At 36.6% G+C, this 261,581-nt stretch overlaps 2 protein-coding genes across 2 annotated transcripts; both read right to left on the bottom strand.

Moving 5' to 3' along the window:
* Positions 1-19,118: 19,118 nt before the first annotated feature.
* LOC110212535 (coiled-coil domain-containing protein 178-like) lies at positions 19,119-147,530 on the bottom strand. Its single transcript, XM_078151782.1, has 10 exons — positions 147,348-147,530; positions 108,628-108,723; positions 108,367-108,503; positions 91,011-91,194; positions 57,029-57,091; positions 54,430-54,588; positions 49,575-49,688; positions 35,228-35,373; positions 23,507-23,666; positions 19,119-19,196 (listed from the first exon to the last, which is right to left on the bottom strand). The coding sequence occupies exons 1-10, from the start codon at positions 147,528-147,530 to the stop codon at positions 19,119-19,121; spliced, it is 1,320 nt and encodes a 439-aa protein (XP_078007908.1).
* Positions 147,531-172,820: 25,290 nt separating this feature from the next.
* On the bottom strand, positions 172,821-187,061 carry LOC144456567 (coiled-coil domain-containing protein 178-like). The gene is made up of 6 exons (XM_078151781.1): positions 186,752-187,061; positions 179,024-179,046; positions 177,291-177,385; positions 174,071-174,256; positions 173,077-173,142; positions 172,821-172,831 (listed from the first exon to the last, which is right to left on the bottom strand). The coding sequence occupies exons 1-6, from the start codon at positions 186,887-186,889 to the stop codon at positions 172,821-172,823; spliced, it is 519 nt and encodes a 172-aa protein (XP_078007907.1). The 5' UTR covers positions 186,890-187,061.
* Between the last annotated feature and the right edge of the window lie 74,520 nt (positions 187,062-261,581).

Here is a 261,581-nt window from a genome sequence, read left to right as displayed (position 1 = left end):
GACAGAGGAAGTCTGGCTTTAAAGAAGAAATAAGTAAGGAACCTTTCATGGCAAAAAAGAAAAAAAAAAGAGGAACCTTGGCAGCACTGCCCAGATTCCATGTGAAATATCAATATACACAAAGAGATTAAGATTATGCTGTAGAATGTACTTATAAGCTGATATAGCCATTTGAAATTATCCACGATACTATACCAACACTCAAAAAAAAGCAGTATATTTCTAGGAGTTAAAAAAAAAAGTTTGGAAAATCTTGGTCCTAGAGAAAAGAGAAAGAAATATACCTCCCTACATTTTGGTAGAAAGAACAACTGGCCATCTACAGAACGTGGCCATCTACAGTCAAACACAGTGACTTCCAATTCAGGTATTTGTTATAAGAGAGAATTCAATGCAAGAAGATATATTGGGAAATGATTAATATATTTACATATATTATAAAGTATAAACGTATATTTAATAATGCATGTTATATAAATATATGTATTTTATAAAACTGACATATAGCACTTACTATATGCCAAACACTGTGCTGAGCACTTTATAATCTTATTTATTCTTCACAACAACCCTGAGAGACAGACGCTATTATCATCCCCATTTTATAGATGAGGAAACAGAAGCAAACAGAGGTTAAGTGACTTGCCTAGGTTGACACAGCTAATAAGAATTTGATTCAAATTTGGATATGAACTTAGATCTTCCTGACTCCAGGCCTAGCACTCTATCCACTGCACTATTGTACACACACACGTGTATGCATATACATGCACATGTATGTATGCATATACATGCACATGTATGTATGCATATATATATATACTCGTATGTATAATAATTATTATACATGTGATTATATGCATATTATGTTAACATATAATTATAAATAAATAAATTATACATAATTAAGTATAGTTGAATAAAAGTATAAATATCAAATAATAAATTTCAAGTATTGATATATTTGAAGATAACGATAATACATTTAAAATAATAAACTATCTTAAAAGGCATAAAAAGTTACTAATTGAGGAGAGAAAATAAAGGAAATTAGGACAATTCTAACTCAGAATCTAAAACTTGGATTTGGAATCAAAACTGACCTCCAATCTCAACTCTGCTACTTACTATCTGTGTGGCTTTGGGCAGGTCATAATTTTTCTGGGTCTTTTTTTTATCTGCAAAATGAGGAATTAGTTGACTTCTAAGTTTCCTTCTATGCTACAGTGGCACAATGCAAGGAATCTTGCTGTAAGCTCTTCTCATTGTTGAAGGATTCAGACCTATTAGTTAAGAAGGAATATTCAATTAAATTATTCCCTACTCATCTTGTTTTGCACAGAACTCCCAAGTGAAGAGTAAAAGTAACTTGGGTGTTCTTCATTGCTTTCAACTAGGAAAAAAGGAAAGGAAAAAATGGTAGCTGCAGTAGCATATCTGAGAATACACTACTTTATATTAAGTACATTGAGGAAGATCTTACACTGAATTTCTAGCAATCCCTAAAGACTGTAAAGAAGAAAAAATAATAGTGATAGCTAACATTTGTAGTCTTTTAAAGTTCACAAAGCACTTTATAAATATCATCTCATGTTACCCTTACAACAACTCTGGGAGGAAGCTAGCAGGTTGTGAAGAATAAATAATAATAGCATTTACATGGTCCTTTAAAGTTTACAAAGCACTTTACAGGTATTATCTCATTTTACCCTTACAACAATCCTGGGAAGTTGTATTATTTTCCCCTTTTTACAGTTAAGGAAACTGAGGGAGACAGAAGTTAAGTAACTTGTCTGGGGTCTCACAGCGGTCACATTAGAACTCAGATCTTCCTAACTTCAGAGCCAGTGCTCTATGCATTGTAACAGCTGGTTGCCTTAATGGTACTGATGAGCTGTCTTCAAAATCAGTAACAGAAGCACACTGATACTCTAATGGATCATTTTGGGCCCATTCCTAAAAATTTTTAATAGGATCAAATTGCAAAACTTCAGTTAGTAGAACATAAACACACATTGCTGAGGGCTGCCACATAAAAAAGCAAGACAAATCAGAACTGGTAATAATTACTACTGACTTTTTTCTCATAATAGATTGTCCAGATCACCACGTGTAAGGGACCTTTGAAAACTCAGAAAACATTTCAGGTGCACTGCTATCACAAGGAAATGTGAACATAGTGTTTCCTTCTGTCCTATTAACAAGGACTTAGGGGCAAGAGTTCCTTTAAGCCCTTTAAGTACATGTAGTATCTACCAAATGGTTAATAAGGTATACTTGAATATAAATTGGTAATGCATTTTGTCTGATTTTTGTCATTTTATGCCCATGTGCCTTTTTTAAACGCCCCGTAATAATTCCATATAGACAGTGAAAAAAAGAGGCAGCTAAAATACAGACACACACACACACCCACACACTCCATTGTAATAGCTACCTGTGACATCTGTAACATTTTAAGATTTCCCTAACATGAACATGTTCTACTTCTTAAAGGCAATTAACCCACTTAAAAAGAAAAAGACAGTAGATTTTATAAAATATAGGCCAAAGAGCTTGCTTTTGACTCCTGATAAAACTGTAGAACAATCAGTAAAGAATAGTTAATAAAGATCTAAAACCTGAAAGATTAGTCATAAAGAGCCAAGATGGTTTTATCAAGCATTGTGTTAGACCTAACAGTTCATTTCTTCTTTGACAGTTATCAGACTGGTAGAACAGAAGAATGTTATAGGCATAGTTTGCCCAGATTTTAGCAAAGCATTTGACAAAGTCTTTCATGGGATCATTGCTAGGGAATATTCAAAACTTGTTCAAATGACTGGACCACAAAATTCAGTGATCAATGGCTCAATGCTACGTAACTCATGGCTAAGGACCCCTCTAAAGACTGGGCTCCTGTGAACTGGGTCCAAACCTGGGAGTTTTCTTCTTTGAGGATAATTATCCCACTCTGGATAATGACCAAATTCTAGAGTTATGTGGAAAGATTTATATGAACTGATTCAGAGTGATATTAGAACACAATGTGCCTAATAACCATACGAATATAAAATGGAAAAGTCCCTAAAAGAAAACTGAAGAGGAAATAACTGAGAAGCCAACAAAGGTTCCAAAAACAAATAATGAAACATACCTCCCTTCTTATGATAATAAGGAGGGGGATTACCAAGTCAGAATGTTGTATACCTGGTCAGATGTGAACATTATGTTGAATGTATTTTGTTTTTTGTTTGCTTTGCCACCAAGAAGGGTTCAGTCTGGAGGGGAGAGGGACATTTTTTGCCTTTTTCTCAGAAATAGCTGTGATATGAAGAGATGAGGTATCAAAAACATTTTTTTAAAAAAAGGTGGTGCAGCTAGGTGGCGCAGTGGATACAGCACCGGCCCTGTAGTCATGAGGACCTGAGTTCAAATCCGACCTCAGACCAAACACTTGACACTTACTAGCTGTGTGACATGGGCAAGTCACTTAACCCCAATTACCTGAAGGAAAAAAAAGAAAGAAAAAGGGTAAAGGGGTTTGGGGAGCTACAGATTCTGTATGTCAACAACCAAAACAATCACAACCAAAAAACCACAACAGCAACAATGACAAATGTGATCTCAGGCTACATTTAGAGTCATTGTGTTCACAATAAGGGAAATGAAAGTCTCATTCTAATCTGTACTAATCAAACCAAATCTGAAGGACTGTGTTCAGTTTTGGATGCCACCACACTTTAGAAAAAATATAATAAATCTCTAGGAGGGTGATTGGGATGGTGAAGGGTACTATACCATGTCATACAAGGATGAGTTAAAGGAACTGGGGATGTTTAACCTTGAGAAGGGAAGTCTTAGAAAAGATATTGATCGGCTATACTCAAGTTTTTGGAGGGTGACCACATAGAAAAAGTATTAGATTTGTTCTGCTTGGCTCCAGAAGGTTTACCCAAGAGCAATAGAGAAAAGTTGTAGAGAGGCTGATTTGGGTTCAATGCAAGGAAAACTAGCTCTAATAATTAAAGCTGTCAAAAATGGAATAGTATGACTCAGGAGATTACTCTTTACTCAAGTTATTAAAAAAAATCAAGTGATTGTGTATATTCACTTGTCAGGGATATCTTAGAGGAAATTTGAGTCGTATAGAAGTTAGACTAAAGAAATTATCCCTACGGTTTATTCCAGTTCCGAGATTCTATGATTCAATTCTCTAGATCCCATCCGTAATCACCTCTGAAGATATCTGACAGCCTTAAGTTATCTTCTCTTTAACACCTATCTTTCCTTTCAACTGGCTCTTGTTTCTCTATCTTAAAATCAGCCAACAAATATTTATTAAGCATCTACGATGGGTCAGGCACTGTGCTAGGCACTGGAGTTGCAAACACAATCCTCCACTAAGCTGAAAAATTGTTTGACTTCTACCCTCACTTTCCTATTTCTTTCCTTGAATTCACTCCCTTATTTCTCAACCATCTAAGGTATGCCTACTGTCTTTCTTGGCTCCCCATCAAGTCACATAATTCTCATATTCTCTCCACTTATTCCCTTAAAACTTTAGTTTCTTTCTTTCCATTCTATTGAAAATCCACTGATAGATATCAATGAGTTCCTTAATGCCAAGTGCAAAGGTCTGATGGAATTCCATATTTTATCTTTTGACCTCTTGGCAATATCATGATTTTTATCATGCCCTCCCTCTTTAACCTCTCCCTCTCTGTCCAATTCAACATGGAAATGCCCTATTTTCCTCCTTTTTCTTCTATATTATCCCCCTAAAGAGAACTCATTCATTTGCATAGCTGGTCATGTGAACAACCATCACTCTCAACCACTTCATGTATGGTTATGAACAGACAAATCTGTTTATTTGTCCTTGGTCTCTCACTTGAGCTCCAACGGAATGTGTGTGCTATAATGGACTTAAATATTCAATGGCCTTCATTCAGTAAAACTGAGGCTCCGGAAAAGGATATGATTAATCCATAGTCATATAAAGTAAATGGCAGAGCTGCAACTTGAAATCCATATCTCCTGAATACCATTACAAATGGTCACCATGTGGCAATATATTTCTGAGTTCAAAGTCAACAATGGAGAGTATCATAGTATCATTGATTAAAAGCCTGAAGGGACCTCTCGGGACTTTTAGTACCAGAAAAGCCTGGCCAGTGTGATTATCTCTCCTAAAGTATGGCATCTAGAACTGATTACAATACTCCAGATGAGGTTACACCACATCAATGTTATGGAAAGTCTTTTGTTGTTGCTGTTACACTATATATCAGAAAGTCGTCTGGGGGGAAAACTACGCCTTTATACCTTAATTTATTCCTAAATGATAAGGGTTCATGTTCACTCTCCTTGGAATCCCTACAATTATAAGCATATGGCAAGGTTTTTCTGATTGGAAATTTCCTCTAAGCAATTTTGGTGCAAATCAAAGAACTTTGATGTGAAGAAACGACCCTTTGCTCTAAGAGCAGAGCAGAAGCTAAGGCTTGGCTACTAGGGCTTTGCATTAAGGCACCAAATGTTATAATACTCTGACAGTTTGTATTTCTTCAGCAGATTAGAAACAACTTAGTTTAACACCTACTTATCAGGAAAACCTAGCTAAAATGGGAAGCCACTGTCTTTACCTCCTTCCCCTAGTGGTCTTAACTTAGGTAAGTTTCTCTTTGACTCTTCTACTCACTTCCTGAAACATAGTAAGCATTTAATAAACTCTAGATTGGGCTTCTAGATGATACATTGGAAAGAGGGCTGGGCCTGGAGTCAGGAAAACTCATCTTCCTGAGTTCAAATCTGGCCACAGGCACTTTCCAGCTGGGCAAGTCACTTAATCATGTTTGCCTCAGTCCCTTCATCTGTAAAATGAGCTGGAGAAGGAAATGGCAAACCACTCCAGTATCTTTGCCAAGAAAAACCTCAAATGGGGTCATGAGGAGTCAGACATGACTGAAACAACTGAACAACAAATATCCACTTCCTTTCCCAGTGGTATATTCCTTAACAGTCACTTCCTGGTGTTTAAGGCACTCTTATTTCTATGCGAGTTAATATGGATCCATTAATCAATACTCCATTGAATAAACCAATTCCAAACCCAACTAATCATACAATCCTCTAGTACACATCTTGCTATTTTGGCCATAAAGTTATTATAGGAAACGTGATCAGACGACTTGCTGAAATACAGCTTTGCTATGTCAATAGTGTTGTCTTTATTTTCTGTTGGCACTCACTTACTGCAAGACTCGGGTCATCCACAGCTTTAAAAATTCTGACTTTTTTTATAGATACACTATTTTGTGTATCTATATTTAATTTCTTTACTTCCTTTTTCAGTATTTGTCTAAACTAGTCAATGTTATTTCTGAGTAAATATATGACTGTCATTAAATGGCTCCTTTTTTTCTTCTTTATTAGAATTATTTGTATTGTCAGAATTCATTCTTGAGAATCTTGGCATCTTAGTCTATGGAACCAATCAGTAAATATTTATTATCTGCTATAAGTCAAACTGTACTAAGGACTGAGGATTAAAGAAAAAAAAGAGACCATCCTTCTCTTCAAGGAACTTCCCATCAAGAGAAAAAAATGTGTATATATTTAAATATGTACAAATATATAAAAAGTAAATAAAATGTAATTTCAAAGGGAAGCCACTAGCAGCTAGAGGGAATCAGAAAGTCAATAATATTTAGGAGGTGCCACTTGAGTTGAGCTTTCAAAAAAACTAGGAATTACAAGAGGCAGAGACAAGGAAGAAGCATATTCCAGTCATGGAGAGAAGCTTATACAAAGACACAGAGATGGGAAATTAAGTACTTCATGGGAAGAACTGTAAGAAAGCCAATTTGGATGAATTGCATTGTGTGTAAAGGAGTTGTAGCATATAATAGACCTGAGAAAATAGAATTGAGCCAACTTTTGAAGGCCTTAAAATGTTAAACAGAAGAGTTTGTATTTGACACTAGAGGTTGGGGTCACTAGGGCTTTTTGAGAAGTGGTTCAGAGCCATACTGTAGTAATATCACTTTGATGAACATGTGGAGGATGGATTAGAATGGAGAGAGAGGGTCATGAGAAACAGAGCCATCAATTGGGAGACTATGGCAATAGTCTACAAGATGGGTTATGAGTGTCTAACAAGAAGGCTTGACATATGAGTGAAAAAAGGGGCCAAATGCCATGATGTTGTGAAGATGGCTGACAAAACAAACTGATTAGATACATGGGGTAAAACAGAATGAGTAGTTGAGTATGACTCTGAGGTTGTCAACCTGTGAGATTTGAAGGATGATGATGATGATGATGCCCTCAATGTAACAGAGGATTTTGAAGGAGGGATAGAAGGGTAATAAGCTGAGTTTGAGATACCTATGAGACATCCAGTTCAAAATTTTCATTAGAAAGTTACTGATGTGGGATTGAAGCACAGAAGAGAAAATGGTGATCTAGGAGTCTCTGGCATAGAGATACTAACTGAAACCTTGGAAGTTGATGACATCACTCAGAGAAAGAATAAAATAGGGTCCAGGGCACAGCCTGGGAGAATATCCACAGTTAGGAGAGCCAGACTGAGAAGGAATGTTCAAACAGGTAAGATAGTCAAGGGAGAGCAACGTCATGAAAATCCAGCAAGAAAGGATCCAGGAAGAGACTGTGGTGAACAATGTCAAATGGTACAGAGAGGTAAAAAATGTTGAGGATTAAAGAAAAAGCTACTGGCCTTTAAGAGATCATAGGCAACTTTAGATAACTCAATTTCAATTCACTGAACAAGTCAGAAGTCAGACTATACGGCACTGAGAAATGAGTGAAAATAAATAAGGTGGAGGCAATAACTGCAAACATTTTTAGGAGATGGAGAAATGGAGGGAAGACAGGATTATTGATTAATGTAATGGTAGGGTCAGGTCAGAGTATGTCTGTAAGCAGCGGAGAAGGAGGCAGTTGATAGGAGGAGGTTAAATATTGGGGAGTGTTTATTAGGGCAGTCTGGTAAAGGATATAGGAGGGGATGGGATCAAGTGTGTAAGCAGAGGAGTTTGCCTTGGCAAAGAAAAGAACTGCATCATCATCATTAGAGCCAGCAGTGAATGAAGAATAGGCGACAATATCAGTGAATCCAAGACCTACCAGGTCTTGGTAGTTATGACCATAGGAAACTCAAAGGAGCATGGTTGGAAGACCAAAGACAGCCACATCTCACCCTCAAGACTGCCTATCTATGAAACGAGAAACTTTGCTGGCATTGCAGAGTGAAAGTGAAACCAAAGATGCATAATTTCACTGTTATCTCCTTGCAAAGGACAACACGATATTTCACAATGGTGTAAATCTCAGTAAGAGGTAGGAAGGCCTGATTACCCTGAATACTTATGGAAGAAAGAGATGGATACAGTGCCTATTTGTGGTATGGGAGCTTGCATCTATATAGCACTTTAAGTATTGCAAAGTGCTTCACACATGTTGTCTCATTTGATCCTCACAACAACCCTGGGAGATAGGTGTTATTATCCTCAATTTACAGATGGGAAAACTGAGGCTGAGTAAAGTTATATAATTTGCCCAGGGCCACCTAATTAGCAAGTGTCTCAGGTAGGATTTGAACTCAGGTCTTCCTGATCCAAGGTTCACCATTCTAGTCTCTGTGCCACCTGACTGTCTCTAAACTCTTGCCACCCCAAAATACGCCTAGCTCTCAAGATTTCTGAACTCTGAGATATTTAGTGGCATGGATATGTGGGGGCTATTTCTATAATGTTTTCATCTTTCTGGAGAGCCTAGGGCCCCAAAAAATTCTCACAGGAGGAAACAAAATTGTCAGACATTTGGAAATGGCAAGACCTGGGGATTGGTAATAAGGAACTCCTGCTCTGAGAGAGTCCATGTAGATAGCACCAGCCATAGATCACTATTACTCCTATGGCCTGAGGAACAAGGAACACTCCCCTTCAGATTCAGATTTCCTTTCTATGATGCAGGGCGTGGGAGCCTGGGAGGGGACCAGGGGACCACAACAATCGAGCTGAGTCCTTGAGATGTGGGTTTCCCTGTCAACCCTATGGGCAAATGGGGTACCCAGCAGCTGACACTGGAGCCATGTTCACTAAGCATCTTGTAGGTGAGTGGCAACTGGCTTTGGGCCCAGGACCATTATAAGCTGCAACTCCATCTACTGCTGGCCAGGACCAGAGGATAAGAAGCTGAGAACAAAGACCACCACTCCTCAAATCCATGGGGCTTGGACATGTAGAGACAGTGGAAATACATGTAGCAAAGGCAAATCTGGAATTGCAGGAACTGTCATCAATTTAAAATCCCCTGGGCTAGTGAAACAGCTCCCTTCCCCTTGCACTTCCCCTTCTTTCCTTTGGCATAGTTCCTGAGCCTGAGACGTGTCCCCTAGGATGTAAAACCTTATTTTAATCCTTTCTACAACCTGCAGGAATGAGAGGAAATTGTGGGAGAACAGTAGGGTAGGGACATCATGTGGGAGTCTTAACTACTCATTTCCTTTCATTTTTGTATGTCAAATAAACAATGTGGCCACAGTTGGTTGAGTACTTTTGTCCAGTAAATATAGGAAATCACTGACTGAGAAATTCCAGATGAAAGGTATATAAGCTAGAGCCATAGATTTCCAATTTATAACATGCAGGGCAATATTCCATATCCTCTTGTAGCTAAATTATGAACCTGGCCAGCAAGCTTTAAATTGTTTAACGCCTCCACCAAGTGGCATGGTAGGATAAGAGTTTCTCCTATTCATGTGCCAGAGAGACTCTGATGAGACCACTTGTTTGGTGGCTTGAGTACAGTGCCACCTAATGGACATGTCACATATCATACTTGCTGGTTATTAACAGTAATCTACCGTCATCTTGCAGACTTAAGGAAAGCAGCATATGAGTTGTTCTGGCCTCCTTACACTGTAAGTCCACCTTCAGTGCTCATAGCGGCAGTACACAAACAATGTATGCACACAAGTTCACACACAAGTGTCTTAGATAACTTTAGAGTCTTCACCCACTAAGAGATAGCTGAGCACCATTTGGGACTGAAGGGCCTTGGCTGGGGTGACCAAGGAATGAAAGTGGGTGCAAACATGACTATAAACTTATAGACTATGCAGCCTGTCACCAAAGCTGTATTAATCAGTTTGTGGGCCTAAGGAATGAACCAATAAGGATCAAGCATTGTAGCACAGATAACAACTAAGGCTTAATGAATCAAAATAGGCAAATTAGGCACTAAAAGTTAGACAGATATAAGAGGTAGAAAGCAGATTACATAAATAATTCAAAACAATAAAATGAAAAGAGTCTGATGCAGACAGATTAGATAGGTCCCCATTGTAGTTGTCTGTCGTTTTCAATTCTTCATGATCCCATTTGGGGTTTTGTTGGCAAAGGTACTAGTTTATCAATTCCTTCTATAGCTTATTTTACAGATGAGGAAACTGAGGCAAATAGGATTAAGTGACTTGCCCAGGGTCACACAGAAAGTAAGTATCTGAGGCCAGACCTGAACTCAGCAAGATAAGCCTGGCATTCTATCGACTGCACCATCTAGCTGCCCGTAGGTCCCCATAGTCTACATTAAGTCTTCTAGGCTGTTACAATGGCAAGCTAAAGTAAGACCATGTGAAAACTGGAACAAAAGATCATCTGTTTGATATTTTGACTCTACAGTACACAAGGAGACAACAAGCATTTGTTAAGCACTTACTTTGTACCAGGCACTGGGCTGAGTGCTGAGGGTACCAATTCAAGAAAAAAGAGAGATCAACCCTGACCTCAAGGGGCTTACATTCTAATGGGGGTACACAACACAGAAAAAGGAGGTCCAGGCTGAGAAGGTGCCAGACACCGAGGGAGATTCCAGGATGACAATGCAGGTGAGGGATGATGTTGAAGTCCTAGGACAGTGTTTCATACCTACATAAATACTTAATAAATATTTGGTGAAAGAATGAATGAGTGAAGGCTTAGAGGAGACATGACACATCAGAAATGGTGTATTGTAAAAAATCTAAAAAAGTTATCATGCAAATGAGGAATTAGACATCTGCTGTCTAATGGATAGAATTTCTGATGGATAAAACTAAGAGCATGTGGGCAAACATCACAGGGAAACATATTTTGCTCAGTCCAAAGAGGAATTGTTTTGGACCTGGTGGGATTAATGGAATGATATAGATGAGCCCCACAGGATGAGAAGGCATATCTGGGCATTCATTGAAGAGAACATCTATATCAATGAAATCACAGAGCCATTTAAGGACTGAATATAAGGAAGAAGTTTTTAACTAATTATAATCGTCCACTACCTTTGATAGCAATGAGCTCCCCAACACTGGAACTGTTCAACCAGAGGCTAAATAAATAACTCCTTAAAGAGATGTTATAGAACCAGGGATTGTCTACATGGACCAAATCTAATTCTGTGATCCTAGTAAATGTAGTACCTTATTTTTATTTATTTCATTAAATATTTCCCAATCTTATGCAAAAAATGTTAACATTCATTTTTTTCAACATTTTGAGCTCCAAATTTTCTCCCTCTTTCTTGCCTCTCTTATAACCCTTGAGAAGGGAAGCAATATGATATCAATTATACATGTGAAGTTATACAATACATATTTCCATATTAGCCAAGTTACAAAAGAAAAAACCCTCTCCCAAAAAAGCAAGAAAAAGTAAAAAAAATTTTAAAGCAAGCTTCAATCTGCACTCAGAGTCCACCAGTTCTCTCTATGAAGGTGGAAAACAATTTTAATCATGGGTCTTTTGGAATTGTCTTGGGTCATTGTCTCGATAAGAGTAGCTTAGTCTTTCACAGTTGGTTATCATTACTGTAGTGCTGTTACTGTGTACAAGGCTGTCCTGGTTCTGCTCACTTCACTTTGCATGAGTTCATATAAGTCTTCCTAGGTTTTTCTGAAACCATACTGCTCATTATTTCTTTTTGCATGATAGTATTCCATCACAATCATATGCCCCAACGTGTTCAGCTACTCCCTAAATGTAGAACTTTGAAACAAACTAACCCTCAATCATTTTTCAGTCGTTAGACTGTCACTGGTCTATTCAATGAATCTAATGTAATGTGGTAATATGATATGTGATGATAGGTACAAACTAGGTTATTGTTGGTTAAAAAAAATAACAAACAACCCATAACCTGTATCTCAGACATAATGAGGTAAATAAGCAATTCTTCAACTAGATGAAAAGCCAAAAATTTACAACTTTTAAAGACAGAGCACCCCAAAGATGACTTTGGAGATTCCCAGCGTCTTGATTGTAGGACACAGTGGCAAAGAAAATAGAATGCTGGGACCATTCAAATCCCAGTTCTGATATAAAAGGTGAGCTCACTCCAGGAACCACCACAACTGGGACCAAATTCTTTTATGTTGCTCATTCCATTGAGGTGAATACTATTGCTCTGGGGAGGATGATGGCTACCATAATCGACACTTAATTAGTCCAACTTGTGATCCAAAATTTTAACCAAATTTTAAAGATGTCATATGGCAAGGGCTCTGTGGTATTTATAGGATGGAGAATGTTATGGTGACTAAGAATATAGGGGCTGTTTTTACGTTGTATCTTCAGCACAAAATGTTTGGCATATAATAAACACTTAATAAATGTCTGTAGGTTGAAGGTGATTGATTATGTAAAAATGTCCTTTGTTATAACTTTGATTTTTAAATACCTTCAAGTTCAATTATTTCTGATATTCAGTTGTTGATTTAAATAATTAGACTTTGTAGAATTAAACAAAAAGACCTGTAACTGGTTGGGAAAATCCAATTGAGTGAAAGAAGAAAGAGAAACAAGGAAAACTTAACCACATCAACAGTCAAACTGGTAGAAGAGGGCTATGGCTGCCCACAGAGTTCAGCTCTTAGTCCTTTAAGGGGAAGCTGAGTGTTGGCAGAGAGGCACCATTGTAATAGAACTCTTTGGATCTAACCATCTTGGGGTGGTTAGTCTACATAACACCAGACAACCATGAAGGAAAAATGGCAGCAGTAGTCACTGTTAAGAAGTGTGCCCTCTCAGGCATCAGCATCCTAAGACGAAGTTCAATCTATTCCATGTTAGTTAAGGATCTGTAAAAATCTAGGTCTATGTACTTGCCATCAAGAGCTGTGGTATGTATCATTTGTCTATATAAATGTCAAAATATTTCAACAGCCGGATTTTGTGGCATATGCCTCCTATGAAATACTTGAGTGTGAAGTGACACACTACAGTCTCTCTCCTAAGCAATTTTCTAAAGTGTGATTTTGAGGATAATTTTCTCAAACAGTTAAACAAAATGAAGTTTACATTTCTGTTAATAAATCAATATAAATTAATAATAAATTTTCTGAACTATGTATGGTGGAGAGGGGCATTCTGAACCCATGACTTTAGTAATAGAGAGAAATGCTAATAAGGAACATTCCTCTACCAATGGACATTAGAGTTCCTTTTTGCAACTTACTGTCTTGTACAGGGCACAGAGAGGTTAAGTACTTTGCTGAGAGTCACAAAGCCAATAACTTTCAAAGGCAGAACTTGAACCACGGTCTTTCTGTGAAGCTATCTCTCGATTCACTATGCTACACTGTATGTTATTTATTGTAGCATGCCTATTATTCCCCATTTTATCTGTCAGTGATGAAAGCCAAATATATTTGCGCAGTTTTTGATTTACAGGCCCACATTTCTTGAATATACAGTTCATATACAACAAATTAAGTTGTAAGCTATAAGGTACTATGCTAGCTGATATAAGGGATATAAAGGTGGAGAAGATATAGCCTGGCCTTCAAAGAACTTACAATTTACTCAACATCTATGAAATATTTCTGATCTAGAGACCAACTTTCGAATTTTTATTTAACAGGCAAAAGAGTCATACCAGAAATCCATTTTGTTCCATTTCTATCCAAGAGCATACATGCATATATACTCTTTCCCATTAAACATGTCACAGTGCAGCTGATAATGTATGTTGGCTACAGACAGATTTGAAATAGGTACAAATACAAAGAAATGCCTCCATTAAGGTTTCCCTCCCCCACTGCCTCACTGTTCAGATGACTCTGATTTCCTGTAGATGAGACCAGCTGAATAAGAGTTCTGACGGCCCTTCACAATCTTGCAAGTCTCTGAGGACAGGAATGATGATTAACTGTTCTCCAAGGACAAACCTAGCTATAGTTTGGAGAAACATATCACCAAATTGACCACAAGGTGACACTTTTTTTTTTGTCCCCAGCAAATCTCAAATGTCATTTGAGTAGCAGGGGGGTTGTGACCTGTCTCAGTGGTGGAAGAGACCAAACTGATAAAATTACAGAAACTTTAAGTATTAATATATAAAAATGGCTGTGAGAAAGAATGCTATCTCCTTTTGGATGAGAGAGAGACAATCCTAAGATCACAGATTTACAACTGGAATGAACCTTGGACACAATCTAGTCTGACCTTTTTACTTTACAGATGAAGAAACTGAGGCCCAGAAAGGTTAAACGATTTCCCCAGTGTGACAGGTGCATTCAAGTGTGGAAACAAGAACTGTAACATACTGCCTCTTCATTCTATGCTTCTATTATCAATCTGTACCAAATAACTATTTGTCTGTCTCTGAAAACTCTGAAAGATCAATAATCATATGTCAATATTAGTCAAAATTTGATCTTCTGAAATGATACCTATGAAGAATTAAGGCCAGAACCATGCTCTATCTAATCTAAACCTATGGTAAACAATGCACAAATTTAAGTCAAATGCTAAAAGTAGTTTTCTAATTTTTTCCACATTCATTGTCTTTTTCCATAAAATGTATTTCACATTATAAAAATCAACAAAGGTTATCGAAAAACATTTTCATTATTTTATATAGTACTGTAAATGAACGTGACACTGTACAATAGTTTATATTTTCCATTTTCTCTCTCTTTATAGCCTATTTCATTTTCTCTCAAACTGTTATTATCATCATGGCACCCAAATTTCAGCTATGCAGCTCCCTCAGGAGGTCAGGTGTACAAGTTCTCTCTGAGCCAATAAATCAGACAATGGGAAGGCTGTTTGGATAATGCTACCCACACCCCCCACAGGACACCATGCAAGTCAGATTCATGATATTTTTCAGTCTTTCCAAAAGCAAGGAACAAGATTCAAAAGTCTCTCTTGTAACATGGGACACATACCAGTGTACCACACTGCTGGAAGTCACTGAGTTGGCTAATTAAAGACAAAGCGAGAGCTGAACAATTCCCTTGTTCTACACACACACACACACACACACACACAGAGAGAGAGAGAGAGAGAGAGAGAGAGAGAGAGAGAGAGAGAGAGAGAGAGAGAGAGAGAGAGAGAGAGAGAGAGAAACTGTTTCATAACTTTAAACTCTCTTTTTGTCAAATATTCAGTCATGGGCTTATTTTCATTATAATACTACCAGTCCTTAATTTATTCAACATTAAATTCATTTGGGGAAAAAGTTAAATACGCCAACCTTCCTGATAAAATCGCAAGAATCATGCACACCTCAGGCTAGGCAATGAACAAGAGAATAGAAAAAGGTCTTTTCCACTTCTCATTTTTATCCATATGTGAGGGAGCTACATAATTCTTTATGCTAATCAGCACTGTTCAGGTACAGTTTAGATCTGTTGGGTTTTTAAAATCTCTTGGTTATGTTCACCAATACCTTAGCCCTTTCCTATAATAATCTTTAATAAGATGTAATGTCATTTTGCACGTGCCTTCGTTAACAGTGCTAGCTGAAGCAGCACTTTATCAAGGCTTGGTGGTCTAAAATGTCAGTAATTTACTTTCCCATCCTTCAAAAATTTGTCTTACTAGAAAGAAGATAGCTGACACTGTTTCAAAGGATGAATTACAATTGAGAACATTTATAGATCCTTGGATGGCTCTAGGTTATTAAGAGGTGCTCAAAGGATTCCAAACTTCACCCCCAAAGGCTAACTTATGCTAAAAAAAGCAAACAAATATGTATGTCTTCCAAAGACCACAAGATGATAATGCTAAATGAGTATTAAGGGTTTCACATATAGAATTATTACGTTCCCAAGCTAAATTGTGTCAGTTTGAAAAGAGACTGAGACAGCGAGAGAGAGAGAGAGAGAGAGAGAGAGAGAGAGAGAGAGAGAGAGAGAGAGAGAGAGAAAGAAAATATTAATCATTTGAAGAAAAACAATGTGCAATATAAGAAGGCTCCTTACTGGCACAGTGGATAGAGTGCTTGGCCTGGAGTCACGAAGACTTATCTTTGTTAATTCTAATCTGGCCTCACACTTACTAGCTGTATGACCCTGAGTAAGTCACTAAACTCTGTTTGCCTCAGTTTCCTCATCTGTAAAATAAGCTGGAGAAGGAAATAGCAGACCACTCCAGTATCTTTGCCAAGGAAACCCCAAAAAGAGTAAATGACTAAAAAATGTAAGAAGACAATTGAAGAACACTGTTTGGAGTCAGAAGATATAGGTACCTGTCCCTTATTACCTGTGTGACCTTCAGCGAGTCATACCACTATGGGTGGGCCCTAATTCTCCATTAATATAAGGGGTTACATTAGATGACATCTAGGGTCCCTTCCAGATGTATGACCCTTTGATCCTATAAACTTTTCTTTGGCAAAATATAAATTTATGATGAGAGGGATTTTTGACATAATGCCCAGATCCAACCAATGGCCAGAATTTAATTAGTAGGTAGGCTTGTGTATGACTTAACAAAGGTTTGAAGAGGGCAGTATGATGCCATAATCATTTGAAAGATTAATGGCCCCGGAGTCAGGGGATCTGCAATGAAACCTTTCTCTATTATTTACTAGCCGTGTGAACGTAGGCAAGTCACAGCCTCTCTGGGTCTCAGTCTCCTCATTTATAAAATTCAAGACTTGGATTAGATAACCTCCAAAGACCCTTCCTTCTCCAAATTTGTGATCCCATGATTAAATCTCCAAGCAAAAGATAACCTTCCTAACGTTTACTTGAGTAAGGATCACAGATTTAGAATCAGAAGGGACCTCAGAGGTCATCTATCCCAGTGCTTCTTAAACCCCATATGGGGTCATGACCCACAGTTTAAAAAGAACTGAAGGGGTCACTAGTGGGAAAAGTTTAAGAAGCCCTGACAACACCCTCAGAGGCAGAGTTTCTGGACAATAAAAAAAATCAACTTATTAATTAGGCTAGCCAGCAATCAATAAATTGATGGTCAATGATTTCAGTAATCAAAGACACCAAGGGAGAACGTGGAATGCTTTAAATGCCTTCTGTAAGGGAATTCAAATCAGCCTTGATTGGAAGACATTTAATGAGGAAGTGGACTAAATATCTTTGCTCCTCCTACTGAGAACATTGCTTGATCATGAGACTCAACTCCAGCAATCTGGACAGGAAGCCATCTCCATTCAGACCTCTCTGGCTGGTTTTCTCCTTTACAAGCCATGTTACCCTAAACTCTAATGGAGGAGACCTAAGATAGGGGTTCCTTTTCCCAGGGTAAGGTTCTCCCAGATTGGATTTTGTTTATACTCTAGACAGAAATGGGTTTCCTAGTTGGGTGGGGTCCTGGCCTTGAGGTCTAGGAGGAATCTCATCAATCAGTGACGCTCTTCAGAGACTGGCTGATATTAACAGGAGTTGGGCCTTTATAGAAAATAGAAGGGAAAAAATGGATCACAAATTAATTAGTTATTAATATAATTGTATAACATTAATTTTTCTCATTGTGAAGGAAAATAAACTTACAAAGTGATCACATGAGCACTGCATCACCGAATCCAGCTAAGTTTAACACACACACACACATACACACATACACACATACACATATGTGTGTGTATGTATGTGTGTGTATCACAGAGTTATAAAGAACCAACAGTAGTGTGGAAAAAGAATCTGAGATCCAGAGAGGGCAAAGGTGACATTCCCATGACAATTTAATTTGGAAAGGCCAAGGTCACCCATTGCATCCTGAGTTATTGCCAAAAGTCTTGGCTTGTGACTTGCCAGTGGACTCAAATGATCCTGGAGGAGACAGTGAAGCTGATGATTTTGCACAGCTCTGCCTCATTTAAATCCAATTCATACACAGCATGTCAAGACATCACCCTCCTAATATCATTGGTCCTCTTCACATGAAGGACGAACAACAACGACCTCAAGAAGCCTCAGCTGCTCTTTATTGCTCTTAATAGAAAAGACACACTCCTCTGTTTCGCCTTTTCCGGCACTTCTCAATCTGGTTCTAACTTACCTTTTCAAACATCCTACAAGCACATTCCAGTCAAATTGGTTGCCTTGCTGCTTCCCAAACCTGCCTTCCTACTCCCTGCCTATGTTACTTCTCTGTGCCTCATTTTTCTTACCCTTAAAATGAGGGAGTTGAACCAGTTGACCGCTGAGAGTCCTCCTGGTTCTATATCTGTGACCCTCTAACCTTTAAGAGCCTTTGAATCCTACACATCCGGAATACAATTCTTCCTCGTTTTTTGTCTTCAGAATCCTTAGCTTCCTCTCAACTCATGTGCCATCTCTCATAAAGGAAGATTTTTTTTCCTAATCAGCTCTAGTTCTTTGTGCCCTATTCCTTCTCAACCAAATCTTGTTTTCACACATTTGTGTACATTCTATATACATAGTTGAATGTAAATTTCTTGAGGGCAGAAAGTATTAATCATCCTTAGTGTCTTACACGTGAAGGGATGAATTAATTTAAATGGATCCAAGAGGGATGACAACGGCCTATCGTTTGGCATCACATAAAGCTTCTCTGCTAGGCTAATCAGTAATACTATATTTAACCAAATTCCTAGAGAGGGGTCTCTAATAATGAAGTCCATCAGCCTGGATATCACACATGGCATAACTCAGCTTTAAGACTGGGTCACATGTGGTACAGATACAAGATTGGTATATCAAAGCAACTAACAAAATGGGCAACCTTAATAGATACTGTGCAAGGTCATTATGAAATATAGCTTTCAGCAATGCAGCATAGCATAGACAGATCAAACATTTTGGTTTGCAGTAATAAGAAATAAGAAGGCTAATTCTTGAAGCTGACTAGGGCAATTCCCTAGAATACGAGATCCACAGCAGCCGCCATAATTGGTAAACACCAGTTATAAATGCTGCCAGCCCAGGAGGTAGGAGGCTAAATGTATAATCAGTGGACAAAGTAATGCAGGTGAAGCAGGAATCTTTTCAACTACACTTATGCATGTGGACCTAGCAAGTACTCTTGAGACTCCATGCTTAAAAAAACATTGGCCTGAGTTATTAGAATGTGAGTGGAAATGTTAGCCACCAAAGCAAGTGCTTTCATATAGTCAGTCGTGCACATATGCATACATATATGTATCCACTCAACAACAGGTTTAAACAACTACGGTATGGAGGGGTAAAGACAGTTTGGAGTAGTGGTAGCTCAGTGTAAGGAAGAGTAAGGTTCAAGTCATGATTTTGACAAATGCCAGCACTGTTACCTTGGTTTAAGTCACTTAACCCCATTCATTGCTCTAGGAAATCAATAGTATAAGTTGGACAGAAAAGACTTACCTGAATTGTTGGAGGGGGCCTCCTCACTTGGGAATTCCCCAATGAAATTGTGCCAAATTGTGGGGAAGATACAAAACTTAGCTCATATGGGATCCTGCCCTCATGGAGTCTACCTTCTAGAAAAATAACCTATAATGCTATGGATTTTCAAAATGTACAAGCACTTTCCTTACAAAAACTCTGTAAAGTTGGCTGTCTGTACAAATATCATCACTCTTTTATTTCTAAGTATTTAGGAGACAACTTGGTGGCCCATTGGATAGACCGCTGGACCTGGAATGAGGATGACCTGAGTTCAAATCCAGCTTCAGACACTTACTAGCTATGTGACTTTAGGCAAAGCATTTAACCTCTGTTTGCCTTGGTTTCCTCAACTATTAAGTGGTAACAATAGCATCTACCTCCCAGGGTTGTTGTGAGGATCAAAATGAAATAATATTCAAAAGCACTCAGTACAATGCTTGGTAGTGGTAGATGTTACCTAAATGCTTATTCCTTCCCCCCTTTCCCTTAGTAAGACAACTTTCAATTTCTAAATTATTATTAATGACAATTTTTCCTCTTCTGCCTCCTATTTACCACTTTTGGCCACTTATTATCTTAGTATTAGGTCCACTAAAGTTCATAAATCTTTGATATTTATTGAGTTCTCAAAAGCTATCGATTCAGAGTAAAGTGAGACCTGGGTTTGAATCCTGCCAACAAGACATACTAATTGTGTAACTATGGGTATGTCACAATCCCTCTGAGTCTCAGTCTGTTCATCCAAAAAGGGAAATTATAATAATAATAACCGTAATAGTTGTAGTAACAACAGCTAGCACATATATTGCCTACTACATGACAGGCACTATTCTTTTTTGTTTGTTTGTTTGTTTTGCTTTTTGGTGAGGCAATCAGGGTTAAGTGACTTGCCCAGGGTCACACAGCTAGTAAGCGTCAAGTGTCTGGTCTGAGACCAGATTTGAACTCAGGTCCTCCTGACTCTGGGGCCAGTGCTCTATCTACTGTACCACCTACCTGTCCTGACAGACACTATTTTAAGTGCTTTACAAATATCATCTCATTTGATCCTCATAATAACCCTGGGAGGGAGGTGTTATTATTAATTCCCATTTTATATCCTGAGGAAACTGAGGCAGAGGCTAAGTGATTTGCTTAGTCACATAACTAATAAGTATCTGAGGTGGGATTTGAATTCAAGTCTTCCTGACTCCAGGCTCAGCACTCTATCCAAATAATAACATCTATAGAAGAGGGTTATTCTGAGGACAAAAAAAAGAAATAATATATCTAAAATGCTTTGCATATCTTAAAGCATTGTAGTTAGCCATTATTATAATCACAGATACCACACTCTAGGAAAAGATGAAATCTAGAATAGTGCAGAGGTAAGCTTACTGGATTTGGAGACTTAGGAAACTTAAATTCAAATCTGAGGACTGGAACTTTCTACCTGTGTGACTTTGTAGTAATAATTTAACCTTTCTGCGACTCAGCTCATTTATAAAATGAAGGGGTTGGACAAAAAAATTTCCAAGGTCTTTTCTGATTCTAATTCTCCACATTAATTATTGTAGTATGCAATCAGAATTTAAAGTCAATGCCCTTTTGGGGGTATTTAGTCAAATGTACACCCAATTTCCTAGTGCCTCACAGAGTAGAGATGCATATGTGTAACAGTGAAATCTTCAGAAAGTTTCACTGAAAAAGGCCACTAGATGGCACCAAGTAAGCTTAAGCAAAATGGAAGTCCAATTCTTTGCTCTTTTCTGCATCTTTTTTCCTATGAAGACTGCAATGAGGTAGTAACTTTTGAGTGTAGGAACAGAAATGATTCATGTAATATTATTACTGATACAATATAGTTTGAATTGTTTGGTTTTACTAATGTTTTCCAATAAGAATGAGTATATAAGAGGAGGAAGGAAAGCGAATTTGTATTTATATAACACATACTATGTACCAGGCACTGTGCTAAGTGCTTTACAAATATTATCTCATTTGATCCTCAAGACGACTCTCAGAAATGGTGCTACTATTATCCTTGTTTTACAAATGAGGAGACTGAGTCAGACCAAGATTAAGTGACTCACCTAGGGTCACATAGCTAGTAAGTGTCTCAGGCTACATTTGAATTCAGGTCTTCCTGACTCCAGGACCAGTGCTCTATCCACTGCACCACCTAGCTGCCATCAGAACTAAAGAAGGCTCCAAATATAGATGTAGATACAGATGATATTAAGTTAAAAATGTATATATATACATATACATACATATTGTATATTTTTATTATATATAGACACTCATTTTATTTTATATATGTGTGTACATATATACACACAAATACGTACATATCATAAAATATATATAATATACATACATATATTTCTATATCTATATAGAAATATATGTGCTTATATACGTATATAATAAATACATAATATATAAACATATTTTATTTAAAATATATACACGTACACAGATATTAAATATATGTACTTTTTTAGTTAATATCTTATAAAAAACTGAACTACAGACCAAAGATTATGTAATAATTCATATTCAAATTTAGAAAGGGGTAGGTTCTAGCAATAGCTGGCAAGAATAATTATTCTGAATGTCACACAAATAACAGACCAAAAAAAGCCCATGCATGGAAACACTTTCAAGTACATAGAGAAGAGCTCCTTTCCTTTTGTCAGATTCACTCTCTCCTAATGATCTGGGTCACATCTAGCCTGTTTCTCAATATTTTGGACCATTCACAAAATTATTATTCACACTATGATTAAATAATAGGTTATAAACATTGGCAACACATAATTGTAAAATAATAACATTCACATAATGTTTTGAGGTTTGTGAATTGTTCAACATGTGTCAGCACAAGTACGTACAGAAAGCGTTTGACATGCTGTGCATGTCAAATAGGAAATATGCAATCTTCAGCCACTGACTTTTTTCTAATCTCCTACTTAGCGAGGTGATTTGTTGCAATGAATAAAGGACTGGACTCAGAGTCTAGGTTCGAACCCTACCTCTGATACAGAGTAGCTGGGTGACTCTGGGCTAGCCCCTTTAACCTCTCAATATCCTAGGTGACTCTCTAAGGCTCTTTTAGCTGCAGAAAAGCTACTAGCAAGCATTCATAGAGGAAGTTTCCTGAAAAAAATGAAATCACAAGTCCGGTTTTTATTCCCTTCTTACTTTACAAAAAACTCTCTAGTATATTAATCTCTTAATTGATTGCATACTTCTCAAAGGTAGAAGTTATTCCTTAGTCAACAAGGCTCAGCACAAATGAAACATATGGCCTGAGTTTAATTGAAATAATACTGATGCTTTGAAAACGTAATTATAACCTATCACCTATGTGCTTGTTCTTTAGCAAGGAGAACTCACCAGAGAAATGATTTGTTCATTCAAAACAATAAAAAGTATGTTTTGGAAGAACCACATTTTCACCATCAAGAGACAAGTTTGAGACAGTTTCAGAGAACTACAATAACCTATTTAGTAATAGTTTTACTTTGAAAAATAACTGATGAATTTTTTTAAACTTCCTAGCAAATTCCCAATAACAGCCCCATGTTGATCTCTCCACTATAATAAGAAAAAGAGTCAAGCAACGTTGACACCATATGAAGGTATGAGCTTCTCCTGGAACCTATGTGAAGAGGGATACAAGGGAAGAAAGAATGAATTGGGACAAACTGGTAAAGTAAAAGGGCCAATAGGAAGATTTACTGAAGAATCTTTCAGAAATGACAATTTGAACTAAAAATGTCAAACTTTTTACTTTATGTTTCAAGATAAGTACGCTGAGTTAATCAATAAGTTAATTATAAAGCTGCTCTTCTCATTCTCGAAAAGTAAAACAATGTGCATTTTCATTGTACTCACCGTTTTTCTCTGCAGAGTTTCTCTCCTTGACAGTAGTATATACTCAATTGTTCTTTTATCCCAATCGGTTCTAACCTCTAGGTTCTTCAGCTCAGTGAAGAACGTGTCATACAGTTGCTTAGAATTCTCCGTTTTACATTTTGCAAATCCAAATATCTTCCTTTAAGAAAAAAAAAAAGGATTACATTTATCACTTACCAGCTTTCAAAAAGTGCTAGTTAGGATGTATACACCATATGAAGGGAAAAGCTTCCCTTGATTATATTATGCAAAAATAGCAGACTGAAATACTCTCACCCATCTGCTGCTCTGCAAGGCCACATCTAAGCCATCCAAGAGAGAAGAGAATCTTTTGGGGAAACTCTAGACATGAAATGACAGAGAGCGGCATAGAGGCGACACAAGTTCATACGCTCACAGTTTGTAGAACGAGACTGCACCACAAAAATCCTAAAACCCATCTCTTTCACTTTACAGACAAGGAAAATGAGGCCCCAAGAAATTAAGTGATTTGTTCAATGTCATAGTGATACTAAGTAGTAGAGATAGGATTGGAACCCAGGTCATTTGATTCCAGATCCAGTGGGGTCCATAAATTATTATTATTGCTGTTGTGATGGTTGTGGTGGTTCTTATGCTTGTAACTGTCCTTCAACATAATTGGTTTCCTTTATGGGAACTACAGGAGGCAGTTGGGTGGCTCAGTGGCTAGAGTGCTAGCCCTGAAATCAAGAAGATTCATCCTAGTGAGTTCAAATCTGTTCACATCTGGCTTCAGATACTTACTAGCTACGTGACCCTGGACAAGTCATTTAACACTCTTTGCCTAAGTTTTCTCATCCGTGAAATGAGCTGGAGAAGGAAATGGCAAAGTACTCCACTATCTGTGCCAAGAAAACCCCAAATGGGGTCATGAAGAGTAGGAGACGATGGAAATGAGTCAACAACAACAACAAATCAGTCTATGTATTTTTCTTTATGCCTATAAAACCATTATTCTGGGAAGGGGGTCAGAGGTTTCACCAAACTGCCAATGGAGTCCATCACACACACACACACACACACACACACACACACACACACACTAAAGGAAATCCAATTCTTGAGAGGAGGAATTCTGATGCAATTTGCTTTATAGTAAATGAAGGGAATTATCCACATCCAACTCCTAGGCAGCATTCTACTTAGGAGAACAAAGCCAGGGAGTTACTCAGACAGTGCAAGTCCAATGGGAAGAGGCTTTCTTATTCAGCAGCCCTGAATAAGAGTGGTATTAGTCTTGGTGGGGACTCCACGAGTAGAAAAGGAGACCAAGATATCCAAACATTGCTTTATAGCAAACTGATATTCAGTTCCCTCTTTGCAGAAGTTGATAAGCTATTTGAATATCTTCTGTATTTTTTGTGCTTATGTGTGGACCCCCAGGTCATTTATAGCATACACATCTTTTGTAGAATGAAATAAAAGATATCCTGTACCCCCCTCCACCACACACACAAAAAAACCCACCGGAATGCTCTCCCTCCTCGTCTCTGCCTACTGGCTTCCTTAACTTGTTCAAGTCTCAGCTAAAATCCCACCTTTTACAGGATGGTTTTTGTGTTTCCCTTTAATTCTAGGGCCTTCCTTCTGTTGAGTGTTTCCCACATATCTTGTATATAGCTTGTCTGTCTACAGTTGTTGGCATATTGTCTCTTCCACGTTAGACATGGGAACAGAGATATCTTTTGCCTTTCTTTGTATCCTTGGTGCTTAGCATAGTGCCTGGCATAGAGTAAGTATTTAAGAACTGTTTATTGACTGACACTGACTTTTTACTCTATCAATCAGAATAACACTGAAAGCAGCAAAGATGGCAATGAGAAAGGCCACTGCAAAGATACAGTGCCAATAAAAAGCCTCCAAGGAAGGGAACAGCATGGAATGACAATTAAGGAGGAAGGAAAAGGCCAATCACTATTTTATGTTATCCACAACAAAAGCCTTTGTTAATATAGGTAATTTAGTTGACCAAATTTAAGTATTCTGCTTTCCCAATAACATGAGCCAACACTGATATTCTTTCATCATGACCACAAAGAATTATTCAAGTGCCATCTGGCACTTAAAATCACTTGATTAGGATCCACGGAAGTCCATGTCTAACAACTACACAGTTGCTGAGGGCAATGCTAGTGAAGCATAAGTGTTTCTGGGTCCTACTACACTTAAAAGGTTTCAAATATGGCTCTTCTGAAATTTCCAATGGTCAGTTTGATCACCCCTAGAATTCCAGAATTGGGAGGCAATATTTTTGTTTGTTTTATTTTGTTCTCAACCACTTTTGACACAAGAACAGATTACAGTCTGTACTGCTAGAGCGCTCTTTAGTGTCAGAGACTTTTGTTTGTATATTTGTGCTCCTGGTACACTACTTTTCTGTAGTAGGTAGTGATAGTAGTAATTAACATTTATGCATCAGCATAAGGCTTTCAGAGTACTTTGCAGGCATGATCTCCCTTGATCTTCACAACAATTCCATAAAATAGGCATGATTATTGTCTCCATTTTACAGATGAGGAAACTGAAGCCAGGAGAGATTTAGTGACTCAACAAAGCCCACATAACTTGCAAATGTTTGAGGAGGGATTTGTCATCAATACTTCCCAATTCCACATCCATCACTCTATCCATTAAAATGTTTCTTGAAAGAGAACCCAAAACTATTTTGTGTGTTTTTGTACCCTCTGAGGTTCATACCATATGGGTGGAGAAATGTTCTTTTAATATATGCTGTCTGCTAAAGGATTTCTTTTTCTACGTATAACCCTGGTACGAAAGGAGAGCCATTCCCCTGGAAAGATGGAAGACCCTACAAGGATGCCCTACCCAGGGGAATTAATCATTTCACCTTTTGGGCTTGCCCTAGGCAGAACTGCTCTAAATTGTGAAATGAGTAAGCCAATCCTTAAGCCTCAGCCATATATATCTAGCTGACCTCTAAATGTATTTCATCCCATCATTCATGAATTATCCAGGAGAATGGGAGAGATGACAGGAGGAGCGGATTTAAACACAGAGAATTAGAGGGAAAGGTCTTAATCCAATGGAAGGAAAGATTCCCACTGTAGAGCATTCCCTTGCAGGAAAAGGTATATTTAAATAACTATTTATTTATTATTATGTTGGATAATTCATGAATGATATCATCATTGCTTTTCATTAATTGATATTTCTAAGAGTGAGACACCACAGTGGTGGGGAAAAGGAACAAACAGGGGAATCTACAAGGCTCTACATAGGATCTACAAGGATTTACATAGAAAATGGATGGAAGAGGGAGCTCAGACTAGATTCTTCAAGAGGAGCTTTAATTCTATGTGGAATACAAATGGATTAAATAATGAATTAATAACTATATAGATCATGAATCAAAGAATAAAAGTTTAGAACTCAAAAGGAATAAAATTAAGGAAGAAAACTAGGTAAAGTTTAAGAAGGTGAAAAAAAATCAATCAAACAATAAATAATTTATTAAGCACCTACTATGTGCCTGGATGGTGTTGCCCTTTTGTTGTCTGTCCTTCATTTGTGAAGAGGACCAGTGACATCATGAGTGATGTATTGACTTGCATGTGAATTGAATTTAAGTGAGGTAGAGTTGCACAAAATTATCAGCCTCACTCTCTCTTCCCGAATCATTGAAGTCCAGCAGCAAAACCAAAGTCAGTATGATTGTTGATGGCCTGGAATGTAGTAGATGACCTTGGAGTCTTCAGTGTCTGACCAAGCCCTAAGGGCCCAGCCTGCTTCAGCCACCTTCGTGGCCATTGGAACAAATTGTTCTCATCTACCTATTCTGCTAGGGATGGTCTTCACATGCTTGGGGTAGATACCACTTTAACTCACTGAGAGATTTGAGGCCTGTTGAGTATTTTCAACCTGCTTTAACCCATCTACCAAGATGGTTTACTGAGGTGTGACTGCTGTGCATGTTATAGCTTCTTAAAGCCATGAGTAAGAGTTGGGTGAATCAGGTGAATACCAAAGATGGAGGAGCAGCCCTGAAAAGAGCTTGGCAAGCCCTCACACAAAGAGTTAAGTCTTCCTGAACACCCATACACACCAGTTGCCCCATACAGTAATAGGGAAGACAGGAGATGGAGAGGGTTTTTTTTGGGGGGGCAGATAATAAGTTCTGTTTTGGACATAATGAGTTTAAGATATTTACTGGACATCCAGTTGAAGATGTCTGAAAAGCAGTTTTAGATGCAAGATGTAAGAGGTCAGCAGAAAAACTGTGGCATGAAAGATAAATTTAAGAATCATCAGTATAGAAGTCATAATTAAACCCATGGGAGCTGATGAAATCACCAAGTGAAGCAGCATAGAGGGAGAAGGAAAAAGATCCCAGAACAGAACCCTGACACATACCTAGAGTTAGAGGACATGATCTGGAGAAGGATCCAGCAAAGAAGACAGAGAAGGAATAGTCAGATAGGTAGGAGGAAAACCAGGAGAAAGTGGTGTCCCAAAAAGTAGAAAGAAGAGAATATGGAGGAGTGAGTGAGTCACATTGTCAAAGTGTGCCATTAAGGCTGCTATTTAATTCAACAGTAAACTTGGATGGGGAAAAGGAAGAATTAGATGAAGGAAAAAAGGAAGGAAAGGGAAAAAGAAGAAACAAACAAATGAATGAACAAATGAGTACTTTACACCTTTTACAAACCATAAGACAATAAAAATATTTGTATTTCAGTGAACATAAAAGAGTCAGACTAAAATGAAGATTTAATGGTAAAATCCTAAATAATGAGATAGTTATAAAATGAATCATATAAACAAATAAATTTATATGAAAAATTATAATTATGAGACAATATACCAAAATTTCTAGGATACAGCTAAGCAATCTCCAGAGGAAAAATTATAATCTTAATACATATATACATATAGAAAAGGAAAGGATTAATGAACTGATTATTTGCCAAAATTTAGAAAGCTAGCAAATAAAAAAATTGAAATAAGTACAAAAGAAGCCCTCAAATTAGATAAATAAGTAAATTCTAAAACAGACTAAAGAATGGATAATTTTTTAAAAAATCTGATCTAAATAACTAGAAAAATGTTAATTGCTCATGGGTAGGCCAAACCAATATAATAAAAATGACAATTCTAACTAAGGTAATCTATTTATTCAGTGCCATACCAATCTAACTGTTAAAAAAAAACATTTTGTACAGCTAGAAAAACTAATAACAAAATTCATGTGGAAGAACAAAAGCTCAAAGATATAAAGGGAATCAATTTTAAAAAATGCAAAAGAAGGTGGTCTAGCCCTACCAGATCTCAAACTGTATTATAATGTGGTAATTATCAAAACAATCTGATACTGGTTAAGAAATAAAAAAATCAATGAAACAGATAAGGCATAAATTATCTTAATGATCTAGTATACAATAAACCCAAAGATCCAAACTTTTGAAACAAAAACTCATTTGACAAAAACTGCTGGGAAAACTGGGTAACAGTATGGCAGAAACTAGGTATCTAGGTATAGACCAATACATCACACTGTATACCAAGATAATGTCAAAATGGATACCTGATTTACACATAAAGGGTGATAGCATGAGCAAATTAAGAAGGCATGGAATAGTTTATCTGTCAGATTTATAGATAACGGAAGAATTTAGGACCAAAGAAGATATAGAGAGGATCACAAAATGTAAAATAGATACTTTTGATTATATATTGTGCAAAATGACTACTATGGAAATATTTTACATAATTGCACATGTATAATAATTCCTATATCTGATTGCTTACCATCTCAGGGAGGGGGGAAGGGAGAAAGAGAGAGAGAGAGAGAGAGAGAGAGAGAGAGAGAGAGAGAGAGAGAGAGAGAGAGAGAATTTGGAACTCAAAAGTTTAAATAAAAATGTTCAAAAAATTTCAAAAAAACTTAAATCTAGTTCTTTGAAAGAGTTTACTAAATTAAAAAATCTTTAGTGAACTTGGCTAGAAAAGCAGAGGACAGAAAATTAAACTAACAAACTAAGAAGTGAACAAAATGAAGCTACAATAAAACTAGAAGAAATAAAAAGAATTTTCAAAAATACTATGTACATTTATATTCCAAAAAACTGAGAACAACAAAAAAAAGAAATAAAAGATCTTCTTCAAAATTTTAAAATTCTTAAAATAAAAGAATAATAAATGGAGATGCTAAATATCCCATCTCAGAAAAGTATATATATATATATATATACATACACACACACACATATAGATACATACACGCATATATACATGCACACACATATGTATGTATGTATCTATATGTGTGTGTGTATGTATATATATATATATATATATATATACATACACACACACACACATATAGATACATACACGCATATATACATGCACACACATATGTATGTATCTGTGTGTCTATCTATATCTATATCTATATATATCACATAACTATCAATGGGTGGAAAATCCTGAGGTACAGGGATTTACAGGAGAATTCTATGAAACCATAAAGAATAATTAGTGTCTATACAAATCATTCTCAAAAATGGAAAAACAAAGCATTTTGCCAAACCCTATTTATGAGACAAAAAATTTCTAATACCTAAACCAGAAGTGAACAAAGCAACAATGAAAAACTATTGACCAATATACATAATAAATATTAATTCAAAAATTTTAAATAAAATCCTGTTAGACTATGATAATTCATCAAAAAAAATCATTAATTCTTGCCAAATTGGACTTATATCAGGGATGCAAGGACGGTTCAACATTAAAAAAAAAATCAACATAATCATGTTAAAAGAAAACCATCCTAAACTTCATGATTATCTCAAGAGATTAAAAAAATGATAAGATGATACATCAATGTGTGCTAAAAACTCTACAAAGCACAGGCATAGAATAGCTTTTTTTTAATAGAATAAAAAGTATCTATCTAAAACCAAAAACAAGCATCATAAGCAATGAGTATACACTAGAACTTTGCCCAATAAATATAGGAAGGAAATAAAGATGCCTATTCTCCTCATTATTATGTGATATTTGGAAAATGTCAGTAATAGTAATAAGAGCAAAATTAAAGGCATAAAGATAGGTAAAGAGGAGGAAAAAAACTATCCTTATTTGCTAATGACAAAATGGTTTACACAGAAAATCCCAAGGAATCAGCAAAGATACCGAGACAAATAATAGTTTCAGCAAAGTTGCAGACTAAAAAACAAGTTCATAAAAATCCACAGCCTTTCAATAGAATAATAACAAAATCTAAGACGTGATAGTACAAAGGGAAAATTCCATTGAAATAATTAGAAAAAAACCCTTAAAATGCATAAAATATTCAGGGGTCAACCTATGAAAGCACACTCAATGCCTATGTAGATTCAATTACAAAATGATCTTTAAAGAAATAAAGAACAACTTAAATAGTTGCAGAAATATTCAGCGCTCACGGCTGTGCCATGCCATATAACAAAAATGAAAAATTAACTTGCAGATTTGATTCCATAACAAAAAGTCAGATGCATATTTATGGAACTAGATAAAAAAAAATAAAAAGTCATTTGGAGGACCAAAAGATCTAGAGTGTCAACAAAAATAATGAAAAAGTTTAAGAATTCAGTTGCCTGCTTCAATAACTGACTAGAAATCATTATCATTTTATTTGGCAAATGTGTGTTTCACAGAGATAGCTATTGTTAGTTCCATCAGTAAATGTCGTACTGTTGTTTCAATACTAGTAGAATGCTGTTAAAGGTGCACTCTGCATACTATTGCTTGCATTATATAAAAATTTACAGGCTATTCTAGTTATAAGATATGAGTAGCAGCAGTCCTGGAATGGTATAGGGAAAAAACTCTTTCTCTTTTCAATTTTACTTGCATTCTTCTGAAAGCAGCATACCATAGCTGTGATACACATAATGGATGCAATCTGTGATTTTATAAATCTTCTTAATTTGTACTTTGTAGTTGACACATGAGAAAGCTGAACAACAGCTTCAAAATATTGAGCTAAAGTGGGAGATGTCATAGACTTGGATGTGCTCAGTACTTACTGCAGATTCATGAACAGCTATGAGTCACTCAGCTTTTACATGAGCAGCACTGCTTGTGATACCTCCCTGCAGCTGTCAACAACATCTGGAAACAACTTACATTCTACTTTGAAGATTACAGTGTATTTTACACCTCTGATGAAACATTTATCACTAACCTGTTTGCTTCTACAAATGACCATCAATTAACTGTTTGTACTTTCCTTTTTCATTATGGAAAACCTTCAGTGATATGATGATAAACTTTATTTCAAGTTTCTTTTTTGTTGGGTTTTTTCAAGTGTTCAACTTGATAGTAGAACACTTCCATAATGTTGCCAATGTATGTGTTAAAATGATAGAAAAATCCTCTGTAGATATAACTGCTGGTAAACTTTGTTCAAATATCTTCTGATTATCAATGACAAACAAGGCATAAAGAAGGAAAATAAATTCTCAACACTGGTATTTGCCACTGTCAGGGAAGATATCCTAATCAGAATGCAAACAGAGGTGGAATTTCCTTTTGATGTTTAGATCTTCCAGATGTTCCTGTCGGTGAATAAATTTTTGCCAGTTGTATCAAGTCCCCCAGTAGGATAGGATCTCTTCAATGAAATCCATGACCATGACCCACCCAGGAAAAACAAATAGATGGAAAAAGCTGAAGAACCAGTTCATTGAATTAGTCCATCAGTATATATACTTTGGAAAGGAAGTCACAGAATTGAATTGAAAGTATCACAAACTGAATTGCGTTTGAGGAAATGTACAGTGTTCTCAATTATCCCAAGCTGTTCCTTGAAACAAAATCTAATTTTTTTAACACCGGTATTCTTCCTGTGATGCTACATAGCTGTAAATCATACAACCACACAATCTCAAAAGAATCAAAATGGTGGTTGATTTCAGAGGCCTGGGAAGAGAAGCATGGTGGGTATATGTAGGTTGCATTTTAGTACCAGAGATGATTTATATGCAAGAAATGTCATTAGAATGATCACGTGGGTAATGGATGATTGGATGATAGGTTTGTTAAGTAGCAAGAGATATGAGATGGGTCGCTTAATGCTTGATAGGAACCTGAGGAATGTTAAAAATAAACAAGGTTTCTTGCATGTTATGTAGATCCTCCATGGAGCATTTATGGGAAGATAGGAACAAAAATTGCACTGAATGAGAGAACATAGATAAGTTATAATGTGCCTCGCTGTAGGAGATAAGCATGCCAATGAAATCATGGATGCACTGAAATACTGAATTCTAAGAAAGAAAACATAGGCAAGACAATTGAAATAACCAGCATCATCTAAAAGTTTCTTGATTGGGAGCAGCTAAGTGCTGCAGTGGATAGAGCACTGGCCCTGGAATCAGGAGGACCTGAGTTCAAATCTGGCCTCAGATACATAACACTTACTAGCAGTGTGACTCTGGGAGTGTGACTTAACCCCAATTGCCTTGCCAAAAAAAAAAAAGTTACTTGATAAATGTTTGAGGGAAATGTGTGTTCCCTATAATTTTACAGGGGCAGAGACATACATATAAGTGCCAGAAGGTAGGGGTAACTGCAGATAACAAGCAACTGAGGTGTAGAATCCAGCAGAGAGAAGGGGTCATAGCAGAATATTGTGCAGATTTGCTTTCCCTCAGTTTCTCAATCCCTAAGAAAAATAGGATCGTAGTCAACAAAAATATTCAAGAGTCAGACAGGGAGAAGACAAAAATAACTCTTAAACCTGACCCTTGGGTGTCGTTGTTTCTTTTTTACTTATCTAGGAATTGGGCAAACCACACTTACTCCATCTTGTGACTTGCTTCTGGATCTAGCTTAATTCCCTTTCTATTCAATTATGGGTTTAGTCCAAATTACGTCTTGTAATATAATTTTTTTCAATTGTAAGAACTGTGGAAAAAAAAACCTTATTGCATTGTTTGAACTTAACCCTCCATGGCTGGGAAGCTGGACTACCTCTACCTGTTACTTAGAGACTCTCTTTTTTGGTTTGGCAATTGGGTTTAAGTGACTTGCCCAGGGTCACACAGCTAGTTAAGTGTCAAGTGTTTGGTCTGAGGCTGGATTTGAACTCAGGTCCTCCTGACTTTAGGGCTGGTGCTCTATCCACTGTGCCACCTAGCTGCCCCTACTTAGTGACTCTTAACAAAAGATTCTGTGCATGTGTGTGTGTGTGCGTGTGCACGCATGTGTTTTGGATGGGACTTTCTTTTATTTCCTTATTGTTCTATAGAAAATTTTATAGTAATTAGGGTTTAGTTTTGTATGCTGCTACTTAGGTGAAGGTCTTAATTTCTCAAATTGTATCTTTGCTGATTTTCTGGGATTCTTTACGTAAATTTTAATTATGAGAAAATAGAGATAGTTTTGTATTTTCCCTGTGCTTATGCTTCTAATTTCTTTCTCTTGTCTTATTCCAATAAGTAGCATTTCTAAAAATATTGTCAAATCCCAGCAAGAAAAGAGTACATCCTTACTCTACTTCCATATTTACTGGGAATGCATTTTGTGTCTCCCCATTATAAATAATCCTCCTCTGTGGTTTTAGATATATATCCTTTATCATATTAAGAAAAGGTTTTGGGGGCAGCTAGGTGGCGCAGTGGATAGAGCACCAGCCCTGAAGTCAGGAGGACCTGAGTTCAAATCCAACCTCAGACCAAACACTTGACACTTATTAGCTGTGTGACCCTGGGCAAGTCACTTAACCCCAATTGCCTTAAAAAAAAGGTTTTTATGTTTATCTTTTGTCAGTTATTAGCATATGGGGGTGTGGATTATATGAGCTTTAAGGTCACTAATCCAGGATTAAATTTATGATCCACTGATCAAAATGAGTAAGAGACCACTACCCTGCAAATTCTCAGACTAACGGAATCATGAACTCCAATGTACTTAAAACTAAAGGGAAAACATCACAAAAACAAAATGTTATTTAAAAAAACATATCAATGTCTCTGTTCCTTCCCAGTAAGATGGAAAATCGAGCCCAGGCTCTATTGTGATATAACTCTAGAAGTGTGGGGGGGGTTTTTCAGAATAGAGGAGAAAAACTAATAACTAATATGTATATGACAGGGAAGAAGAATGGATCTTTCACATAATAAAAACTTGAATATATATGCATTGAGAGAAGGCGAAATTCTACTGGTGGTTCTAATATTACCAGATATTGAAAAATAATGAACAATGGTGGGTAAAATCTTATATCTAGGCTTCTCATAATGTCAAATCACAATGACAATAAAAAAGATGTTAATCATGCTCCATGTGCAGTAACAGTGGACACATGAAATATTTTACAAATCAATCCATATTAGCTTAATACATTTAATTTTATCCCAGCTGATAAGGAAAACTGAAAATATCTGAAAGATAGTACAGGTGTGGAGTCAGGAGAGCTTGAGTTAAAATCCTGGCTCAGACAGTTACTAGCTGTGTGACCCTAGGCAATTCACTCAACCTCTAATTGCCTCCATTTCCTTGGCTGTAAAATAGGGATAATAACAACCCCTTCCTCTCAGGATTGTTGTGAAGATAGAATGATATAAGGCTTGTAAAGTACTTTGCAAACCTTAAAGTACTATATAAATACTAGCTCTTATTATTATTAAATGCTTCTTTAAAACCTGGCAAGAACTAAGAACTTACCTCAATTTGTTAAGTTTTTTATCCAGGGTTTCCTTCTCTTCCATTTTTGCCTCATATGCTACTTTTGTATCTTTAATTTTATTAGTCACAGTGACTATTGTTTTTTTGGCAACTTCGATTTGATTGGTAACACTGACACGTCTTTCCTGGGGGGAAATAGTTCAGAAATATTTTATTTTAAATATCTAGGGTTTAAAAGGACATTTTGCAGATATAAATTGTAGCAACACAAAGCTGGCTATCACAAAACAAATTATTTTCAAAAGAGTAACTGAAGTATCTGTTATGATTTTTAAAGTAATTTTAACTGATTGTAATACACAAGTGGCTAAAGATATTTTCTCTTACTTTTCACCATAGTAATACAATCTCTGATTAAATTTTTAAAAGAATCTCTTAGAAGTGTTAGAGCTCACCATTTCACATTAGATAACTGAATTCTCCTCAAATGACCTACACTATTCCTTCATTCATTGTTTTATTTCATCTGTTAAATCAATAAACTATTATTAAGAACATTATACCTGCAACTCACCATAATAAACAAAGAGACAGGAGAAAAAAAATTCCTGCCCTCAAGTGGCTTAAAATCTAATTTTGAGATATACAAATAGGTAAAATACAAATTAGAATATTACAAGTACATAAAAAGAGCAAAATGCACTATGAAATCCCTTCAAGCTGATGGAAATCAGTGAAAGTTATTGGAAGAAGGAAAGAAGAAGATAGGCCACTTCCAACAAGATGGCTAAGTGCCTGGTATTAGTAAAGCCTCATTACCACAAATCAATTCCATTCTATACTGTCCTCCGCTTTTGAATCCTTAGCCTCCTTATATTATTGATTACACTCAGCTGACCCTCAGCCTTGAATCACTCCCACAATTCCCTATCTTCATGTTTACACACATACTGCTGAATGAAGGTAGAGAAAACCATGCAACCATTCTGAATGGGTTCAGTACAAGTTTATGTTACATAAGCTGGTCCCTCACTGCTTCTAGGCAATCCTGCTATACATTCTTTACCAACTCATTGTCCCACTCTCCACAATGGCTCTTCCAAATCTTTTCATCCCTCTCCAAACTTCCCATGGTACCTCTTCCCCCAACTCTCTCAGCTAAGACCTGTGCCTCATGTATTATTAAAAATAAAATTAAGGCCATTGACTGTAAATTTCCTCTTTTTCTTCACCTATGAGTCAAGTATCTTCTGTCACTCTTTCATCCTTCACCCCAGTTTCAAATAATCAAGTGGCCTTACTCCTCACTAAGGGTAATCCTTCTACTTGTTCAAGCAATCCCATTCCATCCCATCTCCTCCAACACACTTCCCTCTATGTCATCCCCCCCTCTTTCACATATTTCCAATCTCTCCTTCCGTACAGGCTCATTTCCTACTGCCTATAAATATGCCCATGTCTCCCCTATCCTGAAAAAAAACTCACTTGATCCTTCCATTCTTGCTATCATCCTATATCTCTTCTGCCTTTTGTAAAGCTAATTCCTTTAAAAGGCCATCTACAATGGGTGCCTCCACTTTCTCTGTGCTCACTGTCTTTGAAGTCTTTACAATCTGACTTCTGACCTTATTCCATTGAAATTGCTCTCTCCAAAGTTACTAATGATCTCTCAGTTGCCAAACCTAATGGCTTTTTCTCAATCATCATTCTTCTTGACCTTTCTGTAGCCTCTGACACTCTCTCCTCCTCTCTAGCTTTTCAGGACACTACTCTGTCGTGGTTTTCCTCTAGCCTATCTGACCTCTCCTGCTCTGCCTCCTTTGCTGGATCCTCTTCCAGATCATACTCTCTATCTGTAGGTGTCCCTCAGGGTTCTATCTTGGCTCCTCTTCTCTTCTCCCCCTGTACTACTTTACTTGGTGGCCTCATCAGCTCCCATGGATTTAATTACCATCTCTATACTGATGATTCTCAAGTCTACCTTTCCTGACCCAATCTCTCTACTGACCTCTAATCTTGCATTTACAACTGCCATTCAGACATCTCAAACTGGTTGTCTAGTAAACATTTTAAATTCAATATGTCCAAAACAGAACTTCTCATCTTTCTCCCTAAACCCTCCCCTTACCTCCCACCTTCCCTATTACTATAGAGGGTAACATCACCCTCCCAGCCCCTCAGGCTCACAACTTAGAAGTTATCTTGGTTTCCCCACTATCTTTCACCTCCCCCATATTCAAGTCATTGCCAAGGCCCATCAATTTCACCTTTATAATAACTATCAAATACGCCTCCTTCTCTCCTCTGACACTGCTATTACTCTAGTGCAGATCCCCATCACTTCATGCTTTGATTATTGTAATAGCCTGATGGTGGGTCGGCCTGCCTCAAGTCTCTCCCACTCCAATCCATCCTCCATTCAGCCACTAAAGTGATTTTCCTAAAGCTCAGGTTCAATCACGTCACCTTGAACCTTCAATAAGCAACAATGGCTTCCTATTGCTTTCAGGAGCAAATGCAAAATGCTCTGTTTGGCATTCAAATCTGTACATAACCTAGCTTCCTCCTACCTTTCCAGGCTTCTTACATCTTACTCCCTGACACATATTCTTCAACCCAGTGATACTGGCCTCCTGGCTGTTTCATGAACAAGACACTCCATTTCTCCGCTACAGGCATTGTCTCCGGTCACTGCCCATGGCTTGGATGTTCTCCCTTCTCTACTCTGACTACTGACCTTGACGGCTTCTTTTAAGTCATAATTAAATCCTACCTTTTTACAGAAATCTTTTTTAATTCTAGCACCTTCCCTTTGTTAATTCTTTCCTACTTATCCTATACATAGTTTGTTTTGTATATATTTGTTTGCATATTGTTCTCCAACTAGATTGTGAGCTCTTTGAGGGCAGGGGCTATCTTTTGCCTCTTTTTGTATCCACATCTCTTAACACAGTGCCTGGCACATAGTAGGCACTTGAAAATGTTTATTGATCGAAATCAGAAATAAAAGCAGAAAATATAGTAAAAGAACAACAAAAAAAAGTAGGAGAAAGTAAGGAAGATTTTCACAAGGAAAACTTCAACACACACACACACACACACACACACACACACACATAATACCTGGCAGACCCTGACAAAATTAATAAACACAGAAGAAACCCTAATGAAATTAATACTACAGGGTAGAAAAAAGTGAAAATAAAGGAGAGAAGAAAGGAATATTATTACAATGATAAGTTATCCCTTAATCAAAGACCCACATTTGACATCAATATTCTTCTGGCGATACTGAATAGCAATGAGACATGGAACACTAGTCTCCAAGTAATTAAAGATGAAGGTCACCCAAGAGACAATGGAGAAGCACATGGCTTATAGCATTTTACCTATGGGGAAAAAAAATTGCAGAGGAGAAGTGGTATAAGGGATGTCATCAGGTAGATGTATGAATAGAAAAGGAGGTCAATTGGTCATGTAGTGAAGAGAAATAACCAATGGATCACTCATCTGATCACCCGGTACCCAGTAAATATCAAAGACTGTAGATGCACACATATTTAGGAAGGATTTATGGGAGGAAATTGACAACAGTCACAAAGAAGGGGAAAGCATATATAGGTTGTGTTCTGCATAACTGGAAGGAATGGTCATATTTGTCAGTTCGCAGATCCAATAAAGTAACAAAACAACAACTAGACCATCAAGACGTGAAACTAGAACTACCATAATAATCAACCAAATGGGTTTCTATTCTAAACGGAAAATGGAAACTTACAAATGAAATTAATAATTGCAGAGGGGGAAAAAACAAAAATGCAGATCTGCCACAACAAATCAGAGCAAAGTTTGAATAAACAGTATAATTGAAATAACATTTGAGATCTCTAGCAATCAATCCAATGAACCTTGAAGGTAAAGCTAGGAAAAGCAACCTGAGTTTCATAGTCTCACCCAAACAAACAAACAAAAAAATATGTTGAAAACATACAGCCTTAGTATCGTATGTCAAGAAATCATACAATACCATTCCTTAGAAATATTGCCATTTGAAGGCGAGGTATAGAGCCACAGAACAGACAAGGCACTATCAGAGAGGAGCTCAACAATGTCCTCAGACATATCATTGCCAAGTTCCATATCTTTGTTGACAAAGAGCCTTTCACTTGCCAGGAAGAATTAGCTCATGTATCAACTTTGAATTGGACAAGACTAATTACTGACAATGAGAAATGAAAGAAAAGTCCAGATACTGATAATCAAAAAGGATAATTATACCCGGGGGTATGATATTCCACAAAACTGAGCGTAATGCTATACTAAAGATGGACTTTGGACATGATTACTTGTTTTAAATAATTCTTCTTGAGAAAGACAGAGACTTAATAAATTAAATTGAAATTAAGTTGAAACTTAATAAGCATTAAAACATTATAAGCACATAGGATTATATATTTTTTCTAAGTGGACATATAGTCCAAATCTCTCATTTTACATGTTAAAAGACCAAGTCCTAGAGAAGTGATAAGATTATTCCTAGGTCATAAAAGTCATAAGTAAAAGAGGCAGAATTTTGAACGCAGGTCCTCAGACTTCATGTCCTACATTCTTTCTATTACACTCCTCTGTCCCTATCCTATTAAAATAAAAAGTCTAGATGACAATTCAAAGTTTATATACTACGAAGAGAAAACAAGGCAAATTTCCTATAGAAATCCCACCTTATTTAAGGTCCATTGAGAGAACAAAGAGAAATGAAATGTGGACAAATATAATGAAAGGCAAACAACAGAAACTCTAGAGGAATGAAGTAGAGGGGATGAGAAGACAAGTTGCCTAGAAGTTTCAAAAATGTATGACTCGGACTTCTGGGAGCCAAGATGGCAGAGTAAGAAGTAGATCATTATCCCTCTCCCATTCTCATCCCAATAAAATAGTGCCCCAGATGCTACCAATAGCAGAGCCAGTGGAAAGATGGAGTGGAGCAGTCATTTGGTCCAGGAGACAAAAGATCAGCAAAAAAAGGTCTGTATCACTCAGGTAAAAGGGGACTGCAGTCCAAGACAGGAGGCATTCCAGCAAGCCTGCAGCAGGCTCCACCTCAGCAAACCAGCAGGAGATCCTGAGCCCCAGAGTGGTGGAACAGGCAAATGTCAACCAGGATATCCCATATGCCTTATCACAGGGGAATTAGCAGACTCCAGCTCAGAGAACCACCATGTGTGTCTGTACAGCCCTGGGCAGGCAGGCATCCTCCAGAAGCAGATCTTCCCATGAGCACAGCCCCAGGCAGCCAGGCATCTTCCAGCAGCCACACTTCTCAGTGCTTTGGGAAGGGGTGAGGAGGCGTCTTCCAGCAGTGGACCTCCACTATTTCAGTATACCCTAGACAAATGCAGAAAAAACCCACCTGGCCTCAGCACACATCAGACACCACCATTAGGACCCCAGCTCATCACCAAGTAACCTACTAGACCCCTACAATCTCCAGCAGTCTGTACCTGAGACCCCAGGACACAAAGCTAGTGACCAGGACCCTGTCCCCCAGCACAAGAAGCTTAGGACAGTGTCCCCTGTGCCCCAGCAGGAGAGGTCAACTTTAAACCAGGGAATAGGCAAACATCATGAGCAAAAAAGCAAAAAAGAACTTTGACTATAGAGAACTTTCACAGTGACAGGGAAGATCAAAATACAAACTCAGAAGCAGACAACACTGTCAATATACCTACATCTGAAAACACAAAGGGGAATATAAATAGGTCTCACAACCAAAAAGCCTTCTTGGAAGAGCTCAAGAAGGATTTTAAAAGTTAAATGAGAGGTAGAAGAAAAATGGGAAAAGAAATGAGGTATACAAGAGTCAATATCTTGGAAAAAGAAGGACAAAAAATGACTGAAGAAAACAACTCCTTAAAAAGTAAAATTGGACAAATGGAAAAGGAAGTACATAAGCCAACTGAAGAAAATAATTTCTGAAAAATTAGAATTGGGCAAGTGGAAGCTAATGACTCTATAAGACATCAAGATTCAGTGAAACAAAATCAAAAGAATGAAAAAATAAAAGAAAATGTAGAATACGTCACTGGAAGAACAACTGACCTGGAAAATAGATCCAGGAGAGATAATTTAAGAATTATTAGACTACTGGGGCAGCTAGGTGACACAGTAAATAGAGCACTGGCCCTGGAGTCAGGAGGACCTGAGTTCAAATCTGGCCTCAGACACATGACATTCACTAGCTGTGTGACTCTGGGCAAGTCACTTAACCCCAATTGCTTCACCAAAAAAAAAAAAAATTGGACTACCCAAAAGCCACAATCAAAAAAGGAGCCCAAACAGCATCTTTCAAGAAATTATTAAGGAAAACTGCCTTGAGGTCCTAGAACCAGAGGGCAAAATAGTTATTGAATGAATCCACCTATCGCCTCCTAAAAGAGATCCCAAAATGAAAATTCCAAGGAATATTGCAGCCCAATTCCAGAAATATCAGGCCAAGGAGAAAATACTGCAAGCATCCAGAAAGAAACAATTTAAATATCATGGAACCGCAGTCAGGATTACATAGGATTTAACAGCTTCTACATTAAAGGATCAAGGGCCTGGAATATGACATCCCAGAAGTCAAAGGAGCTTGGATTACAACCAAGAATCAACCATCCAGCAAAATTGAGTATAATCTTTCAGGGGAAAAGATGGATATTCAATGAAATAGGGGACTTTATTACTGATGTTAAAAAAACAGAACTGAATAGAAAATTCAGTCTTCAAACACAAGGCTCAAGAGAGGCATAAAAAGGTAAACAAGAGAGAAAAAAAAGTTGCTATTCAATAAGGTTAAACTGTTTACATCCCTACATGGGAAAATCATACTAGTAACTCTTGAGAACTATATATTTATTATGGCATTTAGAAGAGGTATACGTAGACAGAGGGTATGAGTATAAGTTGACTTTGTGTGATGATAAAAAATTAATAAACTAAGGAGCAAGAAAAAGGATTGGACTGGGAGAAGAGGAAAGGAGGAGGAAGAAAAGAGAAAATTGTATCACAGGAAGAGGTACAAAGATCTGTTACATAGAGGTGAAGGAGGGAGAGAGGCAAGCATTATTTGAACCTTACTCTCATCAGATTTGGTTCAAAGAGGAATAACAATCAATAACTTCATCCAAGAGAATAATAATAATGAGACAACATACCAATACTTATGCAATGTAACCAAAGTAGTTCTTAGAGAAAATTTATATCTCTTAATGCTTATATGAATAAAACAGAGAAAGAGGAGATGAATGAATTGAGCATGCAACTAAAAAAAAGAAAGCTAGAAAAAGAACAAATTAAAAATCCCCAATTAAATACCAAATAAATTCTGGAAATCAAAGGAGAGATTAATAAAATTGAAATTAAGAAAATTATTGAAGTAATAAATAAAACTAAGAGCTGGTTTTATGGGGGGGAAAACAAGATAGCTAAACCTTTGGTTAATTTGATTTAAAAAAGAAAGAAGAAAACCAAATTAACAGTATTAAAATGAAATGGGTGAATTCACCACCAATGAAGAGAAAATCAAAACAATAAATAGGTGCTATTTTGCCCAACTGTGCCCATTCTGGCTATGTAACTGAAATGGATGAATATCTACAAAAATGTAAATTACCTAGGTAAACAGAAGAGGAAATAAAATACTTAAATAACCTCATTTCAGAAAAAGAAATTGAACAAGCCATCAATGAACTCCCTAAGAAAAATTCTCCAGGGCTAGATGGATTTATGAATGAATTCTACCAACCATTTAAAGAACAATTAATTCCAATACAATATAAACTATTTGGAAAAATAGGCAAAGAAAGAGTCCTACCAAATTCTTTTTTATGATACAAATATGATGCAGATACCTAAACCTGGAAGAGCCAAAACAGAAAAAGAAAGTTGTAGACCAATTTCCCTAATGAATATAGATGCAAAAAATTTAAATAAAATATTAGCAAAGAGATTATAGCAACTTATCATGAGGATAATACACTATGACCAGGTGGGATTTATACCAGGAATGCAAGGCTGGTTCAATATTAGGAAAATTATTAGCATAATTGACCACATCAATAACAAAATTAACAGAAATCATATGGTTATCTCAATAGATGCAGAAAAAGCTTTTGACAAAATGCAACACCCATACCTATTAAAAACACTAGAGAGCATAGGAATCAATGGAGTTTTCCTTAAAATGATAAGTAGCATCTCTCTGAAATCATCAGCAAGCATTATATGTAATGAGGATAAGCTAGAAGCATTTCCAATAAGATCAGGTGAAACAAGGACATCCATTATCACCACTATTATTCAATATTGTACCAGAAGTGTTAGTCCTTAGCTATAAGAGAAGAAATAGAAATTAAAGGAATTAGAATAAGCAAAGAAAAAACAAAATAATAACTCTTTGCAGATGATATGATTATATACTTAGAGAATCCTAGAGAATCAACTAAAAAACTACTTGAAATAATTAACAACTTAAGCAAAGCTGCAGGATAAAGAATAAACCCACATTAATCATTGGCATTTCTATATATTACTAACAGCAGCAAGAGACAGAAAGAGAAATTCCATTAAAGGTAACTGCTACCCGCCAAAATAAACCCAGGAACTATATGAACACAATCACAAAATACTTTTCATACAAATAAAGTCAGATCTAAATAATTGGGAAAATACCAATTGCTCATGGGCAGGCCACAATTTTACCTAAATTAATTTACTTGTTCAGTGACATACCAATCAAAGCACCAAAAAATATTTTATTGAGCTAGAAAAAATAATAACAAAATTCATCTGGAAGAACAAAGGTCCATAATATCAAGGGAATTAATGAAAAGAAATGAAAGGGAAGGTGGACTAGCTGTACCAAATCTTAAATTGTATTACAAAGCAGCAATCATCAGAACTACTTGGTACTGACTAAGAAATAGGGTGGTGGATCAGTGGAATAGGTTAAGTATTCAAGACACAGTAGTCAACAATTATTGTAATCTACTGTTGGATAAACCCAAAGACTCCAGCTTCTGAGATAAGAACTCACTATATGACAAAAAATACTGCAAAAACTAGAAAACAGTATGGCAGAAAGTAGGTATAGACCAACATCTTACACCACATACCAAGATAAGGTCAAAATGGGTACACAGTTTAGACATAAAGGGTAAAACTATAAGCAAATTAGGAAAGCAAGGAATAGTTTACCTGTCATATCTATGGAGAACAGATGCATTTATGACAAAACAAGACATGAATTATGAAATGCAAAATAGATCATTCTGATTATGTTAAATTAAAAATGCTTTATATAAACAAAGCCAATGAAACTAAGATTATAAGGGAAGTAGAAAGCTGGGAAACTATTCTGACAACCAGGGTCTCTGATAAAGGATTCATTTCTAAAATATATGAAGAACTGATTCAAACCTATAAGGATACAAGTCATTCCCCAATTGATAAATGGTCAAAGGATATGAACAGTTTTCAGATGAAGAAATTAAAGCTATCTATAATCACATTAAAATGCTCTAAATCACTATTAATTAGAAAAACGCAAATTAAAATAACTCTGAGGTACCACATCACACCTATCAGATTGGCTAACATGACAAAACAGGAAAATGACAGATGTTGGAGAAGATGTGGGAAAACTGGAACACTAATACACTGTTGGTAGAGTTGTGAACTGATCCAACCATTCTGGGGGAACAATTTGGAACTATGCCCAAAGGGCTATAAAATTGTGCATATCCTTTGATCCAGCAATAGGCCTGTATCCCAAAGAGATTGTAAAAAAAAGAAGGGGGGGGAAGGACCCACATGTACAAAAATATTTATAGCAGCTCTTTTTGTGGTGGCAAATAATTGGAAACTGAGGGAGTGTCCATCAATTGGGGAATGGCTGAACAAGTTGTGGCTTATGAATGTAATCAAATACTATTTTTCCATAAGCAATGATGAACAGGCAGATTTCAGACAAACCTGGAAAGACTTGCATGAACTGATGCTGAGTGAAGTGAGCAGAACCAGGAGAATGTTATACACAGTAACAGCAACATCGTGCAATGACTAACTTTATTAGACTTAGCTCTTCTGAGCAATGAAATGACCTAAGACAATGCCAAAAGATTCATGATGAAAAATGCTATCCATATCCAGAGAAAGAACTAAGGAGTCTGAATACAGGTCAAAACTGACTATTTTTTTTCTCTCTCTTCTTTTTTTGTTTTTCTTTCTCATGATTTTTTCCCTTTTGTTCTGAATCTTCTTTCACAACATGACTAATGTGGAAATATGTTTAATATTATTGTATATATACATAGCCTATATCAGATTGCATGCCTTCTTGGGGAGGGGGAAGGGAGAGAGGGAGGAAAAATGTAGAACTCAAAATCTTATAAAAGTGAATGTTGAAAACTAAAAGTAAATAAATAAATAAAACTTTCAAATAAAGAATAATTAAAAGAGAATATGACTAGCCAAGGTTCAATTTTGGAGGCATCTCATAAATCACTTTGTGTGTATTTTTGCCCCAAATCAGGGATTCTATGGGGGACATCAGAATTTGATTTATGCCTAAGTATCTAAGGAAATTATATAGGACGCCTGGACCCTCGCATTTGGGGTAATATATGAATATAAGGAAGATTTTGTTTACTCTGACTGAAAAATGACAACATATATGTGTGTGTGTGTGTGTGTCCACACAAAGACTTGCATCTGACTTCACATTAAATCAAAGCTGCCTCTCAAAACTCAGCCTTTTTGACCTCTCTGTAGCCTTTGTCACTATTGGCCACCATCTCCTCATGAATATTCTTTCTGCTTTAGTTTTTTATTAAATACTGTTCTCCCCTGATACTACTACTACTACATGTCTGGCAGCTCCTTCTTTACCTCCTGTGCTGGATCTTCATCCATGTTATCCCTATTAACTATACTTGTCCTCTAAGACTCTGTCCTGGGCCACCTTCTCATCTTACCCCCCTCATCTTTTTGCTGATCATCCCCAGATCCATATATCCAACTCCTGTCCCTCTCTTGATCTCTAGTTGTACATCCCAAATACTTTTTGAAGATAAACTAGATGTCCTTTGGCATCTCAAACTCTGTCAAAATGGAACTCATGATTTTCCTCTTCTAACCCTTACCTTTTCCTAACTTGAGTATTATTCTCAAGGGCACTACCATCTTCCTGGTGACCCAGACTCACCACCTTGGTGCTACCTTCTTACCTCACATATACATTATGCTGTCAATTCTTGTCATTTCTATCTTTGCAATATGTCTTACTCTTCTCTCCATTCACACACCCAACAACCCAATGCAGGCACTCATCTCCTCTCAGCTAACTATTTCTATACCATTCTTATTGGACTCCTTGCCTCAAGTCTCTTTTCACTCCAATCTGTCCTCCAGTCAAAATTGTTTACAAATTAAGTGTTACAAAATTCAAAGAACAATCTTGATCTTAAAGAAGAGATATGACTAGACAGCTCTCTCCACCCCTTTGCAGAAGTATGTGTTCATAAGTGTGGAACATTGTACATATTATCAGATTGCTTTGGTGTATTGATCATTTTTTGCTGATTTTTTCAGCTTTTTTTCTTTTTAAAATAAATTTTTTATTATATGGGATGGCTCTCTTGGAAGAGGGAAGGAAAGACTCGGGGGAAATTTAGACAATGTAAAAACAAAATATGCCATTTTTTAAAGAGAGATCACTGGTAACTTTGAAGATAGTAGTTTCATTTGAGTGATGAAGTGAAAAGCCATATTGCAAAGAGTTAATAAGTCAATGAGGATAAAGGCAGTAGAAGTAGCAAGTGTAGACAGTTGTTTTTTGGTTTTTTTTTTCCTGTAAGAGTTGGGTTGTGGGGGGAGGAGAGGAAAATTATAAGACAATAACTTGAATGGAAGATCAAATAAGCATTATTTTGTTTAATTTATTTTAAGGAAGAGAAAGATATAAATAAGCTAAGAGTCAGGACCCTTCTCAGTCAATATGATCAAAATCCTGGACATATGAGATCTTACGATCTTATGAACTGTGTATGCAGACCTTAGAGAAAAGAAGGACTGTCATGTGGGAGCTGATTGCATGTGTTCCGCTGGGCCCCAGTGAGCAGAACTATAGCTATTGGGTTAAAGTTGAAATAAGATGCATCAGGAGGTAGGTTTGCCCTCAACAGGGATCTTCAAATGAAGACTGAAGGTGATTTTTTTTGTGTGTGTATAGAGGCAATTCTTGGTCAAGTGGAGACTGGATGTGTGGCCTGCTTGAACTCCTGTGATTCTTCTGCACTTTCAGTTCAGGACCCTTTCCACTGCATACTACTCACTCTCTCCATAAATCGCAAATATATTCTATTGGAAACTGGAGGATAACTAGGAGATTACAAGGCACAAGAAACTTGAATTCAGTAACGATTTGAATTTGGTTTTTATTCTGTTATCAACTGATGTCTACCACATCAAATATACATGCGCTTAAACAAAGAAAGCTCTAGGGAAAACTGTGAAGCAGGTGAAGTGAAGTCTTGGTACCTGTGGCCTCCCTCTGCATGTAAAGCTTTCTTTATCTTCCACATCCACTTCTCCCTAATGGTTTTGTGTGCCCTGGGCTCTCTTGCTGCCCCCAACCTTGCTGTTTCCATGAAAGAAAGCCTCTAATTAATTTGCCCCGAGTTGTGAATGACTTGACATTTGATTCCTTCCACAAGTTTTTGTATTTTGAAAGAAAACAGGCTTACCCCCCCAAAGCAGAGGGTAGTGCTGAACTAAGGGTGTAATTGTTTCTCCTATATGAGGAAATCATCAAAAGGTTGAGGGATTTTACCAGTGATCCTCAAATTATACTTCATGGGCAAACATTTACTATACTTATATAGGCTGAACTTCACTTTCTAAATATGATGGGATTATTCTTCAATGAGTGGAGGCCTCAAGAAGCTTACCAACCATTTTTACTGTGAAAATGTGAACACATATTGGGGGAAAATATGAAAAGCAATAGAATATTGTAGGGAAAATGTCTGAATGCCTAGAGAAAAATCGTCACATCAACTACTGAACTAATAAGCAGTACATGGAGCCTCGTAGCTTCTCTTTCTTAATGTTCACCTAAATTCTGGAGACTTTATTGCTGTTTTTACAGTAGTATATAATTCATCTCTACTTGTGTCCGATACTCCAGTTAAAATGATCATCCATAAGACTACAAACAATTGAACAAATGTATGGATTTTAAAAATGTACCAGAGAGCTAGGAAAAGAGCTGCAGCTCGGTACAGTGGACAGAGAGCTGGCCTCAAAATCAGGAAAGACCTAGGTTCAAATTCTGAGGAAGGCCTTTCGTCTCTTAGGGCCCCAGATAATCCATGATTGTGTAAACTGCAGATCAATGCCCATTTGCACTGGGGAAAAGTTTCCTAACCAGGAAATTCCCTATACTAACAGTCTAGGAAATCACAAGTCTGGTCTCACACATTCAACAAACATATACAGAAGTAGAGGGTGAAAAGCTTAAAAGAGAAACTCAGGTAGCCAGATAAAGAATTCTCCCACAACTACATTTTTCTGGTAGGCAAATTAAAAAAAAAATTTAATAGATTTTTTTCTTCTAAGATTTAAAGAATTTAAAAATAAGCTTTTTCCCCTTACCAATTTTTTTCAATTAAAAGGAAGAGAAGTTTCTATCTCATATCCACATACTTTAAATTAAGTAAATTCTTTCTTTATACATATAATCCACACTAGAGCTCTGAGATATCCAAGCATGTTTTAAAATTAATTTTTAAGGTTATCAAAACATTCCTATAAAATAAGACATTTAAGATTAAAATAAAAAAGAATTCTCTTTGTAGGTTATTCAGTTTTGTAGCTGGTACAGACCAACCTCATCATTTACAAGAAGATGCCATCTACTGAGCAAAAGTGTAATTTGCATGTAAGTTCTATTTTGCTCTAAATCCTCAACCCCTTCTCACTCTCTCTCTCTCTCTCTCTCTCTCTCTCTCTCTCTCTCTCTCTCTCTCTCTCTCTCTCTTTTTCCCCTCTAACTCTCTCTCACACTACCTCCCTCCCCTCCCTTGGCAATTGCAGAAAGCACTGAATTTATCCATTTAGCTTTTGTACTTTACCCTAACTCACGGCTATATACCTGATAAACTACACTGACTCAAACAGAAAGAAAGCAATATGTGTGCATATATTCATGCACAAATACATCTGGATACTTATGTGTATAATTTATCCTAGTCAACTAAGTAGAAGCAATGTAATTAAATTTGGAAATTAAATTGATTTTATAAAATCTCATTTCAAAATTGCTTGATGACATTAAATTGCTTACCTCAGCGGCTTCTATGGCTTCTTTAATTGACATTTTTCTCTGATCCAAGTTTGTTTTTACCTCAATCATCTGTCTTTTAATTTTTTCTTTGCGCTCTCCCATATTTTGAATTGTCTAGAAATATTCAGATATTAAAATGTGCTACTAAAAAGTCCAAAGTTATCCTGTTTTTGATCAAGTATTTAAACACTAAATGACTACTTAAAAATAATTGAATTTATTTTGTCTCCAATGGAGGAAAGATATACATACTATTTGTAACCTACCTGTAGATTTCATAGGGGATAGAGACTGGACCTGGGATTTTTTTGATATGGGAACTTCCTTCATTTCCTTTAGGAAAGTAAGGAAACTCCCTTTACTAAATTAGGTAGGTACTTTCTCTGCAATTTACATTCTTAGAAAGTTTCCTGGAACACAAAAAGATTGAATGGCTTTCCCAGGGTCACAGAGCCATCATGTATCAGAGGGAGAACATTAACTTAGCTCTTGCTGCCTTCACTGCTCCCTCCCTATCCCCTATATCATGCTGCCTCTACTGGATTATGAACACTTGCAAACGTATCTATTCAACTCTCTATCTGAATCCTCTCAGAAAACTAAAAGTTAAATGTATGAATAAAAGGCTAAAAATATTGAATGATTCCTATATGCCACAAAGAAATCACAAAGTTTCATTAAAATATTTAGATATATAAATATAAAATATTCAGATATACACATTTGCAAGAATTAAAATGTAAGGTTCAATTAATCTAAAAGCGAAAATATTTACATGAATATATATTAGAAAATTTGGTTTCCACACAGTTGTCGTAATGTAACTGATGGAATGTCCTTAAGATTCAGGAACTGTAAACCAAAAGGGCAATCAGAAGAAAAAAGATGGTTATGGAAATACTATGAGAGATGGGTCATCTTTTTTTTGACAAACAAATAGTATTCATTAATCCAGACTGTAGTTAATTAGCATAATAAGAAAATTACAACTATCAATGCAAAAGACATATTTTAGTCATTCACGCAAATTTGGGGTAGTAATACTGAAATGCTTTATTCCTATAGGTTTACACAATAGTATAATGAACAATTTTTAATTCAAACCTAAAAATACCTTTCAGGATTCAGCTCCTACAGCTAATTTCCCCAGTTGTTTGTGCTTTCCTCACCTAGAAATTACTATTTTGTATGTACTTTACTCTTCTGTGTACCTTTTGTATCTCCCTAGTAGGAGGAACCCCCCTGAGAAAAAAAAAAGATTAATTTTTGTCTCTGTATCCCTACAACCTTAAATAATGCCACCTAGTAGACAGCCACTTACTTGGTTTGTTGAACTGAATTGTTGTATGAGATTACAAAGTTATGGACTCATTTGAAAAGTAGATTTATGTTATCAGTATATCCAAATGAACATGTGACAATAAGAAGGTATGAGTTTCTTCCATTAATGATGGAACGCAATGTTTTTGCATTGTTTGCTTTCAAATTTTTAGAAAGAACACATTTTTCAGGAAGGTTCTAAAAGTTTTCTATCTGAGCTGTTAAGACAAATTTCACCTTCTGGCATAGGACAAGTGTGTGCATGTGTAGATAGAGAGACAGAGACAGAGAGATGTACATGTGCATGCATATATATGTGTGTACATATACATAAATATATGTACGTGTATATGTGTGTGAATGTATGTATATGTGTGTATGTATGTCAGACCTGCACAACTTGTAAACTTCTTCAGGCCCCAGACAGGTTAGACTAGAGACAGACTGATGACAGCTGGTCACCCCGGATGACGTGACAAACAGGAGGGTATTTAGTGGCAACCCTATATTTTTCAAGGGCCTTAGGAAATCCTCTAGTGGGCCGCCATGTTGTGCAGGCTTGATATATGTATATACACACACACACACATACATATACATACACACATAGATAGATAGATAGATAGATAGATAGATAGATAGATAGATAGATGATAGATAGATAGATAGATAGATAGATGGATGGATGGATAGATTTCAGACCACTCCCCTTTAGGTTTCCAAAAAGACTGATAATAGAATGTTTCCACTAAGTTTTACTTTGGGAAAGGCTGATAGCTTTAGTTATTACCATTAATTAATTGTTTTAAAAATACTTGTTTCTTTTAAGAATAGGCACTTCAAAGTTCATTACTGAAGGCATCAAAAAAATTTAGCCAGTAAATAGTAAAAGAGGCAATTTATGCTCTTTATGTCAGATTTCTCACAAAAATCTCATTTTAGAGAGTTGATTCTTCCATGTTTATAAAGAATTATTCTCAGAGCATACAAAAAGTGCAAGCTTCAATAAGCAGAACAGTTTACACTTTGAAAACACAGGAACCAACATCATAATTATCATGACAGAGTGTCATAATATAGTCTTTCTGCATGTGATTTAAAAGGAAAAAAACTGCAGCTAAGACTATACAAAAAGCAAAAGTGATAATGATATGTCATAGTAATGAGCAAGGATAATAAAAATATTTAACTCCTTAAAGAATTTTAGTAGTTTTTGTTTTGTTTTGTTTTGTTTTAGCAAAGCTAGTGGTGAACATAAATCATGGGTTATAAAGATTTAAATGAGCACAGGTGTTATTTAGTAATTTACTTCAAAACATTAGACATTTCCCTGGAATTCCATAAATAAAAGTATGGATTAGACCAGTGCCAATGAATTCCAGAGATGATAACAATTGATAAGAGGGTGATCCTGCAGGGGATTAAGAAAAATTAAGTCCCAATTATTTATTCAATCAATCAATTAGCATTTATCAAGCTACTATAAGTTCTAGGTAGGCAAAAGATAGATATGACTTTGGGAGAAAGAGGGACTGAAGGAAGGAAAGAAGGAAGGAAGGAAGGAAGGAAGGAAGGAAGGAAGGAAGGAAGGAAGGAAGGAAGGAAGGAAGGAAGGAAGGAAGGAAGGGAGGGAGGGAGGAAGGAAGGAAGGAAGGGTGGGAGGGAGGGATGGAAGGAGGTAGAGAGGGAGGAAGGTTGGATGGACAGTTTGACCAAAGCAGAGTTCAGTTTGGGAAGTAAGACTGAAAGGAAAGTTGTTCAAAACACTCAAAGCATGGAAATCTGAGTTAAGTTCACAATGCCTCGAAGCTATTAACTCCCCTAACTCAATTCTACTAAAAAGTTTTAATCATATCTTTACCATCCATGTTTTTTTTTCTGGTTATAGAGGCAGCTTAACCAGTTTATTTATTCAAAATTTATATATGTATTTGTAGATATTTAGACTAGAAATCACCTTATTTCATCACTGATTAGTTGTGGAGCATTTGACAAGTCACCTCATTTATGTCAAAAGCATTTACTAAACACTACTACTGTATCTATTGGGGCAATATCTGAAGTATTTAGGATACAATGGCAAAAAAATAAGCCCTTATTTCAATGTGTTTACATGCTTCCGTCCTGAAACAAAACGATGATTAAATAAATACAAAATATATGTAAAATAAATACAAAGTAATTTTCCAGTTCAAGAGCACTAGTAACTGGGTACGGAGTGGAGGGAGTGCAGGAGCCAATCAGGCTAAGTACCACAGTGGATCATGGTTCTCCTTGAGCAGGAGTTAAGAGTAAAGGCAAGGGACAGAATATGGAACACTGTGGGCTTTGGCCTATGCCAAGTATGCCAATTTGTTTTTTGTTGTTGTTGAGTCATTTCAGCCGTGTCTGACTCTTCATAACCCCAGTTGGAGCTTTCTTGGCAAAGATACTGAAGTGGTTTGCCATTTCCTTCTTCAGCTCACTTTACAGATGAGGAAACTGAGGCAAAGAGGGTGAAGTGACTTGTCCAGGGTCACACAGGGAGCAAGTAACTGAGGCTGGATCTGAATTCATGAAGAAGTGTCTTCCTGACTACAGGCCTGGCATTCTGTCCATGGTAACATCTAGCTGCCCAATTCTAGCCAATTTGGCTAGAAAATAATAAGGCTGAAAGAGTAATGTATAATAAGCCTGGAAAAATAGGCTTAAGAGAGATCATGAAAGGTTTTCAGAGCTAAATAGAGCTATCTGTATTTGATCTAGTCAGAGTCTTTGCAACTTTTTGAGCAGAGTAGTGATGATGATGGCATCATCATCATCATCATCATCATCATCATCATCATCATCATAATCATCTCCACTAGCATTGACATACCACCACTTTGAGGTCTGCAAAGCACCTTAGAAATATTATCTCATTTCATCTTCACAACAACCATGGGAGGTAGGTGCTAGTATGAATTGCATTTTACAGATGAGGAAACTGAGGCAGGTGGAGTTTAAGCCACTTGCCCCAGCTAACACAGCTAGTAAGTGTATGAAGCCAAATTTGAATTCAGGCTTTCTCATTTCAAATATAGCACTGTTCATTGTGCCACTTAACTTTGTAGTCTAGACCTATCAGATTTGTCTTTTAAGGAATATCAATGTTGGCAGCCATGTGGATGATGGATTAAAAATGGAGACCTATCAAGGGGCTATTAAACAATCCAGGTGAGAAGAGATGAGAACCTGACTTAGGTGACTGAAGAGAAAGGGGTCCGATAGGAGAGATGCTGTTATAGGTAGAATCAGCAAACTTGGTATGTGATTGGATATGCGGAATAAGGAAGAAAGAAGAGTTGAAGATAATTCCGAGGTTATGGAACATCCAGCTGGTAACATCTAAGAAGCGCTTAGTGATGTGAGACAGGGGGAGTTCTGGAGAATCATGTACTGACCTACACATTTGCACCTTTTAAATCTCTCTTCCCCCTATTTTGTATAGCAAAATAATACCCACTAAGATGTCCCGTTTGTCTTGCTAACAAGTTGGTCACTCCTTTATCAATACCTTAGTGTGTTCTTCTTCGATATTTTTGACTTTTTCAGCTTCTTCTAATAGTTCAAGAAAAGGTGCTTCGATATCAGCAAATGCCTGTAAAACTTCACTTTTCTTTCCTTCCGTGTATTTTTTCTCTTCTTGTTCTATCAAGACAGTTGCCATTCGATTCTATTGATAAAAATGAAAAGAAACTGATACGTGAGAATCAGAAGTGAAATGTCATCAAGGAAAATGGATGAAAAGGCTTCATGTGAAAATACAGTAAAGACCTACACCTAACAAGATGTTTGCATTCTCTCCAGCTACCACATCAATCTGCTAACGCACAGCACACATTCTGCAGCGTTCTCTCATTCCCACCTAAGAAAGTGCACTCTTTAGCTCAGCACTCGATGCCCTCCATGCTCTGACTCCAACCTTTCCTTTCCACTTTGTCCCATATTAGTCTCCTTTATGGATCCTAGTCCATGCTAGAACTGAACTACTTGGCATTCCTCAAAGAAGTCCTCTGCTTTTCTACCTTTGTGTGTGGGCACATGCTGCTCCACCTGCCTGAAATGCCTTGCCTCCATCCCCCATCTGTAGAATTCTCAGCCCCTCTTTAGGGTCCAAGTCAAATGTCACCATCTCAATGAAGGCTTCCCTCATTCTTATAGCCAGAGGTGATCCTTCCTTTCCTTTGAACTTGCAAATTAATTTCTTTATGACTTTTTTATATACACATTATTATAGGAAAACTACAGAACCTAAGAGCTTGCCTCAGAGCATGAAGACCTGGTCTCTGGGACTATATAACATACTGGCTGTGTGAACAGACAAATTACTTACCCCTCAATACCCTCAGGCAACTGTCTAAGAACATAAATGGAAGATCATGTAATGAGCAGCATAGATGCACAGAGTTTCCTCACTCCCAGATCTGGGTCTTAATTGGTCCAGGGAAGTCTCAATGAGGGAATTCCACCTATCTATTAATATACACAAATCTATTTATTGTTTAGTCATTTTCAGTCATTTTTGACTTTGTGACCCCATTTGGGGTTTTCTTATCAAAGATACTGGAGTGGTTTGCCATTTCCTTCTCCAGCTCATTTTATAGAGGAAGAAACTGAGGCAAACAGGGTTAAGTGACTTGCCCAGGGTCACACAGCTAATAAATGTCCGAGGTTGGATTTGATCTGTCCACTGTACCACCTAGGTGCAACATACACATATACACATATGCATATAGACATATAGATACAAATATCTTATATCCTATATAACATATATAATACTGAAGCTTAAAAATAAATCCAGGCATTGGGGAACCCTCCGTGTGTGTATATACATATACACATATACAAACACATATACACATAGATATGTTTGTATATATTTACACATATATAACTATGTAGTCCCTTTCCTCCTCCATGGAGCTGCCTGATGTATGTGTACTTATATATGCATGTATGTCTTTATCTCATTCCCATGGTGCCTTGCACATTGCAAGCAGCAAACATTCTCTAAAACGTATTTTTATATTTTTTCAAAAGAATTATCAAAAAAATACCATAAAAACTGCAAGCCCAGCAATATTTACATTGACTGCAGACTTGATCCAAAGTTAGTTAGATACATGGAAAATAAGTATGACCAAATTCCTTTAAAGCAATACAAAGATGAAAAATTACACTAAAATTAAGAATTGAGGGAGTTATACATTTTTAACTTGAAAGAACACCTGGAGAATATTAGTTTTGTCTAAAATCAATCCCCAAATTTTCTACAGTCTTGAAGGAGTTTGGTGGCACAGATAATTCCAGTAGCACTTAACTTTAAAAAATCAATTACATACTGGACTCTCGGGGTAAAATGGGCTGTACATTTTTGGACAGGAAGAGTGTGGGAATTTTTTTGTTAGGTTATACATATTTATTACAAAGGGGGGTTTTGTTTGCTTATATTTTCTCATAGAGTGAGCAGAGTAAGGAAGGGAGAAAAAACTGAATACTTGTTCATTTAAAATTGTTTTATCTTTTAAAAATTAGTTATATTCATCTGTGGAGTGCACATAGGATTTTTTTTTCTTTTGCCTTCTTTATCATACTTTTCCAAGGATATTTTGTGTATATATACCATGTAATTTGGCATGTGTTCCACGGCAAAAGAATTCAGTCAAAAGTGAAACACTTTCCAGAGACCATTCAGCTGGGCTAGATAAGCCTAAGCTTAAAAAAATTTCTTACTAAAGGAATGTATTCTTCAATGATATTCTGTTCAGGGTTAAATAAAGAAGCTTAAAAGGAACAAACTAAAAGTAAAGAATGTCATCATCACATAGCTAACAAGGCACTTGAACATTTAGGAATAAGATCCTACTGCCCTTTGACTAGACTGGCAGAAATTCCCATTAGTCTACAAAATGAGCTATGGGGACTGGAGGTCAGTTTCTTCATGCATGGTCAGATATTGCCAGTTGTACAAAGAAGGCAACTGTCATCAGCAAGAGAGAGAAAAGTGCTTGCCTGCAATTCACTTGGTGAAAAGATGCTTCATTACAGGGAGATTTTAAAGGCTAAAATAAAATGCGCAACATAAAGCAAATTCAGACTTTTTTTTTTACCTTAACCATTAGTCCAATTCCTGCTTGTTCTCGGATTAGCTTTTTAAAGTATGCTTCCAGGAACTAAAAAGTGTCAAATAAAGTAATAAATTAGTGTTTCAGTCTAATGAACAATACAGTTTTCAGAGAAAAAGTCTACCGAAAAAAATGTAAGCTATAACCCAGAGTTACACACTCATCTTTAATAAAGTAGGTCCCATAAAGCAAAAATGAATTTATGTAATTGGAGACAAAGCATTTTAGAGAGAAGCACTTTGTCTATGGGAAAATAGACTCCCAAAGTAATTTTAAGCCTAGTTTTCTTAGTGGATTATAACCAAATGTACTTCTGTAAGAGATAATAAATCAAAATGATCAAAAAAGCAAACTATGTCCTATACTCCCATTTCTTAAAGCTGCTACTCTGAAAGTTTTCCTCATCTTATTAACTCATTCATTTTAAAAGCTAGGAATGCATAGCAGGATAGGATCCAAGGTTTTAGTATGAGAATTTAAGTCTTCAAGTTCCTAGAATAATACTGATTTTTTTTTTTAATAAACTCTACAGAGTGGCAGGTAAATTGAGGGAATGGCTTGGCTCTTGGACCTATTAGCAGTTATTGGGAGAGACTATGAGTAATGGATGAAAAGGACAAATCTGTAGTTTATAGGGTTAATATAGGTATTAACTTTCCAAGAGTTAGAACTGTCCAAAAATGATCTTATGAGATCATAGGATCATAGATCTAGATCCTGAAAGAACTTTAGAAGGCGTTTTGTCCAAGCCCCTCAATTTATAGATGAGGAAATTGAGCCTTAGCAAGGTCAAATGACTTGTCCAAGGTACCACAGTGACAGAATTGGCATTTTCACCTGGCAACTGGGCTTTCTGACACCTGGCACCTTTTCTATTAGGAGTTCCCTGTCAACGGAGTTCAAAAAGACTGGATTTGTTGGTGATGTAGTATGTGCGTGTGCCAGGCAGAGATTGGGGTTAGTAGAGTTACTAGAGTACCTTTGAGATCCTTTCCAATGCCAAGAATCTGATTACTCTCCAAGCTATCCTATGTGAAATAAACGAATGTCACTGCTAATTCACCATCAATATGATCTAGCTTAATAGTTAACTTTACACACTGAAGCCCTGAGGCTTTTTCTGAAGCATGGAGTTAAATTGGAAATAGGCACACACCCATGGCTCTAAGCTAGGGGTGAGGAATCTGCTGTCTGGAGGCCACACATGGCCCTCTAGGTCCTGAAGTGCAGCCCTTTGACTGAATCCAAACTTCATAGTATAAATCCCCTTAATAAAAGAATTTGTTCTGTAAAACTTGGACTCAGTCAAAAGGCCATACCCAAGGACCTAGAAGGCCACATATGGCCTCAAGGCTGCAGGTTCCCCACCTCTTAAGCTACACCACACAAGGGAATGTTTTTTGTACCTCCTCTACATACCACCCTGCTCAGACTGAGAGCTGCAGAGAAGAAGAAAGGGCCTGCTCTTTGACCCTGGCCCTCACAAGTGACCCACATCAGATGATTAGAAATGTAATTACTTTAAAAGTCCCTTTACTTAAGAAAGAAATAAGTATGATTTAAAAGGATGTATAAAGGCGGGGGGGGCAATAAGACATTTGATTGAAGGATAGACTTCTATTTGTACTAATGAATGGAAGTCATGTTACACATTAGACTGCAACAGAAATTAATTGAAGCTACATTGATAATGTGGCCACAATTCTCCTCATCTGTAAATTGAGGGTCTTGGACTATACAACTTCTAAGATTCTCTCAGGTTTTAAATCTATGATCCTATGATCTCATAAGAGCATCTCTTGGACAGCCCTATTCAAAATAACTGTTACAAGTACAAGTTCACACTATTGGTTAATTGATTAATTAATCAATTTAGAGGTTAATAAAAATGAGAAAAATTCAATGTTTTTGTAGATCAAAGCCTCAAAACATACCTGTATTTAGAAATTAAATGTTCCATAAGACTAATATATGCTCTTTCTCATCTCACATTAGAAATTTCTCAATTAAAAAGTTTAATTTCTCATCTCTGTTAGGAAATCACTGTATAAGTCTAATTAAAAACATAGTTGTGTTCTACTTGATTGAAATTTTTTGCTTATTTGCTTGGTTACAAGCTAAACAATAATGAGTTACTATAAATAGTTCTCTTCTCTAAGCATAAACAAGTCAAATTTCAAGAATCCAAAGTACTTTATAAACTTTGAGTCAATGGGTAAATGTGAGTCATAACAACAACAATAATGACAATGATAATAACAACTATTTGGAAAGTACTTACAGATGTAATTATGGACCATTGCCAACAATCATTTGGAAACTGCAAAATGGGTAAAATGTGGATTCTAGAAACTATGAACCATTAATATTCATATAGGTGCTCTTTAAAATTCTAGAGCACATTCATGAAACGCATGGTTTATAAACACGAAGAAAATAGTTATCTAAGAAATAGTATGAGTTCACTTAATAACAACCTTTCCCAAAGTAAGCTCTTAACTTTTGTTCATGGATTTACTAGATGGCTAGATCAGGTGATATCATAGATATCCTGGTTTTAGTAAGAAATTTTACAAAATCTGTCATAATGACCTTGTACACAAAATAAATAAATGGGCACATTAAGTAAGTAAGTATAGGCTAAATAACAGAATAGTTAGGGACAGAGTTCTTTGAAAGACTATTCAATATATTTCCAATAGATGAGCCCAAACCAAGAATACTTAAATTAACAGGGATAAATGTAAAATCCTGTGTTTCTATCCAAATAATCAATTGTGTATATAGAGAATGGTGAAAACACAATTCGACTGAAATTCATGTAAAAAAAGATCTGTTGCCTTGTGGTTTGTCCTTTCTTCTCAAAGAGGATCATGACATCAGGGAAATAATGACATCTTCCAATTGACTTTGGTCTGAGTGAGGGAGGGCTGTGCAAAGTCACCAGTCTCACTTTCTCCTCCAGATCCATCTGGATTCAGTGGCCAGATACTGATCAGGAGGACTGGAGATGGCCCAGGATGCAATGGAAGACCTTGACCTTTTTAGTGAACCAAAAGTGTAATTTATTAAAAGCAGCTAATGCAATTATGGGCTACACCAGTAGTGGAGAACCTGTGGCCTCAAGGCTACATGTGGCCTTCTAGCTCCTTGGGTGCGACCTTTTGACTGAGTCCAAGTTTTACAGAACAAATCCTTTTATGAAGGGGATTTGTTCTGTGAAGTTGGGATTCAGTCAAAGGGCTGCACTTGAGGACTTACAGGGCTACATGTGGCCTCGAGGCCATAGGTTATCTATCCCTGGGCTATATAATGTCCAAATCAATACAAATAACAACCCTACTTCAATAGAAGTTGGTCTAATCATGTTATGATTTGTGTGTTCAGTTTGGGGCACCATAGTTTGAGAGATAGCAACTAAATAGACTTCATTTAAAAAATAGTGAGGATGGTAAGGGTCTGAAAACCATATCATGTAAGGAACAGTAAAGGAACTGATACGGTTAGTGAGGAGAAGTAAAGACTTAAAGTGGACAATGAGTATCTTCAGTGCTATCAAGGGTGGTCATGTGAAAGGAGTCGTTTTATTTTTGTCTTGCTCAGAAATTTCTAGGGCCAATGAGAAGAAATCACTCAGTCTAAGAAAGAACTTTATAGCATTTAAAGTTCATAATAATAGAATGAGCTTTCTCAGAAGACAGTGAGCTCCCCATCACTAGAAGTGCTCAAATAAAGCTAGATGTTATAGAAGGGATCTCTGAATTTTGTGAGAAGCTGAATTAGAAAACTTTTAATGTCTCCTCCAATTCTAAAGTAGGTTCAGCAAAACATTTTTAAATTTTATCATTTATTTGTTTTTTAATATTCTTTTCTTTTTAAACTTTGAGTTCTAAATTCTCTCTGCCTCTCACCCCCTCCCCCACCCACTGAGAAAGCCAGCAATACGATCGCAATTATATATATGAAATCATGCGACACATATTTCCATATTAGTCATGTTCCAAAAAACAGCAATAAAAATAAAATGGGAAAATATATATTTAATTTGCACTCAGAGTTCATCAGTTCTTTCTCTGGAGGTAGATCGAATTTTTTTTTTTAACCTTGAGCCCTTTGGAATAATCTCATATCATTGTATCGATCAGAGTAGCCAAGTCTTTCACAGCTGATCATCATTACAACATGGCTTTTACTGCATATGGTGATCTCCTGTTTCTCCTCACTTCACTTTGCATCAGTTCATGTAGGTCTCACCATGTTTTTTTCTGAAACCGCCGCCTTCATTCTTTTCCACAACACAATAGTACTCCATCATCATATGCTGACAATTTGTTCAGCCATTCCCCAAAAGAAGAGCAACCCCTCAATTTCCAGTTCTTTGCCAATACAAAAAGAGCTGCTACAAATGTTTTTGTACATATAGGTCCATTTCCTTTTTCTTCGATCTCTTTGGGATAGAGATCTAGTAGTGGTATTGCTTGGTCAAAAGACATGCCGCAGTTTTAAAGCCCTTTGGGCCTAGTTCCTAACTGTTCTCTAGAATGGTTAGAAGCAGTTCACCACTCCACCATTAGTTCATTGGTGTACCTATTTTCCCTCATCTACAGCATTTGTCATTTTTAATAGGTATGAAGTGGAACCTCAGTGTTGTTTTAATTCACCTTCACTAATCAGTAGTGATTTAAAGCATTTTTTCATATGATTATACATAGCTTTGATTTTTTTTTCTTCTGAAAACTGCTTGCTTATATCATTTGACCATGCATAAATTGGAGAATGGCTCTCATTTTTGTAAATTTGACTCAGTTTAGAAATGAGGCCTTTAGAGAAACTTGGCTGTAAAAATTTTTTGATATTACTTCATTGCTTACGGTACCTTATAACAAAATGTAATTTCCCTGATTCACTCTTTTAATTAGGTCCAGTTTTGCTTTTGCTTTGTCTGAGAACATGATTGCTACTTCTGCCTTTTTTTTTTTAGTTCAGCTGAGGCATATTAGTAGATTCTGCTCTACTCTTTTATTTGAACTGTGTGTGTGTGTGCTTTTTGTCAAGAGTGTCTCTTATAAACAACATATTGTTCGATTCTGGTTCTAATCCATTCTGCTATCCACTTCTGTTTTACGGGTCAGTTCATTCCATTCACATTCACAGTTATGCTTACTGTGTATTTCCCTCCATCCTATTTCCTTCCATTTCTTCTTTTCTTTCTCTTTTTATCTTGTCCCTCTTCAAAGGTCTTTTTTGCTTCTAACCACTGCCTCCTTTAATCTGGCCCCCCTTTTATCAACATCCCCTTTCTTTTATCCCTTTCCCCAACTATTTCACTATTGAGACATTTCCATACCAACTGAGTGGGTATATATAGTCTTCCTTCTTTGAACCAATTCCAATGACAGTCAGGTTCAATCATTGCCCACCACTCCCAATATTCCCCTCCACCTTAAAAGCTCTTCCTTGCATGCATTTTTGATGTGAGAAGAAGGAGGAAGAGGAAGAAGAGGAGGAAGAGGAGGAGGAGGAGGAAAGGGCCTTTGGCCCCAACCTCATGCTTCCCTTCTTGGAAGGAATGAAAATCTCCCTTGGAGAAGGGTAGGGAAGAGGCTAGACACGTCTATTCTGTCTCCCTTCAAATCAAACACCATGAAGAGCCTTGTCAGATGGTGCTTACATCTACCATCTGACAAGATGGTCATTCTGTTTCTGTGAGCAAAACACCAAGTAAAAGGTATTCACTTATTATGACTTAATCAAAGGTACTAGCTTGTTTATCAGTTAATCACTCCACAAGTCCTTATTAAGCACTGGGGCTGACAAAAACAAAAGTGAATTAGCCCATCCATATCTTCTCAGGGGAGGTAATGGGAAAAAGAGGAGGAGAACAACATGGAAGAATGTAAGTTCATAAAAAAGCATAATTACAAAGGCATTTTGAAGAGGTACAAGCCACAGGAAATGCCTCATGTAGGAGATGGTACTTGAGCTGATTTGAAATAAGTTAGGGATCCCAAGAGGCAGAAGGGTATAAGAAATACCTTCTAGGAATGGGGAATGGTCACCTTCACAGAGGTAGAGTAGGGAGAGCAAAAGGTCCTCTACGATAACCACGAAAAGCTTGACATTCTCCCAGAATACTTCCTACTGGGGTAGAGAGACTAATTCCTGACAAAATTTTATAATGTATGACCAGAGGGATGGTTAAAAAATGCCTAGAAAAAGGGCAGCTAGGTGGCACAGTGGATAAAGTACTGGCCCTGAAGTCAGGAGGACCTGAGTTCAAATGTGACCTCAGACCAAACACTTGCCACTTACTAGCTGTGTGACCCTGGGCAAATCACTTAACCCCAATTGCCTTAAAAAATGCCTAGAAAAAAGAAATGTTGAATATAAAGAATAAGCATGGCTTCATCAAAAGCAGATCATGCCATGTACAGTGGGATGTTAAACAACAGACCTGTTGTATGTATACTTCTTGACCACCTTTTTTTTTCTATCCTTTTAAAGTACTTTTTGATGAATGGAATCATCACTACTACAAGTCAAGAAGGTATCAGCTGCTCTGCTTTTGGCAGTAGGCTATAGCAGACACCCCTTACTATAGCCTTCTTCATGGCCATACTTCTGATCTATTTTCTGAAATTTCTTTCCTCTTTTTGTATGTGCAGCCTGTTGTACACTCCCTTGACAACAGCTATTCCATTGATTCTCACTCAAGTGCTCTGGCTCCTGTATCTCCTTAACATCATGAAATTAAGATTGATCCTATACGATTTGTTTATTGATCCTACTTATAATTAATTAATTTTGTCCTGTAACTGCTTGAGCCACAGTTTTTTGTCTCTGAACTTAGTTCAGAGTTCAGCTGGCCTATAATGGGTTAAGTCTAAAAGTTCATCTTTTCTTGCCTAAAAAAATTTAACTGACCCTGGGGAATGTGTGTGAAAGCAAGGGAGTCAAGCCTGATATCTTTACACCACCAAGTTATCCTTCAACAATGTCTGGTTTGCTGTCCAGAAGTCTGGGCTGGACTTCTGCTTCCGGGAGCCAAGATGGCAGAGTGAAAAGGTAGTCGCTCTCACTCTCCCTTATCAACCTCTGAAAACCCAGAAAATATCACCCCAGAAAAAAAAAAACATGGAACACCTGAACTAGAAGAAAGACAAGGAGCAGCAGTGCAGTAGCCCAGCAAACGGTCTCCCAGTGCCTCTGCAAAAACAAGGGGCCCCAGGAGATAAGTACTGCCTTTCATCTGAAAGGAGGTGAAGAAAACAACTAAAGGCTTCCTAAAGCCCACCTTGCTGATTCCAACCCAACACCAGGTGAGCTGTAGTAGCCATGAAGCCCCCAATTGTGAAGAGATCCTGAAGCCAAGGTGGTAGAGCAGGCAAACACCAACACCTGGACCTCTGAGTGCCTCAGTGAGGGTGGGGGAACCAGTGGAAACCAGCTCAGGAAACAACCAGCACTCTTGGCAATCCACCTCAAAGGAATGTCCCCGTGCATTAGCAGAAAGGAGGGACACAACACTGCAGGGGGCCCCAGGCAGATAAACATCCTGCAGCAGCACATCTAAAAGGAGCAAAAGAGCTAAAGGAAAGGAAAAGGAGGCAACCTAGGATTGCCTGAAAGTTCCAGCCTTGCTGATTCTAGCCCAACACAAGGTAAGCTGCCAGAAACCTACAGCCTCCAATTCCCAGCATAAGAGGCCCCAGAATGCAAAGCCAGTGACCAAGACCTAGGCTCCCAACACAAGAAGCTTGGGTCAGTACCCTCTGTTCCCCAGCAGGAGAGCTCAATCTCTTTAAAGGCCAGGGAATAAAGAAACACCATGAGTAAAAAAAAACGTACCATAGATTCATATTATGAGAAGAGTGAAGATCAAGACAGAAATTCTGAAGAGGACAACATTGTCAACAAACCCACATCTGCAACAACAAAAGGGAATATGAACTGGTCTGAAGCCCAAAAAGCCTTCTTAGAAGAGCTCAAGAAGGATTTTAATAGTCAAATGAGAGAGGTAAAAGAGTCCTTCAAAAATACAATTGGCCAGTTGGAAAAAAAATACACTGAAGAAAACAAGTCCCTAAAAAACACAATTGGCCAATTGAAGAAGGAAGGACAAAAACTAACAAAAGAGTGCACTGAAGAAAACAAGTCCCTAAAAAACACAATTGGCCAGTTGAAGAAGGACAAAAACTAACAGAAGAGTACACTGAAGAAACAAGTCCCTAAAAAACACAATTGGCCAGTTGAAGAAGGAAGTACAAAAACTAACAGAAGAAAACAATCTGTTAAAAACTAGAATTGGACAAATGGAAACTAATGTCTCTATGAGAGAGCAAGAATCAGTCAAACAGAAACAAAAAAATGAAAAAATGATGAAAATGTAAAATACCTCATCAGTAAAACAACCGAGCTGGAAAATCGACTCAGGAGAGACAATTTAAAAATTATTGCACTACCTGAAAATCATGATGAAAAAAAGAGCCTGGACAGTATCTTTTAGGAAATCATAAAGGAAAACTGCCCAGAAGTCCTAGAACCAGAAGGGAAAATAACCATAGAAAGAATCCACCATCACCACCTGAAAGAGATCCCAAATTGACAACGCCAAGAAATAATAGCAAAATTCCAAAATTACCAGATGAAAGAGAAGGTGCTGCAAGCAGCCAGAAAGAAAATTTAAATATCATGGAACCACAGTCAGGATTACACAGGACCTTGCAGCTTCTACATTAAAAGACCGCAGGGCATGGAACATGATATTCCATAAGGCAAAGGAGCTTGGAATGCAGCCAAGGATCAATTACCCAGCAAAAATGAGCATCATTTTTCAAGGGAGGAGGTGGATATTCAACGAAATAGGAGACTTCCAAACTTTCCTGATAAAAAGACCAGAGCTCAACAAAAAATTTGATCTTCAAGTACAGGACTCAAGAAGGACTTAAAAAGGTAAATGGGACAGAAGGATACAATATGTTGTTAATAAGGGGGGGGTGTTTAAACCCCTACAAGGGAATATGAGACTTGCAACCCTTGAGAACTGTATTGTTTATTACACCTTGTTAAAGGAGTATACATAAAGAGGGTGGATATTAGTTGACTTTGATGTAATGATAAAAAAAATCTAATCAAGTGGGTTAAATGGATCCAAATAAGTGGATCAATCTGATCTTAGAAAAGTACTGAGAAAGGAGGAGGCAGACAAGGGTAAATTACATTACAGGAAAAGACACAAAATCCTATTACAGCAGAGGGAAAGGGGGGGAGCATTGTTTGAACCTTACTCTCATCAGATTTGGCTCAAGAAGGGCATAATATAATCAGTTAGGTATAGAAATCTAACTTGCCCTATAGGCAGTAGGAGGGAAAAGGGGAAAGAAAAGGAGGGGGAAAGAAAAGGGGGAAGAAGGGAGGGAAGCAGCAGTAAGACTAAAGGGGAAGAAAAGGGAAAGGGATAATAAAAGGGGGAAGGGACTGAAGGAGGCGGTGGTCAAAAGCAAAACACTAGTGAAGGGGAGAAAGGAAAAAGGAGAAAGAAAAGCATAAATGGGGGAAAAGGATGGAGAAAAAGACACAGATAGTAATCATAACTGTGAATGTGAATGGGATGAACTCTCCCATAAAACGGAAACGGATTGCAGAATGGATTAAAAACCATAATCCTACAATATGTTGTTTACAGGAAACACATTTGAAAAAGAGTGACACATACAGGGTAAAGGTAAAAGGCTGGAGCAGAATATATTATGCTCAGCTGAAGTAAAAAAGCAGGGGTAGCAATCCTGATCTCAGACAAAGCAAAAGCAAAAATAGATCTAATCAAAAGAGATAAGGAAGGAAACTACATCCTGCTAAAAGGCACCATAGACAATGAAGTAATATCATTACTAAATATATATGCACCAAATGGTATAGCATCCAAATTCTTACAGGAGAAGTTCAGGGAGTTACAGGAAGAAATAGACAGCAAAACTATACTAGTGGGGGACCTGAACCTCCCCTCTCTGCACTAGATAAGTCTAACCACAAAATAAACAAGAAAGAAGTTAAGGAGGTGAATAGAACATTAGAAAAGTTAGGTATGATAGACCTCTGGAGAAAACTGAATGGGGATAGAAAGGAATATACTTTTTTTTTTCTTCAGTACATGGCACATACACAAAAATTGACCATGTACTAGGGCATAAAAACCTCACAATCCAATGCAGAAAGGCAGAAATATTAAATGCATCCTTTTCAGATCATGATGCAATAAAAATTATATGTAATAAAGGGCCATGGAAAGATAGACTAAAAAATAATTGGAAACTAAATAATCTAATCCTAAAAAATGATTGGGTCAAACAACAAATCATAGAAACAATCAATAATTTCATTCAAGAGAATGACAATAATGAGACAACATACCAAAACCTATGGGATGCAGCGAAAGCAGTTCTTAGGGGAAGTTTTATATCTCTAAATGCTTACATAAATAAAATAGAAAAAGAGGAGATTAATGAATTGGGCATACAACTAAAAAAACTAGAAAAAGAACAAATTAAAAATCCTCAACTAAACACCAAATTAGAAATATTGAAAACCAAAGGAAAAATTAATAAAATTGAAATTAAGAAAACTATTGAACTAATAAATAAAACTAAGAGCTGGTTTTATGAAAAAACAATAAAATAGATAAACCTTTGGTTAATTTAATTAAAAAAAGAAAGAAGAAAACCAAATTACTAGTATCAAGAATGAAAAGGGAAGCTACCACCAAGGAAGAGGAAATTAAAACAATAATTAGGAATTATTTTGCCCAACTATATGCCAACAAATTTGACAATCTTAGTGAAATGGATACATATTTACAAAAATATAAATTGCCCAGATTAACGAAGAGGAAGTAAAATACTTAAATAACCCCATCTCAGAAAAAAAAATTGAACAAGCCATTGATGAACTCCCTAGGAAAAAATCTCCAGGGCCAGATGGATTTACATGCGAATTCTATCAAACATTTAAAGAACAATTAATTCCAATACTATATAGACTATTTGGGAAAATAGGTGAAGAAGGAATCTTACCAAATTCTTTTTATGATACAAATATGGTGTTGATACCTAAACCAGGAAGAGTCAAAATAGAGAAAGAAAATTATAGACCAATTTCTCTAATGAATATAGATGGCAAAAATTTTAACAAAATATTAGCAAGTAGATTACAGCAACTTATCACAAGAATAATACACTAGTACAACCAGGTAGGATTTATACCAGGAATGCAGGGTTGGTTCAATATTAAGAAAACTATCAGCATCATTGAGCATATCAACACAAAACCAACAGAAACCACATGATCATCTCAATAGATGCAAAAAAGCTTTGATAAAATACAACACCATTCCTATTAAAACACTAGAAAGCATAGGTATAAATGGAGTCTTCCTTAAAATAAAATAGCATCTATCTAAAACCTTCAGCAAGAATTATATGTAATGGGGACAGGCTGAAGCATTTCCAATAAGATCGGGGGAGAAACAAGGATGTCCATTATCACCACTGTTATTCAATATTGTACTGGAAACCTTAGCTTTAGCAATAAGAGAAGAAAAAGAAATTGAAGATTAGAATAGGCAAAGAAGAAACAAAGCTATCACTCTTTGCAGATGACATGATGATATACTTAGAGAATCCTAGAGAATCAAGTAAAAAACTACTTGAAATATAATAAACAACTTTAGCAAAGTTGCAGGCTATAAAATAAACCCACATAAATCATCAGCATTTCTATATATTACCAACAAAGCCCAACAGCAAGAGATAGAAAGAGAAATCCCATTTAAACTTACTGTAGACATTATAAAATATTTAGGAGTCTACCTCCCGAAACAAACCCAGAACTCTATGAACACAATTACAAAACACTTTTCACACAAATAAAATCAGATCTAAATAATTGGAAAAACATCAGTTGCTCATGGGTAGGCCGAGCTAATATAATAAAAATGACAATCCTACCTAAGCTAATTTACTTATTCAGTGCCATACCAATCAAACTACCAACAAAATATTGTTTAGAATTAGAAAAAATAATAAGATTCATTTGGAAAAACAAAAGGTCCAGAATATCAAAGGAACTAATGAAAAGAAATGCAGGGGAAGGTGGCCTAGCAATTCCAGATCTTAAATTGTATTATAAAGCAGCAATCATCAAAACTCCTTGGTACTGGCTAAGAAATAGGGTGGATCAGTGGAATAGGTTAAATATGCAAGACACAGTAATCAGTGACTATAGTAATCTATTATCTGATAAACCCAAAGACCCCAGCTTCTGGGATAAGAACCCACTCTTTGAAAAAAACTGCTGGGAAAACTGGAAAAGACTATGGCAGAAACTAGGCATACACCCAAATCTCACACCACATACCAAAATAAAGTCAAAATGGGTTCAGACTTAGATATAAAGGCTGATACCATAAGTAAACTGGGAGAACAAGGAATAGTTTACCTATCAGATCTATGGAGAACAGAAGAATTCATGACCAAACAGGAGATAGAGAACATTATGAAAAGCAAAATGGATAATTTTGATTACATTAAATTGAAAAGTTTTTGCACAAACAAAGCCAATGCAACTAAGATTAGAAGGAAGGTAGAAAATTGGGAAAGAATTTTGACAACCAGTCTCTCTGATAAAGGCCTCATTTCTAAAATATAGAGAATTAAGACAAATTTATAAGAACACATTCCCCAATTGATAAATGGTCAAAGGATATGAACAGACAGTTCTCAGATGAAGAAATTAAAGCCATCTATAGTCATATGAAAAAATGCTCTAAAATTATTGATTAGAGAAATGCAAATCAAAACAACTCTGAGGTACCACATCACACCTATCAGATTGGCCAACATGACAAAACAGGAAAATGATAAATGTTGGAGAAGATGTGGGAAAATTGGAACACTAATACATTGTTGGTGGAGTTGTGAAATGATCCAACCATTTTGGAGAACAATTTGGAACTATGCCCAAAGGGCTACAAAAATGTGCATACCCTTTGATCCAGCAATAGCACTTGTAGGGCTATATCCCAAAGAGATCAAACAAATGGGAAAAGGACCCACATGTACAAAAATATTCATAGCAGCTCTTTTTGTGGTGGCAAAGAATTGGAAATTGAGAGGATGCCCATCAATTGGGGAATGGCTGAGCAAGTTGTGGTATATGAATGTAATGGAATACTATTGTGCTATAAGAAATGATGAACAGGCTGACTTCAGAAAAACCTGGGAAGACTTATATGGTCTGATGCTGAGTGAAGTGAGTAGAACCAAGAGACTTTGTACACAATAGCAGCCACATTATGCAATGACTAATATTGTTAAACTGAACCCTTCTCAGCATTACAAGGATCTAAGACATCTCCAGAGGCCTCGGGATGGAAAATGCTGTCCACATCCAAAGAAAGAACTGTGGAAGTCGAATCGCTCTCACTTATTTTTACCTTCTATTGAGTTTTGTTTCATCTTTCTGATGGTTCCTCCTATTGGTTTTAATTTTTACTTACAACTTCACTAATGTGAAAATATGTTTAATGGGTATGTAAATGTAAAGCCTATGTCAGATTGTGCGCCGTCTTGGGGAGGTTGGGGGGGGGAGAAAAAGGGAGAAAAAATTTTCAACTCAAAAGCACATGGAAAAAAAATTTTTTAAAATATAAAAATTTAATTAAAAAAAAAAAGTCTGGGCTGCTATCTCACACCTGGATTCAAACAATGAGAATTTCTTAGTCTTATGAGAGAAAAAGGGGGTGGGGTAGGAGTTGTTAATAGCCCACATTACCAAACTTTTAACCAGTCATGTTGTTCCTGCACTTCAGCTTAGTAACCAATCATTTTGTCCTTAATCCCATGATGTCATCTGCCCTGTGATGTTCTTTGTTCTGTACTCTCAAAAACCTATAAAACGGGAGCTATTGTTTTTCTCAGGTCTTATGGCATAAATGGAGGCAAGCTATTGACCTATTTATTGGCAAGCAGCATGTTCCTGTTAATAAATGTTATCTTCCTTAGAGAATGGCCTCAGTTTACCCTTTTGTTCAATTTCAAAAGTAACAATCCAGTGCTACTGCTACTAAGACCATGCCTTCTGTTTGCTGCTGTAAGAAGGACTTCTCATTGGCTGCCATCTTGCTGACCCAGATTCTGCTTCCCTGATATCTCCATGAGAGGAACTTTTCATTTCCAGTCATCTACTTCCAGGTATCAAGTCAGGATATTATTGAACTTAAAGTGAAAAACTTAGGTATAATTTAAACAATGTCACTATATGTTATCATCATTGGTTAAGTCAACCAATTTAGGAGTGGGTGAAATTAGCAACCTAGAAAGAACATAACAACAAAACACAAGGAAAATAATTTGTAAGGAAAAAGACATTTTAATATCTAGGTCTTAGTGAATATGAGATAAACTGCATTTTTAAAGATGAATTTTAGGGCTAGAAGCAATTTAATTTTGAAATCAATAATCACTTCTTGAGAACCTAATGTGTGAAGACATTTGTGTTAGACACTGGAAGAGATACAAAGTTTAGATAAGATATGGTCCCTGCCTTGCACTCATTTTGAAATTAGACACTAAAGAGTAAAGGCCCTAAGAGGCCATGAAATATCTTTAATGAAACATCTCATTCATCTGTAAAGAAAGATGTAAATGTATTTCAGTGTACAAATTTGGCTTAGATCTCTCCTAACACCCAATCTCTTATCCTCCTACTCTCTCCAAATTTCTTTAGTAAATCAGTCCAGAATGTAAAGAAACATTTAACACCACTAAACTAGTGTCAAGATAAACTGTTTAAGATTATACTAAAGAGCTCAGAGGGCAGACGAAGATAAATATCCCACAAGCAGAGGACAAATTGTTAAGCATAGCAGAAAATCTTGAGCGAGCCTTGGGTCAGTGAGATCCACTCAACCACTAATTAAATTGCATTTCCCAGACAGTGGACTAGGAAAAGTATGGTAATCATAACCCAGAAAAGGAAATAATAAAAAGTCATATCTATATAATGTGCTCACAAAGCACTTGCGTCATAACAACTCAAAGAGAGTAGATAGCCTATCTAAGTGGATATGGTGCTGGACTCAGATTCAGGAAGACTTGAGTTCACATCCTGGCTCAGATACTTACTGTGTAAGACTGGGCGAGACATTTAACTATTCTGAGCCTTGGTTTTCCTAATCCATAAATTGAGCATAATAATAGCACCTACTTCACAAGGTTGTTATGAAGATTGAATGAGATAATATCTATAAAGCATGTTGGAAGTTTTGAAGTATTATATAAATTGCAGCTACTATTAGGAGTATGGCAATAATTATTGTCCCCATCTGGTAGATTAAGAAGTTGACACTCAGAGCACCTATCAGGAATGCTTTTGATTCAGAGATCTTGCCAAAAAAATTATGATACATTTAGGCTTTAAGATAGATGTTTTTAAAGTTGTAGTCACTCTTTTTTAATCTTACAGTTAGAAAACAGTTGCCCCAAGAAAACCTAATAAGAATGACACTGCTAAAAAAAAAGCCTAAAATTTTGCTCAGAGATGCTACTTACCAAATAAGTCTATTCTAAGATAAGCAATGCATGAAAAAAAATTATAAAAATATCTGATCAAAAGCCATTTCCAAATAGACAAGCAGTCAGGATTAAGCAAACAGTTCTCAAAAGAAGAACTACAACCTATTAATAATCACACAAAAGAATGTTCTAAATAATAACAGAAATGTAAATCAAAGCAACCCTGAGGTTTCACCTCATGGCTCATAAATTGGCAAAATGACAAGTGATGGGAGTAGTCAGTATTAGAGGAGTTGTGCAAAGATGGGCATACTAATGCATTGGTCGTAGAACTGGGAACTGGTATATGACCACTCTGGAAAATAATTTGGAATTTGCAAATTAAATGACTAAAATGCCCATACTCTTTGACCCATAAATTTCAAAGTTAGTCATGTACTCCTAGGATGTGATTGATGAAGAGAAAAAAAAAAGGCTCCATATACAACAAAATGTTTATGGCAGCTCTCTTTGTTATAGCAAAGAACTGGAAATAAGTAGATACCTATCAAGTGGAGAATGGCTAAATAAATTGTGGTGCATGGATGTAATGGAATATTACTGGGCTATAAGAAACATGATGGATACTGAGATGCAGAAAAAAATCTCATATGACTGAAGCAGAAGAAAGTAAGCAGATGCAGGAAAATAACAAACACAATGACAACAAAGAAAGAACAGTAACCACAAAACAATCAAAACTGAACGTTTCAAAATGGAAAAGACTATGTTTTACATGATTGCAAATGTATAATCTATAGCAAACTGCTTGCCTTATCAAGGAGGGGACTGGGAGGAGGGAGGAGAGAATTTGGAGCTCAAAATTAAAAAAAAAAGTTAAAAATTATTTTACATGTAACTGGAAAATATAAAAATCAAAATTTAAAAGATCAATATTGGCCCTAAAGAAGAGACATTAGAAGATATCTGCCTGTTCCTTTATAAAAATTGTAATCGATGAAGGTGAAATATTACATATAATATCAAATGAATATGATATGTTAATAGGTTTTGCAAATTTTTTTTCTTTTCCTCTTTTTTTAAAAAAATCTTTGTAGGAATGAAATTTAGAAGGCAGAGTAGAGGCAAGAATTTGCCTGAGCTCTTACAAATACACCTTAAAAAATGTTAAAATAACACTCCAAAATGAATTCTGGAGCAGCAGAACCAACAAAAGGATGGGGTGAAAAATTTTTCCAGGCAAAGACATCTTGGAACATCAGTAGGGAAGGTCTCTCACTGGGTTAAGAATGGAATGCACTCCAGGGCAGGCCACAGTGTAGGCTATGCCCAGCAGCATATCAGCAGGCCTTAGAAGTGACTGAATTTGCAGCTCTTTGACTTTCTTGAAGGTAAGGGGATCAGATAACTGGGCAGGATATTACAAAGGACCATTTCCTGCTACTGTGAGTGGGACTCTGTTACATTGCCTGTATGTGGTTCCAGGTCACAATCCCAGGTGAAGATGAGCACTACCAGAAACTGCAACACTAGCCATAGTTCCAGTTCAGAAAACAGTGCTTTTAGTGACTCACAAACCAGAACACAGACCAGGAGAGCTGTGACCACACATCTCTTTATACCATATCACCTTGAAAGAACTGAGAACTTGCAGACCCACTGAGCTAGCTCTGAAACAGCAGTACAAAAATCCTAAAGCTTGGAATAATGTCCTCTCTACCCTAGAAGCAGAGTCCAATCTTGACATAAAATTAAAAGTTAAGAAATAAGCTGGGAAAATGAGCAAACAACAACTAAGAAATAATCTAACATTAGAAAGTTACTACAATGACAGGGCAGATCAAAACACAAACTCAGAAGTCAACGATGAAATCAAAGCCGCTACATGCAAAACCTCAAAGAAAAATGTGAATTGGTCTCAGATCCTAGAAGAGCTCAAAAAGGTTTTAAGCAAGCAAATAAGATATGCTCAATTATGCTGATAGTTTTCCTAATATTGAACCAACCTTGCATTCCTGGTATAAATCCTACTTGGTCATAGTGTATTATTCTTGTGATAAGTTTCTGCAATCTATTTGCTGGTATTTTGTTTAAAATTTTTGCATCTATATTCATTAGAGAACTTGCTCTATAATTTTCTTTCTCTATTTTGAATCTTCCTGGTTTAGGCATCAACACCATATTTGTATCATAAAAAGAATTTGGTAAGACTCCTTCTTCACCTATTTTCCCAAATAGTCTATATAATATTGGAATTAATATTTCTTTAAATGTTTGATAGAATTCACATGTAAATCCATCTGGCCCTGGAGATTTTTTCCTAGGGAGCTCATCAATGGCTTGTTCCATTTCTTTTTCTGAGATGGGGTTGTTTAAGTATTTTACTTCCTCTTCTGTTAATCTGGGCAATTTATATTTTTGTAAATATGTATCCATTTCACTAAGATTATCAAATTTGTTGGCATATAGTTGGGAAAAATAATTCCTAATAATTGTTTTAATTTCCTCTTCCTCAGTGGTAGCTGTACCATTTTCATTCTTGATACTAGTAATTTGGCTTTCTTCTTTCTTTTTTTTAATTAAATTAACCAAAGGTTTCTCTATTTTATTGTTTTTTTCATAAGACCATATCTTAGTTTTATTTATTAATTCAATAGTTTTCTTAATTTCAATTTTATTAATTTTTCCTTTGGTTTTCAATATTTCTAATGTGGTGTTTAGCTGAGGATTTTTAATTTGTTCTTTTTCTAGTTTTTTTAGTTCTATGCCCAATTCATTGATCTCCTCTTTTTCTATTTTATTTATGTAAGCATTTAGAGATATAAAACTTCCCCTAAGATCTGCTTTCACTGCATCCCATAAGTTTTGGTATGTTGTCTCATTACTGTCATTCTCTTGAATGAAATTATTGATTGTTTCTGTGATTTATTGTTTGACCCAATCGTTTTTTAGGATTAGATTAATTAGTTTCCAATTATTTTTCAGTCCATCTTTCCATGGCCCTTTATTACATATAATTTTTATTGCATCATGATCTGAAAAGGATGCATTTAATATTTCTCCTTTTCTACATTGGCTTGTGAAGTTTTTATGCCCTAGTACATGGTCAATTTTTGTGTATGTGCCATGTACTGACAAGAAAAAAGTATATTCCTTTCTATCCCCATTCAGTTTTCTCCAGAGGTCTATCATACCTAATTTGTCTAATGTTCTATTCATCTTCTTAACTTCTTTCTTGTTATTTTGTGATTAGATTTATCTAGTGCAGAGAGGGGGAGGTAAAGGTCCCCCCCTAGTATAGTTTTGCTGTCTATTTCTTCCTGTAATTCCCTGAGCCTCTCCTCTAAGAATTTGGATACTATACCATTTGGTGCATTTATGTTTAGTAATTATATTACTTCATTGTCTATGGTGACTTTTAGCAGGGTGTAGTTTCCTTCCTTATCTCTTTTGATTAGATCTATTTTTGCTTTTGCTTTGTCTGAGATCAGGATTGCTACCCCTGCTTTTTTCACTTCAGCTGAAGCATAAAACATTCTCCTCTAGCCTTTTACCTTTTACCCTGTGTCACTCTTTTTCAAATGCATTTCCTATAAACAACATATTGTAGGATTATGCTTTTAAATCCATTCTCCAATCCATTTCCATTTTATAGGAGAGTTCATTCCATTCATATTCACAGTTATGATTACTATCTGTGTCTTTTTCTCCATCCTTTTTCCCCCCTATTTATGCTTTTCTTTCTCCTCTCTCCTTCACCCCCTTCACTAGTGTTTTGCTTTTGACCACCACCTCCTTCTGTGCCTCCTGTCCTTTATCATCCTTTCCCTTTTCTTCGCCTTTACTCTTACTGCTTCTTCCCTTCCTTCTTCTCCCCCCTTTTCTTTTCCCCCTCCCTTTTCTTTCCCCTTTTCCCTCCTACTGCCTGTAGGGCAAGTTAGATTTCTATACCTAACTGATTGTTATTCCCTTCTTGAGCCAAATCTGATGAGAGTAAGGTTCACACAATGCTCACCCCGCTCCCTTCTTTCCCTCTGCTGTAATAGGATTTTGTGTCTTTTCCTGAAATGTAATTTACTCTTGTCTGCCTTCTTCTTTCTCAGTACATTTTCTAAGATCAGATTAATCCACTTATTTGGATCCATTTAACCCACTTCATTAGATTTTTTTTATCATTACATCAAAGTCAACTAATATCCACCCTTTTTATGTATAGTCCTTTAACATGGTATAATAATAATACAGTTCTCAAGAGTTGCAAGTGTCATATTCCCTTATAGGGATATAAACAGCCCACCCTTATTAACAACATATTCTATCTTTCTGCCCCATTTACCTTTTTATCTCTTTCTTGAGTCCTGTACTTGAAGATAGAAAGCAAATTGGGTAAAGAAATGAGAATGAGGCAAGAAAATCATGGGGGGAAAGAGTCAATAGCTTGGTAAAGGAGAAACAAAAAATACTAAAGAAAAACTTAAAAAACAGAATAAACCAAACAACATAAAAAGCACTGAAATCCACCAAAGAGAACTCCTTAAAAAGCAGCATTGAGCAAGCAGAAACTAATGACTCCATGAGACATCAAGAAACAATAAAACAAATTCAAAAGAATGAAAAAATAGGAAAAAACATGTGAAATCTCATCAGAAAAAAAAACTGACCTGGAAAATACATCAAGGAGAGATAATTTAAGAATTACTGGATTACCTGAAAGCCATGATCAAAAAAAAAAAGAGAGAGAGAGAGAGAGAGCCTAGATATTCCAAGAAATTATCAAGGGAAACTGCCCTGATATCCTGGAGGATATCAGAGGGTAAAATAGAATTTGAAAGAATCTGCCAATCGCTTCCTGAAAGAGATCCTAAAATGAAAACTTTCAGGAATATTAGAGCTAAATTACAGAGATCCAGGTCAAGGAGAAAATATTGCCAGGATAAAACTATTCAAATATTGTGGAGCCACAGTCAAGATAACACAAGATTTAGCAGCTTCTCCATTAAAGAACTGGAGGGCAGGGAATATGATATTCCAGAGGGCAAAAAAGCTAGGATTGCAACCAAGAACCCCTACCCAGCAAACCTAAGTATAATCTTTCAGAGAAAAAGTGGAAATTTAATGAAATTGAAGACTTTCAAGAATTCCTAATGAAAAGATCAGAGCTGAATTAAAAATCTGACTTCCAAATATACAACGCAAGAAAAGCATAAAAAGGTAAATATGAAAGAGAAATCATAAGGGACTTGATATGATCAAAGTTTTATAATCCTACAAAGGAAGATGATACCTGTAATTAATAAGAATTTTACCATTATTAGTGCACTTAGTAGCCATGTCATGGACAGAGGGCACAGAAGTAAGTTGACTACAATGGGATCATTTCCAAAAAAGTAAAATTAAGTGGTGAGCAAAAGGGATGAACTGGGAGAAGGGGGAAAGGGGAGATAGAATGAGGTAAATTATCTTCTATAAAATGAGCAGAAAAGAGCCAGTACAAGGGAAAATAGGGGAGGATGGCAGAATTGGCTTTAAGAGGGAATGACATCCACACTCAGTTGGGTATAGATCTCTATCTTACTCTACAGGGAAGTAGAAAGAGAGGAAGAAAAGAGATATAGAGGGGGGTTGATAGAAGGGAGACTAGAGGGGGAGAGGCAATAGTCAGGGGGAAAAAATGCTTTTTAAAATTACTTCCAGGAGCCAAGATAGTAGAGTAAGCAGTAAATCACCAGATGTCTCCCATATTCACCTCCAAATATAAAATAGCACCCCAAAACAAATCCTGAAACAGCAGAACCAGCAAAAAGATGGGGTGAAACAATCTTTTAGCCCAAGAAACTTGGAAGATCAGCAAGAACGGTCTGTCTCACTCAGTTAAAAGGAGAGTGCAGTCCAGAATAGGAATGATCCTAGCAAAGCCAGCAGCGAGCCCCATCACAGCAAACCAGCAAGAGATCCTGAGCCCCAGTGTGGTAGGGCAGGCAAATAGCAACATCAGGAACCCCCACATGCTTCAGCATATCCAGGGGAACAGTCAGATTCCAGCTCCAAGAACCTCCACATGCTTCAGCATAGTGCCAGGTAGCCTCCAGCATCCAGACCATCACAGGGTTCAGTGTAGCCCCAGGAAAATGCAGAAACATATTTTCTGCTTCCAGAAGCCAAAATGGCAGAGTAAAAAGGTAGTTGCTCTCACCCTCCCCTATCAACCTCTGAAAGCCCAGAAAATATCACCCCAGAAAAAACCCTGGAACAGCTGAACCAGAAGAAAGATGGGGAGCAGCAGTGCAGTAGCCTAGGTAGCTTGAGGGATTAGTGGGAAAGGCCCCTCTTAAACTGGGGGAAGGGGAGCAGTACTAAACAGGGAGGTCCCCCAGCCAGCTAGCAGAAAGGTCCACTTTAGCACACCAGGAGGAGATCCTGGTGCCTTGGCATTCTACTGCAAACTGGTCTCCCAGTGCCTCAACAAAAATAAGAGAAGCAGCACTACAAAGGGCTCCAGGTGGATAAGTACCCTGCAGCATTCACCTGAAAGGAGCCAAAGAAAACAACCTAAACTTGCCTTAAAGTGCCAGCCTTGCTAATTCCAGCCCAACACCAGGTAAGCTGCCAGAAACCTACACCTTCCAATTGCCAATACAAGAGGCCCCAGCACACAAAGCCAGTGACTAAGACCTAGGCTCCCAACACAAGAAGCTTGGGTCAGTGCCCTCTGCTCCCCAGCAGGAGAGCTCAATCTCTTTAAAGGCCAGGAAATGAAGAAACACCATGAGTAAAAAGAAATGTACCATAGATTCATATTATGAGAAGAGTGAAGATCAGGACAGAAATTCTGAAGAAGACAACGTTGTCAAGAAACCCACATCTGTAACATCAAAAGGGAATATGAACTGGTCTGAAGCCCAAAAAGCCTTCTTAGAATAGCTCAAGAAGGATTTCAAAATTCAATTGAGAGAGGTAGAAGAGTCTTTAAAAAATACAATTGGACAATTGGGGAAAAAAAAGTACACTGAAGAAAACAAGTCCCTAAAAAACACAATTGGCCAATTGGAAAAAAAGTACACTGAAGAAAACAAGTCCCTAAAAAACACAATTGGCCATTGAAGAAGGAAGTACAAAAACTAACAGAAAAAACAATCTGTTAAAAACTAGAATTGGACAAATGGAAACTAATGTCTCTATGAGAGAGCAAGAATCAGTCAAACAGAAAAAAAAATGAAAAAATAGATGAAAATGTAAAATACCTCATCAGTAAAACAACCGACCTGGAAAATCGACAGGAGAGACAATTTAAAAATTATTGGACTACCTGAAAATCATGATGAAAAAAAGAGCCTGGACAGTATCTTTCAGGAAATCATAAAGGAAAACTGCCCTGAAGTCCTAGAACCAGAAGGGAAAATAACCATAGAAAGAATCCACCACTCACCACCTGAAAGAGATCCCAAATTGCCAAGGAATATAATAGCAAAATTCCAAAATTACCAGATGAAAGAGAAGGTGCTGCAAGCAGCCAGAAAGAAACAATTTAAATATCATGGAACCACAGTCAGGATTACACAGGACCTTGCAGCTTCTACATTAAAAGACCGCAGGGCATGGAACATGATATTCCTAAGGCAAAGGAGCTTGGAATGCAGCCAAGGATCAATTACCCAGCAAAAATGAGCATCATTTTTCAAGGGAGGAGATGGATATTCAACAAAATAGGAGACTTCCAAACTTTCCTGATAAAAAGACCAGAGCTCAACAAAAAATTTGATCTTCAAGTACAGGACTCAAGAAACATAAAAAGGTAAATGGGACAGAAGATACAATATGTTGTTAATGGGGGGCTGTTTAAACCCTACAAGGGAATATGACACTTGCAACCCTTGAGAACTGTATTGTTATTACACCATGTTAAAGGAGTATACATAAAGGGGTGGATATTAGTTGACTTTGATGTAATGATAAAAAAAATCTAATCAAGTGGGTTAAATGGATCCAAATAAGTGGATCAATCTGATCTTAGAAAATGTACTGAGAAAGGAGGAGGCAGACAAGGGTAAATTACATTACAGGAAAAGACACAAAATCTTATTAGAGCAGAGGGAAAGAAGGTGGGGGAGCATTGTTTGAACCTTACTCTCATCAGATTTGGCTCAAGAAGGGCATAACATAATCAGTTAGGTATAGAAATCTAACTTGCCCTATAGGCAGTAGGAGGGAAAAGGGGAAAGAAAAGGGAGGGGGGAAGAAGGGAGGGAAGAAGCAGTAAGGTAAAGGGGAAGAAAAGGGAAAGGGATAATAAAAGGGAGGGACTGAAGGAGGCAGTGGTCAAAAGCAAAACACTAGTGGGGGAAAGGAAAGGAAAAGAAAGAAAAGCAAAAGGGGGAAAGGATGGAGAAAAAGACACAGATAGTAATCATAACTGTGAATGTGAATGGGATGAACTCTCCCATAAAACGGAAACGATTGCAGAATGGATTAAAAACCATAATCCTACAATATGTTGTTTACAGGAAACACATTTGAAAAAGAGTGACACATACAGGGTAAAGGTAAAAGGCTGGAGCAGAATATATTATGCTTCAGCTGAAGTAAAAAAAGCAGGGTAGCAATCCTGATCTCAGAAAGCAAAAAAAAATAGATCTTCAAAAGAGATAAGGAAGGAAACTACATCCTGCTAAAAGGCACCATAGACAATGAAGTAATATCATTACTAAACATATATGCACCAAATGGTATAGCATCCAAATTCTTAGAGAGAAGTTCAGGGAGTTACAGGAAGAAATAGACAGCAAAACTATACTAGTGGGGACCTGAACCTCCCCCTCTCTGCACTAGATAAATCTAACCACAAAACAAACATGAAAGAAGTTAAGGAGGGAATAGAACCTTAGAAAAGTTAGGTATGATAGACCTCTGGAGAAAACTGAATTGGAAATAGAAAGGAATATACTTTTTTCTCAGTACATGGCACATACACAAAAATTGACCATGTACTAGGGCATAAAAACCTCACAATCCAATGCAGAAAGGCAGAAATATTAAATGCATCCTTTTCAGATCATGATGCAATAAAAATTATATGTAATAAAGGGCCATGGAAAGATAGACTAAAAAATAATTGGAAACTAAATAATCTAATCCTAAAAAATGATTGGGTCAAACAACAAATCATAGAAACAATCAATAATTTCATTCAAGAGAATGACAATAATGAGACAACATACCAAAACTTATGGGATGCAGCGAAAGCAGTTCTTAGGGGAAGTTTTATATCTCTAAATGCTTACATAAATAAAAAAAAAAAAGAGGAGATTAATGAATTGGGCATACAACTAAAAAAACTAGAAAAAGAACAAATTAAAAATCCTCAACTAAACACCAAATTAGAAATATTGAAAACCAAAGGAAAAATTAAAAAATTGAAATTAAGAAAACTATTGAACTAATAAATAAAACTAAGAGCTGGTTTTATGAAAAAAAAATCAATAGATAAATTTGGTTAATTTAATTAAAAAAAGAAAGAAGAAAACCAAAATTACTAGTATCAAGAATGAAAAGGGTGAAGCTACCACCAAGGAAGAGGAAATTAAAACAATAATTAGGAATTATTTTGCCCAACTATATGCCAACAAATTTGACAATCTTAGTGAAATGGATACATATTTACAAAAATATAAATTGCCCAGATTAACAGAAGAGGAAGTAAAATACTTAAATAACCCCATCTCAGAAAAAGAAATTGAACAAGCCATTGATGAACTCCCTAGGAAAAAATCTCCAGGGCCAGATGGATTTACATGCAATTCTATCAAACATTTAAAGAACAATTAATTCCAATACTATATAGACTATTTGGGAAAATAGGTGAAGAAGGAGTCTTACCAAATTCTTTTTATGATACAAATATGGTGTTGATACCTAAACCAGGAAGAGTCAAAATAGAGAAAGAAAATTATAGACCAATTTCTCTAATGAATATAGATGCAAAAATTTTAAACAAAATACTAGCAAATAGATTACAGCAACTTATCACAAGAATAATACACTATGACCAGGTATTTATACCAGGAATGCAGGGTTGGTTCAATATTAGGAAAACTATCAGCATCATTGAGCATATCAACACCAAAACCAACAGAAACCACATGATCATCTCAATAGATGCAGAAAAAGCTTTTGATAAAATACAACACCCATTCCTATTAAAAACACTAGAAAGCATAGGTATAAATGGAGTCTTCCTTAAAATAATAAATAGCATTCTAAAACCTTCAGCAAGCATTATATGTAATGGGGACAGGCTAGAAGCATTTCCAATAAGATCGGGGTGAAACAAGGATGTCCATTATCACCACTGTTATTCAATATTGTACTGGAAACTTAGCTTTAGCAATAAGAGAAGAAAAAGAAATTGAAGGCATTAGAATAGGCAAAGAAGAAACAAAGCTATCACTCTTTGCAGATGACATGATGATATACTTAGAGAATCCTAGAGAATCAAGTAAAAAACTACTTGAAATAATAAACAACTTTAGCAAAGTTGCAGGCTATAAAATAAACCCACATAAATCATCAGCATTTCTATATATTACCAACAAAGCCCAACAGCAAGAGATAGAAAGAGAAATCCCATTTAAACTTACTGTAGACATTATAAAATATTTAGGAGTCTACCTCCCAAAACAAACCCAGGAACTCTATGAACACAATTACAAAACACTTTTCACACAAATAAAATCAGATCTAAATAATTGGAAAAACATCAGTTGCTCATGGGTAGGCCGAGCTAATATAATAAAAATGACAATCCTACCTAAGCTAATTTACTTATTCAGTGCCATACCAATCAAACTACCAAAAAATTATTTTATAGAGTTAGAAAAAATAATAACAAGATTCATTTGGAAAAACAAAAGGTCCAGAATATCAAAGGAACTAATGAAAAGAAATGCAGGGGAAGGTGGCCTAGCAATTCCAGATCTTAAATTGTATTATAAAGCAGCAATCATCAAAACTGCTTGGTACTGGCTAAGTAAGAAATAGGGAGTGGATCAGTGGAATAGGTTAAATATGCAAGACACAGTAGTCAATGACTATAGTAATCTATTATTTGATAAACCCAAAGACCCCAGCTTCTGGGATAAGAACCCACTCTTTGAAAAAAACTGCTGGGAAAACTGGAAAAGAGTATGGCAGAAACTAGGCATAGACCCAAATCTCACACCATATACCAAAATAAAGTCAAAATGGGTTCATGACTTAGATATAAAGGCTGATACCATAAGTAAACTGGGAGAACAAGGAATAGTTTACCTATCAGATCTATGGAGAACAGAAGAATTCATGACCAAGCAGGAGATAGAGAACATTATGAAAAGCAAAATGGATAATTTTGATTACATGAAATTGAAAAGTTTTTGCACAAACAAAGCCAATGCAACTAAGATTAGAAGGAAGGTAGAAAATTGGGAAAGAATTTTTACAACCAGTCTCTCTGATAAAGGCCTCATTTCTAAAATATATAGAGAATTAAGTAAAATAAGCCATTCCCCAATTGATAAATGGTCAAAGGATATGAACAGACAGTTCTCAGATGAAGAAATTAAAGCCATCTATAGTCATATGAAAAAATGCTCTAAATCATTATTGATTAGAGAAATGCAAATCAAAACAACTCTGAGGTATGACATCACACCTATCAGATTGGCCAACATGACAAAACAGGAAAATGATAAATGTTGGAGAAGATGTGGGAAAATTGGAACACTAATACATTGTTGGTGGAGTTGTGAAATGATCCAACCATTTTGGAGAACAATTTGGAACTATGCCCAAAGGGCTAAAAATGTGCATACCCTTTGATCCAGCAATAGCACTTCTAGGGCTATATCCCAAAGAGATCAAACAAATGGGAAAAGGACCCACATGTACAAAAATATTCATAACAGCTCTTTTTGTAGTGGCAAAGAATTGGAAATTGAGAGGATTCCCATCAATTGGGGAATGGCTGAACAAGTTGTGCTATATGAATGTAATGGCATACTATTGTGCTGTAAGAAATGATGAACAGGCTGACTTCATAAAAATCTGGAAAGACTTGTATGGTCTGATCCTGAGAGAAGTGAGCAAAACCAAGAGTACTTAGTACACAATAACAGCCACATTGTGTGATGACTAATATTGATAAACTTAACCCTTCCCAGCAATACAAGGATCTAAGACATCTCCAGAGGCCTCATGATGGAAAATGCTATCCACATCCAAAGAAAGAACTATGGAAGTTGAATTGCTATTTTTTTTCTCTTCTGTTTAGTTTCGTTTCCTCTTTCTGATCTCTTATTGGTTTTAATTTTTACTTACAACATCACTATGTGAAAATATGTTTAATAGGAATGTAAATGTATAGCCTATATCAGATTGTGTGCCGTCTTGGGGAGGGCGGTGGGGAACAAGGGGGAGAAAAATTTTCAACTCAAAAGCATATGGAACTGATTATTGATAAATCAAAATAAATTAATAAAAAACCAAAAAGAAAAAAAGAAAAAAAAAAAGAAAATGCAGAAACACCCCACTGACTTCAGCACAAGGCAGACACCAGTACTAGGACCCCAGCTCACCACCAGGTAAGCTGCCAGATCCCTACAGCCTCCAACAGTGCCACCCACCCTCTACCCAAACCCCTAAGCGCAGCACCAGACACAAGCGTCACCTATAGTCCTCAGGACAACATCAGTATAGCAGTAGGTAAATAGCCAGGGCCTGTAGCCCCTGGTACAAGAAGCCTAAGACAGTGCCACTCCACCCTGGAAGCAGAACTCAAATTTAAAAGAAAGAAAAAAAGCCAAAAAAGATGAGCAAAAAGCAACAAGAACAAAAATGTAGCAAATGAGGAGATTAGGTAAAGGTTGGGGTGGGGTAAGGGGGTAGGAGGAACTCACAGAAGAAATGGAAGACCAGAGGAGGTGGTAGACAGAAGCAAAACACTGTTGAGGAGGGAAAAGGTAAAAGGAGAGTGAGGACAAACAAGAGGAAAAAGAGGAAATACATAGTTAGTAAGCATAACTGTATATATGAATGGGATGAACTCTCCTATAAAAGGGAAGCAAAGAGCAGAATGGATCAAAAACCAGAATCCTACCACATGTTGCTCACAAAAAAAAAACCACATTTGGAGCAGAGAGACAGAAACAGAGTAAAGTTATGGGGCTGCAGCAGAATCTATTGTGCTTCAGCTGATATTTTTAAAAAAGGGGGTACCAATCCTGATCTCAGACAAAGCAAAAGCAAAATAGCCTCAATTAAAAGAGATAAGGAAGTAAACTATATCCTGCTAAAAAGTGCCATAGACAATGAAGTAACATCAATATTAAATACACATGCACCAAATGGTATAGCACCTAAATTCTTTTTTTTTTTGCACTTAATAGTATTTTTCCCATTACATGTAAAGATAGTTTTCAACACTTATTTTTGTAAGATTTGGAGTTCCAAATTTGTCTCCCTACTTCCCTTCTTCTCCCCTCCCCAAGATAGCATGCAATATGATATTGGTTATACATGTACAATCATGTTAAACTTATTTCCACATTAGTCATATTATGAAAGAAGAATCAGAACGATAGGGGAAAAGCACAAGAAAGAAAAAAAGTGAAAATAGTATGCTTCAATCTGCATTCAAACTCCATAATTCTTTCTCTTGATGTGGATAGCATTTTCCATCATGAGTCTCTTGGAACTGTCTTGGATCAATGTACTGCTGAGAAAAGCTAAGTCTGTCATAGTTGATCATCATAGAATGTTGCTGATGCAAAAATTTTAAGCAGAATACTAACAAGCAGATTATAACAATATATCACAAAGATCACATACTATGACCAGATTGGATTTATACCAGGGATGCAGGGCTGGTTTGATATTAGGAAAACTATCAGCATAATTGACCATATCAATAAGAAAACCAGCAGAAGTCACATGATAATCTCAATAGAAGCAATAAAAGCTTCTGACAAAAAAACAATACTCATTCCTATTAAAAACAAAAGGAAGAAGTGGAATCAATGGATCTTTTCTCAAAATGATAAGTAGTATCTATGTAAAGCCATTAGCAAGCATTATCTGAAATGGGGTAAGCTAGAAGCCATCTTAATAAGAGCAGGGTGAAGCAAGGATGCCCATTATCATGACTATTATTCAATATTGTACTAAAATGCTAGCTTTAGCAACAAGACAAGAAAAAGAAAACTGAAAGAATTAGTATAGGTGAGGAGGAAACAAAACTATCACGCTTTGCAGATCATATGATAATATACTTGGAGAATCTTAGGGAATCAATAAATCAAGGTCAAAATGGATACATGACATAGATATAAAGAGAGATATTAAAAGAAAATTTGAAGGAGATAGAACGTGTTACTTATCAGACTTATGAATAGTCCAACAATGTATGAATAAACAAGAGATAAAGAGCAGTGAGGTATAAAATGGATAATTTTGATGCCATTGAATTAAAAAGGTTTTGTACAAATAACACAAATGTAGCCAAGATCAGAAGGAAAGCAGAAAACTGGGAAAAAACATTTTATAGACAGTTTCTCAGATAAAAGTCTCATATCTTATATACAAGAAGAACTTTATAAAATATATAAGAATACAAGTCATTCCCCAACTGATAAATGATCAAAGGATATGAACAGGCAGTTTTCCAAAGAAGAAATCAAAACAATTTATAGTTATATGAAAAAAATTCTATTATTTAGAGAAATGCAAATTACAATCTTGAGATATCATTTTATACCTGTCAGATTGGCTAAAATGATTGAAGGGGAAAGTGACAAATGTTGGAAAAGATGTGGAAAAAATGGTGAAATTGGGAACTGATCCAACCATCTTGGAGAACAATCTGGAATTACGCCCAAAGAGTCACTAAATGCCTATACCCTTTGATCAAGCAATACTGCTACTAGGTCTATTTCCAAAGATGATTAGGGGAAAAGGAAAAATACATATATGTTCTAAAATATAGCAGCTCTCTTTGTGGTGGCAATGAACTGGAAATTGTGCGAGTGCCCATCAATTGGGGGGTGGCTGAACAAGTTGTAGTATATGATCATGATAGAATACTATTGTGCTATAAGAAACGATGAGCTTGTTAATTTTAGAAAAATATAGTTAGAGTTGCACAAAATAATGAAGAGTGAAGTGAGCAGACCCCAAAAAACACTGTATATATTAACAGCAATACTGTTTTAAGAACAACTTTGAGTGACTAAGTCATTCTATTATAAATACCCAAATTAACTATACAGGTCATATGAAGGATGACACTATCTGCATTCAGAAAAAAAAACCTGATAAATAGAAGTATGTATAGAATGACTTTACATATATGAATACACACATATTTGCATGTAATAGTTACTATCTGTAGGGAGGAGAAGGAGGAAGAAAAAAAGAAATTTACATGAAAACTTGTTATATATTTAAAAGGGACAGCAAGTTATATGTAATAAATTAGCAGTTTCATGTGCAATCATCTTTTTTAAATTCTGCTCTTCTGGAAATGTTTGCTTTATTTCACAAATTAGAAATAAAATAAATAAAAACTAAAAAGAGAGTCAACTAAAAACTAGTTGAAATAATTAACAACTTTAGCAATGTTTCAGGATATAAAATAAACCCATTTAAATCATCAGCATTTCTATATATTACCTAAAAAGTGAAACGCTAAGATATAGAAAGAGAAATTCCATTAAAAAATAATTGTAGGTAATATAAAATAGTTGGGAGTCTACCTGCTAAGACAAACCCAGGAACTATATGAACAGAATAACAAAACATTTTTAACACAAATAAAATCAGATCTAACCTGGGAAAATATTAATTGCTCATTGATAGATCAAGCCAATATAATAGAAATGACAATTCTACCTAAAATTTATTTACTCAGTGTCACACAAAGCTATCAAAAATCGTTTTATAAAGCTAGAAAAAACAATAACAAAATTCCCCTGGGAGAATAAAAGGCCAAGAATATCAAGGGAGTCAATGAAAAAAAAAAAGTTAAGGAAGGTAGCTTGGCCATATTATATCTCAAAATGTGTTACAAAGTGGTAATCATCAAAACAAACTGGTACTGGTTAACAACGGAATGGCAAATCAGTGGACTAGATTAGGTACACGATACACAGGAGTACATGACCATAGTAACCTAATGTTTGACAAATTTAAAGATCCAAGCTTTGTGGACAAGAACTCGCTATTTGACAAAAGTTGCTGGGAAATTTAGAAAGCAGTTTGGCAGAAACTAGATATAGACCAATATCTCACATGGTATACCTAGATAAGGTCAAAATAGGTACATGACTTATACATAAACAGTGATGCCATAAGCCAATTATGGGAACATGAGATAGTTTGTGTGTCAAATATATGGATAAGGGAAGAATTTATGACCAAGCAAGAGATAGAAACCATTATGGAATGTAAAATGGATAATTTTGATTACATTAAATTAGGAAGGTTTTGCACAATCAAAACCAATACAGCCACGATTAGAAGGAAAGCAGAAAACTAGAACGAAAAAATTTACAGAAGCTTCTCTGGGAAATGCCTTATTTTTTGAATATATAAAAACGGAGTCAAATTTGTAAGAATACAGGCCATTTCCCAATTCATAAATGGTCAAAGGTTTTGAACAGGCATTGTTCAGATGAAGAAATCAAAGCTATATACAATCATAAGAAAAAATGCTCTAAAGCACTATTGATTAGAGAAATGCAAATTAAAACAACTCTGAGATACCACCTCATGACTATCAGATTGGTTAGTATGACAGAAAAGGAAAATGACAAATTTTGGAGGGGATGTAGAAAAATTGGGACATTAATGCACTGTGCTTGGAGTGGTGAACTGATCCAACCATTCTGTAAAGGAATTTGAAACTATACCCAAAAGGCCATAAAACTATACATATTCTTTGATCTTGGAAAACCACTACTAGGTCTGTTTCCCAAAGAGATCAAAGAAAAGGGAACAGGATCTATTTGTACAAAAATATTTACAACAGCTCTTTTTGTGGTGGCAAATAATTGGAAATCAAAGGGATGACCACCAAATGGGGAATGGCTGAACAACTTGTAGTATATGCTTGTGATGGAATACCATTGTTCCATAAGAAATGATGAGCAGGTGGACTTCAGAAAAACCTGGACTTACATGAACTGATGCTGAGTGAAGTGAGCAGAACGAGGAGAACATTGTACACAGTAACAGCAACACTGTGTGATGATCAACTTTGACAGACTTAACTCTTCTCAGCAATACAAGAATCTAAGACAATTCCAAAAGACTCATGATGGAGTCTATCTACATCCAGAGGGGGAAAAAAAACTATGGAGTCTGAATACAGATGGAAGCATACTATTTTCTCTTTTTTTCTCTTTCTTCTTTCTAGTGGTTTTTCACTTTGGTTCTAATTCTTCTTTTCAACATGACTAATGTGGAAATATGTTTAATATGATTGTACATGTATACCCTGTATCAAATCGCATGACATCTTGAGGAGGGGGGAATGGAGGGAGAAGAGAAAATATAGAATTCAAAATCTTATAGAAGAGAATGTTGAAAACTAAAAACAAATGAATAAATAAAATTTAAAAAAGAAATGATGATAAGGATGCTGTCAGGAAGACCTGGAAAAATTTACATGAACTGATTCAAAGTGAAATGAAAGAACCATGAGAACATTGTACACAGTAACAGCAATATTGTACATTAATCGACTGTGATTTACTAAACTTTTCCTAGCAATACAATGATCTAAGACAATTCCAAAGGACTCCAGAGAAAAAAAAACTGATGGAATCTGAATACAAATCTCTTTATTCTTCTTGGAGTACTTTTGTCTGTGTTTTCTTCTATATCATGACTAATACGGAAATGTTTTGCATGACTGCACATTTAACCTATATCAAATGCTTACCTTCCCAGTGAAGGGGCAGAGGAGGGAGAAAATTTGGAACTAAATTTTTTTTAAATGAATGTTAAAAAAAATGTATGCCTGTAATCGGAAAAAATATAAAATATTTGAAAAAAATAAAAATTATTTGTTATAAGGGATGGCTTTCTGGTAAGTGAGGGAAAGATACAGTGGGGAATGTGCAAGATGTACAGGTAAAAGATATCAATAATAATCTATTTTTTTTAAATCAACATACCAAAGAAAGAAAACTTTTCTTGATGCTCAATTATTTTTCTTTCTGGTTTTGTCTAATAATCCCTCCTCAACTTACAATACTCAACACAACCACATTTATTGGAGTTACTAACTCCTAAGCATTACTTAAAAAATAATATAGTTATCAACATTTTTAAACCAAGAACTAATTAAAACATAAAAGGTATACAACCATGAATTTTTTTCTTTCTTCCAATAACTTCTGTTCCCATTCATCTGTTTTTCTTTTGGTTGCATTGTAAATATTAACCACATGAGCAATGTCTTTTAACAATTTTTGGAGCATTTCATCATCTTTAGTCTTCAGTTTCACTAACTCCAGGATTGTATCATCATACTCTCCTTTTCTGTTTAAACTATGAAGAAAGAGAAGACATGAAAGATCCTTACTTTTAATCTCATTCACTGAGCAAAATTATTCAACAGAGTCTTCAAAAATGAAACTAGGTAAAAGTCACATTTGAGCTTGCAAAGAACCCAAAATAACAAGGTATTCTATTAAAATATAATGCTGAGATTACCACATACACCACTCTCACATTCTTTCATGGTCTATTCCTACAGATGACTTATAAATCTACATACTTAATATTCTCTCTCTCTCTCTCTCTCTCTCTCTCTCTCTCTCTCTCTCTCTCTCTCTCTCTCTCTCTCTCTCTCTCTCTCTCTCTCTCTCTCTCTCTCTCTCTCTCTCTCTTTCTCTCTCTCTCTCTGTCCCTTATGTCTGTCTCTGTCTCTCTCTCCCTCTTTCTCCTAAACCCCAAGCCCACCTTACCAACTACCTGCTGAGACCAGCATGTCCTTCAGGCATCCCAAACTTAGCATGTACAAACAAGAACCCATTCCATTTTCTCCTAAAACAATCTCCCCTCCAAACTTCTCCATTTCTGTTAATAGCACCACTATTCTTCCAAGTACCCAGGCTCATAATCTTAGAGTTATTTTTGATTCCTTCCTCTACCTTACTTTCCACATCCAATCTGTTAATAAATTATATTAATTCTACTTCCATGTAGCTGTCCTTCTCTCCAGTCTCTCACCTTATCTAGGCTTTCATCACTTGTCACCAAGATGAATGCAAAAGCCCTATAACTGATATCATTGCCTCCAATCTCTCTATATTAAATCCATCCTTCACACAGCTACCAAGTTCATATTCCCAAAATGCAATATGACCATGTCACCCTCATACTCAAAAGTCTTCCATGGAGTCTTATTGTCCCCAAGATAAAATGAAAACGTATCAGTGGGACATTTAAAGCCTTCCATAATCTGGTTTCCACCTACCTGTATGTAACATTCCATCTTTACACATGGCATTTCCTCTGGTTTTGTAAAAGTATTGTACATTTGGGATGTATTTATCCTTCATTTTTGTCTTAAAGAATCCCTGACTTCCTTCAAAACTAAAATTCGGGTGCCACTTCATATACAAGGTCTTGTCTGAGTCCTCCTACTCCCCTGTAGCATTCTTTCCTTCTTAAAATTTTATACACACACACACACACACACACACACACTTGTGGATTCTCCCCAACCCCCCAGTAGAATATAAATTCTTCAAGGCAAGGACTATTGTCTTTGTATAATATTAAAAAAAGACAAAAGGTTGTCTTATGTAATAACCTATATAATATTAGCATTGATATAGCATTTTGGAGTTTACACAGTACTTTATAAAAATCATCTCAATTTATTCTCATAGCAACCCTGAGAAGTATTTGCTACTATTATTTCTATTTCACAGGTAAGGAAACTGAGTCAGACAAGTTAAGTGATTTACTCATGATCACACAGCTAGTAAATGTCTGAGGCTTGATTTGATCTTGGGTTTTCCAGACTCCAAATGCAACACTGTGCCTCCCAGTGGTATGCACATAGTCGACACTTAATGTTTGTTGAATTTTTTGAATTGATGCAGAGTGAACTGAATTGAACTGAATCCATCCTCGCCCTGTTACTGTTCACAATCAGGAAGGCATATAATTTATTAGAAGAAAAGGAAGGCAGCAGTTGTGTCCAATAACTCTGCCTCTACCTTTCTTTGACAAATCCAGTTGTCAGACACACATGAAAGCAAAGCGAGCCTGGACTTTTAGAGAGGTGTTTTTAGACTTGCTTCTGAGGTGGCTGTTCAGTCACCAGAGAGGGCTAGAAAGTCAAATGAATCCGCACTGTTGGTTGGTTGGTTGTTGTCCTTCATTCTTGAAGACCAAAATGACATCACTATATTAGAGTCAAGGTACAGTGTGTCGGACTGTGGCTGGTTAGACCAACATGAGCTCAGAATGCTCTGCCACCGGGCACAGATAGTCCATAGGAACATTTGAGGTAGAGATATCTCTAAATTTATACATTTTACCTTTCTTTTGAGCTACTGCAATTTTGCTTCAGTCACAAAGCACAGCGCCATCTTTGACAGAGGTGTGCCATGCTGGGCAGTCCTTCGTCAGCATCACCCATGTCATTCAATCGATTCCAAAGTTCTTCAGAGAGACCTTGAGAGTTTCCTTGTATCGCTTCTTCTCACCACCATGTGAGTACCTTCCTTGCATGAATTCTCCATAAAACGCTCTTTTAGGCAAATGTACATTTGGCATTCAAACAATGTGGCCAGCCCGTCAGAGTTGCACTCTTTGCAACAGAGTTTGAATGCTTGGGAGTTCAGTTCAAGAACGGACCTCAGTGTCAGTACCTTATCTTACTAGCTGATCTTCAGAATCTTCCTAAGACAATTCAAATGGAAGCAATTGAGTTTTCTGGCATAGTGCTAGTATGTGGATAGTAGACTGTCCAGCTTTCACAGGCATGCAACAATAAGGTCAGCATGATAGCTCAATTTGGTAGGCAGTCTAATACCTCTCTCTCCCACATTTTCCTTCAGAGCTAGCTCTGGCAATGTGTGCATCAACTTCATTATGAATGTGTACATCCCTGAAAAATATACTGTTAAGGTAAGTGAACTTATCCAGAGTGTTCAAAACATCTTCATTTGCTATAAAGAATGGTTCCACATACGTATGGTGTGGTGTCAGCTGGTGGAGAAGCTCTGTTTTCTCGGTGTTGTCAGACCAAAATTAACACAAGCAGCAGAGACTCAATCCATACTTTGTTGCATCTCAGCTTTAGAGACTGCATTGTGTGCACAATCATCTGCACCAACTCTCCCTTCACTTTAATCTTGGCTTGTACCCTTTTCAAGTTAAATAATTTACCATCAGTACAGTAGCTTATTTCGATGCTGTGTTCATTCTCATTGAAGGTATCTGACAACATTGCTGAAAACATCATGCTAAAAAGCATGGGAGCAAGTGCACCGACTTCTTTCACTCCATTAGTGACTGAGAAAGCACAAGGGCATTATCCATTATCCAGATCCCAGGCAAACACAGTTCTGATGAACTTTTCCAGGCAATCAAATTTTGACATAATTTTCCACAAGCCCTCACGACTGACAAAACCAAAGGTCTCAGTCAGATCGAGGAATGTTGCGTACAGACCTCTGTTCTGCTCCTGGTATTTATCCTGGAGTTGTCAAGCAGCAAACGCCATATCAATTGTTCCTTGTCCCTTTCTGAAGCTACACTGGCTGTCAGGTGGATAAGCATCTTCCAGGTAAAGGATCAGCCTATTAAGGAGGACTCTGGCAAGAATCCTGCTGGGAATGATTAAGAGACAGTCCCACCCTGTGACTGTCACAGGACAATCTACTTCCTTTATTTTTGTAGAGATGGAAAGCATCCTTGAACTCCGGGGCAATAAACTCCTCTTGCCATGCAACCTAGAAAAACTCAGTCAACTTTTTTTATGAGTAGTGGATCTCCTGCCTTGTAAATCTCAGTTGGAATAGAATCAGCACCAGGTGCTTTGCCACATGAGAGGAACCAAATGGCATTCAAAACCTCTTCTTCATATAGAAATTCTGCTAGAGAGGGACTGACTTCAGCCTGAGGATGGTATCATCTATGGCTTCAGCACTGATTGATGATGATCAGTTGAGAAAATTGTGGAAGTGTTCAGCCCATCTCTCTAGGATTACGTCCTTTTTACTAATCAATGTGGCTCCATCAACACTAAGTAGTTGAGATACAGCATAGGTCTTTGGCCCATAAATAGCCTTCAGGGCATCAAAAAAGTGTTTGGGATTGTTGCTATCAGTGTAAAACTGACTTTCACTTACCTTCTTACTGAGCCAAGAATCTTGCATCTTTCTAAACTTCATTTGCACTTTACTTTTGGTGGAGTTAAACACTGCCTTCTTAGAGATGGATGAACTAGCCTGCTGATAAACCCTGTGGAGTTCTCATTTTTTGTTTAGCAGTTTCTAAATTTCCCCATCATTTTCATCAAACCAGTCTTGATGTTTGCAAGTGTTCTCACCCAGATGAGTAAATGCAGGGCGTTTCACCTAATCTCTGAAAGCTGTCCACTTCTTTTCTGCTCTACTGTTGCCAACTATGTGTTGGCTCAGCCTTTAAGAGTAAACAATGAACTATTCCCACTCGGAATCTCTCTAATCTGTTGACATTAAATCTTCTGATAGTCATCTTGCCTAGGAGCCACCACTTTTGTTGAATGAGAATATTTAACTTGGAGAGGATAAATCTATTATCAGTCCAGCTCTCTGAGCCACACAACATCTCCATCACTTTCACATCCTTTCTCTCTTTTCTCCTTATAATGATACACTCTATTAAATGCCAATGTTTGCTGCAAGGGTGCATCTACGAATGTTTATTCCATTTAAGTAAATGTTGTGTGTTGGTCATGAGATACACAAGTCTTCACTAGTAACTGACCATTACTGCTGCTGTTTCCAACAGCATTCCACTCCTCCCAAGGACTCCCTGCCATGTCTAGTAGTCTTTGCCTATTCTTGCATAAAGTCACCCAGAACTATAAGCTTTTCTTCTTTTGGCACATCGATTGGCACATACGAGGGTCTACAGGTCTTCATAAAATTTTCCTTTAACCTCATCAGGATTCATCGGGGTGGGAGAATAGCCACTAATGATGGTCGTGTGTCACTTTCCTGCAAGTGGCAATTGCATTGTCATGAGCCTGTCATTCACTCCTTTGGTAGGCATACAAGTTTGTTTACTAAATTAGTTTTGATTGCAAAACCTACACCAGCTTCATGACGCTCCCCTTTGCTGTGGCCACTCCAGAAAAAGGTGTATACAGCTCTGACTTCAGTAAGCTGGCCTTCATTTGCCAGCTTTGTTTCACTGAGGGCTGCTATTTGGATGTGATACCTGCTAAGTTCTCTTGCAACAAGAGGTGTTCATCTTTCAGATCTATTGGATTTTTTGCTGCCCATAAGAATGCATGCATTCCATGTATTGAGTAGAATCATCTTTGCAGAAGTTTTTGTACACTTTTTTGTGTTTCCTCATCTACCATAGTAACCAGGCCAGGGTTGGAGAAAGCTGACAATTTTTACGACTCCTTTTCTAGCCCCTTCCTCACACTAAAACATGAGCAGTGTGGTCCTTGAAAGGCTGATTTGACACCCAAAGGGCTGCCAAACCTCACTACTGCTTCCAGTGAGAAGACAACTCCATGGCCCAGGCTACCTGTGTGCAAGGTTGTGACTACAGCTCCCAGTGTATCCACACCTGCTGCTTCATCACTTCTGTTCACCACAGGACTCTGAGACAGATAAAAATGGTAAAATGGTGTGGGTTATATCTTTTGATTCATACACAAATTGTGCCATCTCTACAGAAGGTGACTTCTTGGATTGCCTTCCTGTAGTGGACTGTTCAGCAAAATAATAATGTATTAAGGGACAGTATATTCCATAGGGATTCAGCAACATAGGCAAGAAAGGAGGCCCCTTTTTGGTGGACAATTTCGTTGGGAAGTAATAGTGCAATGTCAGTCAGCAGTATAGACATAACTTATTACATATAGCATCAATTCATCCTACCCAGGACTCTGAAATCACCTACTTCATCATTTCTCAAAGATACAATAATATTCCACATTACATCCATATGCCATGACTTGTTCAGTCATTCCTTAACTGTGTAAGAGACCATTTAAGACACTTCCACAATTTCTAGTTCTTTGATTTTCTTTCTTTTTTTTTTTTTTTGCCCCTTTAATTCCCCCTTGTAGGATCAAGAAATGTATCTGTTTGTAACTATTCCTTCCCTGATATTATCCTCTTTCTTAAGTTCATCTTTTCCACTATCCTCACTTGTGTCCCTAATTAATTTAAGGTATTTCTAAACTAAACTGTTGTATGCATATGTGTTCAATACCTCCATTATCTGTTTCAGGTAAGAATGAGTTTCATCTGAAGCCCACTTCCCTGACCCCTTTGTCCATGTTTGCATGCATGCACAAGCAGGTGCTGTAGTGGGTAGAGTTCTTAGCTTGGAGTCAGGATGCTTGAATTCCAATCTGGCCTCAGGCACTAAATAGCTATGTGGACTCAGGCAAGTCATTTACCTGTTGCTTGCTTCAGTTTCCTCCTCTGTAAAATGGGATTATAGCACTTACAAAGTTATTGTTGGGATCAAATGAGATAATAATTGCAAAGTGTTTAGCATAGTGTCTGAGATATAATTAGTGCTATATAAAGGGTTTTTTTTGTTGTTGTTCAGTCATTTTTAGTCACGTCCTCCTCTCCATGACCCCATTTACGGTTTTCTCAGCAAAGATTCTGGAGTAGTTCACCTTTTCCTCCCCCAGCTCATTTTATACATGCGGAAACTGCAGCAAACAGTGTTAAGTGACTTGACCAGGGTCACATAGCTAGTGTCTGAGGACAGATTTGAACTCAGGAACATAAGTCTTCTTGATTCCAGGCCTGGCATTCTATTCACTGTGCCACCTAGCTTCCCCCTAAATAGAGTTAGTTATTTTTATGCTTCTTATACCCCAATTATAAGAAAATTAGATGAAAATCCATTTTTCCCCTTAAATCTCTGCTTGTAGTCATGGTCTTACTCCTGTCTGGAGATCTCTAAACTTGCAATCATATTTTTTTACTGGTTAGTGTTTTCTTTGATTTCCTCATCTCTCCAGTTTTAGTTCTTGAAAAGGGCCAGGACTTGGCTTTGCACACTGCCGCTCTTTTGGGTGGGAAGGTAGGCTTTACTTTACCCTGGGTGTCCTGGGATACTATACTAACCTCCACATCCCAGACTAAGCTTCCATGGATTTTTGAGGTACAGAGTTCAAGATCTTTGGAGCCCTCTCTGTCATCTCAAGAGAGAGTTTTAGGGACCCCTGAGTCCCTAGGTCTGACCTCCTCTGCTTGCTTCTGACATTTCAGCTATATACTACCTAGGCTTCCAAGGGCCCCCATGAGGCAATCTGACACTCCCGAGACTTTCTCACAGGGGTCCTCTCATCTCAATGACTACAAACACAGTTTTGCAGTTTGTTTGTTTGTTTGTTTTGGTTTGTTTTGGTTTGGTTTTTTGTTTGTTTTGGTTTTTTTGGCAGAGAGCAGGAAGAGAGTTCAACTGTCCACATGTTTCTGGTTGACTTGTACGGTTCAGGGATAGGAGAAGTCACTTAGCATGGTTTCTCCTTGCATTTACTGATCATTATTCGGGCTAGTGTTAATGTTAAGGCTTTGCTAATGAAGATACGTAGGAGCTACAGGAGCTGATTACATTCAGAAAGCCATCTTCATGGGAAGCAAATCTCCATCTTTGTAATGATGCCTGGGTCCAGGACACCATCACAGTTCAAACTCAATACTCTTTGTTCCTAATTCTGGATCTCTTGAATTATTTTCAAACCATCTCTATGTCCACAAAGCTAGATCCTCAGAGAGTAGAAAGTGACTTTCTATACCTAGTACAATATTCCTAGGGCAATACTGCCTGCTGGACTGAGTATGCTGATCAGCTTTTAAACTTCTATATGGATGGCATATTCTGGGGCCTGGACCAATATTGCAGCCTAGATAATAGAATTACAGAATCCTGAGAATTAAAGGGATCTCAGAGGCCATCAAATCCAACCTAGAATTGAATAAGAATCTTATTTATAACATAATTGACACTGATCTTCCAATCTACCTACTGAAGTGGTCTGTACCATTTTTTGGATCGTTTTTATATGTTTGGAAAATTTCCTTTACAAGGAGCCTAAATTTGACTCTGAAACTTTTTACCCATTGAACATGGGTCTGACTACTGGTACTAAGATGAAAAAGTTTTTCCCCACAAAAGCCTTTCAAACACTTAAAAAGAATTAGCATATCCTCCCCAACTCTTCTTCAATCCAATCTAAACAGCCCTAATTCCTTCAATTGATCATTGTTTGGCATGACCTCAAGGCCCTTCACTATCCTGTTCACCTGCCATCTGGACATTCTCCGTCTTATGCCATTCCTAAAACACAGAGGAAAGAGTGCAATATAATTCTGAGGTTAGCAAACTTGGAAAATTGGAAGTATAGTGGTAGCTTAAACAGAAATAGGAAAGTTTAGCCAAGGAGAGGAAATCAAGGATCTCTTATCATTGTTTTAATATATATGTAACACGACACAAGGATTATAGAAGGATTCACCTTTTTTCTTGCTTAATGCAATGAATTTAATTAGTATATTAACAGAGGTTAAGGGGAAAGGAAATTTAAACAGGTCATGTTAATTTCAGTCAATGACTCTCAAAAGGTATGCCAGAGGCACACTATTGCTAGGTGTATTCCATGGAACTCACAAATGTGGTCACGTTTATATGCAAGAGTTTCATGTCTTCCTAATTACGTCCATTGTGCCTAGACAAGCCATCTGAGAATCACTGGCTTAAATGAAGTATTACCAGGAACCCCTGAAAATAGCAAAGAAGGTGGAGGGCATTGTGGAAGAACAAGCAAGAAGGCTAAAGAGATAACCGTGGAAACAAAGGCAGTGGGTATATCACATGTGAAAGTGAGAGAGAGGAGGACCAAAACAGTATCAGAGGCATGCAGCAGTAAGTGTGAGTTTGAAAGGTAAGGCAGGCAGGTGGGATGAGAGCAAATCCTGCCCCGTGCAAATTAGGCTAGCTTTTCCTTTAAAAGCATTACGATAATTGCAAGAGTTGGTTGGCTTTAGAGACAAGAGCCTCACACTGCCGGCATCATTTCCAAGTTACCTAAGAACAAAGCAGTCATCAGGAGTTCCTGGTACACTCTGATGCTGGTTGATCAACATGGTCAAATCTGGCAATGGGGTATCACCCAACTAAACAACTCAAGTTATGCTCAATGTTGTTGAATATTCTTCTGCTATAAATAAATAAATCTCCTTCTGTTAATTGCTGAATGATCTAAGAGTGTTTCCTTTTGTTCAGTATTGTATCTAAACCACCAGGAGACTGGACTGAGACAGATGAAGGCCAGAATATTAGGGTATAAGCCATGTGGTGCGGTAGTGCAGAAAAAAGTACTGAATTTTGAGTTAGAGAATGAAAATGTTGGTTAAAAACTGACATTGTCCCAAGTTATGGAAGCAAATCATTACACACTTATACATTATTACAAAACAAATCTAATATCAAAGCACTTGAAAGGATGTTTGAGCTGAGCTAAAAGAATAAATTGTGACTTTTCTTAGTGATTATGAGTAATAATAATATCAAGCAAATTCATTTTATTAAAAATTCCTTCTGAAACTTACAATGTATTCACTGGACATTTTTGAGAAATTAAATATAAAAAAATCAATATAAGGTCTTCAGCATATTCTGATCCAGAAACATAATGTAACTGGGTTTATGAAAAAGTTAGAGCAATGGGTCATACATTTGTAAAATAATATTTGATATGTTTCCCAATAATAAAAACAGCTATCCTAAAAATGAAGTAGAAGAAAATAAAGACCCACTCATTAATGACTTGACCAGTCTAGAGAAATATTTTTCATAGTATTTTAAATGCCTAGATCTTATGGAATTTGGACAAGGAAACTATTTGCCACAACAACTACAACACATTTGTTCTTACCCCACCTGAACAAGAACACTGAATAAATTTATCTTGCACTAGTCTAGTGCTGAAACAAGTTTTTGAACCTGAAAAGCGGTTGCATTTTGGTTATGAGTGAACAAACTTCTCTTTTTTGCTGTAGGAATTTTGCTAACCTCATAACATCTTATTTGCATGAAGCAAGATTTTCTGCTACAGTTGTAAAGACAAAATAACATCCTCTATTAGTAGTTGAATAAGCTGACACCACACTTCACTAAACTTTGACCACCCATCCCATCAATAATGTCGATGGTTAATTTTCTAATTATAAAACATATAACATGTAATTTTATAAGGATTTTGTCAATAAATATCTGTGTATGCCATGATATTTTACGATGCTGGTTATAGGAATTATGATAAATTCTTAATTTTACTTGAATAAAATGTGAGCTAAGAAAACTACATAAACTGTTTCATGAAAAGTGGGGGCAATATTGTTAAAAGGAGATTGTAAATATATGAGGGTAAAGACTCATTGGATGAATTCCCGGGGTGGTTCTAGGAAGCTCAAACCTTCACTAAGCATTCTAGGATTCATAGTATGCCTGCTGTTATTGTTTATTTGTTTTGTTTTTATTTTAACTGATCTTCCTATACTAGAACTCCAGTTTGAAATTAAATGATCTTTGAACATTAAGGCACCACTGATAGAGAGGAGAGATGGACTGACTTTCTGTCCCAGGGCAATGGCATCTGTGGGAGCTGGAAATCCTTTATAACCTATCCCTTCTTCCCTTTCTAATCTTCTTACACTCCTCTCTATACTCTGATGCAGAGAGAGAGAGACACCTAGTCCTTCCTTATCTCTGTTTCCTAGCTTTCAGCTATAATCTCACCTTACGTACCTTCCGCAAGAAGACTTTCTTGGTCCCCTTTAATGCTAATACCTTGCCTCTGAGAGTATCTCCAATTTACCCTGTCTACATACTGTTTCTACATTGTTGTTTGAATGTTATATCCTACTCTCACCCCATCCCCCACACTCTCCCCTTTAGATTTTGAGCTCCTCTAGGGTAGAACAGTTTTCCCTTTCTTTGTAGCCCTAACACACAGTACAGTGTTTGGCACACAGTAAGCTCTTAATAAAATACTTACCGACTTACTGGAGTCAGCAGCTAAGAAGACATTTGGCTTCCTAGGCCATAAGGGAGCTGTAAATATTCCATATTCTTGATACTCTACAGTGTGGGAAATGCCCAGCAGGGCAGGGGCACTGCAGGGAATGTGAAAGCACTGAAAGGTCTTTCTTCAACCCTCCTCTTCCTCTGGTATTTCTTTGGTGTTCATTAACAGGCACTGATTTTCAATTCCTTTTTATGTGATGAAATAAGCTGCCTCCTTTATATTTTATACTGCCCAGACCTCTCTGCACTAGTGGCTTCAGTAGAGATCTGGTGGTTTTAGCCACTCAGAAGATCATCCAGGAAGTTTCTTCCTAATTTGGGGTGAGGATACCCCTTCCCTGGCCACTGTTAGAGAACCATTCTCTAACTGGAGACATATATCATGACTCATTTACCCCAAATTTCCTTACAACTTTGTAAACTCCCCAAAGTAGATTTTTTTTTTTGATGAGGCAATTGGGGTTAAGTGACTTACCCAGAGTCACACAGCTAGTGTTATGTGTCTGAGGTTGCATTTGAACTCAAGTCCTCCTAACTCCAAGGCCGGTGCTCTATCCACTGCACCATCTACCTGCCCCAAAGCAGAATTTTTAAAATGGAATTTTGAGTCATTTGATTGCCTGGACTATCTATCCCCCTGACAAAAAAATTCAAACTTTCATTTGTTACTGTGATATACAGTGATTATGTTAAAATTTAAAACCACTAGATTACAGCAAACACTCAAACTAGGGGTACAGCAAATTTCTCATGGGGAAACTGAGGCAGGAGTCAAATTAGGCTCCACAACAGCATAAACCAAAAGGATCAACCAAGCTGAGAACCAGAGTTTCTCTGAGGCACCAAAATTCCAGATGGTTGCAAAAAGTAGGAAGCCTCTCCCCCTCTCCCCCTAAAAAGAGGAGGGAGATGGAGATTTAAGGCAAGATGTCAATACCAGGTCTGAAATCAGAATACAGGGAGCATCAAAATTTTATTTTGTGTGTTTTTACTTGTCTTCCCAAAGCTTCTTTCTTTTGTGGCTATTTGTATATGTTTCCTACTCCTATGTTGCACTGAAACATCAGTGTGGCCATAGACTAATTACCACAACCCTTCCAATGCCTCTCTGGGTTAGTAGGGCCATGACAGTGAGATGGTTCTCTATGAATTCTAGTAATATAAATTGAAATAGCCTTAAAAGGAGGGAACACCTACCCTTTCTAGTCTACTAGGTATCAAAAGTTGCTTCATCAGCTATATGTATATGTATACATATGTATATACATACATATATGTGTGTTTACATACGTGTGTGTGTGTGTGTGTATTCTTGCCCAATGATTGGTTACAGGTGAGGGTTTGGAAAATGTAGTTTGGAGCTGAGAGAAGAATATCCTAACAAAGACCAGTGGAATGAATATACATGGATATACATAAACATATATAGACCTAATCTACTTACATTCCCAATTACACACATATATGTACTTACATGCATGTATGTACACATATGTAGATATAGATACATAATGAGGAACATAACTGCAGACAAGAAGGAAAGAAACAAGTGTGTATATATGTATGTATATACACACACACACACACACACACACACACACATATATATATATATATATATATATATATATATACACATATACATACACACACACACAGAATATTAGAGAGAGAGAGAAAACACCTACCATGTGCCAGGCAATGTGCTAAGCACATTACAAATACTATTTCATCTGATCCTTACAACAACCCTAGGGTGTAGGTACTATTATTATCTTCCATTTACAGTTGAAGAAACTGAGTCAGACAGGGATTAAGTGACTTACCCAGGGTCACACAGCTAGGAAGTGACTGAGGCAAAATTTGAACTCAGGTCTTATTCATTGGACCACCTGGCAGCTGAGGAAGACAAATGATTGCTCCCTACGTAGCTAGAAAGAACGAGTACTGCCATTTATATTTCTTTCCAAGATGTTCTGTCGGTGCTGAAATTAAGATGGAAAGAACTGGCCAAAGGCACTCGTGGGTGCGATGGCAGTCAGATCCCTGATTTCATGCCACTGGGCTGGCTCAACGAGTATAATGTCAGTCCATCTGGGAAACATGCAACTTCGCCATTTAGTCACTGACTGCAAGAATTACTGCAAAAAACACTAAGAGCAGAATCACTAATTCATAAAAAGGGGCACATTCTGGGGCAGTCAGTATTTAAAAATATATAGATACAGATTTATCCCATTGTATGTGTGAAAGAGAGAGAGAGAGAAAGGTAAGGGAGTGTACACACGTGTCTGTGTCTGTGTGTGTGTGTGTGTGTGTGTGTATACTCTCTAGTATACATATATATGTGTGTGTTACAGAGTATATGGAATGCATGCATACACCCATTACATACATACATACATACACACACTTACACACATTTATAAAGATACACACATATATATGTATATACATGCACAAATACATACATTCCACTCTAGTTAATGTCAGCATAGTGAGGGATGAAACTGAAACTGATGGTAAGAACTGCTTTGGCGGGGTTCCAGAGTTTTTAATGTGATATTATTGTTAATCCCTTGACAGCAGGGACCCTTTTTGCCATTCTTTGTATCCCTAGCGCTTAGGCCTTGATCACTGAATGGGTGTTGCCTCAGTCAAACTGAGACCGGTTGTGGACCTTAGCTTGAAAAGCCCAAGGTTCCCCACTGCATGCTGGGCCATCTCCAGCTGTCCTGATCTATATCTTGCCACTGGACACAGATGGCTCTGGAGAAGAAAGTGAGGTTGGTGACTTTGCACCACCTTCTCTCACTTAAATCCAATTCACTTGCATGTCATCTTCCTGATTTCATAGTCACTCCTCTTCAAGAAAGAAGAACAAACAGGAGCAGTAAGCAGGAACTTAGCACAATGTCTGCCACATAGTGGATGCTTGTTAAGTTGAAAGGACACGACATATACAGAATGTCATTTTCCCCCCGATTTCCTCTTTAAACCTAGCCATTGTTTAATAGGTCATTGTTTTCAGCTTCTATGTAATTATATGCCTTTTACTCATATTATAGTTATTTAGCTCTAATCTTGTTTCAAAGTGGCCTAAAAATAAAACATGTATGATTTGCCTTCCTTAATTTACATAAGGTTTCTCTATATCCTAGTATGTGAGAAATTTTTTGTGAGTTTTCCACGTGTACATGGGAAAAAATGTGTATTTTCTGTTTCTTCTGTTTCTCTCCCTGTAAGTTATTAAATAAGTAGTTTCATTCTCTAATTTCTTTCTTGCTAATCCTCATTGTTGCTTTATAATATTCTTATAAGGGTTGTCTCTTATTATTATGTTTTCATGTATTTCTTCATGGACTGCTATTTTTAAAGAATTGAATTTTCTGGAGAATGTAAATTGTTCAGATCAGGGCTAAACTCCCCGAGGTACAAGGAAAAGGGTGCTAGGTGATATCCGCTCAGATCCACAAGCTTCTGCCTCTAGCAAGCATATTCTTTTGTCAATCCTAAAGGACATTAGATAGAAACACTGATTCAAAAGTTTTACAAAAACGTTAGAGATGTGTTTGTCTGAGGAGGGGAGGAAGGGACCTCTAAGATTTCTGAGATTAGCATACCTTCAGGAAAATGTTGACTCTAGAAATCTTTGCTTTATTCCTGATCTAATTGGAAAGGATTCTAGCATTTCTCCAATATTAACAATTCTGGATCTTAGTTTTACGTATACATCTTTTATCATATGAAGGAAAAGTTTTATTATGCCTATGCTTTTACATTTTTCAATATAAATGAATACCATAATTTGTCAAAAGGCCTTTCCATGCTTCTATTTATATAATCATGTAATTATTTTGTTCTTGTTATCAGTATGGCCTACCATGTTTATAGGTTTCCTAATATCAAATTATTTCTATATTCCTGGAATAAATCCAACCAAGTCATATTGAATAATCCTTTGAATGTACTGGTATAGCCTGTCTGCTAATATTTTATTCAAAATGTTTACTTCAAAATTCAATAATGATATTGGTCTATTGTTTTCTTTCTCTGCTTTATCCCTACTTTGGATATGAGGACTCTATTTTACTTATAAGGAGGGAAGGGAACAAGCATTTATTAAGCTCCTGATTTGCACCAGTTACTGTACTAAGGACTTCACGAATAATATCTGATTAGATCTTCCCAAGCAGGTGCTATTAGTAGATACTATTCTGATTCCCATTTTACAATTAAGGAAACTGAAACAGACAGAAGTTAAATGATTTGCCCAGGATCACAGAGAGAAAGTAATTGTCTGAGGCTGAATTTGAATTTAGGTCCTTCTGACTCAAGGTCCAGAAGGCCATACACTATGCCACCTAGCCGCATAGGTGTTTGAAGTATCTTCTATCTCTATTTTTGCAAACAACTTATGTAATATAGGACTTAATTGTCTTTTATTTTCTTTTCCTTTTAAATATTTGCTAGACCTCACTTGTAAATTCATCTAAACCTGTTTGGTTTTTTTTCCCCTTTAATAACATGGTCAATTTCTGTTTCTGATATTACATTGCTTTCATTAAATTTTCTATTTCTTGTTCTGTTAATCCAAGTATTTTACATTTTTATAAATATTCATACATTTCATCTGAGTTTTCCATTATACTGGCCATACAGTTTTTACTTTGGTAATTCATTCTAATTAGCTAATTTATTTATCTTATTAGAAAAACAGCTCTTAATTTGTTTATCATCTGAATATTTTATTTGTCCTCAATTTTCTTTATTTCTTTTTTAATTTTCAGAATTTCTATTTTTGTATTTATTTGGAATTTAAAATTTTGATTTCTGTATAATACTGTTACAATAATAGTTCATTTTAATCCTAGGGGGCAACATCAAATGACTGTTAAAATCCACATGGTTCCTCCTCCCCCTTCAATTGTAGGGAATTTACTTTGGGTGAAAAGTTATGAATTTAGTAACAATCATACTGAGATACCAATAAGAAAAATTCTTAACATTTGGGTAGAGATTGGTCTCTTGCCTAATTTTACATGCATGTGTGTGTGTGTGTGTGTGTGTGTGTGTATGAAAAAACAGATGCCTGTAAAGCAAATGATCTTCTTTGGTAACTCCCTTCTTCACTATAGTTCAGCCATACCTCTGAATTCTCAGAGGTATTCAAGAAAAGGATGCTAGTCCTTCAGAATCTCTCTCCTGAATCTAATATAGTTCTTTCCTTGTACAGATTACTTAGTGCTTGCCCAAGTCTTCCTCACAATAGCTTTGCTTATTTCAAAAAGGTATACAGTCCCCAATCAAGAAATATTCTTATCTAATAAAAGTAATTATTTAAGGGAGTTGAATAATAAACTAATAATAAAATTTTAAATGATAATAAAAATATAATTAAATTTTAAGTTGGTAGGACTTACCCTTACATTAGTTATGCCTTAGTTTTATGCTCAACTGGATTTTTTTCTTTTGCTGATCAACATGTTCAGAGATGTAAAATTTCCTACTACATCCCAAAAGTTTTGATTTGTTGTCTCATTGCTGTCATTTTCTTCGAAAAATTTAGGTAATATTTATTTTGTTCTTAGAGCCACTTAGTCTTTCACTTATAATCATTTTTGTAGAATGGTCTGTAAAGGATTCTTTAATTTTCTGCCATACTACATTTGTTTTTGAGTTCTTTATGTCTCAGTACATGTTTAATTTTTGTAATTATAAATTTGCATCTTAAATATAATAATGTATTGTAAATTTGTGGGGTTTTCCTGCATTAAAGTTTTAGGGTTTTTGCTTTTTGCTTTTTTTTTTTTTTTGGCAATTGGAGTTAAGTGACTTGGCCCAGGGTCACACAGCTAGATGCATTAAAATTTTAATGATGGAATATTGCATCATGTAACTATAGTATCATATTGTAAACAAGTCATGACACGCACACATTCCTGCCAATGCATGCTGGACTTAGTGCACTATATGCTCACCCGCCAACACCTGTTTGTTAAGATTTGACCGCTGATTGGTTATTACTTGGATTTTTTGTTTTAATTTGATAAATAATCTAATCACTATGACTTTAACTCTGTTACACTACAGATGAAACATGTACAAATGATTTTTCAAAATTTTCTTATCTTTTCTTTCATTATGCTTCCACCACCCCCTTATTTTTATTCAGTGTCCCCCAGTTACACCCAAGGCTACTAGCGCCCCCCTGGATCATTCCAGCACCCCCCATGGGGCAGTACTGCCCACTTTGGGAACCTATGTTTCTAGATCTAAGTTAATCTGTCAAAATTCTCACAGCACAGTTGTGTTGTGGTCAGCCCACTGTAATAGTGTTTTCCTCCAGGTCTCCCTTTTCATCTCCCTTCAAATTTTCCATCTGCATTTAGCACATTCTGAATAAAAGTTTGGGATTACCTATCTTTGATTCCCTGTAATGTAGCTTGGTTTTCTTCCACTAGTGATGTATTGGCATGCAATAGTGAATCTGTTTTCATTAGGACTCCTTCAAGTTCATTCTGCAGCTTCTGGATTTCATTGTTCCAAAATTTTTTCTTAAGAAATAAAATGAGACCCATAAGGTAAGATACAAGCTTCTCCCTTTCCCAGAGCAAAATATGGACAGAGAATTATTTTTAGAAACAATTAATGAACATTCCCAGATGGAAGGAAACTTACCACATCGAGATATTCAGTCAATGAATCTTCACATTCTTTTTCTAACTGTTTAATCTTCTGGGCCTGAAGATTCACTGCTTCTTGCAACTCAATTAACTAAATAAAAAAAAAAAGTTTTAAAGGTTCATTGTAAGTGTATAACAAGGAATAAAAAAGGAGTGAAAAAAAATTCAGCACAACTCAACAACAGATCAAGTCTGACATTATCTGTAATGTTCCACATTCATAGTACTCCACCTCTACAAAGAAGGAAAGAAGAGGTCTTAAGAGCAAATTTTAACTCTGAAATATTTAAATGGATTGAAAGTTGTATGAGGCACAACATATTTAGAAGTCACCCCATGCAGGTATGAAACAAGGAAATGGAATAGGTTCCTACAACTTATGACATTGTGTCTTCATGAGGATAAATAGACAAGAGAGAAATCCAGGCCAAAGATGGTCTCATTCATCAGTTGTATAAGACGACATCCTTCATAACTAAATTACCAATGTGCACCAAGATAGAATTTTTAGTACACAATTAAAATACATGAAGCAAAGCAGAATGTTCTGAAATAGCAAATTTAAAATACTGCTCCATTAGGGAAAGCCAATTGGCAAAGAAAAATTTTAAAAACATTTCCTGAAGCAAAATTAATTTAGAAGAGGTCATCTAGTACAACTCACTAATTTCATGGAGCAGGTAAAAGTGGAGCAGGAGTGAGGTAAAGTGACTTACTCCAGATGTGATCGCTTTTCACATTCACACCTGGAGTAAGCAGCAGAGCTGAGATTGGAAACTTCTGATCCCAAATTGTGCAAATTTTTTCTTTTTAGTTCTGGCCAGAAACTCTGAGGGTCGTCCCCTCCCAGATCAATTTTTTTGTAAAAGCAAACTGACAGCTAGGAAAGACTTTGGCTTTAAAAAGCCGAGGTCTCTCACTGCATGCAGAGCAATTGTCAGTGGTACTGACCTATATCTTGCCCCTGGACTCCAATGACCAGAGGAGAGAATGAGGCTGACAACTGTACAGTCCTGCCTCACTCAAATCCAAATCACTTGCAAGTCAAGACATGACCCTCTTGATGTCATTGGTCCATTTCTTTTTTTTTTATTAATTTTATTAATTTCTTTTGATTTATCAACAAGCACTTCCATATGCTTTTGAGATGAAAATTTTTCTCCCCCTACCTCCTCCCCACCCTTCCCAAGACGGCGCACAGACTGACACAGGCTTTACATTTACATACCCATGAAACATATTTTCACATTAGTGAAGTTATAAGTAAAAATTAAAACCCACAGGAGGAAGCATCAGAAAGATGAAACAAAACTCAACAGAAGGTAAAATTAAGTGATAGCGATTCAACTTCCACAGTTCTTTTTTTGGATGTGGACAGCATTTTCCATCCCGAGGCCTCTCGAGATGTCTTAGATCCTTGTAATGCTGAGAAGGGTTCAGTTTAACAATATTAGTCATGGCATAACGTGGCTGTAATTGTGTACAGAGTCCTCTTGGTTCTGCTCACTTCACTCAGCATCAGACCATATAAGTCTTTCCAGGTTTTTCTGAAGTCAGCCTGTTCATCATTTCTTATAGCACAATAGTATTCCATTACATTCATATACTACAACTTGCTTAGCCATTCCCCAATTGATGGGCATCCTCTGAATTTCCAATTCTTTACCACCACAAAAAGAGCTGCTATGAATATTTTTGTACATGTGGGTCCTTTTCCCATTTGTTTGATCTCTTTGGGATATAGCCCTAGAACTGCTATTGCTGGATCAAAGGGTATGCACATTTTTGTAGCCCTTTGGGCATAGTTCCAAATTGTTCTCCAAAATGGTTGGATCATTTCACAACTCCACCAACAATGTATTAGTGTTCCAATTTTCCCACATCTTCTCTAACATTTTTCATTTTCCTGTTTTGTCATTGGTCCATTTCTAAAATGAAGGACAAAATCAAGCAACCACTTTCCACTGCTATACACCATGTCTTAGGTCATAGAGCCAAGAGAGGCCAGAGAGATCAACCAGGCCAATTCTCTCATTGTCACAGATGAGAAAAGCCAAGCTTGGTTCCATTCAAAATAATGATAATATTCATAAAATAAATGAGAGCTAATGTATCAAAAAACACTCAATACCAGTATGGATACAATTGCAAAATGTTCCTTATAGAAGTAAAGAATCATTTAAGTTACCAGAAGACTATTTAGTGTTTGTTGACTGAAGTGTGCCAAGATTATAAAAGCAAAATGCTACAATTAAAAGGAAATTACAGATTCAGTACTATGCCAATCAAATTACCAAGGGGATCCTTTACAGAACTAGTATCAAAATTCATTTTGGAGATGTAAAATACCCAGACTATCAAGGGAAAAAGAACATCAAACTAAATTGTAAAATAGTAATCAGTAAAATTCTTTGGTTGGAAAGTAGTTGAAAAGAACAGACTAGACAAGTAAGAATAAAAAATAACTTAACTTAATAACTCAGTCTTCAATAAACCCCAAACATAAACTGCAGAATCCCCTATTTGACAACAGTTACTTGTCAAATGGGAAAATGTTAAAGTGTAGAAGAAACTAGATTTGGACCAAGATCTTAGATACCATAATAAAGGATGCCAAGGAGTTCATGCACAATATTATACATAGGATCGTAGATTAGAGCCAAGAAGTATCTTCAAGGTCACCTAATCTCACTCCCCTCATTTTATAGATGAAAAAAACTGTTGCACAGAGTTAAGTGACTTATCCAAGGTCACTTAGGTAGCAAATAATAAGCAAAGGATTTGAAATGACTTTTAACTTCAAATCCAATGGTTTTTTTTTCCACTACACATAATCTCCTTAGGACTTTGATGAATCTCCAGAATCCAAAGCTCAAAAAAAAAATGCTAATTTTTGACAAATTCTAAAAATAAACACAGCAAATATGTGTACATCCATTTTGGATAATGACTGTTATAGGTATGAGAAGGCTACAGCATCATTAACAAAAATTATTCAACAAAAGCAACATAAAATATGAACGATTAAAAATTATATACATCAAAAAAATGAATAAAATGCCATCTGAATACATGAATATGCATAAATGCAATACACTTGTGTCATAAGAAATAATAACAAGGATAGGGAAGTGGACAAAACCAGAAAGACAATTTATACAATAACACTGTAAAAACAAACAACTTTGAAAAATTTAAATTCTTTGACAAATACAATATCCAACCATGATTCCAGATGGTGAAGAATACTATCCTCCTCCTGACAGAGAGGTGATAAAATCAATATGTAGAATGAGATTTTTTTTTCATATGGCCAATGTGGGAATTTGTTTTCCTTGACTGAATATTTATTATAAGGATTTTCTTTTTTTTTTTAATTGTTCAAGAGATAGGAAGAACTGGAGTTAGAAACAAAAAATTAAAATATCTGGACATCAGCCAAGATAGAATATTAGGAAGAAGCGGTGCAGCCCAGCTCCCCTGACAACTCATCCTAAAGAGATATGATCAGCACCAGATCAAATACTGATTAGAAATCTAAGGAGACAGACATAGATTTTAGATAATTAATCATTTTATTATTTTTTATATTTTATTTTTATTATTTTTTATTAATTATTGTTAACTAATTATTAATTAATAAAAGGGTCACTTAGCTATCTCTTCTAAACCAAAGAGTGGATGTTCCTGAGGGTAGAAATCAACCCTGATTGGTTAACAAGTAATGAAAGAATTAATATTATAATGAGAAGTGGACTTATTCTAATAAAAGCCTGAGGGATGTAACTCTAATCACTCAGTATTTGTCAAAGAGATTTATCAATACCCATACCACCCCATCTAGTTATCTAGACAAAAGGGAGAATCCATTTCCACCCAAATCTGTCTGACTAAAACACAATGGGCCAGAATCCGTCAATTTACCTAAACCAGAATTTCTTTACTTTTCAATCAGATCTAAATTTTCCATCTCATTATCAGACCTGTACTTCAAAGACTACCTGAATAACCTGTAGGGGCTAATTTCTGAATGAGGAAATAGGAAGGGGTAAAATCTTAGTCTCAATTCAATAATTGGTTATCAATATAAAAGAAAAATCATCTTTTCTCTCATCAAAGTGAGTCATCTTTTCAGCAAGATCACAAATATAACCAAAAGGCAAGCAACCAGGGCATGAGCTATGGAATAGGTGTTGTCCAAAATAATCAAATCTAGTATATTAGAGTTTGATAAACTCAAAGCCCCAACTACTGGAGTAAGGACTCACTATTTGACAAAAACTAATGGGAAAACTAGAAAGCAGTCTAGTAGAAATTAAGTTTAGACCAGTGATTCACATTATATAATAAGATAAAAATAGGCATATCACCTAGATAGAAAACAAGTTAGAGGAGCAAGAAATTACTTTTCAGCTCTAAGAATAAAGAAACCATTCATGATCAATATAGCTATAAAAGGCTTTTAAAGAAAAAAAATGGACAACTTTGATTGCATAAAATTAAAAAGTTTTTGCACAATTAAAAGGAAAAAAAACGATTGGGGGAAATATTTGCATAAAGTTTCTCTAACAAAGATCTCATTTTCAATATATATAAGGAACTGATTTGAATTTCTAAGAATAAGAGCCAGTCACCAATTGATAAATGCTCAAAGGATAAGAACAGACAGTTCTCAGAGGAAAATTCTAAACTATCTATCTCATACACACATATGTATATAAAATGAAGCAACAGAAAGGACTGGTGTTGCATATCTGTGGTCTCTGCTGCTGAAGAGATCAAAGCTGGTATACTGCTTTAGTTCAAGAGTTCTAAGCTACCATAGGGCTAACACTGATTGATTGTCAACATTAAGTCTAGCAACTAAGATAGTGAACCCCCAGAAGTGGAGGACCATAAGTCCACCTAAGGAAAAATGGAGATCAGCTCGGAGAAGTAGAGTTTAAAGCTCCCATGCCACTCAGAATTTGCATTCAGTCAATGAGTAGCTACTGCATTTACAGCCTCGGAAAGATAGAGAGGCCCAGTCTCAAAGAAGATGAAAACCAAAACCAAAGGAAAAAAATGAGGAAAGAAATAGTTTCAGTGAAACTTGAGAAGACTTATAGTATATGATACAGAGTGGAATGAACAGAATCAGGATAATAATTTATATTGTAACATTAATATTGCAAAAAACAATTTTAAAAAATGTAAGATTTATAATCAATACAACAATCTACCATGATTCCCAAGGCTTGATGACAAGGAATGCTAGCCATCTTCTGACAAAGAAGTAATGTAGTAATAATATGTAAAATGAGACACTCATTTTGGACATGACAAAACAATGGAGGAATTTGTTTTGCTTTGAGCAAGTTTATTTATTACAAGTAATTTGTTTCTTGCGCTTTTTTTCCCAGTAAGGGAAGTGGGGAAAAACAAATGCTTGTTAACTGAAAAAAATTAAACATAAATACATGTTAATTGAAAAATAATTTTTAAAATGTTTAAAGGTGCTTCTGAATATGTCAAGTATACATCTTATAATTTATAGGGTTAGAAAAAGGGATAGTAACTACATCTGTATTTGTATTAGTATAGGGAATACCAAGGTGAAAAAACATCACCTATGAACATAGGTCAGTACCTTCTTTGCAATTACAGACTTAGAGAATTGCTTAGAGCAGTGGGCTCAAATTCAAACAGAGGCCACTAGGGACAGCTAAGAGGTGCACTGGCTTTGGAGTCAGGAAGACCTGAATTCAAATCTGATCTCAGATACTTATTAGCTATGTAACCCTGGGCAAGTCACTTAACCCCAAAATGAAAAAAAGAAACAGGTACCACTAAATCATACAAAAGACCTCTTTGGGATACATACTGACTTTCAAAACCACATATTATTGTTGATGCCTTATTGTTTTTTATTTATTTAGTTAAATATTTCCCAATTACATTTTAATCTGGTTCAGGCTACAGTCAGTAGTGTTATGGGTAACATGTGGCCCCCAGCAATGTGTCTGACCACTCTGGCTTAGAGCACTAAGATGTCAGGTGACATGTCCAGGATCACACAGCCAGGAATGTATCAGTGATAGGAACTGAACCCAGGTTCTCCTCACTCTGAGGCCGGCTATCCACCCTCTATTTCATGTTGCCTATAATTTGTTGTTCAATCTTTTCAGTCATGTCCAACTCTTCATGACCCCATTTGGGGTTTTCTTGGCAAAGATACTGGAGTGGTTTGCCATTTCCTTCTCTAGCTCATTTTATTAAGACAGGGTTAAGTGATTTGTCCAGGTACATACAACTAGTTAGTATCTAAGGCTATATTTGAACTTGGGAAGCTGTCTTCCTGACTTTAGGCCCAGTACTCTATCCATAGCCTATAATTTGTGTGATGCTAAGTTTTTTGAAAATTCTCAAGTATAATGGAAAGAGAATCAGATTGGAAGGTAGCATACCTAGACCTAAGGCCCATTTCAGGCGCATTTCTGCCACTTATTATCTGTGTGATCTGTCTTTAGTTTCCTCACCTGTAATATAAAGGGGTTCACAAAAGCAGAATATTGTGAAGTTATGTCAAAGTCATATAGTCCTAGGCTCCCATTTTACAGAGGAAGAAAGCAAGCCCATAAGCAAGAAAGTGCCTTACCTTGAGATCCCACATATACCAAGGAGTGGTACCATGTTTTGACTAAGTCTTGGACTCTCTAAAGAATTTTGGAATCCCTAAGGTTCTAGTTCTAAGATTCTAGTACTAAAGCAAAGAAATGTATTTTTTATTATAAGGAAATATATGTTTTTAAGTGAGAAACCAGGCTCGTTAATTATGAAGAGCTCTTCATAATCTTAATTTTGCATAAAATTTCATCTTAAGTAGATAAATTATATACTGTACTCTTATTTAAGACTCACATTAATATCAATATTTTAGTGTTTCACGTAATTTATCTGCTTTAATAATTACACTTTTAGTTTTTGTATTTCAGTGAAGTTTCTAATTAAATAAATACTACAACAATCAATCTTGTCATTCTTAGTAGACTAAGTTTCGAAAACAGCTTTTATTAATTTATGGAATGAAATGTTTAACAAGAGTCTCATTTAATTACCGTCAAGGAAATGAGTGTAGCAATATGGAAATGCAACTTTATATGCATACCAAAGATATGTGTAATTAGAAACAATTAGCTCTCACCAACCTGTAACCAATACTACTTCTCAAATCCTTGTACTTTTCTCCATAATATTCATAACTTCAAAGCAATTAATTTTTTACCCATTAAAACACATACACATTTGATAATGAGCAATGATTACTCAAATAACACAACTGCAATCAACACTTTTATTATTGATACACCTGAATAAATAGATGCAACTAAAAGCTAACTATAATAGTTTGATGGGAGTAGGTAGAGACTTTTTCTAGATAGAACTATAGTTCCAGTATCATATGACTATAACATTTTCTTATACTCTGACACACACACATCAATGATCATAAACTTTTTATCTGGATAGAAAGTAGTGATTATTTAGTCCATGACTTACAGTTATGGATTGGTAAACTTACAGAGTCCCCCAAAATTATGATATAACTAGACTATAAGTTCACTGAAGGAAGAAATAGTATGTTATCCTTCACTGCCCCCTCTCAGCACCTAGAAAAGAACATTGCTTGAGGGCATCAAATATTTTTTTCTAGATGAGTTTTCTAGATGACAACAGGATCATGCCATGTCTATAGAATGCTACCAGTTAAAAGCAAGCCATTATTCAGGCCTTCTTTGTCGACCAACAGCACAGCTAATAGACTAGAAACACACAGCTGAATGGGTGACTCTATAAGTAGGCCCTGACTGCTTGAATTAGCGCAAACTAGGCTTGATCTTCACCTGGCTAAAGTAGCAGTCATTTGTTTACAAATAGGCCTACCTGCCTCAAAATAGCTCCTCATCTGATGTGCCGTCGTTCAAGATGTCCCTTTGGTTTATGGCATTATCTTCAGAATACTCTTGTTCAAACTCAAATATGTGAAATATCAAGCAAATCTTTTTTTTATTTTTATGAAAAGTATTATGTATAATTCATACACATGCACATAAATAATATGTTGTGTGTATACATGTGTGTCGTATATACATCATTTTTTTAATTGTAATAACAAGACTATATTTTTAAAAGTCAATCTTTTTGGAAAGACACCTGAGGGATGAATCATCAGAAAGAACCTGTGGAAGCAGGAAAAACTAGTAAAACTAGTAATATGATCTGGGAAAGGTATGAGCTCAGGAAATGTCATTCATCTTAACTCTATAAATAAGCTGAAAACTAGGGGTATTTTGAAGACAGGAAATAGGAACTTAGAGAAAGAACTAGTAGAGACCTCTGAAAAAGGAGGTAGAGGAGACTATGTCAGACCTTGGAGGACAGGGAGGAAATCAGGGAGCTGAGCTGGTTCCAGGGGATGATAACATCTGTTATTGAGGCCACACTCTAGTAACTATGTATAGAACAATGAATGAATAAGTGTGGTTTCACCAAACAGCAGAATTAACCTTCCAGGCAAGCCACCAGGATAGAGAGAATGGATTAAAGATGAAGTAGTTTCCCTTGCATGATGGAGGCATGTGTCAGATCAGTACAAAATGTCCTAAAGCCACAGTAAAGAATTGTTGGGGCAAATAAAGCAGGAAGCCAAGAGTGTGAGTAGGATTTCCAAAGTCTCAAAACCAAAGAAACCTCTAGGAGCAATGAGGAAAGTGACAGAGGAAAAAAGGAGGGAAGGAGTTTCTTTTCATCAGGGTCCACAATCAGAGAAGAGAGAGGTAGACCTTTGAAGCAGACAACAATGCCATTAGCCCAAATCCATGATGGCCTTAGACCCAGATAATTCTGGACTTGTGTTCAACCTAAACTGGACTCGGTAGGCATTAATATCAAAAACAAAACTAACTTTAATTTTTCTTAAACATCACTCTGATAAATCAGTAGAAGTTGTTGTTAAATCGTATCCAACTCTTTGTGACCCTATTTGGGGTTTTCCTGTCAAAGATGCTGGAGTGGTCTGTCATTTCCTTCTCCAGCTCACTTTACAGGTGAGGAAACCAAGGCAAAGAGGGTTAATTGATCTGCCCAGGGTCACATAGCTAGTGAGTGTCTGAGGCCGGATGTGACCTCAGGAAGAGGAGTCTTCCTGACTCCAGGACCAGTGTTATATCCACTACATCACCCCTAACTGGAGGGCTAAGATAGCTCAAGTCTGCCTATCTCCTCCTACATCTTCACTGACAACTAGGATCAGCTTTTAAGAATTCTTGCTATCTTGCTTTGTTTCTTTGTTGCTATCATAAACTTTTGTCTTTTTCCCAGCAGTTCACATCAAAAACCCTTAGAAACAGTAAGGAGGGTTGTGATCGAGGCATGGATGTCATTGGAAAAGCTCTGCCTCTTACTTCAGAGAGGGCTGGAGGAGAGCAATACAAGTGAGAGAGAGAAAGGTCATGGTAGTAATGGCAAGGAAAGAGGCAAAGGCCTTAGACTTTCATTTGCAAATCCAGGAAATGGATCAATGTTCTCAGCAATGTAGGTATTTTCTTCATTGGTGCATAGCACAATGCATATATTTTATCTTCCTCAAATATCCACTTTATGCCACAGATCTCTTATCCAATACGCTAGATAAGTTCTCTGGCATGTTTGGTTTGTTTTATTTTTTAAATTTTATCAGCGGCAATGCTGTTCTTTGGGCCATCTATTCTTTTTTTGTCTCTGGTTTCAAGACTTAACACTTTTTTTCAAGCAATATGTAAACAATTTAATTCAAACAATACACATTAAGTACTTTCAATGACAAAGGTACAATACCAGGATTTGATATTATGTTTATATATGTACATGTATACATATGCATATATGTGTATGTATACATACTTATAAATATGTATATATTTGTATGTATATATGAATAAGGCTTAATACTTTAAAAATAATATTTGTATACTAACTGTATGAAGTAAGTACCTAATAAATGCTTGAATTGGACAACAGAATTGAATGACAGGCCAATCTCCTTTTCTGATCATACATATCCTGTATCTCTTAGCTTCTTTTATTATTATTATTGGAAATACACTACAACCCTTGGCAAGATCCTGCAATGACCCTCACTAAGACCCAATTGCTGTAAAAAGACCTAGAATAAGTACTTCAAGGACAGTAGACATAGAAAAAAATTTAATTATGCGAGAGAAGGAAAACAAAGCTGAAAAAGTTCAGAAAAACAAGGCTAAACACTAAAGGCAGGAGAGAATCCAGATACAATGTTCAAATCATATAGACTCTGTTTTGACCATTGTCTGGGTAACCCTGTAGGCTAACATAGATTCCACTGTTGGGGGAATAAAAGCAATGGAGGGGTGTCATTGTTTTTCTGATCTGATGGCACCCTTACCTTCTGAGTTCTGCTGTTACTTAGACCTGGAACAAGGCTTATGGAGGGGGACAAAGAGAAACACAGGCGTTAAAAATGTGCCATGCTGCACTTTGGATCTTGTCTACCATCCTCCAAAGATCTCTTCACCCTGAAAGCTCCATCCAGCCCTAGAATTCATACTTTGGAGAATAGTCCCAGCTCCACAGTCTCTCCTTCTGATTGGATATCTCCTCTTAGATATTCCATTTATGGAGACAGTACAGTCCAGCCATGTCTCATTCTTCTCCAGCCTGTACTCTGGATTTCTTCTGCCATGCCCTCTCACTGGGTACCTGATTCATACTTCCTCACATTCTTCGGCTCCCACCTTCTTCTCCCATTAGAATATAAGCCCTTAGAGGACAGGGCCTATCTTTCTTTTTGCTTGTATTTTTTTTCCCAGTGTTCAGCACAGTGCCTGGCACATAGTAAATGCTTAATAAATATTGTTGAATGACTGACTGAATACATCCACTGAATGAACCTGCTATTGGGTCTGATTTTATATCAGATATCCCAGATTTCTGAATCATTTGATAAATTTTAGTAAAGGTAAAATCAGAATTATTGTAGTCCAAGAGAGTGTCCATTCTAAGCTAAACCTGGAATCCTAAAGCCTTAAGGGTAATTTATATACACTTGATTTGATACTACTGTATTCTAATATTCCAGCCACAGAATATCACTGAGTCAACATGGGTGTTAAAAAGATGGATTTTTTGTGTCAGAGAGCAACTATAGACTGCCAAAAGCATTCCAGAATTTCCCAAATGCAATTCAGCCCACTTTCTAACTCCTACGCATTTCTGGCATGCAACTCATTGTCCATCTGCAGAACCTATCTTAGATATATGCACAGATGTACCCATTAAATGGGCTGGCCATCCAACTGCATATCAAAATATTTTCCAGAAGGATATCATGACGGATTCTGCCAAAAGCCTTGTTGAAATCTAAGTATACTAAATCTGTAGCATTTTGTTGATCACCTAACTATCACAAGAACATATTATGTTAGCTTGTGTAACTTTTTAAAAAATGAATCCATTCTGGTTCTTAGTGATTACCAAAGTACTTTTAATAATTCATTCAGGATTTATGCCAAGAATCAAAGTTAGGCTCACTGGCCTATAATGCTTTCTATGTCCTCTCAAATTCTGATATTTATTATTTTATCAAGAAATTATAATGTTACATAATTTGACCAGACTATAAATGTGCGTTTTTCTGGCCCACAATTCCAGGGAAAGGAAGTCAGAATTCATTCTATTTTTAATCACTGTGGGCACATCATCTTTGGTCAGACTTCTCATTTCTATCTTGGGAGAAATCATAATGATTGTATCTAATATTTTCACCAACAAATTTGACTGAGTCTACTTTGAGCAATATCTCCAAGTCAGACATCATTACTCATATTTTCATCTCCCCTTAAGTTCTGCATGAAATTCATCCTTCTACTTTAAGTCTATAGGCCATTACTTCAAAAGATTCTTTGTTAGCACAGACAGCCCTTTCCACTAAAGCAAACTAAAGTACCTCCATACCTTGGCAGAAAATTCCTCATGAGTTGCTGTGGCCAAAATATTCATCAAATGGTTTCCAGCTTCCCGAGTGATAAACCTCCATACATGCAGCTAAGCTGGTCAACAGGTGACAGACATAAAATCCATCACCCAGACTATATTCAAAACCTTTCTTGCTTCATAGAACCTGCCAACGTTCATGCTCTAGCAGATGTATTCCTGAGAGAACTCAGAATCACCTCTACAACAAAACTAGGCATTGCAGTAGGACTTTAGTCAAGATATATACATTTGTCTACATGTCATAGATATGTTAAGTAATTTTGTGAAATGCACTATAATTTATAGCTAATTGTAACTTTCTATATTTGTGTACATGAGGATTACACTATCTGCCATAAATGCACTGAGTTGTCTTTATTTTTTCCAAAGTAGAACAGCTTTCTGTTTCTTCATTCATACTCTCACCTCTGATCCATGACCAAAGATGTCAACTTTAACCCCAGACAGCCATCTTGCAAAAGGATAGGTACCATTTGTCAAAAAAAGATGACCACATAAAAGAATATCAGAACATTCTTGGTCACACAAAGGAGAGACAAGGGCAATGATTGATAGATAGCAGAGACTGTCTGGACTAGATTCTAGAAGTTTATGAGGAGGAAAAATGAGGAGGAGAAAAATATGATAAAAGTTACAATGCCCTAAATATGAAATAAATATGACATATGTGAATTAAATACTAACAGATCTAATCATGAGATATATTTAAGCTGTCACTACCACCTAATAGTTGCTAGTATAATGACTCACTTAGAACTCCAAAGTACTTGAGGTTAAAAAAAGTAAAAACTTAAAAGCTGAAAATTAATCAATAGGATAATACAGGTATATTGAGGAGTACACTGATGCCTAATGCATAATGCATTAATCACTACCTGAATAAAGCCCAAAGACGATCCACATTAGCTAAATTGACCTAGCAGAAAGGCCAGAATGAATTTTAAAAGGGATATTTTATGCTAGCATTCACTGTTTAATTTAGTATTTCTTTAAAGGCAATGAAAAATGGAAATTCAAGTGCTACCCTATGAATGAAAACAGAAAAAATTGTTAAACAGATTGATACATAGGCAATTAGATATTGATTTATGGCAGACCATGATAAGTATCTACTCTCCTCAACATAACACTATGAAGATCAATAAGAAAACTGGATAACATGGATTATTTTAAAGCTATTTAAAAGAAAAAAAATTACATGCATCACTATAAGCATTACTACTACTATCTTATGGTAGGCAGACTAGCAAGGCTTTGGACTAAACAGAATACAACATAAAATCAAAGGGTTTTGTTTCTAGCAGATATGCAAAGAAAAAAAGGGGGGGTGTAGAAATATGAAGCTAGAGAGTACAGAAAGTCAGTCTTATCTTTTTACCTCGATTTTGCTCATGACCCTATCTTCACTTGCCAGGCAATCAGAGAGGATCTTGAAAGTGAGGTGGAACCTTAGAATTCTTGTCTTCCCTCAGGCTTTGTAGAGTTCATGGAAAGGAGGTCAGAGCACCTAATAGGAGCTTTGGAGATACAGGCTTCCAATAACAGATTTAACAGGAGTTTAAAAGGAATTTTCTAATCTCTAGTCGGACATTTGTCTGAGATCAAGGGTTGTAAGCATGGACAAGGAGAAAGTCAGTCAAAAGAACCAATTAAATATTAAACTGGGGCATTCTTTGGACTTCTGTTGGCTGCCTGGCTAGGTGTGGTTAAAATCTCTCAGAACTATGAACTTATTGCATCAAGTTTTCTAGCCACTATACCTCAATCAATAGGAACAGAGAACAGTAGAGAGTCCTAAAAGGCAGCAGCCTAGCAGAGTTTGGCAGAGGGCAGCTTCGCAGTCACAACACCAGTGGAGACGCTCAGTAGAGACAAAGTGGTAAAGAACAGAGACGTGATAACTAGCAGAGATGTTATGGCATCCAACTGAGACAACACAATATCCAGTAGATTGTACAAAGTTTGGTGCACAGCAGAAATAGGGAGCCCAGCAAAGAGCAGTGCGATGACATTACAAGGGAACATCAGTAAATCTGAAGAACTGGTGGTATGAATTACTATAGTCACACAACAGCTCTTATATATGTGTTTGTCTATGTGTGTATATATTCATATGTGTATGTGCACATATGTGTATATGCACATACATATATATGTATGTATGTATGTATTTGTGCCTTCTATGTATGCTCCCTGAATATGTTTTCTCTTTGATGTGCAATGAAGTAACCTGTGAGACGGCATATCTCCCCCATCTACATCTTTTTTTGGGTGAGTCACTTTTTTGGTATGCTATTTGATTTGTATCGTGTTTGAATCAATTTATCTTGTTTTCATTCAGGGGTCATTAAACTACATACAGCCCATGGCCTAAATCCAGGCCACAACTTGTTTTGTGTGGCCCGGGAGCTAAGAACACTTTTTACATTTTTAAATATAATAAAACTTTATTTAAAGATGTAAAGGTCATTCTTAGCTTGCTGGCCATTAAAAAAAAAACAGGATACTGGCCAAATTTGACCAACAGCCATAGTTTGCTGAACCCTGGTCTAGTTGGCAAAAAATAAACAACTTGGTTACTGTGTATGCTTTTAAGTGGCCCAGAGTTCTCTGAACCTGCAATATATTTTTTGTGATTCTCTGAATGCATGGGGTATCCTTGGTACTGACTACTTATGAAAAACACAAAAATCGATACTGAAAAACAAACTTCTTTGGTAGCATAACTTATCTAGAAGGTTTCTGCATCACCCTGGCTGAATGCAAAAAGATGAGCAATTCTATGGAAGGCAGCTTCACAAAGTGTAAAGAGCACTGGGGCCCTGGAGTCAGAGGACCTGGCTTTTGGTGCCATTTCTGATACTTCAAAGGTGTTCTTCCCTAGGCCTCAGTTTTCTCATCTGTATGATAAGAAGGTTGAACCAGATGGCTTCTGAGCACTCTTCCAGCCCTAAATCTTCAATCCCATAATGCTACAGAGTACCTATCTTCCTCTCTCACATCTCTCCTAATGTGTAGAATGGGGATACTTTGTGAGTAAGGAGAGGAATAAATTGACATGAGTGAATGAAGAGATACAACATCAGAGAGAGACGCTACAGCAAGGTCAGTTGCCAGAATCGGACAATTAGACTAGGCTTGTCCTTTTTGGAATTTGCCACTAAATCCACTCTACAAGCTTTACAAAAGATGAACTGGCCAAAGACAAGACACACTCAATCCACCAATAAACATTAAGTGACTGCTATGTGACAGGCACTGTATTAAGTGCTAGGGACACAGAAGGAAGAAAAGGACAGCCCCTGCCCTCAAGGAGCTCAATTTAATGGCAGAGAGAGCATTCAAACAAATATATACAAACAAGCTTTATAGTAGATAAATACTGAATAATTAACAGAGGGAAGGGACTAGAATTAAGGGGCATTGGCAAAGGCTTCCTGCAGAAGGGCAGCTGGGTGGCACAGTGGAAAGAGTGCCAGGCCTGCAGTCAGGAAAATTCATCTTCCTTAATTCAAATATGGCCTCGGACACCTACTAACTGTGTGATCATGGGCAAGTCACTTAACCCTGTTTGCCTCAGTTTCCTCATCTGTAAAATGAGCTAATGGCAAACTATTCCAATATCTTTGCCAAGAAAACACCAAATGGGGTCATGAAGAGTTAGAGATGACTGAAAAACAACTAAACAACAACAACAAGGTATATTTTAGCTGAGACTTTTTTTAAATGTTATTAATGTATTTTGATTTATCGACAATCACTTCCACATGATTTTTGAGTTTGAAATTTTTCTCACCCTTCCTCCCCCCCAACCTTCCAAGATGGTACACAATCTGATACAGGCTTTACATTTACATTCCTATTAAACATATTTTCACATTAGTGAAGTTATAAGTAAAAATTACAACCAATAGGAGGAACCATCAGAAAGATGAAACAAAACTCAACAGAAGGTAAAAATAAGTGATAGACATTCAACTCCCATAGTTCTTTCCTGGGATGTGGACAGCATTTTCCAGTTTAACAATATTAGTCATTGCATAACGTGGCTGTAATTGTGTACAGAGTCCTCTTGGTTCTACTCACTTCACTCAGCATCAGGCCATATAAGCCTTTCCAGGTTTTTCTGAAGTCAGCCTGTTCATCATTTCTTATAGTATTCCATTACATTCATATACCACAACTTGCTCAGCCATTCCCCAATTGATGGGAATCCTCTCAATTTACAATTCTTTGCCACCACAAAAAGAGCTGCTATGAATATTTTTGTACACGTGGGTCCTTTTCCCATTTGTTTGATCTCTTTGGGAAATAGCCCTAGAAGTGCTATTGCTGGATCAAAGAGTATGCACATTTTTGTAGCCCTTTGGGCAAAGTTCCAAATTGCTCCCCAAAATGGTTGCATCATTTCACAACTCCACCAACAATGCATTAGTGTTCCAATTTTCCCACATCTTCTCCAACATTTATCATTTTCCTGTTTTGTCATGTTGGCCGACCTGATAGGTGTGATGTGGTACCTCAGAGTTGTTTTGATTTGCATTTTTCTAATCAATAACTATTTAGAGCATTTTTTCATATGACTATAGATGGCTTTAATTTCTTCATCTGAGAACTGTCTGTTCATATCCTTTGACCATTTATCAATTGGGGAATGGCTTGTGTTCTTATAAATTTGTCTTAATTCTCTATATATTTTAGAAATGAGGCCTTTATCAGAGAGACTGGTTGTAAAAATTATCTTTCCCAGTTTTCTACCTTCCTTCTAATCTTAGTTGCATTGGCTTTGTTTGTGCAAAAACTTTTCAATTTAATGTAATCAAAATTATCCATTTTGCTTTTCATAATGTTCTCTATCTCCTGTTTGGTCATGAATTCTTCTGTTCTCCATAGATCTGATAGGTAAACTATTCCTTGTTCTCCCAGTTTACTTATGGTATCAGCCTTTATATCTAAGTCATGAACCCATTTTGACTTTATTTTGGTATATGGTGTGAGATTTGGGTCTATGCCTAGTTTCTGCCATACTCTTTTCCAGTTTTCCCAGCAGTTTTTTTCAAAGAGTGGGTTCTTATCCCAGAAGCTGGGGTCTTTGGGTTTATCAAATAATAGATTACTATAGTCATTGACTACTGTGTCTTGCATATTTAACCTATTCCACTGATCCACCTCCCTATTTCTTAGCCAGTACCAAGCAGTTTTGATGATTGCTGCTTTATAATACAATTTAAGATCTGGAATTGCTAGGCCACCTTCCCCTGCATTTCTTTTCATTAGTTCCTTTGATATTCTGGACCTTTTGTTTTTCCAAATGAATCTTGTTATTATTTTTTCTAACTCTATAAAATAATTTTTGGTAGTTTGATTGGTATGGCACTGAATAAGTAAATTAGCTTAGGTAGGATTGTCATTTTTATTATATTAGCTCGGCCTACCCATGAGCAACTGATGTTTTTCCAATTATTTAGATCTGATTTTATTTGTGTGAAAAGTGTTTTGTAATTGTGTTCATAGAGTTCCTGGGTTTGTTTGGGAGGTAGACTCCTAAATATTTTATAATGTCTACAGTAAGTTTAAATGGGATTTCTCTTTCTATCTCTTGCTGTTGGGCTTTGTTGGTAATATATAGAAATGCTGATGATTTATGTGGGTTTATTTTATAGCCTGCAACTTTGCTAAAGTTGTTTATTATTTCAAGTAGTTTTTTACTTGATTCTCTAGGATTCTCTAAGTATATCATCATGTCATCTGCAAAGAGTGATAGCTTTGTTTCTTCTTTGCCTATTCTAATGCCTTCAATTTCTTTTTCTTCTCTTATTGCTAAAGCTAAGGTTTCCAGTACAATATTGAATAACAGTGGTGATAATGGACATCCTTGTTTCACCCCGATCTTATTGGAAATGCTTCTAGCCTGTCCCCATTACATATAATGCTTGCTGAAGGTTTTAGATATGCTATTTATTATTTTAAGGAAGACTCCATTTATACCTATGCTTTCTAGTGTTTTTAATAGGAATGGGTGTTGTATTTTATCAAAAGCTTTTTCTGCATCTATTGAGATGATCATGTGGTTTCTGTTGGTTTTGTGTTGATATGCTCAATGATGCTGATAGTTTTCCTAATATTGAACCAACCCTGCATTCCTGGTATAAATCCTACCTGGTCATAGTATTATTCTTCTGATAAGTTTCTGCAATCTACTCGGTAGTATTTTGTTTAAAATCTTTGCATCTATATTCATTAGAGAAATTGGTCTATAATTTTCTTTCTCTATTTTGACTCTTCCTGGTTTAGGTATCAACAACCATATTTATCATAAAAAGAATTTGGTAAGACTCCTTCTTCACCTATTTTCCCAAATAGTCTATATAGTATTGGAATTAATTGTTCTTTAAATGTTTGATAGAATTGCATGTAAATCCATCTGGCCCTGGAGATTTTTTCCTAGGGAGTTCATCAATGGCTTGTTCAATTTCTTTTTCTGAGATGGGGTTATTTAAGTATTTTACTTCCTCTTCGGTTAATCTGGGCAATTTATATTTTTGTAAATATGTATCCATTTCACTAAGATTGTCAAATTTGTTGGCATATAGTTGGGCAAAATAATTCCTAATTATTGTTTTAATTTCCTCTTCCTTGGTGGTAGCTTCCCTTTTCATTCTTGATACTAGTAATTTGGTTTTCTTCTTTCTTTTTTTTAATTAAATTAACTAATGGTTCATCTATTTTATTGTTTTTTTTTTCAAAAAACCAGCTCGTAGTTTTATTTATTAGTTCTATAGTTTTCTTAATTTCAATTTTATTAATTTTTCCTTTGGTTTTCAATATTTCTAATTTGGTGTTTAGTTGAGGATTTTTAATTTGTTCTTTTTCTAGTTTTTTTAGTTGTATGCCCAATTCATTAATCTCCTCTTTTTCTATTTTATTTATGTAAGCATTTAGAGATATAAAACTTCCCCTAAGAACTGCTTTCGCTGCATCCCATAGTTTTGGTATGTTGTCTCATTATTGTCATTCTCTTGAATGAAATTATTGATTGTTTCTATGATTTGTTGTTTGACCCAATCATTTTTTAGGATTAGATTATTTAGTTTCCAATTATTTTTTAGTCTATCTTTCCATGGCCCTTTATTACATATAATTTTTATTGCATCATGATCTGAAAAGGATGCATTTAATATTTCTGCCTTTCTGCATTGGATTGTGAGGTTTTTATGCCCTAGTACATGGTCAATTTTTGTGTATGTGCCATGTACTGAGAAAAAAGTATATTCCTTTCTATCCCCATTCAGTTTTCTCCAGAGGTCTATCATACCTAACTTTTCTAATGTTCTATTCACCTCCTTAACTTCTTTCTTGTTTATTTTGTGGTTAGACTTATCTAGTGCAGAGAGGGGAGGTTCAGGTCCCCCACTAGTATAGTTTTGCTGTCTATTTCTTCCTGTAACTCCCTGAACTTCTCCTGTAAGAATTTGGATGCTATACCATTTGGTGCATATATTTAGTAATGATATTACTTCATTGTCTATGGTGCCTTTTAGCAGGATGTAGTTTCCTTCCTTATCTCTTTTGATTAGATCTATTTTTGCTTTTGCTTTGTCTGAGATCAGGATTGCTACCCCTTTTTTTACTTCAGCTGAGCATAATATATTCTGCTCCAGCCTTTTACCTTTACCCTGTATGTGTCACTCTTTTTCAAATGTGTTTCCTGTAAACAACATATTGTAGGATTATGGTTTTTAATCCATTCTGCAATCTATTTCTGTTTTATGGAAGAGTTCATCCCATTCACATTCACAGTTATGATTACTATCTGTGTCTTTTTCTCTATCCTTTTCCCCCTATTTATGCTTTTTTTCTCCTTTTTCCTTTCCCCCTTCACTAGTGTTTTGCTTTTGACCACCACCTCCTTCAGTCCCTCCTCCCTTTTATTATCCCTTTCCCTTTTCTTCCCCTTTAGTCTTACTGCTTCTTCCCTCCTCCCCCTTTTCTTTCCCCTTTTCCCTCCTACTGCCTATAGGGCAAGTAAGATTTCTATACCTAACTGATTATATTATGCCCTTCTTGAGCCAAATCTGATGAGAGTAAGGTTCAAACAATGCTCCCCCCTTCTTTCCCTCTGCTGTAATAGGATTTTGTGTCTTTTCCTGTAATGTAATTTACCCTTGTCTGCCTCCTCCTTTCTCAGTACATTTTCTAAGATCAGATTGATCCACTTATTTGGATCCATTTAACCCACTTGATTAGATTTTTTTTTATCATTACATCAAAGTCAACTAATATCCACCCTCTTTATGTATACTCCTTTAACAAGGTGTAATAACAATACAGTTCTCAAGGGTTGCAAGTCTCATATTCCCTTGTAGGGGTTTAAACAGCCCCCCCCTTATTAACAACATATTGTATTTCTGTCCCATTTACCTTTTTAAGTCCTTCTTGAGTCCTGTACTTGAAGATCAAATTTTTTGTTGAGCTCTGGTCTTTTTATCAGGAAAGTTTGGAAGTCTCCTATTTCATTGAATATCCACCTCCTCCCTTGAAAAATGATGCTCATTTTTGCTGGGTAATTGATCCTTGGCTGCATTCCAAGCTCCTTTGCCTTAGGAATATCATGTTCCATGCCCTGCGTCTTTTAATGTAGAAGCTGCAAGGTCCTGTGTAATCCTGACTGTGGTTCCATGATATTTAAATTTTTCTTTCTGGCTGCTTGCAGCACCTTCTCTTTCATCTGGTAATTTTGGAATTTTGCTATTATTTCTTGGCGTTGTCAATTTGGGATCTCTTTCAGGTGGTGATGGTGGATTCTTTCTATGGTTATTTTCCCTTCTGGTTCTAGGACTTCGGGCAGTTTTCCTTTATGATTTCCTGAAAGATACTGTCCAGGCTCTTTTTTTCATCATGATTTTCAGGTAGTCCAATAATTTTTAAATTGTCTCTCCTGATCGATTTTCCAGGTGTTGTTTTACTGATGAGGTATTTTATTTTCATCTATTTTTTCATTTTTTTGTTTCTGTTTGACTGATTCTTGCTCTCTCATAGAGACATTAGTTTCCATTTGTCCAATTCTAGTTTTTAACAGATTGTTTTCTTCTGTTAGTTTTTGTACTTCCTTCTTCAATTGGCCAATTGTGTTTTTTGGGGACTTGTTTTCTTCAGTGTACTCTTCTGTTAGTTTTTGTCTTCCTTCTTCAATTGGCCAACTGTGTTTTTTAGGGACTTGTTTTCTTCAGTGTATTTTTTTTTTAATTAGCCAATTGTATTTTTGAAGGACTCTTTTACCTCTCTCATTTGACTATTAAAATCCTTCTTGAGCTCTTCTAAGAAGGCTTTTTGGGCTGCAGACCAGTTCATATTCCCTTTTGTTGTTGCAGATGTGGGTTTGTTGACAATGTTGTCCTCTTCAGAATTTCTGTCTTGATCTTCACGCTTCTCATAATATGAATCTATGGTATGTGTCATTTTATTCATGGTGCTTCTTTATTCCCTGGCCTTTAAAGAGATTGAGCTCTCCTGCTGGGGAACAGAGGGCACTGATGCAAGCTTCTTGTGTTGGGAGCCTAGGTCTTGGTCACTGGCATTGTGGTGCTGGGGCCTCTTATGTTGGCAATTGGAGGCTGTAGGTTTCTGGCAGCTTACCTCATGTTGGGCTGGAATCAGCAATTCTAGGTTGTCTGCTTTTCCTTTCCTTTAGCTTTCTTCAGCTCCTTTTAGATAGGTGCTGCAGGGTGTTTATCTGCCTGGGGCCCCCTGCAGTGTTGTCTCCCTCATTTCTGTTAACACTGGGAGATTCCTTTTCGGTAGAGTGCTGAGGCACCTGGTGGTTTTCTGAGCTGGTTTCCACTGGTTCCCCCACCCTCACTGAGGCACTCAGATGTCCAGGTGTTGGTGTTTGTCTGTTCTACCACCTGGACTTCAGGATTTCTTCACAATTGGAGGCTGCAAGGCTCTGACAGCTCACCTGGTGTTGGGCTGGAACCAGCCAGGGCTTTAGGAAGCCTTTAGGTTGCTTTCTTCAGCTTCTTTCAGATGAATGCCGCAGGGTACTTATCCACGTGGGGACCCTTGTAGTTCTGCCTCCCTTACTTTTGCTGAGGCACTGGGAGACCCATTTTGCTGGGCTGCTGCACTGCTGCTCCCCGTCTTTCTTCCAGTTCAGCTGTTCCAGGGTGTTTTTCTGGGGTGCTATTTTCTGGGTTTTCAGAGGTTGATAGGGGAGAATGAGAATGACTACCTTTTCACTCCACCATCTTGGCTCCCAGAAGCAGAAGTCCCTAGCTGAGACTTAAAGGAAGCCAGAAGATAAGAGCTGAGGAAGGAGAATATTTCAGGCTTGCAGGGGCAAGCAGAGAAAATGCCCAGAGACAAAAGGTGGAATGTCTTGTTCCTAGAATAACCAGGAGGCCAAAATCAATGGATCAAAGAGGACTTGGCAAAGAGTAAAGGGTAAAGAAGCCTGGGAAGGTAGGAGAAGGGCAGATTATGAAGAGTTTTGAGTGTCAAAGGATTGTTTTTGATCTTAGAGGTCATAGGGAGCCACTGGAGTTTATTAAGTGACTGTGTGTGTGTGTGTGTGTGTGTGTGTGTGTGTGCGCGCGCGCGCGTGAGGGAGATGATGTTTACTCTTAGGGGTCACTTCCAGAGACAAGATACTGAACATGGAAACACTGACCCTAAAGAATTTCAGTTCAAATCACATCCAAAGCACAAGCTCCTTGTCAAAGGCTCCAAATTCGGAGCATTATAGGAGCTACATCAAGACTGACCATACTGGAAGCATGAGCTGAAGCACTAAGAGGGCACTGTAGTGGTATGGTCTAAGCTCCTTTGTCTGCACTCCAGATTAATGATTGTGGAATGCAGATAAAACAAATCAACTGATGCCTTTCCTAGCATTCCTGGGTTGGTAGCCAAGCAGGAGATGTTTTTATTATGCATCATTTCACTGCTTTTTACTGATTTTATGCCAAGAGTAAAGTACTATAGACAGTTAAGAATGTTCTCTCTCTTCTCATGGGTAGCAATTTCATTATGTCAAGACCATGTGATGACGACTCAGTGAAATATAGCAAGTTCAGGAAAAAGGCAGGGTTTCCTGGAGGTAGGCAGCTCAGAGCTGATTCCAGTTGGCTGAGTATACACTAACCACACTCTATGGACTTGGTGAGTTGGTATGGCCACTCACTGAGAGGTGAAGCTGGGGATGAGGTCATCCATGCTCTAAGAACCATAGAGAGCCTGACACCCTAGCACTTTCCCTGCTCTGCAGGGTGAAGTACCTATGGTGTTGGGTGTGGAACTTGCTCAAGTTCTTGTTTTTAAATAAATACTGGATAAGATCAGTTAGAGGCTATTAAAACTACCAGAGGGTTATGCCATCATCACCACCAAAATCACCACAAACATTTACTAACTCCAGACAAAGTCCTATGGAAGGCACTGCGTACACAGGGAGATATATGATATGGGCCCCTTTATGCAAGGGCATTGACAAAACATATGTAAAAAGGTAAACTGCAATGCCAGGTAGTATATTTGAAGTGGAAAATAAGCAGTACAGGCAAGGAGTGAAATAGGAATTCAGAACGGGTTATGTTAGTTGAGGGGTCTTTGGCAGAAGGACATGGGACTTTGGCCAGCTCCTTAACAAATGATAGTATTTAAACTAATTGGAAAAAACAGGAGAAACAATTCTAGCAAAGAAAAATGTTTTTGAAAAAAAAGTACAGAGAGAGATACATCTTTGTCCTTTTCAGGAAATGATGAATAGACTAGTTTGGCTGGATTAGAGGTTTCCTGTAATGGAGCAGGAAGAAAGATACAAAGAGATCCGGACACTGATCTAAGGTATTTATCATTCCATGGCACTTAATCCAGTCCTCCATGAAAGGTTTTGAGCTGGGATGTGATATGCGCAAATCAATGTTTTAGACGTGTTCATTTGCTAGATATCTTGGAAAGATCGTGGAGAATCTCTTTAGAAAACTATTTCAAATAAAAGTCTGGGAAAGGGAAGATGCTACCCCAGGTTGACCTAAGCTCCAAGATCTCAGTCAGGGCTAGAATTTAGTTCTCTTTTTTAAAATAAGTTTTATTTATTTTATTTTTAATTTATGGAATAAAACAAGCATTTCCATTACATAGTACAATTAAAAAAAAGTAACAACCAGTCTAGTGCTTATTTCAATACCCCTCAAAGCCTTGGAGCTAACAGTGGATCACCTACATCTATAGCAGGCAGTGGGAGGACAGACTTGAAGCTCAGGCTCTCACCAATTCTGGAGACGGACAGATCAAAGAGCCATTCACATACTCATGACAGTAGAAACTATGAGCGTGGATGAAAGTTCCAAAGAACGTATATCAGTAAAACAGATGTCCATGTACTCTACGTTTAGAGAAAGGGAGAAACTCACAGGAGAAACAAAAGGAGTTTCTTGATTTGGAAAATAATAACAAGCTCTTAAAATCTCTTCCTCCCTTGCTTAAGATCCTATCATAGCCTGAAATGTACAAAATTTTCAATTAAAAACATGTTTTTTTAAAAAATGTATGATTATTATTTTTTCATGCTATAGTGCCTAGCATAGGTTCAGGCACATGAGGGCATTCACTAAATTTAATTGAATTTACAAGACTCTAGAAAAATTCAGTTTGTAGAATTTATAATAAGATTTTGACGTTTTAATAGAGATAATCATTAGGGATGAGAGTCATTGTTCTAATCAGAAAAGACTGACCATGTAAGAGGCTTGTGGAAGTTTTGTTTAACATTATTCACTGTTGATTAGATCAGAAAGCAACATAAAGGATAGTTTGGCTTTTTTCTACAGCCTTTTTTACTACATCCTTAGTAATCATCAACAAACATGAACCTTTTATTATACATAGGGGGAAAAAAGGACTGAAAATGTGAAACAGGTTAAATGAAGGTTCATTTCTTTTTTTTTCTTTTTGAGTACATCAAATTTAACATAATGGTAACATAATGATAACAAAAAACTTTGTGATTCCTGAATTTTTTTCTTCTGTGTATTTTTAATGTTCTATTAATGCTCTTTCCTTTCCTTTTTCACTCTATATCTCTGTCACTATCCACTCATTCACTACCCTGCCCCACCCCACTACACACCCAAACACATCCTCTCTTGTAAGAAATGATGGTGAACGGATAGCATAGTGGGTCTAGAGTCAGAAAAACTCCTCTTGCTGAGTTCAAATCTAATCTCAGACACTTACTATATCTATGCGATCCTGGACAAGTCATTTAATCCTGTTTACCCCAGTTTCCTCATCTGTAAAATGAGCTGGAGAAGGAAAGGATAAACCACTCCAATATCATTGCCAAGAAAACCACAAATGGGGTCACAAGGACACAACTGAAAAAAACTCCCGAACAACAACTTGTAAGAAATAAGCATAGTCAAACAAAACAAATTAACTCATTGGCCATGTCCGAAAATGCATATCTCTTGTCTCTAGACCTTTACCTCTTTGCCAAGAGTTGGGGACACATGCTTCATCATCAGTTTTCTGAATTAGATGGAGGAGGAAGACTAAGCATAGTTCCATAATAAACATAAACAAAAAGGGGGAAACACTAAATTATAAATCACTAATGAAAATAAAGACAGGAATATCTACATTTATATATATATATATATATATATATATATATGTATATATATACATATGTATTCATACATATAATGTATGTTTGTATATATGTGTGATATGTATATATAATACACTGAAATTATTTTCTATATTTTATTATTAATTTAGCAACCATAAGCAAACATTTTGATCTAAAAATAACAAGGAATGGCTCTAAGAAACTGAACTTTCATGATATATAGTTTTTCTTTTAAGTATACATTAAATTTAATAAGGTAATAACCAAATGAGCAGAAGAAATCCAGGGGTAGGAGATGCACGATACAGAGAGAAAGAAGAAATTGGGGCTTTTAAAAAAGATTCTGTGTTATTAAAAGATTTTTGTTAGTCAAAGATTTTCCAAACATAAAAAGTAAGAGTTCAGTTGTATCTATTCTAAATCATGTTGTACCTACAACCATGCTTGGCTCTACTGAACTTACATGAAACAAACAACAACAAAAAAGTCAGTGTAAGTCCAGTTGGGCCTATACCCCTAGTCACCATGAGGTCATCTTACTTTTGGAGGAGCACAGGTAAAAGGAAAGAGAGGAAGGAGTTTCTCTTCCACAATCCTAGTGCAGTACATAGAGTACTAGGTGTGGAGTCATGAAGACTTGGGTTCAAATGTCACCTCAGATACTTGCTAGCTATGTGACCCTGGGTAAGTCACTTTACCTGTTTGCCTCAGTTTCTTCAACTGTAAGATGTTAATAATAATAACACCTACTTCATAGGGTTATTATGTGAATCAAGTAATATTTGCATCCAGTTTTAATTTATAACTTCAATTGTAGAAGATAAAATACAATAGAGTTCATTGCTATTGCAACAAATCAATGATATTTATTGCTAAATGGAAAGATGAGTCACAGGTATTCCTTGGAGAGGCAAAGAAAGAAGTTGGCAGAAGGGGATTTTATGTCACATCCAAAGGCAAAAGAATCTTCATTTCATGTCATATTTCCTCTTCATATATTGCAGTACTGAAAGTACTTACAAAATATCACTCTGAAAATAATTATTGCTTGTATTGCAGCTTATCAGTTGCTAAGAATGAAGATGTCAAGAAGCTCTATAATGAATCTGATGAAAACCTCCAAATTCAGCCAATATACACTCTGTTATTCAATGACTCCCATTCTATGTGGGAAAAGGTAGGTATAGTGAGAAATATATTGGAAAGAATGGTTCAGGAAAAAAAAGAATGAGATAGAGGAATTTTGCTCCTCTGGGAATTCCTTATGTATACCGATGAATAGGTCTGGTGCCAATTTGTATCTATGTGCCTATGTACCTATACGTAAGAAACTGAAAAAGGAGAGAAAATGTACTTAAGAAAGGAAGATAGAAATGAATAGCTGCCAAGAATAAGAGACCAGGCAGGGAGCTGTCACTATAGGGTGATAAGAGGTAGCCCAAAGGACAGAATAAAGCCAAGGTCCTTTTATATCTCCTATATAATAATAATGACAAGAACTCTCCAAGGCACACTCTTTGATCCAGTGACACTGGTCCTTTTTAGCAGTACCAAAAACAAAACACTACGTCTCAGCTCTGGGCACTTTCTCTGGCTATCTCCCATGCCTGCAATGCTCTCCATTCTCTGCTCCACCTACTGATCTCCCTGGCTTCCTTAAGTTCCAACTAAAATCCCACCTTCTACAGCAAGCCTTTCTCAACCTCTCTTAATTCTAGAGCCTTCTGCCTATTAATTTCCCATTTATCCAGTATATAGCTCACTTTACATATATTTGTTCACATGCTGTCTCCCCCATTAGACCATAAGTTTCTTGAAGACAGATGTTATCTCTTGCCTCTTTTTGTATCCCCAGTGGTTAGAACAATACTTGGCATATAGTAGGAGCTTAATAAATGTTTATTGATTGAGCTTGGGGAAATAATTTAATATCTGGGCATCAGTCTCCTCATTTATAAAGTCACTGAGTTAGACTATCAATGATCCCTAAGGTCCTTTCCAGTTCTGAAATTATATGATTCTATTCCATTAGTAATTTTGGTCGCTTGGTTAAGCATGAAGCCTTACTAAGTAATTAGACAATTCCTTTGCAGGTTCCATCCAATGTGTCCCCAACAACTGGGACATTTGCCCTTCTCACCTTCCCATCTGAGAACCTCTAGCTTACTTCAAGATTTGCTTCAAGTAATACTTTCTACAGGAGCCCTCCCCACTCTACCCCCAACTGTTGGAGTCTTCTACTTTAAGCTTAGCTTCTATTTATGTTATTTCTGCTGTATTTATTTTACTTGTATCTATCTATCTACCTATATGTATGTATGTATTTTTTTAATGTTGTCTCCATTATTAGAATGGAAACTCCTTGAGGTCAGGGACTATTTTGTTTTGGGATTTTTTGCCTTTGTTTTACATCCCTCAAAGCTTAATACAGGACCTAGAACATAGTAAAAAATAAATAATAAAGCTTTTTTATTGACTGACTGATTGTAAGAGTAGTGAACTATAGAACTCTGAGAATACTTAAAAGGGCACTTCTTTCCAGGCAAACTATCAGGTTTAACAGACATACTCATCCAACTCAGACTGGGACACCAGAAGTAGAGATAAGCTGAGAATTTAGTGTCAGTCAATAAATATTTGTTAAACGCTTACTATGTGTCAGGCACTGTGCTTGGGATAAAAAGAACGGTAGAGATGAAGGGGGAAAGAATTCCAGACATGGGGTACAGCCAGAGAGAATTCCTAGTGATTCAAAGAATGGGGGTGTACAATTGGACAGGCAAAAGAGCCCTAACCATTATGCATTTATTATGTACCCGAAGACCACTGCCAAACTTGCTTCACTAGGGACAAGAAATCAGTAATTAGTTCTAGTGTCAGTTCTATCAAGTAGCAGATACTAGGCTGACATCACTTTCATTATTGATTACTCATCTAATTCTGGTGCATTCTGCATATGGGCTCTAAAGCACAGGCTTTGAAAGACTAAACTATATGGACACCTACGAATTCCTCCAACCTTACAATGATGACAGAAGGACAAAAGGATCCAGGTCCAAAAGCCATAGGAGCTAAAGCTGTTTTGCTTCCCAATCCCTCTCCTTCCCCCGCCCCTAAACTCAAATTTCTCTAATGGTATATCCTTACATGTTCTTCACAACCACAGACATGTCAGTTTGATACAAGACAGATTGACCATCTCATTATCTGTGACACTTAAATACCCTAATGGAAGTGCCAGAGCAATCAGGTGTCAAACACTAGGGTTATTTGTCACAATGCTGACAAACCAGGAGAGTTCCAGGAGAATCTACCACTATATTCTCTTCTATGTGCACATGCTAGAGCACCCATTTTCTCTACTACAATGAGGGTCCTACAATGGCTTTTCTGACATTTGTCACTAATAGCCTCTCCTTCCACATATATTGAGTTAGCTTGGTTCAGTATTTACAAATTGGTCTAGGAGGATTAGTTCTTAATCATCATACAACTCTACAACCAAAATAAGAGGAGTAGAACCTAGAATTAATTGAAAAGAAAGGTGTGCTCTAAGAGGAGGAGTGTATTGTGACAACATGATGTACAAATATGACCACAAGGGAAAGTACAGCCCAAGTGTCCCTTTGGCTGAAAGAAAAATAAAATAGGCACTTTCCTACAGGTTCATGAGCTCTGTCGCTTTGCCCATCAGTCCATGAGTCTTTGTCTGAAAAGAGATGGAGCTTTCCCTTGAGGGAAGACAAAAAGTTTTGCCAAAAGACTGAAATAAATGTAGGCTCCTGGAAAGAAATTATCTCTCAAGGGGATCCATGAAGGCAGAACATTTCTTGGGAAAACTAAGACAGGTGGCAGCTGTAGAACCCATAAGGCAAAGAATAAAGTTGTCTTATTTCTGATAAGGAATTCACCACAACAAGAACCAAGGTGAACTTCTCAGATAGGAATAAATTGATGATCAGGCCTTAATAAACCAAGACCCTGGTTTCCTCAGTTGTCAAGAGAAGACTTGAAACACTGATTAACTAAGTAGGTCTTTGGCTTAGATATAAGTGATGACAAATCATTGTGCCTCCTTTTATGTTTTGGGCCACAAGAAATTCCATATGGAGAAGTGCAGTGCTCTTGAATAGGTATGAAATGATCAGTTGACAAGATTTTGTACCATAAAAAACAATACCTAAGTCCAAGCTTTGTTTCTGGCACAGAGAGGTTTATACTATCGTGATAAAAGCACTGGGATTTGGAACTAAGTTGGAGTCCAAACTCTGTTACTTTTTTATCTTTGTGATTTTTGAGTAATTCCATGTCTTTAGGGACTTAACATTTCCTGCTTCTGGAAGAAGGTTGTGCAGGAATGAGTGGGTTGAACTAGAAGGTCCTTGACGACTTTCAAACTCTATCAATCTATAATTCTGAGTAGAAGATGAGGAGAGAGCACCGTGAGCTAAATAGGTAGAATGAAATCGTGTAGAGGCTTTAGAGGGGTTTGACCTTCTGAAGAGGATCAGAGATTAAATCTGGGGAGAAGAAATTGGGGAAAATTGAGGCGAAATAGAAAGCAGGTCCAGATTCTACTTTTAGATTTTGTGAAAGTTGAAATAGCAGCAGTATTACGGAATACTAAGGAGGAAATGTACCTGAGAAGAACTCATTAAGGAAGGCAATAGTCATGACAAGGCAAAGTAAGGAAGCAAAGGTGAATAAAATAAGTTGGTTTGGTGGATGGGGCAAGTTGGTAAAACAGACAGGAGTCTGGCTTGATTGGTGAAGGAAGAAAGAGTATAAATTGGAACTGTTGGGACTAAGGAAAGTTAGGTCTACTGTCTAGTTATTAAGAGCTGAAAACAGGCTACAAATATCTTAAATGGCATGTTGGCATAAGGTATAAAAAGCCATAAGTACTTTAAAAAAAAAAAGGCTGAAAAACCAGTATACAGAGTATGGAAATGATTTTTTCAATGATTTTCATTGAATGTGCAATGTTTGTACTTCTAACCAAGTCAAATGATTGCCTGAATTAATTTACAGATTTAGTACCAAGCCAAATGATAAATGAGATTATTTTGTATACCTAGAGAAAATAATAAAATTCATCTAGAGAACAAAAGATTAAAAGAAATAATGAAAAAAACAAGAATGAATTAGCATTCTCCAAATATATTATAAGACAGTAACCATCACAATTATTTGGAACTGATTATAAAAGAGAAAGGTTGATCAATGGAACAGGCTAGATAAGTCCAAAAAGCAATGAAGTACCCTATCACCAATAAGACAAAGACACAATGAAACATAGATAAACCAAAGAACACAATAGGTGGAAAACCTCCATAAGCAGGATGGGGTCACTTCCTGATTCTCCCCATGGCAAGGTCCTGTCACGGGACCTTCCCCATTGCCAGCATGTCCTTTGGACAAGACTTCTTCCATCTCCTGCCCCTCAGGGACTTCTCCAGAACAGGCAAGATAATATGACCTCATAACCAAGCTCCCATACCTTCCTTTTATTGTGCAGAAAAGCAACAAAAATACAAGAAAGTGTTTATTCTATTTTGATTGACAATTTTGTGATAACAAGGTGTTTTTACTAACAGTATATACAAATGCGTAGGAGTAAAAAACATTCTCTTCATTAAACTTTTGCTTTAAATGATATAGGTATACACAATTAGAACAAGATTATCAATAGCATACAGTACAGGCCACTAGCTGTAGTTAATAAATATTTGTTCAAATAGGATGCACAGGACTTTTCACAGGTAAGCACTGTTGCACTGCTTCTCTCCCAAGAAAATACAGCAGTCTTAGGATTGCTTAAAACAAGAGTGGAGTTATTAAGGTTGGAAGTTAATTTAAACTCCATTTCACTCATGTCTTAGATGTGATTCAAACTCATGTATCTCTTGATTTAGGTCCAAACTTTTCCTCACTACATGACCTTTCCAGTTATATACAGTTTGGGTTTTTTTTTCCCAAATTGTTTCATATATGCTCATTTTGTCTCCTCAATTAAGCCAAATTCAAATTCAACTTCAGACACATACTAGCTACGTAATCCTGGGCAAGTCTTTAAACTCTGTTTGCCTTAGTTTATTCAGTTGTGAAAGGGGGATAATAATCACACCTACTTCCTAGGGTTGTTCTTGTGAGATAATATTTATAAGTATATATTTATTTATTTGAGATATTTATAAATATCTCAAATGAGATAATATTTATAAAGCACATTGCAAACCTTAAGAACTATACAAATACTAATCATTATTAGTGTTGGTATTAGCCTTAATATTAGTATTATAGTATATTATAAGGTCTCTGAGAACAAGAAAAGAAAATATGTCATATTTCACTTTCTCCATAACAGTGGAGAACTACAATAGTGCTGAGCACAGAGTAGAAATCAAACAACGAATTTAACTGATTTAAAATAGCTGAGAATGTACTTTTTACCATAATGAGATTTTAAAGTATCACCATAACTGAAATACTTCAAGAAATATCCTTTGTACCAAAAACAAGCAATAATGAATAATAATCACACGATGATAAAAATCTTACATCAACATTCAAGACATTATTATTGGCTAATGTCTAACCTTAGCCCTAGGGACTATGTGACCCTGGTGTAAATTAAACTGAAATTTAAAAGAAAATTTAAACATGTTTTGTAATGTGAAGACAATGATTCACAAGGTCAATCCAATAACACCAAATTATGAATGGAAAGTACATTTGTACCTTAATAAGATATTTTCTGGTGTTTTGATGTGCATTGGACCTTGCATGCCCCCATAAGCTAATGTTGAACATTAACTGGCTTCTGAATATTTTAACAAAAATGCCGTCCAAAGTCACGAAATGCTGCCTCATGAACAACAGGAACCTATAATCTCTTAATTCATTTAACCTTTCTTTGTTCCAAAGATTTAGGTAACTGTTAACTGTAAACCGAAGAATAAACACTCCTCACCTCAAGGTAGATCTCAGTGTCCAAGAAAATATGAAAATCAAGTTTATTCTAAATTAGTTGAAATCCCTAAAAAGCCATTTCTTTTAATGTCATCCAATGAAAAGATAAGAAGAAAAGTGGGTGTATTTACTTTGTTAATAGGAAACATAGCAGATGGTGAATTTTTTTGGTAATACTTTTTTTTTTTATATGAAGCAATGGTGTGCCAAACTCCAATTAATATAGTAAAGAAAAGGATCATTTGGGAGAGGGAAGATGGAGAGTCTATTTTTAAATTCCAACAATAATTTGATATTAGCATTATTAAAAACAAGTCCTTACAAGTTATTAAATGCCTTTTGGGTTATAAAAGCTATTCTTTGTTGAGATGGAAAGAAGTTGTTTACATAAAGCAAATGACAGCACAAATTGGAAAAGAGATGTATGTTAATGAGCAAGGGACTGTGCAAACTCCTGAATTTTTGAAAAATCATTTTGGTTGCATATGTGCAATTAGGCAGCACAAATCTTTTATTTTTAGTTCAACTAGGAGTTTCAATTGCAGTCCTAAAAGTAATTCTATTTCGTTGTGTATAAAAATGTTGCACATCAATGCTTTTAATTGAGTGCTTAACGTGAACTCTTTTGAAAATCTATTCTTAAAGGTTTTATAATAAGGAAAGACTATAGCAATATTTTAATAAGTTTCTGCTTTACCATACTCATCTCTTTGGGGCATCTAGGTGGCGCAGTGGAAAGAGTGTTGGGCCTACAGTCAGGAAGCCCTGAGTTGAAATCTGGCCTCAGACACTTACTAGCTATGTGACTCTGGGCAAGTCACTTAATCCTGCTTGCCTCAGTATCCTCATCTGTAAAATGAGCTAGAAAAGGAAATGGCAGACTAAAACAACTGAACAAAATAACACTCATCTTCACTAAAAATGTGATACTCCCTAAAAACTTATGCATAGTTTTAAAAACATTCGTTATTATATATTATACATCTATATTATATGTTATGGCCATATTATGTCATTATTATTATTAAATTTATTATTAATTAATCACAGTAGCTAACATGTAATGCTTTAAAGTTTGTGAAGCATTTTATATATACTATCTTGTCTGATCCTGACAACAAACAGATGAAGCAGATGTTATTATCCTTTTTTAACAGATAAGGAAACTGAGACAGAAAGAGAGAGACTGAGTGACTTGCTCAAGGTCATACAATTATCAAATGCCCAAAGGCAAGATTTGAACCCAGATCTTTCTGACTCCAAATCCAGAGTTTTATCCACTACTCATTGCTGCTTCTATCCTGTTATTATTGTTCAATCATTTCAGTTACATCTGAATCTTTATGGCCCCATTTGGGATTTTCTTGACAAAATACTGGAGTGGTTTGCCATTTCCTTCTCCAGCTCATTTTACAGATGAGGAAACTGAAGCAAACAGGATTAAGTGACTTGCCCAAGGTCACACAGCTAGTGTCTGAGGGCCTAATTTGAACTCAGGTCTTCCTGACTCCAGGCCTAGTGTACCTAACTGCCTTCTTCTATCATGACTCCATACTAACCTTGTGGATAAATTTTTATTAACTTTATGAACACAGCTACAATTATTCAACTCAAACATCATCTTCTTCAGGAGACTTTTCCTGACTCTCTACCTCTTTCTTCCCCACATCCTCTCCCATCAGCTGCTAATTCCTTCTCCTCTAGGGTTAGCTTCCATCTCCTTTGTGTTATCTTGTATGTGTCTACTGATATGCATGTTGGGTACACTAGATGTTTCAAACTCCCAAACTCCAGACTGCAGCCCCAACCAGATTACCATGTAACTGGAAAATGTTTAACAGAATAAATAAAAATGCAACACAACACTGATAATGTTAATTTGTGTTTTTCTAAGTCAATTTGCTCCCTTCTTCCAACCCCTCGTCCCATACTTTTCTCTTTGTGTCTGACCGGTTCTGAACCACTGGTCTAAACCATTAGAATGTAAATTACTTGAGGCCAGGAATTTTCTGTTTCCGCTGTGCTTAGTCCTGCACATAGTAAGAGTTTAATAAATGTTTGCTAATTAACTGATTTATAGCTAAAAATATCTTAATATCATATATCAATATCATATTAGAATAAGGAGTGCAAGACTAACAATTTTACAGAAATGAAAAGAAAGAAGAATTTTTAGAAATAGATTTAACATATATGTGTAAGTAGATAGATATAGATATATTCATGTAAATAGATCTGTATCTATCACATCCCTTTCAGCAGTTGTTTCTCTTTAAATTGTGGCTTATTCACACAATGACCACATTTTCCAAAGCCTTTGTTTCCTTGAAATTGAAATTGTCCTACAAATTCCAGGGCCTAGTCATTGTCCAAGGTGCTGACCAAGGGAGTTCCTTGAGGAAATCGGTGTTCATCGGGAGATTAGTCTTTATGGGGGTCTCTTGTTTGTGTTTCCTTAACCAGACCCCTTGGCACTTAATAGTGGATGAGTTTCACTAATAAGAACAGCTTCCAAGATGAACTGGTTGACTCTCATTGTTGAAGGACAAAGTGTGTCAGGAGGATACACTCCCTTCACACTGGCCTATAAAAGGGAGTCTACAGATCTTCCAGGTCTTCTTTTCATCCATTTAAGCTTGTCTTTGAGATCCTGGAAGAGTGAGGTAGATATTGAAGAGGAGTGGGTCCTCCTACACACCCCAGCAATATCAGTTGCTACTAAGTGGCTGTCTTTGAGCAAAGGCATATAGCAAGCTGCATGTGCTCCTACCCAAGAGGCCACCCAAGAGTCATATATGGTAGCCTTGGGGTAGATGCAGATAGGCAGATGAGAATTCCTAGGTAATTTCAAGTTCCTGCTCCAAGAAACAAAGAGGTAATGGCCCAAGCCTATGGCAGCAAAGGATTGAGGTGCCCTATGACCAACTGACACGAGCTCTTGAGCCTTACCTCTCTAAGATCCCCAAGCTCAAGAGTCCCAGAATCTGGCCTCCTAGCCAGAAAAAGGCAGTTTTCTAAGCAATTTCACCTCATAACACAGCTTCCTGACCAGGAAAGGGAGAGTTTCCTGGGCAGCACAAGACTGAGGTGGCCACATAAGTAATTGCAAGTTTGAGAATTTTGGGATCTAATGTTCTAGAAAGAGAAGGGCAAATTTTAAAGTAGTAAGCCTCTTGATGAGAGAAGCTCATATACATGGCTCCTAGGCTATGTAAAAGGAGAAGCAGCATGAAGCTAAAATCACAACATGGGGAATAAGAGATCTAGTCAGTCAATAATAAGCATTTGTTAAGCACCTGCTATATACCAGACACTGTGCTAAGTGCTGGAGACACAAAGAAAGGCAAAAGGCAGCCTCTGCCTTCAAGGAGCTCATAGTCTAATGGAGATCTAGACCTCGCACTATATTTTTGTGACAGGGATTGACTGCTCAGCAATTTCAAATGCTGCAATAGGTGGAAGCTGACCAGACCCAAATGTAAGCAGGGTGTCAAGAAAGTCTCTTAAAAATTAGAACTATCTGGAGCAGCTAGGTGGCACAGTGGATAGACCTCTGGCCTTGGAGTCAGGAGGCCTCAGACACTTAACACTTACTAGCTATGTGACGGTGGGCAAGTCACTTAATCTTGACTGCCTCACCAAAAAGCCAAAAAAAGAAAAAAATAACTATCCAAAAGCAGAATCAGTTGCCTTGGTATGTAGTGGAGGTCTTCCAGCAGACTCTAGACGACAAGTTGTTAATTAAGTTATAATAAGGGTTCTTTGGTGCAGCTAACTGGCTTAGTGGATAGAGTGGTGAACCTGGAGTTATGAAGACCTGAGTTGAAATCCAGATTCAGACGCATAGTAGCTGTGTGACCCTGAGCAAGTCACTGCAACACTGTTTGTGTTAATCCACTAGAAAAGAAAATGGCAAACTACCCCAGTATCTTTGCCAAGAAAACTCCATGGACAGCACAGTCCACAGGGTCATAAAGAGTTGGACACTATTGGACAATTGAACAATAACAAGGAGTTCTTTGTCAGGCATGAGTTGGTCCAAATGACCACTAAGGTCCCTTCCAACCTCATATTTTCTGATTCCATGAGTCCAGAGGGAGTCCAAATGATAGCATAGAACCATGAGTATGGGGGACTCAACTGATATCTGAAGTTAAATAAAGATGCCATCCTCCAAGATAAAAGCATATTTCATCAGAATCTTTCACACAATGGACATTAATGCTGCACCATGAGATGGCAGGAACCCTAGGGTCTTGGAGCCTATGGCAGGACAGCAGAACTTCTGAAAGGTCTTACTAAGTCTTAAGCATTTATGATCTGAGGACAAACCTAGCTAAGCCTGAGAAATTCATCAAGCCATATGAAGAATCATTTATTAAACACCTACTGTGTGCCAGGGACTGTGCTTAAGCACCAGGGATATGAAATGAAGGCAAAAGGCAGTTTCTAACCTTAAGAAGCTTACTTTCTAATCGGGGAGATAACTCTGTGTGTGTGTGTGTGTGTGTGTGTGTGTGTGTGTGTGTGTGTATGTATATGATATTTTGTTCAGTTCTTTCAGTCACGTCTGACTCTTCATGACCTCTTTTGGATTTTCTTTCCAAAGACATTGGAATGGTTTGCCATTTCCTTCTTCAGCTCATTTTACAGATGAGGAAACTGAGGGAAACAGGGTTAAGTGACTTGTCCAGGGTCACACAGCCAAGAAGTGTCCAAGGCCAGATTTGAACTCAGAAAGATGAGTTTTCCTGATTCCAAGCCTAGTGCTCTATCCACTGCACTACCTAGCTGTCTCTACATAAAAGATATATACAGGGTAAATTAGACATAATCTCAAAAAGAAGACAGTGGGGTTGGGGTAAGAGAAATGGGGATGAGATAAATAAGAACCAGGAAAAACTTCTTACATAAGGTAAGAGTAGAGTCTGAAGGATATATGGAGATGTTTGTGCACCATGAGATGAGTTCCTTTTTTCACTCACAAACAGTTTATCATCAAATATTGTCTGTCAGGAATAGAACATTGGTGGTAGACAGAGTACCCAAGTAGTGAAATCATGGAATCTCTGAACTACTAATACATTTATAGTATGACTCTCAATCACAAAAATATGGGATGAATTCTAATTTACCATTTTATGATTATTTCTTTGCAACAACTATTCAGTTATTTTCAGTATATCAAAGGCAGTTCCCACACACCAAGAATTCCCAAATTGACAAAAAGAAACCAAAAGTCCTTAAAACGTCCTTAGGTCACAGTCAGTGTGACTAATGAATATCCCTGAAGGTGGTCACATGTATTTGAATTCACACTATTCAAAATTATATGTAAAATATGGTATAATCAGCTCTGCTATAACATGACACATGTGTTCCTCAAAAGCACTGCTATGCAAAATCCCATAATAAAAACTACAGAGATTATGGAAAATAGAGGGCAAGGGGAATAATGCCCAAAAACTTCATCGGCAACATATTATAAAAAAGAGGAACCTTAGAAAAATAATAACTCTGTTTTAAACATGCTAAATAGTTTAGAAGTACATAAACACTACAAAAAATTGTGGTGCATTGCAAGCAAGTTGGGCAGGCCACAACTCAAGGCTTATAGTAGCTCTCCTACTGCACCAGAAGATACACAATAAATATGGCCCTTTGCCTTAAAAAAGACCTGAACTTTACCCATGGAAGTGGGCCTCAGAAGGGTGGCACCTTGTGAGAGATGGTGAAATTGCATCATTTTCTGCATTCTCTGTTCCTCACAGAAGAAATCGAGCTGAAGCAAACTTCACATTCACATTATGTTCAGAGTTTTCCCTAATATATCAATTGCACAGAAACAAATTCACGTTTTCAAAATGTAAATCATAGCAGAACTGGTTGTAATTGGCTCCAGACCAATGGAAATAGTGAGTGTGAATTCAAATAATGTAGCCATTTGGGGAGGTTGTTTTTAATCAGGATCTAACTGCGATTTATAATTCATAGGTTTTGTGATTTTACATTTTTTGCATTAAAAGGATCTTGATTTATATTAAATATGCAATACTCACTGCAGTTGTTAAAGTCTCCACTTGATTAACCACTTCCTTTTTTCCTTCAGACATGCTAAGTAATTCCTCTTTATTCCAGTCAAGCTCCTTCTGAACTTTTTCTGCTTCTGTACTATAGTGCTTCGAAATATCCTCTGCACTCTTCAGCTCTTTCCTATGAGGATGGCGCAGAAGAAAAGCCATTCATACTCACTAGAAATGTAAAGACTGATTATATTTCCTTTATCTTCTGGCTTTGTGTGACCGACCCATGAGCAAGTCACCAGCTCTCTGGACCTCAGTTTCTTCATTTGCAAAATGAGGTTATACCACCTTGCAGGGTTGTAAGGAGTAAATGAGTTAATATGCAAAAGCCATTTGTAAATCTGAAAATGCTATATAAATTCCAGATACCCAATAAAGCATATCTGCAAAAGTATATGCACTGATTGAATACATAAGGTATATAGTATGTTTAGTAACATAATTTCTTCTTCTTTCCCTTAATAGCTTTATTCTAAAATAGAAGAAAAAGGAACTTAGAGAGATTATATGAGATTCTAATCTGCCACTACTCCTGCAACTTTTATATATCTTTAAAATTTTCACTACTTTTGTTTTAAAAAAAATTCATGGCGAAGTTACTTGAAACCTAGTTATCTTCCAATGTTTCCACTGCTTTAACAACTCTTTGATTTTCAAAAAAGTACCCTTTAGACTGAAAGGCTATAGTGGGAGAGTTTCTAACTATGTTTCTGAAAGACTAAGGTGGTAGTTCAGGTGGTTATTTCTGGAGAGAGAAATTCCAGTGTGGAAACTCCCTCCCATCTCATCAGAACTAAGCATCACTTGACAGAATTTAGATGCAGGTCTTCTCGACTCCAATGCTGTCCCATCTTCTATCTTCCACTTCCTATGTTTTCATCAGTGTAGGGAATCACTCATGAAGATATTTTTCTTTACCACTGCATACCTACAACTCTTCCTTATTTATTTATTTGTTTATTTATTAGTTTTTTTATATTTTATTGATTTCTAGTTCTTTGAAAATCAGTAATTTTTTTTTATTTTAGTATTTTATTTTTCCCCAGTTACATGTAAAACCATTTTTTAAAATTCATTTTTAAAACATTAAGTTCCAAATTCTTTCCCTTCCTCCTTCCCATTGGGAGGGCAAGTATTTTGATGTTATACATGTGTAGTCATGCAAACCATATCCATAATTATCTTCCACTTTATCACATTGTTTCTCAAGGGAAAGCGGGGAAAAAGGAAAGGGGTGAGCAAAGTATTTGATCTTCAGCTACCTCAAGGCGAATATTCCCATTTAGCATGCCTTTCCCCTCTAAGGCTCAGGTTCAAGCTTCAATTAGAATAAGTGGGGGTTCAGGGGGAGGCATACAGCTGCTGCAACCACTCTTCATGAGACTGTGGGTGTCTCACCACTGATTGGCCAGTAAAAAGGAAACCTGTACTTTATCCCATCGACAGAGATGAAAGAAGAGAACAGTGTTAGCGATAAGTGATGGATGAGAGATAGAAGAGTCAATCTAATTCAGTGTTGTTTCCTTCCCCTACTCTCACCCTCCCACAAGGTCTTTGCAATCTGGTATCTCATCTTTAATAATCCTTTGTCTGGCAAATGGAAAACATATGCCATTTAGAAAAGTCTCTGTAGGCAGAGAGGTTGTGGTTTCAGGTTTAAAATAAAAGTAGTGATGGGGTTATTTTATTTAGTCTTTTTAAAAAAATTTGCGATAAACTATATATGATTGAAGAATATACACAGAAGAAGAAAATCACTTAAATAAGTGAATGAAGGATATCAGGAATAGCACCCCTTATTATCCCCCAGATGTTTTAAAATCAATTATTTTTATTTGAATCATTTCACATTCTATGAAAAGAATATTTACTAGTCCACTATGTAAATTACAAAAGATTCTCAGAACCACGGATGCAGGCATATGCCTCTTCTTTCATGGAGGAATATCAGCTGTATGACTCTGGGCAAATCATTTGCCTCTCTGAGCTTCAAACTTTTGATCTGTAAAAAAGGGATAATATTGTTTATCTGAATCACAGAATCACAATAAGGACCAAAGAAAACGCTTTGTAAAATGTAGAGATGAAGAATTTTGAGAGTACGTCTTCTTAACTTGTGACCTACAGAACATACAGCTTATCGGCCCTTCTTTCCATACAATTACAGTGATGATGAGGCGCTATCAGTCAGATATTAATTTTCACTGTAATCAGATCTCTTGTCCTGAAATGATTCTTACAATGACAGAAAACGTGCCTGTAATTGGGTACGCAACAATAAATTTTAAAGGAACACAGAGGCCAGTTTTGTTCCATCAATTTGATAAGATGGTAAGGAACTAAACTTAACTAGGGGCCTTTATTCCTAGAAAACAAATAAAGAAATTTCTTTGAACCAGGAACCATTTATATGGGAAGCCATATAAAGAGAGGAATTTTATCTACTGATTGTTTTGGGGACACTCTTTGGTACAGAAGAATAAGTACTGGATTTGGAATAAGAACACTAGAATCCAATCCTCCCCCACCCCACCCTCTCCCCAACCAATTTACAAATAAATATGGCAAGTTACCTATGTGGGCCTCAGTTTCCTTATCTGTAAAATGAGGGGGTTGGTTCTGATAACCACTAAATTTACCTTCCTGTTCTCACTCTATGATCTTAAATGGAAGAAAAAGGTAGGAAGGCATGTGTTATAGAAATTAGGACCATTCTTGGACCGTTATTCCTACTCTCAGGTAACAGGATGCAATTCTTCCTTTTCAAAATCAAGGCCCCACAGTGAAAAGAGCCCCATATCCCCCACTCAACCCAATGGTTTGCACTGAAACGGCAGAGGTGGAGGTCAGAAGCACAATGGCCCAAAAGCAGGACAGGATGTCAGGAAGTTTTAAAATAAAAAGTACTCCTTGAATGGCTTATGGAAGTTTTGGCTGGTGAATGTCAGGAAACATGAGGACTAATTTTGTATCCTAACAACCGATATTGATAAAGTGCTTTCTTCATGACAGCCCCATGAGGTTGATCACAGAAATCATAGATTTACAGGTGGAAAGGGCAAGAGAGGTCATCTAGTCCAATCCCCTGGTTTTATTGATGAGGAAACCAAGGCCAGAGAGATTAAGTGTTTTGCCCAAGATCATACTGGCAAAAAAAAAAAAAGGCAGAGATAGGATTTAAACTCTGTTTTCAATATGTTTTCCACTAGAACATGTTGCAAGCATTTGCTGTGGAGAGAGGGAAGGAAGAGATGTCTATGACTTCATTGGTATTCCCTCCTTCTCGAGACTAGTGGTCTTAGAGATTTGCTTAGGGCACTGAGAATTTAAGTGACTAATTCATAGCTAGTATATATCATAAGTGGGATGTGAATGCAGAAATTCCTTATTGCCAGACTAGCTCTGCTTGCAGGCATTACAATCCTCATTTTATAGATAAGCAAACTGAGGTTTATGGGATGAATTCACTTACTCAGGATTAAAGAGCTAGTTGTGCTCTGATTCCAAGGGTAAGCTGGGTGAGCATTTAAACGGAGTGCTTTGAACTGCAAAGGTTCAGGTGAGAGCAACAAGAACAATGAAGGAGAGATGTCAAAAGGCGGGGAAAAGATATAAAAAGATGAGGTGGCACCACAAATAAGCTTTGTGTGCTTTGAAGTTTTGCATGAAACCCCATAACCAACTGTGTACCATTAGGATGCTCTGTAATTCTGCTACCTTTTACACACCACATAGGTGGCTACTATCTGCTGCATTTCTTTTTTTTTTTAACATATATTTATTTTTAGTTTTCAACATTCACTTCCACAACTTTTTGAGTTCCAAATTTTCACCCCATCTCACCTCTCCGCCCACCCCAAGATGGCATGCATTCTGAATATCCCTTCCCCTAGTCTATCCTCTCTTCTATCTCTCCCCGCTTCTCTTATCCCCTTCCTTTCTATTTTCCTGTAGCACAGGATAGACTTCTGTACCCCATTTCCTGTATTTCTTATTTCCCAGTAGCATGTGAAAACATTTTTTAAACATATGTTTTTAAAACTTTAGGTTTCAAATTTTCTCTCCTCCTCCCTCCACACCCAACCTCACTGAAAAGGCAAGCAACTCAATATAGGTTGTACATGTGCAGTTATGCAAAATACTTCCTTAGTAGACATGTTGTGAAAAACTAACTCTATTTCCCTTAATCCTATGCTGCCCTCCCATTTATTCTATTCTTTCTTTCGACCCTGTGCCTCCTCAGAAGTATTTGCTTCTGATTACCCCTTTCCCAATCTGCCCTCCTCTCTATCATCCCCCTGCTCTCTTATCCCCTTCTCCCCCTATTATCCTGTTGGGTAAGACAGATTTCCATACCCAATTGAATGTGTATGTTATTCCCTCCTTAAGCCAAATCCTATGAGAATAAGATTCACTGATTCCCTCTCACCTTCCCCATTTCCCCTCCACTGTAAGAGACTTTCTTTTCTGGGTTTTTTTTTTTGAGATAATTTACCCCATTCTACCTCTCCCTTTCTTCTTCTCCGAGTATAATCCTCCCTCATCCCTTAATTTTTTCTCCAGATATGACCCCTTAATCTTCAACTCACCCTGTGCCCTCTATCTATCTATCTATATATATACATACATATAATTTTTTTCCTCCAACTACCCTAATACTGACAAAGGTCTCATGAGTTATAAATATCATCTTTCCATGCAGGAATGTAAACAGTTCAATCTTAATAAGTCTCTTATGATTTCTCTTTCCTGTTTACCTCTTCATGTTCCACTGGAGTCCTGTATTTGAAAGTCAAATTTTCTATTCAGCTCTGGTCTTTTCATCAGGATGCTTGAAAGTCCTCTATTTCACTGAATGACCATTTTTTCCCCTGAAGGATTATACTCAGTTTTGCTGGGTAGGTGATTCTTGGTTGTAATCCTATCTCCTTTGCCCTCTGGAATATTATATTCCATGCCCTGCGGTCCTTTAATGTAGAAGCTGCTAAATCTTGTGTTATCCTGATTGTGTTTCCACAGTACTTGAATTGTTTCCTTCTGGCAGCTTGTAATATTTTCTCCTTGACCTGGGAACTCTGGAATTTGGCTATAATATTCCTAGGAGTTTTCCTTTGGGGATCTCTTTCAGGAGGAGATCTGTGGATTCTTTCAATTTCTATTTTGCCCTCTGGTTCTAATATATCAGGGCAGTTTTCCTTGATAATTTCTTGAAAGATGATGTCTAGGCTCTTTTTTTGATCATGGCTTTCAGATAGTCCAATAATTTTTAAATTCTCTCTCCTGGATCTATTTTCCAGGTCAGTTGTTTTTCCAATGAGATATTTCACATTGTTTTCTAATTTTTCATTCTTTTGGATTTGTTTTACAGTGTCTTGATTTCTCATAAAGTCACTATCTTCCAATTGCTCTATTCTAATTTTTAAGGAAGTATTTTCTTCAGTAAGCTTTTGGACTTCCTTTTCCATTTGGCCAATTTTTTTTTAGGGCATTTTCTCCTCATTGGCTTTTTGGACCTCTTTTGCCATTTGGGTTAGGCTATTTTTTAAGGTGTTATTTTCTTCAGTATTTTTTTGGGTCTCCTTTAGCAAGCTGTTGACTTGTTTTTTATGATTTTCTTGCATCACTCTCATTTCTCTTCCCAGTTTTTCCTCTACTTCCCTTACTTGCTTCTCAAAATCCCTTTTGAGCTCTTCCAAGGCCTGGGACTGATTCATATTTTTCTTGGAGGCTTTGGATGTAGGAGCTTTGACTTTGTTGTTTCTTCTGGTTGTATATTTTGATCTTCTTTTCACCAAAGTAAGATAATATAGTCTGACTCTTTTTGCGCTGCTTGCTCATGATTCCGGCCAATTACTTGAGTTTTAAACTCTTTGTTAAGGTAAGAGTCTGCTTCCAATGTGGAGAACGTACTGTCCCAAGCTTCAGGTGTTTGTACAGCTGTTTTCAGAGATACTTGTAGGGACCTGTAAATTTTCAGTTCTTGCAAGGTGGTATGATAAGGGGCCAGGTGTTTACTCCTTTCCTGGCCTGTGACCACAAGTACTCCTTTCTGTCCTATAACTGTGAGGAGGGTTCTCTCCACAGCACTCCAAGCTCTACCACACCAGCACTCCTCCTCACCCTAGCACTGCTGCCCAGAACTGTGGCCCAGATCCAAACACGGGCAAAGCAAGAGATTCCTGCCTCAGCACTGGCAAAGAGATCCCTGCAGTCCCTCTCTGATCAGCCACTGGATTCCCCTCAGTCTGTGGGCTGGAAGCTCGGGAAGCAGCTGCCCTCTCCCCAGGGCCAGGCTCTTGGGAAATGGAGCTGAGACCCCGCCTTCCTCTCTCAGCACCACAGAAACAGACTTTTCCCACTGACCTTCTAAGTTGTCTTTGGCATCAGTGGGTTGAGGAGTCCAGAAACCTCCACAGCTGCCTGTGATTCAGTCCTCTGAGGCCTGCTCCAGGTTCGCTGTGGCCTGCGCTTCCACGCTGTGCTGCACTCCCAGCCCGGCACAATACACCTTTCTGGTCAATCATCCAGGTTGTCTTGGGCTCGAAATTTGCTTCACTCTGTGTTTTTGTGGGTTCTGCTGCTTCAGAATTTGTTTAGAGCCATTTTTTATGAGTATTTGGAGGGGTTTGGAGGAGAATTCAAGCAAGTCACTGCTTTCACTCCACCATCTTGGCCCCGCCCCTGCTGCATTTCATAAACATTGGGTCTTAGCCAGGCTATAATTAAATGCTTACTATTAACAAAACCTGCTGTAAGTGGCTGACGACTGGTGGAATTCTCTCACTTGACTGCTTAAACTGGCAGAAAGAACACTGAACCGAAGTCTAGAGACAGCATGCAGAGAAGGAACACTGGGTATGGAATCAAGAGGAATCAGTTTCAAATCTTGCCTCTGTCACTTATTCCTAGTGAGACTATGGATGCTGCCTATAAAACAAGAGGCACAAGCTTGGAGGTTTTAAAGGTTTCCTCCCAGATCGGAAACCATATTCCCATAATCCTTGCTACTTTTTCTAAATTGAATTTGCTAAAGATTTTGAGCAAAATAGTTCATGTTTATATTCTCATTTAAAATAATATTTTGGAAAAAAAAATTTTGAGGATAAAGTAACTTTTAGATTTATAAGTGGGAATGGTTTTTAAGACCTATTTTTCATTTTAAAAAGATATTTTCAAAGTTCCATGAAGAACTCTGTAAAAACTCAATGTTATTATATTAGGGGAAAAAAATAACTGTTCTTACTTAAAGCGATCTAACATTTCTTCAGTTGCTTTTAGCTCACTGGCCATTTTTTCTCTTTCTTTTTTAGCCATTCTGCAGGCTAACTGATACTCAAACATAATCTGTTCCAGTATATCATGAACTGCCTGGTATGTTGTTAATTCCTGAAAAAGAAAAAAGAAAAATGCTCACTAAAACATCTTCTTAGAATTATATATAAGTTATTGATACTTAAAGGAACCATACAAATGAAAAATTACAGGAAAAATTAATTTGAAACCACTATTTGTTTTACAAGAAAGAGATTATATTCTATATTCCTTCTCTTACCTGTACTCTTGAGGTTATTGCTAGAGAGATCTCCAGGTCTCCTATTTCTCTATGTCCAACAGCACAGGAGACTTAGTCTTATATCATATTTCTTCCCCACTCCAGTTCATCCTCCACACAGCTTCCAAAGTGATTTGCCCAAATTACAGGCCTGACCATGTCACTTCTCCTACTCAAGAAACTCCAGTAGCCCCCTATCACAGCCAGGACTGAATATGAACCTTTCTATTTGAAATTTAACTCTTTACCACCTGGTTCCATTCTGCCTCTGCAGGCCTCTTACACTTTCCTCCTCACAATGTACACTATCATCCAGAAATACTTTGGGATGATAGCATAGAGCAATACTTCTTTTTCTCCTCTGTCTCCCGTCTCCCTTCTTCCTTCTCTCCTCTTCCTTCTCCTTCTTCTTCTCCTCTCTCCTGTCTCTCTCTCTCTCTCTCTCTCTCTCTTCTCTCTCATTCTCTCTCCCCTCTCTCTCTTCTGTCTCTGTCTTTCTGTCTCTGTCTCTCTTCTCTCTCATTCTCTCTCCCCTCTCTTCTGGCTTTCTCTCTCTCTCTCTCTCTCTCTCTCTCTCTCTCTCTCTCTCTCTCTCTCCTCTCTGTCTTCTGTCTCTGTCTCTCTTCTCTCTCCCCTCTCTTCTGACTTTCTCTCTCTCTCTCTCTCTCTCTCTCTCTCTCTCTCTCTCTCTCTCTCTCTCCCCTCTCTCTCTTCTGTCTTTGTCTCTCTTCTCTCTCATTCTCTCTCCCCTCTCTTCTGTCTTTCTGTCTCTCTCTCCCTCTTTCTTTCTCTCTCTTCTCTCTCCCCTCTCTCTCTCTTCTGTCTCTGTCTCTGTCTCTGTCTCTCTCTCTCTCTCTCTCTCACACACACACACTTCGCCTTTGCCCTGGCTATCTGCCATTTCTGGATTGTTCTCCCTCCTCACTTCAGTCTTTTTTAATCCCTGAATTCCTACAGAACTCCAGAGTCACCATCAGATGCACAAGGTCTTCCCTGGTCCCCAAGAAACAAAAGTCTTCCCCTCCATGATCACATTGTATCTGATTTGTAAGTGCTATGTATGTAGTGATATCCATGCTGTCTCATGTAAGCTCCCTGAAGGCAGGAACATTTTTGCTTTTGTTCTTATATCTCTATGCCCCCCAGTGGACCCTGTACAAAGTAGGTGCTTGGTAAGTACTTGATGATTAATTGATTAATGAGATGTGGATCCAGAATTCAAATTGACAATTATTTATTGAGTACCTGTCCAACACATTTGGGATACAAGAGAAGTATATGACCCAGTCACTGCTCTAAGATTTAGTCTTGTAGAAAAATAGATATTTGTATAAAATTAACAATTAAGGAAGAATACAAACCAGAATATAATGCAGTATTCAAATGACTATTATGAAATGTTAAACACTCCCAATACACCAACAGTCACTGATGTTGTCACAGCTAGGGTCCTATTAGTAAAAGTAATCAATTCCCTGAAAGGGTTGTGTTTTATTTGAATTCACACTATTCAAACTTATAATTAAAGTAAAATGTAGTAATTGGGGGAACATCTAGGTGGCACAGTGGATAGAGGGCTGAGCCTGCAGTCAGGAAGACCTAAATTCAAATCTAGCCTTGGATACTTACTAGCTGTGTGACCCTGGGCAAGTCACTGTACCCTGTTTGCTTCAGTTTCCTCATCTGTAAAAGGAACTAGAGAAGGAAATGGCAAATCACTCCAACATCTCTGCTAAGAAAACCCTATATGGGATCACAAAGAGTCTGACATGACTGAAAAACACAACTGAACAACATAAAAAAATGTAGTCATTGGTTCCAACCCAACGGAAATACAGAGAGAGAGCTTGAATAATATAACCACTTCAAGAGATTCATTATCTGTACTAATCACTAAATGGGACGTAGCTGTATTCCTTCCTGTTGCACAGATCCCAACCCATATAGCATTGCCTGCCCATTCTGTGGGGTTTTTATCCATATCTACCATAAAGAGTTCACTCAATGAAAACAGGAGCTATGGATGTTAGGAAAGAAAGGAGATCAGCACAGGCCCAGGTGACTCAAAAAAAAAAAAAGGGCTTCATGAGATGAAGTGTGAATGAATAAGCAGCAGAAGAGTGAATTATTCAGTTCCTTCAGTCCAACTCTTTGTGACCCCATTTGGGGTTTTCTCAGCAGAAATACTGGAGTGGTTTGCCATTTCCTTCTCCAGCTCATTTTACAGATGAGGAAACTGAGGCAAAGAGAATTAAGTGATTTGCCCAGGGTCACACAGCTACTCAAGAATCTGAGACAAGATTTGAACTCAGGTCTTTCTGACTCCAAGGCCAGTGCCGAAGAATGAAGAGCTCTATGCAAAGCAATCCAATGACAATGACCTCCTTTGCTGTTCAATCTCCCAACTCAGGACATTTTCTCTGGTTCTTTCCCCATGCCTGGAATGCCCTCCTGCCTCATCGCTGCCTTCTAGCTTCCTTCAAGTCTCAGCTAAAATCCCACCTTCTACAATAAGCTCTTCCAGATCCCCCTTGATGCTCGTGCCCTCCTTTTATTAACTGGCTCCAATTTATCCTATGTATAGCTTATGTGTGCAGTTGTTTGCTACTGTTTCTCCCAACAGACTGAACTTCTCAAGACTTCTCCTAGACTGTCTTTTATCTTTCTTTGTTTGCCCCTCTCTTACCACATAATTAATGCTTAATACATGTTTACTGAATGCTTTAAAAAAAAAAGTACATATTCTCATAAGAATAGAGATAGGAACTAGACCTATGATTTCACTGGGATAGGAACTTTCTGAGATGAGGAAATTCCCTGTACCAATGCAAGTCAGCATTGACTTGTCTGATACTTACAGCCTTAGAGAATTGCCCTTAGCACCAAGGGGTTAAATGACTCACCCAGAATCTCACAAGCAGTAAGTGTCAGAGGTTGTACTGGGTCCCAGTCTTCCTGGCTTCAAGGCCAGCTCCCCATTTACTACACCACACTGCCTCTTAGTAAGAGTAGAGATAATAATGATTATCTCATGTTGTATTATATTACATCGTTACAATAATGATCTCTTACTAGAGAGGCAGTGATACAGCTAGAGAAAATAGGTGATAGGATTATAGAACTTGAGCTGGAAAGGAACTGGTCTAACCTCTTCGCTTTACATATGAAGTGGAGTGGTTTGCATGGGGTCACTGGGTAGTATGTGACTCAGCCAGAATTTGAACTCATATCCAGTGTTTGATCTTCTTTTGCCAAATGAATTAGTCTCCCATGAGGCTGAAGAAGGAATACCGCAAGATTGTAGGTATGTCTTTTTTTTTATCAAGTAGATTACTAAGAAAAATGTCCTCAATTCAGCAAAAAACTTGTCAAGTTATAAAGTATGTTTAACACTCATGAAGGTTGTGGTGAATCAGAATTCAAAGACAAAAAACAACTATTTCTAGACTTCAGGTTGGGCGGGTGGGGGAGGGGAGAAGGATGGAAGAGGAAGCACATTTGCAGGACCATGGTAAGATAGAGAAGAAATTTTGTCAAAAGTGCTGATTTGAGGATTTTGTTAAATGGAATAGAAATTGTGTGTGTGTGTGTGTGTGTGTGTGTGTGTGTGTGTGTTTCTGATACGCCATAAGGAGATATGGCTTCCTAGACCTTTCGGAGTAGCTCTATGACACAATCAGATCCCACGCACAAGACACATCATCCCAGTAGCTATTAAGCTAACAAAAAATGTTTTATGTACCTTGTACCTTACGTACTTTCATCTGTGCAAATATTTTTTACCTAAAAAATCTCCAAAATATTATTCTAAAATTTTTGACAAGACTTCAAAACTGAAATGTAACTTTTAAAACTCAAGCAACAATGGTAGCGGGGTAATGTGACCAAAAAGATGGCAGGTCAGTCACATTTTCTAATCCTCTTCAAACCTTCACCCTTTCCCCCAAAATGGACCTTTGCATCAGATGTAGAATAATCACAGCTAAATCCATAGAAGAAAGACAGAACTCTAACAAGGTAAGATCCTTAAGAACTGACACTACAGAACTTGAATACTTGATGTAGCATTCAGAACCACCCTCCTCTCAGCCTCCATGCTGCTTCTGCAAAACAAGCCAATTCACGGGGTTGAGCAGTGATTCGTCTATGGATGCGGTGATTCCCAAAACACCTCATTTCTCCCACCACACAAGAAATGCCAGATGCTGATTCAGCCCAACTACAGGCAGCTAAAGAAGAAGACTGAATACGTGTACCTTTTGATTAGGCTTAAATCTAGCTTAGTGAACTCCATAAAGCTACAGTTGCTCTGCTGGAACAGAGTCCACCTTGTGCTGACCTTGCAAGAAACAACAGTATCCAATTCTGCCAAACCAGGAAAAGGAAAGGAAGAGAGCCATGAAGGAACCCGATGAGGTTCTAATATAGACTGCTGTATTAGGACAGAAGGAAAAAGACTGAAGCCCATCTAAGGCCAATCCTACTCAATTCTTCCTCCACAGCTCAGGGACTTAGACAAAGAAGCCCTATATCCTTCCAAATCCCAAGGAGGTGGAGGAAACTTAGCAGTCTAATCAAAGTGTCTGAAAGGGAATACAAAAAAGGTGTCAAGAGTAGAAGTCCCTACAAAATCCCAGCAGAATGCAGATAGACAGGATCCAAAAACCAAAAAGAAGTATAAACGAAACCTCAAAGAGAATAAAAAGAACTATTACAATTATTTTAGGAAGGAAATTGAACCAATGCCTGATAAAAGAACAAATCCTATGGGCTCCCTAGTCCATAGCATGAAACAACATAAATAAATTCCTGAATGACTTGAAAGAGAGATTAGATCTATGAAGGAAGGAATTTGAATGAAAACTTATTAGAAATTAGAGTTTTCAATGCAGAATACTAAAATTTATTTAATAGGTTAAAAGAATATTGAATTATCAATAGAAAAACGTCTCTAAAGAATGATGAAATTACCAGATTTGCAAAACAAAAAGAAGGAAAAGGAAGGAAAATTTGATGATTAGAAGTAAAAAAACATTAAAAGAACACATGAATTCTTTATAAGCCAAACTGACTGATCTTGAAGACAGAATGCATAGAGATAAATTAAGGATAATGGATCTCTTAGAAGAACATGACAAACCAAAAAGTCTAAATGCTTTAATGCAAGAAACACACATACACACACACATACACACACACACACACACAGAGAAGAAAATTATCCAGAATCTGTGGATACAGACTACAAAGCAATGATTGGGGGGAAAAAAACCTTAAAACCTCATGATATGTAGTGGTCAAATTTAACAGTGACCATCAGTAAATTTTTTAAAATGTCTGGAGAAAGACCTTTGGATGTTAATGAAAGGGAATTGAACAATGCATGATCATTTCAGATCAATAAGAAATCATAGAAGGGAACTTCAGTGGGTAGAGTCAAAATAGTGTAGTGTGAGATCATAACTGCCATACTTTCCCCAAAATCTTTCCTATAAAACAACCACAGAAAACATCAAATCTAATTCTAAATGGAAAAGCCAACAAAAAGTCAAAATGAGTCATTTTTCCAGCCCAGGGCAGCTTAGGAAGACAGAAGTCTGTGGATACTGGGGTGGAGGAAAGCTGGGAACAAGGCATATGGGGTATATGAAAGCGATGATGGCAGCAATGTTAGCAACAATCGTGTTGTAGCAACAATTGTGTCAGCAACATTTGCTAGATAACAAGAAACCCCTCCTACCAAGATAAGTATGTTTTAACCAAAGAATGCATTACCCAGTTAAGATGTTGGCCACTAAATCACAGAAGGTACTTTCCCTAAGTAGGCACCTGCACGTTATTAGCAAAGATTGTCCTTTAGGTGAACTTATGATGCAGAGAGCCTTATTGTAATATCATTGTCACATGCATTATCAGAAGCTGCATGTGGAGTTCTACTTTGCCTTTGTGTATGTTCTTGTAACCAGGGGATCGTGGCTTGAACCAGATCCAGGCTATTTGGATCAGACCCAGAATATCTGGTGTTACTTTCTGCTCTATAAAAGCCCCTATTTTGCCTTGCTAGCTGCTGGCTCCTCTAAGAAGCCCAGCCAAGAGAGGGCATAACCCTCAATAAATGCCTTTGCTTGGCTTGGAGATGGTCTGAGTCTGTGAATTCTTTCAAGATGACACTTTTAATACACCTTGAACCTCAACAGAAGCAGCACCATCTGTAGGCATAGTAGTTGCAGCAGCAGCATGAAATCAGGTACCCCCAATATAAAGAGACATTAAAGGGACTGATAACACTTCGTCATAAAGAAGTTCTTGGGGACCTCTGTGCAAGCACTGGGCACAAGATCAGGCACCATTTATCAGCTCCTTAACCTATTATCTAGTCCCAAATTATAGCTCCAGGGCAGAAGGCAGCTGTTGTGATCCTAATGGAGTGGAAGCACCACCTGGTTAAGGTCCAGAGTGCAGACCAGGAGGTCAGTAATTGAACCTCTACCCAGACCACCTCACCTTAGAAGCACTAAAAACTTACAAATTCCCAGTCACAGACACAGAAGCTCAAGTTAGCCAATCTCCCCCTACCCTCCACTCCAGCCCTCATGTAAACAGATTCAAACCCTATTATAAAGTCCAAATTCAAGTTTTAGGCTAGAAAAATTAGCAAAAAAAAGAGCCTAACCATAAAAATTTTCTATGTTGACAGGGAAGCTCAAGGCACAAACACAGAAGACAATGACTTAAAAGCATCTACTAACAAAACATCAAAAAAAAATGCAGATTGGCCACAAGCCCAAAAGAAATCCCTAGAACTAAAGAGACTTGCTAAAAGAGCAGAAAAGTTATTTTAAAAATCAAGTAAGAGCAATTTCCAGTGCCAAGATGGTGGAATGAGGAAGGAACCCTCTGAAGCCCTTCCAAATTTCCCTCCAAAGAACTTGAAAACCACGTCAGAACTGATATAGGAAGGAGGAAAGGTCTGTCTCACTGGGGTGGAAGGGGAGCAAGGTCCAAGAGCAGCAGCAGCAGCTAGCCTCATGACAGGGGACCTGCAGCAAGGCTCCAAACCAAGGACAATCCAGCAGGGAGGCCTCTCCCTCCTGCAAACTGGCAGCCCCCTAGGCAAGTGAGCAGTCTATGCAGTGAAGCAAGGCCCCATCCAAGTGATCCTATCCCCAGCACGAGCCACCATGGAGGCCTCCACCCTACTGCTGACAAGTAGTGAAGCCCTGACCCAGGGCTGGCCAACAGCAAGACCCTGCCCCTGGAACCTACCAGCAAAAAGACCCTGTTTCCATAGAAACCCAGCAGCAAGACCTAGGGGAGTCCAGCAACTAAACCTCACACCCAGGGGAAGCTAACAGGAAGGCCTCATCCCCTAATACAAGCCAGAAGGGAAGCCTACTGTCCAGAGAAAGCAAGACCCTAAGCCCTGAAACCCATGAAAGTCAGCAGCAAGACCCAGAGGCCCAGCACAAAAAGCTTGGTACAGGGAAGGACAACAGCCCAACTCTCACATAAAAATAGCATTTCATAGGAAAAGGCAGGAAAAAAAACTGAGGGGGAAAAAGAGAGCTTGACTATAAAAAGTTACTGTGGTGATAGAGAGAATCAAGGCATAAACTTGGAAGACAATAGTGTCAAAACTGCTACATGTGAAGCCTCAAAGAAAAAAATGTAATTTGGTCTCAGGCCCAAAAAGAATACCTGGAAGAGCTTAAGAAGGATTTTAAAAAGCAAATTAGAGAAGTAGACGAAAAATTTGGAAAAGAAATGAGAGTAATACAAGAGAATCATGAAAAAAGAGTCAACAGAATAGGAAAAGATATACAAAAATTTACAGAGGGAAATAACTCTAAAAAATTGAATAGGCCAAATGGAAAAGGAAGTAAAAAAACTCACTAAAGAAAATAACTCCTTAAAAATTAGAATCAAACAAACGAAAACTAATGACTCTATGGGAGCAAGATACAATAAAACAAAATCAAAAAAGAAAAAAAAATTGAAGAGAATATAAAATATCTCATTGGAAAAACAATTGGCCTGGAAAATAAGACCCAAGAGAGATAATATAAGAATTACTGGTCTAACTGAAAGCCATGATTAAAAATAAAAAAAAAAAACCTGGACATCTTTTAAAAAATAATCAAACTGCCCTGGTATATTAGAACCTGAGGGCAAAATAGAAATTGAAAGAATCTACCACTCACAGACTGAAAGATATCCCAAAATGAAAACTCCCAGAAACAGCACAGCCAATTCCAGAGCTCACAGATCAAGGATAAAGTATTGCAAACAGCCAAAATGAAATAATTCAAATATTGTGGAGTTTACGGTCAGGATTACACAGGTTTTGGCAGCTTCCACAGAGAGCTTGGAATATGGTACACCAGAGAACAAAAGAGTTAGGATTACAACCAAGAATCACCTACTCAGCAAAACTGAATATAATCTTTCAGGAGAAAAATGAGTATTCAATGAAATGGAGGACTCCCAAGCATTTCTAATTAAAAGACCAGCCCTGAACAAAAAATTTGACCTCCAAATACAAGACTCAAGGCAAATATAAAAAGGTAAAAAAAACACACCAAGAAAAACACAAGAAATTCAATAATATATATTTCTACATGGCAAGATAATATCTGTAACTCTCAACAACTTTATTACCACAAGAGCAATTAGAAGGAGTATATGCAGATAGAAGGTATAGATGTAAGGTAACTTTTATGGAATGATACCCCAAAAAACAAAATACAGGGGCAAGAAAGAAAACTACACTGGAAGAAGGAGGGAAAAGATTGAATGGGGTAAATTATCACACATAAAAGAGGCATGACAAAGCTATTATAATGGAGGGGAAGGTGTGGTGGGGGGCAGGTGGCAGGCAAAGCTTAAACCTTACTCTCATCAAAATTGGCTCAAAGAGAGAATAACATATACACTCAGTTGGAAACAGAAATCTATCTTAACCTATAAGGTAGTAAAAAGAGACACGGTTAATAAAAGGTGGAGAGGGATTGATAAAGGGAGGATATATTGGGGAAGGAGGTGATCAGAAGTAAAACACTTGTTCTAAGGGGGGTGAGAGAGAGGGGGATAAACAAGTAAAAAATATCATGGAGAGAAACATGTAATTAGTTATCATAACTATAAATGTGAATGGTATAAAAATCACCCATAAAATAGAAGCAGACGACAGAATGGATTAAAAAACAGAATCCTACAATATTTTATTTACAAGAAACACATCTGATGCAGAGAGGGACACGGAGAGTAAAGGTAAAGGGCTGAAGCAGAATCTATTATGCTTCAGCTGAAGCAAAGAAAGCAAGGGTAACAATCATGATCTCAGACAAGGCAAAATCAAAAAGGTCTAATTAAAAGAGATAAAGAAGGAAACTGTATCTTGCTGAAAGGTACTGAAAAGTACAGACAATGAAGAAATAACAAAACTAAACATATATGCAACAAATGGTATGGCATCTAAATTTTTGAAGGCGAAGTTAAATGAGTCACAAGAGGTAACAGATAATAAAACTATATTATTTAGAAATTATATGATAGACCTCTGGAGAATACTTAATGGGAACAGAAAAGAGTATTTTCTCAGCTGTGCATTTCATCATACAAAAGTTGACCATATATTAAGTCACAAAAACTTCACAAACAAATGCAGAAAAACAGCGATATTAAATGCACCCTTTTTGGACCATAATGCAGTAATAATTACTTTCAATAAAATGCCTGTGAAGTATAGATTAAAAGTTCATTGGAAACTAAATAATGTTTGGGTCAAAGGACAAATTATAGAAACAACAGTTTCATTAAAGATAATGACAATGAAAAAATATACCAAAATTTGTGGGTTGCACAAATTAGGGGTAAATGTATATCTCTAAATGGTGACATCAGTAAAAGAGATAAAGAACAGATCAATAAACTTCCCCTCCATTATAATAGCTTTGTCATGCCTCTTTTATGTGTGATAATTTACCCCATTCAATCTTTTCCCTCCTTCTTCCAGTGTAGTTTTCTTTCTTGCCCCTGTATTTTGTTTTTTGGGGTATCATTCCATAAAAGTTACCTTACATCTATACCTTCTATCTGCATATACTCCTTCTAATTGCTCTTGTGGTAATAAAGTTGTTGAGAGTTACAGATATTATCTTGCCATGTAGCATACAGCTAATAATTCTAGAAAAACAACAAATTAAAATCCCCAATTTTTAAAATTAAAAATAAAAAACACCACCAAAATAAAAATCCTAAAAATCAAAAGAGATTAATAAAATTGAAAGTAAAATTCCATTGAATTAATAAAAAAAACAACTGACAAATTTGATCAAAAAAGGAAAAAAAAATCAAATTATCAGTATCAAAAATTAAAAGGGGTGAATGTGTGACCAATAAAGATGTAATTAAAACCTTTATAAGGAACTATTTTGCCAAACTTTATGGCAGTGAAACTGAAATCTAAATGAAATGGAAGAATAACTACAAAAATGTTTCCCAGATTAACAGAAGTAGCATACATAAATAATCCTATCTTAGCAAAAGAAATGAAATAGCTTAAGAAAAAATCACATGGGGAAAGGGAGCAAGAATCAGACTTTGTCCTGGGTCAGATCCCTTTGGGAACACTGCAAGCTTGAAGGTCCTCCATCTGTCCCTGAGAATCTGGAATAACAGATATCCAAATAACTCAATATCCAAAAGAAAGCAGTAACAGGACCAACTCAGACCTTCTCTCCAAAAGTGTGGCAGAGCCTGAGCCTGATATGAAGTCCAAGGAATCTAAAAGCCAGGAAGCAGGCTGGAAGAATGTGCAAACATAAAAGAATCCTACAATAAAATACTATTATGGGTCAGGGATGCCCAAGACTCAAACCCAGAAGAGAATGATTACAATATATCTACAAGCAAGCCTTCATAGAAAAACAATATGGGCACAAATTAAACTAGAATTCCTGGAACAGATTAAGGAAATTCTTTTAAAGGGTTAAAAATGTTTTTATAAGTGAAATGAGAACACCAGAGGAAATAACTGGAAAAGCAAAGAGAGGGATGGAAGAAAGAACTGGAAAGGTGATTAATAGCTTTGTTAGAGAGATACAAAACTTTGCCCAAACAACAAACTCCCTGAAAATTAAAATAGACCAAATAGAAGCCAATGATTCCATGAGACAATAAAAAATATTAAAACAAAGTCTAAAGACTGAAAAAAAAATAGAAAAAAATGTCATTTACCTCATAGTAAAACAAACCTGGCAAAGTGATTGGTGAGAAAAAAAAAAGGAGGAATCATTGGACTACCTGAATGCTATGACCAAAAAAAGAATCTTGACAGCATATCTCAAGAAATCTGAAAATAGAACTGCCCAAATCTCTTGGAGCCAGAGGACAAAGTAGAACTAAAGAAAATATAATCTTATAGATTTGAATTAAATGAAGGGGGACAAAATTCTCTGAAAAAGAAGCCCCTCTCCAACATATCTAAAAATGTAGCACTGCCATTTACAGGCTGATTAATATTAAATCAGATTAAAATAGGAAAAACAGCTGCCCCACCTACATCACAGAATTGATCTGAGATTCAGATGAGATAATATATGTGAAAATGTATGTAAAATATGTAAAATAAATAATAACTACATAGGTTCCTAAACATCCCAAATGTGAGCAATTCTCAACCTCAATTTGAATCCATCTAGCTGGGAGACAGTCAATGAAGTCAACGAAGGCTACAGGCATCATGGTGTAGTAGTTAACACACTAGACTTGGTGTCAGGAAAACTTGGGTTTGAATTATGCCTCTGACACTTACTAGTAAGTAAAGGTAAAGCTGAGCAAAAAACTTACCCCTATCTGGGCCTCAATTTCCTCATCTGCAAAATGACTCAAGTCTCCTCAAATTTAAATCTACTCTCCTATATCTCAAAATCCACAGTTCTTCTGCAGATAACATTTTGTGATTTTAAAAAACAATAGGCAGAAATAAAATAATTATGAAAAGTTTCAAAATATTTAGTTTTTCTTCTGTAATATTTCAAATTGGAAATATAAGGAGAAAAGAATAGAACTATTAACATCACTATGTGCTTGGGAGATGTGTACATATAACCAATAAAAGGGTGAGTCAATTACATTCAATCATTAAATACCTCCCCCCTAAAACTTTATGAACTCTTAGAGTGGTTAATTATATTGCCTTTACCTCAAATTCAATTACAACTTTAAAAAGGATTTTAAGGTTGGGGGAGGGCCAATCTCTAAGTTGCTAATTATCTCTTGAGCATAATAGAAGACTAATAAACATGGGGAAAACATTCCAACTGACTGTCAAACACTTGTGAATATTTACATTAAAATAATAACATTTCTTTGAGAAAATACATGGCAGTTCAGTGTTCAAAGGCTAAATGAAACAGTTGGAGGAAATATCAGTTCCACTCAGCTAAAAATATTTGCAACACAATTCTGAATCTACATTTTACCTTTTCTCTTTCGAAATATGCCTTCCTCACAATGTCAATTTCTATATTCAGCTTTTCTTCCAGCAGGGGTCTATGTGTCCTCATGAAGTTTACATCATCTTTCAGCTTCTTAGTAGCTGCCTCTACCCTGGACACTTGCTGCTGAAATTTCTCTAAGTTTCTTTTTTTCTGATGAAGTTTCCACTGTAATTCAAGGATCTCTGACATATTAGTCTCGTGTTCTGTTAAGTTAAGTGAGAAAAATGGCAGAAGAATCAGCTTTTGAAACCTAATATAGGAAAGAATTATCTTTTGTTATTCAAATCAGAGTATTATTTTTGGCTTTTCTAAAATTACTTTTCTATCATATTTAAGACCAAGAGAAAATCATTGCAAAACATTTTTTCATATTACAAAGAATTACATTAGCACTTTCACCTTCAAAAACCTTTAAGATTTCCCAGTAAGTTTGTAATGTTAATACTACCTGGAAAGTAGGTGCTACTATTACACCCATTTTAGAGGTGGGGAAATTGAGGCAGACAAGAGGTAAGTGATTTCCCCAGGGTCACACATAGCTAATAAGTGCCTGAAGCCAGATTTGAACTCAGCTTTTCCTGATTCCAGGTACAACACTCTATCAACTGCACTACCTAGAGCCTGCTGACTCTTTCCTGCCTCTGTATTTCCAGTTACTGAAACACTCAGACATTTTTCGTAAATGGTGATTTATGTAACCCCTAAAATATCAATAATAAAAATGTCACAAAAGCAAAATTTTAAGGAAAAGTTCCATTCCAAATTTAAAGTCTACCAGTCACAAATCCAACAATTAGTATGCCATATTTAAATTAAAAGAGTATTTGATTAAAAAACAGAATGGTAAACTCTGAACTATTTTAGGAGTTGGTGAGTTTCTATGTTTTTGAAAGTGCCTCATTCAATTTAGACTTCTACTTTTCATTAAAGTACATCTGCTGGGGAACTATTACATACAGCAGAAGCTTAAATATCCCCCAAAATTGGCAACTGGGCACAGAAATATTCATCACCTCTTCCTCTGCAAATAATAAAAAGGGAAAACACAATATTTGACATTTTGGGGTGGGAAATTTAAAACTAACTGTGTTATAACTAATATGCTAAAATGTTTTAAACAATTCAAAGGCATCATAGTGAATTTCAGTAGCTTAAACTTTTCAAAAATAATTTTTTCTCTCCTTTTCCTTTAAGAATTTTAAAGTAACTTTCAAATTTAGTTTGAAACTAAAACCCATAATGCATACATCTTTGTCATTCTTTTTGAAAAACACACTAGCAATTAATGATCTAATTGGTCTTTGGTTTCTGGAAATAAAGCAATCAATGATTGTGAAATTAATACAGGAGTAGAACCCTATTTGCATACATAACAAAGTGGGGAAAAGTACACTAAGGGATGTTATTAAATTATCTTCTATGTTATATTTGTTCCAGTTATGTTTTAAAAGGCCATAAGGAAAAAGGCACGGGCATCTGAAAACAAACCATAGGGTTTAATAGCAACCACATCCTAAAACTTTTACAGAAGCAATGAAAGTTCAAGACACACAATGCAAAGTCATCTTGAGTCAAGGAGACCTGGGAGCTAAACACACAAAGCCATATATACAGAGAGGCAGAAGCAAAATGAGGCATCACCCCTGAAAAGTATTAAGGTCCAGGAATACCAAAAAAGCATTTTCTTGTTCCTGGTACTTTCCTTTCCATTTTAAGAAGACAGGAGAACTTCTCTTCCCGGTAAGATAGCAATGTGAAAGTCACCCAACTTTCCAAAATTAACCAATGGTATCTCAGAGTTTGTAGTGTTAAGGTTTTTATGTGTTTGTCTGGTTTTGGTTTTTGTTTTTCTAGAGGCAATCTGGTTACTTTTTTTCCATATTCAGAAGTACTGGAAGATTCTTATATTATTTCCAGTTTACAGTGTTCAGGGTTTGTCACGTGATTTTCTGGGAGAACTATAATCCTAAATCATTTTTGTTAAACTTCATTTTGAAAGCAATAATTGCGCTTGCATTGAGATAATGTATTCTTTTAACATCACATTTTGCTTCTCTTCTGCCAAGTTTTCCTCCAGTTCAGTATTTTTATGTTCCAAATTGATTATTCTCTCATTTTTAGAGAAATTCAGAACTGTGGGCTCAAGTTTTTCCAATTTACTAATCATTTCTGCTTTGAAAGCTATATATCTGACCTTTATTCCATTCTAATTTCTTCTTGTTAAGATTTCATTTTTCTTTTGAATCATTTTGAACTGTCTTGCTGTCCTGTTTTTTCCTTGGAATTTTATAGAATTCTGTATTTATCTAGCATTTTAGTTCATTTTTTCTTAGTCTTGTAATATTTGTTAAAAGATTTTTGTATGCTCTTTGAAGATTTGGCAAAGATGAGAAAAAACAGAAATAAGGTCAGCATTGAAGGGAAATAAAGGCACGTTATGGTGGTACTATGAATTAGCACAACCATTCTGGAAAGAAATTTGTAAAAAAAAGCAACTAAACTGGACATATCTTTTGACTCACAGGGCAGCTAGGTGGCGCACTGGATATAGCACTGGCGCTGGAGTCAGGAGGACCCAAGTTCAAATCCAGTCTCAGACTTGACACTTAGTAGCTGTGTTACCCTGGACAAGTCACTTAACCCCAACTGCCTTGCCAAAAAAAAAAAACTTAAACATATCTTTTGACCCAGAAATCCCACTGTTGAGCCTATTTCCTGAGATCACTGATAACAAGAAAAGCCCCATATACACCAAAATATTTATAGCAGTACTCTATGTGGTAACAAGGAACTGAAAACAAAGTACATGCCAATCGATAGCAGGATGGCTAGACAAACTGTAGCATTTGAATATAACAGAAAACTACTATGCTATAAGAAATGGTGAAAATGAAGAATACAAGGAAGCATCGAAAGATTATTATGAACTAATGTAAAGTAAAACAATCAGAACCAGGAGAACAATATACATAACTCAAAAATATTTATGAAAATAACAATAGCATCAAAACTGAGTGCTATGGAATGTTACTGACCAAGATTAGCCCCAAATAACAGATACAAAAGGATGATACTCTCCTTCGTAATGAAGAGGTGTCATACTATAAGATACTGCATATAATTTCAGCTATCTTTAATGCATTGCTTAGTTTTATGCAATTTTTTTCTTCCTTCATAATTTTTTTACAAGGAAGTAGAAGAAGGAATAGATTGGGAAATATAAGTAATATAAAAGCAAAAGCTATCAATATAATTTTTTTTTAGGCAATTGGGGTTAAGTGACTTGCCCAGGGTCACACAGCTAGTAAGTGTCAAGTGTTTGATCTGAGGCTACATTTGAACTCAGGACCTCCTGATTTCAGGGGCGGTGCTCTATCCACTGCGCCATCTAGCTGCCCCTTATAATTTATTTTTTGAAAGAGGAAAAAGTATATATCAGATGGTTATACAATTAAGTGCATTCAGCTTAATGTTTCATTAACAATTTAAAAACTCATTCATGGTTTTCTAATTTGATAGACATCCATTTGGCTGAAGTTCTCCAAGGGAGTATCCAAGTGATCTTTTCTTGGTCCAGTGCCATTACCACTTTTATCAGTGATTTAGATGAAGACGTAGATAACCTGCTTATCAAAATGACAGATGAAGGTGAGAGAAAGCCTTTGCAAAAGTGTGGAGATTGGGAATAGAATGTCAAATTGCAAAGAGCAGCAAGATGGCCAGTTTGACTAGAACGAAGGGTATAATGAAGGAGAGGAATGTGCAACCAGCCTGGAAAGCTAGGAATGTGTGACAGCCTGACTAGAGCCAGAATGTGGAAGGCTTTACAAATCTAGCAGAAAAGTTTGTATTTTATACTGGAACCAACTAAGGTCCCCTAGAGTTTCTTGAACAGAGGAGTGATATAGTCAGACCTGGGCTTTAGGAATATCCACTGGCAGCAGAAGTGAGGATGGAGAGGAAAGGTGAGAAACTAAAGGTTTGGAGACTAATTAAGAGGTTATTTCAATAGTCCAGATGATAAACAATGGATGGATATGAGCTATGCTATGGAAAGAAAAGTAACAAACCTTGGTAACTAATTGGAAATGGAGGTGGAGGGAAGGCAATGAGGGAGAATGGTTTGCAGATGATTTAAAGGTTAATGAACCTAGATGAGTTAAAGGATGGTGGTACCTATAACAAAAATGTGGAAGAAAGAAAGAGTTAGGAGAGAGGGAGCGATGAGTCCTGGTTTAGATAGAAAGAGTTTGAGATACGTACAGGACAACCAGCTGGAAATATCCAACAGGCATTTGGTGATGCTGCACTAATGCTCAGGATATAACACTAGGGCTACACAAACAGATCTGGGTGTCATATGCAGGGACATGATAGTTGTACCCTTAGAAACTTATGAGACTCTCAAGTTTAAGAATAATGAAAAAGAAGAAAAGAGGGCCCAAGACAGTGCCCTGGGGGATATCAGCCACTAGGGGATGGATGATGATTCAGCAACTGGAGTAAAAATACTTAAAGCAATTTTTCAGTAAGCAGTACTACTTCCCTCTCCCCTTAAATCATATAGACAATAACAGAGCTATTACTAAAACAGAAGTTATAAAAGGACAGATATCAAAATATTATCTTTATGTATTCAGTCCATACCAAGCACTCCCCAGATGTGGATGCTATCTCAAAGAAAATCTTTATATTAGCATTTATATATTCAGATCTTCAAAAGGACCTGCAATGAATTTGGGGTCAGAGGACCTGGGTTTTAGGCCTACCTCTGGTATGGACTTAACTATGTGACCTTGGGAAAGTCACTTAATTTTTTAGACCTTAGTTTTCTCATCTGTCAAATGTGGGCATTGGGTGAACTGGTCTCTTAAGTTTGGCCTTTCAAGTTTGAAATCTATGATATCATGGTATTATTTCATAAGCTTGAAAAACTACTTCCATTGATTAACATTGTAACCCATCTATGACATAGCTAGCAGATAAATCCTAGTGAGCTGCATTAGATACACCAAGGTTAAATGACTTGTCCATGGTCTGTCACACAGCTAGTACATGTTAGAAGAGAGTCTTAAAGACAGAATTTTTTAAGCCAGGCATTGTAACCTTGCCTCTAAGCATTTATATTACTGTTTTCAATAATCAAAGATTATATGGTTAGTATTATTGGGTAATATATTCTATCCTTAACATTATAGACTGCCTATAAGACCAACCAGATAGTTCAAGAAAAGGATAAATAATAAAAAAAATTTTTTTGAGACTAGCTATTTCAATAGCCTAAACATTAAATTCAGTCCAAAATATTCAACTTGGTCATAAGCAGTCCTAGTCTTATTAAGAGGAAGGCTTGTCTTTTATAAAGGTTATCTTTTGTAATGCCATCCACTAGGGTTACAATAGGCCTATAACAAAGAGAAAAATAAAACAACTTAAGTTTTCACAACTACCCACATAGAATTAATCATCATTCACCCTGGATAAATGAAGAGTTACTAGGAAAAAAGTAAAACTAGCCCAATGATAATTTATTTGCCAAAGCATAGCAGAAAATTATTACTGTTATGACCGGAAACAAACCATTTAATCTCTCAGAGCCTCAATTTCCTCAGCTGTTAAAATGATGATAAAATGTCTACCTTCTCTTTACCTGCCTTCTTAGGATCCCTGTGAGGAATCTGTTCTTCAAGCCTTAATGCAGCATAAAAATGGACCCCTAGAGTGAGAAGAATTGGGTCCAAATCCCAGTTCTGAGTCTTACAATCGTTACGACCATAGACAAGACCCTGGGTTTCAGTTTTCTTATAAAATTTCAGTTTTCTTTATAAAATTGAAGGGTTTGGACAAGAAGTCATCTGAGGTCCCTCCCAGCTTTTGTTCTATGATTTTGTGATCTTTTTATTTCATTTAAACTCTGTTCATTTTTTCCTGAAATTATTTTTCTTCATTATCTTGAAACTAAATTATGAAACCATCCTTAATCACATTTGTAGCTATATTTAAATTAAACAATATACAATTCATTGTAACTATAAGCAATTAGCTATCCAGTTTTCCTCAGAGTTGCCTTTCTTCACCAAGGACTTCTAGGCATATGAGAGGAGTCAGCCACAGATTTTCTGCAAGGATGTGAATTTGGACTGGAATGAGTCCCAAAGACTTGTTCTAATCCAGAACTGCCTTGGAGGCTTAATCTGACCCCTAGAATGAGCCCAGATGATTGCAAGATTGCCAAGTAGAAAATTGGTTCTAATCTACTTGAAAATAGAGCAAATGGGTACTGAAATGACTTAGGATTTCTTATCCTCAAATTAGAATCTCCCAGGACTCTACAAATAAAAAACAAATGACAATAGTTCCTCATCCAACTCCTAAAGTTTCAGGGTTTCCCAAGGATCCAGGCTATGACATCAATTAGCAGTCATCTGAAAGGCACAGTATCTAAATGCATTTTACTGTAGCAAACACTAAAGAAAAAGTGGCCTGATGTTTGAAAATGCTTAAGAGTGCAAACACAAAGGAAATACAAGTTTATAACAGAGCTGTTACAGTTGATATGATTTAATTAAGGACTGTAGTTAGTTATTCCATCCTCTATAATAACAACTGACATATAAAAATTCTCTCAGCATTCATTCTGGTACCTTTCTGCACAGCAAAAGGGAGTTTCTGAAGCCTCCAAAATGACAAACTGTCAATTTTCTTGCAAATAAGTCTCCTCCTTAATTTTTGTTCCATTAAAGCATCTTCAGCATCTTTACGGTCAGTTTCAAGGCTCCTGATCAAGTGAATAGCCTCCGCTAGCACAGTCTCTGTTTGATGTTTCAAGTCTGAGGATGATAATAGAAACATCAGATGTTTGCAAAGGACTTCAAGGTTTTCAAAGCACTTTATATACAAAATCTCTTTTGATCTTCACAATGATGCTGTGGGGTAGGTAACATAGGTCTTATGACCTCCCCATCCACCATACAGGAAAAAAAAAATCAGATACCTACTTGCTAAACAGTTATTCCTTTGATAATACACAATCTATCTCCCTACAGATTCCAAACTTTGATCCTAATACTCTCATCTGTTACTATATGGATTCTCTAATCCATCTTTTACATGATCACATTTGAAATATCTGAAAATAACTACTAATATTCCTTTCTAATTTTTTTTTAATCTTTTCACACTAGGCTAAATGCCTCAGTTCTTTCAAATGTCTCTCTTTTTTTCCAGATTTTTTGCAATATTGGTCATATTCTTTGGACACATTTCAAATAATCAATGTCCCTTTTAGAATTCAATGCATGGAAATAAACACAATACACTGGAATGATCTTAATATAGAGTACATTTAATTTTATGAAAGCTACATCCCACTCAGCTTATATTGAGTTTGTGGTCAAATAAAATCTCTATGACATACTTTTTTTTAAGGCAATTGGGCTTAAGTGACATGCCCAGGGTCACACAGCTAGTAAGTGTCAAGTGTTTGGTCTAAATTCGGATTTGAACCCAGGTCCTCCTGACTTCAGGGCTGGTGCTCTATCCACTGCGCCACCTCGCTGCCCCTATCATATACTTTTAAGACACATCTATCCACTCCATGCTTGTATAGCTATTTCTTTTAACTTAAATGCAGGACTTTGCATTTGCCCTTGATGAATTTCATTTTGTTGTTTGGTCCAACATCCTAGCTTAAAGATATTATCTTGAATTTTTATTTTGCTATTTATCATATTCCCACTTTATTATCATTTGTGATCATGACTATGTATAGTCCAACAGTCTGGTTGGTGGGACCCAAAGTAAGTATAGGAGGGGTGATTATGGGGTGATAATTAGCCTAGAAATAGCTAATTAGTTATTTTTAGAATTGATCCCAAAAGGCAGGAAAAAGAACCATGTTTGACAAGCAACTGGCAGAGTTGGCAGTAGTATAAGGCCAGAGAGAAACTAGGACATAGAGAACAATTCAAGATCCCCTGGGTTCGGTGGCTAAAAATGTGTTCACTTGATAAAATCATGAAGAATATAGCAAAAGGTAAAAGAAGACCGAGCATATGGAGCCTAGGAGTAACAAGTTAAAGACTCTGGTTATTGCGTTGAGTATGTCTGAGCAGCAAACTGCAAGTGTCCCCACTCTTTCTCCTTTCCCCTTATGATGGTATTTATTGTGTAATTATTTTTAAAAAAACTGAAGAGGGAAAGACTAAAAACATAGCTCTGTGGCACTTAAAACAATCCTCCCCCTTGATGCTAATCTATTATATGGTGCTTTTTTTGGATATGGTTGGTCAAACAGCTTCCATCTACATAAATAAATGTACCATCATGAAGCCTGTTTCGCACTATTTTGTCCACGAAGATATGAAATACTTCATTAAATGTCAGAATGAAATGAAGAAACACTTTAAATCATCTGTTCTACCATCTTAGTTAACTCTATCAAAAAGAGAAATGGGATTAAGTTAGTATGACTTGTCACTTAACCCTTGCTAGTTTCTTATGATTATTTTCTAATGATTCACTAACCATTTGTTTGATAATCTGCTATAGAATTTTGCCAAGTATCAATGATAATGTTTGCTGATTATGAAGTTTAAGCCAGGTCTAAAAGTCTAATTTCTTAATAGCTTCAAAAGTTTTTCTGGCTTTCTTATTCTGACAATATTATAAAAAAAAATACTAATTTGGATGACTAAAATATACATTGCAGGACAAAAGCCTCTTTTCACTCATGTTGCATAACCATATCTATTAAACTTCCAATACTAAGATACGAAATAAATATTAAAAAGTAATAAGGTTTGAGGACAGAACTGTATAATTTTGTTGGATGCTTGACTATTCTGGTTTTGTTATCTTTACATGACTTCCAAAAACTAAAGGAAATAGAAAGAACAGCACAAGCCTTATGAAGCAGAAAATAATACCTTCCACAGAGAATTTAGTAGGTTCATTGAACAGAAAATTTTAACAAAGTCAAGAAAAATGTTAATATCTATCTGTTTTGAAGGACAATTCGGTTGCTCTCTTCAAGATAGAGACTTGGTGCTACCTTCTGTCTGCATGTGGCCTTTCTTGGTCCTCCCACTGAGTATTTATTTCATACGTATTTTATACATGATTCTCCATGTGCACTTTGTCTCCCTGTTAGGATGGAAGTTCCTTGAGGCTTGTGACTGCTTCACCTTTGCCTTGGATCCCCAGTGTCTGACATAATTCCTGATACAGAATAGGTACCTTCTAAACCCTTGATTAATTTATTGATCTAAAAATGAACCAGTTTTATTGGATAGCACCACTACATTTGCATTCAAAACAAAACAAAACAAAACAAAAATCCCTCTTGGCAGCTATCTTTAAAAAAAAAAAATAAGTTTGTTCACTGCCCCTTTTAATAAATTTTAGTATTTACATGTCTCTGCTCAGAAACAGCTAGTGGCACAGTGGAGAGAATGCTAGGCCTGGAGTTAAGAAGATGCAAATTCAAATCTGACCTCAGACACTACAGTGTGACCATGGTCAAATGGTCACTCAATCCCTGTCTACCTCACTTTCCTCAACTGTTAAATGGGGATAATAATAGCACCTACTTCTCAGGGTTATTGTGAGAATCAAATGAGACAATATATTTTTTTAAATATGCTTAACATAGCGCCTGACACATAAGACATGCTATATAAATGCTTAGTCCCTTTCCATTCTTCCTTTTGTTCAGTTTATCCTTGAAACTCTCAACATCGGATGGGAAAATTACATTTTAAGGGATAAACATAATGATTATGAAAGTTGACACGATGCTAAATCAAGAGCGGGGGAACACTTCAGTAACATTCACAATAAATACTTATAATCAGATTTACTTACCTCCACTGTCTTTTCTGATGAACTTTGCATGAAAATCTGAAGGCTTGGGGAATACATATCCTTCAATTTGTTCCATCTTAATTGTGCTTGCAAACCTGCATGATGTATAGCAATTACTTAGTAGAAATGTCAGCTTGGTTTTTTTTTCTTAAAAAAAAGAATCCTTAATCAAATGAATTTTAAGACTCTTAATAAATGGACTTACTTTGGTTGCTTGTTCACTTCCCTTGCCTGCATTAATCTACATACTTCCTGAATATGTACCTCAAATGAATTGCAAAGCTGGATATGGTCCTGCGGCAACCTAGTATTCTAGCTTCTTATATACAATCACCTTTTCCAGGAGCTTCATTGAAAGGTAGGTTTAAATTGCATAAGGGAAGAATCTTTTACTAATGGATAAAACAAAGACTGCAATTCACTGAAAAAAAATGTATTTGATAAGCTTTATCCTCAAAGGTGATTCATTGATAATTTAAAAGTGAAAGGCTTCTGCATTTTTCAGTATAAGAGTTCTACTACTTTCCATCTGAGTAGCTTTGAGCAAGTAACATTATCTCTCCAGACCTCAGTTTCCTCATCAGTAAGTAAGGGTGTTGAACTTCCAAGGGTCCTTTCCCTTCTAAACTTTGATCCTATTATCTTAAGATTCTCCCAGCCAGGGCTAGAAAGACACACGATTAGTGGTTTTTCTAGTGTATAAAAGCCAAAAGCAGCCAATAAACTATTTGAGGTCATACTTTAAGAAATTATTGCAACTATTGCATTGACTGCCTCACTATTATTATTTTTCTGAATTGTCTATATGTCAATACCAGCATCTTAGATATAAAGATTTCTCTTAATAAGCAGAAGTTTGGTTTTTAACAAGCAGATGAGATTAAAATGTAAGAATTTCTAAATCAATTACTAAGTCATATTTATTCATTTTACTATTTCATATATTTTACAGTTTATCTCACCCTAGAGAATGTGTCCCTGAGATCTAATACAGTGCCTAGGACACTTTGTTGCTGCTGTTCAGTCGTGTCTGACTCTACATGACCCTGTGGACTTGGCAAAGATACTGGAGTGATTTGCCATTTCCTTCTTCAACGTGTCCCCGTTTTACAGAAGAGGAACTGAAGCAAATAGGAGTTAAGTGACTTTCCCAGGGTCACATGGCTAGTAAGTGTCTGAGGCCGGATTTGAACTCAGATCTTTCTAACTCCAGGCCCCATGTTCTATCTACTGTACCACCTAGCTGCCTGCCTAGGAAGCAGAAGGCCCTAATTAAATGCTCGTTGATTAATTTTTATCTGCTCTGATTTTCTATAGCCAGGAATGACAAAGTTTATTATCTAAATCATCATTCTCTACCTAAAAGTCCAGCAGACATTCCAGGAAGACAAAAATGAATTATGTGAATACAAATATTTCAACAGATTTATTGAATTATTTCCAAGGCTACACTAAAATAATTTGAATATTTTTCTTCACATTAATCTTTCTAGTTGACTTTTTAAATGCTTATTGAAATCTTTCCAATTGATAAAGCTTCCTTTAATTCTTGTCTAGTATTCTAGATCATTTTGGAACAAGTTTCTAGCTTGGTATGCTTTCAAAAGAGCTAGCATTTCCCTGATGCAGGATATGTCAACACAACTCAAAAAATTTCCACATGCACCATATCAGCCTTATCCATGTGACTTCAACATGAACCTAAAATAAAAAACAGCAAGCACAGCTCTTACCTTTCCCGAAGGAGATGCTCAAACTGTAAAAATAAAATATCACAGTAAATAGAAATGTCTATCAAATAAGAAAATAAATCATAACCAGTTGTCCTAAAACTCAGCAACAAACTCCTTTAAAAAGGAAAACCACCCACCTTTAGCTGGCAGAGTGGCTTGTAAAACTATTATATTGATTGCAATAGTATCACAGAGAAAACCAGCTCAAGCTTACTTAAAAAGCCCTTTAAGAGTGATAAACTCACACTGGAAAGTCAAGAAGATTTGTACTAAACAAGACCCTGTTCCCACCCGAACATGCACTCAGTTGTGAATTACCATACTTATCCCACTAGTGGGGTTAGCTGTTCAATGCTGATAACTGCTTGAGGGTTAATGTGTAAATATTCACAAGTAATTCAAAGCAACAAGGCTGAAAATCTCAATCATTATGGAAATTTTGCAGTGACTTAACAGTTAGGGTACAAAGTTTAAATATCTAGCACAGTGGAATAACTATCTGTGTTCCAAGTATAGGGTGATTCCTTCCTAGAAGAGAAGGTTAAGTCAAATTATGCCTCCTACATTCCATGCTGTAAAGAAGAATAAAAATGTTCATGAAGGAAACAGCAGTGCAGTTCCCATGGCGAGGAAAAAAGAAGGATCTGAAGGATCTGAAGGGCAGGAGGGGCGGCAATCCTTGTCAGAACAAAGAAGAATGTGAGTGTAAAAGAAGAGGAACTGAAAACAAAGGACAAAAGGGCTTAAAATGAAGTTAGTAGTTCTGGGAGAGCTGGATGATCTGAAGGGGAAGAAGCTGCTTGTTCTCTTAAGAATGATATAGAAGAGGCACGGAGGTGATAAGGTGAGAGACAATCAATAAAGCCCAGAAGAAGAAAAGAGTAGTAGCAGTTGGTGATTCATTCAATCAATCAATAAACATATATGAAGTGCCTATAATGTACCATGTACTATGCTAACCCTCTTGTGATTCCCTACTCTGGGGCACCTGCGCAGCTATTTGCTGACCTAAGAACAATAGCAGAGAGTCCTATCATCTATCTGGGGCATGTATATAAGATGTAACAGATAACGTTCCAAGATTTATCAAAATGGATGAGACACACCCACTTTTAGTAATTTGGTTGGCTGTTTTCCTTTATGCTCAAAGTGGACCAAAATGACATCACTATGTTGGGTCAAGGTATATTTTTATTGTCTCTGACTGTGGCTCATCAGACCAATAATATGCTCAGAAGGCTCTAACAGGCTGGGCACAAATATTCCATATGAACATCTGGAGATGTCTCTAAATTTGTGCATCTTATGTATCTTTGAACTACTGCAGTTCTGCTTCGCTCATAGAGCACTTCTCTGATGTGGGCACAATGTGCTGGGTGGTCTTGTGCCAGTGTCTGCCGTGTCTCACAACTGGTTTAAAAATTCTACAAAGAGACATTGGAAGTTTCCTTGTATCATGTCTTCTGACCTCTATGTGAGTACTTGCCTTTTGTGAGCTCTCCATAAATAGTATTTAGGCAGGCAAACATATGTTTGGCATCCAAGCAATGTGGTCATTGTCAGAGATGTACTCTCTGTAGCAGAGTTTGAATGCTTGGTAGTTCAGCTTGAGAAAGAACCTCAGTGTCTGGTACCTTATCTTGCCAAATGATCTTCAGAACCTTCCTGAGACAATTCAAATGGAAGTGATTCAATTTCCTAGCATGGTGCTAATAGACTGTCCAGGTTTCACAGGCATACAACAATGAGGTCTGCCCAATGGCTTGATAGACCTTCACTTTGGTAGGCAACCTAATACCTCTTCTCTTCCACACTTTATTTCAGTCTCCCAAACATCGAGCTAGCTCTGGCAATGAATGCAACAACCTCATCATCTATGTGTACATCCCTGGAAAATATACTGCCAAAGTAAGTGGATTTATCCATAGCATTCAAAATCTCCATTTCCTGTAACCAATAGTTCCACATATGGATGTTGTAGTGATGGCTACTGGAGAACCTCTGTTTTCTTGGTGTTAATTGTCAGGCCAAAATTAACACAAGCAGCAGAGAATCAATCCATATGCTGCTGCATCTCAGCCTCAGAGGCTGCGCTGAATGAACAAAAAGTCGTACACCAACTCTCCCTCCACTTTAGTGTTGTTGGCTTGTAGCCTGGTCATTTACATAAGTACAAATGACACTTACAGAAGGCATCTAAAAAAAAGTATTGCCTGTGATTAGGAAGTCTTGGATAAGAAACTGAAGACTGTAAGGATACAGGTTATGTTTTGCTCTCTTTTGCAAATTGAAGGAAATACATGCAGAAGAGAAGAATTAATTTAGGGATTGAATGCTTGGCCAAAAAGTAGTATCTAAGAATAGGGTCTGGATTTCTAGATGATGGTTTACAATATAGGGATAATGGATTTTTGGTCAGAGAAAAGTATACCAAAGAAATGTTGGTGAGAAAGTATTTTCAAGGTATCTCAAAAATAAAATCAAAATATTCCAAAGCTAAAAAACATGAAGGAGGGAGGATACCTCTGTATATTCCTCAAGTTAGACACTATAAAGAAAGGAAAGAAGCAGTTGAGATACATGGAAATTCACAGGAAGCAAAATGCAAGAAAAGAGTCAAAAATAAAATTCATAGCTCCAAATGTTCATACACAAATTTTACAGCAAGTATCCTGATAAATGTGTCATTTCTCAAATATAGAGAGAACTGAGTCAAATTTATAAAAATAAGAGCCATTCCCCAACTGATAAATATAGAAATGAATAGGCAAATTTCAGATGAAATAATGAAAGCTATCTATAATCCTTTGAAAAACTGCTCTAAATCACTATTGACTAGAGAAATGCAAATTAAGACAACTCTGAGGTACTACCCCTCACCAATATGATTGGCTAATATGATAGAAAAGGGAAATGACAAATATTGGAGGAGATGCAGGAAAACTAAGACACTAATGCAGTGTTGATGAAGTTGTGAACTGATTCAGCCATTCTGTAGTGCAATTTGGAATTATGTCAAATGGGATATAAAAGTATGCACACCCTTTGATCCACCAATAGCACTACTAGGTTGGTATCTCAAAGAGCCAAAAAAAAAAAAAGGAAAAGGACCTATATGTACAAAAATATTTACAGCAGCTCTTTTAGTGGAGGCAAAGAATTGTAAATTGAGGAATGCCATCAACTGGGGAACAACTGGGCAAGTTATAGTGTATGATTGTGACCTTTGTGCTATTATAAGAAATTATGAACAGTACACTCTCAGAAAAACCTGGAAAGACTTACATGAACTGATGCAAAGTAAAGTGAGCAGAACCGGGAGAACAGTGTACACAGCAACAGCAGTATTATACAATGATCACCTGTGAATGACTTAGTTATTCTCAGCAATACAATGATCCAAGACAATTCTGAAGGACATATGATGAAAACTGCTATACATCTCCAGAGAAAGAACTGGTAGAGTCTGAATGCAGATTGAAGCATACTTTTTAAAACTTTATTTTTTTAATTTTTTGTCTTTCTTTTCACAACGTGACTAATATGGAAATGTATTTTACATGGCTGCACATGCATAACTTACATCAAACTGCTTGCCTTCTCAATGAGGGAAGAAGGGAGAAAGGGAGGGAGAGAATGTGGAACTCAAAACTTAAAAGAAGACTCTTAAAAATTGGTTTTACATGTAATTGGGGAAAAATAAAATATTAAATGTTTTTTTTAAAAATATATGTAGAGAAGTTGAAAGCAAGAATAACTAAAAGAGGATGAATTTAAAAGTAGGATCATTCCTATAAGAACGGTGTCAAGAGCACTAAAGCTCATAATTTTGTGCATGGCAAAGAAAACTAAAGACAATAAATGGACTTATTTTAGGTTTACTAGAGGAAAGAAGAAAAAATAAAATGCTTAGGATCTATTGATAACAGATAAAACAGTAATACCATAAAATGGAGAGGAAGTAGAGTTGGTCAACTCTTATTTGTGTCTACTTTCTCTACCAAGAAGAATAAAACATGTCCTAGAAATGTTAGGCTGACAGGACTATTGGCTATTATGGCTATAGAAAATTGTATCCAGGGAAAGTTAGGATATAATAAGAGATTATCTACTTATCCTTGATGAATTCAAGACAAGTAGTTCAGATGAACTACACCCATAAGTATTGAATGCACTGACACATGTGATGGTTAAGCCCCTGTTGATGATATATGAAAAATTATCAAAAATGGGAGAAATACCACAAGACTGAATCAGAGCACGTATTATCCTGTTTAAAGAAAGAAAAAGAAAAGAAAAAAAAAGGAATGAGGGAGGGGACACAAAAATTGTATAGTCCAGTGATTGATTCCTGGGAAAAACTCTAAGATTATTGAAGATATGGTTATTTAACATCTAGTTGTAGAACCAGTTATTACAAAGATCCAGCATAGCTTCATTAAGAACAGGTCATGCCATACTAATGTCATTTCCATTCCTGACAGAGTGAATAAACTGTTAAATCCAGGGACTGCTGCTAACATAGTTTCCCTAAATGTTAGCAAAGCATTTAATAAACTATATCATATTGTTGAAAAGAGAGATTTGGATTAGACAATGATAAAATTGCATGGATTTGGTATAAGTTGAATGGTCAGACTGAAAGAGGAGTTGTTAATGGTTCAATGTCACTCTGGCAGGATGTGTCTAGCAGAGTGCTCCACAGATCTGTGGTTGGCCCTTTCATGTTGGATAAAGGCATAGATACCATGGTCATTACATTTACACATGATACAAAGCTGGGAGGAATAACAAACATGTTGAATGACAATTTGGATCTAAAAATAAATAAAAATCTAAAAATATCCTTGGCAGACTGGAAAATTGGGATAAATTTAAAATTATAAAATTCAGTAGGAGAAATGTAAATTCTTACACATGGGTTCAAAAAACTAACTTCACAAGTAGATAATGGGGAAGATATGGTTAGACAGAAGTTAGTCTGAAAGAAGAACTAGGAGTTTTAGTGGACTGCAAGCACATTATGAGTTAAGAGTGTAATGGCTGTGGTCATATATTCAAACTGTATTGAGACACAGAAGATAAAAGCCAGGGCAAGTAACTTAGGATGTACAAAAAGTATGGAAAATTCCCATCCAAACTCTCAAGAATGCTAAAACTCAGAATAAACCAGGCTGATGAGTAAGGCTAAAAATAACAAAAGGGGGTCAAAGTAGTAATGAGAAGAATCTAGAGGTCTTATTCAGTTGGCTATATGCTCAATATTGGTCAGGAGTTTGATAAGACAGCCAAAAATAAAAAGCTACTGAAATCATGAATTCTATGGAGAGGCACAGCTTTCAGGAATAGGGAGGTGATAATCCCTCTGCACACTGCCCTCATCAGACCCTATCTGGAGTAGCTTTGGGCATCACGATTAAAGAAGTACATTGTTAAGCTGGAAAGTTGCAGGGAAGGGCAATCAGGATGGTGAAGAGCATTAAGTCCACAGCATATGAGGATTAGTCAAAAGAGCTGGAGGTATTTATCCTGAGAAAAGAAGACTTGAAGGACACAAGAGCTACCTTCAAATATTTGAAGAGCTATAATGTGGAGAAGGGATTGAACTTGGTCTGTTTGACCCCAGATGGCAGAAACAGGAAAAATGAATAGAATTTGAAGTGAGACAAATTTAGGCTTGAGCCCAGGAAAAGCTTTCTGACAACTAGAATTATCAAAAATCTCAACAGGCTGCCTCAAGAGGTGGTGGGTTCTCCATCGTTGGAGATCTTCAAGAAGCTGGATGACCACTTGTCCAATGTATTGTAGCAGGGATTCCTTTCAGTCAGTCAATAAACATTTATTAAGTGCCTATCATATGCTAGGCACTATGCTAAGCCCTGGAGATAAAAAAAGGTAAAGACTCCCTCATCTCATAGAGATTAGTCTAATGCAGGAGACAACATGAAAACAACTGTGCATAAACAAATCATATACAGGATAAATTGGAGATCATCCATGGAGGAAAGGCATTAGTCCTAAGGGGAGAGGGTTAGGAAGAGCTTCTCATAGAAGGTATGATTTTAGCTAGGACTGGAAGGAAGGCAGGGAATTTAGGAGGTGGAGATGAGAAAGGAGTGTTCTACTCATGGGTAACAGTTAGTGAAAATGCCCAGACTCAGGAAATGGAATGTCTTGTGCAAGGGTCAGCAAAGAGGTCAGTGTGTCACTGGCTGGCAGAGTACATGGAGAGGAGTAAGGTGTAAGAAGACTGGAAAGGAAAGTGAGAGCCAGGTTGTTAGGGGTTTTGAATACCAAACAGAGGATTTGGCCCTTAAAATGATATGGAGCTAGTGGAGTTTACTGAACAGAGGGATAACATGGTCAAATCTGCATTTAAGAAAGATTAATTTGGCAGCTCTAGGGAAGATAAAATGTAGTGAGGAAAGATCTGAGGCAAGGAAATCAACCAGTAGGCCACTGCAATCATAAAAGTGTGAGGTGTTCATTGCCTGAACTAGAATGGTGACAGCGTTGTAGGAAAGAATGAAACATTCAAGAGATGTTGCAAAGATGTAACTGAGAGGCCTTGGCAGCAGATTGGGGTGTGGGCGGCACAGCGTGAAAGAGAATGAGGAGTACAGGATAACACCTAGGCTGGAAACCAGGGGACTAGGAGGGTGGTGGTGATGCTCTCAACAGTAACTGAGAAGCAATTCAGCCATCTAGTTCAAGACAGCAACTGGGATTCTTCCAACTATTAAGTTCTGTGATTCTATGAAGATTTGGGGATCAAAAGAGGTCCTGTATAGTAAGATTCTTCAACATTCCTTGCTTGACCTTGAAGTCCAAAGGCTATGGTAAAGAGGAAGAAACATATTCCCCTCATTTTCCTTCGTCTCCTCTACCTTTCTATGCATTGGTCCATCAAGGGAAAAAATGGTCAATCAATGAAGAATCTGAAATTTTTCTATAACTCCAATATTACATTTTGAAAACAATACAAAGTTATAACTTTCAAAGTTTTACACAATAAGTAATAATCAATGGCAGATCTTAGCAGTTTATAGATATACAATCAAAAGTACAATATCGTTTTTCAGCACACCTGTCAAGTATTTCCTTACAACCAAATAACTCATCACAAAGGGCACAGTGTCCTTTAATACATCAATTTACTCATCTAATCATCTAATCAGTTTAACACCCCCCCAAAGAAAAAGAATGTAAATATTATTTAATTTACTAGTGTAGTTGGTTTATGGAAATTACCACTTAGCATGATTGCTTCTAGATAAAGAACAAGTCTAGGACTGCATGAATTTAGGTGAATAAGGGCTCTGTTTTAATAAGGTAATTTCACTGTTGTGGACTAAAAATATCCTCAAAAGTAAATGTAAAACAGTCTAACAGTACTGTACATGGTACCTGAAGATCTAGGATTTAATTCTGGCTCTTCCCAGAGCCTGAATTTACTCATCTGCAAAATAGAATACAAGCTACTTCACAAGGCTGCTGTGAGAACCAAAAGAGCTAATGATACATGTTTAGCATTTTGGAAACCTTTAAGTTTTATAGAAATATCAGCTATTATTATCACTTGAACAAAATTAGTCAATGTTCATAGATTCATAAAAGGATGTATGCTAGTTTCAGAAAATTATTTTCCTGGAATCCTTTAAATGTAGAGTTGTGTAGGAATTTTTTAAAAAGCTTACAACTATTTTATCATTTGCAATAATGTTGTACCTGTTGAAAACATTCTTCTATCTTTACTTCCAGATCTTCAATGTGACCAATGGTTTTATTGACACATGGCGATGGAGTATTTACCACAGCACAACTCACTCGTCGAGTAGGATAGGCCAAGAGAACTTCATCATGCATTACTGGAAACAGAGTGAAAATCGGGGAAATCAAATTGATCCTACTTTGTTATTGAGTTCATTCTGTATCACTGCCGACATTTTTGTAACTGCCTAAGTCATGTTTCATTTATCTCAGAGTTAAGTTTGGAAATTCAGCTTTTCTGTAAATCACTCATTGTGTCTGAGATAAGTTTAGAAGTTCAGGTCTCCTGCTAATCACTCTTCTAGTCTTGTCTCAAGGAAATCTGTTATCCTTAAAAGATGCAGGTGGATGCCAAGGAATCTGGTCTATTATCCAAGGTAGTCTGGTTCAATATCGCTAAACTCTCCTTGCAAGTGGACTCAAACAATGAACATTTCTTAGTGAGAGGGGGGAAGGAAAGATTGTGGTTAGCCCCTCATTCCCAATTTCCAGCTAATCATATTGTTCCTTACACCTATGACCTACAAGCTTTTTAATTAATCATACTGTTTTCCCCATCTATGACAAGATGCTGCCTTCTTTTGTCTACAAAAGACAGCTATTCCCTCTCATTCTGGTCTTAGCTTTTCTAAGAGGGCCAAGACCTTGTTTATTGGCAAATTTGTACTCTGTCAATAAATTGATCATGTTTGGAACTTTGTGCCTTACTTTACCTTGAAAAAAGTTATATAACAATGACAATATAATTTTTGTTTTGCTGAAAATTAGGAAACATGAGAGAGGCATTTCACTCACTAATAATGGAGCTTCCAAGTATCATTTTACAAACAGTGAAATATATAACAGATAACTTTTGGGAATTGAAAATTAAGAAGCTGCTAGCAATTCAGAAAAAAAAAAACCAATGCTAAAGAAAAATCAGTAATCCAGAAAAGAATCACCACTGGGGATACGATACACCAATGAGATAAGCAATAATAAACTAAATATGCAGAATGAAATGCTAAACAAAGGATTTAAGATAAACCATAAATGAATGGTTTCATAGCATCATAGAAGTATAGAATTATGAAACAGATATTTAGTATAAGCCTTTCTTCCAGAGAAATTCTCGCCGTGCTATTTAAACATATTTTTCCATCCATTTTCAATGCTCCCAGGGAGATTTCACATCTTCCATTGCTAACAATATATCAATCATTCATGCATGCAAGATGTTCTTTATTTCTAGCCTAAATTACTCATGCCACAAAATGGAATAGCTGGTCACCTTCTTTATAGTAACCTCGTTTTCCACCTTCTCTTTCTGAAGATTGGAGTCCCAAGTGAAATGTGATTGATAGACTTACTGTAGCATTCAGCTGTATGCATCATCCAGTCAACTTAATCTGATGTGCCTGAATGATTCTAATCCTGAAGTGACCAAAATCAGCTGAAGGTTGCAGAAGCATTGCAAAGTTGTCCATGCAACTCCACCAAAGTGCTTACTTGCAGGACTGTGGGCTCTAGGGAATGCCATTGGCCAGTTATAGTTATAATCACTATTCTCCTTAAATGAAGATGCCAAATAGATTCCCTGCCTCCAGAAGAACAGAGCAGTACGCTCATTTCATCTGACCCTCGGGGAGTACCAGGAAATTATGGCAATTCCCTTTTAGACCATATATGTTTTTAATAGCAATGATGAGGAGGACTACCTTTAAGCCATTATATCTCATGGAAGATACTATGTGGGTAGTAACACCTTATGGGGGTTTAAGAAGTGCTAAAGGGCATGCGAGTGGAAAAAGTTTAAGAAGCCCTGCTACAGACTACAATTAGATCAATAAACCAAATAATACTGTTTTACTAAATTTACTAATATTGTTTTTACTAAAGCTAGAAGTAATCTCCAAAGAGACACAATCTGAGTATCTGTAAACCAAAGTAATGTTTTGCTAAATGACGTAAACTGAATCTATTAGAATTTCCAATTGTTGCAAAATGGTATAAAAATAAACAAAAAACAATTATTAGAAATGCTTTGACATACTACGCAAATATAACTTATTTCAGACATTCAATGTTTCTTCCTAAAGCATTACTGAAACTTGAAAGCATATCTATTTATTTTAGCTATTTTTTTTTATCACATCTACCTATTAAAAGATTGCAAATTTAAAACCTGTATCTTTCCCTTAAGTTCATATAAAGGAATTCATTTCACCTTCTTGGTATACAAAAAAACAGGGAACAAGTCAGTAAACAGTTCTCCCAAACAGATACCTTGAAATGGCCATTTTGCTCTTCCCTCTAAAAATAAAGTTTTGATACAAATTTAACAACCTAATGGTTTCCCTCATACTTAAGGCATTTGAAATATTTCATTAAATGTGGGGGAAGCAAGGATAATAATGACTCATTACATGTATATGTATGTGTGTGATACATACACATATGACACTTTCCAAGCATTTAAGAATACTAACTGATCTCTATTGTACTTCTTTGATATCATGATTAATATTTTACATATGAAAAAGCAGGGGAAACAAATCTGTGAAAATTTAAAGTTTCATTAAAATTCTGTAATAAACAGGATTAATTTTGAACATTCAATAAAACTAATATTCAAGATTTTTAACAGATGGGCTTGTGGTTATTTCACAGAATTTGGATGCTTTTGAATATTTGGTAAGGAAAACTTCTTTTTTAAAGGATCTGGACAATGAAACAAAAGACCTCGGTTCTAGGACTAAGTATGACACTGAGTGGAATCGCTCGATTATCTGAGATAAATGAATTCATCTCTCTAGTCTTCAGTTTTGTCACCTGTAAAATAAAGGGGGCTGAATTACAACTTAACACGGCTTTCAACTACAAAATTCTCTACATGAAATAATATGAGAATTAACACAATGAAATGATGGAGAACTTACTTTCTGGAACCTTTGCTAATTCCTCCAACTCCTTATCTAAATCAAACGTGGAGTCACAGTGAGCACTTAACAATTTCAATAGGCTCAATGTCGTCTTTTTACCTTGGTCTGTGAACAAAAGATCAGTTAGTTCCTACGACAAGCTTGGGCTAAATTGGCTTAGCTAAAATCTTTTGTATCTCCAACAGGGCCTCTCCCCAAATTTTCCCTGCGGTCTGTCCACAGAAAACCAAATTTGTCCTCTCTGTATTCAGCTAAGGCAAACATTTGCTAAAGGTCGATAACATAAATATCACATTTAATATTCTGGCCTAGCCTATGGGTAAGTCAATGCTTACACAGTGTTGCATGTGTGACTGCCTGTGTTTGCTCATGTTCTCTCTTACCTGACCTTACAAAAAGGTAATGACCATCCCACCACTGGTGAACTGGGTAGTATTTTCTTTCTTTTTTTGGGGGGGGGGAGTTTAATACCCTGTTTTCACCTGTTTTATCTGTTTTCAGCATCTCATCACTTTTCTCTTGCTTTTACCATAAGCCTCTATGTTGTCCCCCAGTTCTAAGTTTCTTAATGTAGGCAGACAGATATGCTGTATAACATTAGGCAAGTCATTCAACCTCTGCCTGCCTCAGCTTCCCCAACTATAAAATAGAGATAAGAACAACACCTACCTCCCAAGGTTGTTGTGAGGATCAAACAAAATAAAAATTGTAAAATACTTAGCACAGTGCCTGGCATATAGTAGGCACTATATATTCTAGCTATCATTATAAATATATTATTATTATTATAGTATCATCATCATCATCATCATCATCATCACTATTTGCCAAAACAGGGCACAAAGGCAAAGCTGTTGCTATTGTTGCTACTGATGGCAAATAAATCTACTGAAGACAAAAACATGGACCAGGGTGATGGAAAGCAAGGGCCCTACCTTCTTCAGTGATATTTTTTTTCTTGCTTTCTTCCCCTTGCATTCCAATCAGGGATGCTCTTCAGAGAAAGGTAGGTTTCAATGAATTAATTGACAAAGATTAAGTACCTACTATGTGCCAGCCACTCTGTAAAGCTCTGGGGATACGATACGAGGCAAAAAAAATCTCTGCCCTCAAGGAGCTTACAATCCAATGGAAGAGATAACATAAAAACATAGGTAGGAAATAATGAAAGGGGGAAGCCACTAAAATTAAGAGGGTTTGGGAAAGCTTTTTATTTTTGTTAGGACTTCAAGGAAGTCAGGGAAGCCAATGGTGCAGATCAGGAGAGAGAACGGGGTAGAGCCAGAGAAAATGCCCAGAGCTGAGGGATGCAGTATCTTGTTCCTGAAACAGCCAGGAGGCCAGTGTCACTGGATCAAAGTGTACATGGCAGGGAGTAAGATATAAGAAGATTGGAAAAGGAGATGTAGGTGATGTGATATGAAGGGCTTTAAAAAGCAAACAGAGGATATTGTATTTGATCCTGGAGCGATAGGGAGCCATTGGAGTTTATTGAGTGTGTGTGTTTGAAGTGGGAAATGGGGGTGTGTGACATGGTCAGACCTCCAACATACCTATTTACTCTTCCTCAAACACCTTAACTATCCAGTTTCTCACCTACTCACTTCCCATGACCTAAACCTTCACCCTACCTCAGCCATACACAAAGATAGCCGTATCTTTGATCTTGCCATCATCCACAAATTCATCAACTCCTTGCTTAAGAATTATAAAATTCCCTTATCTGACCATAATATCTTGGCTTTCCATCTCTCTCTATATATATTCCTATAACAAACTCTACTCATCACCCACACTGTAATCTCCAATCACTCTAGCCCTCAATTCTTTCCCTGGTCATCATCATTACACTACCCACTCTCTCCTCTTTTCCCTACACCTTGACCCCTTGGTGAACCAATTCAACTCTTTATTTTCCTCCTTTTTCTTGAGTTTCTGGCCCCTTATCATACTGCTGATTGTGTCCTGGAAAACTTCAGTCTTATATCATTCACACCACCCACCACCTTCATTCTTTCACATGGTCTGCTGAAAAGAGGTAGAAAAAATCACGGAACCTTTTTGAGTCCCCTACAAATTTATGTTACACAATCTCAACTGGACCCTCACTGCTCCTAGGCAATCCTACTCCATTTCCCTTACCATCTCACTATCCCATTCTCCACAGTGGGTCTTCCACACCTTTTCATCCCTCCTCAAACTTTCCATGGCTTCCTTCACTCACCCTCTCAGCTAAGAACCTTGGCTCATATTTTGCAGAAAAAAAAACACTGAAGCCATTCACTGTGAACCCCATTTCCTCCCCTTTTCTTCATCTTGTATCATTCACAGGTCTTCTGCCACTATCCCCTCCTTTATCCTTGTCTCACATGAAGAGGTGACCTTTCTTCTTATCAAGGCAAACACCTCAACTTGTACACGTGATCTAGATCTGTCACCCCATTCTTTCACTTATCTTTCATCTCTTCTTGGCTTCTGGCTCCTTCCCTACTGCCTACAAGCATCCATATGTCTTTTCCAACCTCAAAATCCCCTCACTCGATCTTTCTATCCCCACTAACTTCATCCTATATCTCTTCTACTCTGTGCCTAAACTCCTTATGAAGGCCATCTGTAATATGTATCTCTACTTCCTCTCATCTTATTCTCTTCTTAACCCCCTATAATCTGACTTCTGACCTCATCATTCCACAAAAACTGCTCAATCCAATGTCATAAATGATCTCTGAATTACCAAATCCAATAGCCCTTTCTCAATCTTCATTCTTCCTGACCCCTCTGAAGGCTTTGACACGGCTGATTACTCTCTTCTTATTGACACCCTTGTCTCTCTAGGTTTCTTTGTAATTCTATATGTTTTATTTAACAAATTAAAAACATTATTCTGAGAAGGGGTCCATAGGCTTCAACAGACTGCCAAAGGATCCCATGACACAAAAAAAGGCTAAGAACCCCAGCACTGGGTGTTTTGATATTATATGTCATGCAGATTATCCATCTTGAATTCCTCAGTCTTGCTAAATCTTTTTGAGGATATAAGGTGGTACAGTGGATTGGGTACCTGAGTTGGAGTCAAGATGAATTGAGTTTAAATTCTGCTTTGGACATTACTAGCTGTGTGGCTCTAGGCAAGTCACTTAACATCTCAGACTCAGTATCCTCATCAATAAAAATGGGGATGATGATAGCATCTACCTCCCAGGGTTATATGAGGAACAAATGAAGGAAAGGGGAAGGCAAGGAAATAAGCACCTATATAGCACCTAGTATGTACCAGGCACTGTGTTAAATGCTTTTTTAAACGAACATCATGTTATTTGATCCTCACAACAACCCTGAAAGGTAGGTGCAATTACAATCCACATTTTACAGTTGAAACTCTGAGGCAAACAGAGGTTAGGTGATTTGTACAGGATCACACAGCTAGGAAGTATCTGAGGTCAAATTCGGTTCTTTTTTACTCCAGGCCCAGCACTCTATCCACTGTACCACCAGCTACCCTCTAAATGAGATAATATTTGTAAAGCACTTTACAAATCTTAAAGCACTATACAAATGCTAATTATTACTATTTATGACTCTTTGTGCCCAGTTCATCACTAAGGATTTGGAGCAGTTTTTTGTTTTTTGGTATTTTTTTTTTACATCTACCATGAATCTCTCTATTACCTTTTCAATGTTTCAGAATTTTAATTCCTTATACATTGTGTTATTCTGTGCTTAGCAGTTATAAAGCATACAATTACTGCCCCCGCCTTCCCTGCCCTAAGGCTGTTGTAAGGATCAAATAAGATAATATTTGTAAAGCATTTTGCAAACTATAAAATGTTATATAAATGCTGACTTTATCATTATCGTGATTATGATTAGAATTATTATCCCAGAGAATACTGATGTTGAAAAAATGAGATATTGTTTTCAGGAAGAAAGAAACTAGGGAGCACTGAAAATACTGCACAATATCCCAAATATAATACAGGCTGTCCTCTTCTTCCAGTCTACTTCTGGGCACAGTATTGTATTTCTGCGACATCAGCTCAAGATCAAGAGTTTGCTCGCTAAGATATTTTCTAGGCTCTTTTGGTCTCATAGTGGCAACTATTTTGCATCTGTTAAATTTCCATAAGAACTAGAAAATATTCTGTTTTCATCTGTGTTCTTGTACTTTCTGTCACAGAGGATTACTGAGAGATTAGTTTTTTGAAACCTTAAAATGATACAGAGGAACATGCCATACAGAAAATAGGCACTCAATAAATATTTGCCAATTAATCACCTGGTATCAAAAGTGCTACAATAATGCTGTCCCTAGGACTTCTTGGGCAGTTAAATTTCCTTCAGTAACCCAATCAGCTGTCTGATATACTGAATAAAAAGGGGGAAATTTCCTCTCAATTTTCCTGCCCAGAGAGACATTACTCTCCCCTCCACCTTATCTTGTGATTTTGAAGACTATCTCTATGCAAATGACCCTCAAATCTGTGGCATTTAAAAAGTTGGAGGGAAAGAATTTCTGAGCAATTATTCATTTTATTAATAATGCCAGCATTTTAAATAAAAAGAGGTCAGTGGCCCTCTCAAATGCCAAAGACCCTCATGGCTAGCTCCCGGCTTATATGCTCTTGGCAGAGGGGTGTTCTGTTAATAATTAATGAGAAGCGGACTTTGTAAAGAGAAATGAGTTCACTCCAGTGCTGGGCTGAGAGTGACATCATGTCACTTGGATATCCCTATACCCAGACTCCCTCCACTCCGCATCCCCATAGGCAATCTAAACAAAAAATCTATATCCCCCACCCAAGCCATATCAGAAAACTATGGGCCCGGAGTTTCACCCCAGAGGTAATTTTAATTACCTATTAGATATACATATATTGGTCTATAAAAACTTCAAACTCATTATGTCCAAAACTTAAGACATATTCTCCCTTCTTCCCTCCCTGCCAAACCTTCTCCTATTTAACTTTCCTGCTTCTATTAATGAGACTTAATTTTCTTGGTCACTTAGGCTTGAAGCCTTGGGGTCACTTTGATTCTTCTCACCCCTTCACCTCACCCATTCAATGAGTTGTATTTCTGCAAATATCCTTTCTATCTACTCATTCCTTGCCAAAATCGTTACCTCCTTCTTCTGCCTCAACTATTTTAAGAGACTTCTTATTTTTTTTCAAAGCACAGAGAATATTTTTTTTCAGTTCCGAATTCTCTCCCTCCTCCTTTCCATCCCACACCCGAGAAGGCAAGAAAAATAAAAGCTATTATACATAAGTACAGTCATGCAAAACAAATTCCTACATTAGCCATGACTCCTCCCCCAAAAAAAGAAAAAGAAAGAAAAAATATACTTTAGTCTATCCTCTGAGTCCATCAGGTCTCTACCTGGAGGTGGATAGCATGTTTTATCATGGGTCCTTTGGAATTGTGGTGGGTCATTGTGTTGATCAAGGTTATTAAGTCTTTCAAAATCGATCTCTAAATTTTTGCTGTGACCATGTAGATTGTTCTCCTCATTCTTCTCACTTCACTTTGTATCAGTTCATATAAGTCTTCCCAAGTTTTTCTAAAAGTATTTCCTTCATCATTTCTTACTGTACAACAGCATTCCATCACTTCCATGTACCATAACTTATTCAGTCAATTCCCAATGAATGAGCATCCCTTCAATTTCCAATTCTTTGCCACCATAAAAAGAGCTGCCATAAATCTTTTTGTATACGCGAGTCTTTTTCCTCTTCCCTGATATCTTAGGGTATAGGCCCAGTAGCAGTCTTGCTGGGTCAAAGGGCTTGTACAGTTTTATAGCCTCTTGGTCACAGTGCTGAAATTCTTTTAAAAATGGCTGGACTAGTTCATAGCTCTACCAACAGTACATTAGTGTACCTGTTTTTCTTATATAGCCTCCAGCATTTGTCATTTTTCTTTTTTGTCATCATAGATAAAACCATTTACATAGTTGCATATCTGTTTAAGACATACAAGCTTAGGATTTCAGAAAAACCTGGAAAAGACTTACATGAACTGATGCTGAATGAAGTGAGTAGAATCAGGAAAACATTGTACACAGTAATGATGAGGATGGGATCTAGACCCCAAAAAGGAAAAACCCTGGACTTTCCCACATAGTCAAATCTCTGGCATTTGCCTGAGGCTATAATCCCATCAACTGGCCTTTCATTGTGGTTACACCCAATCTCCCAATTCTCTGTTACCCTTAACCTAGCCTAGCCCCCCATTGCCTTACCTCCCTATGGTCCCTGGCCATTTCCCACCCTTAATCCTAGCTAGGCTCCATTCTCCCTTGGCCATGTGGTCCAGGTCCCTGGCTTTCTATTACCTCATAGTTCCCTCAAACTATTTGGCCACTCCTAGATCCCTCCCATAGTCTTTCTGTACATAAGGTCCATCTTGTCTCCATTAAGGTGCTCAGATTCTTAAATGTAGCCAAGTGCTCAGATTCTTACAATAAAGCCATGGGCTTAAATTCTTAAAATCTGGCCCACTTGCAGAAGCCATATAAATGCTTAGATTCCTTAAGAGTCCGCCCAATATGACAATGTTCTAATAAACCTTGTCTTTGGCTGAAAGAAGACTTGGGTTAAATTCTTTTGGGCAGGACCCATGTGTTGTGGTTTTGGGGTCCCAGCACCCCTAACCTCTAAACCTCAACAGTAACAGCAACATTGTATGATGACCAACTTTGAGAGACTTAGGTCTTCTCAGCAATGCAATGATTTAAGACAATCCCAAAAAATGCATAGGGGAAAATACTATCCACATCCAGAGAAAGAACTATGGAGTCTGAATGCAGATTGAAGCATACTATTTTCTCTCTTTCTTTTTTCTTTCTTGTGGTTTTTCCATTTTGTTCTGTTTTTTCTTTCACAACATGACTGATATAGAAATATGTTTAATATGATTATACATGTATAGCCTATATCAGATTGCATGCTTTCTTGGGGAGGGGGAGAGGGAGAAAGGGGGGAAATTTTAGAACTCAAAATCTTATAAAAATGAATACTGAAAACTAAAAATGAATAAATTTAATTTTAAAAAAGACAAAAAAAAGATTTACACCTTAAAAAAAAAGACATAAAAGCCTAAAGCATAAGTAGCCAAGGTTTCTCAAGTATGGTGGCTTTCCTACTGCCAAGTTAGTCAACACATCCTACTGAATGGGCTCATAATCATGGCAAACTTTTGCTGAATATGCTTTCTATATGTTATTGAACAAATTTCTTTTTGGTCAAGTTTATATAGTCTACAAGCATCTCATTTCATTCCAATCCCAAGTCTGAACTACCAGGCCTAAGTCAGACATTGCTCAGAACACAGTAACATACCTATGCTTACAAACCAATTTTTATACAGTCATTTAAGCATTCTGTATTGGCTACAGTAAAATTCTTATGTATATTGCATCTAACTTAAATGTTATTTTCCATAATAATCTAACCATACTTGTAGAAAATGTTTGTATTTCCAGAAATTCCTCCTTAGTTTCCTCATTTTCCTGAAATATGGATATGGCTCGTGATAACACCTGGTCTTTAAAAACATAAAACAAATACAATGTTTCAGAGAACATTAAACATAAAAATAATATATATTTTAAAATAATCAAATAATTCGCAAAGTTAAAGTTTCAATACTACATTCTTGGGATGTAATTAAAAGCTCAAGAATTAATCAGAATCCAAAATTTTCTTAGACAATATTATTCCAGATTCCCTCACATAGAAGCTAAAATGGGCAAATCACTGAACCAGTTCAAAACTCTTAACCTTCTCTTTATGACCCTTGAATGTGATATAGTGAATACGAAGATGAAGAGAGATAATATATAAAGTGCTTTGCAAACCTTAGATCACTGTGAAAATGTTACTGATGTTATTGTTTAATTTTTATTATTGAAAAAAGAATGGATTTGGTGTTATATTACTTGGGTCCAAATTTTGTCTCTACGTGGTGCTCTGGGAAGGCCAACAGATTTGGAGTCAAGAGACATAGGTTCAAATCCCAGCTCTGCCATTTACCACTGCCTTTGGGACTTCAGGCAACTCTCTAGACCTCAGGCTCTTCTCCTATAAAATGCAGCAGTTGAATTGATACGCTCTAAAGTCTCACCCAGTTCTAGAGCTATTATCTTAGGATCCTAAGAGCAATGTTTAAGTTTAAAGCTAAACTGATACAGTACTAGCAGCTGAGAGATGTGTGGTAAATGGAGTGCCAGGCTTGGAATCAGGAACATGTGAATATGAATTCAAAGTAAAGACCGTATGGCTCTGCTAACTAGCTGTATGACCCTGGGCAAGTCACTCAACCCCTCTCATTACTGGTTTCTTCATCTATAAAAAGGGGGATAATAATAGCACTCCATCACAAGGTTATATCAAAGAAGACAATCTACTTAAAGCTCTTTGAAAACTTTTAAGCTCTATATAAAGTTAACTATTATCACTACACTTGGATAATATTTCAACTTCATATCATATATTATGATTAGTTAGGTGGATAACTGCTGTATAGAAGATCCTGAGGTATTCTTTATTCCTCTTATAGAACATCTAAAACATGGTTCACATTCCATAGAAGCAACCAGAAAGTGGTCTGGCCACAGAATATGGAAGGGAAGAAGGAAGCAAACAGCATTTATTAAGTATCTACTATGTGCCAAGCACTGCACTAAGTGCTTTACCGATATCGTCTCATTTGTTCCTCATGATAACCATGGGAGGCGAGTGCTATTATTATCCTCATGTTATGGTTGAGGAAACTGAGGAAGATAGAGGTTAAGTAACTGGCCCAGGCTGACACAGCTAGTAAGTGTCTTAGCCCAGGTTTGAATATATGTCTTGATCCAGCACACTGTACCATCTAACTACTAGCTTTTTCTATTTTGTGAATTACTACCTAACTCCAACTATCAAACTTGACACTTAAACAGTCACTTTGACTGTATGTAAAATAACATTTAATAATCAGCAAAAGTAATTGTTAAATACACCAAATTAGGAGTATAACTATGCTTTTATTATGAAAAATATCCTAACTAGATTTTACAAAATAGTCACTTTAATCTAAGTACTTTCCAAATCAACTCTTTAAAACTGGAATGTTTCCTAATCTGCTAAAGATGTAGATCTTTTACCATTCCCTAAAGACACATTATCTCCACTCCCATACTTCATATCCATTTAAAAACCAAAAGATGTATGATGATAAGTTTCTTCAGTGATGCCATTCAACCCACACAGGTCACTGTAAAGAGTACAAGATTTACTTTTCTTTAAAAACATTACAAAATATGCCTTTTTGCTCCATAGTCTCTCCAGTAATTTTCTAAGATGGAAGAATTTTACATGGACTAACTTTACTAACGTGCTATACTATTAGGAAATCAACCTAAAACAAACTCAGTGTTTGAAGATGAATCAGCATATGTTTTCCACTTTGTAAGACAATTACACAAAAAATCTGTTTGTTGTCACTTTCTGTGGCTACTATGAAAATTAAGACACAAGAAAGAGTAGTGTCAGGGCAGCTAGGTGGCTCAGTGAATAGAGCACCGGCCATGAAGTCAGGAGGACCTGAGTTCAAATCCGGACTCAGACCAAATACTTGACATGTACTAGCTGTGTGACCCTGGGCAAGTCACTTAACCCCAATTGCCTAAAAGCAAAAAAAGAAAAAAAAGAATGAAAGAAAGAAAAAGAGTAGTGTCATAAGCATTACCTTATACCCTATTTTAGTGAAAAACTTTAGATATAAATAATAATATGCCTTTTAAATCCTAAATAATGGTAATTGATGATGCATGCAACAGAAAAATTAAATTATATTAAAAATAACTTTCTTCACTCCTGAATGAGAAAAGACAGGATAGACCAGTCAACAAGCACAAATTTAACATCGATATGTACCAGGCACAGTAATAAATGAACAAATGAAAAAGATACACAGTCCTTCCTTGAAGAAGTTGTTGAGGTAGAAAGGATACAGGTGGTGAGGAGTTTTAAACGCCAAACAGAGGGCTCTATCTTCAGTCATGTCACAAACTAGAATTTATTGGTGGGGGGGAAGAAGGGTAAGCTGGTCATATTTGAACTTTAGAAAGCTGATTTTGGCAGCTGTTAGTAGGACACATTATAATAGAAAAGAGGTTTAAGGAAGGTTTTCCAACTAAAAGGCATTCTGTCAAGATGGCTGTTTGAGTGCAAGGCAGAAAATTCAGCTCCTATGCAACTATTTCAGCAAAACCCTGACATTCACATACACTGAATAATAATCAAGAAATCCAATGAGAAGCTACAATAAGGGACATAAACTACTACACAGCCATATCAAAAGTTAGCCAGAGGCCTGCAGCAATGTGAAAGGGAAGCCCCTAGCAAAATGTGTGTAGCCTGTCCAAAGGCAACAACGACCAGAGAGAAGAAGCATCACTGCACTCAAACCACAGCAGACTTAGCCCAGGGGCCTTGAGCGCCCTAATATTCTGACATAAGATGTCAGGGTGGGCCTGGAAGAGCAGGGGCTCTGAATCCCAAATATCCAGAAGAGGAGCTAGAGGTCAGCACAATACCCTAGGGGATACAGGCAGTGACGAAGCAGAGTTAATCATCCCATCCAAAAAGCACAGCAGAGAGCAAAACTGGCCCTGGCCCACAGCCCCAAGTCAGGAACTAAATGGACACATGAGCAAATAAAAGAAAATGCCAAACAGTATCAAAAATCTTTGCCAATAGGAGATCTCCCAAAAGGAGAGAGTAATACCTTAATTGCAAGCAACAACTCAAATGGGGGGAAAAAAAGAAATTGTTTTCCACAAGGGAATGACATGCATAGTTAGAAGAAATTAACAGATAAAAAATTAAAATTATTATCTATGGAGGAAAGAATTAGAAGGAAAGAAACGCCTGAGAAGAGAAAGTGTTCAACTTCGTCCACGATATTACCCCCTTGAAAACTAAAAATAGACCAAACATAAATCAATGACTCCATAAGAGAGAATAAGAAATATTAGAAGAAAACCAAAAGAATGAAAAAATAGAAGAAAATACAAAATAATTAACATCAAAAAATGACCTGAAAAATATATTAAGGAGAGATAAGTTAAGAATGGTTCAGCTCCATGAAAATAAGAGGACACAAGTATTTTCTCAGTACCTGCTATGTGCCAGGCACTGTGCTAACTACTTTATAAATATTACTGCATTTAGTCCTCACAAACACACTGAATATTAGGTGCTATTATCATCCCCATTTTACAGCTGAGGAAACTGAGGCAAACAAAAACTAAATGACTTGCCCAGGGTTACAGAGCTAAGAGTCTGAGGCCAAATTTGAACTCAGGTCTTCCTGACTCCGGGACCAGAGTTCTATATCTACTGCACCATCTAGTTGTCTCCATGTTTAAACACAAACACACACACACACACACACACACACACACACACACACACACACCCTAGATGTTATATTTTAAGAAATCATAAATGAAAACTGCCCAGATCTACTAAAACCAGGGGGCAAAGTGAAGATGGAAAGAATATACCAGTCACTTTCTAAAAAGAAACTCAAAAGGAAAAATACCAAGATTATCACAGCCAAAATTCAGAGCTTCTACATTTAACACACACACACACACACACATACTCACATACACACATATCTTATAAGCTTCTAAAAAGAAGCAGTTTGAGAACCAAAGCACAGTCAGGATCACACAAAACCTGGCAACTTATCCTAAAAATAAGAAATGAAGTAGGAATATATCCCAAAAGGCAAAAGAGATAGGTATACAGCCAAAAGTAACTTACCATGCAATGCTGACTAGAATAATACAGGGGGAAAAATCAAGTTTTTTAATGGAATAGAGGACTTTCAGTTATTCGGGATGAAAAGACCAAAGCTGAGTACAAACACCAAACAATTGGAAAAGGGCTAAACAAACCATGATATGCAAGCGCAATGGAATATTAATATGCTGAAAGAAAAAACAAATTTGGTGAATACAGAGAAGCATGGAAATATCTACAAGGACTGATATAACACAGAATGAAGTAAGGAGAGTCAAGAAAATAATTGACACAGTGATTGTAAATGGAAATGACACAGTGAATGCAAATGGAAAGACACACACACACACACACAAAAGTGAGTGTTGCATAAATATAAAGAACAAACATGGCTGAAGGAAGGAATAGGAGAAGACTTACCCACCCCTTTGCAGAGGTGGGAGGTCCATATGTATTGTACATTGAACATTTTCAGACACATTCAATATCTTGAGCAATTAAGCTGATCTTTCCTCTTTATCTTTTTAATATTATTTATTAGGTGATATAGCTCTCTGAGAGGGAGAGGGGGACAGGTGGTGGAAGAAGAGCGATTTGAACATTAGGGTAGAGTCAAATAGGTCCATTTGAAACAAAACAGGCTTTTTAAAAGTTTGTCTTTCCAGACCTATATTTCAAGAAATCAAAAATGAAAACCATGCAAGACAAAAGTAACTTGCCCATCTTCTTGAAAAAAAAACTAATAAAAAGAAGAAAGGGAAGAGGAAGGGGAAAGAGAAGAGAAAGGAGGAGGAGGAGGAGGAGGAGGAGGAGGTGAAGAAGAACAAGAAAAAGAAGAACAATAATAAGAAGACAACTGAAACTCTCAAAAGAGGTTTAGATATAAAGGAAAGGTAGGATAAAGGGTAAAAGTTGTCAGGCATGGTAGAATCTAGTGAAGACTGTTTAAGGATGTAGAAGACTTTGGTGTGTTTTTAGAATATAAATCATAGATCAAGTATTAGGAAATACAAAACAGGAATTTCTGAAAGACCAGATCTAATTTACATGAAACACAAAACTCAAACTTCAGGTGAAAGCTATACTAGATGATCTTCAGGTCCCTTCCAACTCTGGGATTCTTTGATTAACAATCAATCAACAGGTATTTATTAATATGTGCTGAGTGGTGCTGAGAGCTAGAAAGTAAAAAACAGAAGAGAAACAATTCCTCCACACTGAGAGCTTACAGTCTAATAATCACTAATAATAAACACAAATCAACAACTCTGAGATTAACATAGACTCAGAAATAAGATATGTTAATCTAAGGAAGGCAGAATAGAAGGAAGGATAGGGGGAGGAAAGAAGGGAGGGGGCAAAGAGAAGAAGGAAGAGAAGAATGGAGAGAAGGAGGGAAAGGGAAGGAAGAAGAGGAGTGAAGGGAAAAAAGCAGGGAGAGAAGGAGCAAGGGAGGAAGAAAGGAGAGAGGGAGGGAGAGAAACAAGCATTTATTAAGTACTTATTTTGTGCTAGGACAATGATTTTAGAAGATAAATCTTGACGAGACCATCTAAGAATTATAATACTCCTAGAAACACACGATGAAACAAAAAGCCTGAATATTTGAATTTGAGGAAATCATAAAAGAAAATTGCCTAAAAATACAAAAACTAAATAAAAAAGTACAGATTGGTAACATTGACTTGCTGCCAACAGATAAGAAGAATCCAATGTAGATGTTATTCAAAAAGAGTCAGTAAGCTCAAAAATGCATCTTAAAAGAGAGAGGGATGCAGGAGAGACAAAAATAAACGGGTAAAATTCAGGGGTGTTGGAGAGCAAGTACTAGGGTTCAGGAATGAAAGGGAGTTGGACAAGCCATGTTGGCTGGATTGCAGTGTGTAGGAGGGAAAACAATTTCTAATTCAGCTAGAAAGATAAATTGTATAGGGATTTAAAAACTAAACAGATAAATTTCTATGTAATCCGAGTTGGTTGGATAGGAGAGTCAGGAAGTCACAGCATCAGATTTGCCCTGAAGGAAAATTGCTTTGTGTGTAAAGTAGATGAGAGTGGTAAGAGATTGGAGGCTGGGAGACCAATTAGGAGATTATTGCAATAATCTAGGCCAGAGATAATGAGGGCCCCAACTAAGACAATAGATGTGGGAGTTAAGAGGAGAGGCTGGATATGAGAAATGTTACAAAGGCAGAAATGACCAGATTTAGCAACTGATTGAATATGTGGTGTAAAGGAGAGTGAGGAGTCTGGTATAATGTCAAAGTTATGAAACTGGAAGAATTATATTGCCTTCATTAGAAAAAGAGACATTTGAAAGAGCAGAACATATAGTAGGAAAGATAATGAGTTCAGATTTAGATATTTGGAATTAAATAGATCTCCAGGATATTGAGTTTGAAATGTCCAATTGATGACATATGACTAAAGCTCAGGGGAAAGACTGAAGCTAGGCATAAAGATCTCAGAGTCACAGAGATAGTGAATTAATCCAAAAGTCAATCAATTATCTTTCCAAAAGTGATGATACTACTGATACAATTACTGTGCCCAGAGCAAGATTTGAAAATGAAGGGAAGAGAAATGAGGTAAGAGCATGGCAGAAAAGCTGACAGCAAGATGGCCTGCCAGGGCAGCTGGACAGATTGTGAAACATAGTTTGATCTAGTTTCGAATTGGCTTGACACAGTGAGCTCAGCCCCAGAGTATATTAACTTCCCCAGACACTGGGGGCATGAATTCCATAGGTCTGATGTATATAGGCTGCTGCTTTAGGCAGGAAGAAGTCAGAGGGTACCTTCCTGATTCCACAGCTTGCTTAACTGCCATCCCCCTAATAATGGTAATAAGGAATTAGTGTGAGTGGAAAGATAATGAGCTAGACTTGGGACATGGTCAATTTTACCTCTCTTTCTGGTTTAGCCCTTGAGGGACTGGCTAGGATTAGATGAAGAATATGGCTGAATAGAGCCCATGGTGTGGGATGAACCCTCCTTACAAGAATGGGAAGGAAGAAAAAACGGAGAATTTTTTGGCCAAACGACTTTGAACACACAATGCCAAATGAAGCAAATGTTTAGGTAAAGCTGGCTAGAGACAGAAAATGGCTCTAGGAAACATCAACATCTAAGAGGGAGCTGGCAAGGAGTAAACTTTTGGTTGTCAGGAACAAGATTTCAATTCCAAGAGAAAGGACTTGGCAGCAAGCCAGACAAAGAACATGCATCTCATTTGTTGTATTCAAGGACACGCTGGCATTTACTGGCTAGCTTTATTTGTCTGGAGTCTCATCAGGAGAACTGCTCCTGCTGACACTGCTCTTATCAGACCTGATGCAAACTAGAGGGTGGCAGACTTACTAACATCCCCATCAAGCAAGAGTGTTCTTTTCTCTTTTACTAGCTCCACCTTCATTAATTCTGGAATTTACAGAACAGCAAATAGTAGAGAAGTCCTTTATAGGTAGTCTGAAAAGCCTCTTTGATGAAAGGATTGGAGATAAAGAGTAAGAAGTCATCTAAGTAGAGGTGATATGTAGTATAAACCATGGAAATGAATGGACTAAGGAGGAGATATACAGAAATAAGGAAAAGAAGGCTGTGGATAAAACTAAGGGTAAAATTCACTTCAAGGGTTTGGAACGACAATAAGGAGCCAGCAAAGTATTGCATATGCCTTGTCTACATTATCCTATATTCAAAATTAGTGGGGCAATCATTCATGAAAATTTAATATATACATTTTCTTTTATGATTATCATTATTTCTTGTTAACTATGACTCCTCTCCACTACATTAGCATGAATAATCAAGAGTTGGCTCCATATAAAATTTTATTGGATTTAGATTTGTCTTGTAAGAAAAAAACAGAGGTTTTTGTTTAACTTTCATTTGAATAATGAAATGTGATTTTAAAGTGAATGAATGAGTCTTGGATAATTCTTTTTTTCAAGTAATATAATTATATTCTTCCAGATTAGATTAATCCCAGGCAATCATTCCAGTCCATTTTTTTTTCCTTTGTGGATCGACTTTGAAATAAGATTATATTTGGCTTGATAGCATTGCATATGACTTCCCAAATATACTCTTAGACTGATGGAGCATAGTCTCAATATGAGCTCTGAAAGTCTTTTCATCACAGACTGGGCCCTTGCTATAAATCTAATACATTGTGACATGAAGACAGTACTAAATGCTTCCATAGGATATTAGACACCCTGAGAAAGAAAACCCTCACACACTGTTCCCCAGCTGCCCCATCATACCCACATTTAAAAACTCTGGACTGGCACCTTCTCAAGCCATAAGGGCTCACCTAGGTCATGCTCTCACTCTAAACAAACAAACAAACAAACAAACAAACAATATGTCTAAAAGCACAAAAGTTGGACAGCCTAATTAAATCTATTGGTTTCCAGTGCCACCTCTTCCTCTTCCAATCCCCAGCTAACTGCCTCCACGTACTACAATAATGACAGTACAGTCTGGCCCTAAGGGCTCCAGTGCTTTCCCCAGCTTTAGCTGACCACAGCAGCTGCTATGCCCAGCCATGAAGGCCTCTCTAGTAACAGAAGTAAACTCAGTAGGAGTGATGATCTAATATAATTTAAAAATAACATTTTTCTGTCTTGGCCTAGCACAATTTATAAGAGCCATAAAATCTAATATGATCCAAGTGGTTTATTAATACATGTATGTGTTTATGTTACATTTATATATAAATATTTATATTTATTAATCCATTGACTGAGTTGATACACTACTGAAATAATTAAATTTCATCAATAGTAACCCCATTACTATATATAAAACTATAAAACATAAAGAAATTGTAGATAAATGTAAGGGTGGCTCACAGATTCTCTTCAGAGAGGCCAAGTTGGCAGTTAGATTAATGCTCAGGCCCAAGTCAACTAATGACATCATTTCATGGGACACTTAGTCACCTTTACAAGGGTAAGAAAAGTACCACAAATCACGTGAAGTTTATGTGCCCAAAACATGATCTTTGAGTCATAGCGGAGAAACTACATGAAACATCTGATAAAATTCTTGAAAGCAAGTCATGAGGCAACCAGGTGGCATAGTTTATAGAACTCTTACTTCCAGAGTTAAAATTCAGCCTCAGACACTTACCAGCTGTGTGAAAGCTGTTAAGCCTCTCTAAACTTCAGTGTCCTTTTCTGTAAAATTAGGAGATTGGATTCAGTGGCCTCTAAGGTCCCACCCCGCTCTACATCTATGATCCTGTGAGCCAACAATCATATATGCTTGAGATTCAGTGACTTAAGCATCAAGCTGCGGGGATGTACAGGAATTGTGAGAAATGAGTTGGAAAATATGGCTCAGGATTAAGGAAGAAACTATGCCAAAGGCTTGGAGATTATTCATAAACCTCATGGGCACTTTTTTTTAAAGGAAAAAGATTGGTGAGAGTTAAACATGGAAATTTTTTAACAAACGCGCCCCCCCCCAATGAAATCGACTATGACTTATCAAAGAAGAACCCATAGTCTCCAACACAAGATTCATTTCAGAATTAGCTGTCTATGTGTAGTCAGATCACTGTTTAGACCAAAAGGCAAAAATAAACACTGAACTATAAGAAAAAGGATAAATATGAAAAGACATTTTCAATAAATACATTTGACCCAAACTGTTTAAACAAGCTGTTGAGTCTTGGAAAAGATTAAAGAATTCAACATAAGGACACTGAATCTGATCACCACCAACTTTTAAAGAAACAAAGAGTACAACGCAGTTACCACAAGTAGAACAAAAGTACCCCAAAACTCCTTAGCCATTAAATATCTGATCTCTTTGCCAAGTGCTAGAAGGAGGGAAGGAAGGAAGGAGGGAAGGAGAAAGGGAGGAAAGGAAGGAAGAAAAGATAGGAGACAGGGAGGAAGGAAGGAAAAAAGAGCAATCGAAGGAGGGAAGGAAAGAAGGAAGGGAGGGAGGGAAGGGAGAAAGAGGGAGAGAGAGAAAGAAGGAAGGAAGAGAAACAAACATTTATTAAACACCTATAATTATTATCTAATTTGATCCTTGAAAAGTGAGAATATTTTAGACTAAAAGATCATTTGTAAAACTTTACAGATTAGGATGATAGATGATTAAGAAGAGTGTCCCCTCATAATACAGTGGGGGGGGGGGGAAGAGAAGTCTTCAGAAATCTTGGAGTGAGACCTAAGATCCTCCTTTATAAATAAAACCAGATGGAGAACAAACATTTAGAAGTACAACAAGTGTGTGACTCAAATATTACACCAGTGTCCATGAAATATAATTGACCTGGAGGAAGGTCTTTACTGTTGGATATATCTTGTGGAAAATTAGAGGATAGAAAGGGAGTAGAATACCATAGTATATGATGTGGATTGGCATGGGAAGTATCTACATTGATGCGATCATGGATCCATCAAGGCTCAAATTATTCTCCCAGTGATGCCAAATGGTTACAAATTGTGGAGCAATGCAACCTCAGAAAAGCCCAAATAACAGTTCAACCACAGGGCTAGATAATGATCTATGGTGAATGTATGTTTAATGCCGCATATTATAAATAATGAGTCATGTGCAAGAAATAGCATGAAAGACATGACTAGGATAAATAGAGAAGATGGCTAGTCATCTAATGAGAGTGAGAGATAGCAGATGGACAATCTGAATGTTACACTGGAATTCACAAAAACATGAAAAGTTAAGGTACAGCACATTGGATATATCTTCTACAAAAGAGTAATGAAGTGACATGAATGAAAAGTTCACAGGATGAGAAGTATGGGAAGTGTAGTAACACCACTGAGATCACATCAAAGTACTAAACTTATATTTATAAATGTACTGTTCAGGCCTCAGCACAGCCACCACACTCAGTACTCTCCAAAAACTTGTCAAAGCCAAGTCGTTGCCCACATTAAATGATAGCTAGCATTTATATAACACCCTGAGATTTGCAAAGCCATTTACATATGTTATCTCCTTCGATTTTCACAATAAATGGGTGAGGTAGGCGCTCATTTTATAAATGAAGACACTGAGGTTCAGAGAGGTTATGACTTGCTCATAGTCACACAGTAAGCATCCACATTGGGATTTAAACTCATCTTCCTGATTTCAAGTCCAAAGCTCTATCCTTTGCACCACCTACATAGCTGGTCAGTTATTTATTGATTCAACAAATATTTATTGAGGTCTTATTATACAGAAGGCACTAAATTATAGATGATTAGGGAAACATGAAGATAAATGATGTAATCTCTCCCCACAAATTGCTTACAGTCTAGTAGGTAAGATAAAACATTGTTGTAAGCTAGGCCAGCTTCTGATCAGTCTGATGTTTCAAGTTCAGAACCAGAATAAAATGAGATAGCCAGAGACCATTTAACAGTTAACAAAAGGAGGAACTCCATTTGGCTATCTCTGGAAATGGATAGGCAGCCAAGATACTCCATTGCTTCAGTTTTATAAATCTCCCCTGCATTTGTATTGGCCATGCTGGTTTGCCAGCTAAAAAGTCTGAGGGAGGACCAACTCCTGCTTCCTGGTGGGCAAGTTTTTGTACTTAAGCCACCAGGAAGCTACATTAATAGCCTAACTCTGAGTCTCCTGAAGAAATTTAGTCTCAAAGACTAACACCTTTTACGAAAAAATTGGGGCAGCTAGGTGATGCAGTGCTGGGCCTGGAATCAGGAAAGCTCATCTTCCTGAGTTCAAATCTGGCCTCAGACACTTACTAGCTATGTGACCTTGGGTAAGTCATTTAACCTTGTTTACCTCAGTTTCCCCATCTGTAAAATGAGCTAGAGAAGGAAATGGCAAACCACTCCAGTATCTCTGACAAGAAAACTCCAAATGGGGCACTAAAGTTGGACACTACTGAAAAGTAACTGAACACAAGGAAAAATTAACCTTGACGACATGACAAATATTGCTCTTACCACAGACGTATAGAAATAGTAATAATAATGATACAGTGTAGAATACAAAATTTTTTAAAGGTACAAAGTACTGTGGAATTCCAGAGATCACTGAGATTAATTCTGGTTAGGAAAGAAGTAAAGGTTTCATGGAAGAGATGACATTTCAATTAGGCCTTGAAGACTATGATAAGCAGAACTGGAGCGAGGAAGTAGCAATTCATGGAAGTGCCTTATTGGCAGAGGGAGCAGCATGAATGAAAGGCATTGAGGCAGAAGAATGAAACCTGTTGGAGTAATATCAAAGTAGCTCAGTTTATATTGAAAAGAGGTTTGCAATACATGGCAATTACTTCTTTGAATTATAGCTGAACATTATCAGACAGTACTCTTAACCGTCTCTGAGGCATGATTTTTAAAAAATTTCTCCAAAAAAGAGATAATTGCTACACATGTTAACATACTGAATCAGATTATTCTATTTATAATCTCTGGTTTACAGTGAGTAGAGAAAAAATGCATTACCAACTGGGGTTCTAAAATAGGAAGCAAAACATAGGTTGCTTAATGATTTTACTTACTATATCTTTGTTCTTAACTTATCCTTGAACACCTACAGAAAATGTCAATCACACTAAACTGTACATAGCTATCTGGCAATAAAACTAACAGTTGTTGTAATCTATTCCAGTACTTAGCCAAAAAGACTACTGGTACATCCTTTGAGTTTCATTATGTTTTAAATAACAAGTTTCACTCTGCAGCTAAAAAAGCAAAACACAAATTCCAAGGTTAATTAATTTGAAACAAATACTAGATTAAGTTCATTTTTCCATTATCAACACGATAAAACATTTAACAAATGTTTTTATTTTTTCTACTACTTGTTACTTCAAATTTACTTTTCCCTACTTATTAGACCGCTTTAGGAAGGTTTTCTTCTATTTCTCAAACTTCTAAAAAAAATTTAAAAATCACTATCGCACTACAAAATTTCCCTCAAATAAAAGATGGAAATTAATACTTTTTCAATGTTTCCATTCAATTCAAAAAGCATTTATTAAATCCCTATTCCAGTTAAGAACCTATAAAAGGCACTGAGACAAAAATAAAATAATTCCTTCTTCCAAGAAGTTTACTATTTGGGGGTGGGGAAAGGGAGAGGGGAAAACATACATCCAGATGACTACCTCTAAAATATCTTCCATGTTAACTGCAAAGAATTTCATGTGGGAAGGTTCCTAGCTACTATAGAAAGGGCTCAAGAAAGGCCCTGAGTAGGAGATGACACTTAAATTGAGCCTTGAAAGAAGCTAGGAATGGAGATGGAGGTGAAAGTGGAGCCAAGAAGGAAAAACATTCCAGGCATGGGGGTGGGGAGGGTGGAAGCCTGTGCAAAGGCAAAAGATGAAACTTTGCATGCTAAGAATAGCAATTTGAGACAATTTAGCTGGAATATAGATTGTATGAGGAGGAGTAACATGAAATCAGCCTAGGAAGCTAAGTCGGAGCCAAATGTAGAAGAAGTATCTTAGGGGGCAATAGGGAGCCAATGATGTGGGTATTCCCTCCAATGGTACAGATGGCAACCTACCCATGCCTTCTTGTCCTAGGTAAATCCTGCCAAAATATACCTATAAATCCTCCAGAGGGAGTTCATCTATCATGCTAATTGTCTTCTAGGTAAATAAATGAATCAGTGAATGAATGAATAAATAAGTCAATGAATGAATGAAAAACATTTATTAGGCACTTACTATATACCAGGCACTGTGATAAGCACAAGAGATACAAATATAAGCAATCAAGATAGTCTCTGTCTTTAAGTAGTTTGCCTTCTAATGGGGGGGGGGGTGGGGGGACCATCAGGATGTGGCATGAGTGGCCTGATCGCCATCAAGATAAAATTAAAATTAACCTATCAAAGGCCAATGTCCAAGTTCACACAGTAAGATGAGGAGGAGATATGATTTAGAAATAGCCAGAAAGTCTCAATATTATGTGGATCACTGCAGCATTCAGAGTATCTATTTCCCCTCACTCTTGTTATTGTTGTTTGTCCTTTGTTCTCAAAGAGGACCAATGGCATCATAAGAATGATGTCTTGACTAGTGAATGAATTGGATTTAAGTGGGACAGAGCACAAAATTGAATGATTAGTACAGATACCACCATACGTACTGTGTGTTAACAACAGAATAATATTTAATTTGGTAGAGCACAAATCTAGCATTAAAGGCTCTCCTCCAAAAAGGTGTCTCCATGCATTTGTTCAGTTGAGAGAAAAATTCTTAATTTAGATGCAATACAGGTAACATTGTTCAATTAGCTCATTATTATTATCAAAGGAAGAATAAAACAGATATGGTATTGTATTGGGCAAGAATCTCATGGTTGGACTACTAAAGGCTAAATTAATATCTGTAGAAAATCTAAACAATGTTCTCCATGCCTGCTTTTCCATTTTTAAAATTTTTCTTTGTTTCATGGGTTGCCATAGCAAATTAATTCATCAATTTCAGGTCAGTCTTCTGATCACGTGTCTCCCAGCTATGCCATGGCTAACTCTGAAGCCTCTCTAGTATGGTGAAAATTGATAGAATTAGAGTCATGCTGGCATAGCCTTTAAGAACCTAGGGAAACCTCTATGCCAAGATGAGGACTCAAGTAGACCATTATGGAGAAAAATTAATATATGGTATATAATGCTAATCATCTCATAAACTATAATCCAATAACATTCTACTTTGATAATTCTGACTTTACAGTCTGATTTCACTGACATGGACAGCCCTTTAACTAACACTGATCATAACCCCTAATTTTTTTAGTGGATAGTCCTCTCATATGGCAGTGATAAAAAAAAAATGGCAGATGGCCAATCTTGCAATTTTTAGCAGGTAAGCTCTTAAAGGCAAAGACTTTGGTTTTTGTCTCTGTGGCCCTAGCAACTACACAGTGCCTTATATATAATAAACAATAAATGTTTGTTAAAATTATTTGAATTAAATTGAAATTCAGTTCTGGCGAGGAGCTTTTCTGAACTTGGCAAGGTTGAACTTATCATGATAAATAGCTGGTAACTAGGCTCACCCTAAAATCTTTTTTATCATCTTGGTTGAACCTTTCAAAAGTTCTACTACACCACAGATACAGTCTTCAAGAACCCAGAGGCATCTCCAAGTCACATTAAAGCACCCAGACAGGATTTTAGTGCAATAATTATCTCTGAAAATAACTGTTACGGTTTTGAGGTCAAGAAAGTAAAACCTTAAAAAATATTTTAAAACATAAAAGAATTTAATGATTTCAATTTTTATTTTAATGGCCAGAAAGCTTGGAAACACAAGTTAAACATTAAAGAATAAACTTACTCTTTGAAGTCTGGCTACTAGAATCAGAAGATGAGGTTTTGTCAGACATTTTCACTGGCAAACCTAATTAAGAAGAAAAAGGGGAAATAAGGAATTGAATATCACATTCTTAAGTACCTTACATTAATTTGAAGAGCAGTCAGTTTTAAAGTCAGTACTTCTATTGGTGTAGGTTTTTTAAACAACAGAAAGTTTAAACTACAGAAGCATCAAACAGAAAAAAATAATTATTTTCTACTTTGTGGGCCTAGTGCCTTCCCACGATTGCTTCCTGTACTACTAGAAACAGTTGATTAGTCAAAGGAAGAAAAGAAGGAAAATAACCACAGACTTGTCAAACCTGATAACAACTGATCACATTAGGTGACTCATACAGAGACAAATGAAACTAGACCATGCTACAAAATTAAAGATTAGTCTTGATCAAGAAAAAGGTCTTCAGAGCTCAAATGGTATGAACATCATAAATGTCAATTCAAGGCAAGGGCTTCAGAAGAAAAATCAGACTTGGGAAACAAACAACTGATGTCTGAAAACGAAATTCACATATTTTTGCCATGTGTTAAAATATCAGAAAGTCAGGCTTGGCACAAGTCATGATGATAAAACTAACAAGAACTAATGACAAAGTATTTGCCTTTAGACCTGCAAATCTAATCAAAAGCATATTAAATTGAAAACAAAGGTGGAAGAGAAAAATACCTACTAATATTTATCAACCTAGATGCACAATGTAGGAAAATGAGCAGCACTGGAAATAACTAGACATTCACCAAAAACAAAAATTCAAGAAAGGACACAGCAGTAACAGCCATAGTCTTATTTATCTATACACAAAACCACAAAACATTTATAATAAATAAGGTAAAATAGAAAGCCTTAAAAAAAAAAAGCAAATTCAGCATCACAGGAATTACTGAAAGTTGGTCAGAGAGGACTTGGCACTGAAATATGGTTCTGGCAGACTAACCTTATTCAAAAGGAGCAGGATTAGGAGGATACATAGTAGCACTGTAAGAACCATTCATGTGAGGAAATCCAAGGACCACTGGGATTAAAGTACGGTGGAAAACTGAAGGAAAGACCCACTGAGGCAAAAATAGAATCAAAGTTGACTTCAGAAGATACTACCATCTGGACAAAAAGAAGATAGATATGGGGAATTATGCAAACCTGGCCAAGGAATATGAGAAAGAAGTGATGAGGAACTTTCATTATATAGAGAATACATTGGAGCTCTGTTAATATGGAAGAATTAATAATTCCTTGGTGAGCCTTAATGATATTTTCATCTTTCAAATGGGGATGAAATAAACAAGAGAAAATTCTATTCTACATTTCTTCAACAAGGAAGAACTAACTGTTAGCAGGGTGGGCCTACAAGCTCAGTGAGTCAAATGTGCCGCATAGCAGTCAAAAAAGTGAATAGGAGCATAGGTTCCAGTAATTAAAGTGGAAACTAAGGAAATGATAGTACTATAGTATTCTTCTCTTGTCATGTAAATTCCATAGAACTGTGATCAATTCTGGGCTCTACAGTTGAGGTCAGAGATAAGCTAGAGACTGTACAGAGAAGGGGGTGACCAGGGTGGTAAAAGATATTGAAATAATGCAATATGAGAATTTTATTAAAGGAAATGGGAATATTGGCTTGGAGAAGTCAAGTCAGGTCAGTACAGTAAAAATTTATTAGGCGCTTCCGCGTGCCAGCATCGTAGATATAATAAAAGTTTAAAAATAGTCTCTGCCCTCAAACAACTACATTCTAATGGAGGAAAAAAAGTATAAATAACCAGGTACATATATGTCTATTTTTATTGCTGTGTCCTTTATTCAATTTTTGTTTGCTTCGAATTTCTCACTATTTCCAGTGCCACTCATCTTCCTACATTGTGAATCTAGGTTGGTGAATATTTGTAACTCTTTTCTTCCACCTTCATTTTCAGTTTGAAACCCTTTTGATCAGATTTGCATGTCTCTGAGAGGAAGGTAATCTCAGACACTCACCAAAAACATTACATCACCTCATTATTTCCCATCCAGCTGGATTTCATGATCTCCAGAAACTCATCATTTTGCAAGATAAAATCAACTCCAAAAATCTCACCTCCTTAGATCATCTGAATGCAAGATTTCATCATATCCCCTCCCCCTCCTTTTTAGTTCCTTTGCATATGTTGTCCTTGTATGTTTTGTGTTTCCTTATTAGATTGTGATCTCCTTGAGGGAAGGTGCTGTCTTGTATGCCGGATGCTTAGCACAGTGCCTGGCACACAGTAGGCACTTAATAAATGTTTATTTACTCTCGCTCTAAAGAAGGCAGTAGGAGCTTAGTGGATCTTCCTACAGAAGTTGATATTTGAGCTGAGTCTTGAAGGAGCCCAGAGAATCTAAGAGGTAGAGGTGAGAAGGCAGAGCATTCCAGGACTGGCAGAGCAGCCCCATTCAAAGGCACAAAGATGTGATATGAAATGTCACATTCCCAGAACTGCAAGTAGTCCAGGGTGGCTGGATCATAGGGTATCTGTACAGAAATAAAGTGTAAGAAGAATGGAAAGGCAGGAAGGGGACAGATTCTGAAGATCTTTAAATGCCAAACAGAAGAATTTATATTTGATTCTAAAGGTAATAGGGAGCCATTAGCTCTCACTGAGCAAAAAAGTAATACAGTCAGATCTATCCAAAAAAAAACAAAAACAAAAACAAAAAACTTGTCAGCTGAGTGGACAATGGATTACAGCAGAAGAGGCTCTAGGCAAGGAGACTGATTACAGGGTTCATACATTAGACAAGAAATATTCAGTCAAGAAATAACAAGAGCCTAAGCTTAATGAGGTTACTGTATCAGTACAGAGAAGGGTACACAAGAGATTCTATAAGCATCAACAAGATTTGACAACAGACGGGATATGAGGAGTGAGAATGTGAGGAGTCAAGGATGTCACCAAGGTGAGCCTGGGTGATGGGGATGATAGCAATACCCTGAATAGTAATAGGAAGGTTCAGAAGAGAAGTGAGAAGGAAGATAAGTTTTACTTTGGGCGTGTCACCGTTTGAAATTTCTACAGGACATCCATTTCCAGATATCCAAAAAGTAGCTGGAATTTTATGTCTAAGGCTCAGCAGAAGGGCAGGGCTCATTTTATGTACAGACCCAAAGCATAGAGCAGGACATGATGTGCATAGAGATGATAAAGGAACCCATGGTAGCTGATTAGATTACTGAGATAATATATAGCAAAAAGAGGAAAGGACTCAGAACAGAGCCTTGAGAACACCCAAGTGGTCATGGTATGGATGAAGAACCAGCAAAGGAGACTGAGGAATGTTTGAATGGATAGAGGGAGAATCATCAGGGAGAGGAGTATTATGATTAGATTATCTGGAGAGGAGATGACTAAAAAAGAATTATACAGGACACAATAGCTATTTTAAGTATCTGAAGAGTTGTTGCATGGATGAGGAATTAATCATGTTCTGCTGGGCTCCAAAGACCGAAAATAGGTACAAGAGTTGGGAGTTATAAAAAGGTGAATTTAAGAAAGACAAACTATGAAAAATTAAACTTTTGCCATATTGCAAGGTAGTGCATGCCCTCTTGATGGGGTGCTTTGGTGCTTGTGTTTGGGTGCTTGTACTTGTACCCCAATTTCTCCCTAGTCTCAGAAACACTGTCTCTGACAACCACTTTCCAGCCCAAGGACACTGTGCCCAGCAGTTATTCGTGCATGGGCCTCAGCATGACCCTTATCTCTATCCCTGGTACAGCTACACAGAGCTGGGCTGCTCAGGCTCCAGCCCTCCGATCATGTCTCTGGAAGCCTCCCAATTCCTTAGTAGTTCCTGTCTTGTAAGAAAGCTTTCCCTTGTTGCAGAACATTCTCTCATCAAGACAGAGGGAGAGGGGTGCCTTGCTCAGGACAAGGAGTTTTGTCCTTGGCCAGCCCAAGGACTCTTCCTCCTGCCAGACTCCAAAGATCCATACCAATGTCATCTCCCTCCCTGTCCGGTATGCTCCCTGTACTTTCCCATCCACAGCCCCCAAAGACACCTGCATCTTTGGATTACCTCATCACTGTCCCTGGCATTACTTTCCCATGCTCTTTTCCATATAAACCCTAGCTGCATTTACAGTCTCTTGCATGATCCTTTAAGAATCCTTGCCTGCTGAAATAACAATAAATCTTTGCCACTTTGAATTAAAGAATGCTTGAGTCTGTGAATTCATTCCAGAAGACCAGTCCTGTACTCCGGTCTTTGAGGGGTCACAACCTCTCAACCTCTTACACCACAACACTCTCACTGGAAGCCATCGAGTAAAGTTTGCATAACCTCTTTCCATGTATTTTTATAAGGGACTCTTGGTGGCCTCTGAGATCCTTTTAACACCACGATTCTATGAATAATTCAGATCGTTCTGGGGCAGCTAGGTGGCAGAGTGGAGAGAATAGTAGGCCTGGTGTCAGGAAGACCTGAGTTCAAATCCAGTCTCAGATACTTATTAGCTGCATGATCCTGGGCAAGTCACTTAATTGCTGTTTGCCTCAGTTGCTTCTTCTGTAAAATAAGGACAATAATAGCACCTACTTCCCAGGGTTGTTATGAGGATAGAATGAGCTAATATTCTTAAAGTGCCCAGCACAGTGCCTATATTGCTATATAAATGTTAGCTATTGCACTTTTTCCCCCTGAAAATGGTCTATATGACTTTAATTTTAAAAAAAGGAAAGTGAAATTCTAGCAATATGGCTGAATAGAATAGTCATATTTTTAGCAAAGATATATGCCAAATAAATTAAAACAATACAAAATCCTTGTAAGAAAAATCACGCACAAATCCCAGCAACAAAGGAGAAGGGGAGAGACCCCTAAAAAACTTTAAAAAGAAATCTTCACATAGTTCAAATCCAGCTTCAGACATGTGACACTAGCTGTGTGACCCTGAGCAAGTCACTTTGCCTAGCCAAAAAAAAAAGAAAGAAAAAAAATCTTCACAGCAATGAGACTAAAACAACTATAAGAAATGTCACAGAGGTGGAAAAGCTTAATAAAAGAATAAAACAAAAAGATACAGAACAAAAATAGTGCTCTTTCAGAAGATTTCAAAAAGAGAATCAGAAATTTCAAATGAAAAACAAAGAATTTTAATAAAGTGTCAGAATTTAATAAAATGCTGGGTTTTTAAAATAGAATGTCAAAGACAGCATGCAAAAATGTAGCAATAAAACAAAGAATTATAACAGCAAAATAAAAAATCAACAACATTACAACACCTGGGACCTATAAAAGTAAACACAACTTTCCTTGAAGACAAAATATGACAAGACAATCTGAGAATTATTGGTCTCCCAGAAAAGCACAATAAAATAAAAAGCTTAAATATCATACTTCAAGTTTACAAGAAAAATGTCACACAATATTGAAAACAAAGAGCAAACTTACCATCAATAAAATCCCAGGACAGTGCTGGAGAGAATTTAAGTTCAACTAAACCAGAAAGCAGCAAGCCATAAAGGAACTCCCAAAGAACAACATTCCTGGACCAGAATGATTTACAAGTGATTTCTACCAAATATTTGAAAGTCAATTTTCCCAATGCTACATAAATTATTATCATTATTAATAGCTTCCATTTATATAATTAGGTTTGCAAAGTGCTTCACAAATATTATCTCATCTTATTCTCACAACCCTGGAAGGTAGGTGCTATTATTATCCTCCTTTTACAGATGGGGAAAGTAAGGCAAAAAAAGGGTTAAGTGACTGGCTCGGGGTCACACAGCTAGGGAATATCTAAGGCAGAATTTGAATTCAGGCCCTCCTGATGCCAAGTATAGCACTCTACCCACCCATCTAGCTGCCTTATTCTCAAAATAATTACAATGCATAAACTATATAGGAATTAACCTACCAAGATGGTTTATCAGCCTTATACAAATGCAACTACAAAATAACATTTACATAAATGATGAAAGACTTAAATAACTGGAGAAAAAGTCAATCTATCTTGCTGGAACACACCAATATAAGAAAAATAATGATGCAGGGTACCATAACTAACATATTTGATATAACAATCCAATTTCTAAATGAGGATACTTTGTGGAGTTAAACAGCATAATAATATATGTATATATTGTGTCTGTGCTATCTAATTCTGTAGATAGTTGTCTGTTGTCCATCCTATCTATATTTATATGAGAATAGAAGGTAAAGATCAAGGGAAATCGTTTTAAAAGGAGGAATGAAAGGGGTCTAGCTAGCATCACTGATCTCAAATTATGTTATAAAGCAATATCACCAGTTTAAAAAAATATAGCAAAATTGTTCAGTGAAATGTACTATATAACCTAGACAACAGAAGAAACAGCATCCTAATGTTTTTCTTCCACAAACCAAAAATTTAAAACTACATGGAGAGGTCTAATTCTGCTTAACAGGAAATATAACTGGTTTGAACCAGTATCTTATAACATATATTATTTAATAAATTTTGAATGGATAAATGATCTAAACAGAAAAGTTCACAACTTAAAAGGGGCAGAAATCAGATACAGGAGAGAGGAGCTTACGAAATCCAAAATATACAACTTTGATTGTATAAATTTAAAGAGCTTGTAGTTACTAGAACTGTGATGTCATTGCCATAAGGTATATCTGAGTGGAAAAAAAAACACCTACCTATAAGGTATGGCAGTGCCTAGAACAATGAGATATTATATGACTTGCCTGGATCACTCAGACAGCAGATGTCAGAAGTAGGACAGGTCTTCTTGGCTTCCAAGGCAGCTATCAATCCACTATATTTTGATTACATAAATTTTAAAAGCTTATACACTAATAAAATCAATCCAACTAGAATAACAGGACAATATGTTATCAATGTGTGTGTGTGTGTATATATATATATATGTATATATAACTTTTGTGTGCATGCATATTCAGTAAATATACTGAAAATTCCTGCATCAAAAAACTCTAATAAAAGTCTAACCAATATAATTAATGAATTTTGACATAAAAGCATTAAAAATTAGCAAAAATATTGTATATAAAAAATTTACCTATGGTAAATTTTTATATACAATATTTTTGCTAATTTTTAATGCTTTTATGTCAAAATTCATTTATATATATATATACACACATATGTATATATCTCCTTACGAGAATTTGATGAGGAAATTCTGGGGTAGAGTAGCCCTAGAAGGATTATTTTCTTCATATTAAGGATTCCAGAAGTAGGTATGCTGGGCTATACAATTCACTACAGTGACTAGTGTTTTTCTTAACGTAAGGTATAATCTGTGAACCTTAAAGTCCTTAGATGGAAACTCTGAAAAAGGAGCACAGGAATGCCTAGGGAGAGGAGCAAAGATCTTTAGTTAAAGTTTCTGGGCTGGATACTACAGATTATTATTTATCATTTTATTAATATCATTTGAACCTTGCTTTATGTGGCTCAAACACTGTCTAACCCAAAAGAGCTTACTGTAGAGGTCAGGCTGACATCAGGGAAGACAGATAGTTTTAAGGAATACACCCCATACCAGCACTTGTTTTGGGTCTCCTCACATCTTGTTTTGGGTTCACCTAAAGCTTTTTGTTTTGAGTTCCCCAGAAAAGATCAACTTACATGCTGAAAAACATACACACACACTCACACACACTGTGTGTCTCAAAGTGCCCTTCTCTTGGAGAATACCTACTGGCAAATGTCCTTACACCCTCGTCTAAACTCTGTATAACATGACCTCATAGATACTTGTGAAGGGAGCCACACCTTTTTTACAGCTCTTTCTACTCGATGACCTAATAAATTTCTTTCTAAAATTATTTCATATTTTGGAGGTTTATTCTTGTGAACAAAAATATAGTACAAAAAATACTGAACCCAAGAGATCCCATCATCCTAACAACCCTAAGGTGTGGAAGATGTACAGTGACTTACCTGGTGGTTGGGGGACAGAAATGGTACTAGTTGGAGGTGGATAAGAAGAATGCTACAATAGATAACCTATCACTGAAATGATCCATGTGTGATTGAGCAATTATATGTGTGTGTGTATATATACATATACATATACATATACATATACATATACATATACATATACATATACATATACATATACATATACATATATATACATATATATCTGGTAACAAATGATAAACAGATACTGCCATAAATGCTCACCTCAATAAGGGAAAGTAAAACTTTCAGGAATATTTGGCTTCATTAGATATATAACTCATACCCTCTATATTCTATTTCACATCTCATTAAATCTGTTGAAAATTATAGCACATGTGTCCAGCACTTTTAATTGCTTTCTCAATTCCTTAACATACTATAAACAGAAATAATGACTTGTTATTCTACTGCTATAGATATCACAAATTTCTGCTAGGAAAATTTCAAAATGGAAAATCATAATCAGCAATAACAAAATTCCCAAATTGATCCTTAGGTGGGGTGAAAAAAATCATGGATCTTATGTAAGTCTCTGGTCAATTAAATTAATATGGTTTCTCACTTCCCTAAATTTTAATATAAAAGATCTTGAAGGATTTTATGCATGTCATTTAATTAGTTCTTACAGGAATGAAGAATTGTCCTAATACCCAGTGCAATGTTGTACTCAATGTATTCTGATCCTTTTTATTAGTTCATTGACATAGCACTTTTTATTATAGTACATAAATTATATAATAAATGAACTACACATTTTGACACACAAACACTACCAAAGAGACAGAAAGTGACATTTGGTTTCCATGATATCAGAATCCCTCAATGCCTGATAAGTAGACTCATATTTTCATATTTAACCCATGTTCATTGAGATCATTCAACTCTATCCTCAGGAAACCTTGACAACTGCCAAAAAATATCACAATGAAACCAGTGGGTATCACTATGTAAATTCTCAAGTATGATACTCATTTTATGTATTAATTCTTATCTTCTCCTTACTATGCTGCTCACCCACTCCCTTCAGTCCTTAGAGAAAAGGCTAGAGATATGAAGAAGCTCACATTAATAACCAGGTACATGCCACTCTGACTTTATAATCAATGACTGATCTAATTACAGCACCCCTTACAGGACAGCACATCTAACACAGCATAATCTAGTGCCTTCATCTCACTTCACATTAAAACAAAGACTAGCATTTGTATTTTCTCATATATTAGTTGGTGTTTATTATTTACTCGCCCTTTTTTCAAAGTAATATTCTCATAAGTATATGAAGGCAGCTAAACAGTGTAATGGATAGAGCATTGGACCTGGAGTCTAGAAGACCTGAGTTCAAATCTTCCTTAGATAAATTTATTTCAACCCTAATTTATTCATCTCTAAAACGGGGATAATAATAGCCCCTACCTCAAAGGCTTGCTGTGAAGATCATATGAAAAGAGCTATATAAAATGCTAGCTATTGGCATCATTCGTATATGTATTTGCTCCCATCTACAATGCAAATTATTTGAGGGCAAGGATAATCTCTAATAATTCTGTGGATCTTCTTTACCACCCATCACAGTATTATGAACAGAAAATAAGAAGAGACAGAGAAAGAGAGAGATCATTACTATCTATTCATCATATTCTTTAAAAGTGATGTCTAGGATGGCATATTATAGATACAGCATTATCTCTGATGATCCTTTATTAATAATTATAATTATAATACCTACTCTCAAAAACCAACTGATAATCCATATGGGGAGGATAATCCATTTAGAACATGGCAAAGATACCAATGACAAAGTATTGGAATTCCACTGAAGTAGTATAGTCAATCCTATCACATCCCAACCCCCCATTCATTCACCTTAGGGAATGCGGTACCTAGTCAAATAACTCCTCCCTGATAATTCTCACACCTTTATTCTTGCCACTTTATTAAAAACAACAGGATTTCTCCCCCAAAATTCTCCTTCTCCATAATGTGGATGTGATTCTCTGGCTCTTACAGTTAAAAGTATTACCTATTTACTGACCAAAAAAAAAACAAAACAACCTAATGAGGTCCCTTGTTCCCACCAAGTGGATCTACTCTCACCTCTGAGCCTGACAAGAGGCTTCCACCTAAACGCTACCCTGCAGCAACACTTCCAATCCACCACCTAGGTCACGTTTGCAAGGCTTACCTTCTCTAATATTCACATTCCTAAGAAGAAAAAACAGAATAAAAATTATAACAATAAACAAATTCTATAACATAAGAGACCCAAAGGACAAAATTCCTTCAGAAATCCAAGACTTCTTTATATTTTTTGTGTCATATTAGGATTCTATATTGAAATACAATTACCAAAATTTTTAAAAAGAGAACTCAAGTTAAGAACCCGTGATCTAAAGCATCATTTTTTTTTAATTGAATAAGGATAAATGACAAAAAAAAAAATTTGAAAAACAAACCCAGAATGTAATTGAACTGAAAAGGCAACTAATAGAAACTTGGAGGGGAAATGTGTTTCAATACAAAGCAAGCAATATAAACAGTAGATTAATTGGCATCATAGAAGATGCTGGGGATAAAAGAGAGCAGACATTGTTTCAGAGTACCTAACTAACAAAAAATTTCCAGGACGGAATCAGACAATATGCAAATAGAGAAAATACGCAGAATATCAGCACAGAGAAGCCAAGGCACAAATTCTCCAAACATCAAGAAAGAAAACAGAAAATTTCATTTAAAAAAACAAAATAACATCATACTTCTCCAAAAAACAGCAAAGAGAAAATGTTGATGCAGAATAAAAATATACATATGTAAAACTTTCTGTTATTTAATATTTTATTTTTCCCAATTATATATAAAAACAATTTTAACATTCTTTTTTTTCAAATTTTGAGTTCCAAATTCTCTTTCCAACCCCTCCCCCATAATAAGAAGGCAAGCAATTTGACATAGGTTATACGTGTGTGTAGTCATACAAAACAGATGTCCATGTAAGTCATTATGTGAAAGAAAACCCAGACAAAAAAAAACCAAGAAAAATAAAGAAAGTAAAGAAAGGGTATCTTTGATCTGCATTCTGGATTTACCAGTTCTCTCTCTGGAGAGAGAAAGCACTTTTCATCATAAGTCCTACAGAATTGTCTTGGATCATTGTACTGCTGAGAATAACTAAGTTACTCATAGTAGATCATCATACAGTGTTGCTGTTACTGCGTAAATGTTCCGGTTCTGCTCATTTCCCTTCGCATCAGTTCACATAAGTCTTGCCATGTTTTTCTGAGAGCATCCTGCTCATCACATCTTTAAGCATAACAGTAGTCTATCACAATAATATATAACAACTTGTTCAGCCATTCCCCAATTGATAGACATCCCCTCGATTTCCAATTTTTGCCAACACTAAAAAGCTGCTACAAATATTTTTGTACCCATAGTGCTTTTCCTTTTTGTTTCTATCTCTTTGGGATACAGATCTAGTCATGGTATTTCTTGGTCAAAGGGTATGCATGGTTTTATAGCCTTGTGGGCCTAGTTCCAAATTGCTCTCCAAAATGGCTGAATCACTATACAAAACTTTACCAATAGTACGTGAGTGTTTTGTTTTCCCATATCCCCTCCAATATTTGTCATTTTCCTTTTCTGTCATATTAGCCAATCTGACAGTAGCTCAGAGTTGCTTTAATTTGCATTTCTCTCATCAGTAGTGATTTAGAGCATTTTTATATGACCATAGATAGCTTAATTACTTTGTCTGAAAACTGCCTGTTCATATCCTTTTACGTTTATTAATTGAGGAATGGTTCTTATTTCTATAAATTTGACTCCATTTTCTATATGTTTGAGAAATGAAGTCTTTATCAGAGAAATTCACTGTAAAAAAATTTTTCACAGTAATGATTACCAACTATGTACTTCCCTCTTCCATTTTCCCCGTTTATACTACTTGTCTTTCTCTCCTTTTACCCTGTCTATTCTTAAAAGTGTTTTTCTTCTGACTTTTACCTCCCCCAAACTGGCTTCCCCCTTCTATCCCTGGGCTCCCCCTTCTCTAATCCCTTTCCTCTTCCTACTATCCTATATGGTAAGATAGATTTCTACACCTGACTCTGTATATTATTCCCTCTTTGTGACAATTCCGATGAGAGTAAGGTTCACATGCTTCCCTCCCTGCTTCCCCCATTTTCCCCTCCACTGTAAAATTTCTTTCAGGCCTCTTTTATGCCTGATTATTTATCCCATTCTACCTCCCTCTTTCCCCTTCTCCCAGTGCATTCTTTTTTTCTTATCCCTTAATTTTATTTTTTTAGATCATCATATCATCACATTCAGCTCACATCTCTGCTTTCTATGTATACTCCTTCTAACTGCCTTCATAATAAGAAAGTTTTTAAGAGCTATAAATATCATTTTCCCATGTAAGAATATAAACAGTTTAACCTTATTGAATCCCTTACGATTTCTCTTTCCTGTTTCCCTTTTTATGTTTCTTTTGTACCTTATATTTGAAAGTCAAATTTTCTATTCAGCTTTGATCTTTTCATCAGGAATACTTGAAAGTCCTCTATTTCATTTAATTTCTATTTCTGTTTTCCTGAAGGATTATACTCAGTTTTGCTGGGTAGATGATTCTTGGTTGTAATCCTAGCTCTTTCGTCCTCTGAAATATCATATTCCAAGCCCTCCAATCCTTTAATGTAGAAGCTGATAAATCATGTTATGCTGACTGTAGCTTCATAATACTTGAACTGTTTCTTTCTGTTTACTATTCTCCTGTACTATGCCTGGGTTTGTGAGCGACCACAGGCACTCTTTTTAACCCTGGAACTGTGACCAGGGTCCTGTTCCCCTGTGACCAGAAGCTCTGCTGCGCTAGTGCTCCTTAAGACCCAGGACTGTGACCCAGATCCAAGTATAGGATATGCAACAGAGTCCTACCCCTGATGCCACAGATTCAGTGGCTCCTAAAGCCTGCTCCAACTTTTAAAGATAAGATTGTAGCCCTGGATCACATAACCTCCAAAAACGATCATATTGAGTAAAAGAAAAAATATTTACTTCAAAAACATAGAAGACCTAGAAGGATACAGCAACAAAAGTCTACAACTGAAGAGACAACTACAAGCAACAGAAAATTAACTTGAAATTGATTGATAAAATTATTAACAATTATAGTTGATATTAATATATGCCCAGACAACCATATAATCTGTTCCAATCACAAAAGAGAAAAACTCAAAATGTATATAATAATGAAAAAAAAATAGTAAAGGTCCCTAAAATATATTCATATTTACTAATGCAACATATTTAACACAGATGAGAAACAATAACAATGACAGAGGAAGGGGAGAAGTTGGCAATTGGTCCTAAAGGCAAAACTCCTATCTATAATGGGGAGGGAGAAGCAAGGTTTAACTAAGGTAAAAACTAATAGTTTAAAAAATATGTAATATAATATTTCACTAACTTGGTCTTCTAATTAAAATAAATATGGATACTTGTTACAAATCTCTATTAAATATCTCCCATTCCTTCTCCTGACAAATGCTATGCTTTTATAAGTAGGAAAAGGGGTGTGTATATACACATACATACACACACACACACACACACACACACACACACACACATCTTAAAATCAATCATTTTGTATTCCTTTTCATTGCACTTACTCTACTAATACACAGTGGCACCCATCGTGCAAACGATAACCTGAGAGACTTGTGTAGAGCATTGTAAGGATAAGTGACTAACCCAGGGTCACAAAGCCAATATCAGAGGAAGGACCTGAATCCATGTCTTCCTGACTTTGAGGCCAGCTCTCTATCTATCACACCACAGTGCCGCCCATCTCTGTAACTTCTTTTTAAAGGCACTATCATATCTACTAATGTTATAGTTTATCTTATCCTCACAGCTCTGAGGTGGGGAGAATAGGTATTAGCATCTTCACTGTAATGACATGAGAAACTGAGACAAAGGGAAATTAATTGGTTTGCTCAATGATACAGAGCCAGTTGTGTTAGACCTAGAATCTCAGATGCCCCAGTTTGGAATTTAAAGCTCTTTGCACTCAAATATATCATGTGAATATAGTTATAATAGGTAATACAACTTAATTCTAATGGATTACATTTTCTTGTTCCTATAATATTTTATATTTGTAATTGAATGACATGAGTACCAATCACCATAGTAACAGCAGAATAGAGGAAATGTAGTTTCTTCATAATTGTTCCATGTTGGTATAAATCACATTATATTTCTCATAATAAATATTTCAGCCACAGAATAATTCAGTTTTTTTTAATTTGTGAAAAATAAGTTGTAGAAGTACACAGAATGGTACATATATGTATAGCCTTAAAAATAAACAGAAGATAATTATTTTATTCATTCACTGGCATCCATCTGCATTCTATTCTTTAGAATATGTCTACTTTAATCCTGTGATATATAGGCTTCTTTCTGCTATTTTAAAACTCTATTTTTAAAAAAAAGAGTACCAGTTATAACTCAAAATACAGAAGGGAATCTTATTTACTTTTAAAAACTTATTTAAAAGCAATCAATAATTCATTTTATAGAGAAGGCTAAAAGAGAATTAATAAAATATTTACCATGAGTGATTTGAGTAGTTGCTAGTTTAATGTTTAGAAATTAAATTTTCTGTACTCAGGATATTACTAAGCTTGAGTTTTCAGGTTTTGCTTTGGTTTCTTTAAGAGAAAAACATAAATGCTTTAATCATCCAATTTTCACATAAAGAGAGGACCATATAACAAGTTTTTTTTAAAAAGATATTTTTAAGAACTATATTATGATCAGTTAAAGGGAAAAGAAGTGGAAAGAACAAGCCAGTAAGCCAGACAGACATGGGCAGTGAGAAATAAGGGAAGAGAAGAGTACCAGAGGGAAAGGAAGAGAGCCAATCAGACCTGGAACAGAAAAATCTTAAATGATTCATGCCCCACTCCCTCCCATCCCTATTATCACCCCCACCCCCACTACAATTTGGAACTAGTATTCTTCTATTCCAATAAACAGCCAAAATTTACCTACTCTTATGCCCCTGTCCCCACCAATCAACATATCCCAACCAGCCCCTGCTTCCTAAAAAATTTATTTTTTCAGCTTAACAATTCATCCTGCAGCTCCATCCCTCTGCCTCCATTTAGCAAAATCCTCTACTGATCCATCACCGAGTGAGCCTAGAAGCCCCACCAGTTCCCCAGCCTAGCCCAACCCTGAAACACCTAGGCCCCCCCTGTCGCCGCCAACAGTCCCTTTTCCTTAAATCCACCTGCTGGAAACATCTCTGACAATTTCTAACATTCATTTCCCAGTCCTCGAAAGTATTATCTCAAAGCAGAACAGAATCAAGAAGTACTGGCTAGGATATCAAGAGATGTGTCTTACTATTATTTGTTGTTCTGTTGTTTGAGTCACATGACCCTATGTGGTGTTTCCTTAGGAAAGATACTGGAATGGTTTGCCATTTCCTTCTCCAGCTCATTTTACAGATGGTAAAACTGAGACAAACAGGGTGAAGTGACTTGCCCAGGGTCACATAGCTAGAAAGTGTCTGAGGCCGGATTTGGACTCTTGAAGAGCCTTCCTGATTCCAAGCCTAGTGCTCTCTCCACTTTGCCACCTCGCTGCCCTTGGCTTATTATCAGGAATCTTTTTATTTGCAAATATGAACTGCCAAAAAATTAATTTTAGAAAGAGACCCCTGAGTCCTTGAAACCAAGGATCAGATCCAAGCTGTAGGAGCCTCCTCATCCTGACTACATTCCATTCAACAAACACTTACTATAAGCCAGCCTTTACGCTGGGCCCTAGAGATACTAAGACAAAAACAAAACACTCCTGGCCCTCCTGGAACTTACATTCTACCGGAGGAAGCAGCAGAGCCAGAGCAAACATATACAAACTAGACAGGCTTTTTGTTTTTATTTTGTTTCTGTTGTTGTTCAGACTGGAGATTTCCTCAGGGCAGGGAACTCCTAGTGTGAAGATTTATTTTACCAAGGGAATATTATAGTCTTAGAGAGAGGCCTGAACATTGAGAGATCAAGTGACTTGCCTAGGGTCACACAGTTAGGATATACCAAAGGCAGGGCTTCAAGCCAGGAAGGAGGAAGGGAGGAGATAGAATGCTGAGTTGTAAGTCTGGTGGGAATACAGTGGAAATGAGGGGAAGCAACATGTGATCAATCTGAAAAGAACAGTGTGTGCTGAGTAGTGACTATTTTATAATGTATTATTACCGAAATTGACATTTTTATGTTCTTCAGCCTAATGACTTAATTCATTTATAGCTATTTCCCCCCCAAAATGACTATAGCATAACCCAGGATACCGTGGCCCAGTGGATAGAGGGCTGAGACTGAAGTCAGGAATATTCATCTTCTTGAGTTCAGATCTGGCCTCAGACGCTTACTAGCTGTGTGACCCTGGGCAAGTCACTTCACCCTGTTTGCCTCAGTTTCCTCATCTGTAAAATGAGCTGGAAAAGGAAATGGCAAACCACTCCAGCATCTTTGCCAAGAAAACCCCAAATGGGGTCACAAAGAGTCAAATGTGAGTGAAAACCAACTAAACATCAGGATGACATGACACCTTCTCACCACCCCTTCAGTTGCTCCAGTACCATCTTTTTGCTATATATAGATCATTTTTAAACATTCTTCCTAAACCTCCTTGCCTATATTTCTGTCTCTTTCACTTCCATTTTGTGAATTCTATTAAAGTACTTTTAACAGTTATCGGCTTTTTTTTTCTCCCCCTTGATTTGATTACTTTCACAATGACTCGCAGTGATGGGATAATAGATGTGAAATCACTGTGAAAAGTTAAAAGCATTATACAAATATGATTTATTATGATGATAACTATATAATTGTGCCTCGATCCACTCCCTTCTATCATAAATAAGTCTCTCCTGTTTCCAATTGTCTGATTATTTTGCACACAGCAGGGACAGAAGTCAGATTAAAACATGAGGCAGTGCAGCCTAATGCAGCATTTCTCAAACTGTGTTTGGGGAAATCCAGTTTAGAGCCCTGGTGGTCCAAGTAGAACACAAATGATGTGGAAAAACTTTCAGCACTAAGCATATTTTTCAATCTAAGAACAGCATGAGAGACTTTGTCAAATGCTTAATGAAATCTAGGCCAGCTTTATTTACAGCAATCTCCTTATCTACCAGGCTAATGTTGTTATTCAGTAGTTTCATTCGTTTTTGACTCTTCATGAGTTCATTTGGGGTTTTCCTGGCAAAGATACTGGAGTGATTTGCCATTTCTTTCTCCAGCTCACTTTACAGATAAAGAAACTGAGGCAAACAGGGTGAAGTAACTTGCCCAAGGTCACACGGTTAGTAAGTGTGTGAAGCCAAATTTGAACCCAGGTCTTCCTGACTCCATGCCCAGCACTCTGTCTGCTGTACCACCTAGCTACCCCAGGCTAATATTTCTGTTCAAAAATGATAGATACGTAGGTAGACCAGAGATAACAATGATACGGATGATGACAACAATAATGACAATGATAATAATAACTTGATCTAGGGCTTTAAGCGGGTCCTGGAGTCAGAAAGATTTATATTCCTGAGTTTAAATCTGGCCTCAGACACTTACTAGCTGTGTGACCCTAGGCAAGTCATTTAACTCTGTTTGCCTTAGTTTCCTCATGTGTAAAATGAGCTGGAGAAGGAAATGGTAAACCACTCCAGCATCTTTGCCAAGAAAATCCCAAATGGGCTCACAAAAGGTCAGACTCAACTAAATGACTAAACAACAACAAGAAAATAGGGCTTTAAGGTTTACAACATACTTTACCTATATCATCTCATTTGACCTTCACAACAAGGCTAGGAGGTAGATACTATTATCATCCCCATTTCACATTTGAGGAAACTGAGGCACACCAAAGCTAATTAATTTGTTCACAGTCACACAGCTAGTAAGTATCTAAGGCAGGATTTGAACTCAGTTCTTCTTGACTCCTGATCTAGTGATCTATAGATCAACGAATGATATTTATGTTCATTTTTAAAATCTAAAAATATGTTAATTTCCTTTATTTTGCTTCAAAATTTCCCTTCCATCACCCCCCACACTGAAACTTATTGGTAGAGATTCCATACTCCCAACATCCCTTGGAAGAGCATTTTTGAGTTCTGCCAAAATGTTTCAAGCCTAGAAGTACTCTATGAACATATAAATTTAGGAAATTTAGTTCAAATAGAAATTATCTGATGTTAGGAATCAGGAGACCTACATCTAATCATAGTTGAATCACACTATATAATCTTGTCCAAGTTACGTTTTCTTTATTCCACCCCTTCTATCTGTAAAATGAACTTACAGCTTGTATCAATCAGTAAACCTTACAAATGTTTGAGAATAAAATGTGACGATACATATCCATGCATTTTTTCTTTAAAAAAAAAATAAAGATGCTGCATATGTTAGCATTAATGGTTATAATGAATGCTGCCAATTCCAACAAATAACTACAGGAGATGAATTCACAGATCTAGTAATGTTGAAAAGTGAGGTGGTATGTGGATACCGTTATCCACCAGGTGTCTGAAGAGCAGTTATAGACTCTGGGTTAGGGGTGGCTGACAGAGGCCAACCTCCAGAATGCAGTATGGGGTGCTAAGGCCTGGCTGCTTCTCCCCTATTCTGTTCTTCCTTTACTCAACAGAAAGCTTGGAGCAAATGCCTCCATACCTTTCCTCTGCCTTATCAAGGCCTTCAAGATCCTTCTCTACATTGGGAGAAGCAGCTTAGGGCTGAGACAGTCCACCCCACTTAGATATTCTCATTTATTCCCTGCCTTTAGTAAAGCATACACACACACACACACACACGCACACGCACACGCACACGTGCACACACCCACACACATACAAAAATCTATCCCTGCTTTGCTTTCCCACCAACAAATTCACCTAACAAAGCTAGTTCCTCCCCTATCCCTGGGCCTGACTAAATACTTACTGTACCAAGACCCTGAAACAGAAGATTCGACTCTTTCAGTAAACCATTCCTCCATCTAATAATAGTAGAATGATAGCTACTAATGGCTAACCTTTATATAGCACTTACTATGTGCCAAGTACTGGGCTAAGTGTTTTACAATTATTACTGCATTTGATCCTCACAACAACCCTGGGAGGTAGATGTTATTATTATCCCTGAAAATTTTACAGATGAGGAAACTGAGGCAGAGGTTAAATGACTTGCCCAGGGTCACAAAGCCAGTAAATGTCATAGGCTAGATTTGAACTATGGTCTTCCTGACTCCAAGCATGATGTTCTATCCACTGTACCACCTTAGTAGAAAACTCAACAGAATTATAATCAAGTGAAAAACTTATAATACTCAAAATTAAAAAAAAGCTTCTAAAAGTCAAAATTGAAAATCAATAGATGGGATGGAAGAATACAGTACTAGCCATGGAATCCAAGGACCTGAGTTCAAATTCTAATTCTGCCACTTACCATGTTTGATGTTTGGCAAATCATTTCACCTCTTTCCTTATGTATAACATCAATAGGTTGGACGAGATGACATTAGGCTCCTTTTTAGTTCTAAATCTACGATCCTATGTTCTAAAATGCCAAAGGTCAAATCAATTAATATGTACATAAATATATATATATATATATATATATATATATATATATGAGAGATTAATTTCAATCCCAGAAAACACAGAAAATGAAAAGTTAGGCATTTAATTTTAGGATTGATTACAGAATATTTTCTGTAGTGGGCAAAAATCAGGTAATGTACTTCAGATAGTAAAAATACACAAGCCACTAGCTAGAAGAAATTCTAAATATAATTCACCAAAGCTTATAATTATTAAGCCACAAAAACATCAAGACAAAGAAAAACTTCTACAAGTTTCAGGGGGAAAAAAAGCTTCATTTTTAAAAAATTACCAAATTATAGTAACTATGGATTTTTCCAAAATAGTAGTCAATCAATAAGCATTTATTAAGCATCTACAATGTGCCAGGCACTGTGCCAAGCAGTGTCAAGGCAAAAGATGGTCCCTGCCCTCAAGGAACTTACAATCTAATGAGGGAAACAATACAAAAACAAATATGTATAAACAAGCTCTATGTAGGATAAACAGGAGATAATCAATGAGGGAAGGCATTAGAATTAAGGTGGATTGGGAAAGGCATCCTGTTAAAGATGGGATCTTAGTTGAGTTTTGAAGGAAGCCAAGAGGCAGAGATTGAGGAGAACAAGCACTCTGGGTAAAGTGCATGTGATGAGCAGGGGGTAGAGTAGGTGGGTGCTAGGTTATGAAGGGCCTTGAACACCAAATAGAGGATTTTGTATTTGATTCTAAGATTGTAAATAGCCTTTGAAGTTTACCGAGTTGGGAGAGAAACACCAAAGCTAGAACAATATACAAGTGTCAAAAAAGGAGAAAAGATTCCCCTAAACCTCTTATCCTGCAAACATGGTAATATTACTTGTAATCAAAAAATTTCCTTCAAAGACAAGACTGCAAGATTTTATCAGCAAAAATTCACAACTCAAGAGACACCAAGAAAAAAAAGAAGAAAAGGATGAAATCAAAGCTCCAGCGATTTAACACCAAAGACACATACTTAAGGCTGTTAACAATAATTATAATGCTTTAAGGTTTTCTAAGCACTTGATTGAGGTCAGCTACTCTATCCCCAGTACTACTTAGCATATCTAGCAGTTACCACTGCTACAACTTAGTCAACAGTTTTATGAATGTCATATGTAATCATATGTAATCATATGTAGTCCTATGTAATCTTTCTTCAGTTGGTTGGTTGTTGTCTTTCCTTCTTGAAGAAGACCAAAATGACATCACTATACTGGAGTCATGGTACAGTACGTCCAAATGCGGGTAATCAGACCAGTACAAGCTCAGAATGCTCTATCAGAGGTCAGGGATAAATAGTCCATATGAACATTTGGGATAGAGATATCTCTAAATTTGCACATCTCACATTTCTTTTGAGCTGCTGAGATTCTGTTTCACTCACAGAGCACAGCGCCTTCTTTGATGTGGGCATGCCATGCTGAGCAGTCCCGTGCCATTATCTTCCATCTCATTCAATCAATTCCAAAGTTCTTCAGAGAGACCTTGAGAGTGTTCTTCTATTGCTTCTTTTGACCATCAAGTGAGCACCTTCCTTGCCTGAGTTCTCCATAAAATAGTCTTTTAGGCAAACATATGTTTGGCATTCAAACAATACGGCCAGCCCATTAGAGTTGCACTCTATGAAGTAGAATTTGAATGCTTGGCAGTTCAGCTTGAGAAAGAACCTCAGTGGCTGGTACCTTACTTTGCCAACTAATCTTTACAATCTTCCTAAGACAATTCAAATGGAAATGATTCCATTTCCTAGCATGGTGCTAGTAGACTGTCCAAGTTTCACAGGCATACAACAATGTGGTCAGCACAATGGCTCAGCAGACCTTCAGTTTGGGAGCCAATCTAATAGGTCTTCTCTCCTACATTTTCCTTTGGAATTTCCCAAACATTGAGCTAGCTATGGCAATGTGTGCATCAACCTCATCATCTATGGGTACATTCCTGGTAAATATACTGCCTAGGTAAGTTAATTTATCCACAGTATTCAAAATTTCTCCATCTGCTATAACCAGTGGTTCCACACACGGATGGTGCAGTGATGGCTGGTGAAGAAGTTGTATTTTCTTAATGTTAATTGTTAGGCAAAAATTAGCATAAACGGCAAAGAATCAATCCATACTTTGTTGCATCTCAGCCTCAGAGGCTGCATTGAGAGCACAATCATGTGTGAACAAAAAGTCACACACTAACTCTCCCTTCATTTTAGTCTTGGTTGTAGCCTTCTCAAGTTAAATAATTTACTGTGAGTGTGGTAGCTGACCTTAGTGTCATTTTCATCCTCATTGAAGACATCCAACAACATCACTGAAAACATCATGCCAAAAAGCATGAGAGCAAGCACACATCCATGCTTCACTCCACTGGTGACCAGGAAGGTATGAGAGCATCATCCTTTATCCAGAACCCATGCAAGTATGCCATCATGAAACTAATCTTTCTTAAGTATAGTATAATGAAAACCCTTCTTTGGGACAAAAATATATTGTGATCAACAATAAAATAAACCATATTTACTGGCAAAGAGGTATTTAACAAAAATCAAAAATAAAACAACAAAGGAAATGGATAAAGGGAAAGCAGGTGGTAATCACAAAGGCAAAACTGCCTTATCCATAATAATAATGGAGTTAAACCATAAGTGAATATAAGATTTAATACTCTTAAAATATAAATGCAGTGTGTTTTATTTCTTAGTTATAATCACTGGGATAACTAGGGAAGATTAACATGGATTTCACTCTCCCTAGTATCAACAAAACCAGTAAGAATAAGAAAATGACAGAAAACATCAAATGAATTGCTTATAACAGTAAATATGAAAGGTCTGAATTAAGAGAAAAAGTTAAAGAACAGATCATTAAAGAGAACTTATGAATATGTTGTTTACAGGAAATACATTTTAAAAAGAAATTGATAAATTAAAATTAAAAACACCATCTAAAATATGTCATGAAACTTCAAATTAAAAGGAACAGTACATAATAAAGTGGAATTAAATTTAGATAAATGGAAAGAGACAGCTGCATTACATAATTACCAAATGAATAATGAATAAGAGAAATGCTACAATTCTCAATTTATATGCACAAAATAGCTTGACAGTTCAATTAACAAAAAAAATGGACAGAAATTTAAGCAGAAATGGACAAATATATAACAAAATTGGAGAATAGGAGAACATCAACAATGTGAAGTCAAATGAAAGACCTGAGCTATTTACTTCATAAATTCACATTTACAATGGATAAAGAAAACTATACGAGTAGAAAGGCTACATTCTCTTTGAATGCACACAGAACACTCACCCAAACTTATGACAGAAAGGACTGATAATAATGAAAAATTATACATGTTATACTTCCAGGACACCATACAAGAAAAAAGGAGTTAAATAACAATAATATGAGAAAAGGTATAAGACTATAGGTAAGATGAAAAAATTAAACATGAAAATACTCATAGAATATTTAAAAAATGATCAATCATACCATATGTCAAAAATAAAATCAGTTGGCTGACTAAACCTGTTTATAAATGTGAATTTACATAACAAAGGCATTTATTTATACAATATTAAAAAGGACAAAAAAGAACAAATTAAGTTAACTTAAGCAATAGAAAACAGAAAAAATAACAAAAAGAAAAGTAAAATAAGAATGAAGTTAAAAGCAAAAACAAAATAGAAAATTAAAGAATAATTGAACTAATAATCCAAAAGTTGTTGAATAGGCCAATAAAATAGATAATTCATTAACAAAATTAATTTTTAAAGGAGAGTTCAAATGGAAATCAACAAAACCACAACTGTAAAAGAAAAACCAGAACAAACAAAAGAAATTAAGAAAATGCTTAGGTGTTTAGGTATATAAATATGTATATTTCTTTTTAAAAAATTAGGGACCTTCAAGGAATAGACAAAAAGTTTTAAATATATAAATTGTCCAATATAACGCAAGAGAAAATATTTAAATAAAACAATCTAAAAGAAACAAATAAGACAGCTCATCAAGGAATTTCCCCTGCAAAAACCACCCAGCCCAGACAGATTTATAATAGACTTATTTCAGACACAAAAAAATAAATCATCCCTATATTACACAGATTCTTCATAACTAGAGAGAAAAATGGTATACTAGCTGTTACCTTTTATGAGGCAAATATATTGTTGATCTTAACCTAACAGATAACAGCAAAAATAAAATTATAGTCTATTTTTTTAATGAATATAGATGTGAAAATATTAAATATTAGCTAATAAAATTCAATTATACATTATAATATGCCATCAATAGTATATGTCTATTGATGTAACACACTGTGTAAAGAAAAATATCTCACAAATTTTCATGTTAATAAAGAAGGAAGTACCTTTAAATAAAATCAAATACATAACAATGTTAAAGATTAAAATGGATGAGAATAGAAGATTTTTCCTCAGAGCTATTCAAATAGCTATCTTATGTTGAGAACTAACATAATAAGCAACATAGAAATATTAGAAGCAATGTATCTAAATACATGCACAATGTTTAAAAAATTACTACTTTCAATACTTTGAGTTAGTATTGAAAATCCCAGCACTAAAAAAAAATCAAAGACAAGTTATTAAACAGCATTGGAAATGAGGCCAAATATTACTTTTTGTAGATGATAATGAGTGTGTGTGTGTGTGTGTGTGTGCGCGCGTGTATGCGTATGTAATTTCGGTTTCAACCAAAATTTATGTGGAGACAAGTGAGTTCAGCAAATTTGCAAAATAAAAGAATAGCCCACAAAAATCATTTTCATTCTATTGACCAGCAATAACAATAAATAAAACAAGACAAGGAAACTCCACTTTTGATAATAAAAACCATCAAATATTTAGGAATTAATGTATTTAAAATACATATAATATACATAAGAACAATTATGAAACCATGAAAACTGAAAGGACTAAAAATATATATAAAATTATTCAATGTTCATGGATGAGTATAATATAGTAAAAAATTACAATACTCACAAAATTAATCAACACATTTAATGTAACACCATTCAAAATACCGTGGTTATTCATTAACTGCATAAATCATAACAAAATCAATATAGAAAAACAAACAGGCAATAAGAACAAATACTGAAGACAGCGCAGAAGAGGGATTCATTAGTTCAAAGGGAGAGGGGCTTGACATCAAAAGCAATGATAGAAACAGAAAATATCAGGTTTAGGATCCTTCATCCACTGCACCTTAATGACTCCACAGAAAATTTGCACTCCTAAGAAAAATTCTAGAGAAGATATTAAAGAGTAAGAATAAAAGCAGTGGAAGGAAAACAAAAGTTCTTAGAACGGACATTACAAATTACTATCAATCTAACAGAAGAATTGTTGAAGTGGTAGGGGACAGAGAGGCTTAGGTATCTCTTCTGAGCTGAAAAAGAAAGAGCTCAACAAAAGAGAGAGAATAACAACAAATGTAAACTCAAGGATTCTGGGATTGTGCGCAGTAATGGGAAGAAGAGATAGAGGTAGAGACTGGGTTAGGAATGCTATAAGCAAAACAAAAGGCAGAGAGGGAGGAGGGAACACGTTAAGGAAGACACATAGAAAAGACAGAGAGATAGATGATAGATATACTTGCATATAGTGTCTATATTTAAGTGAATAGATAATGGAAGAAAGCATGAAGTTGATAATTATAAATATGAATGTAAACAGATTAAATTCTCCAAGAAAAATAAAAAAGAATTAATAAGGCAAAGTCAACAATTTGCTATATGCTGCATACAAAAAAATATTTAAAACAAAAAGGGGGCATTTTGCTTGAGGTGGTTCTAAAGAAGCAGGAGTTAACATCGTCATCTCAAATAAGGCAACAATAAAAGTGATAAAGCTAAAAGAGCTTAAAGTCATTACAGAAAATGAAAAAAATATCAAAGGTATATTTACTAAATAGTGAATATGTGCATAGATATGTCTTCTCTAATTAGAATGTGTGCTCTTTGAGGGCAGGAACTGTCTTTTTCATATTTATATTCCCAGCACCAGGCATGTCAGTGTGTAATTAATGTTACTGACCAACTGAGTGACAGACTGATTTTCCTAAAGCTCAAGTCTCACCACATCATTTCACTACTCTATAAATTCTTTTGGTTCTCTATTACTTCCAGCATCAAATATAAAATGCTGTCTTGAGCATTTAATGCCCTTCACAACCTGGTCCCTTCCTGCTTCTTTCCATGATTTCTTATATTTTACTCGCTTCAATGTACTTTACAATCCAATGGTGCTAGCCTTCTTGCTATTTCTCACATGACACTCCATCTCCTGATTCTGGGTATATTCACTAGATATTTTCACTGGATATTTTACAGACATCCTCCATGCCTAAAATTCCTCTATGCCTTCTGTCACTTAATTTCCCTGGCTCTTTTCTACATTCAGCTCAATACTGCCTCTGTAAGAGAATTTTCCCAGTCACTCTTTCCTATCCTACCCACTGCTGACACCTTCCCTTTGAAATTACCTCCAAATTACCTAGCGTATATGTTTTGTATACATACTTGTCTGTGGGACAAGTGAAAGTTTCTCATATGAAATGGAAGCTATGCCCCAAAAATTTAATTAAGGCTTTAGCATTAGCTGGGCCTAAGTTTCTTTTTCCTGTAAATCATGTAATAGGGTCATACACCAGTTGCCTACCCGCTCCCTTGTTTTGTAACCATCACCCCAGCCTTATCTTTACCAAATAAGGTAATCTTCTAGCCTACAAGCTTAGTTTGGGTAAAATGCATCTCCTGGGTTCTAAATATAGACTGTAAGGTCTCTTGCCTCAACCAATGAGGATAAAGAGATTCAGGTAAACAAGTGGGGAGAGGAGTTTCTTGGAGTGGTTTATCTAAGGGTGTATAACTAGTTGCTTGCTGCTGTATCTTGCCTCCCTACTCCAGTCTGCCCTGGATAGGTGATGCCCAATTCTCCAGCGAGACTTGCTAGAATGAAACTTCTGTTTCTACTGAGAGAAATCTCTGAATTTTTATTTGGGAAGGTGGTCTCAATCCCACTCAGTTTTTTACATGTTATCTCCTCCATTAGAATGTGAGCTCCTTAAAATAAGGGATTGTTTTAGCCTTTCTTTGTATCTTCAGCAATAGAAATATATATTAAAGATGATGAAAAAATGAAATAACAAACTAAAACTTTGGGGATCCAGATGAAGCAATTTCCAGATGAAAATTAATTTCTGTGAAAAATTATATGAACAAAATAGAAAAAGAAACCCAAGTATGTAATTTTAAAGGACTAGAAAATAAACCATTGGTAACCTTAGAAGAGAAACTCAAAAATAAAAATCATTGTTTTATTTTTTTGCTTATTTTTTTTGTTTGCTTGTTTCAGTTTGGGAAAAGATTAACCAAAAAAAAAAAAACAATAAAACTGATCAAAGAAAAAAGAAAAAAAATCAAATTACCAAAATTAAAGGACAAGGTGATAACATGCCAGAGAAAAAATTAACAGATTTTTGATAAGCTAATATACATAAATTGTAGCAAATCTGAGATTTCAAAATAAAATGGTAAATAGCTAAAAAAAATTTCAATACACAAACTGACAAATCAAGGAATAGGAATCTTAAATAATCCAATACCATAAAAAGAATAAAGCAAACCTAAGTGGATTACCAAGGAAAAAGCCCCCAAATCAGATTGATTTACAATTGAATTTCATCAAACATTTTAAAGGCAATTAATACCTATTCCTTAAAAGTGATTATCAAAAATGGAGAGAGAACCTGAATTAATTTTTTATGACACAAGTATGGTTTTATAAATGAACCAGGGAGAGACAAAGGAGAGAAAAAAAATCAATTTTCATTAATATTCATGAGTTAATCATTCTCAATCACAAATATTGACGTAAATATTTAATAAAATCCTCACAAAAATTTTAACAATTTTCTGAGATTACAGAGCTATATCCAGAGAACAATTATTACCACATTACAATCATATCAGAGATAGAATGATAATTAAACATTAAGAAAATACTTTGCACAATCATTATAAAAATATTTATAGTATTACAGGATTAATATAATCAATAATAATGCACAGAATGACTTTAAAGCAATAGAACACTTACATACGTTAAAAACCCTAAAAAGCGTAAGCATGGAAGAGTGAACCCTTATTCAACAGTATAAAAAGAAAATATTTAAAACCAAGTTCAATGGAGAAACATGGAAAGCATTCCCAGTACTAGCAGGATTAAAGCAAATATGTTTCCTCTTCTAAATAGTATTCTAGACAAGCAAGTGATAGCAATAAGATAAGAGATTAAAATCAAAGGTATAAATATAAATGAGAAGAAGATAAACTATCTATATCTGCAAATGAACAGATGGGGTTCTTAACAAAACCCCAGAGAAGTATGTAAGAAACAAATTGAGATGATTAATAGTTTAATCAAGATAGTAGAATACAAAATAAATCCCTCAAAACCATCAAAACCTTTATACGATACTAACTAAAATAAAGAACAAATGGCATTTCATGGAAAATAATTACAAAATGCATAAACTATCTGGGAACTAACCTCTCTTTACACATAAATAATTTATATGAATAAAACTACAGAAGATTTTTTTACAAAAATAAAAGCAGACAAAAACTGGAAAGATAATAATGTTCATCATTGGACTCTGCCATTTTACTAAAGCAGCAATAATACCTAAATTGATTTATGCATTTAATGCAATTCCAATGAAATTACCCAGGGGATTTTTTTTAGAACTAGAAGAAAAAAAATCATTTAGAAGAACAAAAGGACCAGAATTTCAAGAGAAATAATGAAAAAGAAAAGGTCAAATGAAGGAAACATTTCATTACTGAATCTCTCTATATTACAGAACAGCAGTCATCAAAATTATTCAATATCCATTTAAAAAAATCAGTCGGAGTAGAAAAGCAAAAAATGGAAGCAATTGAGTATAATAACCCAATGCTAACACTGGCAAATTAGTTCCTTTTTTTCTTCTTTGACAGTAACTGCTGAGAAAACTGGAAAAAAGACTGGCAGAAATTAAATTTAGATCAACTTCTTGCCCATATTCCACAATAAGTTCAAATGAATATATATATAAGGTCACCTCATTAAAAAAAATTAGAAAAAGACAAAGTCTCTTTCTTTACGTCTCACAATAATGTCCAGTGGCTCCCTATTTCCTCCACAATCAAATATAAAATCCTTCAATTGGCTTTCAAAATCCTTCATAACCTATCCTTTTTCTACTTTTCTATTCTTTTTACACTTTACTCTTCTCCATTCAATCTACTATCCAGTGACAATGGCCTTTTTTTCTGTTCCTCTCCCACAAAACATTCCACCTCTCCCAATCACGACCCTTTTTTTTTTTAAATCAGCTGTTCTACCATGCTTTCATTCTTCACCTATGCCTTCTGGCTTCCCTAACTTCCTTCAGGTGTCAGATCAAATTCCACCTTCTGTGGGAAAGAAACTTTTCCCAGTTCCCACCTTCCTACCCAATGCTAATGCCTTCCTTCTGAGATTATAGACAGTTCTTACTTTACATAAGTGGACCTTTGCACAGACCTCAACATGAAACGATTTTTATGTGATGAGAATTTTCCCCAATGCCCCACTTAACTTAGCCCATATAACAAAGGCATAGACAAAATAATACCTTTATACAGTCATAAAATGTACTAAAACGCATATTAAAAATGATACCATGATAATAAACAGAATTATGAAATGAAAGGTAAAGTTAATGATAGAGTATGTACCACATTGTACAGTAAAGTTATCACAGATACGCAGTATGTTGCCCCTTCCCCACCCATTACACTTACTTAGCCTTTATCACTGGATGGCTGGCTGTGCAACTTTTTCTATAAAGCAGTCGAGATATTTGGACAATGGTTCTCTTTTTTCCCTCATATTGTCCCTGACAATGCAAGCAATATTATCCTCAACTAATCTTGGACCTTTAAAAATTTTCTGAAGTATGTGGATCCATTTTTTCTTTCAGAATTCTTTATGGAAAGTCAAATCTGTATGCCAATTTAGGACATCTCATAAATGAGAAGTCGGAACCTCCAGATGACTCTGTATATTGCCTTTCTTGTTAGGATGTGCACTCCTTCAGGTCAGGAACTGGTTTTGCCTCATCCCATTTCAGAGTAGCACAGTGCCTAGAAAATAGAACAGTAACCACAGAATAAATACTTGGTGAGTGAGTTTCTGACTGACCCTTGTAATCCACCTTCTGCTCCCATCATTCTGGTGAAACTGTTTTCTATTTAGAAGAGAGGGATAAAAAGTTTAGGCAAATTCAGCCAATGAAGCTAGGCTGCAACAGTGAAAAGAGCACTTTGTAAATAAGTACTGGTGACGTCTCTTCGCCAACTAAATGACAAATTAAATAATAACAATTTTATAAGAGTCTTGTAACAAAACAGCCCTAACATTACAGCAGAAGGGGGAAATGAACCCCATTTTGACACCTGAAAGAATTTCACAGGAAATATTTTGGCCGTTTCTTTCAACTGTTCTAGAAACATTCAGAAAAATGGCCAATCTCCTCTTAAAAGCTCGTTTCTAGACAAAACCTAGCATTGGTGTGTGTGGGACAGAGACCACCTACCCAAATTAAAAACCATAGTCTTGACAAAAGTTTGCAAAAAGGAGGAATCTCTTTACTGACTTTCTCAAAAAAGGGTACCCCCATGCTGCCTAAGCTGCCCCAAGAGTGAGAGTACTCTTTAAGGCAAGATTATAGAGACCCTAAGGCAGCAGCCCACCCTAACCCCCTTCCCGTTGGCTCATTGGCTGCCTCAGGTGTACAATCTATTCGCGTAAAAACTACCCCAGTAGCAGAGAGAACAAAGAGGTATAGAAATTACGTTAGCATGTTCCCCTTTTCAGGGCCTTACAGTTTCGTCAGCCTTTTACCCAAGGTCATATAACTAGCTAGAGGATGAGATAGACAGGATGCTCTTATGGCTCAGGAATTTCTGCTAACACTGCCTAAGAGTAGGGGAGGGAGAAGGCTAGGGGAGGGGGTCTTGTATTCTGAGGGGTCTTCACTTAGTGTTGGTACACACGTACCACTCAAAAGCAACAATACCAGAACCATCAACAAGAACTAAGGACCCTTTGAGGAGGCTTCACTTCTGAGAGATCATCTCTCACAGGTGTGAAATAGTGAAGTTTAAAATCAAGAAAGGAGCACAGTGGATAGAGCACTGGCCCTGAAGTCAGGAGGACTTGAGTTCAAATCCAGTCTCAGACGCATAATACTCACTAGCTGTGACTCTGGGCAATTCACTTAACCCCAACTGCTTCACACACAAAAAAAAAAATCAAAGAAGGAGAAATCACTTTTGAACATCACTTAGCTACTTCACAAATCTGCAATAATTTCATTTAGGTCCCTTTCAAATATACCCCTTTGAATCATAATCTCTCCTTTTTTGTCCCTTTGATGGAGGTTCTATTGACTTTAGCTCATTTCTGTATTTCACCCAATACGCTAGAATTAAGATGCATTAAATGTTACATTTCATGGTTTCACTAAAATGGCAAGCCCATCTTCAGGAAAATTAACTTACAGCTTCCTCATACAAATCAAATTAAAACTATAAGGGGGGTTTTCTGCACTCCCATATATTCATAAAGATTCTTCTCTCATAAATCATTCAGCATTCATTTGAGTAATAAGGTTATCCTTTCCAATTCTGGTAATTACTTGAGGCAAAAAAAGAATTACGAGTAATTCAAACCAACTTTCATAATGCGAATTGTTTCAAAAGTCTCTTACTACATTTTTACTTAACACAGAAATCAACAATATAAGTTTTTGTTATTGGTCATCAGAAAGGCTAAGATAGTTTTAAATACACAAATAATTTAAAACTTCCATATTCAACAGGGCTTTTGATCCTCAGATTTATTACAATAAATCCCATTTGTACAAACCTAGGTTTCCAGATTTACTACAGGAAAATCACCCTTGTTAATTCTAGCTAGCTCACCAACAAATGATTCATACTACAATAATTCTGTTCCTGAGAAAAATTACCTTAAAGTTGGCAATTCCTTCATAAGTGAATTTTTAAAAATATGTATTAAGCATCAACTATATGCTTTATACCCTGGAGAATTTAAAACAAGCATACAATAAAGTCTGTTTTCAAAGAGCTAACAATTTTGTGGGAAGAAAAGACATATGAAATGAATAATAGGAGACAAAATAAAATTAGAATCAGCTGTACAGAAATCAAGTGTTACTTGAGTGAAGTCATGAATGGGAACCATTAAAATATTACTGGGAGTAGCTGGGAAAATCTTTATGGGGAAGGGACTAGGGCATTGAAAGATACCCAATATATTTAAATACATATCAATGTGGCATGGGGAAATAGAAGAAACACTGAATAGCTGTGATAACAATTGCTTAATACGGTAATTTGCAGTTTATAAATGACAACTGTTAACATTTATATAATCCTTTATCTCATTTGATCCTCAAAACAACCTTGTCATATAGGTACTACAGTGTTATTATCATCCTCAACCTGAGTGAGGAGTTGGTGGTAATGATAATGATACTTCAAAAAAAAAAAAAAAGAAAAGAAACGACATTGTATCAATGAGTAATTTAAAATTTTAATTTAAAAGAGTTAAAAGGAAGTTAAGAAGGGCAACCAAGCAAAACAGTGTTAGAGATACTATGTTGACTTTGAAATATATTTTGGAAAAAACAAGTTGTATGTAGTGTAAATTCAGAGTTTTGTGCAGTTGCCTTTTTCTGTTCTTCTTTGTATAGAAAAATATTCAAGTTTGTTGATATCTGTCAACTTCATAATAATAATAAAGAGAAAAAATTTAAGAACATTTATGATAGGAAAAGACAAAGGGCTAGTCATGTGATAAAAACAAGCATGACAACAGACAACCCACATGGTACACTTATCAAATCACTGTAAACTGTCCAGTGTGTTAGATAAGATCCATAATGAGTGAGATACTTAAAAGATAGGGAAGCATGAATGGCCTACAATCTTCACCAGTATTTTAAAGAAATACAATTTTGTGTGTGTGTGTATGTGTGTGTGTGTGTGTGAGTATGTGTGTGTATCCTAAGGACTTTGGTTATTTTTCTTTTTTATGTTTTTTATATGCATCATGATCCTCTTTTCATCTTTTCTAATTTTCTTTCAAGATAGTTATCAGATTAAGCATAATTCTAAAGAACTTCAAAATTCTAGCTCTGTCTTATTTCAATTTCATTGTATTCTCAGGGTGGTCTAATTTAAACAATCTACTGCTAGGTTATAATCCATATTTTTATTTTTTTTTCTTTTTTTTTTAATTTTTAGGCAACTGGGGTTAAGTTACTTGCCCAGGGTCACACAGCTAGTAAGTGTCAAATGTTTGGTCTGAGGCTGCATTTGAACTCAGGTCCTCCTGACTTCGGGGCTGGTGCTCTATCTACTGAGCCACCTAGCTACCCCCATAATCTGTATTTTTAGAACTCTATAAAGGAAAGCTTTTTTTTTTTCAGCTCAAATGAACTAAGAAAACCTCATGTTTAGAAGGATATTTCTTCAACTATGAATGGGTTTCAAACCAAACATTTATAAGTTATTTGGAGCTCAAAACATTTTCCTAAGAAACATTATAAATGGTATATTAGCTTTCAGAATGATTCAAAAAATTCTAAAATGTCTATGTCTGCAACTACATAACCATAGCCCTGATGTCAGAGGGTATGAACAAGTAAAAACTTGGTCACAAATGGAGCTCAGTGAGCAAACACGCCAACTATGCAGATACCTTGATGCACACTCCTGGTCAACCAGGTTCTGAGTTCCCTAAACACCTATCCAATTGTATGAACTACTGTATCAGTCCACTGACCTCAGATCTGCATTTGCACTTCATAATTTGTAGTTATATGAACCCTGAATTACACATCATCTGATGTTTAACCTCGCCTTTATCTGGCCGATGTCTCCACATGAGGAAGAGCCTTCCATGTGACCCAGACTGGAAGCAAAATCCATGCAGCTGGTAATGAAGCTAGTACACAGGGTTCTGAAGTTCACATACCTAATACAGCTTAATTATACTACACTTCTGCTAAAGTCCTGTTCCAAAGATAATGAAGTATGGAGGTGACTCAGATTCTTAAAGACTTTCATGGGAGTATAAGCTTTGGAATGTTCTGCCGAGATATAAAGGCTTTGAGTACATACTAGTATAGCTAAAATCAAGGGCTTCTCAATGGAAAGCTGACCACCAATCAATAAATTGCTTATGTAACAATAAGCAATGAAGATTACCAAACAGAAGGTGTCATCTCTATTGGTAGAGAAAGTAATGAAATCAAAGAACTTTTGAACTAGTGAAGTACACTAAATTGTCCCCAACCACCCTTGCTAACATGATTTCTAATGGAATTTCAACTGAGGCTGCCAGGAATAACCAAAGCTAATATTACATAGTATTTAAGGTTTGCAAATGTTTTACATGTAGTATCTCATTTGATTTTCACAATATGCTGAGAGTTAGGTGTTATTATTATCCCCATTTTACAGATGAGAAAACTGAGGTAGAGAGAGGTCAACTGGTTTGCCCTCATTCAAGTAGCTAGTAAATATTCAAATACCTAGTAAATGTCTGAGTCAGATCTTCCTGACTCCCAAGTCTACTGTTCTATCCATCAAGCCAGCTAGCTGCTCTTACCCTTTCCCTTCCTCTTCTTCAAAGAGAGTAACTCTTCCCAAACCTGTCAATGGAATTCTCCATCTCACCATTCCACAACAAGGAGTGCCCACTAGGGCAGAGGGCTCTCAGGAAAAGTGTTGGGAAAAGACCTTCAATAACATTTAAGGGGAAATGCTAATCTAGTGCTCAAGAGGACAGGAGGAAAGCTAGGGGATTAAATAAGTAAAAGCTGTTCAACCTTTCCCAGTGAGTCTGCTTATGAGTAAAGTAGGAAAGGTTGAGGACATCTGCAGTAGTTTCATCCCCCTTATAAGCCACACTAACTGAATCTTCTTTAGCACCTGTGAACATCAAAGGAGAATGCAAAAGAAAGGTACATGGGTCACAACAGGTATGGCTAAAAGTATTTTTATGTATGATACAGGTTTCACTTATAAATTAAAATTTTGTAGTAGGGAAAAACACATATAAGTGTATATGTAATATATTACTAACTATGGAAAAAAGTCTTACCCCTATGCCTCATAATGGGCATAGAGCTGACCCTGTTCTGAAAGGATATGTCAAGGAGAAACAGGCATAGAGTCTACCAAGTGAGAAAAACTTTACGGTTCCAATGATAGATTGAATCTGCATTACAAGGACCAGACTATATGCTAATTAATATGTAATATTTTTATCAGTGGCTTGCATAAATGCATGTTTAATTTTCAGATGACATAAGGCTGGAAGGAAAAGCTAATAACACATGGATGACAGGATCCAAAAAGATCCTGAATATTGGCTGGAATTGAAATTCAATAGGAATAAATGCAAAATCTTGAATTTGGTGGGTTTTTTTTAAATTAGATTTGACAAATAAAAGGCTGGTTAGAGACTAATTTGTTCAGAAAAAAAGATCTGGGGGCTTTAACTGTAAAAGCAGTATGAATTACAAATGTTATCTGAAAGCCAAAACAACTAATGCACTCTTGGGTTGAACTGAGAGACATAACATTCAGCAATAAGGAAGTTGTAATTCCTTTGTATTGTACCCTTATTAGACCACATCCATAGAAGGACAGTGTTATATACCACTGTTAGTCCTATACCCCAAAGAAGGCAAAGAAAGAGGGAAAAGTCCTGGATATACAAAAACTTTTTACAGCAGCTTTGTTATTGTTGCAGCAAACACACACACACACACACACACACACACACACACACACACACGACCAACCTGGAAACTAAGGGAGTGCTTATCAATGGAGAATGCTAAATAAATTGTGATATATCAATGTGATAGAATACTATGACACTGTTAAAAAAAAAAGATAAGGGGAAAGATAGCTTCAAAGAGACATGGAAAGGCCTGTATGAATTGTGTAGTATAAAATGAACAGAACCAGATGACCAATTTCTAATTTAACATCACTATTGGGGCAGGTGGGAGGGAGAAAAAATATGAGTATAATAACTTAATTTTTCCTGGGTTTTTTTCCCTCTGTCTTTAAAATGTTTTTTTTTTACAAAGGAAGGCTTATAGGACAGAAGAGACAGATGCATTAAAAAAATGAATATATGTGAAAACAAAAGGTATCAATAAAAAAAGTTAAAACTGAAAAAAAAAGGACTCTGAGAAATTGAAGATCATTCAGAATAGAACCACCAAAATGGCAAAAGTTCTTCATGGGTCTTATGAGGATTAATTGAAGAAATTGAGAATATTTATTCTGTAAAGTAGAAATCTTAGGGGGAAATAGAAGGCCTGTTTTCAAGTACCTGAAAAGCTGTCATGGTGAAGAAGAATTAAGACCTGTTCTGCTTAAACCAGAGGGTAGTACCAGGTGCAATGGGAGGGAGTTACAAAAAGGACAAATTTAGACTTGATATAAGGTAAAATGCCCTAACAATTAGAGCTATCCAAAGACGGAAGAGACTGCCTTGAGAAGTGATAGACTGTCCCTTATTGGAGACCTTCAAGCAGAGGATGGTTTGTTACAGTGAATACCCCTTTTCAGTGCATGTTGGACAAGAGGACTAACTCTAATGCTCAAATTCTGAGATTTTGCAGAGTACAGAGAGGAGCATCAACAACAGACTTGACAAGAGATGGTGAATCCTTTGAGCAAGGCAGCCCACAAAACAAAGGAAAGAACAAAACGGCCCTCAGTCTTATCTGGCCTCTTTCCCTTTCTCCAAGGAAGATACAAGAGCAACAGGAAAGGAGGCAAATGGTGCTGAGAATCACACAGGCTTGAGACCACCTACAAATAGCAATGAAATTGGTGCTCTAAGTATGGGATCTTTGTTCAAAAATCAATAAGCGGATACATTATTTGAGAAAATGATCCATATTAATATTGACACTCATTTCTATTTAAAACACTTGAAAGTATAGGTATAAATGGATTTTTTCATTAAATTGATTAAAAGTATTTATCTAAAACCATCAGCATGCATTATTTGTAATGTGGATAAACTAGAAACCTTCCCAATAAGATCAGCTGTGAAACAAGGATGACCACTGTCACAAATATTATTCAGTATTGCATTGGAAATCCTAAAAATAGCAATAAGAAAAGAAAATTTTTAAAAAGTAATCAGAATAGGGAATGAGGTAATAAGACATTCTTGCTGTAAATAAAACCAAGCATGTATATGTAATTCATATGTATTGTTGGGGAGGTGGGTATTACACACAGACATACAATATGTGAACTTAAATCTCCAATAGAATGCAAGCTACTTAGAATAGGAGCTATTTTTTTGTTTTATCTTTGTATCTCCAGCATTTAACAGAATGTTTTACATACAGTAGTCATTTAATTAATGTAGTAAGTACTAGTGCATTGAATTGAACTGAAAGATTAAGTCGCAAATACATGAAAAGATGACTTAAAAGTTATTTTCAAAGAGACAAGGAATTGTCATAGCTGGTTTCATTGTAGCCAAAGGCAAACAGAAATATCATTACATTAGAAACTTCAGCATCTCACTTTGCACTGCTTATGACCATTAGCAAAAACAACCACCATGAGGAAAATTAAAATATGTGCTAATACCTGCTGTAGAGAAGGAGGGAAAGAAGCAGGGAAACAGAAGGAGAGGGAAGGAGATGAGGAGGGAGAGGGAGGGAGAAGGAGAGGCAGGGGGAGAGAGGGAAGGAGGGAGAACATGACATGTTCAACACTAAGATAGATATCTTAATATTTGGTGACTTTAAGATGGAGAAAATATTTTAGAAAATATGGTTCAGAGTTAAGAAATAAAAATTACCAGAGTTTTATATATTACTGAGAATTCTTATACCTACATATCATGAGCACTTCCGCCAAGAAAAATTAGAAGACCCTGCACTTGGTGTATACCAAAAAAAAAAAAAAATATATATATATATATATATATATATATATGAAAAATGAAACTGTTTTTTTTTTAATTTTTCTTTTAACTTTTTTTTAAGGCAATTGAGGTTAAGTGACTTGCCCAGGGTCACACAGCTAGTAAGTGTCAAGTGTTCGTCTGAGGCTGCATTTGAACTCAGGTCCTCCTGACTTCAGGGTCCGGTGCTCTATCCACTGCGCCACGTAGCTGCCCCTGACTTTGTCTTAATAGACAGGAAATGGCTGGTTATCAGTAGAAGTCATTTCTGAATCAACTGTTTATGGTACTCAGACTGCCAACTTATCATCAGAACAAAGGTAAAAAAAAAGAGACAAAACAGAAGAAAAAAGTGAGACGAATATAGGACATACAATGAAACAAGCCTGTTTTATTCTGAAGTAAATCTAATTGTCAGGGATTTTTTTCTCAACCTTAAATAAATGGATCTGCATTTTTATTAATTTGGATTTTCCACCCATGGAGGCAGATTACAACTTATCCACGCCTGCCCATCCAATTTAGTTCTTGTCCAGTACTCCTACAGGTTCATTACAGGGGAGCCATTTAATATGCCATGGGCCTTCTTCTTTTTCTTCTGATAACAAAAGGATACTAGTGAAGTATTTGAATTATCCACCTATTGATTCTTGCTCTTGCCTCATGACCAGCTCATCTCCTTCTAAAGTCTTACATTTCCCTGAGGAAATTCTTTATTTCTATTTTTTTTCCAAGTTCCATATTTTTTTATAGGCAGCTTAATGGTGCAGTATATAAGAGTACTGGGTCCAGAGTCAGGAAAACCTGAATTCAAATTAGGCCTCAGACACTCACTAGCTGTGTGACATTGGGCAAGCCACTTAACCTCTTACCTTTAGTTTCCTCATCTGCAAAATGGGTATGATAATAGCACCTACCACACAGGGCTGCTGTGAAGCTCAAATGAGATAATATCTGTATAGCATTTATCACAGTGCCTGACAAATAGTAGGCACTTAATAAATGCTTGTTTCCTTCCTCCTCCATGTATTTTGCAGCCTACTCAGACCCACCAAACACATCTCCATTCCCCGTATGTGATACTTACACGTTAGAGGCATTCACAACACAGAGAGAATACTAGTATTAAGAGAAGGACGCTTTGGTTCTGGGAAAATTGAAAGTCATTAAAAAGAACTTTGCAGATGCTTGAATTCAAGCCAGCCTCATCTCCTGTGCTCTTATCTAATTATGAGTGCAACTTAATGTTCACTTGTACTATCTGCCTCAAATATGTCCACATGTATACATACCTATGCACATATAAATATATAGGTATATGCATATCTACAGATAGATACATGTATGTATACTTGTGTCTATACATGTGTACATATGTGTGCATATGCATACACGCAAACAAAAATAGGAATACACATGCTTTGTAGGTTATCCATATATCTACCTGCCATAATCTAGACAATATACATTCTTCATCCACTTGGTTTTCTTGAGTGAATGGTTAGGAAAAATTCTTCTTAATGGTTATGGATACTTCCCATATAGCTCTACAATTTCCATGCAGCTCTGCAATATAATCTTTTCCATGTAGGTCTGTAATATTCTACAGTATTCCATACAGCTCTACAAAAATAAAATACAATATTCTACAACACTCTACAATACAATGAGAGTTGGTACAAACAACATAAGGTCATCTGCACACAGGAGCATTTTGCAAAACCTCACTAATCAATCACTCGACAATAATTTAAGTGCTTACTATATCTCTTTATGTATATTATGTATTTTTAATTTATTTTTATTTTTTTATTTTTAGGCAATTGGGGTTAAGTGACTTGCCCAGGGTCACACAGCTAGTAAGTGTCAAGTGTTTCCTCTGAAGTCAAATTTGAACTCAGGTCCTCCTGATTTCAGGGCCAGTATTCTATCCACTGCGCCACCAAGCTGCCTGTATATTATATTTTTATCTGTGATATTTGATATGTTTGCCACCTCTACCATTTTTCTTCTAGTGATGCTTTTTATTTTATTTCGAGTAATTTTTTTAAAAAAAATTTAAATAATTAAAACTCTGTACTTTATCTTTTATCTCTCATTTAGTGAGACTTCTTCCACACCCTCAACTCTCCCCCCCAACTGCACCTCCCCCCTCACTGCCCTGTCACAGTTCTGAAAAGTACCTCATCTACTCTCCTAATTTTTTTTTAATGTTATAACATTTGACATTCAGGTTACAAATCAAGTTGGTGTTTATTGTTGCATATGGTATAAAATTTATGTGAAATTTTACAAACCTAGTATCTGTGAAATAACTTTCTAGGTTTCCCAACCAAAAAGGAAGCTCTTTTCTCAGTACTTTTATTTTGTAGATTTTATCAGTTGGTGATAAATGTTTATTAAACATTTACTATGTGCCAGGCTCCTTGCTAAGCACTAAGGATACAAAGAAAGGCAAAACCAGTGCCTGCCCTCAAGGAGCTTACATTCTAAGAAGGGAAGACAACACACAAAAGGACTAAGAAAGGCTTCCAGAATAGAGTCTGAGCTGGGTCTTGAAGTAAACCAGGAAAACAAAGAGAAACAAGTGGGCAGAAACAGTATTCCAGGCATAAAGAACATCAGACCTATCAGCATTCTGCTCCAAGATGGGTGGCTTAACCAAGCCCATTGCTCTATAAAAGAGGAAGACCTTCCTCTACAGCACCTTTCATCTCCTGCTGCACAAATCCCCAGAGGGAAGGTGGCAAGGGGCTCTGCCTGGCTGAATTCCATCTGCCTCTGTTCCTACCCAGTGACTTTCACTTCTTCCCCTCCCCACCTGATCTCCAGCCTCAGGTGAGAAGAAGAGCATGACCTTCCTCCCCCAATGCCCTTCTATCTCCTGCTGCCCATGTCCTCTGAAGGAGGCTGCCTGCCTCATCTCCCAGCCACAATATGGGGAACCTCCAGGGCAAAGATAAGAAATCTTCCCTTTGACCTCAGGCTTTCCATCTCCTGTTGTGCCTAATGCCTGAGGGAAAAAGAGGAGGAAAGTTGGCAGGGAGTGGGACTTCTAGCTCCTGCTGCACTGGTTCACAAATTCCTATCTCCTGCCTCATTGCCAGCCTTCAGAGGGAAGAGGAGTAAAAAACAGGGCCTCCCATCTGACTGAGAGCCTTCCATCTTGTGACACACTCATCTCCAGTCAGATCTCCGGCCTCCTTCAGGGAAGTAGAGAGGTGCCTTCCACTCGATAATGAACATGATCCCACCTTGCCATACCCTGCTCTCCCAGTGATTCTGAACCCCTGCAGGTCAACATCCAAATTCAGTTCCCCATCCCCCACCACCCAGCTCCTTATTCTCATCCACCTTAACCCTCCCACTCCAAAGTTTCAAACAAATGCCACCCACCTCTTCCATTGTGCCATCTGGAATACTTGTTCCATGGGCAACAAATTTCCTTTCATCTTAATTCTTTTCCTTCCCCTCTCCTTCCATCTTCTTGCTACTACTGGATCCTGGCTTCCCCCAATGACAGTCTCCCTGTCCAACTCTTTCTAGTACTGGCTTCAACATCACTCATTTCCCCTCAACTCACTGGTCAAAGCAAAAGAATTGAAATATTTCCTGCTACCCACTGCCACATCTAGTTCCCCCTCACACTTTCATCACTCAGTCATCTCTTCTCCTTTGATATACATGCAATTCATATCTACCACCCAATCAAAACCCTGGTAGCTGTTGGCTATAGACCTGCAGGTCACTCCCTTTTATTCTTCAATCAGTCTAGTACCTGGTTCACAACTGTTCTTTTCTCCCAAACTCCTGCACTTACAGTAGGGGATTTCAACATGCACATTAATACTCCTTTAAAAACTCTAATCATCCAGTTCCTTAACGTACTCACTTCCCATGACCTATTCCTCCACTCCACCTCAGCCACACAGAAAAATGGGCATACCCTTGATCTTGCCATCACCTTACAAACACTCCACTTCCGTGTTCAATAATTTCGAAGTCTCCTTGTCTGACCATAATCTATTGACTTTCCATCTCTCTGCCTTCCAATACTAAACCATATTCTTCTTCCACACTGTGACCTCTAATCACTTATCGCCCTAGTTCTCTCCCAGACCACCTCCCCCTCACTTAGCACTCTATCCTTTCTTCCCCATCTTAACCCCTTGGTTAACCAGTTCAACTCTACATTGTCTCCCTTTGAGTCCTTAGCTCCCTCCTATCACCAATTGCACCCTGCCAAGCCTCAGTCTTGGATGGCTCCCACCATCCACCACCTTCAGTCTTACATATATGTTCCTGAACAAAGGTGGAGAAAATCATGTGACAGTTCTGATTGGGTCCATCAAAAATTTGTTACATGACCTTAACTGAACCCTCACTGCTGCTAGGCAATCTCACTATACCTCCCTTATCAACTTTCTATTCCAATCTTCCATGGTGGCTCTTCCAAACCTTTTCATCATTCTTCAAGCCTCCCATGGCTCCCCTCATCCTCATCTTCTCAACTGAGAACTTAGCCTCATATTTGACAGAGAAAATTGGGGCCATTCAACATGACCTCCCTCTTTGACCCTCTTCCTCATTTCCTATCACTCACGTGCCTTCTGCCACTATTTTTCCTTCAATGCTGTATCACATGACAAAGTGGCCTTACTCCTTACCAAGTCTAACCCTGCTACTTTTCCAAGCAATCCAATTCCATCCCATCTCTTCCAACAGATTATTTGATCTGTCATCCTCACTTTATCATTTTCCTTCAATCTCTTTCTACTGACACCTTCTCTTCTTCCTACAAATACACCTATGGCTTCCGCATCCTCAAAAAATTCTCACTTGATCCTTTTACCCCCAACCATCATCATGTTATATTTTTTCCTGCCCTTTGTAGCTGTTGTTGTGTTTGTCCTTCATTCTCAAAGAGGACCGTGACATCAGGGAGATGATGACCTGACTTGCAATTGACTTTGATTGGAGTGAGAGAGGGCTGCGCAAGGTCACCAGCCTCACTTTCCACTCCAGAGCCCTCTGCATCCAATGGCCAGATATTCAGCAGGACAACTGGAGGTGGCTCAGGATGCAAAAAGGAGACTCTGGCCCTTTTAAGCTAAGGTCTTTTCAGGTTCTCACTTTGAGTGAGGCAACTTCCATTCATTGAATAGGCCTCTTTAAGAAGTGAATCAAGGGATGGCCCCTTTAATAAAAAAAAAAAAATCCAACCGTGAGGGGAAATAACCATGAAGTGGTGCTTAGGCAGGGAGCTAAACTCCTTGAAAAGGCGATCTAGAATTGGTTCCTCCAGTTCCTCCCTTCTCACTCTCTTTTCAACCCCTTGCAATCCAATTTCCATCCTCATCATCCTTCCAAAACTGTTTTCTCCAGAGTTACCAATGATCTCTAAATCGCCAAATCCAATGGCCTTTTGTCAATCTTCGTTCTTCTTGACCTCTCAGAAGACTTTGACACTGTTGCTCACCCTCTTCTCCTTGATACTTTCTTCTCTCTAGGTTTTCAGGATACCATTCTCTCCTCCTACCTCTCTTTCTCAGTATCCTTTGCTGGACCTTCACTGAAATCATGCCCTGTATGTGACCCGGAAGGTCATGGCCTTGTCCTTCTTCTCTTCTCCCTGTATACTACTTCACTTGGTGATATAAAAATATAATGATAATCATGATGATAATAACTAACATTTCTGTAGAGTCTACTATGTACCAGGCAGTGGGCTAAGGGCTGTATAAATATTATTTCATTTAACCTTCACAAAAATCCTGGGACATAGGTGCAACTATTATCCCCACTTTACAGATGATGAAAGTAAGTCAAAAAGAATTTAAATGATTTACTCAGGGTCACACAGCTAGTAAGTGGCTAGGTTAAATTTGAACTCAGATCTTCCTGACTTCAGACCCAGTACTATCCACTGCTGTCCCATTAGCTCTCATGGATTTAAGTAATATCTTTATGCTGATGATTCTCAAATTTACCTTTCCTGCTTCAGTCTCTCTGCTGATCTCCAATCTCACATCTCCAATTGCCTTTCAGACATCTTGAACTGAATTCCAAAACTGAGCCATTCTTCCACTCTTAACTTTCTTATTAGTATAGAGGCCAACACTATCTTCTCTGTCCCTCAGGTTTGCAATCTAACTGTCGCCCTTGACTCCTGACAATCTCTTACCCACCATGTCCAATTTGTTGCTGTCCTCTGAAGCTTCCACCACCCTGATGCAGGTGCTCATGACCTCATACTTGAATTATTGTGATAGCCTGTTAATGGGTCTGCCTACCTCAAATTTCTCCCCATTCCAATCCATCTTCCATTCAGCCACCAAATTGATTTTCCAGCACAAGTCAGGTCCCTTGCTTAAAAAACTCCAGTGGCACTCTATTGCCTCCAGGATTAAATACAAAATCCTGTCTGGCATTCAAGGCCCTTCATAATCTAGCTCCCTTCTATCTTTGCAGTTTCTAATGCCTTGTCACCCACCAAATACTCTTCAATCCAGTGACATGGGTCTCCTTACTGTTCCATGAACAAGACATTCCATCTCTTGGTTCTAGGAATTTCCTCTGGCCATCCTCCATGCCTGAAATGCTCTGCTTCTCATCTCTACCTATTGGCTTCCTTTAAGTTCCAACTAAAATCTCCTCTTCTACAGGAAGCTTTTCCTATTACTTCTTAATTCTAGTTTCTTTTAATAATTTCCTATTTATCCTCTATATAGGTTGTTTATACATTATTTCTTTGCTTGTTTCCCCCTAGATTTTTAAGTTCCTTGACAGCAGGGACTGTTTTGTTTTGTTTTGCCTCTTTTTCTACCCCCAGTGCTTAGCAGAGTGTTTCACTAATATGTAAAGTAAGAAATGTTAAACTCTGTACTATACCCTATCTTTTCTTCACGCTTGAGTCTTCCTGTTACCTTGTTCTAGACTGCAACATCATCCCTTGCTTCCACTGAACTACGTCATTAATTAAGTACCTCTGGTTAGCCAACATCTTATCTACCTACATTGAGTCTCTTAGGTATCTTCCCAAAAAACCTTCCAGTTGGTGACCATATTAACCAAGTAGTCAAAAAAAGTACCTCTGACACTGTTAATAAACTTTATTAAGATTTTCATTATTTACAACATAAAAATAAGTTATCTGTTTCACTGTTAGAACACTGAAACTCCATTTCTGCCATTTTTCTTTCCAGGCTAATAATTAATCTTAATCTCTGAGCATCATATTGTAAACCTCCTTCACATATCTACCATCTAAGTTTTAAATGCTATATTCTCTGAGAGGAATCCTGAGTTTTCCCACAATGGCTGTTTCTGAAATTCCTTTACTTAGATTTTGTCCTAAGGCAGGATAACAGCTGTCCTGATTTTTCTGCCTATTACAAGGGAAGGAATCTCTAACCATTAGCATGAAGTCTCCAGAGTATATCAGATTTTGATTCATCAAAGTCATGAAATGGTCTCTCCAAGAATGGTATCTTCTCAATTAATACAAAACACATGTTAAATAAGAGAAGTCTCTACTTCATGTGAGTAACCAAGGTACAATTTAATAAAACCTGAAAGACTAACTCTCTGTATAATGTGACCTAAGACTCAAAGTTGTTTCTCCTCCCTAGAGGTCTTCAAATTCTAAAGAGAACGCAGAGAATCCAGGGCTTGCACTAATCAAATAAGTGAATGGTCATTCAGTACTGTTTCTTTCAAGTTTCTTTAATGGAAGCTTTTAAAATTTCTAAAGGAAAGAAAAATGAGACAGAGAGCACCAAAATAAAATAAAAAGCCATAAGACTAACATTCTGTATCGTTTCTTTGCCCTCTAACACTATAAGTTGGAAATTGAGAGGACTTAATTTAAGACATTAGTTTCATGTTACTGTATTTCACTTTAAAGAGTTGTGCCTAAAGCAGCTTCCCATTCCACTACTAGCTTACAATCTAATAAAAATGTTTTGTAAAGGGGGCAAGGGAAATGTACTTTTCTACATATGTTCTCTCTTACTTTAAATACAAAACCAAAATTGAATCCTAGCATTGTCCTTATTATTATAGGTTGAAAATATTTTGTGGACATTTCTACCTTTTAAAAACATTTTAAGTGCCATAACCGTTTCCCTTTATAATTATTGTCTTATGGGCAGACATGTCATGAATGAACTCCGTGACAATCAATTAACTTCCTATTTTTAAAAAGTGGGCAATTCTGCCCTCTAGATGAATATGAAAATTTAAATTTAATATTAATTTATCCAAATCAAATTTCATTTATCAGCATGACACATGGAAATAGTTAAATTACCCTAGAAAGCCTCCTCCTCAGCTATTCTCATGATTATTCTATTCTTTGACTCTTCTAAAACTATCAAAAGTGAAGAATAATGTTTAAAGTTTTCAATGAGACAAATCAATGCTTAAGAAAATAATGGGATAAATAGTGTAAAAACAATGTGTGGCCATCTGGAGAATAAGTCAAGACTAATAAGCATTAGGAATTTATTATTAAAAAACTCATGCCAAGAGCTTATAATACTTTTTCTATGGAAATGATCAAATTAGGGGATGAAAGCACCACATCATAAGCCATGTACTTGGCCTCTTCTGGTATCATTTCGTACATGATCTCATGACATACTACTTGAAAAACTCATTTAAATTAGCTTGCCTATGAAGAGTGTCATACTGATAAAAGCTAGCTGAAATACCAAAAGCAGCAAGTTGTACAAATTGACATTGTACACAGTTTGATGGAAGTGTCGAGATCATGCCAGAGGGATATTAGATCAGGTCATCTTCAACATCGTTATTACATTCTAAAAGAAATGAAGAAATTTGAAAACGATACTAAATTAGGATGACATACAGAACAGCTGCCACAGAAAATACAAAAATAAATTAAGTGAATCTGAATAGGTTATGGAAATAAGAGGAAGTGCAAGATGACATTAAATTTAGAAAAGTGCAAACAAATAGAGCTTTAAAAACTGAAATCCCAGCCAAGCACTGCCATCAGTAGGTAAGATAATCCCAGAACTGTCTTTTCAAAGAAAATCAGAAGGTAACTGATAACAGTTTTAATATGTTTGTATAAATTGGGGCCAATAAAATTGTCATTTTATATATCACTTGAAAAGCAATTGTGTCGCAGATATGAAGGTGATAATCCTTCTTCAAATTTAATTCCATTCCACAAATATTTATTAAGCGCCTATTACATTCAAGGCAGCATTACAAAGGATAGAGAGCTGCTTTCAGACTCAGAAAGACCTGGGTTCAAGTTCTGACTCTGATACAAGGCAATCCACTCAACCTCTCAATGCCATAGGTGACTCTATTATTGCAGACCAGCAGTGGATCTGCATGGCCAGATTCCTCCCTAGGAGTTTCCCACACAAATGAAAGCCTAGGTCCAGGCAAAAAAGAAGTGCTGCTAGTGATAAATAGTACTGAGGAAGCAAACAAAATCATTCTTGACCTCAAGAAGCTTCTATTCTACTCTTTACATAATTATCGAGTCCCTGCCATGATGATGAGGGCTAAGTAACAAATATACATTAAATGCTTACATAAATACATGTGTGCATTTGTATTTGTATATATGTAGATATAGACATGCAGACACTGACACTGAGCCCTGGTCATCATGGCAAGGCTTTAATCACATACACATAATTGTTTAGTCATTTTTCAGTTGTTTTAGACTCTTCATGACCCTGTTTGAAGTTTTCTTGGCAGATACTGGAGTTGTGTGCCATTTCCTTCTCCAGCTCCTTTTACAGATGAGGAAAGAGGCAAACAGGGTTAAGTGACTTGCCCAGAGTCACACAGCTATTAAGTGTTTGAGGTTAGATGTGAATGCAGGAAAAGGAGTCTTCCTGACACCAAGCCTGTCACTCCATCCACTGGGCCACCTAGCTGCCGATATACATAATACATATAGGTAAAATATATGTGTATACGTATGTATAAGTGTGCATAAATACATATATACATGCATTTATTTTTCTTCTTAACCCCTGGTCATCATGGCAGGATTTTAATAATATATACATAATGTGTTCATGATATATGATATATGTAAATATATATGTTTATATATACATATGGGGCAGCTAGGTGGTGCAGTGGATAGAGCACCAGACCTAGAGTCAGGAAGACTTGAGTTCAAATCCGAACTCAGACATTTACTTAGACCCTGCACAAGTCACTTACCCCTGTTTACCTCAGTTCCCTCAACTATAAATGAACTGAAGGAGGAAAAGAAAATCCCAAATGTGGTCATGAAGAGGTAGACACAATTAAAACAACTGAACAAACACATATATACACATGTGTGTAGATATATATACATATATGTGTACATATATGTTCGTGTATACTCTCTCTCAACTTCTACTACTTCCAACCCACATCAATCTTGCAATCTGAATTTCAAAAAGGAGAAAGTCAATAAAGAAATGGAGGAAAGAGCAGGAGGAAAGCAAAATGGAGAGATTTGTAGCTACTCATTAGTAGATTCTTAGGCAGGTTAGAATTAAACCTCAAAAAGGAGAGCTGAATCCTGTTAACCCTGGATCTTTCACTAAAGGCATAATAATAAACAATAATGAGTTCTCATGATAGTATTTTGATACCAAAAATGAGTAGGTAGACTTGAAGCAATACCAATTTGATTAATAAAAAATATAAATAAGGATGGAATGGGGCTGGGGAGAATTGGCCAAAATTAAACAAAAACATTTACTGATAGGAAAAATAAATTAGGAAACATTAAAAAGAAATTGCTGAAGCTCTAAAATTAATTTTAATTAAAAGTGAAGGAAAAACAATAGAATATAATACAAAGTATATTTCTTAAAGTTGATTCCTAATATTCTAGGACATGCATGGAAAAGAGACATCATTTCCCCAAGATATCCTGGTTTTAAGTTTACTATTCAGATAGCAAATGGTAAAATTAACAAGCATTTATTAAGCATGTACTCTGTATCAGTTACTGTCACAGAATGCCAG

The sequence above is a fragment of the Phascolarctos cinereus genome, unplaced genomic scaffold (assembly GCF_003287225.1).
Source record: "Phascolarctos cinereus isolate Bilbo 61053 unplaced genomic scaffold, phaCin_HiC Scaffold_4;HRSCAF=312, whole genome shotgun sequence".
NCBI lineage: Eukaryota > Metazoa > Chordata > Mammalia > Diprotodontia > Phascolarctidae > Phascolarctos > Phascolarctos cinereus.
Note: the sequence above shows the minus strand (reverse complement) of the source record. Positions and strands in the feature narration are given on the sequence as shown.

Excerpts from the sequence above, each read along its gene's own strand:
- LOC144456567 (XM_078151781.1), bottom strand. The coding sequence starts at position 186,889 with ATGCATGATGAAGTTCTCTTGGCCTATCCTACTCGACGAGTGAGTTGT. Across the intron at positions 179,047-186,751 it reads TAGAAGAATGTTTTCAACAG|TTTGAGCATCTCCTTCGGGA; the intron begins GTACAACATTAT and ends TTATTTTTACAG. Across the intron at positions 173,143-174,070 it reads CCCTTTTGCTGTGCAGAAAG|GGGTCCATTTTTATGCTGCA; the intron begins GTACCAGAATGA and ends TTCTCACTCTAG.
- LOC110212535 (XM_078151782.1), bottom strand. The coding sequence starts at position 147,530 with ATGGCTTTTCTTCTGCGCCATCCTCATAGGAAAGAGCTGAAGAGTGCA. Across the intron at positions 57,092-91,010 it reads AAGAAAGAAAAAAATTCATG|TTCCTGGAAGCATACTTTAA; the intron begins GTTGTATACCTT and ends GACACTTTTTAG. Across the intron at positions 19,197-23,506 it reads AAACTCTGCAGAGAAAAACG|CCTCCTACCTCCTGGGCTGG; the intron begins GTGAGTACAATG and ends TTATACATTTAG.